This window comes from Halichoerus grypus, chromosome 2 (assembly GCF_964656455.1).
Source record: "Halichoerus grypus chromosome 2, mHalGry1.hap1.1, whole genome shotgun sequence".
NCBI lineage: Eukaryota > Metazoa > Chordata > Mammalia > Carnivora > Phocidae > Halichoerus > Halichoerus grypus.
Genome location: NC_135713.1, coordinates 125,940,947 through 126,229,304, shown reverse-complemented (window position 1 = coordinate 126,229,304; position 288,358 = coordinate 125,940,947). Strand labels below are relative to the sequence as shown.

General features: G+C 44.7%; 6 protein-coding genes across 10 annotated transcripts in view; 4 read left to right on the top strand and 2 right to left on the bottom strand.

Annotated features, from left to right (window-relative positions):
- SLC22A5 (solute carrier family 22 member 5) overlaps window positions 1-20,663 on the top strand; it is a 24,888-nt gene extending 4,225 nt beyond the window's left edge. The window contains exons 2-10 of the mRNA XM_036106424.2: window positions 3,211-3,314; window positions 9,398-9,552; window positions 10,499-10,670; window positions 11,877-12,003; window positions 13,915-14,015; window positions 15,695-15,909; window positions 17,374-17,556; window positions 18,798-18,933; window positions 19,263-20,663. Coding sequence (XP_035962317.2) covers window positions 3,211-3,314; window positions 9,398-9,552; window positions 10,499-10,670; window positions 11,877-12,003; window positions 13,915-14,015; window positions 15,695-15,909; window positions 17,374-17,556; window positions 18,798-18,933; window positions 19,263-19,350 — 1,281 coding nt within the window. The 3' untranslated portion in view covers window positions 19,351-20,663. The remainder of the gene's footprint in view (window positions 1-3,210; window positions 3,315-9,397; window positions 9,553-10,498; window positions 10,671-11,876; window positions 12,004-13,914; window positions 14,016-15,694; window positions 15,910-17,373; window positions 17,557-18,797; window positions 18,934-19,262) is intronic.
- An 11,207-nt stretch (window positions 20,664-31,870) lies between these two features.
- On the top strand, window positions 31,871-96,288 carry LOC144380916 (uncharacterized). Its single transcript, XM_078066343.1, has 4 exons — window positions 31,871-32,578; window positions 46,846-46,940; window positions 74,409-74,449; window positions 96,136-96,288. Exons 1-3 carry the CDS (start codon window positions 31,871-31,873, stop codon window positions 74,446-74,448), a joined length of 843 nt encoding a protein of 280 aa, XP_077922469.1. The 3' UTR covers window position 74,449; window positions 96,136-96,288.
- An 8,207-nt stretch (window positions 96,289-104,495) lies between these two features.
- On the bottom strand, window positions 104,496-111,728 carry IRF1 (interferon regulatory factor 1). Its single transcript, XM_036106425.2, has 10 exons — window positions 111,497-111,728; window positions 110,362-110,453; window positions 108,974-109,073; window positions 108,000-108,176; window positions 107,837-107,886; window positions 107,597-107,729; window positions 107,288-107,410; window positions 106,852-106,901; window positions 105,815-105,950; window positions 104,496-105,492 (listed from the first exon to the last, which is right to left on the bottom strand). Exons 2-10 carry the CDS (start codon window positions 110,446-110,448, stop codon window positions 105,380-105,382), a joined length of 969 nt encoding a protein of 322 aa, XP_035962318.1. The 5' UTR covers window positions 110,449-110,453; window positions 111,497-111,728; the 3' UTR covers window positions 104,496-105,379.
- A 4,875-nt stretch (window positions 111,729-116,603) lies between these two features.
- RAD50 (RAD50 double strand break repair protein) lies at window positions 116,604-247,090 on the top strand. Of its 5 annotated transcripts, XM_078067524.1 has the most exons (26): window positions 116,604-116,791; window positions 125,031-125,088; window positions 166,480-166,563; window positions 182,362-182,513; window positions 185,569-185,754; window positions 186,114-186,318; window positions 199,160-199,288; window positions 199,522-199,687; window positions 201,177-201,370; window positions 202,271-202,477; window positions 204,061-204,243; window positions 204,759-204,916; window positions 208,046-208,221; window positions 208,735-208,972; window positions 214,010-214,199; window positions 214,828-214,954; window positions 215,367-215,560; window positions 217,304-217,414; window positions 218,246-218,338; window positions 218,413-218,526; window positions 224,401-224,528; window positions 226,421-226,645; window positions 242,167-242,252; window positions 242,766-242,908; window positions 245,399-245,532; window positions 246,873-247,090. In XM_078067524.1, exons 1-26 carry the CDS (start codon window positions 116,619-116,621, stop codon window positions 247,057-247,059), a joined length of 4,041 nt encoding a protein of 1,346 aa, XP_077923650.1. In that variant the 5' UTR covers window positions 116,604-116,618; the 3' UTR covers window positions 247,060-247,090. The 5 variants fall into 5 exon arrangements, with proteins under 5 accessions (XP_077923650.1, XP_077923653.1, XP_077923651.1 ...); XM_078067527.1 differs by lacking the exon at window positions 245,399-245,532; XM_078067525.1 differs by lacking the exons at window positions 116,604-116,791; window positions 125,031-125,088 and adding an exon at window positions 164,090-164,539.
- Window positions 152,959-154,967, bottom strand: IL5 (interleukin 5). The gene is made up of 4 exons (XM_036106430.2): window positions 154,824-154,967; window positions 154,594-154,626; window positions 153,166-153,294; window positions 152,959-153,057 (listed from the first exon to the last, which is right to left on the bottom strand). The coding sequence occupies exons 1-4, from the start codon at window positions 154,965-154,967 to the stop codon at window positions 152,959-152,961; spliced, it is 405 nt and encodes a 134-aa protein (XP_035962323.1).
- Window positions 247,091-275,733: 28,643 nt separating the features above from the next.
- On the top strand, window positions 275,734-277,787 carry IL13 (interleukin 13). Its single transcript, XM_078066342.1, has 5 exons — window positions 275,734-275,889; window positions 276,916-276,975; window positions 277,234-277,338; window positions 277,429-277,431; window positions 277,683-277,787. Exons 1-5 carry the CDS (start codon window positions 275,761-275,763, stop codon window positions 277,785-277,787), a joined length of 402 nt encoding a protein of 133 aa, XP_077922468.1. The 5' UTR covers window positions 275,734-275,760.
- Window positions 277,788-288,358: the final 10,571 nt, after the last annotated feature.

The window sequence follows — 288,358 nt, the reverse complement described above, 5'->3', positions numbered from 1 at the left end:
TCTATCTCATAACTGAGAAGCAGCTCTAATTAGATAGCGTGTACAAGAGACACAATTCTCTCTCTTCTTAAAAATGTTAACAGTTTTATTGAGGTGTAACTGACATAAAATAAATGGCACAGAAGTGAAGTGTACAATTTGAAAAGCTTTGAGAGAGAGAGAGAGAGAGAGAGTTCCATGAAATCATCACCACTAGAGAGGCACATTTCTGACCAGGAAGGATGGCAAGTAGAGGTCCCTTGCCAGAGTGGCTCCTAGATTTTTTTCAGGTTGTGCCCACTCTCAAAGCTCACCCAGCTGAGGGGTCACAATGCTGGACTCATGACTTGAATCCTAAACCCATATATTTAGTTCTAACTCTGAGACTTGTTATCATCAGCCAGTACAGCCCATGCCACATAGTGAGTGGAAGCATCAGTGAGCTGGTCTGTAGCTGCTTTAGTCCTGTCTGGGGAGCCAGGAGCTCAGTGGAGGAACACTAGATTCCTTTGCCTGTGCAGCATCCTTGGGTGCATAGCTTGGACTCCATGGGCTTCTCATCCTACCCCAAATCCTGGCCCCACCGCAATCCATTTGGTGGTTGACAGTAAGTGAGTGTCTTGGCTGGGTAGGATGGTCTGTGCCTGCACTCATGTTCATTTTTTGAGACCTGTTATCTCTCCTGGCCCTACCCACAGGCTCCCTGTGGCCAGTGGGAATGAAGCGTTAACTCACGTTGCTTTTGGAGGTCCCCAAACCAGGTCCTGAGGATTGTTAAGAATCACCAGTGGTGAGGGCGCCTGAGTGGCTCCGTTGGTTAAGTGTCCGACTCTTGATTTCTACTGAGGTCATGATCTCAGGGTCATGAGATCAAGCCCCACGTTGGGCTCTACACTGGGCGTGGAGCCTGCTTAAGTTTCACTCCTTCCCTCTCCCTTTGCCCCTCCCTTTCAAAAACAAACAGACAAACAAACAAAAAAACCAATTGTCAGTGGTGGATAGAGAGCCCAGTTACTCCAGAGAGTTACATGTTTGCCCAGACTAAGGACAGGCTGGACCCAGTGGCGGGATTGAGGCTGCCAGCCCTGGAGAGAGGCTCTGGAACCTACCCCAAGATGAGCATGACAGAGACCTTGTCTGCTGCAGAGCATAGTCGGTCCCGGTTTCGGGTAGCACCTGGCCTTGTCAGCCCAGAATTCCCTACCAGCCTGTACTGGGGGACCTGACGTCAGGGGAGGGGACTGTAGAAGCCCCTGTGGGTTTGTAGTCCAGCTGAGCTACATGAGTCCCCAGCCCTCGTGAGAGTCCCGATGAGAAGCAGCTACTGACCCTTTCTTCAGTTTTTCATCTCTGTTGCTGCAAAAATTAATGCATGCTGGCTGGAAGTGGATCTCCTCATGGTAGCAGTGGTAGCTGTAATCTGGCCCCGAAAGTTCTGCCTAACCCTCTACCTAACACCAGAGGCCGATACCCCATCACCATGGCCCCCAGCTCTGACTCCCTGGCCACTCCCATCCTGACTTTATTTATTTATTTATTTATTTGACAGAGAGGGAACACAAGCAGGGGGGAGGGGCAGAGGGAGAAGCAGGCTCCCCACTGAGCAGGGAGCCCGATACGGGGCTCCATCCCAGGACCCTGGGATCATGACCTGAGCTGGAGGCAGACACTTAACCCACTGAGCCACCCAGGCGCCCATCCCATCCTGACTCCAGCAGCCATGTCTGTATGGGGGCTGCCCTAGGAGCACTCACCCTTCTAGAAGGGAGTTGGTGTCTTCTTGCTAGCACCACCGAGGCTGCGGGGGGGGGGGCGGGGGCGGCTGTAGCCTGAGTACTCAGGCATTGGTGCTCCAATATTCTTGCCTCCTGCTAATCTGAACTTTCTCTAGATTTGAGTTTGAGATCTCTACCTCTTCCTTGTGGAGATTCTCAGCCCATCCAAGGTTTATTCCAGAGTGAAGAGCCAGCTATGTGGCTAAGTGATCCTTACCGTTAGCTGCAGGGGTTCTTGATGTCCACCCTGGGGACTGCTTCCCACCCCTCTGAGGTGCCCGCAGGCTCTGTGCGCACACCGCCCAGCAGGGAAGCAGATTTGTTTTTCTGTCACTGGCCTGGAAGAAATGCTTTCTTGGAAGCCACACATTCCCCCTGCCTCTGTGACTGGGGAGCCAGTAGGCTCCACAGAGTTTAGGCCAGCAGCCTGGCACCAGGCAGGCCAGGGTCTGAACTCTCTGGAGGGCAGCCTTCTTCGTGATTACTGAGCACCATCTCTCTGTTCTGGGAAACATTTTTCTGGGAACCACCAAGCTTCTTGTTTTGGCTTTTCTTCCCTTTTTTGGCTCCTTGTTAGGCTGGGGCGACCCAGCATCTGAATGTTCAGCTGCTTCCCCCTGCCTGCAGACCTCTTTTCATGAGAATTGCACATTGAGAGCTGGAAACTCGAGCAGTGCAGCCTGTTCCATACCCACATCCCTGTTTTATACTTGGGGAAAAAGGCAAAATGGGGGGGGAAATCTTGTCTGACGTTGGATAACCAGTTAACAGTGGAGTAGAAGCTAAACCCAGTTTCTTGACTCCAGCTCAGAGCTCTTGGCTGTAACTGGGCCTAGTGTTGTGGTCACAGCATCAGTGATCCCAGCTGTAAATGTCACCTGAGTGTCCCACGGCTCATCGGCTCAGAGTGGGGGCCCAAACAGAACCGCAAGAACAGATCCAGATGGTGCGTCCCAGGCCCTCTGGCCTCAGTCCCTTGCTGGATGCCTGGACTCTTAGAGTCCCAGAGCCCTGCTCTAGAACCATTCCTGTGCCATTCCTGTCAATGGCCTGAAGCCCACTGAAAGGGTACCCTGCCCCGTCCACAGCCCTGGGCTCCCCCTGGATTCTTAGAAGCAACCATGAAAGGCCTCACCTTCTCTCTTCCTGGATTGACAGATGGGCACTGTCCTTGCTCTCTACCTATCCTCCCTTCTCCAATTGGTAGCAAAACAATGGAGCTGAGAGCTATGAAAATCAGGATGGGAGGGCGCCGACTCTCCCTGTGAGGGGGGGAGCTCTCTGCTTTGCTGTCCACACAAGCCTTTGCCTGCCTGCATGAGCGCACGTACCCATGCGATAATATAAACAGAGCCTGCAGGGATATAGGATATTCTCATTTAATTTTCCAAGAGGCCATAAATTTAAAACATTTAACAAAAGAAGTGAGTGATACGTCTCTTTGCTCCCCTTACAGTGGAACCTGGTGTGTGAGGACGACTGGAAGGCCCCACTCACGGTCTCCTTTTTTTTCGTGGGTGTGCTGGTGGGCTCCTTCGTTTCGGGGCAGCTCTCGGACAGGTAAGGTGGGTGTCTCTCTGCTGCAGCTGCAGGGGACCACAGCACCAAGCACGGAGCACGTATGTGCCTGACTCTTGGCTTCAGATGGTAGTGCTCTCTCAGCACGGGGCCTTGTGTTTTAGAAGAAGAGGAAGCGGTGTCTATAGTGTAGATTCCATACCAAGTAAAGAGCCAACAACCTTTTCTCCCTCATTCTTGCTGAGCAGAACAACCTGAGCTAAGTGTATCCATCATCCAGTTGACCAGGAAATATATCATGATTCACTTCTTGTACCAGCCTGTTGGCCTTCCCTAGGTGACTCTTCCATGGGAGAGGTAGACACCACACACACACAGATGAACTTTGTTGACGATCTTAAGGCATCCCGTGAATGGCCACCTCTGTATTCCCCAAACCGTCATTCTCTCTGCATGATGAGAGGAGATCTTACTGGCCAGTAGTAGTGTAATGGGCAGAACTCTTGTGTTCACAGGGCTGATGCCCCTTAGCTTATAGCTTGTAGCACCTACTTGACAGCAAGCAGGACATGTACTGTTTTGACTTATAAGCAGGTTATTTATATAATTCCAAGGCTTTTAACTCAAGTTCCTTTCATGGCTTAAGGAATTCATCTACTCTTGAAATTATATGCAAAATTTTAGAGATTGTATATGAATATTTTTTTTCTGGAGAAAGGTCCATAGTTTCCGTGAAGTTCTCAGAGGGGTCCATTATGTGGTATCTTCCTACCCCAGGGCTCCAGGGTCTGTTGGAGAAGCCCACGGTGAGAAGAGTAGCCTTCACCAAGGTCCTTGGCCGTACTGGATCACCCAGTGGAGTCCCAGCATCCTCCTAGCTGGTTGGGGTCTAATAGAGAAGTTCAGGATGAGAATGTCATCCTACTTTAAGAACAAACTTATATTATCCCGGAGCACAAACTCAGGTGATGTCCTGGCATGTTTATCTCTATAGATTATTGTCTTTACCTGAGAATCCATTCCTCATGAGAAATATATGCATTTCTCACTAGATTTGTGTTTCCCAACTATCATCTAGCCATTAGAAAAGTGAAAAATTCTTGCAGTCACCAGTGAGCATTTAAGAGTCAAGTAGGCCATGACCACTGATTGACAGTTCTAGACAAGCCTGAGCCACGTGCCCTTTCAGGGGAAAGACCTTTGCTTCCCGAGATCCTTAATCTAGCAGCAAGCATCAATTGATTACTTATATTTATCTCACAAACATATAGCACCTAATATATGCCAGCCACCCTCAATAAGCACTGTACAAATTTAAAAGAAAGAAAAACAAATAATCCCATCATAGCCCTATGAAGTAGGAAGTATTATTACTCTCATTTTACAGGTGGGGAGAATGAAACCCAGAGGAGTTAAATGACTTGCACAGTCCCAAAGCCAGCAAGTGGCAGAGGTAGGATTTAGGCCCAAAGAGTCTTGACCCTCTGTTCTCGGGCCATGCCCTCCTAGAACTTGCCTTCTAGCAAGGCAGAATGTATTAAACAACTAATTGAGGGGTATACTTGTCCTTCATGGTGTATGCAATACAGAGAAGAAGTACAGGATGCTAAGAGAGGGTCTGATGGAGGAGGCCCAGAGAAGCCGCCCTGAGAAGGTGAAGTATGTGCTGGGAGTGGAAAGAGGAATAGAAATCAGCCAACAATAAAGGGGTAGAGAGAGGAAGAAGCACTGTGGGCAAAAAAAGCTGTACTTAAGTAAGCCTCAACTCAAGAAGAGGCAGCTCACTTTAGAAACTGGAAAAAAGTCCTCTGGGGTGGAGGTGTGGAGAGTGATAGAGACGAAGCGGGTGAGGCAGGTGGAGGCCCAAGCAGAAGAGCAGGCCAGGCTTAGCTGATGATACGTAGGAGTTTGTGGTTTAGTCACAGAGCAGTGGGGAGCTCTTGAGAGTTTTATAAAGCAGGAGTACAGCGTAATCAGATTTATATTTTTTTAATGATTATCTGATAACTTTGCAGAGAAAGGATTGAAAGGGAGAAAGAGGGGTTGTGGAGAGACCAATTAAGAGGCTGTCACAATAATTTATGTGGGAAATGATGATGGTTTGGACTAGGCTGACAGTGGTAGAAATGGAGAAGAGAGGTAGGAGATCCAACCAACAGGACTTGGCTGTGGGTTGGATGTGGGAAGTGAGGAGAAATTTTGGGCCTATACAGCGGAGCTGATGACGATGCCCTTCTCTAAGACAAGGAACTCTGGAAGAAGATCATGTTTGTAGGAGAAAATGCAGAGCTCAGTTTAAATGTACTGAATTTGGGGTGACTATGAGAGTCCTAAATGGATGAAGTGAGCCTGCAGTTGGATGTGTGGCCCTGGTGTTCCATGAAAGGTGTGGGCTGGAGAAATACATTTGGGAATTGTCAGCTCCATAGGACCCTCAACAAAGCATCCGGAGCGTGGAAGAGATTGCCCAGAGCAAGTGTAGAATGAGAAGAGGGGCTGCCCAGGATGGAGCTTTGAGACCTTCCAGGTGGGCTGCTGGGAGCTCCCTGTCACAGGGTTGAGTGGCAGCTGAAAGAGGAATTTCCTTGATGTGAAAATCAAGGAGGAGGTGCCCCAAGTTCAAAGTTGAAACTCAGTGCATTTTTCTGGGTCACCTCTGTCATGGGTTAAGCAGAACTTCGTGGGCTAGCCTGAGAACCTGATTACCATGAACACGGTGATTGCCTGAGGAAAGTGTTTCATTTCCACAGATCTGATCCCAGGGAAACACTAGAAGCAAAATTAATGAGTATGTTGAGGACCACCTTAGTCTTCTGAAGGACAAGTACAGTGTTTTACAAACCCTCTAGAAATCTCATCAGCAGACTTCTTTTAAGTAGGGCATCTAAGTCAAGTAAATGAAGTAGCTAAAAGTGTGGCTGTTCTGGCTGAGGCCCTCCCTTCAGCTCCCAGCATCACCCCACAAGCTTGGCGACACCCCCCTGGAAGGCACCGGGCTCCGTGGGATGGACAATTCCTGATCTCATTACTTCTAAGTAAGCTGGCTGAAAAACCTAGGCCAAACAAATGACCTCAGCAGTAGATTCATACCTCAGCTTGTCTGGGATATCCACAGTCACTTTTCGTTTAGGGCAAAGATCAATAAGCCTGAAATTCAAGAGCGGTGAAAATAATCCTGGGCGGTCACCACATTTTATCTGACCTTACTGAATTGCCGTTTTGTGCATGAATTACAAGAGGGGCACAGCCCTGGGAAGAGGTAGACTGGTACTGTTTTTGTAAGCACATGTGTGGTTGACATTTTGTTGACAAACTTTAAAAGTGAGCATTTCTGAGCCCAACCCCAGACTGGGTTGCTAAGGACTGGTGCTATGTAAGGATTCACTGGGTCTTTCTCTTCCTTACCATCCGTCCCAGGGAGCCCGTGGGAAGGGAAGGCATGGGGAGCGGTCACGCCTGTCTCCCCTGTAGGAAGGGACCTTCCCTTGGCTGGCGTGTTGGGTGCGCTTGTTATAGAATAATGCAGGGAAACTTGGTCTCCTTCTAGACAGAGTTGCTCGGCCTTGTCACTGTTGACATTTTGAGCCAGAGAATTCTGTGTTGCGGGACGCTATCCTGGACATTTTAGGATGTTTAGAACATCTCCAGCCTCTACCTACTAGATGCTAGTAGCGCCAAAAACACACGAAAAACCTGTTTCAGGGGAGAGAAGCACCAGACTCTTTAACGTGGCAACAAGGCCTTCTGCAGCTTGGTCCCCACCCAACCCCTGCGGTCTCATGTTGAACAGCTGACGCCAGTGACGCCGGCTGCTATCTGCGCATGTCTTCATGCCCCCTCCAGCCGCGCTTGTGTGTGCTCTTCCCGGCATTCCCCAACCACTCCTGTGACCTTCCTTGACCATGAAGGCTAACTCAGGGTCCCCGGTTTATATTACCCTGCTTCCTTGTGCCTTTTCTTCATAGCACCTGTCAGAAATTGGTAAATAAGAGGTGTTATCATAGGTAATGTTGGTCCCCTCCGCTATACAGCGAATATCATCAAAAGCTTTGTCCCTATCGCCTACTCCCCCTCCTCAATAATAACTTCTTCTTTGGGTCTTATCTCAGTGTCTGGCCATCAGGGAGACCTCCCCTGAATGCCCACGTCCCCAGCCCCTACTCCCAGGCCAGGGTAGGTTCCTTGGTCGTGTCTCTTGTGAACCTGGGCACTGGTCCTTCAGTGTGCTTGTGTCAGTGTGTGATTGCCCGTTCAGTAGTCTGGTGGCTTGATGACAATATGATTCCTGTCTTACCACCTGTAGGCTCTAAGCCCCTTGTGGGTAGAAACAAGAGTTTTGGTCTGTGTTTTATAATTCACCTGTATCCCTAGTGCCTAGTATATAACTGAGGTTCAAATATACACTCCTTGAGTGAAAATGGGTGTCAGCCAGCCCTGGCCACAGTAAGGCGGAACCTGCTAGGTTGAATGAAGTACATTGACTTGTTTCTCCCTATGACACTATCTTTAAAACAGATGAAACCCACAAAAAAAACCAACATTTGTTTTTTTTAAAGATTTGTATTTATTTCTTTGACAGAGAGAGATATAGCGAGAGAGGGAACACAGTATGGGGAGTGGGAGAGGGAGAAGCAGGCTTCCCGCCGAGCAGGGAGCCCGATGCGGGGCTCGATCCCAGGACCCTAGGATCATGACCTGAGCCAAAGGCAGACGCTTAACGACTGAGCCACCCAGGTGCCCCAAAAACCAACATTTAAAAAAAATTTTTTTTAGGGGCGCCTGGGTGGCTCAGTCGTTAAGCGTCTGCCTTCGGCTCAGGTCATGATCCTAGGGTCCTGGGATCGAGCCCCGCCTCGGGCTCCCTGCTCCTCGGGAAGCCTGCTTTCCCTCTCCCACTCCCCCTGCTTGTGTTCCCTCTCTTGCTGTGTCTCTCTGTCAAATAAATAAAATCTTTAAAAAAATAAAAAAATAAAAACATTTTTTTTAATGAACACATATAGAAAACCACACAGTACAAATGTGTGGGTTGATGAATTATTCCAGGGAAATAACCTTGTAACTACCACCAAGTCAAGAAATAGAACCTTGCTGGCCACCAAGGAGCCCTGTGCACATGTCCCATCCCAGGTACCAGAGCCTTCCCTGCCCCCCCCCCATAATTACCCACCAGCCTGGCTGTTACAGTAATCACTTGTGGGGTTTTTGCAGCTTTATTATCCAGATGTGTATCCTTAAACACAAGTTTAGTCTTGCCCACTTAAAAATTTTTGATAAGTTTTTGTGGGATTGATGAAGGGATTCTTCCTCCATCCTTTTCTTTGCCAGACACTTTTTATCTTTTGCACCCAGGGCTGTTCCACTGCAGAATTTCCCAGGCTGGATTTTGCTGATTGCATACTCATGGTGCAGTTCAGTATCTTCCTCCTTTCTCTTTGTTTCCTGCAAATTGGTGGCTGGATCTGGAGACTTCATCAGATCCAGGCTCATACCCCTTAGCAAGACTAGGAATCATGTTAATTCAGTTGTCTCTTCAAGAAAAGACTGTTAGCAGTCACTGAAACATAATGCCCCAACCTGATGCCCATTTACTGAGGAATATAAAATGTTGATATTCTGATTTTATCACTTCTTTTTCATTTAATAGTTGGAATACTTTTATAAAATGATATTTTCCCTCATCCATTATTAGTTCCTGTTCAGATACTTTACATAGGAATTTCAGGACAAGTGTTTCTTTCCCTCTATTTACCAGTCTTCATTTAAAATGACTTGTTTCTCTATCATCCTCCAAAATAAACCAGTTCTTTAAAAAAAAAAGAAAACCATTATGAATGTATGGATTTAAGTATAGTGAATGCATTTCGATGCCTTGCAATCATTATCGTAATTCTGGCACTATCATGAGGGCATCCTAGTGCCTGGGCTGCACACTGATCCTGGGGATGGCAGGGTCGGGGGGCGAGTAACAGGCCCAGTACTGGGGACGGGGACTGTCCGTGCCATGTGCCCTGGCAGCATCGTCCATGACTCCTCCCTGGATGGCTCTGGGGAAAATCCCTCTTGGTGGGGCCCATTTCTGCCACCTTCTCCCAGCTGGATCTCTGTCACTCTCTTTTCCTTCCCAGGTTTGGTCGGAAGAACGTGCTCTTTGTGACCATGGGCATGCAGACGGGCTTCAGCTTTCTGCAGGTCTTCTCGAAGAACTTTGAGATGTTTACTGTGCTGTTTGTCCTTGTGGGCATGGGCCAGATCTCCAACTACGTGGCAGCATTTGTCCTGGGTATGGCCAACAAGTTGGAGTTGAGTACTTGATCCTGTGTTTCACCGTCACCCCACCATCCACTCTCTAGAGACGGCTGTGGTGTCCCTCAAGGGGAAGTGGTCGTTAGCAACACCAACCAGGGCTGTGTGGTGAACCCAGTTTGCCCAGCCTTGAGTCCCCAGGAGCACAACAGCCCGAGTTCCAGATCTTTTCTGGTCCCCTTAGTATTCAATAGCCATTTTACTAGAATTCACCCAAGATCATCAATGAAAAAACAGGACCTTCCCAGGGCTGAGGTTGCTAAGGAAAGATAAAGACATGATATGAGGAACAGGGACCACGAATGGCAGGCTCGTCAAGGAAGAAAGCTGCCTCTTCTGCAAAGCATTGTGTTCTCTGAAACTGGCGAGAATGAATTGATACGAATGGACTTGAGTCTCAAGACCTTAAGAGTTTTAATTCCGAGTACACACTGTGGGGCTTTGGCTTATTCTCACTCAACAGTCACCAGTCTCACTGTTTGGAGGAATCTCACTCTAGCTTATTGGTCTTTGGGTTCCTTGGGTTGTATGTTGAAAGGACTGTTTCTTTCTCTTCACATCCAATAGAATAATCTTTTTAAAAGAATATTTCCTTGAGCCCGCATGTGTGTCCTTCATGATGACTTCCCCTTTCATAAATTCTTCCTCACGTGAGGATTACACTTGGAGGCCTCACATGGCATCTTTAGCATATGGCTTGGGGAAGTGATGAAATTTGCAAGGCGGAACCGTCCCTGGGAAGCCTAAGCGGTCCCAGGGGGCACCCCCAGCAGGTGTTCAGCCTGCCGCAGGTTCAGAATCCCATCCCTCCCTAGGGCGGGGCTGCTCCCTTTCCTTTATGTTGAGAATCATACAAGAGGAGATGAGTGAGGAAATGACCTAAACGAAAGGACTAACATGGCTCCTCCCTTGTTTTCGAACAGGAACAGAAATTCTTGGCAAGCCAGTTCGTATTCTATTCTCCACGTTAGGAGTGTGCATATTTTACGCGTTCGGCTACATGCTGCTGCCGCTGTTTGCTTACTTCATCCGAGACTGGCGGATGCTGCTGCTGGCGCTCACGGCGCCCGGGGTGCTGTGTGTGGCCCTCTGGTGGTGAGTGTCGCCTGCGCCCAGCCGTGCCCAGCCGCGCCTACCAGCAGGTGTCTTCTGTTTGGCCTTCACTAGGGGGGCAGCAGCAAGCCACAGAGCCGTACCCGGGCTTCCAGAGCCTGGAAGTAGAAATTCTTTGTAAGTCATTTCGGAACGCTTTCTCCACACTCAGAAGAGCCGAAAAGAAAACAGCACGAAATCCCCAGACGTCAGCAGACTTGTTCTCAGGCCTGTGCTGGGCCGATCGACGTGCAGGGAGAGGAAGAGGTAGCAGCTGAGAGCTGATGGGGTCTAGCCTGACCTTCAGGAAGCTATGGGACTGACAAGACAGCTTAGGCCCCGGTTGTGTGTTCCTGAGGCCCCAGGCCACAGGTGCTGAGAGAAGAGAGAGAGCACTGGAAGTGAGAGTCCTCTGGGTAGCTTCACAGAGGAAGCCAGGCTCCACATGGGCCTCCAAGATAGAGGAGTTAGGCAGGCAGAGAGGAGGCCTTCCTTACCAAGAGAGGGAACACAGCAGAAGGGCTGAGGTGGGAATCACACCTTGCAGGTGGGGTTGTTGAAATCACAGCTCCCCTCAGAGCTGAGAGCATTTCAGAGCATAATGGCAGAGGACACAGAGCACAGCATGGGTCCTGGTCATGACCAAAGGGCAGGGGCCGTCGAGTGAGGTAGAAAATAAAGATCCACAAAGTCTCTAAGTCCCAGGGGCTTTGATAAACATATGTAGGGGGTCTGACAAGTCACTTGGGTGGATCCGGGATCGGGAGTGAGGAAAAACTACAGGCTAAGAGGCCAGTGCAGAAGCTTCTGTGGATGCTGGGGCCAAGCAGGAGAGTACAGCGGGGCAAGAGAATGGGCTGGCCTGCACCCACCGCAGAAGCCAGGCGTCAGGAGCCCAGCTTGTGCCTGTCTCTTCAGAGCCCAGCAGGTGGCACCACCGCTCTTCAGAAATGGAGGTGGCCAGCCTGAAGAGGAATCCCAACCTGGTGTGCAGGCCCCTCTAAATTTTGTGCACTCCAGGGTACTCAGAAACTCACACGTTGGATCATTAGTGGGTATGGTGTGAACCATCTCTTTGTTTGGTCTGGAAACACCAGACATTCCCCAAACCCATGTTTGGTTCTAAAACCCCATTTCCCACCTCCACATAGGCTACACCTGGTCTGTTGGGCGGGATGGTCTCAGTGAGATAGCTCCTTGTACTTCCAGGTTCATCCCTGAGTCCCCCCGATGGCTCATCTCTCAGGGACGACTTAAAGAGGCAGAGGTGATCATCCGCAACGCTGCCAAAATGAACGGGATTGTTGCACCCTCAACTATCTTCGAGTCAAGTGAGGTAAGCACTGCAAGGGAGCTGGTGGGAGGGTCTCAGTGACCATGATTTTAGGACAGCACCATGCAGGAGCCCAGCCCTCTCCCTGCCCGAGCCCCAGCTGCCCCCGAGCAGGCCCTGTTAAAATTCACAAGTTGGGAAGAAGGCACCAACTGTCTAAATCTCTTTCACCTTTCCCGTGGGTTTTAAGTTGTCATACTTTATGTAATTCTTTTTTTTTTTTTTTAAGATTTTATTTATTTGAGAGAGAAAGAACAAGAGACAGAGAGCATGAGAGGGAGGAGGGTCAGAGGGAGGAGCAGACTCCCTGCCGAGCAGGGAGCCCGATGCGGGACTCGATCCCGGGACTCCAGGATCATGACCTGAGCCGAAGGCAGTCGCTTAACCAACTGAGCCACCCAGGTGCCCTATGTAATTCTTTTCTAGGCAATCTTATTATAGTTTAACAATTAATTTGAATAACACTCTTTCTGAGTAATAGGCCTTTCGTGAAGTTGGCATTGTGGGAAATCACTGTTTCTTATGTCTTATGTAGTTTCTCATCTTAAAGAAATATAGTACGTAAAATATGAAGCAGAAATAGATTTGGAGTTAGAAATGTTCAGTCTCCTTCCACTCACCAATCGTTAATCGTTGCATATGCTCTTGGAGCCAGGTCCTTCTTGATATCTGCCCCTTCCCCCACCCCACGCCTCTTGCAAACCCTGTTCTCATGCACCATGAGTAATTTCCTGGCTCTGCCTGATTCCTGGGTCTTGCTTCTCCTTCCTGTTCCCTCTCCCTCCACCCTCTACAGGAGGCAGTTTTCCTTAGTCTCCTGACTACCACAGGAGGTTAGAAGTTGTAATTGCTGGCTGATGGGCCTTTGGAATGTGTCTCTGATCTGATGGGAAGACAAGGGACCGGCTGTGAGAACGGCCACCAGCCGTCATACTGAAGTATGTGTGCAGAAGGAACATGAGAGATGCTTGGGACTCGGGATGCAGACCCAGGGCTTAGGAGAGGGAGCCCAGTTACTAGAGGCATCAGAGAAGCTGTGGCTTGGGCCCTGCTGGCCTCACAGTTAAGTGCTGGCTCGGCAACAGCTCCCACTCAGCATGTCCTGGAAGGGGCTTTAAAGCACAGACATCAGGGTGAGGAGGAGGTAGCAGGGAGGGCTTTTAAGTGTGGTGGCCTTGGTGGCTTTTCAGTGGGGGGTCAGTCTGGGTGAACCCAGAACCCCACTGGCGTCTTTGAGGAAATGAGGCTATTTCAGGGGCTCCATTAAGTCAAAAGTTGACCTCCTGTTGAACTGCTAACTCGAGAAAAACAAACTCCAAAGCTGGGTTTGCTTAAGAAAGCAACATCAGTGTGTTTAGACGTGTGGTTTATTAATGTTCTTGGCTGTGCCAAATTTCATAGGAAGTTACTCTGGGTGAAGCTGAGGTCAATTTTCCTGTTTTTCTATCTGAAATTTTTTTCCTTGGAAGTAGACCAGTAACTACATGGTATGAGGACTCAAAACATTAATTCTTTTAAAATATCAGATCAATAAACTACACAGCCAGTTTCTCTCTCTGACCCAGAGGGCAGGGAGCCAGCCTTGGGAAGGAATGCTCAGAGGCCTCCCTGGAATGTGGACACTGATGGAAGCTGGAGGTGGGGCCGAGAGGGAGCTGTTGGCTTGGGCCTCCACCTTGGCTGCCTCCCCTGAGGGACTGGTCACCTACTTTTCCTCCTTATTCTCGTTCACTAATGGGTCATTGACATGTCCTGGGGAAGCCTTCCGCAGCTCAAGATACACTCACCGTACTTTTCTTTTCAAGAAAGAAACAAAACACTCGCCAACTCGGAGACGCAGGGTTTCGGGTATATTATTGGATCCCCGAGTCTCCAGCCTCTCCCTCCCATGCCCTTGTCATATCGTTCGTGCAGCTGCAAGACCTGAGTTCTGAGAAGCAGCCGTCCCACAGCATTCTGGATCTGCTTCGAACCCGGAATATCCGAATGGTCACCATCATGTCCATAATTCTGTGGTGCGTAAGTGAGACCTACCTGAAGCTTCCAGACAAAGCATCTGGCAGTGGCTGCCAGGCCTCTCCTTTGCAGATGTGTCTCAGACCAAAACTGAGAGCCTGTGTCATCAAAAAGTAGAAAGGATCTTCCTTGCAGTGAAAGAAGTGGGCATATCATAATCTGAGCTAGTTGGAATCTCAGAAAAGGAGTATGAAATCTGTTGGATTTGGGGGAAGCTATGGAGTCTTTGGGGAATCCTTCCAGGTCCTGAGGCAGATCCTTGGTCACTGTGGGCCCTAGTTTGTTTCTGTCCCCTGTTCCTCAGACAGTGACTGAAGAAGACAGGGAGGCCTTTAAGAAGGATCTAAGTGAAGCCATTATGTCCTTTCCATTACAGAGACTGCTAAGTACTGTCTGGAAATGTGGAAGCAGGACATCCTCCCTCTGGGATGTTCACAGACTGTCCTGGAGGCAGGGCCATGGCCTAGATGTCCTCCTCAGGCTCCTTCTAATGAGGCATTTTGCCAAGTGTGTCAGGAGGACGCTTGTGAGTTACCAGAGAGAGGGGACAGAGCCTAGTGCCTCAGTAGCATTTGCTCAGTGGCCAGACCCTTGGGATTCTACGAGAATACCTGAGCCTGCTGGGTGACAAAAGCAGACTTCATCTCCGAGTCCTTATTACTAGAGTCATCCAGCTTTGGGGCAGCCAGCTCTTTGGCTCACCGCGGGGTACTGTGAGTCACCCATTTCCAAGGAATGGCCCAGGATCCCTCGGGGCAGTGCACCACCCTTGCGTTGCCCTCAGACAGGACCAGCATTCAGCCTGCACCACGGACTGGCAAGCCTGCAATGAGTCACCTGTTCTGTGGTTCACCCAGGTGCTCCTCCAGCTCTGGATTCCCCAGGGACTCCTGGACATTCCCTTTCCCCTGATGGTACCAGCTGTGGTTTCAATGTGCAGATGAACTCAAAGCCTTCTAATCCATAAAGGTCTGGTTTGCCAAAGAGGGCTGGTCATCAGCAGAGAGAATGCCTGCTAGGGACAGGGTCCAGGCCTGGGACGCCGGGAAGCATGCAGATGAGAGATGACATGTCCCCACCATTGGGAGCCCCTCCTTTTCTTCACGAGTACAGTGGGGTTGGGGTCCGCCGCCTCTGTCCAGCCTCCTCCTGGCTGGTTGCCACAGACCGAAGGTCTGCTGGGGGGTCTTTCTTCAAATGTTTGACCTAATTATTGTTCCTTATTTTATCCTATGCCTCCAGTCCTGTCACACTCCACTCGATACCGGCCTCTGCGCTCATTCCCTCCCTCCTTCTGCAGTTGCTGGATTTGGGGAGGGTCAGAGGGTAGGGAAGTAGCTTTTGTAGGTGCTTCAGTTAGGGTTTTTAAAGCCAAAAGGCAGGTTGGAGGCTGTTACTGGGCTTGCGGGGTGGTTTTCAACAAAGTAAATCTGTCTGAACTATATAAGCCTTTTTGCTGGGACACTGTGTTGGGAATGCTCTGATATTGCTCTGGCTCAGAGTTAACATGGGGTTGGGAGGAAATTCTCTTTTGTCCCAAGAAGACTCGGGGTTAAATCTGCTCTCCTCCTGGTAAGGATAGTTTTGAATTTCCTGCAGTAATTGTATTTTAAAAGTTGTTCCAGTTGGGAGGCACGGGGCTGCCGCTTCTCCAGCTTCTCCCTGTGCTCTCTTTCAGGATGACCATATCAGTGGGCTATTTCGGGCTCTCCCTCGACACTCCGAACTTGCACGGGGACGTCTACGTGAACTGCTTCCTTTTGGCAGTGGTTGAGGTCCCTGCGTACGTGCTGGCCTGGTTGCTGCTACAGCACCTGCCCCGGCGCTATTCCATGGCCACGGCCCTCTTCCTGGGCGGCAGCGTTCTCCTCTCCGTGCAGCTGGTGCCCCCAGGTAGGCACGCTGTGCATCTGCGGCCTGGGGCTTTCGCGAGCCCCTCATCCTCTACCAGGCCGTCTCCCCCAATTCATAAAGAAAATAAAATCATGCTATGACAGCTCACTTGCATATCTGCATCCTTCACCCCCCCAAAAAAAATAAATAAAATAATCAAGAGAAAGTGTCTCCTGGGACCAGACACAGGTCATGGCCAGGGCTTTGGGGGAGTGGTGAGAGCAACCATATAGGGCTGGTGGCTAATGTTACTCTCTGCCCAAGTTAATGAGTGTGTACGTGTTTTTCTCTGCAGGGTAAGGGGGAAGAAAGAGAGCCAAAGCCATGGCATTTTAACCTGGCCCTACTTTAGTCATGTATATATTCAGCGAGTAGCTCCAGAGTGCCTCTCTGGGCTAGGCACTGTGCTTGGGGCATGAAGTAATGATGCAGAAGTAAACAAGTCGGGCAGAACCCCAGGCCCTCCTGGAGCTCACACTCTAGTTGAGAAGACAACAGACAAGTAAATAAAATGCTTAATATGGTGCAGACTGGGTCACCTTTTATCATACCAGTAAAGGAAGTTTATATAGAGCGGTCACGGACAGTGGCCCTGAAGAGGGGGCAGCGGAGCAGAAACATAGATGAAATAAGGGGGAAAGCCACGAAAGGTCTCCAAGTAGAACGTTTCAGGCCGAAGAAACAGCAGAAGCAGAGAGCCTGAGGAGGGCATACCTCTGGCGTGTCCGAGGAGGAAGAGGGAGTGGGAAGAGATGAAGGAAGGGAGAAGGGAGGGGCCGGGAACAGCATGGTTCTCACAGGCCACAGATGGATGGGAGGTGGCCCTTTTCCACAATTCATAGGACAGCGGGTGGACCCTCCTATTCCATCATGGTACCCAGAGCTGTCGTATACATGGGTTTGGGGGTGATCGTGTGTGGGCCCCTGAGCCTGGCAGCACTGTGCCTGGGAACAGCCCCCACTGCAGCCTGGCAGGGGAGTCCATCAGGGTACACACAGAGAGGTTCACCCCAGAGCAGGGCAGCTCAGAGGATCGTTCCTGGGGATCTGCTGGCCTATGACTTGTTGAGGTCTGAGTAGAGGGAAACTCCCATTCATCCACAGGTCCTTCATTAATTCCACAGTGCATGCAGAGTGCAGTTCTGGGGTGCCACCCGACCCCTTGACAGGCATGTCTTTAATGACTTGGGGCCTGGAGCAGCTTTACTTGGGCTGTTGAGGGCTCACCTTGGTGGTCTGTAGGCTGAGGAGAAGGACGTGTCCTCACATAGCTGCGGGTCCCAGTCTCCTCTCAGTAATCAACTTGGAGGGACATCTTGGCTACAGCCACTTATCCCACAGTAGGACATCAGAGAAACTGTCCCCCACATCCCAGAAAGGAGAAAGTATGTTTGCTTTGGGCACCCCCTGGTAGCAGTGTAGCATGAGTTGGTGCCTTCTACTCTCTTCCCTTTTCCTCTCCAGGTTTGTATTACTTGGCCACCGTCCTGGTGATTTTGGGCAAGTTTGGAGTCACTGCTGCCTTTTCCATGGTGTATGTGTACACGGCCGAGCTGTACCCCACCGTGGTGAGAAACATGGGCGTGGGGGTCAGCTCCACCGCGTCCCGCCTGGGCAGCATCCTGTCTCCCTACTTCGTTTACCTTGGTGAGTGTTGGGGGCTGAGGGCACATAGGAGGGTGGGGCGCAAGCACTGAAGGCCCTTACTGTGAGCCATGGGGGCCCGTTACCAGCAAAGCTGGCACCCACAGCAAACGGGACCCGTCCGGGACCAAATCTGTGCCTGGAGAGGCACGTGTCCAGGCACACTGTGGAGGACGCACTCACTTGGACGTGGAACACAACTTACAGACCAGCTGGAAATCGATGAGATAAGCAAGCAGAGAGTTGTGTTTCTGTTTTAGCCATCCCAGGCCTTCCATCAGAGGATTTGGTTTCTTTATCCTAAGAAACTGCATGGTGGTATCGGGAGCCCATGTACTTAATTGGAGAAATATCTTCTTGGAATCAGAGTATAAAAGGAACACGGAGGGAAAGATGGCCATTCAAGAGGTCTGATGGGCTGAGGATTATTGTCATTTGGAGCACTTTGGTTTTATACTGTGTATAAATCTACCTTGTGCCCTTTTTTTTTTGAAGATTTTATTTATTTATTTATTTATTTATTAGAGAGCGAGAGAGGGCAAGAGTGCAAAGCAGGGGGAGTGGCAGGCAGAGGGAGAGGGAGAAGCAGACTCCCTGCTGAGCAGGGAACCCGATGCGGGGCTCGATCCCAGGACCCTGGGATCATGACCTGAGCCGAAGGCAGACGCTTAACAGACTGAGCCACCCAAGCGCCCCTGCCTTGTGCCATTTTTATTCTTACTTGAAATTGTTTCCTTGTGGCAGCTGCTGTTCCTGGCACGTCCCTCGCCAGCACATCTTTGGCGTGGGCTGGCAGCCACCTTGAGAGTACCCAGAGTGTGTTGTGAACATATTACATGGATCTGACAAGCAGAAACACCATATCTGGCCTAAAGGCAAATTGAGCAGGTTGTGACCCAGCTGGAGAGGTGGAGGAGTTATTCCTGTCCCTGGATGAGAACCTTGAGTTCCGTGGAAACCCAGCATTGGGAAATAGGAATAGTAATCACGGCTCAGCCCCATCCGCCCCGGTCTGCACCCCTTCCCTGCACCGTGAGGCGCTGCCTGACCTCTGGGCACCTCTGTGCCAGGTCTGTTCTGAGACCTGTCCTGGTGCCAGAGTCCAGTCTGGCAGCTCGGACTGTGGGAGACGCCAAGGCCTAGGAGGCACGCGGTCTCTTTAGAGTCCTGGGAGCACGGAGGGAGGGAGGGAGACCAAGTCTGACTGCATCCCTGGTGGGGTGGTTCTGTCTACTTTGCCATAGGTGCCTACGACCGCTTCCTGCCCTACATTCTCATGGGGAGTCTGACCATCCTGACAGCCATTCTTACCTTGTTCCTCCCAGAGAGCTTCAGCACTCCCCTCCCGGACACCATTGACCAGATGCTAAGGGTCAAAGGGTAAGGTCGCTCTGGGTCGCAGTGTTGACGCCCGGGGTCCGGGCCTGGCTGAGGATTCCCCACAAACTCACAGACATCGGTCAGGAATGGCAAGGTGCTTACAGACTGTCCCGTCTGGTCTGACACAGGCCACCGTGTCAGGGTGAACCTCACAACCACTACACCTGCTCTCGGGTGGGAGAGACCAGGAGAAGCCTTTCAGAATCTGCTCCAAGATGTTTTTTCCCCTTAGTGAGATAACCTCAGGTCTGGGTTTTGTTTGTCTGTTTAGAGACTGGTAGACATCTTTAAAGATTTGTTACTAACATTGGTTTTGCTTGTTTTTATAGAATAAAATACAGGCAAACTCCAGGTCACACAAGGATGTTAAAAGACGATGAAGAAAGCTCCACAGTCCTTAAAAGCACAGCCTTATAACACAACCTCCAGTGGGTGAGGTGAGGAGGGAAGACTGTCCTGTCAAGAAGCACTTGTGTAGACACTGAGTCCTTCAGCGGGGGTGGGGAGGGGGGATCTCTGCTGTTCATTATGTTGCCCCGTGTCTGACTTGCTCCTGGCCGGACAGCCGGACTCGGGCCGCCTGTACCCCTGGCACACAGCCTTCCCTCCAGACCGACAACTTGAGATACACCCTGACGTACGGACTTGGTGGACGGTGGATGGGCGCTTCCTAAGAAGTTAACTGTTCACCAGGACCTGTGGTGCCTGGAAGAATAGGAGAGGCACCTGCTAAACTTACATGTTAATTTCAGACCTCCTGAGAAGACTGGGGGTCTCAGCTCCCACCTAACCTCCTGTTTCCCTCTCATGGTGCACTTTAGAGGAAAAGACAGAATCGCACAGGGAATTTGATTTCTCACCCTTTCTTAGTCACAGGGCACATTAACTGGGATTGTTGCTTCCCCAGGCAGGAGAGCACAGATCTGCGGAAACCTAAAGGTAATTACTGTGGAGGGAACTGAGCAGGTTCAGAACAAGGGCAAGTGCATTGATTTGTGAGCTCTTGGACCACTCAGTGTGACTACTGGGTAGACTTGTTTACATCTGATCCAAGCACTGGGCTTGTTCAGGCCCATACAGATGCATCACCAAGTCTCCTCTTCTCGTTTTCCACCGTGGTATAAATCCCATCGTCTAGCTACTGTGGTTTCTGATGTATGGCTCGAAGGAAGTCTGTCAGTGAGAAAGGGAGACAAGCAAACTCATCTCTTCTCTCAAAACTATAACGTAGAATTTATTGTGTTTTGTTTGTTTGTTTGTTATGTCTTTTTCTGCTTAAGTTATTTGCCCTTCAGAATAGATTTAGGAAGGGCTGGGTCCCAGCCTCCTGGTCTGTGTCTTTGTGTTTTTGTGTTTTTCAACCCAGGATCCCTCTGGCGAAGGTGTGCAGTTGCTGTTCGTGCAAGGCCTTATCAGCCTTAGCCGCTAGCACCTTCTCTGAGTGCCAACAATGCCGTCATTGTCTGTGCTTCTTTTGTGATACCTAATCATGGGGAAAAATTACAGAGAAGAAAGTCAAATTGTGTTCACAGTCTTTCAGCGCTGCTCACTTCAGTCGCGTCACGTTGGGAGATATTTTGTGTTCGGTGTAACTGTCTTTTATGATTATGTTACCATGGTACTCCTAAAGCATATGCCTCACCAGGATAAAAACCGTATTTTGTGAAAGCTCCTGAAGTGCCTTGGGAAATGAAGATGTTTTAATAAATAAAATGATTTTTTAAATAATAGCAACTGCCTACCACCTTTATTTCCACAGTTCGGTGAGTCAGGCCGCACCATCGCCTGACTTTGGCCTGTGTCAGCTTGGGCTAATTCTAGCCGTGATTGGTGCTTAGTGCCTAAGGCTCAGATTTAATCCCCGTGTGCTAGAAACCTTCGCTCTGTGAATCGACTATGGACAGAGCCAGCCTTCTTACACAAGTGTCTTAGCCTGGGTTCCCCCGAAAGCAGGGCCTCAGGCCGGCGCTTCTGTGCGGGTAGGTAGTATATTTGGGAACAGGATTCCAGGGAGCAGGAATAAGGATTGGGGGGGCAGGAGAGAGGGAGACCCAACCCGAGGATGCGCTATCAGTGCTATGGGCACTGCTCCAGCCAGCCAGAACCTCCGACGAGCCTTATGAAATGTATCTCAAAACTGATCTGCCTCATGGGTAAAAGGGGAAGCATTTATATGTTGTCCCCACCTCCCCCATCCATCAAAGGCAGCCCCACAGGCATCCGCTCCCCACATTTCCAGGTTGCCCCTGTGTGAGTTCCGAGCCAGGTCTTCCCTCTGGGTAGAAAGCAGGAGGTGCTCTATCGCAGACCTGAGGTGAGGCCCTGTCAGGTTGCGCATCAGGGAACATGGTCAAAGCTTGTGTGAACTGGGTCACTGCAGCAGTGGCTGGAGTAAGTGGTGGGACTGGGAAGACTGTGGTTTGGACACAGTCCACAATAGATGTATATATAAAATGTGCCACAGGGCAATTTGAGGTAGAACGTACAGAGGGACCCGGGTAAGCAGCTCCAGTGTCGGACAGGTAAGTCAAAAGGCCTGTTGCATAATATAACACGCAGCGTCTAACTCAGGTGGGAGGGAAGGAAGCTCATCTTCTGTAACCCTGATGGCTTCTCCACTCTCCTCCAACCTGGTTCTGTGCCAGGTTCCTGATTAACTGCCTTCACGGTGACTCCAGAATATAAATTACCATCCTGCCTGCCCTTTCTCCTGTTGCATGAATGAACAGTTTCTGAGTTTTCTCTCTTATTCTCAGTGCTACTGATGCCAATCATTTGTGGCCTTCTGGGGGCCAAAATCGTAACTACCTGAATGCTGAGAGCTCTTCTTTTGGCAAGGCAAAAGCCCATGTCACTGCTTCTGGGGCTGAGCCAAGTACCTGAAAACCCGTGCCCTCTGTCTGGACCTGCTGGGCCTGTTTCTAGCAGAGCCATGGCTTTGGGAAGACTAACCAAGTTATCCTGACCAGGGATGTCCTCTCAGGGAGAGCGGGGTGAATAACCTGTAGTCACAGGGGTCACTTGTGCTCAGTTAATACCCACAGAATTAACTGAATTAGTTCAGGCTACCCACAGAAATACAAAGGGCAAAGCAAATGAAGTGAAGGAACAATTCAGATTTAAAAAATATTAAGTGTTCTGCCACAGAAAAAGATGAAAGCAAGAGTATACCCTATGATCTTTTCCTTTTCCTGGCAACTAGTTCCTCTCTCCCTCAGAGTTCCCTGAACACTCTCATGAATTTCCAGAAGGGCTGGTATTTGCCAAAGAGAATTATTCTACTTAACACCTAGTTTAAGTGATGGTGAATGAGTTGGGCGGAGAGCCCTGTTTTCTGTCAAGTAGTAAGTCACCCAACAAATCTTTCCCCTGGGTGTTTTATCATCTAATTGCTTTTCCTAAAGGGCTTTTAGGCTGACAGAGGCTGGAAGCAACACAATATTAGCAATACCTTATGTTGTGTGTGCCATTGCTGTACAAGTAATTTGGAAAAATACAGGCCTATCTTGTTTTATTGCACTTCACTTTGTCGTGCTTTTTACCAATTGAAGGTTCAAGATGTTAGTGGAGGAAGTCATGGAGGATGTGGTGCATCATGTGGTGCAAAGAGCGAGAGAACTAGACTTAGGCGTGGAACCCGAAGGTGTGACTCAATCGCTCCCAACTCATGGTAGAACTTGAATGGATGAGGAGCTGCTTCCTGTGGACGAGTAGAGAACGTGGTTTCTGGAGATGGAAGCTACTCCTGGTGGAGAGGCTGTGACAATTGTTGAAATGACAACAAAAGGATTTAGAATAGGATTTAAACTTAGTTGATTAAGCAGCAGCAGAGTTTGAGAGGATTGACTCCAATTTCAAAAGTAAGTTCTACTGTGGGTGAAATGATATCAAATAGCATCACATGCTACAGAGAGAGAATATGAGAAGGAAGAGGCATTCAATGCGGCAGACTTCATTGTTGTCCTATTTTAAGAAATTGCCACAGGGCGCCTGGGTGGCTCAGTTGGTTAAGTGACTGTCTTCGGCTCAGGTCATGATCCTGGAGTCCAGGGATCGAGTCCCACATCAGGTTCCCTGCTCTGCAGGGAGTCTGCTCCTCCCTCTGACCCTCCCCCCTCTCATGTGCTCTCTCTCTCATTCTCTCTCTCTCAAATAAATAAATAAATAAATCTTTAAAAAAAAAGAAATTGCCACGGCCCCCCAGCCTACGGCAACCTCCACACTGATCAACATCTGTCATCAATAGCAAAAAGATTGCCACTGGCTGAAAGCTCAAAGGATGTTTAGCATTTTTTAGTGACAAAATGTTTTTAAATTAAGGTGTGTACGTTGGTTTTTTTACATATAATTCTATTGCACACTTAATAGACTATAGTGTAAACATAACTTTTTTTAAAGATTTTATTTATTTATTTGACAGAGAGAGATAACAAGAGAGAGAGTACAAGCAGGGGGAGTGGCAGGCAGAGGCAGAGGGAGAAGCAGACTCCCTGCCGAGCAGGGAGCCTGACGCGGGGCTCGATCCCAGGACCCTGGGATCATTACCTGAGCCGAAGGCAGATGCTTAACCAACTGAGCCATCCAGGTGCCCCTACACATAACTTTTATATGCACCAAGAAACCAAAAAGTTCATTTGACTTGCTTTTTTTTTGTGATATTTGCTTTATTGCAGGGGTCTGGACCGAACCTGCAGTATCTCCAATGTATACCTATTCCCCTGTTTGCTCATTTGATCCTTATACAAATCCCATGAGATCGATAAACGATGCCCAGGATGACAAAGTCAGAGGTTCCTCAGCAGAAGGCACATGTCTTCCTGGAGTCTCAGAAGGACCCACCCTGGAAGGTCTCACCTTGGGAGGAAGGGGTTTAACTCAAGAACGGTTGTGCGAGAAGTTGCCAGAGACACTGGGACATCATCTTTCTGATGGGCCAGCCAGGGGGCAGCAGTCAGGCACCCGACACAGAAGAAGTCTCACATGAGAAACTCTCCTCATGACTGTGTAGAGGTGTGGGCATAGACTGTACACATCAAGGACAGGTGCTAAGTGCATGCAGGGGTATGAGTATTTCACAGAGCCAGTCTCCTGGGGAGATCTGAAATATTTAATTATCATGTAACCTTCGATCAGTTTTGAAAATTCCAAATGTCCTCATAGAAAGACACTCCCTTATACCAATCAAATGAGTATTAAAAAAGTACAAACCTATAAAATGTTTTCACCAACATCAATCAAACAAGCAAGCAGCATGATGTAAAACATACACTTTAAAAATTGGTGAGGGGCGCCTGGGTGGCTCAGTTGTTAAGCGTCTGCCTTCAGCTTAGGTCATCTGGGATCGAGTCCCGCATCGGGCTTCTTGCTCGGCAGGGAGTCTGTTTCTCCCTCTACCTGCTGCTCCCCCTGCTTGTACTCACTCTCTTTCTCTCTCCCTCTTTCTCTCTGTCAAATAAATAAATAAAATCTTGAAAAAATTAAAAATAAAAATTGGTGAAAGGAAAGAGAAGATTCTAACACTGTATTTAGAACATTCTATGTACATTCTAGCAATGTAATACAACCTAATAACCCCTAAACTCCTTAGCCATAATAAAAAGTCATCAATATCTGGAACAATCTCCCTAATACTCCCAAATCTGGGTGACAGCAGACTAGATGAAGGCTTCTATTTACTTCCCTCTTCAAAGATTTTTGGAAACTACTATAGAAAACAAATACATGAAATGGAGAAAAAGGACAATGGGGCTAATCACTGAAAGAAGTGAGACCTGTCCTATAAGAAATGTTCAAGAGAGTCCTTCAGGCTGAAATGAAAGGATACTAGACAGCAACCCAACTCCGCATGAAGGAATAATGACTGACTGACATGGATAAAGGGAACAACCTAAATAAATATAAAAGAATTAATGAAAGTGAGGAAATTACTGCCAACCTTACAGAAATAATAAGGATTATAAGAGAACACTATAAACAATTGTGTGCCGACAAATTACACAACCTAGAAGCACTGGACAAATTCCTAGAAACACAACAATTACCAAAACTGACTCAGGAAGAAACAGAAAATCGGAACAGACTTAAGCAAAGAGATTGAATTAATAATCAAAGACCTCCCGAAAAAGAAAAGCCCAGAACCAGATGCCTACACTGGTGAATTCTACCAAACATTTAAAGAAGAATTAATACCAGTCTGTCTAAATTCTTTACACAAATAAAAGAGGAGAAAACACTTCCTGACTCATTCTGTGAGGCCAGCATTACCCTGAGACCAAATCCAGACAAAGACATCAAAAGGAAACCATAGATCAATATCTCTTATAAACATAGATGTGAAATATTCCATAAAATACTAGCAACCCAAATCCAGGAGCATACTAAGAGGATTATATATTGTGACCTAGCAGGATTTATCCCAGGAACACAAATGTAGTTCAGTTTGAAAATATTAATAATGTAATACAACACATGAATCGAATGAGTTTAAATAAAGATTCTATCAATTGATGCAGAAAATCATTTGACAATATTCAACACATTCTCATGATAAAAAACATTCAGTGAACTAGAAATAGAAGGGAACTTCCTCAACATGATAAATGACATCTATGAAAACACCACAGCTAACATTATACTCAATGTTGAAACTGAAACTCAATCCCTAAGATCAGTAACAAGACAAGGATACCACTTGCCACTTCTGGGACTATGCTGGAAGTTCTGGCCATAGCAATTAGGCAAGAAAAAGAAATAAAAGTTATCCAAGTTGAGAATTAAGAAGTAAAGCTACAGAGGGGCGCCTGGGTGGCTCAGTTGGTTGGGCGACTGCCTTCGGCTCAGGTCATGATCCTGGAGTCCCAGGATGGAGTCCCACATCGGGCTCCCTGCTCAGCGGGGGGTCTGCTTCTCCCTCTGACCCTCTTCCCTCTCGTGCTCTCTGTCTCTCATTCTCTCTCTCAAATAAATAAATAAAATCTTAAAAAAAAAAAAAAAAGAAGTAAAGCTACAGTAATCAAAACAGTGCAGTACTGGGGCGCCTGGGTGGCTCAGTCGTTAAGCATCTGCCTTCGGCTCAGGTCACGATCCCAGGGTCCTGGGATCGAGCCCTGCATCGGGCTCCCTGCTCGGCGGGAAGCCTGCTTCTCCCTCTCCCACTCCCCCTGCTTGTGTTCCCTCTCTCACTGTCTCTGTCTGTCAAATAAATAAAATCTTAAAAAAAAAACAAAAAACAAAGAAAAAACAGTGCAGTACTGGCAGAATGACAGATAAAAAGATCAATGAAAGAGAATAGAGTCCAGAAGTAAACATTCACAGATATGGTCAAAAAAGGTGATTTTCAAAAAAGGTGCCAAGACCAGTCAAGGGGAAAGGACGGTCTTTTCATCAAATGAGGCTTGGAAAACTGGATGTCCACATGCAAAATAATGAAGTTGGACCCTTATACCATATGCAAAAATTAACTCAATATAGATCAAAAACTAAACATAAGAGCTAAAATCCTAATACTTTTTAGAAGAAAACAGAGGGGAGAAAGTTTCATTGGATTTAGCAGTCATTTCTTGGATATGACACCAAAAGCACAAGTAAAAAAAGAAAAAAAATTGGACTTCATCAAAATTAAAAACTTTTGTTATATGTCAATTATATATCAATAAAGCTGGGGGAAAATGAAAAACTTTTGTGCATCAAAGAACACTATCGAGAGTGAAGAGGCAACCCAGAAAATGGGAGAAATCATGTATCTACTAAGGTGTTAATATCCAAAATATATAAAGAATTCCTACAGCCCAACAATGTAAGAAAAAATGGGCAAAGGATTTAAGTAGACTCTATAGTAGCTCTATAACTTTAGGCAAGTCACTTAATCTTTCTGAGACTCAGTTTCCTCATCTATAAAATAAATCACATATCTCACTGGGGTATTAAAGATTTTATTTTTTAAGTAATCTCTATACCCGGCGTGGAGCTCAAACACACAACCCCGAGATCAAGAGTCACACACTCCACTGACTGAGCCAGCCAGCCACTCCTCAATGGGGTTTTAAAAGGATTAAATTAGCATGTAAAGTCCTTAACAGTACTAAATTTGTGTTGACAATAATATTGCTATCCCTCCGGACCTCCCTAAGGCAATTATTAACTCTACAAATAATTAGTCCTTATTATGTTCTGTTTGGTTCCATCAGGGAAATTATAGCTACCTTTGGGAGAAATCTTTTTACTCATTCATCCCTTAATGAAAGCCAGAGCCCTCAGGAAAACATCCTTCATGATGCCCACACATGCTCCTCTCTCTTTTTAGTCCAAGCAGGCTAATGGGATCTAGACTTCTTGTAAACTCACCCACTGTCAGCCTCCACGCTTCACAGGGAGATGGGTATGGGCTGTCTGGGGTCTGCAACTAGTGAAAGAAATGTTTGACTTATGAGAGAGGTCAGTGTTCAAATAGTAGTCATGATGTGTCTCCAAGCCTGATTTAGGAGGATGAACCACTGTTGGACTTGAACATATCTGCCCTCTCACGGGTGATTCACTCGGACAAGCTCCTGGGGACTGCGATCTTCATGACAGGGCCATCCTCTGCCAGCCTCTCAAAGGACACCTTGCTCAGGGAGACACACATCAAAGCGAGAGTGCCTTTTGGAGTACTAGCTTCTTTCCCCACAGAAAGACAGATTTCCATCTGTGTTGCGAAATATGTAAGTCTTTTCCTTTAGGAACACTTATGAGAGACTACTCCTTTTCACAGGAAACCAAGACCACCCAAAGCAAAATTACTTTCCTTTGTTCAAGAACAATTGCTCACTCATTTTCTATTTGTTTACTTTTTCTTCCTCCTTAAGAAAGTTAAAGGATATTTTTGCTATTGGTAGGTTGTATTTTTCTAGAGGCAAAGAGTTTTAGTTTTGAGTTCTAAACTGAGGTTTGGAGATTGTCCATGGAACAAACACTTTACAAAGAAGACCAGGCCCTAGCTCACACAGAGGACATAGTTGATAGTTTAGCAGTAAAGCACAAACACATCTTATGAGCGGAAAGTGAACATGAGATTCCCTGCCCACCTGACATCTCACCCAAAATGTGTAGAATCAAAACCCCGCAAAATGTGATCCTCTCCCAAAATTCTCCAGCTCACTGAAGGGCAGCATTGTGTCAGTTTGGGTCCTCTTTGAGCATATGCCAAGATGGAATTCACCATGCAAGAGCTTCCTGAGGAAAATGCTCATGAAGGGTAAAGGGGAGAAGGAGCTAGAATAGGCAGAGAGAGACTCAGATCATGACGCAGGTCTGTCCCCTCTGGAAAGGGAGAGGGAAGGGAAGAGAACTGGGCAGGAAGAGCTTCAGACTGCAGATTAGTTCTGAGAAATTGTTGACCACACGATGGGAAGCTCCACAGTACTGATTGCCTGTTAGACGAGTCCCAGCTTGGGCAGAAATGACCTGGCTCTGGTACCCCCACTGAGTTCATTCACTGTCTGGGAGCAGCCAGAGAGTGCGCAGCCTTGTCCGTTTGCTGCAGCAAATCTAAAGGGGCGGCAGCTGGTGGCTCTCAGCTCTGTTCTCTGTAGAAGATTCTCTTGAAGAATGATCTGAGTTGCTATACGTCTGCCACAATCGTTCATCCAATTATGCAACCTGGGAGTCATGCCTGATATCTTCTTTTCCCTTATCTTTAAGACCCAGTCCACTGGCAAGATCCTAACCATTTCACCTCCTAAATATCTCTCACAGCTGTCTGTTTTTCTTATCTCCACCACTACCACCATCATCTTGCTCCTAACTGATGACCATCTTTCCATCTATTCACCACACAACATGTAGAGCAGGCTTTTTATCTTTAAAAAAATTTTTTTTTAAAGATTTTAAGTTATCTCTACACCTGACATGGGGCTCAAACTTATCACCCTGAGGTCAAGAGTCACAGGCTCTACTGACTGAGCCAGCCAGGTGCCCCAGAGCCATCTTTTTTTAAAACACAAGTCAGATCTGCTTAAACAACATCTGAGCTCATAGGTTAAGGATCTAAGTCCTTAGCATGACCTTCAAGGCTCTGCCTGTTGTGACTTTTGCCTTATTCTCCAGTCTTCTGTGGACTTGGGTTGTCCTTACTCTCTCTGCTCCATTGACCCTCTGAGCATCAGGTAGATAATGGTTCAAATCTAGCCTCCTTCCAGTTCCCCAAATGCTCTAAGTTCTTTGCTGCCTCAGGACCCTTGCACATGTTGTTCTCTCTACCAATTATCTCTTCTCCAATCCCATGCCCCTTTACCCAGTTAACTAACCCTCATTCCTTAGCTACCAATTCAAATATCATTTCTTCAGGGAAGCCTTCTCTGACCCTCACACAAGTTTGAATCCTTTGTAATTCCGTCTTATAGTGAATTAAATGCACTCTGTAGCATTTAGGATGATATTCTGTATTTGACTAATTATCTGATTGACTACCTCACTATACAATGTGTTTCCTGATGGCAGAGACTATATCCATTTTTGCTCATTACTGCATCTCCAGCATTAGCAGAGTGGCTGCATTTTGTAGTTGCAACAAAATATTTGTTGAATAAAGGAAGTATCTGAAAGGGGTATTTGATATTTTTTTTCCTTTTTATTTGAGTCACACTCCAAGTGTTTTCTTTTCTAACCAATGAATTGTATTTCTTTCTATTTATATTGTTCTCCAGCAGCATGATCTCCCCTCCCACCCTTCACCCATGGTAAAATCTGTGAGGGCCGGCCTTGGACTTGGGATTTTTCGAGCCTTCCCTGACGAGCACAAGATTTTATTCTAGAGTTAGAAGGTCAGGGAGGTAGGAAGGAAAAGAAAGTGAGTTGCCTCCAAAGAGTTGGGATACAAAGTTGATCTTTGAAAGTTAAATTAGAAATCAAACCAATCAGAGCAAGGATATGCAACATGCCTCCTTAAAGAGCAATAAGGACTCCAGGACCTACAAGGCCCAATGGTACTGTTACTCAGTAAGGCCTGGCTCTATCTAAAAAAGAAATGTGTTCATCTGAGGAGGGACAGCCCTGGTACATTAATAAGGAGAACCTAGGTAACAGAGAGTGTCCACCGGCCACCAACCCCAGGAGAAGGGTTGGCCAGGACAGCAGGAATGAGTGGCCAATCCTCCCAGCAGCTTGTTTGACCTCTGGTGTGGAGGAAGATGCACCAAGCTCCCCAAGGCTGATATCAGTAAACATTTAAGTCAGATAATTCACTCTTCTGATTCTGGCTTCGAGCTCGCCAAGCCACCTTCTGACAATTAGGTTCCAAATTGTACAGTTTTAAGAAGAGAGTGCACTTACCAGCCAACCTCAAGAGTGTCATGTTCCTGACCGTTTTGTTTCTAACAGTAATGGTTAAGCTCCAGGTTTGGGTATCAGACGGCCTTCATCTGAACCCTGACTCTACCATTTACATACTGAACATACTAACCTTGGGAATTCCCTTTATCTTTTTTTACCCCAACTGAAAAAAAGATCACAACATACCACATGATTACAGGGAGAATTAAAGGAAGCAATGCATGTAATGTACTTAGCATAGAGTTTAACAAATAGTGAATGAAATCAGTAAGTTCGCCTTCTGATTTTATACAACATGGATTTTTAATCAACACTGGAACATTGGAAAGATGGAATGTCGGGTCCCACAGGGTCAAAGACCAAATCTGGACTATGGGAAATCACCAAGATGATAGACTAGAGGCTAGCCTTTTACCTCCTGGCACCTCTCCGGTCACATGGGCTAACATCTATAAAAGGTAACCAGGACATGGCTTTAAAATCTTGCATCTCCACCTCTCTTTACCTAACTCTCATCTCCCACACATACTTTTTATGCAGAAACAGATTTTCAAATTTACCTCTACTTTGCTCTCATGGAATTAAGAATGATTGTCCTATCACAAGGAAGAGCTCCAAGGCTTCCCTTGATAATTTTGTTTTGTTTCGTTTTGTTTTTCCTTCATGCTACAGACCAAAAGCGTCATCTCCCGGAGGGGGAAACATGGGCTCTCGTTTTTCTAAGGTCCCCATTTGGCCTGCCCCACTTCCCCAGGTGCTCTTGAGGGAATACTGCAATGACACGTAGAAAGCCACAACACTAGTCACAGATCAAGGCTTCCATCACGCAGGGAACGTGCCTGAAGTTCAAACAGGCAAACCAAAGCGACACTGCCAGATTAGACAGTTAATTTTGTTTTTCTGTTCCAGTTATCAGACTGCTCTATGACAAAAATGAACAAACACACACACGGCAAATTTGGTTTGGAGTATGGAGCCTTATCAGTGTTTTCCAAGTAGCAATGCTTCCTTACAAAAGTATTTTCAGATCTCAGTGACCCATGCTGGGCAGAGCTGTAGGGCGTTTCCTGAAACTTCAGGTGCAGCAGCGCTCTAATTAACAGGACTGGTCCAGGGGCTAATCGTCAGGTGAGGTGTGAGGGCCTTCCAAAAAGACTGCAGTGCCTCCTCGGTCCTTCTAAATCAAGAGAACACAGTCTAAACTTTGAAAACTATCGTATTATCATGGGGATCTCCAATTTTATCAACTGACATTAGAGAATGTCTGTCAGGCATCCAGAAAAACAATGACCTCAAAGAACCCATCTAGAGCTTAACAGAAAATGCCAAGTATTTTCTCCCTCACATCGTTTCATTTAATTCCTACAATCTGGAGGTAGGTATGGTTACCATCCTCGTCCTACCAGCAAAGAAACTAAGGCTAAGGGATTCCGCCCCAAATCACACAGCCACTAAGTGACAGGCCAGGGCTCACGAAATCCTTGGGTATTGATGGGCACCAATTAGAGCAGGGAGTCCAAATCCTAAGCTTGCTGTGCACTTTTTCTTATCAAATGACGAGTCCCCCATTTCATTGATACCATTGACTTTTGATTTCTCTGCGGACCCAGGATGAAGAGCCTGGTCCCTCATGGTCGCGACCAGGCTGTTCGAAGCCACGGGGCCGCCAGCTCAGCAGAGGGTCCAGGGCGCATGCCTGGGCCTGGGGGACCGGGCGACCCCTGGGGGTCTGCGAACAAAACCTGCCCCAGCTGGCTCAGCGCCCCAGCCCGGGACCCCTCGGAGGCTCGCTCCCGGCCGCCCAGGCCAGACCCGCCTCCTGAGGCCAGCAACCCACGAAGTGCTGCCGGCACGTCCGCCGTCAGCCCCGAGGCCCAAGCAGACGCTGACTGAGGGGCTGGAGGGGGAAGCGGCCCCCACGGGCCGAGGCGCGCTGCGGGGCCGAACGAGGGCGCGCTGCGGGGCCTCTCCCCTTGCGGCCGGGCTGCCCGCCCTCCTGCCCGGCACCGGCCCGGGCCTCGCGCCGCGGAGCTGTGCGCACCGGGCTCGCTGGCGGCCCCTCGGGTGCACGGGGCTCCGGCCAGCCGCCCGCGTGCAAGCCCGAGGCCCGAGCCCCCGCCTCCGGCTGCCAGCCCGCGCTCCGCGTTCACCGCGCTCGGCCCGGGCCCGCCTCTCGGCCGTTTTTGCTTTCGCTTTCCTGCCGCCCTCGTCGAGGAAAATGAAAGTGACCGTGGACGTGGCCCGGGCCCGCGCAGCAGCCGTCGAAGCGAGGGGCGAGGAGAGCAGCGGCGGTCGGCGTGGAGCCTGCGAGCTGGGACCGCTGCCCGCACCAGACGAGGTAAGCGTGGCCCCTCGACGGCCGCCTCGCGGGCTCCGCCTTGCGGACCGGGCGGGCGGGACGCCAGGAGGCCCCGTGACGCGGAGCCGGCCGGGCTGGGGGCTCCTGCGGCGGGGCGGGGGGAAGAGCCGGGGGCACTCAGACTAGCGCGCCGAGGGTCTGGCAGCCTGGGGCCGACGTCGCGCGGCGGCAAGGCAGGTCGTGCACCGGTCCCATCCCACGTTTCCTTTTTGCACACCACCACCGGTCCCCCACCCCCGACCGGCTTTCAGTCAAAGTCAAAGTGGGAGAATGTATGTAAAATGCTGAGCAGAGTGCCTCGCCTGAGCTCGGCTGGGAGGAGCTCATCATTTGCCCCTGCTTACCTTTTAGACTCCTCTTCTTCCCCATTTGGCTCCACTCCTCGTGTCGTTTGCCTTTCTGCGTTTTACAGATAGGGTGCACTTGGGCGACCCTGGGGTGCCTTCCAAGCGTTCCCTGAACTGGCAAGCTTGCAGCCCGCCTCTCTTGGCCATAGGCACGGACATAGGCTAGTCCAGGATGTCGCCCCCTCCCTGAGGCCCTGCCCATGAGAAGACAGGGACTTACTCCGCAGAGACTCCAACCCCCCGGGGCTGGCGAAAACCGTCAGGGATGGGTGCGCTCGGGGACCGCGTCCTTCCCAGACCAGGAAACCTCCAGTCCGCTGCATAGGCCAGCAGAAGGGTGAAACATAAGTGCTCTGGTCTTGGCCGTTTTGTCACATATACACTAATTCGATCGTGGTATCGAGAATTGGGCTCCACCGCAGGGCTGTGGAGCCAACCCCTGGCAGGGGAAAAAAAAATCTATCTCTATCTCTATCTTATATCTGTATCTATAGCTACACACACACAAGTTGCCCGCATGGCCAATTGTGTGGGATGAGCATACAGGGTAGAAGGCACTAAGTGTTGGAAGTAAAAGGACTAAATCTGCAGGCACTTGACGTACCTTTGAGTGATGACACTCTTTGTAGCCAATACCAAGAACCCCCTTTTAATCAACTTTTGTCTCAATAAAAGTGAATTCAGCCTAATCACACGGATCTGATCATACAGCCCGTTACTGAAACAAACTCCATTGATCTTAACTTTGAAAATAGCCATCTGAATTTGACAAACGATGACATAAGATCCTATTTTTTAAAACACGGAGTCCCTCCTCTGCCCTGCTTCAGGGCTGTGTTGAGTATTCATTGCTTTTAGAAAATGCTGCCTTTATCATGAGCCAGAAAAATCAGAGTCTTTGATTCAATGAGCTATTCCTTCTCTGCTGAATTCCCTAATGTCCTCTTCTCTCTTCCTCCTGTTAACTGAATTTGAACCGTAGTGGATGGTTCTCTCCTTTTGCTCCCCTAGCTTCAGTCTGCAGGGGGAAGAAGAGGGGGAGTAGGAGACACCCTGCCCTGCACTTCTACCACCCTGTGTTCTTGCTTCCATGTTCCAGAAAACGGAAGACCAAGCAAGCCCCTGCCTTTCCCCCCTACCTGCTTGGCTCCATACCTTTATGATTCTTTGAGTTAGCCACCAGCATGTGATGGACTTTCTTACATTTTTCATTAAAAAGTAATGCGTGGGATTTTGTGTGTTTTCCTTAGTATCTAAGGTCTACCAAATTTAATTGCTCACACACCTTAGTTCATGGCACACCAATCCTTGCTCCATCTAGAGTCTCTCGCGTTATCTTATGTTGTTATTTCCTCCCTTGATCCTCCAGTTCTCTGTCAGCACCCTCCTCCCGGTGCACACACGAACACGCCGCCATGCTGTTGTATTTGTTCTTCCCAACTCCCTTTCCTTATATCTTCTTAGAGCATGTGTATCTTTGAAACCTATGTCACGTTTTGCTTTTGATGCACTTACCTAAATAAATACTTCTAGGCTAAGGGCGCCTGGGTGGCTCAGTCGGTTAAGGTTAAACGTCTGACTTTTGCTTAGGTCATGATCTCAGAGTCCTTGGTTGGGGCCCCGCATCAGTCTCCGTGCTCCACGGGGAGGCTGTTTCTCCCTCTCCCTCTGCCTGCCACTCCCCCTGCGCCTGTTCTCTCTCTCACAAATAAACAAAATCTTTAAAAAAACAAAAATGAAAATAGCGGTGCCTGAGTAGCTCAGTCAGTTAAGCATCTGCCTTCGGCTCAGGCCATGATCTCAGGGTCCTGGGATCAAGCCCTGCTCAGCAGGGAGTCTGCTTCTCTCTCTCCCTCTGCCCCTAATCCTGCTCATGCTCTCTCACACTCTCTCTCTCAAATAAATAAATAAAATTTTCAAAAAAAAGAAAAAACTTTCATGCTATAAATCTCTTACTATTTCTTTTCCTCCCTACATTATGTTTTTGAGTCAAACCATATTGCTATATGTAAGTCTGATTTATTACTCCTGGCTGTTGCATAGTTTTGTATGGAAAGTATACACCACAAGAACTTAACCAGCCTCCTGGGAATAGACATGAGGTGGCCTGTGACTCCTTGCTTGCACGAACAGTGCTGCACCAAACATCCTTTTGGGTGTCTCCCTGTGTCTTGTGCAAGAATTTTTTTTGAGATAGATATGAGATTGCTGGTTCTAGGATACTTGTGGGATGTCTTTTACTAAAAACTGCTACTTCGTGCTGCAGAATGGCTTCTTCAGTTTCCTCCCACCAGGAGTGCATCAAGGGTCCCTTTTCCAACATCTGCTGGCATTTACTGTTAGCTCATTTATGAATTTCGGTCCAAACTAGTAGGTTAAAGCAGTACTCCATTTCTTTTTTTTTTTTTTTTTAAGATTTTATTTATTTATTTGACAGAGAGAGAGACAGCGAGAGAGGGAACACAAGCAGGGGGAGTGGGAGAGGGAGAAGCAGGCTTCCCGCTGAGCAGGGAGCTCGATGCGGGGCTCGATCCCAGGACCCTGGGATCATGATCTGAGCCGAAGGCAGATGCTTAACGACTGAGCCACCCAGGCGCCCCTCCATTTCTGTTTTAATTGAGCATCTCATCATATTGTTTTGCCATTGGTGAACTGCTTACCCAACTATCCATCTAATCTGCCCCTCTTTTCTTTCAGATTTCTGATATTTTTCTATATGTGGTTTGCATTTTGTTCCTTTTTGGCATCCTTACATGTTAAAATGTTAGTTCTTTGTCAGATGTGGATGTTTTAAGTCTTCCCCTAATCTTGTCACCTGTCTGTTAACCTCATTTATGGTCTCCTTTTTATTATTACTAATAACTTTATTATTAAAGTAAGTAAATATAACTAAATTAAATAAATGTAACTAAAGTAAATAAAAATAAATTTATATATCATAAAATTCACCTATTTAAATTATACAATTCAGTGGTTTGTAGTCTATTTACAGAGTGTGCAACTATCACGATAATCTAATTTTAGAATATTTTTATTACTCCATTAGCAGTCACTCTCCACTTTTCCCTCAATATGCCCCTCCCCTGCCCTAGGCAAGCACTAATCTACTTCCTGTCTCTTTGCATTTGCCTGCTTCTGAACATCTCATACAAATGGGATGATGCAATATGTGTTTGTTGTGCCTGGTTTCTTTCACTTAGCATAGTGTTTTGTAGGTTTATCCACATTACAGCATATATCAGTAGTTTGTTCCTTGTTAATGCCCAATAATATTCCATCACGTGGGTATACCGCATTTTGTTTATCCATTCGTCAGTTGATGCACATTTGGGTTGTTTCTACTTTTGGGCCATTATGAGTAATGCTTCTGTGAACATTCATGTACAATTTCCGAGTGAACATATATTTTCATTTCTCTGGGGTATATGCCTAGAAGTGGAATGACTGGATCATATAGTATCTTGATGTTTAAACTTTTGAGGAACTCCCAAACTGTTTTCCAAAGCAGCTGCGACATTTTCTGGTCTTACCAGCAGTGCATGATGGTTCCATTTTCTTCATATCCTCACCATGGCGTGTTGCCTGTCATTTGGGTTAGAGCCGTCCCACCCTAGCAGGTACAAAGTTGTAGCGCATGGTGGTTTTGATTCGCACGTCCCTGATGGTTAATGATGTTGAACATATTTTCATGCGCTTATTAACCATTTGTGTACCTTCTCTAGAGAAATGTCTATTCACAACTATTTTTTAAATTGTTATCTTTTATTATTGAATTGTAATGGTTCTTTATATATATTTAGGTATATATAAATATATAAATATATATATATATATTTATATATTTAGATGTCCTTTTGTTAGATATATGAGTTGCAAATAGTTTCCCCTTTTCTGTGACTTGTCTTTTCACTTTCTTAATGGTGTTCTTTGAGGCAAAAAATTTTTCGATTTTGTTGACGTCCAACTGGTCAGTCTTCTGTCTTACCTCTTGTGTTTTTGGTGTCATATCTAACAAATCCTTGCCTAACTCAAGGTTATGAAGAGTCACTCCTATGTTTTCATCTAAGAGATTTGTAGCTTACCTTAGGTCTATGGTCTACTTTTTTTTAAACATAAATCTTTAAATTTTGTGTAGTCATATCCATCATTTTTCTCCTTATAGCTTATGCTATTTACATCTTATTTAAGAAATCCTCACCTACCTGAAGATCATAAATTTTTTCTATATTTTCTCCTATTAACTTTATCTTTTCTTCTTCTACATTTACATCTTTAATCCAATTGGATTTTGTTTTTATTATGGCTTTGTAATATGTCTTAATATCTACCTTTTTTTTTTCAAACTTTTTCTTATCTTTTCATGGACTTGTTCTTCCATAAACATTTTTAAATCTGTCTGTAAAGTTCACAGAAGTCTTCCTGAAGTTTTGATTGGAAATTAATTGAAATCATAGGTTGATCTGGGAGGAATTGATACCTTTTAATATCAAGTCATTTCACCCATGAATATGGTCTGTTCTCTCCATTTATTCATATTTTCACTCAGGTGTCCTTTAATAGAGTTTTTCAGATTTTCTCCACAAGTCTCTTGCATTTTTTATTAAGATAATTCCTAGCTTCAATAATATTACTAATATAAGTGGTTTCTTATTTTGTCACATTGTTGCCGTTTAGACTGTTACATATCTCCTCTCTCTCTCTCTCTCTCTGATTGGTTACTGTTGGTGTGGAGAAATGCAATCAGTTGTTTTTAGGTTGGTTTCATTTCTAACTACCTTTTTGAACTCCTATTAATTCTAATGGTTTTTCTGTGGATTTTCTGTGAGTTCTATGTGAAATAATTATACGAGTTGCAAACACTGACATTTGTCTCTTTCCTTCTAATTTTATACTTTGTTTTAGTTTTTATTATTTCTTGTAGTGGCTACTTTTTCTATAATTCTGTTACATGGTGGTGGGAATAGCTGCATCCTTGTCTTGTTCCATTCCTTAAAGAGAATACAGTTTTCTATTAAGTATGATGTTAGCTATAGGTTTGTAGGTGATAGTCTTTGTTAAGGAAAGGAAGTCCTTTTCCTTAGGATCTGAGGTACCAAGGAAAATAGATAAAATCCATGCATTACTTCCTAATGAAAAAATTTTATAAGAAAGTGTATCACATGTGGTGGCTAAACCAATTAATAATCAAGCTGTGAAGAAGAGACAGTGATGGGGAAGACAGGGGCTTGGTCTCTTAATTCTGCTTCTTTAAGACCTAGGTTTTGTGTTTTTTATTTTTGTTTTTGTTTTTAAGACAAATTAGTATTGAACTTTGTCAAATGCTCTCTCTGTACCTGCTGAGATGATCATCTGTTTCCCCCATCCCAATTTTCCATGTATTATTAGGGTGTATAATCTTAGCTGTTGTAACAGTCCCAACATTTCAATGGCTTACACCAGGAATGCTACGTATTTATCACTCTTGACACAGTCCAGGGATGTTGGTGAGATAGTGGACTCTCCATTACTTAGTTGTTCAGGAACCCAGGCTCTTTCTCACCAGTTGCTTCCCCATCTCCTTGGACCTAGGTCCTTCACCGGGTTCTCCATGATGGCCAGAGATGACACAGATCACTGCTCCTCAGATTCCATTGATAGGGACTAGTCATATTATCCCACCTATTGTAAGGTGGCTGGAAGTTTTGTGGGGTTTTATTTTATTTTATTTTATTTTATTTTATTTTATTTTATTTGAGAGAGAGAGTGAGTGAGAGAGAGAGCATGAGTGGGGGGAGGAGCAGAGGGAGAGGGAGAAGCAGACTCCCCACTGAGCAGGGAGCCTGATGTGGGGCTCAGTCCCGGGACTCCGGGATCATGACCTGAGCCGAAGGCAGACACACGACCGACTGAGCCACCCAGGTGCGCCATGGTGGCTGGGAAGTTTCATGGCATTCCCAGGAGGAAAAGGAGAACAGAGAGATGGTGGGCAGTAGTAACTTCTTCCATAATCCATTAATGTAGTGAATTACCTTGAGAGGTTTGCTGACTTTGAATCATTATTTATTACTTTATCATGACATAGTCTTAATACTTTTTTGGATTTGACTAGATAATATTTTATTTAGGTGTTTGGCATCCATATTTAGAAGTTAAACTGGCCTGTATTTTTCTTTTTTTAGACAATCCATATTCCAAATTTCAAAATTATAGTAACTTTAGGTTGGGCAATGTTTCCTCTTTTTTTATTTTCTAAAGTAACACATTTAAGTAAAGATTGTCTGTTCCTTGGAAGTTAGTAGAATGCTCTTGTAAAACCTTCTGGAACTGAGACTTTATGGGGAAGAAATGTCTTAAATTACTTTAAATGGCTGTTCACATTTGCTATCATTTTTGTGCCAATTTTGGCAATTTTTCTAGAAATTGATTGATTTCTTCTGTGTTTTCAAAATGTATTGTAATATGGTTATTTATAGTTATATAGTTATTTATAGTTATATAGAATAATATAATCATATTATTCTTTTATAAGTTTTTAAATGTTGGCTATATTTGTCATTTCCTCTTTTTCTTCTTTAGTCTTTTCTTTCCATCTTCTGTCAGTTATTCTTGTTCAGTCTCCCTGTGTTCAAAGAAATACCTTGATCATGATTAGCACTGAGTAATGATGTATAGAATTATTGAGTCACTATATAGTACACCTGAAACTAATATAACAGTGTATGTTAACTATACTGGAGTTAAAATTAAAAACTTAAAATGAAATTTAAAAAACTTAATTTTAAAATAAATTAAAATTAAAATTAAAAAAACTCAAAGAAATACTTTGGGTTTTGTTAATCACCTTTGTTTTTAGTCCTCTATATCTTCTGTTTCAGTGATTCTGCCCTTATATTTATTATTTCATTTCTTCTTGTTTCTTTGGTTATACACTATTTGTAAAAGTTTCAAACCATGTAGACACTTGTAAAGTGAGATAGGAAAGCCCACTCCTGTCTCTTATAATCTCACTCTTTATAGGCAACCACCATTACCAAATTGGTGTTTTTCTGGACCTTTTTCTCTGCTTATGCTTCTGCCTACAACTTTTCTTTCTTTTTTTTTTTTTTTTTTTTTTAAAGATTTTTATTTATTTACTTGACAGAGATAGCGGGAGAGGGAACACCAGCAGGGGGAGTGGGAGAGGGAGAAGCAGGCTTCCCGCTGAGCAGGGAGCCCAATGTGGGCTCGATCCCAGGACCCTGGGATCATGACCTGAGCCGAAGGCAGACGCTTAACGACTGAGCCACCCAGGCGCCCTTGCCTACAACTTTTCTAAACTATGTAAGTCATGGGTGTCTTTCTCTGGCATACACACACATCCATTAAAATGGCCTATCATAATTTATTTATCTGTTTTCCACTGATGGGCAATTAGATTGAAAGTCTTATTTTTTTTAATAGTGGAATTTAATTGATTCGTATTTATTTTGATCACTGGTAAGTGTGGCCTTATTTCTGCACCTTGTTTTGCCAAATATTGATCATGAGTTCTTCCTTTTCTTTTTTTCTTATGACTTCTGTATTAATCAAGGTGTCTATTTCCATTCCTTCCTTCCTTCTTTTTATTTAGTGACTTGGAATTCTGTATCTTATGAGGAGCCCTCTTAGGTTTCTAAGCATAGATAAACTTATGTTTCCTATAAATACCAAAAATTAATCAGAATCTCTAACATCCTCCCAAACATAAGGAACTTTTTTAAAGATTTTATTTATTTATTTGAGAGAGAGAGAGCAAACACAAGCAGGAGGAGGGGCAGAGGGAGAGGGAGAAACAGACTCCCCGTTGAACAGGGAGCCAGATGCGGGACTTGAGCCGAGGACCCCAGGATCATGACCTGAGCTGAAGGCAGATGATTAACTGACTGAGCCACCCAGGCACCCTAAGAAACTTTTTAGTATGTTTTTAATTCTCTTCTCTCCCACTTTCCCTCATAGGCACATACACACATAAGTGTCTGCCCAGGAATTATAATCTGGAAGCTTCCTGTTGTTATTAATTCTTCATGCTTCAAAATACACTTTTCTTTTTCTACTTAGAAATCTTTTGTTAACAATTGCATTAATCCGTAACCTCTTTGTGCAGTTGCCTACCATATCAGGATAGGAAGGCTCACACATATGCTTCTTTTAGAGTTTTTATTGACTTCTGAATATTTATAGTGATTGGTGTGTCATGAGTAATGCTTCTCTGGCTTCCTTATTTCTCACAAGTCTACTTTGGAATCCATGCAATTCTGATCCTCATTTGACCTTTGCTGGCACAAAAACATTCTGAAGTATTTGCAAATGCTAGTCACTTCCTCGTGTTTTACTGAGTTTACTTTAGCTTGGTTAAACCAAGAGCAGTATCAGTTTGTGTAAACTTACCACTAACTGAAGGTTCATGTAATGGCCCTGCCCCAGGGTCAGAGACTGGCTAGAGAAATACGAAAATCGCTTTGAAAATTCAGCTGCTGAATATCTTATGCTGAAAAGCTTAACATTTTAACATTTACTTTATAATACTTAACTATTTGAGAGTGAAGTAAAATGGGTACTCTCAGGAAACTATGGTAAAACTAACTTGGATGTGTTTATCAAAAGTTTTTTTTTTTTTACTTTTTTATTTTTATTTTTATTTTTTATTTTTATTTTTTTTTTGTAAGATTTTATTTATTTATTTGACAGAGAGAGACACAGCGAGAGCAGGAACACAAGCAGGGGGAATGGGAGAGGGAGAAGCAGGCTTCCCGCCGAGCAGGGAGCCCGATGTGGGACTCGATCCCAGGACCCTGGGATCATGACCCGAGCCGAAGGCAGACGCTTAACGACTGAGCCACCCAGGCGCCCTTTTTTTACTTTTTTAAATTTATTTTTTTTAAAGATTTTATTTAAAAAAATTTTTTGACAGATTTATTTATTAGAGAGAGAGAGAGAGAGTGCGAGTACACCCGAGCAGGGAGAAGGGCAGAGAGAGATGGAGAGAAATCCTCAAGCAGACTCCCCACTGAGCACAGATCCAGACACACGGCTCAATCCCAGGACCTGAGCCAAAATCAAGAGCCCGATGCTTAACCGACTGAGCCGCCCACGCGCCCTTAAAGATTTTATTTTTAAGTAATCTCTACAGCCAATGTGGGGCTCAAACTCACAACCGCAAGATCAAGAGTCTCAGGCTCTTCTGACTGAGCCAGCCAGGCCTCCCTATCAAAAGCTTTTTAAAGTGTCCATACATTATATCTCAAAAATTCTACTTCCAGGACTGTGTCTTAAGACATGTTTCCAGGCGCCTGGATGGCCTCAGCTCAGGTCGTGATCCCAGGGTCCTGGGATAGAGCCCCGTGTCATGCTCCCTGCTCAGAGAGGAGTCTGCTTTTCTCTCTCTCCCTGCCGCTGCCCTGCCCCCCTGGCTTGTGCTCGATTCTTCTCTCAAATAAATAAATAAAATCTTAAAAAAAAAAAAAAAAGACATGTTTTCTATGCGAAGTGACTTTAGGTGATGCAGGGTGATTCTAGGTGGAACACATCTGTCGCATTGTCTGACATGATGCACACAGTGAGAAAGCCATTCCTGTCAATTCCTTTTCAGTCTTCTGATCAAGGGAAGGAGAAAGCTGTCAGTTTGATGCTGGTTTGTCTTTAACACCTCTCTGCACCTTTCCAATCTCCCTTTCGATATAAAAGAACGAGCAAAGGAATAGCCATATCTTAATTCCATTTTTACAACGTTTTGTTTTCCATTGTATTTGTCTTTATGATTGCCTTTCTTTATGACATAAGATGCTGGTTTTCCATTTATAATAGTAAATAAAGTTTGCTTTTAAGACTCATTTAAGGACAGAAATGAATTGATTTAAAGAGAAAGGCTAAGTATAGGACAGATGGTATTTAATTATGGTGAAATAGTTATGGTGATGTATGGATAACTGAAATGTGTGGAACATGACCCTAAGAATAATCAGAGCTTCAGATACAGATTTTAAATGGGGGGGGGGTTCTTATATATAAAGCTGTTCCTCTCGGTGAGACTTCTGCTATCAGAAAGTTAGAAACCACTCAGGTGTCCAGCAATAAGGCATTGGTTAAATTAATTTGATATCTTCCTATGATATGATACTGCCAGCTATTAAAAAAGTATATTTAATGACATGGGAAAATTATATACTGTTAGGTAAAACAAAACTGGTTGTAAAAGAAAAATATATACAGTATCCCATTATTGTTAAAAAGAAACTATATATATATTTGTTATATATAAAATTATGTATATATTTGTTTTATATATATGTGTGTGTATATATATACACACACACTAAAATTATTGGAAAAAGGAGTAGAAAAAAATAATTCCAAATAAGCTATGTCTGGATGGTTGGACTACAGACTTTTGTGTTTTCCTTTAATAAACATCTATCACTTTGTTACCAGAAAAACAATGTATACATATATCTGTATTTTTTTTTTTACATATATCTATTTTTTAATTAAGCTGTTCCAACTCTAACAGGACTGCTTGGCATTTCGCCATCTGTAGGCGCTCTTGAGTCCTTACATGCTCCTGGAATCCAGTTAGGTCCCCATAGCCTGCTGCAGAAGCAAAGGGGAATAATGCCCTCAAGACTTCCTTGTCACCTCTCAGTATACTCCAAGATACTTGGTCTTGGTGGGTGTATATTTATACTTTTGGAGTAAAACAGAGGAGTATATACAAAACTGTTTGAAATCATTTTTGTTGCCTTTTCTTCTCAACAGTTCTATTAGGCAGGCTCACATCAGGAACCCTCTTTTTTCAGTGGGTTTGGATCATTAAATAGGAGTAGAGTAGCTGATGAAAGGGCATCTCCTAGTTTCTCATTTATTCTTTTCCTGTAATTTCCGCATTATTCTACTGGCCATAATTTTTTTTTTTTTTTTTTGCTTCTTAAATTTTTATTTGGAAATAATTTCAAACTTACAGAAAAGTGGCAAAAATAAAAATAATAAAAAGAACATCCAATAGTAAAAAGAATAGTTAAAAAGTAAAAGTAGTAAAAAGAATCTTTACCCAGATTCACCTATTAACATTTTACTCCATTTGCTTTATTTATATCTATATATACAAATATTTACATTTTTCTAATTTCAATATATAAAGTATATACTCCCAACATATAATAAATACTTTACATATTTAAATTAGAAATACATATATATATTTCCTGCACCATTTTGGCCATGAAATTTCTATATGTGAGATATAATCATGGTTCTTCATCACCTGGGTTGGAGGTGCATATATTTAAATTTGGATGCCTTCTTTCCAGGATGACAAAATCTCTGTTGGGAAGAAAAAAAATGTTCACTGGAAGGCCTAATGCTTGGCAGAAACAATTTGCTACCTTTTGCCTTCCAGAAATTCCTAGGATGTTACTTCTTAGAGCTGGTTCCTGGAAACCCCTGGATTCCATTGTGGGAATGGAGTTGGCAGGTCCCTGTTGAGTGACTAAATGCTGTCTCTCTCGGAGAGAGGTCTTACAGCCCTGGTGCAAGCTTCCTTCTTTTACAAGGGTGCTGGGCTCTGCCCAGGGCCAGTTAGCCAGGTCCTGAGCCTAACAGAAGCCTGTTGTGGCATTCCAGTAACATCTGCCAGGTTGTAGCAAGACCTTTGACTAGGCAACTGCCCACCCCCCCCCCCACCCGACCCGGGGTCCTTCAACTCCTCTCCACCCCCCTGCCACCATTGCTGTGATTCAGGCTGTCACATCTCTTGCCTGGATAACACAGTGACCTTTGACTGGTAACTACCTCCCCTTACCTCTTGCCTATTTTTTTCACAGACGCCAATGTGTGTTAGTCTCCTATTGCTGCTGTAACAAATTACCACAAACCTAGCGGCTTGAAACAATACAAATTTATTATCTTACAGGGGCGCCTGGGTGGCTCAGTCGGTTAAGCGTCTGCCTTCGGCTCAGGTCATGATCCCAGGGTCCTGGGATCGACCCCGACGTTGGGCTCCCTGCTCAGCAGGGAGTCTGCTTCTCCCTCTCCCTCTTCCCCTCCTCCCCCACTTATGCTCACGCACTCTTTCTCTCTGTCAAATAAATAAATAAAATATTTTTTAAAAATTATTATTTTACAGCTCTGAAGGTCAGAGTCCTAAAATCAAAGTTTTAACAGGGCTGTGTTCCTACTGGAGGCTCTGGAGGAAACTCATTTCATTGCCTCTTCCAGCTGCTTGAGGCTTCCTGCAGTCCTTGGCTCATGGCCCCTTCCTCCATCTTTAAAACCAGCAAGTCTTGGGCGCCTGGGTGGCTCAGTCGGTTAAGCGACTGCCTTCGGCTCAGGTCATGATCCTGGAGTCCCAGGATCGAGTCCCGCATCGGGCTCCCTGCTCGGCAGGGAGTCTGCTTCTCCCTCTGACCCTCCCCCCTCTCACGTGCTCTCTCTCGCTCATTCTCTCTGTCTCAAATAAATAAATAAAATTAAAAAAAAAAAAAAATAAAACCAGCAAGTCTTTCTCACGCCTGCCTGCTCTGCTGCTCCTCTTCTGTAGTCAGGTCTCCTCTGCCTCCCTCTTCTAAGGACACTTGTGATTACATTGAGCCCACCTGGAGACTCCAGGATTATCTTCGCATCTCAAGATCCATAATTTAATTACATTCTGCAACATGCCTTTCGCCATGTTAGAGAACATACAACTTCCAGGGATCCAGACATCAACATCTTTGGCAGGGCCATTATTCAGCCTACCACACAGTGTAGTCTTTTAGAAACACACACATCCAACCACATTATTCTTCTGCCTAAAATTCTCATGTGGTGCTCCAGGCCTCAGAGGATGAGGGCCTCTCGGGCCTGGGGGAGCTGTGCAACGGCTGCTCACACCCCTTCTCCACCTCCCCTTACCTCGTCTCTCTCTCCTCGACCTCTGGCCTGCTGTCCATGATCCAGCCTTTGTGCATGGTGTGCTTCTTACCAAGGATGTTTCTCCTCCCCACACTCCATTCCAGGCCTTGGTGAGGCTCCAGACAAGGTCAGGCCTCCCTAGGCTGCTCTCATAGTGACTGACCTCCTGTGTCATTCTGCTCTCACACTTCCCTGGGTTGTTATACCTTGGCATTTATTAAAGTGATCATTTGATTTCATATGTGCTTCTCCTATGTGAGTAAGTACCCCGTACAGGCCGGGACCATGTCTGGTTTTTGCCCACTGTTGCATCCCAGCACAGTGTCTGGCTTGTGGTAGATGGTTAGTAAGTACATGAGGATAAATGAATAAGTGAATGAATATTAACAGCATGGTCATCACCCTCTGTCCCCTTTACACTGTTGCTGCTTCAGCCCAGCATTTATTGCCTCTTCTCTTGTCACCTCCCTCCACCAGAACAGAAGCCCACAAGAGGAGGGACTTCATCTTTTGGGTGCGTGCCAGCTCCCAGAGCAGTGTCTGGTCCATAACAGGGACTTGAAAAAGGGAGGCTGCACGACATGCAGGATGCTCAGAACCTCTCACAGAGTTTTCATGTCTGACCCGTCTTTGAAATTGGCTATTATCAAGTTCTTCATTTTAATTATTCATCCTAACTCAAATAATCAGGCAAATCAGCAGAGACCTTTAAAATGTTCAATTTTTTGGTGAAGATTAAATGAGTTAATAAGTGTGAATCATTTAGAGCAGTGTCCGGCCCACGGTGAGCCCTGTGTGAGTTTGCCGGTTGTTGCTGTTAAGAGATGCTCAAGTCCTTGATAGTCTAGAATTTTTACTGACTATGTCTGTCGCAACCCTGTCGTGGAATCACAAACACAGAACTGAGCGGGTTCTCCTGGCTGTTGCACCTGGATGGACCCAGCTGTTCCAGTTGCCTGGCGCTTAAGGTGGGTGATCCTGTCCGTCACTTTGTGCTTTTTCTCATTTTGCCTGCAGGTGGCAGCACGCCCTGGACTTCTCTACCCGGCAAAGCAGTCCCCAGGCTGGACCGCAGAGAACAAGAAAATGGACTCCCAGCTGCAGTCTGCAATGTGAGCATTTGTGGAAGGATTGTTTACATTCTATTTCGATCCCATTTGCCCTCAACAGACAATAATTCTAAGTCGCATATTTGGGAAGAAGCGTACTTTCTGTCGGTGAAGCTAAGGGCAATGCACCACTTCTTGGCATTGTAATGAGAAGTCTAGGAAAGACCCTCCCTGATTTTCAGCACCTGCTTCCTTCGACGATGTTTTGTCCTTCCTTGCAACCCCTTTAGGGCCCTGCCTGACATGGACTCTGTGACATCTTCCTTCAGTGTCACTAACTTTATTTGTAGGAGCTTGATGAACCCTCTCTTTTATCCTTCCCTATTCCAGCTTTGCCCCGAGCCTCTGTGGGTTGGATGCTGTACTGTGCAGTTTCCACCTCATTCAGTCCCCACAAAAACATGGCCAAATAGGGGATATTACTCCTTTGTAACAAATGTGGAACCAAAGCTCAGAGGTTACATTATGTACAGAGCTCAGATGCAGCAAGGCAGGGTGGCAGCCCAAGGTCTCTGGAACTCTTGCCTCTTATCAGAAAATGAGGCTGGCCACCTTTGGGTAGAAGATGAATCATATTTGTTCTTGTAGACCTGAAAAAGGAACAAAGTAAAACTAATGGAAAACAAAATTATAATCCCTAAATAACCTCCCCCTCTAAATTTACCCTCTTAACTTCACATAATCCTATTTTTCTTTCTGATTTCTTTTAACCTGAATTGTTGGCTCACTAGTAAAATTCGCCTTTGTTGCTCTTTGCCCTATGCAAATCCTTATGTGCATTATTCTGTGTACCACTTGATGCAAGGTAGTTTTGTGGTTCATCTGGAGGACCTGTAATCTCCATAAATTGGTGGAGTTTGAAAAGTGGCAAAGTGTGAAGGGTCTTCTGTGCCCAGGAGGTTGGGCGACCCATCTGAGGCTCCACACACTGACATCCCTGAGCGCCCCAAGCAGGACTCTGTCTCAGCTTAGCTCTGATGACTGGTGCAACCTAAATCTTAAGTGTTGTCACAATCAGCTATTTTATAAACCAGGGTGCTCTTAAGTGCCTGCCGATATCCAAACATTTTAAAATGCTACAGTTAAAACTGTGGTTAGTGAAAGAAAAGTTGTCTTTTGTCCCCAGGGGGTGCCTTCCTGAGCGCTACTTTGGGGCCCTCCATTTCCAGCCACTCAGGACAAATAGCCTGGGACACATTCACTGTGGATGTTTCAGACTGATAGATTTACACAACAGTCACTTGCACAAGCAACAGTCACTAACTTGTGACTATGAGATATTTTTTCCTTGTCCTTTTTTTTAAATAACAGCTTTATTGGGCTGTAATTCTCATACCATACAGTTTGTCCATTTAAAATGAATGATTGAATGGCTTTTGCTATATTCACAGAGTTGCATGTCCATCACCAGAGTTAGTTTTAGAACATTTTCCTTACCCCAAAAGAAACTCTGCACCCCTGGATGGTCACCCACCTCTTCTACTCTGCCTGTTTCCCCCAACACCCCACAATGGCTCATCTACTGTAGATTTCCTATACTGGGCGTTATGGAGATAGCGCCACACCACCTGTGGTCTTCTGTGTCTGGCTTTTTCCACTTTGCATGATGTTTTCAAGGTTCGTCCATATCACAGCACATGTCAGTACTCCATTCCTTTTCTTTTTTTTTTTTTTTTTTAAAGATTTTATTTATTTGACAGAGAGAGACACAGCGAGAGAGGGAACACAAGCAGGGGGAGTGGGAGAGGGAGAAGCAGACTTCCCGCTGAGCAGGGAGCCCGATGTGGGGCTCGATCCCAGGACCCTGGGATCAGGACCTGAGCCGAAGGCAGACGCTTAATGACTGAGCCACCCAGGCGCCCCTCCATTCCTTTTCTTTGCGAAATAATATTCCACTGTATGGTTATACCACTTTTGTTTATTCATTCATCATTTGGTGGACGTTTGGGGTTGTTTCCAGTTTGGGCTATTGTGAACAATGCCGTGAATATTTTGGAGTGCAGGTTTCTGTGCGGGCCGTGATTGTGTTTTGTGACTCTGTAAGATGTAATGAGCAAGTCCAGTTTCTAAGCATTTGAGAGAGGAATAGAACCACGCTGATGTTGTTTGAGATTTAAAGGGACAGTTGCTTTGTGTAGACGTAGATTTGCACTCAAAGAGATTAACTATATGAGACAAGGTTAAAACCAAAAGGTATTTAGATCTAATTCTTCTCACTTGAGTTTTCTAAGTTCTATGTTTTGCTATTCTTTGTTTAAAAAAAAAAAAAAGAACAGGAAAGAAATATGTGTTGGTCCCGAGGTCTCACTTGAAATAACGTGGAATTCATTTGGGTGGGAGGTGGCACGAGGACTTTTTTTCCGGGTGCATTTGGCAGCTGGGAGGTTGAGGTGGAGGCAGGGGCCAGAGAGAGGAACAAGGGGGGAGGAGAATGTGGGGTGTCGTGGGCCACCCATCCGCCTCATGGCCACGGGGCACTGACGGGTCAAACTTGGTGTGGCTCTTGCTTGTTATCTGGGTGACGTGCTTCACGGCTGAGTACCTGTGGGTCTAGTTTCACTCTGCTTCTGACTCACAGAGCTCTGGTGTTGGGCTGTTGGTTTTTAGTAAAAGCAGGTGTTAGGAAGATTATGTTGAAGGACAAATCAAGCCCTTAAGGGACTCTGATAGATGCAGTACTAAAAACATTTCCGGGCTGTTTGTTGTTGTGTGTGTCTATGTGTGTGTTTTTAATACCACTTAACAGTTTTCAGTTTAACTGTGTTTTCCTTCCTGAAATCTTGAAGTGAGGCTAGTCCTTGTGATTTATTCTATGCATTTTTTTAGGGAGTCCCTCCCCTTCTTACGTCTGGGTTGGACTTAGAGACCTTTTATTTTTCTTTTCACACTGACCAAGCATGCAGAAATAGGAGTGATTCGAGTTTGCCTCCAATTTAACTTACTTCTTTATCTTTATTTTCCTTCCCTTGGGACATGAGGGAGTATGGGGGTGGGGCGTTTTAACTGAATTCTGACTTTAGGTGAGTCAGCAGGAATTTTTATGTATTATTTAATGCCTGATGGGAGACACATCATAAGAGAAGAAACAGGCACCCTTCTGATTTGAGAATCAAAACTTCTGTTTATGTGCAATCTCGATGCCACCAAGTGCCCAGTTGTGAGTGCCCAGGAAAGCCCAAGCCAGGGAAGGCTTTGTGAGGTGGCCCCAGAGCCTTAGTAAATGGGAGAGAGAAGGTGGGTGGCAGTTGCAGGCACACAGGCATGAAGGGAACAGGAGCATCAGGAGGAGTCCAGGGGGGTCATGATTAGGTAGGTTGGGTTGACAGGATTTGTGTGGTGGTTGGATTTGATTATCAAGCCAAGTGCTTTGGCTTTAATACCATAAAGATTAGGAAGTAAAGGGGCACCTGGCCGGCCCAGTTGGTAGAGCTTGCAACTCTTCATCTCAGGGCTGTGAGTTTGAGTCCCACATTGGGTGTAGAGATGACTTAAAAAATAAAATCTTTAAAAAAAAAAAAAAAGAATAGGAAGTAAAGACTTTTGAACAGGAACACAAGCTTACTGTTTAAAGCAGAGACTGTTATTTCCATTTTACACCTGAGAAAACCAGTGCTTTTCAAATATTTTCTTTTCAAATAATTCTCCAAGACCCCGTGGCCGGTGGAGGTTGGATCCCGCCGACCCCAGAGTACATATAGGTGTGCCCTGGCCTGAGTCTGGGGATCGCCAGGGCTTCAGCCAGCTCCACCCTGCGTGGCCCTGTGAGTCCGTAGTGATGCATCTGTTTGTCAGCGGGCCTCCCTGGGCGAAACCGGTTCGGGGCAGAAGGGGGACTTTGAGTAAGTCACTTCCCAGCCTCTCCGAAGCCCTGGGAAAGCAGGGGGGCAGGCACCCTGCCAGGCCTCCCCCCTGGGTGCAGCAACAGTCCAGGCAGTTCCCAGAGCTGCAGAGACCTGCGGGGCGTGTTTGGGAGCTGTAGGTCCCGGGGCAAGTCTCTCCTCCCCAGTGGGAGCCGCAGGGCTGAGGCGGTCCGGGCAGGCTGAGGGCACAGCCGCAGCCCCGTGCACGTTGCCTTTCTCAAGGCCCTGATGCTCCAGTGCTCTCTGTTTGTCCTGAAGTTTCCCAGCTGTTCCTTCGCTCGCGCCTCCAGAGAGTATTCAGCAAATAGTTAAGCACCTGAAATGTACTGGCTGAGCTCATGGCAATGAACAGGACAACCCAAGGCCCTGGAGCCCCCTTGCTTGACCCTTCTGGTCTCACCTGTAGACTTTGGATAGGCATAGCATTCCGGTCCAAAGGGAGGGAGGAAGGAAAGAAAACGACTTGTTGAGGGTCTCTCCCTTCTTGGCGGTCTCTGATTCTATGGACAGATTCCACAGAACATTCTTTTTTTTTTTTTTAAAGATTTTATTTATTTATCTGACAGATAGAGAAACAGTGAGAGAGGGAACCCAAGCAGGGGGAGTGGGAGAGGGAGAAGCAGGCTTCCCGCCGAGCAGGGAGACCGACGGCCGGGCTTGATCCCAGGACCCTGGGATCATGACCTGAGCTGAAGGCAGATGCTTAACGACTGAGCCACCCAGGAGACCCTCCACAGAACATTCTTAAAGGGATTAGGAATATCCCTTAAATCATGTCCAGGTGTTTGTGATTTATATTTGTATTATGCAACCCCCGTCCTACCCCGCGCCTTTTTATTTGTTTTCAAAACACTTTTACTTCTGTCCTTGATCTTTATAAAGTAACTCTGTATGTCATGGTGGACATGGTACTGAGACCCAGGTCCGCCTTTACTAACCATGGACTGCAGGCATGTTCCCTAACTTCCCTGTTCCTCCCCAGTTTCCTTGTCTGAAAGTGGGTATGAAAACTGTACCTACTTCCAAGGGCACTCTGAGGATAAATGTGACAATGTTTCTAGCACAGGGCCCAGCTCAGAGTAAAACCTCAGTGAATGGTGGTTACAATGATGATTATATGTAATTATTCCCATTTAACAGGAAGGAAAGCCTTAGACCAGGGAAGTTAAGTGACTTGCTTAAGGTCATGTGGAGAGTTAGAGGCAAAGCTGGAAATAGGCGCCAGGGCTCATGGTGTCCCTGGCTAGTGCTCTCTCTCTCCCTGGGATTCGTTTGGTCTCAGGAGAAAATGTTAGTACACATGGACAGTTCTGTCTGAGCCTAATCGTCTGGTAGCTGGTTCTGGCTTTTGTAGGGGATTGCAGGACAGGGCTTCCTCAGCACACAGCACTCTTGATCCTGGGTATTAGGAGCCCCTCAGGGAGGGGCACCTGTGGGACTAGCGGACAGGGAGCCTCCCTCTTTGTTTTCTGAGAAGCAAAGGGGCCTTGAAGGCAGTGGGCTTCCAGTGCTCCCCTGTTTCTCCCTTGCCTGGTGTGGCCAGATCCTACGGGATCCCCCTGAGGCTTCACAGAGACCCAACCTGGCCTGGAGTGGGCACTGGGACAGGCATGCAGGTAGCAGGTTGGTACTCTAGAATTCTCTATCCCTGAGCAGAGCTGGGCCCTTACTACTGTGGGAGGACTCTTACTTAGGCTTAGGCCTAGGAACTGGGTAAGGGTGGAGTCTCTTTAAAACCCTTTGGAAAAAGAAACCTGACTTTTGCCGTATGGGGCAGGGGTGGCAGATGCCCCTTGCAGCTGCCCCAGTCCCCCTGTCACCAGAGGACTGTTCCCAGTGGTCTTAGGTACACAGTGGTGGCCCCTGCTCCTGGTGAAGGAGAGTTAAGGACTGCCCAGATGGGTTTTCCCAGGAAATGGATAGCCCTCCAAATTTCGCTTCAGGCGGTCTAGCACAGTGGAGAAGTCCACAGGCAGTCAGGCGTGGATTTGAATCCCAGCTCTGCTTCTCTGTGTGTGGGGGTGGGTGGGCGGGTGGGGCATGCTTGGAAAGTTATGCAGCCTCTTCGGCTCTCAGTTTCTACATTTGTAAAATGGGAATGAGAATACCTACCTCACACGAATGTGGTATGAAATAAATAAAGTAACCTATGCACATGCTTGGCCTGTGGGGGCTCTCATTCTTGTCATTATTACTAAACCCATCACTGGGCCCCACTGGTATGCAGGTGGAAACAGCTTTCACGTGTGGCCCAGCCTCCTGGAGCCTGCGCCTCTGCCATGTCTTGGGCGCCTCAAGTGAGCCGAGGTGCTCAAACCTCTCTGTGCTCGATGGTTATTTGCAGCCGTTTCTGTTATCCTGCGGGTCATTCACTTTCTGCTGATGTGTAATGCCATGTCATCGTTCGCCGTTTCTTTTCTGTTTAGTTTGGAGTTTTTGAAAGGGAAAAAGTAGTTATATAGTTAAAACGTATTGAGGGTTTACTCTAATAAAGTTTTACTGATATGATCTTCTTTAACTCATGTAACAAGCAAATGAAGAAACAGAGGTTAAATGACGGGCAAGGCTGCACTGTTTTCAGGCAGCAGACCCCAGCTTCACAGGCCGATCCCAGAGCCCACACAGGGACCCCGCCTCACCTCCCTAAACAGGGGAGCTCAGGTGCTCTGGCCTGTTCCCCAGCCCCTCTCTGGGCTGAGCTGTGTGCCCCCTCTCTGGACATCTGCCCTACCTTAGAAACTTCTCTGGGGACGCCGCAGATCCTCCTTTGGTAGCCGTTTCGGGGTCTTTAGGGCCAGTGGCTTCTTCCTCATTCCCTTGGCAGTGTCCCTTTCAGGCCATCCGTCCATCCTCAAGAGTCGGTAGGACCTCACTTGGACAGTGTGCCCAGCGCCTGGGGTGGACAGGCAGACAGCGAAGTTGACGTTCCAGTGCATGTGGACGGTGGGCCTTCTGCCACTGTGACTGTGGGATGTGGCATCCAGGGCCAATGTAGCCAGACAGCCTCCCCGCCTGCCCCCCAGCTCGGCTGCCAGGCCGCGGCAGACTCCTTCCTCACGGGTCTGTGTCTGCTCGGCTCTGGGTGCAGAGAAGTGGCCCGGGGGCCACCTGGATCGCTGGAGGAGCTGAGTGGCTGTAGCCGGGCTGGCCTGCAGTCCCTGGGGTGACTGGGGTGTTGGGTAAGGGTGGATCTGCTCCAACCACAGCGGCCACTGAGCAGCGGTTGAGGGACCTTGAGGCCTGAGAACAAACATAGCCCCTGGAGGTGCCTTCATACAATGAGCATTTATTGAGCACCCACTGTGCGCCTCAGGAAACCGTGTGAAAGAGCCTCACGTGTGAGTTGGTCTGGAGCTGCCGCCAGCCCAGCGGGCCGGGCCGCCGGTGGCCACCAGGGAGCTCCACTGCTCTCAGAAGGATCCGCGGCTGACCGAGGGGCCAGGTTGGCTGAGTTGTTGTTTATCTGAGCAGCTTCCATGACAACCAGGAGATAAATACCTGAGGTCAAGAAAAGCCTGGAGCAAGATTAGGTGTCTGGGTAGGGTGGGGCCTGTACTGTGATATGGAGACCCTGAAGTGACCAGAATGTTCCAGGTGGCCTCTTCAACATGCCTAATTAGTTTTTTAGTTAATTAATTAATTAATGCCCCACCCACTTCCAGAGAAGAGTCAAAGTGGCTCATTCAGCAGGTGCCTTAGAGGGAAGAAGGTGTCCGAAGTTTGCTCTCTGTGAAACGTTGGGGTTTAGGCCCTAAGTGGGTCGTTTACCAGCTGCCAGTCCAGCTCCATACTCCCAGGTCTGGCTCCCTGAGAAGCACAGCCTTTGCAGCTTCTGTAATCACCTCCAGGTCCCTTTGCAACAAGTGGCTCAGACACCTTCCTGCCTTGAGGCAAATCATGTGACTTAAGAGAAGCAAATCTGACCTCAATTACCAGGTGCAAATATCAGTCACTGGGAGTAACCAGGAGGCCAGCGTCCCTGGTTGTTCAGCCTCTGGCGTTAAATATTAAGAGTGCACTGTTGAGGGTGTGATAAAGGCTGTCTCTAACAGTTTATGATTTCCAGTAAACCCGAGGGCTTCAAGGAAGGGCCGGGGGCAGGTGAGAGACTCCGGCCTGGCCCTCCGCTGAGCTGGCAGAGCCGTTCCTGCAGGAATGGGAGGGGCAGGGGCAAGGCTACAGCTTCTGCCGGCTCGCCCTGCTCCACCGCAGAGCCCGGGAGAGCAGAGCCCAAGCGCGCGCCGCGGGGCCGGTTTCTGCACCCAGCCCGGCAGCTCTGTGCATTCTCCCGCGCCTCTAGGGGGGAAGGAAGACGTCTGTCAGCAGCCGCGGTGCCTGCTTCCTGCTGGGTGCCGGGCCAGCTGCGGAGCCGTGGACGCAGTCCTCTGTCCGTCTGCGTAGTGGGCCCCTGGAGGAGCGTTTCCAGCACCTGGGACCTGCCGACGCTGGGCTGAGATTCCTCAGCATCTGGCCACGAGGAAGCTGGAGGCAGACAGCATACCCCGCGTGGGCCTAGGAAGGGACCTGAGGTCCCCCTCCCACCTTCCAGTGCCACGAGGGAGGCCCCTGAGTTTCTCTGGAGCGTCTAATCCAACAGCAGGGATAGAGGGCGTACAGCAAATTAAATCAGAATACAGTAACTGTAGCTCGCATTCATTTAACAAACATTTAATGAACACTTGGCTGTGTGGGATCCACTGTGCTAGATGCTGGGCATAAAACCATGAACAGCCATCCCCGCTCAAATGGAGCTGACAGTCTAGTGGTGAAGACTGGAAATAATTAAACACATAAATAAAATGTTCACGGTGGCAATAAGTGGTGTGTAGCAAATTAAAATGCACTAATGTGTAATCAAGTGACCAAGTGGCTACTTCAGATAGGGTGGTTGTGGCATTTTAGAGAATACCTGAAAAAGAAGAGAGAGAGGACAGAGGAGGTGAGCAGTCATAAGGTTACCTGTCCTGATTGCTGTTGGGGCAGGAGAGCCAGGGTGACAGCAGGAGACAAGGATGTTCTAGAATACATAGCTGAGTTGACTCGATGCTCTGGGACTTGTAACATTTCTTATTTTCTGAATTCTTGCCCTACGCATCGGGCAGTGTCCCTGCGTGCCAGGCGATCTCCTAGACGTGGTGAGAGCAAGATGGACATGTCAGCGTCCCAAGAGAGTGGGGAGGAGCTGTAGGTGAGAGAACCAAGGAGGGGCTTCCCAATCCCTGTGGGCCTGGAGGGAAGAAGACACCGCATGTGAGGCTCCCTGGAGGAGGTGACCCCTCCCTGAGGGGTCCTGGGGGATGAGGATAGCCAGGCAGAGAGAGCTCGTCTGCTCCAGGCAGAGGGGGTGACCTGTTCGAAGGGGCTTCCCAATCCCTGTGGGCCTGGAGGGAAGAAGACACCACATGTGAGCCTCCCTGGAGGAGGTGACCCCTCCCTGAGGGGTCCTGGGATCTGAGGTTAGCCAGGCAGAGAGAGCTCGTCCACTCCAGGCAGAGGGAGTAACCTGTTTGAAGGCCCAGAGGGGAGGGTAAGCAGATATGAGGAGAATGCCCCGGAGCCTCTACCACACATTTGAGAGCGGCTTGTGAAGTGAAGACAGGTTCCGAGGGGGCCAAGTGAGCGGCAGCGGGCAAAGGCTTGAGGAAAGGGCGGCTGAGGTTCACGAGCTCAGACCACTCTCCGGGCCTCCCTTCCCTCCAGAAGCCATCCCATGGGAGGACCAGCTCCCTCTGTAGCCATTCACCAAATCAGAACAGAGGAGTCACCTGAAGCAGCCACCCAGATGGGAGCAGGCAAATATGTGCACATCCAGGTGAACACATTGGACTGCTGGGGCCTTTGGAGGGAAGGGAGCACTGAGAGAAAATCTGTTCATCTAAAAGTAGGAATGAAGTTTTGAGTTTAGGGCAGGAAGGCCTTTGCGAGTCTTATTAGGCTTTCTGGCGAGTCTCATTAGGCTGTAAAATTGCAAAGACTGTTATCGTATCCCAATAAATGCAAATATGATCATAAAGTAGATAATGCTGTGTTTATTCTAGCCTGATAGGGAACATTAGGCTTTCTCCCCTCCTTTCCCCCCTTCTCCCCTGCTTTTGTTTCTTTCTCTCATTTCTAGCCCCCAGAGCCCCTGGGAATCTTTTTTATACACTCATTACTCCCTCAAAACCCTCCAACATAGATAACCACACTTGATTCTTGGGAACTCATCTCAACCTGTTGAAAACCAGGAAGTAAGCAGTAAGTAAAAAAAGGCAGCCAGAAAGAGAATGAGAGGGAGAGAGAGACCAAAGTCCAAAATTAATCAGTATTTATTGAGGATTTGTGGACTTACTATGCTCAAGCACTGTGCTAAGCTCATCACATTCTCTGTTTCATTTAATGTTCCCCAAACCTCTTCCATTTGCCGCATCAGATCTGCTCTCCTCTCTCTCCCCCCTGCTCTGTGCCCTGGGAAGCTGCCCTGTCTGCAGTGCATCACAGTGTACCTTGTCTCTGGCTTTGGGCTTTGACTGATGGGGACCACTGGCAGAAAATCAGTGGATACAGGAAAATTAGGTCAAGAATTTATTCCCCTGGGTCCACATCAGGCCATTACAGTCCAACTACATCCTCCACGGGAGCCCACAGCTCCTGCCTGGCACGCATCCTGATGGCTGCCTCCTCTGGGCTCCATTACCGCTTCCCTCCCTTCACCCCCTCAGGCTGGAGGTAGTAACAGCTCCCCACTGTTGCTAACCCTAAAGTGCCCCTCTATCCCTTGTTGGTTTCCTTAAACCCTTCCAGTGTGAGTAGGCCCTCTGTTTCCTATAGGATCCTGACAGTAGGATAGGCTTTATGAGGTAAGTGCTGTATTCACCCCATTGTAAGACAAGGAACGTGAGGCTCAGAGAAGTTTAATAATTTGTCCAAGGGCATACAGGGTAAAGGGTAGAACTAAGACTCAAATCCAGGTGTTCCTGAAACTATGTTCCTGATGTGACTAAGCATGTGTCTGTTTAGTCATTACATCCCCATTGCTTCCCAGGCACTAGAGACCATCTCCCCAGACTCCACTAAATATCTGTTTGCTCTTTTATTTTTTTTCCTGATCCACAACCATTTAAAAAGAACAAAAATTCAAAGTGGGTGCTAAAGGCAGGCTTTCTAGTAAATAATGAGAAGGACCTGGTGACCATCTGCAATCGAGAAAGGCCTAGTAACGATTAAAAATAGGCCTAAGAACTTAAGCCTTCAGACTCCACCCTGGCCTCGTCTTCTGTGTGTTCTGAGGGATGGCGGCATTGACATTTACGAGGCTCTGGAGCCGGAAGTAAAGTTCCGAATTTGCCGAAAGAGTGAACTTGGGGTTGCCTAATTCTCCCTGACACTGGTTTTAATTTTAGTGGTCAGTTTTCATGCTTAGTTTGTAACACCCCAAGGATAGGGCAGAGGTTCTTTTTAGTTCTGAAACTGCTGATTCAGTTTGCGTGAGGATATTACTTTTTAAGGAACTTTCAAAAACACCTAAAATTTAATTGTAGCCATAGTTTAGTTAGAGAATCCCTGGGTGAAGAATTTTCTCCACTTCCTAGCATTTACAGAGTCTGACATCACTCGGGTTGGAGGGAGACTCTGGGGAGAAGGGCCAGGAGCCATTCAGTAGGTGGCAGGGCCTTTACCCTGGGTCTCTGTCCACGGGCAGCTATATGGGGGTTGTTATGAGGACATCACGTCCTGGCTGTCCCCGTCGATGGCTTGTCTAGCCAGTCCTTCAAGATCATAGCTGGACGAAACCATAAGAGGGCTGCTTTACGTTTATTTGATTATTAGTAAGGTCGACCCTTTAAAAATCTTTTACATTTGTATTTATTTTGGTAATTCTGTTCACATGTATGCTAGAACTTGCTAGTTGCTTTCCAATATACATTCTCCCCTTCTTTCGTAGTAACAAACCGAGTTTTTAGCTGAGCCCTTTGCCAGCCAACTAAAAGATGATGTGTCCCAGGCTTCCTTGCGGCCAGGTATGGCCATGTTACTGAGTTCTGGCCAGTGAGATGTAAGTGAAAATATCATCTGGGACTTCCAAGAAGTCGCCTGAAAAGGAGAGGGGTACCCTTCTATTCATTCTCCCTTTCTCCAGCCCACTTTCTTAAATGAGGGCACAATGACTAGAGCTCAAGCAACCAACGTGGACTGTGAGAACTGTGCCCTAGGGATGGGGCAGAATGAGCTAGAAGAAGCGTATGTCCCTAATGACTCCTGGAGCCACCATACCAGCCCTAGACTGACACCTCTGGATTTCTTTTCTTTTCTTTCTTTCTTTTTTGTTTTTGTTAATGTGAGAGAGAAATACACTTCCATCTTGTTTAAGCCAGTGTTGTCTGTTATATATAACTGAACTAAATTCTAACTAATACAAAATGCTCTGTTTTTCTTCTGGAGCATGTTTTTTTCATTACTGATCTGTATTCTTTACATAGGAAGGATATTTTCTCTGTAAATGTAGTGATTATTCTCCCCATTTTTGCTTGCCTTTTGATTTTGTGTATGAGTTTTGTTTTTAAAGCATGTTTTTTTTAATGCTAAAATCTCTAGTTTTAAAATGCTATTGCTCTCATATTTGAAGTCTTTCTCCATTCAGATCAGATAAATATCCACCCATGTTTTTATAGAGATTTTTTTTTCAATGATTCACTGTTTATACTTAACATTTCATCCATTGGTGAGTGCTGTTGGTCAGTTTTGAATCTCTTGTAGGTCGTGAGTTTCTAGCCCCAAGTAGTCTCCTGAGCTATAGGACAGGAACCAGTGTTACCTCTCGTGTCCACCATCTGTCCTGGCCTGAGCCTCCTGAAGGCCAACACACTCAGCACACACACTCCCTCCTGCGCCTTCTCCCACTCTGGGCTGCTTCTGGGACTTCGGTCTTCACCATCCTATGTTCAGCTCTATTCCAGCTCATCTCAAATTCTTGTTTACCGAGACCAGGCCATTGACAGATTTCCCAACCATCCCACTTTTTAAAATTATTTTTTCTCTGGAAAGGCCATATGAAGAATTTTTATATCTTTTTCTAAGTAGATGTGGAGCTTTTTAAATTAAAATTTTTTTTCTGATAAGAGAAATGAAACATGTGCATCATCTAGAAAATCAGAAAATATGGAAAAGCCCCCAAACAAAATAAAAATAAAAGCCAGAAACTCTCTATTACTGCTACTTTATAAAAACACAAAACATAGCCTTGTATGATGACAGATGGTAGCCACACTTGTGGTGAGCCTAGCACAACATAGAGTTATTGAATTACTGTGTTGTATCCCTGAAACTAATGTAATACTCTTTGTGGACTCTACTCCAGTTAAAAAAAATGCATCGAGTAAAAAGTGAAATCCCTACCACCTCAAGAAGTAACCTCTATCAACAGTTGGAAGTATCTCTTTCCAGGCTTATTTATACAAACAAATGTAAAAGATACATATGTGCACAGTCTTGTTCATGAAAATTCCATCATGCTGTATACTTGTTCAGCAGCTGGCTTTTTAAAAATAGCAATATACTGTGTACCTCTTTCTCAGATAGGACAGTGAGACCTACTGCCTACGTTCCAAAGGCTGCATGGGATTATTTCACTACATGGACGCACCATTATTTCCTCTCCTCTCTTGTGATGAACATGGAGTTTTCCAATGTCGTGTAACTAACTGTATGTGAGGCCGCTATAAACATCCTCATCCTTATACTTTTATGCATTTGTGCCACTGTTCCTATCGGATTTCTAAAATTGAGACTGTTGAGTAAGAGGGTACCTACATAGTAAATGACACAGGCCGCCAAAACCTTGTACCAATAAACACAGTGTCCATTGAAATGGCTCTTTCACCACCCTACTTCCGCCCCTTTGGTTGGCTCCTCGCCCTGCTGCTGGATTACTGTTGTGAAATTCCGATCTGCTCCGACCCTCCGCTGTTGAAGAAGCCCCGATGGCCCCTCACTGCCGACAAGACAGAGGCCAGACGCTGAGCATTCATCCAGGGACCTCCTCAGTCAGTTTGGGTCCTCCGGGAGGCACATGCCCAGATGGAATTTGGGGTGCAGGAGACTCATGGGGGTGCCACCTGTGAAAGATAAAGGGAAGGGGACAGGGGGAGGCAGGCAGACTGCAGTAGAGGTCGAAGTCCTGAGACGCGGGGAGGAAGGTCCTCCAACCGGGATGCAGCGTGGAGAATGTCTCCGCCAGCCCAGGGGGAAGCTCCAGCGCAAAGATTGCCCACGAGAGGAATCACATTCTGGGTAGAAGTAGGCCCTAGCACCCCTGCCATCATCTGCCACTGGCTGGGGGTTTCCCAGGAGAAAAGGTGGCCTTGACCTGAATGGTTTGGCAGATCCGGAAGTTGCAAGCTGTCTCTCTGGGCAGCAGCTTCTCTGAGTGGCGTTTGTCCGTGCCTGTCACGAGCCACAGCCTGCCTTTTCTTTCCTGCTCCCAGACCCCATGCTCTGGCACCACCGGCCTGACTGCCTGCCATACCCTACACGGCCAACTGTCTGTAACCCCCCAACCCCCGCCCCAACCCTGACCTTTGCTCACCCAGTTCTTTCTGCCTGGTATGCCACTCCTCCCCAGTCGTTCCAGTCTAAATCCTAATGTGTTTTCAAAGCCCAACTTAAATGTCACCCCTCTGGTCACCTTCCCTGGTCCCACCATGCAGAATTAATTGTTCCTTGCACCTGTGGTGCTATTTGTAGGTTAATACGTCCCAGACTTGGAGTATTCTTAGCTACTCTTTTCTCAGAATCTTGTCCCCTCAAACCTCAAAACATACCACAGCAAATGTTGACTGAGGTATTCGCCTGCCCCTCTCACGGCACCTCGAGGCTATGGACCTCCACCTCCTGGAAGGGTTGGAAGCACACAGTCAGTGGTCCATAAATGTTGAATTTATTGGGCCTCATATGGGCAGGGCAAGGTGGGCAGAGGGTCTTGGTGAGAAGGTGGGGTGTTTACTGTCGTTGGGCATCACCTAGCTTGGTACCAAATCAGAGTTTCAAAACCAGAGCACATCTTCCTCTGTTCATATATTCCTCCATGATTTGGAAAGACCCCAAATTTTTTAAGTCATCATTTTATTGCCTCTGGTCAACAGATGGGAACTTTTGGGGGGGCTTCCCTCTTTCAACCACATTTTTAGGAGTTGGGATTTTGCATTTCTTCATCACTCATTCTCCTTATTGGTGTAAGAAGAACCATTATAAGACCTGGGATGAAATCTCCAGGTCAGATGAATAATCATTTTTTGATTGGGTGTTTGTGGAGTGGAGGGAGCTGGGAGGGATGGAAAGATTTTTTCCTCTTCTTCTTTCCCACATCCACCATTTAAACAACTCCTCTGGGAGGGGACCTGTGGGAAATGGCTGCGGGTCTCTGGAGCGGGCATAGTTGGGCCGACATCAGAGCTTGGTGAGGATGAGGGTGGGTGGAGAGAACAGAGGAAGAAATGCTGGCCCAGACTGTCTACCACCCTTTAGATGTCCTTTGGCCGCTGTCCCGCAGCTGCAGGAGGCTGGGGCTGGGGTGGCCAGACCTTCCATTCTCCCCTCAGGGGACACCCTAGGGTTTTCTTATCAAAGTGAGGGCCACGTGCCTCTGCATTCTCCAGTACCGCACTCAGTGCAAGTACCAGCGAGGAGATCCTAGGCTGAGGCCTTGGCTGTTGGCGCTGATTTGGCAGTGGTTAGGAATTCTTAGAGCTTTGTAGTGTTAGGAAGCCCGCTGTAAGCCCAAGGTTCTTATCTCTGGGTTCACAGGCTTATCTTCAGGGGTTGTTGGACCCACCCTCTCTCCTCAAATGGTATCAAATTATACATTTGGTGGAGGCAGAGTTCTCATCAAATTCTTTTTTTTACCAGTAAAGTCCATGATCCAAACCACTTCTTTAATCCAAAGAAGATTAGTCTTTCTAATTAAGAAAAAAAAAAAAAAAAGGATGCTTCCCTACGAGAGGCAGATTCTAGTTGGATGGTGGGCACTGAGTAATGGAGGCATCCGGGTGATTCTAGAAATCTTCATACTGTGATTGTCCCCCCAGGAGCTTTGCATCCTCTTCATAATCAGAATTTGTGGTTTGGGGACCGTATGGATTCAGTTGGCACGGATCCGAGCTGAACCCCCGAGAGTTGAACCGAGTAGTCTGATGCCCACCTCCAAGGAGGACGACCCAGAGACAGCAGACCCTGCGGGTGTGTGGAGGGGGGAAAGAGAGCTGTGTTGACCCCGGTAAGTATGGAATATCCGTGAGAAGAGACTGTTCCCAGGCTTTTTAAATGAATTCCAGCATCGTCGTTCTTACACCCCTACAAACCTGAGTTCTGGGCAGATTCTGGTCTCTGGGGTGACAGTTCCAATGTTCCCAGAAACTGTCAGGAGTGTTTGGGGCACAGCAGCAGACCATGAAGGAAAAAGAAACCAGAAAAGGGCGAAAGTGCGTGAAAAGAGACTTTGCAAAGTAGAACAAAATATTGAACTGGGTTACAAAAGCACAGAACTTTAACGTGACAGCCTCTCTGGTTTTGACAGCCCCTCTCCTCGATTTTTTAAGTCCTGGCCACAGTTACAAACAGAGGGCCCTATCTGTTGAGACTTCCCGAGTGTTACGTAAACAGTTTGGATGGTTCTATATTTTTTTTAAACAACAAGTTTCTGAAAACACTGAAAAAACTCCCACTTGTTTAACAGTCTGATGTCTGAGCCAGCCCTGGGAGTCCCTGGGATACCTTACAGAATCACTTCCTCCTGACTGTAGTGGGGGCAGGGCCCCAGCTAAGTCAGAAAGCTCAGTGAGAGACCAGAGGAACAAGAGCTGGGTCTTCAGATTGTTCCTTGTAAGGACAGCTGTGACTTGTCACCAGCGGAGAGTGGGGACGCAGGATGCAGCAGACATGGGGCTTCTGGGGACGTGGTCCTTGCAGGAGGGAGAGTATGCTCCAGGCATGCCCTGCCCACTTGAGATCTGGTATGAGGGCGGAAGCACGGTTCCTGGGCCCCTAAGTCAGGGTGGGATTCTTCTCTTGCTTGTCACGGTCTTAGCAGCCTCAGTGGCCTTGAGGGTTTCTGAGACCTGAGGGGCTAGGCTCCGTCTGAGAAACACTTATGTCTTTTGACACATCCTCGTCACCAACTCCTATTCGCCCCCCAGTAGTCTCTGAAAAGTATCTAGAGAGAAAAACTGGTTTTATGCACTAATGGTAGTGGCTTAAAAGAAGCAAGAAGGTCCTCCTGCTTCAATGTTCTCCTCCCCCACTCAGATTTCAACTGTACCTCAAGTTTGCCATTAGAAATGTATTTTCAGTTAAGTATTCTCCTTCCCCAGGTGTTATTTTAGAAATGCAGTTAGCTGAAGATGCATAACTCATCAATGCAAATTAACTTTATCAAATTGATGCATTCTATTTAAAGAGGGCCTGGACCAGTGGTTCTAAGCCTTACTGAAGCCACGCACCCCTTCCAGAATCAGAGGAAATAGATGGACAAACATCCAGAATTTTACACACTATGTGTGGATTTCAATGACCCTTTTATTGACCCTACCCTAGACCTCTGAGTTCTGTGAGAAATGGTAAATGAGAAGAGGTGGTGGGGAAAGGTGGGGAACAGGCTCAAACAAGGAACCCGGGCGCTGCTAGAGATCACTTGTGGTTTTCCCCAAAGCTAGTAATGTGAGCATGTTAAAAATGAATGTCTGTCACCCAGCTGTGGTCACTGCCCTGCGCTAGAGAGGAGGTGTGCTTCCGTCAGCTCATGATGTTGGGGACTTGTACGCCATGTCTCTGAGCTCCCCAGGCCATGTGCAGTATATCTCCATTAAGCTGGATGGGGAGAAAGATGCCCCAGGAACCCTAGAGCTGGCTTTCTGCTGGAGGAGACAGAAGGAGGCTTGTGTCCATCTGTTGGGTTGGGGTCCTCTTGGCAAGGGGACAGGGGCCACCAGCCTTCTACTACCACCCCCAGCAGAAGAAGTGGGGGCTTGATCCCTCCAGACTACATATTAGAACCCTGAGTCTGGGATCTGTTTTATTTTCTTTGGGGAAGTCAATTTTACAAGTCAGCTTGTGATTCCCTGGGTATTGTTCTGTTCAAACTGGGGGAAACATGGGGAAAGTTTTTGGATCCAGACTTCATTCGAAAGCATCACAGGGGATTTTGGAAGTGATACAGCATAGTGATCATTTGTCGCCCCGTGCTTGTTATGTGAAGCTCCTTCTGCCCGTGGTGACTCAGGGAGGGGAGAATTTCCCCTTCTTGAGCCAGCTGGATGAGTGTCAACCCTTCTGTCTGGGCAGGCTCTGGCACAGAGGAGGAGGAGCAGGGCCTGGGTTAGGGGGAGCCCGCAGGGTTTGGGGGGCTGAGCCCAGTCGAACACACATGAAAAGAGGGGATCCTTCTCTTGAGTCAGTCAGTCAGGGGCTCCCTGCCCCCCCCCAGAGCCATCCTCAGCCCCTGGCACAGCACCCCGTCCAAACTGGACACCGGCTGGTGTGCGCTGAACTGATCAGAGACTCACCTCTCACCTCCATCCCGTCCCAGAACTAAGCCCAGGCTTTGCACATCACGCTCAAGCAGGCACACCCCCATGAGCAGAGCCAGTGTTTCTCCCCGCACTCACTGTCAGGCTTTCTCCATTTCTTGTGTTTTTTCTAGTATTAGTGATTTTTGTCATTATTTCTGTGTCCACTGGATTTCTTAATATTAAAACAAAGATTTCTTAAATAGTATCCAAAAAAAAAACCCACTAGTCATAGATGAACACATAGATAAACTGACCTTTCATGAACTTCCCTTCATCAAAAGTTACCACTGAAAGAGTGAAAAGGCAAATCACAGGCCGATATTTTCAGTAATGTCCCTGACAGGGGCCTTCTATTTAGAATGTACAAAGAACTCCTGCAGGTCAATAAGAAAAAAGACAAAATAGGCAAACATCTTTTTTTAAGATGTATTTATTTGAGAGAGAGAGAGAGAGAGAGAGGAGAGAAAGTGCCTGCAAGAGCAGGGGAGGGGCAGAGGGAGAGAACCTCGAGCAGACTCCGGCTGATCTCACCACCCATGAGATCATGACCTGAGCCGAAACCAAGATTCGGTCACTCAACCAACTGAGCCACCCAGGCGTCCCCAAAATAGGCAAAAGTCTTGATCAGCAACATCTTAAAAGTGGATATCTATATAGCCAATAAGCAAATTAAAACTTACAAGATATACACTCACCCAAAGGACTAAGACTCAAAAGATTGATAATACCAAATACTGCCAAACCCTCACGTGCTCCTGGCAGAAGTGCCAATTGGTATAATCACCTTGGAAAAATGTTTAGCAGTACCAACCAAAGCTAAGATTATACCCATTTCATAGGCCATGAATTCCATTCTGGTATATGCTCAAGAGGAGTGACGACTGCATATGTCCACCCATGTTTGTAGTATTTTTATTCACAGAAGTCCCAAACTGGAAACAGCCCAGATGTCCACTCGTAATAGAATGGATAAATAAATTGCGTCATATCCGTGCTGCGGAATACACCACGAAAATTATACGATTGTGTGCTCCTGGAGGATGGGACCACACCTCTCACCTGGGAATCCCCAGGGCCTGGCACAGCCTCTGCCCCATACGCAGGCCCTCAGCTGATGTTTGTGGACGGTGAGCCAAGGGAGGCCCTTACTGCCAAAGGTGCCTTCGGAGCAACGTGGGTGACTGCGTTAGCGTGGAGTCCGTCTGGGAGGCAGCTAGCAAACGCTCACGGCTCCACCGAACAACGGAGCAGAACCTGCTGTGCTGTGCAGAGGAGCAGAAATGAAGCCTTGTCACCAGATGGGGAGGGGAGAGGGGGAGGGGCTGTGTGTTCTGGGAAGAGACACTCACAGGTGCACAGGGGACTAGGAGGGCTTCCCGAAAGGGATAGTATGGTGCTGAGAGGACAACAGGCAGAAGAGGCGTTGAGAAGGGCAGCCCAGGCTCAGGGAGCCGCATAACCAGGTGGTTCCTGAGCCTTAGAGCACGGCCGAATTGCCTGGAGGCCTTCTGAAAACACAGATGGCTGGGCCCCACCCCAGAGGTTCTGATTGAGCAGGTGTGGGGTAGGGCCTGAGAGTTTGCATTTCTAACAAGTCCCGGGTGATGTTGATGCTCCTGGTCTAGAAGGCCCACTTTGAGAACCACTGGCTTAAGCCAAAGCCAGCTAGTTCACCCAGTTGCATCTCACCTGAGCCGCGGTGTGAGGTAAGCCAACCGCAAGATGAGAGGGGGGGTGTGGACCGGTGAAGTGGACCGTGACCTGGAGGCTGTCTGAGGAATTTAGACATAATTCTACAGACTTAATTTAAGGCCCCATGGATGGACATGAGTAATGGCTGTTCTCTGGGATGTCCCCACCCCATGATCTTGGTACCCTCAGCCTGAAGCTTAAAGCTATACAGATATGCAGGTGATAAGTGCGTACTGCTTTTGGCCTTGTAGAGATAAGCTCGGCACGAACCACATCTACGGAGGGAGACTCCATTTACACTGGTGGGCAAACAAGGATTTTAAAAAGGCATCATTTTATTTTCAATTTTTTCTAAATGTAATTTTTTAAATTTAATTCCAGGATAGTTAACATACAGTATTATATCAGTTTCAGGTTTACAATATAGCGATTCAACAATTCCAACAAGTGCGTTCCTTAACCCCGTCACCTATCTCACCCATCCCCCCACCCACTTCCCCTCTGGTCACCATCAGTTTGTTCTCTAAGTTTTTTGTTGTTGTTGTTGTTAAAGATTTTTATTTATTTATTTATTTGACAGCGAGAGACACAGCGAGAGAGGGAACACAAGCAGGGGGAGTGGGAGAAGCAGGCCTCCCACTGAGCAGGGAGCCGGATGCAGGGCTTGATCTCAGGACCCTGGGATCATGACCTGAGCCGAAGGCAGACACTTAACCAACTGAGCCACCCAGGCACCCATGTTTCTCTCTCTCTTTTCGTTTTTCCTTTGCTCATTCGTTTTGTTTCTTAAATTCCACATATGAGTGAAATCATATGGTAATTGTCTGTCTCTGGTCTATTTCACTTAGCATTATACTCTCTAGCTCCATCCATGATGCTGCAAATGGCAGATTTCATTCTTTTTTATGGCTGAATAATATTCCATGGTGTGTGTGTGTGTGTGTATATACACACACACACACACACCATGGAATATTATTCAGCCATAAAAAACACCATGGAATATATATATATATACCACATCTTCTTTATCCATTCATCTTTCCATGGACACTTGGGCAGCTTCTAAAATTCGGCTATTGTCAATAATGCTGCTATAAACATAGGGGTGCATGTATTCCTTCGAATTAGTGATTTGGTATTTTTGGGGTAAATACTCGCTAGTGCGATTACTGGATCATAGGATAATTCTATTTTTAACTTTTGGAAGAACCACAGTGGCTGCACCCGGTTGCATTCCCACCAACACCACAGGAGGGTTCCCCTTTCTCCACATCCTCACCAACACTTGTTTCTTGTGTTGTTGATTTTAGCCATTCTGACAGGTGTGAGATGGTATCTCATTGTAGTTTTGATTTGCATTTCCCTGATGATGAGTGATGTTAAGCATCTTTTCAGGTGTCTCTTGGCCATCTGGATGTAAAAAGGTGTCATTTTAAATGTGCAAAATCAAGATTATACGTAGCCATGCAGTACATGCATGCTGGGGGGATGGCAGGTGGAAAAAGAAACTGCTCATCTGACCATTCAGGCAAATGCAGCAGTTTTACTCTCAATATTAAGAGATAATTGCTCTAGATTTTTCTTTCTCATGGCCCTCAGCCCTCCCAGGTTCCCAGGGACAAAGGTGTTAACACCACACACTCAGTCCATTTCTATCACCAGAGAGACACGTGGATCCTGGAAGTTTCTCCCATAAGGTCTCTCTTTGGCTAAAAAACAGAGAGATAGTCACTTGGGTGGGGCTTGGGGAGGGGGGTCGACTCTGAGTGCCTCAGGTGAAGAGTCCCTGCCCCTCCCCAGGATTGTCCTGGTCAGGACACCAGACGAGCAGGACAGGCCCTTCCCTGGATGACCCAGGTACAGAAAGCAGATGCCATCTGTCGTCCTGGGTACTGGCTTCCAATAAGCTACACTGAGTACCAACTCTCTGCCAAGAAATCTCCTGGGTGTGGTAGAGACAGAAATGACTCAGCCATAGACCTGCCCTCCAGAAACACACAATTTAATAGCAGGGAGGGAGACAGAGGCCATTCCTGGTCATTAAAAACCCTTCTTCCCAGGGGCGCCTGGGTGGCCCAGTCAGTTAAGCATTTGCCTTCAGCTCAGGTCATGATCTTGGGATCTTGGGATTGAGCCCCATGTCCAGCTCCCTGCTCAGCGGGGACTCTGCTTCTCCCTCTGCCTCTGCCCCTCCCCCCCCATGTGTGCTCACACTCTCTCTCTCAAATAAATAAATAAAATCTTTAAAAACCCTCCTTCCTGATCTCCTGTTCCCTCCCTTCACATCCCTGGTCTAGGTCTAGCTGCCTTCTCACCCTCACTCCCCAGCGCTGGAAGCTGGTGGCTGTCACAATTCAGCAGGATCCTGGGGTCACAGAGATGAGTAAATCAAGATGCTTTTGGTTTGGTGGGAAGCCCTTCCTGCCCCATACCTGGGGATAGGGCAGTTCTGAGCAGGTGCCCTCCAACCACTCCCCGTGATGCTTGGGCCATGACCATCAACTCTGGGCTGGGGAAACCCAAGTCCCCTTGCTGGCTGGGCTCCACATTGACAAAGGGAGCCCAGGGACCTCTGCCTTTGCATCAATCTGCCCCAGACCAGTCAAATCTCAGGTCTCTGGGGATTACAGCTGCTGCATACACGATTATCCACAGGAAGATGAAATGGGGCTCAGGTGACTCTCAGTGCCCTGCTGACTTCCTGAGGACGTCCTTTTTCTTGAAATCTTACCTCCCTTTTCCCTCAGGGACAGGGAAACTGGCTTGCTTCCTCCTCACCCTACACTCCCTCTGCCAATGCCATTTGCAAGAGAATCACCTACAAGAGAGCAGGGACCCAGAAATGGGAAGCAGATTTAGATCTTGCTCTGCAACTCCCTTGGTCTGTGACTAGGGCAGAGCACCTAACGTTTCTGAACCTCAGCTTCCTTGATAAATCTGTAGAATGGTGATAATGACCTTGCTTACTTCGTAGTATTGTTCAGAGGCCCAGAGGATACAGAAGCAAAATTCCTGTCCTTAAACTGCCTCGAAGCCTACAAGGGAGGTGGACAAGCACACACACTGTGTGATCTGTACCAGACAGGAGGCTTGTTTGGGGTGCAAATAGTGAGCAGAGTGGAGGCAAACGAGTTCTATCTAATAATGGGAATCTGTAGAGCTGCCATGGGGTTGGGAGCATGGAAGCAACTTTCCAGGGCTTTGGACTGGTGCTTGTTGAACACCAGACCCTATCTATGTTAAATATTTTACCCATGTTTTCTTTAGTCCTCACAACGAGCCTATGAGATAGGTTTAATCATCCCCATTTTATAGATAAGCAAACTGAGGGTCAGAAAGGATCACGCACTGCCTGGCATAGTATTAATTGAGCATCTACTACATGCTAAGTGTTGCAGATATAACAGTACACAGAACAGACCCAAGTTCCCTGCTTCTGGAGCTTGCATTCCATAGGTGAATTCACTTGCCCAAAATGGGACTGGAATGTGCCAGAGCTGGGACTCAAACCCAGGTCTGGTGGCCTCCTGGGCTTGTGCTTTTCCCACCTCACCCCAGAACTCCCTGCTCCCCAGGACACTCCTCTCATGTGGGGCACAGACTGCCCCTGCCAGCCCTTCTGGGGAATTCGGGGATTCTGGAGCAAGGCTGGGTCAGAGATAGGAGAGGAGTTGCTATTTCTATAGAACCGTCTGTGTCCCAAACCCTCCCTGGCAGCCCTGCCCCCCAAAAGGCTGAATGCCTGACCACTAGGATATTTTCCCCAGGAAGGGATGGAAAGGGGGAGCTTCCCCAGGGGGATTTCAAGGGAAGATGGAGGTGCTCTTTATGCTCCTGTCAGAGGGAGACACCCTCTTCCTGGCTCAGGTGGGGAATCCCTTTGGATTTCATTGGGTTTAAGAGAGGGGCCTATTGTTTTCCTATTGTTTAGGTCCTCAAGGGAGGAAAACTCAGGACCAGGGTATATCTAAGGATAAAATCAGCCTCTGGCATCTGAGTGAACTCCGGCTCCTTGGTACAAGGCTCAGCTCTGCTCTTCCTCTGTCCTCAGCTTCAGACTGCTTCTTGATGCCATGAGACCCGAGACACTCCCACTGGGCAGCGACGGTTTCCTCGACCCCAAGAAAACAATCAGGGATTTGCAAACCTACCCCACTAAGAGGAAAAGATGCAGGATTGTTTATTATTGCATTTACTCCTAGTGGCAGTCCCTTGGAAACAATCTAAATGGCCAATGTTTGGGGTTTAAATAAAGTATGGTAAAAGTACGCATTCAGTAGAATACTGTGCGGTCATTAAAATCATCACGTGGAAGAAAATTAAATGGCATCAGAAGAGTGCTTATGATAGGTTCAGTCAAAATTCATGACTAAAACAGTGTACACAGAACAGAATGGACAACCCAATCTCGTTTTTTTCAAGATTTATTTATTTGAGAGAGTGAGAGAGAGCGAGAGCGCGCGTGCGAGTGTGGGGAGGGGCAGAGGGAGAGAAGCAGACTCCGCACTGAGGGCAGAGCCCCACTCGACTCCAACCCCACTGACGCTGGATCTTGACCCCGAGATCATGACCTGAGCTGAAATCAAGAGTCGACGCTCAACTGACTGAGCCACCCAGGCGCCCCAACCCGATCTCATTTTTAAAAACTCTGTGTATATATGCATAGAAAAATGTCTACAAGGATGCATACCAAGTGTGGGCAGTAGTCGCCTCTGGGTAGTAGAATTGTAAATGATTTTTTTTCCTCCTCTTTTCAATATTTTCCAATTCCTTCAGTGAAAATGCATGTTTTTTTGTAATCACGGAGAGAAAATCCCACGGTATATATTAAAGAGAGAAGAGGAAGAGAATGTGTCCTTTTGGCACTGTACTTAGATGACCGCAGGCCCCGGCCAGCTCTGGGAGACTTGGAAGCCCGAGAGTGGTGGAGCAGGGGCCAGCGTGTGGAGAACTAGCCCGGGCACCGGCTCCCAGACAGCCCACCTGACCCCACAGCCTGGCCGAAGGAGGCCCCTCCCACACTTTTCTCCCCCTCCCACCCCATCTCCTCATCTTCGCTTCGTTTGTCGGCATCTGTCTCTCGGCGATCACCTCCTCCACGAGGCAGGCTCCGCTGCCTATCCTGTTCCCTCTGACTTCCCATCGGGAGAAGGGGCCTGAGTGAGATCTTGGTCTGCAAGCAGCAGAGGACATACTCAGCAGCCCCAAGCTCTGGGCATTGATCCTAAAGCGACAGGGGCCAGTGAGAAAATGGGAACTCCTTCATGGAAGTCTAGAAACAGGCAGATAGCTGGCTCACGGGGCCAGACGCTGGCTGAAGCTCAGCAACCTGCAGACCCAGGCCCGGCTTGGTAACCACGGCTGCCACTGACACGGGCTGTGGAGATGTCAGCTTGGTGCGCCACGTTTTATACAGGAGGGAAGTGCAGGTAGAAGCAGTTAATCTGATCATCCCTTCCCGCTTCGCTCCCAGGGCTCACTCTGCCGCCAGGCTGATGCCTTCAGCTCTTCTCTTTTGAACCTGTTGCAGTCAGGTTGTCATCCCAACCCTTCCACTGAATCTGCCCTTGACCAAGATCACCTGGGACTCTAAGATGCCAAATTCCGGTGATTAATTCTGTGTCCTCACACGACTTGACCTATCACAGTGGATTGCTCCATCCTCCTTGAAACCCTTTCTCCTGGTTTCCCTCCTGTTGTACTTGCTACTCCTTCTCAGTCTCCTTTACTGTCTCTCAGTCCTTAGGCAGTTTCCCTATTGACAGTCACCCCCTTGGTGACCTCATCCCTTGTCATTGCTTTAAAGAGCTACATGCTGAACACTTGCAAATCTTCATGTCCAGCCTGGACCTCTCCCCTGAACTCATATATCCACCTGCCTACAGGCCTCTCCAGTTGAGTGTCTAAAAGGCATCTCCTACTTAACATGTCCAAAAGTAAGTTCCTTATCTTCCCCCCAAACATGCTCCATCAGCATGGAGATAATGCAAGCCAGATAGTGGCAATTCTAGTCTCCTATTGGCTCAAGCCAAAAATCTCAGAGTCCTGTTTGAATTCTTTATTTCAAATCCACTTCTAATCTATCAGTGAATCCTGTTGGCTCTACTTTCTAGAATCTGACCATATATTAATACCTCCATGCTGCCTCTCTAGTCCAAGCCACTGTCATCTCTTGCCAGAATTTCTGCAGTAGCCTCCTAATTGGTTCTACCTGTGCTCCCCAGTTTATTCTCAACAAAGCATCCTGAGTGATACTGTTTTTTTTTTAAGAGGTGGGGGAGGGGCAGAGGGAGAGGGAGAGCGAGAATCTTAAGCAGGCTCCATGCCCAGCGTGGAGCCTGACACAGGGATGGATCTCACGACCCTGAGATCATGACCTGAGCCGAAATCAAGAGTCAGATGCTTAACCAGCTGAGCCACCGAGGCGCCCATAGAGTGATATTGTTAAGATGTGAGTCACATCATACCACTTTTCTGTGTAAAACTCTCTAGTGGCTTCCATCTGAGTCAAAGCTCAAGTTCATACAAGGGTCTTCTTTTGGTGCCATGCATGCTCAGAACCTCACTGCCTCTCTCATCCCCTCTCTTACGTCCCCTTCACTCACTCTGCTCTGGCCACACCACCCTCCCCAATGATCTTTACCACGTCAGGCAGCCTCTCTCACCTCTGGGACTTTGCACATGCTGTTCCCTCCACCTGGAAAGTTTCTTCCCCATTAAATGTCAGGGTTCACGCCTTCATTTCTTTCAGGTCTTTGTTCATAATTCACTTTCCCTGGCTATACTATTTAGAATTTCCGTACTCCTGCCCACCTGCTCCAACACTCCCTTCCGCCGTCTCCTGTTTGTTTCTTCCTCCAGAACACTTTCCTCTTCTGACTCCTATATATTGTATGTTTTTCTTTCTCTGATGGTTGGTCTCCCCTTGTAGAATGCAAGCTCCATGAGGGCAGGGTTTTTGTCTCTTTTGTCCACTGCTGTATCTCCAGAGCCTGTGGACAGTGCCTGGCATGTAGTTGGTGTTCAGTAAATACCTGGTGAGTGGCTCTATGACTCAAAATACATGCGAGGATGATCTACTGTTTATAAAAGACCTTGAGACATGGTGGAAAGAGCCCTGGGGTTACTGCCAGCATAGGAGCATGAATAGACCGAGTGAGAAAGAAATGCCCCCAGTGGAGAATGTCCGTGTGTGGAAGTCACGGTGCCCGCATCTGACGTGGGCCAGCATGCCACCAGCTCACACCTCGGTGGCTTCTGAAGAACTCACCACAGATGAGAGGGTCCCCACTTAAGTTCCATCCAGGCCTTTTTTTTGCCCCAAGGCCTGCCCTCAGGGCTCTGTCTCAATCACTTACTTTCCTTTTCTTCTCCAGGTGCCAGAATTTACAGCCTGTTGGAGGAAGACAGCATTAAGGTAAGAGAACAATAAGACTGTGTCTAGTTTGGGACTTCCCAACTTACAAGGCCTTGAAAGGTATGCAAGGAAGACCAGGGTGTTGAAAGGGTTGGCACCTGGATGAAGTGAAGGTCCAGGGGACTCGTCTTGACTTCCTGGATAGAGTGTGGGCACTGGGACAGTGAGGACAGCTCAGTATTCAGCAGTGGATCATCAGCGGTGGCTGCAGGGTCTTTAGACCCAAGAAGACTGTGCTTCCTTTGGGAAAACAGGGCAACCTCCCCCAAGCCAGTTGGCTGTGCCCATAGCCTGGCCCTCCTGCTCTGCATTCCTGACTTCCCTCCAGGCCTCTCTCCTTCACCCCTTGCTCTTCTGCCAGACCTGCTGAAGTCAGGGTGTCCTGGGCATTTTTTCCTTTTTAAAGCAGGGATGGTTTGGGTCTAGATCTAGAGAAATACAGGATGTTTCCTGCATAGGGATTCTCTGATTCTGTGTTAAATCACAGTCCAGATTTTGGAGAGTGAAAACACTCAGTAAATAATGGATGTGGGGAATTGTGTAGCTATGTGTACTGCTGACGTAATTTGAAAAGAGGCAGTGTTAAAAATGTGTCCAGCCTTGGACCAAGCAATTCCACTTTCTGGAATTTATCCTAGGAAAATAATCACGGTTGTGCAAAGATATGTGTACAAAGATAATTTGTCACTGCATTGTTTTATAATACAAAAAAGAAAAGAAAGGAAAGAAAGAAAAGGAAGGAAGGAAGGGAAAGAAAGAAAGGAAGGAAGGAAGAAAAGAAAAGAAAAAAGAAAACAGTGGAAAGCCTAAGAAAAAGGAATTGGTCCCTTAAAATCTGGCACATCCACACAAGGGCATGTCATACAGCAGAATGACCTAGGTGTATACTTACAGGCAAGAAAGATGTTTGCATATATTGCTAAGTTAAAGAAAAAAAGGGAAAAAGAAATGTAGAAAGCTCAGCAAACATGCAAAGCAAGTGGCTTGGGACTCAGGCTGGAGGGTTGAAATCCAGGTCAGTCTCTTAACCCGTGTGAGAGCTCAGGCAAGTGAGATCTCCCTAAGCTCCTACTTCTTTCCAGTAAAATGGGCATAATAACACAAGTCTCGCAGAGTTGCAAGAATTGGTAGGCATTAACACATCTAAAGGCCTGGGCACAGGGTCCCGCCTGTGTTGAGTGCTCAGCAGATGGGTACCCAGATGAGATGCGAACCAGTAGTATTTCTACTTGTGTATAAGCCTGGACACGTTCTAGAAATTCATAGTCAAGTAGTGGTTTTACTTGGCTGGTAGAATGGTGGGTGATTTTCAAAATTTTCTTATTTTTCTACAAGGAATACATGTTACTTATTTTCATCGTGATGTAATTTTTAAAAGGAAGTAACAATTGAAAAGGTTAAAAGAAAAAAAAACCTGCCGGGCATTTGGCAGGCAAACCAACTGTGCAGCCCCCAGGGCAGGGGAGGATGGGGGGAGGCAGGAAGGAGGGGAAGAGGAAGGGCAGTGGGTGAAGGAAAGAACTGGAAGGTAAGGCTCAAGCCCCTACAGGCATGTTCCCCACTCTGGCCCCTCCTGGGGAGCTCCTGCCAGAAGACATGGTGACTCAAGGCCCATCTGTCCTGGGAGATGAGGATGAGTGTGTGCAGCCCCCTCTGGCCGCTGAGCACATCAGCGGAGGGGCCCTGGGCCTTCAGAAACCCAGCATCTTGTCCAGGCCCAGAGTAGGAGAGGCAGGAAGTCCTAGTGAATCCCTCAGTTCCTCAAAGGATGACCAGCTCCTCTCTTCTTTGGCTCCCTGGCCGGATCCACACTCAAGAGCAGGGTCTCCCAAGCCAATACAGCCAGCTGGGAAAGGGAGCCAGTGACAGGTGACCACCCTGGGGTTGCTGTGCCGGCTCCGGCCCCGCCCCCACCCCATGCACCAACTGCCTTCCCTGGCCAATGAGGTTGGGAGAAACTCCCCCATGTTAACGGGGTGCCAATTTATTGAGCATTCTTGGGGCATGGCTCATCCATGCAAGTGACTTCTCCAAATAATCAAACTTAATCCCATTGCATTGCAATTTTTAACTGTACTCATTTTAAATTAATTTCTGTTTTATCACATTGATCAAAATAATGCATGCATATGGTTTCTATATCAATAGTACGAGAGGCTCATAATAAAAACCCCCTCCCTTAGCTTCCTCAGTCCAGTTCTCTCTGGAGGTAGCCTCTTCTTTCAACTCTTTCATTAGTTTCTATTTCTGTTTATATTGTTATTTCTTGATTTACCAATTTTAGACATCTGTTCACATCTTGGGGGAGACAAGAATTGAGCTTTCCTACAAAGCCACTTCCAGTTCTCCCCCCCCATTTCCCAGTAAGAATATAACCCAGTAGTGAATGTAGAGGTATTCTTCACTGCTGAGCTAAGTAGTGTGTTGTGTGTCCTTGAGCTCTGGAGGAAAAAAATTTTGCATCTTTGATAATTTTCTCCCCTTTATTTTACCCGTTGGACCTACTGGATTTACTCGTTCTGATTTTCTTGTATTTTCTCTATTTCCCTGCCCTTTGCCCTTGGGTCACCTTTCTTGGGCAACTTGACTTGACTTTATCCTCCAACCCTGCTGCTGGTGTTGTTTTAATTTTGGCTTTCATATTTTTAATATACAATTGTTCATTCTTGTCTTCCATGCCTTTTTTCATAGGATCATATTCTTGTTTTATCGATATACTCTTGCCCTCTTACCTTTCTGAAGAGGCATTGTTTATTTTTCTTCTATTTGTTTTGTTTTAATATTCTTCTATTCTCTTTATTATCTTTGTTTCCACCTAGCTGCCTTTTGCATGTTTGTTTTCTCTCTTTCATGTTGGAGGCTTTTCTCGAATGCCAAATATCCTGGCTGTCTGTTGATACTTATGAATGAAGCAATAAAAACCTGAATTAAACTGTATGTTTGGGGACAACATATCAGCTGGGATTTTGCTACAAGGAGCAAGCCAGTCTTTTCGTTAACAAGCCTCTAAATGTCAGACTCTGTTCTCTAGAGCTAGGTTTCTCAACCTTGGTGCTATTGATATTTTAGTACAGATAATTGCTTGTTGTCAGGGGCTCTTGTGCATGGTAGAATGCTTAGCAGCATCACTGAACCTCCAGATGCCTTTCCTAGACTTGTGATAACTAAAAATGTCTATAAACATTGCCAAATGTCCCCTGGGGGGCAAGATCACCCCATTGAGAACCACTACTTAAGCCATTCCCCTTCTCAAGAGAAGCATTCTGACTCCTTGTTCCCGTTACTTATTACTGCATAACAAACCACCCCAGAACTTAGCAGCATAAACAACAGCCATTTTATTATTCTACAAGTCAGGAATTCAGAAAAGGCCCAGCTCCACAATGTCTGGAGCCCAGGTTGGGGTGACGGAAATGACCAAAGGCTCAAGTGGCTGGGATTTGGACCAGCTGGAGCTGAAGGATCCACTTCCCAGATGGTTCTGCACTTGGCAGGGATAGCCGGAAGCCGGGGCTCAGCTGGGACTGGTGACCGGAGAGACGGCACACGGCGTCTCTAGCATCCAGCCCGGTAGTTGGATCTCTGATGTGGTAGCTCAGAGCTCCAGTGTGAATGCTCCTGCCAGCAATATGGGCCCTGCATGGTCTTTTATGGCCTGGTCTTGGAAGTCACATGGCATCACTTACCACTGTAGTCACAAGGCCCACCCACGGTCAGGGAAGGAGACCGACACCCACTTCTCAATGGAAGATGTGTCCAAAAAATTTGCAGCCATGTTTTAAATTACCCACACTCCAGAACAGGGTGATATATGCCTGGGGCAGGGTGGGGTGTGAGGCATGGAGACCTTGGAGCTCACTGTTCAGTCTTCAGACTTTGCCCTCGTCCCCCATTTGCATCCTTGCATTCATCCGCCGTCTCTTCTGCTTCCATCTCTCCTGTTCAGGATCTTTAGTCTTGTGCTTCGTGGGGCAGAGCGTGGGGTGGGTTCGAGAAGGATTTCCCTGATTCCTTACCCCACTGCCTCCTATGCCTGACCCCCACCATCATAATCCCAAATTTCCCTGAGGTCTGAGCTCCTCCAGGGTCCCGGGGCTGAAGGGGCTGGCCTCCTGTCAGCATCCCCGTCCGCAGGCCCTAGGAGACTAGCTTCCTCCATGGCAGCCATCATTCCTCCATCTGCTTTCCATCTTCCTGGAGTCTACTCAAATCTCATCCACCCGTGTCTCCTTCACCATTCTCTTTGCTCTTGAGGGTTGATACCGTTTTCTTCCTTTTTTCTTTCTTTTTTAATTTGTTATTTATTTTTGAAGTTTTTATTTAAATTCCAGTCAGGTAACATATGGTGTGATATTAGTTTCAGGTGTACAATATAGTGACTCAGCACTTCCCTAAGTCACTCCGTGTTCATCACAAGTGCCCTCCTTAATCCCCATCACCTGTTTCACCCCTCTCCCCAGTATACCATTTTACTTCCTGACTGGCATTTCAGTGGCACTTCAGGAGAGAAAGAAGACGGGGACATGTGAGTGACCTAATGTCTTTAACTGGAAGCCCTGTTGTGCTTCTTTCGGAAGGAGGCACATCTCTCAAGTGTGTTATAATCTTCCCTGCCCAGTTAAAGCTCTGTTAAGTAGTGCAGTGGCTGCATTTAACCCTTGGCTGGTAATTCAGAGTCATCTTTATGAGTGTACATGTTTACCTTGGAATTATGAAGCTAAGTAGAGCAATTTGTCCCTCCATGATGGGGACTGGGATCACTGTGCTAAAACCCTGTAAGCCTTTCCTCATGGTTGTCTCTGTCTCGGGCTGCCTCTCGTCCCATTCATTTGTGGGGAGGGTGCCACATTACAGCACATTAACTTCCAATCTACTCCTCCTGAGTGACTAAACCAGACAACTGTGCAGGGTATCCCCGCCACTGCCCTGTCCCCACCCATTTCCTACCCTTCCTTACTCCTTCCCACATTTGACGTTCGTGGATTGCATCAACCAGGCTCCATGGCGTCTTAATTCCAGTTGGGCTTGGCCAACGGAAGACCCCTTTAGCAGATTGGAGAATAATGGCGGGGTGCTTTAGAGTGCTTTATCCCCCTAGTTCCCTCTCTTGCTATGCCTCGGGTCAGCAGGGTCTGTGTTCTTCACCATAAAGCCACAAGCCCTACAGCAGCCCTCTCCTCCAGCCCTGCGTAGGTTGCTCTAACCTCTCCCTTGCCCTCCTCCCTTCAGGTTGGGGGTACCAGCTCCCCCATGTTGCTGGCTCTAGAGGGCTTCTCTGCCCCTTGTCCTTTCCCTTAGTGTTGCTCACCTTGTACACAGTCCTTCCTTGAGCTCTCCTTGGTTACCTGTGCAGCATGCATCTGTTTCCCACTGGGACTCTGATGATACAGAAACTTTTTCTCATTTGCATCTAAAACAAGAATAGTCCCTGAGAGAAACCCTCCCAGTTCTTTGTATGAGCTTTGTGACGTCTCTGGACTACACAGGGCCTTTTAAAAAATTCACTTTCGAGTTTTTAACTATAATGCACGATAGAAGGTACTGGATTAGTGACTTCTCCATATGGGGGAATATTACTTACTGGTGTTTTGAGGAGGAAAATAAGCCTGTCAACAAAAGGAAACCAGGAGACAGAGTATATAATGACTTTCAGAAATCATATGACTGACCAGAAAACATCCACAGTTTCAGAAAATGAAGAAATACCTTCCTGAACAACAGATCCTTCTTGGGTCTTTAAGGTGAAGTGTAGGTTTGGGGGACATCCAGGCCATGTCTGGGTGGGATTCCCCTAGATCTGACATTAGGAGTCCCTTAGGTCAAACCCACTAAGCCTGTGTGTTTCCAGCTCAGGGGCCTCCTTGATCCTTTTGCTCTGAGGAGTATCGTGTGCTTGTTCCCTGGATGAGGATAACTCGGAGCCTAGAGAGGCCCACAGCCTAGGCCCTGATCACATCTCACGCCCAGGAGGAGCGCCCGAAGCCCAGCTGTCCTCCAGCCACCTCCGAGATCGGCCTGCACGACTCCCCTGCTGGGAACACTCTATGGATTCTCTTGCCTCCTCGCTCTCCCGGCCTAGTCAGACCTCAGTTTTGGTTTAATTTGTGCAGCCCTTTGAAGCACGCGTACCTCTAGGGAAAAAGTAGAATCAAGTACCCTTCCTAGCCACCCATTTCCTGAAGCGTGAAAAGGAAACATTTCATCAGTGCTTTGTCAAGGAGACAACAGGAAGGGGTAGCGGCTCTCTGGCCGGCAGGGCGAGCCGCCTGGCGTTTCACAGAGGAGGGAGGTGAGATGGCACATGGGCGCCGAGGCCCCAGCCGGGGGCAGCATGGACACAGCCCTGGGCACAGTGTCCCACGGGCCACTCCAGCAGAGCCACGAACCCTCAGCCCTCCTGGGCAGGGAGGAAAGGCCTGGGGCATCACCCCCATTGCCCAGGGGGGAGACAAGAGCCAGAGAAGTGGAGAGTGACAGCTTCGGTGGAGAGACACTCCTGTCTTTACACCCTGGCTTCCTTATTCATGCTTCTTTCACTCCTCGGGATTTTTCTTTTTTTTTTTTAGTTTGAGGAATGGGGACTAGACAGTTGAAGACAGATTTGTTTCTAACCTGGCTACCTTCCAGTGATGTAGCCTTTATCAGTTTAGCTTGTCCTCTTCCAGCCCACGCCACTCTGTGTCCCTCGGCCAAGGGAGCTCAGCCAAGGCCCCCCCAGCGTCCCACCCAGCAGAGTTGCAAGAGGCCCCAGGCCCCTTCCTGTTCACTCCTGCTCTGCAGACATGATGCCGTGAGGCAGACATGTAGGGACATGGACACAAGGGGCAGCCCGTGGCTGGATAGTGGAGGGCCCTGAAGGGCTGGGGGAAGCTTCTAAGGGAAGCAGAGTCCTTTCCACAGCAGGTTCATGGTCCATGCACATGGGGGATGAGGCCCGGGAGGGCAGAGCTCCTGGGTAGCACGTAAACCCATGTCTTGTCTTTTCCCATCCAAGCTGCCTGTTGTGGGCCAGAGTACGCCGGCGGTGGCCATTGCTGGGGTGGCTGCCTCTAACCACAAAGAGAGGAAGGAACATTCTCAGCCTGGGCACTTGAACCCAGCACATTGCCATCCTCAGCAAGATGTTGCAAGTTCCTAATCTGGACCCAGAGGCCAGGGAGTTGAGGTGTCATCTGGAGCCCAGAGTTGACTGTTACTCATAAACACAGACACCCGTGGGGCCCAGAACACCCTCTCCCCAGTTGTCACATCCTCAGCAGCGCCTCCGGCCTGGGGGGTATCCTGGGGCAGCCCAGCTGCCACCTCTCTATAAACGGCCCCGCGGCAGCTGTGCCAACAAGCCACTTGCCTGGGGCGGGGCTGGGGTCCACCTTGCCGTCATTTCACACCATTATGGACTGATGCAACCGGCTTTCATCAGACACCACCGGGGAAGAAGCCCATTACAACAGCGCGCTCAGCACTTCCCCTGCCCGTGCGCAAGGCTTGCTCACCTCAGCCAAGATGGACCTCTTCCCGCCCTGGTATCTCACCCCCCCGGGCTGCGAAGGGCCTTCTGCAGCGGATCAGAGCAGATCGCCTCCTCCCAAGAAATTAAACCAGTGGCTTTCGATCCTGGCGGGGCACCACTGTCATCAAGGATATTAAAAAGATATTGATGCCTGTCCCTCACTCTCACCCCAAAGATACCAACTGAATTGATCTGGGTTAAAAAACAAAAACAAAAACAAAAACCTAAGTGTGTATTGAAGGATCACATACAAGCAACACCACCACCACCACAAACCTGAGGTGTAAATCTCAGTGAATTTTCACTCCGTGAACCCCGGGTTACCCGAAGTAACCAGCGTCCAGGTCAAGAAGCAGAACATCACCAACGTCCCCTGGTGCCCTGAAGGGTAACCACCATTCTCACTTCTAAAGGTAGAAATGAGTCTTGCCTGTTTTCAAGCTTTATATTATATAAAGGGAATCATATGGTATTTGGGGTTTTGTGTCTGGTTTCTTCCACTCAACATTGTGTGTGTGAGATTCACGCAAGCTGTTGCTTATAGTTGCTGTAGTCCGTTCGTTCTCATTGCTATAGAGTATTCCACCGTGTGGATATCACGGTTGCTGGGTATTTGGGTATTTGGGGTTTTGGGGGGGGTTGGGGTAGTTATGACTACTACTGCGATGAGCATTCCCGTGGCGTCTTTCGGAGCACATTTGTATGCATGTCCGTTGGGTGCATACTGAGAAGTGGGATTGCCAGGGCAGGTATGGATATGAATGCGTTCAACTTTCGTACCTTGTGCCAAATGATCTCCCAAAGTGGCCGTACCCATCTGCACCCCTCCAGCAACGTGTGAGAGTGCTGGTTGCTTCACATCTTTGCTGGCGATTGGTATTTGACATCTTTTTCATGTTAGCCATTCTGGTGGGTGTGTAATGGTATGGCAGTGTGGTTTTAATTTGCATTTCCCTGATGACTAATACAGTTGAGCACCTTTTCATATGTTTCTTAGCCATTTAGATCCCCTCTTTGCAAAGTGCCTGTTGAAGTATTTGGACACGAATATTTTTAAGAAGCTCCTTAGGTGGTTCTTATGTGCAGCCAAGGTTGAAAACCATTGAACTAAACCACAAGTTAGTATCTGCTGCTCTGTTGCTCAATGTCCTGCCCTTGAACTCGGAGTATTTTGGATCTGAGGGAACCTCATGGACCTGGGGAAAGGTAGCCTCCACCCCCCACACCAAGATGGGCCTGCCTAGAAGAAGCCAGAGATTGGAGCTGGAGTTTAGGCAGTTGCAACTCTCTGGGAACGTAGCCTCCCCTTCCAAAGGGCCCAGAGAGGGCCTGTGGTGTCTGCAGCTGCCACAGACATTTCCTGACCACAAAAATGATCCCTTGCTGATCCCCTCAAAGCCCTAGGCAATCATGTGGAGGAAGTGGAGGGGCCACATGCCAGGTACTTCCCAGTTTCTAGGCCAGCATGAACAGGACACAGCTCATGTGGGGGTTGTGGTCAGCCTGGGGACAGTGGAACATGTGTGACAGGGGCCTGGGTGGGGCTGAGAGAGGCCTGCCATCTGTGGCCTTTCTCCTGGGTGAAAGGGCAGCCAGTGAGGCTCTCCCACGTGGGTCCAAGCCTGGCCAGGTCTAGAGTTCTGCATGTTTGCATAGAGGTCCCCGTTGTTGTTTCTCTCACCTGTGATGGTCTCCTCTGTCCTCTGCTCCCCACCGTGGGGGCCCTGCTCTGGGACCTTCCCTGGCTACCCCACCCCTACAGACCCCCTCACCCTGCTGAGCTCGTGCAGCACTCAGAGTGAGACCGTGCAGTGGGCCTTCTGTTTGTACACTGCTTTGTACTGGGTCCAGGCTGCGTCATCGGGTTCATCTCATCCCCCAGCCTGGACTGCACTCTCACCCCGGGGACTGCTGAGCACCTGTCTCCACTCCCCAACAGTGGGTAGAATGGCATTTGGTAACTCAGTGACAACAACCCCCAACTTGAAAAGGAAGATGCAGTAAAAATACAGACCACACACCAAGTCAGCATTTTCCTTCCCTAGGCTGGAGCTGTGCAGGTGTCAAGCAGAGCTGCCCTTGTGGGCTCCCTGTTGGCACATGCGCCCCACATCTAACAGGTGAGGAGCTCTATGCAGAGTCCGGAGTGGGACCACCAGCAGGGGACTAGGATGCTGGCGCCTGGCTGGGTGTGCAGAAAGGCCCCTTAGGCAGAGGGGCTCCCAACACCCTCATGGAATTCACCACGGTGTCCAGGGCTTGGGAAGCAGGGGGACAACCTTGTCAGTGCCTGTCCACGTGCTCTTTGAAAAGAGCATGGTCCACCTTCTGTTGACTAAAGTCCTCTAGCGGTGTGACGTGAGATGGAGGCACATGGGCAAAGTTGACCTTTGGGAGACTGGTGAGCACGGAACCAGCTCTGGACTCCCCGTTGTGCCATGTTCCATGGATTCAGGCCCATCTTGGAAATTGCTCTGGACATAGAACCTCTCGTGTCTGGTGGTCTAAGTACAGATGTCGGTGTTCTCTTGATTGGCACAAATGGTAGTCTGCACCAAGCAGCGATCAGAGTGCTATCTGAAGCCTGGGATGGTAATGGGGAGAACCCCCTCTAGCAGTGCAAGGGTTCCAGTTGCTTCCCATGCTTGCCAACAACTGGCATGTTCTGTCTTTGGCCCTCTGAGTCTCATAAAAAGAGAGACCCCTCTACTTCCCTTGAGCGTGCATCCCAGCCTCTCCCCTTTCACACTCTACTCCACTGGCTGCCATGGTGCAGTGTTTGACGTGCTCCCACCAACACTGTCTGTGTCATGCTTCCCCCCGCCCCTTCCCCATGCAGTCCGCCATGTTGTCTGCCTCTTCCAGCCGAGACTCTGGAAAGAGACAGCGCCTCTCTCCTCCTCCTCCTCAGGACTTACTCAGCAGGTATTCATTTTACCCCTGCCTGTGCTGAGCTTCACACACAAGACCCCTGGCCCTGCTCTCATGAAGCTTCCAGCTGAGGAGGGAAGACAGAAAGTATTAACAAGGCCTTATGTAATGGCGGTGGGGATAAGTGCTGCCATAGCCCGACAGCATGGGCCACGTCCTCTCTGCACCTGCAAACGTCCGCGTGTCCTTCGAGGCCTCAGGCCACATGTCACCACATCTGTGCCACCTACCCCACCTTGCACCGCCCAACGGGGTAGCCCTTTCGGCCCAGAACAGCCTTGGTTATAACTGCTCTGCACAGAGGATGAAATCCAAGGGCAGAACCCAGATCACACTCCCCTCAGAGTCCCCTGCCCAGCACAGAGCCCTGAGCGCTCATCGCAGGTACTTAGTTGATGAATGTAAACTCTCGCCAAGACTGAGCTGAAGTGTGTGAATGTCTCCGTGGGCTGAGAATCATTGCTTGCTTGCTTGCTTTTTTCTTTTTTTTTTTTTAAATAGACTTTTGTTTCTTTTTATCATGATGAAAGTAATTTGGATTACGTCAGAGCAATGTGAATTTACTTAAGAATACTGAACAATATGCTTACAAACGGTTAAGATGGTAAAATTTATGTTACGTGTATTTTACCACACTTTAAAAGAATACAAAGAATGCAAAGAATAAATACAGACAAGGGGAATAAGAGAGAAAGGTCCATATTATCAAGAAATAAAGGACAAAGGCTTTGATTCAGGATTTGATTCAGACAGAATTAGATTAAAAAATAAGTAATTTGGATTAGGGAAGTGCAAATCAAAACCATAATGAGATATGACTTCATACCCTTTAGGTGTGTGAAAATAACGAGTGTGGGCAAATGTGGAGAAATTAGAACTCAGTGCATTGCTGGTGGGAATGTAAAATGGTGTAGTTGCTGTGGAAAATGGTATGGTGTTTCCTGAAAAAAATTAAACATAGAGGGGCACCTGGGTGACTCTGCTGGTTGTGTCTGCCTTCGGCTCAGTCATGATCCCAGAGTTCCGGGATCAAGCCCCTCGTCCGTCTGTCCGGCTCCCTGCTCAGCGGGGAGCCTGCTTCTCCCTCTGCCTGTGCTATCTCACTCACTCTTTCTCTCTCTCTCAAATAAATAAATAAAATATTTTTAAAAAATTAAACATAGAATTACCATATGATCCAGCAAATCCAATTCTAGAAATATACCCAAAGAACTGAAAGCAGGAACTCAGAGGTATTTTTATACTCATGTTCATATAAGCATTATTTACAATAGCCAAAAAGGAAAAACAACCCAAATGTCCATTGACAGATGACTGGATAAACAAAATGTAGTATATACACAAAATGGAATATTATTCAGTCTTAAAAAGGAATGAAATTCTCTCACATGGTACAGCATGGATAAACCTTGAAAACATCATGCTAAGAAGTGAAATAAGCCGGACACAAAAGGACAAATATTGTATTGCCTCTCATTTATAGGGAGTAGCTAGAGTGGTCAAATGCGTAGAAATAGAGAGTGAAATGGTGGCCGTCAGCGCCTGGTAGTCGGAGGGGGAGAGGGAATTAGTTTGATGAGTTTGGTGTTTATGTTGAGGACGACAGAAAAATATTGGAGCTGAATGGTAGTGACGACTGCATGACAATGTGAAGGTACTTATCTCCATTAAATTGCACACTTAACACTGGTTAAAATGGGGGCACCTGGCTGGCTTAGTTGGAGGAGCATGTGACTTAATCTCAGGATTATGAGTTCAAGCCCCACCACGGGTGTAGAGATTATTTGAATAAATAAAACTTTTTATTTATTTATTTATTCATTCATTCATTCATTCATTCATTTATGTTAGAGATTTTATTTATTTATTTGACAGAGAGAGAGAGATAGTGAGAGCAGGAACACAAGCAGGGGGAGGGGGAATGGGAGAAGCAGGCTTCCCGCCGAGCAGGGAGCCCGATGCGGGGCTCGATCCCAGGACCCTGGGATCATGACCCGAGCTGAAGGCAGACACTTAACGACTGAGCCACCCAGGTGCCCGTAAATAAAACTTTCTAGAAAAAAATGGTTAAAATGGTAAATTTTATGTTGTGTATGTTTTACCACATTAAAAAGAAAGTAATTTGGGTGTATTATGAACATTTTAGAAACTGTTGGTAAGGGGCGCCTGGGTGGCTCAGTCGTTGGGCGTCTGCCTTCGGCTCAGGTCATGATCTCAGGGTCCTGGGATCGAGCCCCGCATCGGGCTCCCTGCTCCTCGGAGAGCTTGTTTCTCCCTCCCCCACCCCCCTGCTGTGTTCCCTCTCTCGCTGGGTCTCTCTCTGTCAAATAAATAAATAAAACCTTTAAAAAAAAAAAAAAAGAAACTGTTGGTAAGCACAAGGGGAAAAAATTTAAATCATACAGCTAGAGATAGCTACTGTTAAAATTGAGGTATGTACCTTTCTATTCCTCTCTTTCCTTTCTCTCTCTCTCTCTCAAAAAAAAAAAAAAAGTGTGTGTGTGTATATCTATCTGTCTATCTTTGGAGACCACATTCCACCCATGGGAAGTCTCTTCCTCACATGCATCTCTCAGCTGTTCCCATTGATGCTGCTTCCTCCCTTTGTACTACCCAGGACAAGTCTATTCCTGTTCTGGTCATCAGTTCTTGGAATAATTTCTCACACCTGATTTCACCACTCCCTGCACCTCCAGGGTGACACTTCTCTGAAAATGCCCATTTCCTCTGTGTTTCTGAAAACATGGTACCAGAGTGGGACCAGTCATGTGTTGGGAGGGGTCGGAGAGAACGGCAAGTGCCTCTCCCCGCTTCTCAGCTTCCACACACTTGTTGCGAGTCCTGTGAAAGCCGCCGGCTGCTGAAGCCCTGAGTCTGGTGGTCCAGGCTGCACTTGCCCAGGGCCCCATGCTCTGCCTTGTTGTCCTTGCTTCTTAGACCTGGGGCTGGGCCTCACATTATCCCTGTTGATTCTAGCCCGTAGATCTGACTTCGGCAGCCTGCCAGGAGCCTGTGACCTCGTGCCCCAAAGAGCACATCCTCCCTCTCCACTGTGAGGAGCTGCAAGAGGAGTGAGGGCCCCACAGCCTCGGGCCCCGGCGGGGCCCTGTGGAGGAGTAGCTGCTTCCTCTCTTCCTCCCACGAGAAGTGGGCCTCCTGCTCCAAGCCAGGCACCACGGTGCCCTGCGGAGCTCTAAGTGCGCAGGGAAGAACAAAGCTGGCGGCAAGAGGGGCTCCCTCCACCATGTGGGCTAGTGGGCGGGCCACGGTGGCTGCGCTGCTTCCCCTGCCATTGGCCTGGCCCCAGAGCTGTCACGTCCTAGGGATGTGCCCCCAAGCCCCCACATTTGGGCCCAGCAGCAGCCTCCTTCCCTACCTTTGCCACCTGGTCTAGGAGCCGGGGCTTGGCCAGCTTCATGAGCAGTGAAAAATGAAGCAAGAGGCCCCAGCCACTCAGGTGACTGAAGTTCATGTCTGTACCCCCTGATTAGAGACGGCGACTTCATTGCCTCCAAATGCAGCCCCAGACATAAGACCGTTCTTTCTTCGCTTTGAGGCTTCCACGGAAGGGTTTATTTAAGGTTTCGGCCAGGATCTTTACAGCCCAGTCCTGAGAAGATTATCTTTTTATTGCAACTTTGATTAATGATTGATCAAAAACTGATACTAGAAACACTGAAGAACAAATTTGCCCTAGAGATTAGGAAAGGTCTACATCTGCCAGGCTTGGGGAGTTCACCACCTGCTCCCTCCAAGGTCAAACCAGGGCAAGGGTACATTAGAAGTCCCACCTCACATACGGTCACACACACGCGCGCGTGCGCACGCGCGCACACACACACACACACACACACACACACACACTAAGGGGGCGGGAAAAAAAAACCCAGATTTGTGTCCTTACAGCCTTTTTGGAATTAAATAGGCTATAAATTGCAAATAAATGGAGCAAAGGACAGAACGAAAGAACCTAAAGGCTCTTAATAGAATTTTTCTTGCTTGCTTGGTTTCTATTAATGCCTATTACAAATTAGCATCTTCAAGAGGAATTTGGAATGTGGGGAAGAGAGGAGCTTGTGTGAAGACCATAAGCTGGGCTTCCTATAGGCCTCTAGTCCTAGAAAACGGACATCCGAAATGTGTTCAACAGCAACTAGGGGAGGGGAGGCCCCCCGCCAGGAGGAGCCTTCAAGAGGGAATGCACCTCAGCTGTGCTCCCACCTCAGAGACTGGGGAGCCAGGAATCTGAATTTTAACAACCTCCAGTACAGGGGTTTCGGCCAGTCCCCGCCCCCTGGCAGCCCCAGGGAGTAGGTGCTGGTAGGAACATGTTTCTTGCCCCCCCCCGCCCCCCTGTGGTGACCTGGGGCGTGGGGAGTGGAAACTGGAAAATGAAACTGGAAATCACAGCCTCGCCACCCTGAGTGCTGGGGTTTCTTTTCCACAGGGAGAGTCCCCGATGCGGGAGAAGCATGTTTAGCGAAGGCAACGAGGGTGTTCCAGAAGCAGCCTGGCAGTGGGCAAGCAGCGCACACCGCCTTGGCCGCCTGCGGGCCAGGTGGCACCCGCGCAGGGAGAGCCGCGGCCGGTGTCACCAGCTTCCTCGGGAGCGGGCAAGTTGGCCTCAGCCCTTCTAGGGTTTCCTCGCTAGGAAAAGGTAATTTCACGATTTATGTTCAAAACCTCTGTTCAGAGGTGCTTTGCGAAGGACCCTGGCTCTTGGTTAATCTGAAAATGTTTCATTCCGAAACCGTTTCTCGGAATGACACATGTCCTACCAGCAGCTTCTTGCCCTGGCGGCTTCCTTCAGCCCCGTGGCCTGCCAGGGCTTGCCCACATGCACAGCGCAGGACCCTGACGAGGAATGGAGCTGAGGATCAGAGATGCAGAACCTAGGGCCCCTCCCTCCCATCTCCCCCAGCCCTAGAAGCCGGCACTGGCCAGGGGCAACTGTGACGACACCATGAGCGGCTTTCATGGCAGCAGGTTTCCTCAAGGAGGGCTGTGGGGTGGGGGCCAAGGACCACTCCACACCACCCCTCCGTTCCTCCACTCCGCTCGCCTCAGGGGATGGCTGCCCTAACTCCCAGCCCCACACACTCCTTCTTTGATTAAGACCCTGGGTGGCTCAGTCGTTAAGCGTCTGCCTTTGGCTCAGGTCATGATCCCAGGGTCCTGGGATCGAGTCCCGCATGGGGCTCCTTGCTTAGTGGGGAGCCTGCTTCTCTCTCTCCCTCTGCACCCCGCCCCCCGCTCTCTGTGCTCTCCGTCACTATCTTTGTCTCTCTCTCTCTCAAATGAATAAATAAAATCTTAAAAAAAAATAAAAAGACCCTGAGGTTGTGCCCTCTCCTAGAGCCCTGTGCTCCTCAGATGTCTTTGCCACTGTTTGCCCAATGTCTGTCTCCCTATAGGGAACTGCACTCTGCCAGGCCCGGAATTTGGTCTGCATCGCTCACTGTTGTGTCCCCAGTGCCTGGAATAGTGCCTGACACATTGGAGGTGCACAAGGTGTGCTCGATGCATGAGGGCAGCCTGAAGAGCCCAAGAAAAGGACAACGCTCCAGGGAAGGGTCCACACTGGCGTCCCTCAGTGTCCAGACCCCACCCCAGCCCCTCAGAGTGCCATCAGTCGAGGATGCTGTGAACAGATGCCCCGGCTCTGCCACCGCCCCTGGTCCCCGGACCCCAGTCAGTGGAATGCGTTGGCCGTCCTGGTGTGTGCAGGAGGTTTCTGGGCGCTGCGGGCAGGGGCATCCCCTATGGCACCTCCTCCAAAGGGCCTGGCAGATGGACTTACATAGCCTCTTCCAGATAGGCCGGGACACTTGGCTCCCTGGGCTACCCAGCAAAGAAAGGCCACTTGTAGCCTGGACGTCAGGAGGTGGGGGTGGGGGCAGATGCAGGATGCCAGTGGACAGCCCTCGGGGAGTAGATGTGGACAGGGCAAGCAGCTCTGACTTCAGGCCGCACACCCTTTCAGTCTTCTCGGCCTCACTTTGTCACCTGTAAATGGGATCTGGTTCTTGTGCATGTGCTTTGAAAAGCAGTACAACAGAAGATAATAGGGCAGACTTTGGAGCTGAGCTCTCTGGGATAGAATCCCAGCTCTGTCCTTCACAGGCTATGTGAGCTTGAGCCGGTTACCGAATCCCTCTTTGCCTTTTTCCCCTCTCCTGTAAAGTGGGAACAAGGATAGTGGATCCTATGAGTTACGTCATGTTCCTGACACATGGTGAGGCCTCAGTCATCGCTAACTATTATTACCTTAGCCAGGCTCCTGAGGATCCAACCAGATGGCATATGTGAGCACAGTCCTCTCGACTCAAAGGTGCTGTACAAACAGGAGGAAAGAGTATTGTTTTGGAAATATTGAAGGCACAGCTTCTCTCCCACATTTGTCTGGGGTGGGGCAACAGTTTCCCTTATTTAATGTTAGACTAGAGATGCACAAAAGGGAGGTGAAAAACAGAAACCGCCGACCGTTTGAGCTGTAGGCTGCACCAGAGCAGTGTGGCCGGTGCAGATGGTGAGGGCCCGGGCAGGCCCACTTCCTCCCTGCGTGCCCTGGGCCTTCCTCATACCAGCCGCTTCCCAAAGCTGCAGGAAGTGGGGCCAGGAACTCTTCAGGGTGTGTGCAGGGAGGCCTGGGCAGAGGGGTCAGCAGCCGCCGGGGTGAGAACAGAAAACTTCGAGGTCCTGGCTGGGTCCTGGGGCCCCTGGGGCCGTGGCCCCTGGCCTCTCTCTGCCCCACATGGGTTTGTAGCCGACGCGTCTCTCTCGCGCTTTGCAAGCGATCGAACAAGAGGCGTCCAACCCGTGAGAGGCAGGCTAGAGAGGAGAGCCGAATCTTTTCTCAAAGGAAATGCAGTTGTGGTTTGGAGATGTTCATTTCACATCTGTGGTTGGCGTTTCCCAGGGTTCTAAGAGGTGAATGCAGGGTCAGCCCCAAGTCGCCAAATAAGGTTCACCAGTGACCTTAGCAACAGGCTTTGCTGCCCATTGGCTGCCACGGGCCACCGCCTGCCAGTGCGGCTTCCCGGAGGCCAGCCCCGAAGCTGGGCCGAAGCTTCCACGTGCCCAGGGAGCCAGATGCTCCCTGTCAGGAATCGGTGCCCTTTGAAGCAACCACAGGTAGGGGGAAAGCTCTGGGCAAAGGTGCCTGGGTGCCCGGGTGCCTGCGTTTCAGAGTCCAGCCTGCCAGCACGACCGTTCGCACACAGCCCCGGGTCAGCTCCCGCAGCTGGGTGGCCTGGTCCCCGCTTGCCAGGACGAGCTGTTCCCTCCCGCTCCCCGCCCGCCTCCTGTGCCCGCTGTCCATCTCGGGAACTCCACAGGTCCCATTCCATAGTCCTGCGCGTGCCTCCTTTGTGCGGGCACTCTGCTAAGCTCCTTCTTCACATCGTCACTTCACCCAGGAGCCCAGTGAGTCCAGTTAGCCCCCTTTTACAGAGGGGGAAACTAAGACCAAAGGAAGCCAGCTGACTGGCCCCAGGCTGCATCAGTAAGGAGGGAAGCCACGAGCTAAGCCCAATTTACACAGGCCCAGATCCCACACTATGAACCGCTGTCCCGTGTCGCCACTCAGTGTCTCTGTGCCTCAGTGCCTTCATCTGTGATATGGGCGTGATTACGTGTACCTCTCAGCGTTGATACACAGCGAAGGCTGCGTGCAGTGACCTACGTGCAGGAATTTAGGGCAAAGTGCACTTTGTTTGGCAGTCCACCTTGGCACCAGTGGGCTTGGCGCCTGCGAAGGCCGCTGCAAAGGCAGCTTGCATGTCTCTCTCCCACAGAGTATGCTGCGGAAACACTGAGGTTTGTGAACCGGACTTCTCTGTGGCCCTCGTATTTAGTTTCCACTTCCTCATTCTCAGCCTCCTCCCACCCCCACCCAACTGCATCACTGAGGTAGGGAGGCCGGAGCCAAGCCTGCTGCCAAGGGGCCCCGACCTATGGGTACCGGAGGGCACAGGGTGGCTGGCGGGGCTGAAGGGGACGAGATACGGAGGACGGAAGGTGGGCTGATCAAGCCGCAAGGGCAGGCATACCTCATTTCCTCTGCCCCAGACAATGCTGGGGTGTAACAGCACTATTTCCCTGAGAAACGTTTTCAGAATTAAAAAGTAGATCTGGTGATCTGGTAAAGAAGAAGATACATATATAACCCAGCAGCTCCACTCCTCAGAATCTGCTCTGACCAAACTCTTACCCACCCTGTGCACGAGAACGTCCACACAACACCAGGAAGGGTCCAAGTGCCCATCAGCATTTGAGAATGCACAGAAATTGTGCAACATTCCTGCAGTGAAAATGAATGAACTACAGTGACTTGCAAGAGCTGTAATATTGGATAATAATACTGTAATAATGAATAACTCTCACCAACATAATATTGAGTAAAACACACAAAAGAACGCATCCAGTATAATTCCTTTCAGGAAAAGTTTAACCACCGGCCAAGCCGGACTGTATTGTTTAAGGATACATGCAGAAGAGGTAAAACTGTAAAAACCACAGAGATTACTGTCACAAAAGTCAACGTAGACATGACCACAGGGGAGGGTGGGGGTTGTGATGAGGAGGGGCCCACGGGGGTCTTGGGAGGGGGGTTGGCATTGTTTCATCCCTTGACCTGGTGGCGGTTATAAAAATATTTGCTTTATATTTTATACTTGTTAAATTGAACGTATGTTATTAAAAACACTGAACATACATGTTGTGCATTTTTCTGCATGATTATTGTTTCTCGATGAGAAATAAAGGTATACATGAGTCCATTCCAGCCCTGAACAGTGCAGTGAGTGGAGGCTGTTCCCGCGGGAGCCTCTCTTGGATCAGCTCCTCAAGAGGGCCACACTGGTTGCCGAATTGTAACTCTTACTGCAGACTGAGGGGTCTTGGCGGGAGTGGAAGATAAAGACTGGTAGGCAGTGTAGGATTGGAGGACATCCTTTGACATGTCACCACCGCTGGGGAAGGTCAACCAGGGGTCCTGACTCTGTCGCCTTAGGGGCTGGCATTTCCTAAGGTTGTCACTTGTTTTATTCATCCTTATTTTTCTAGACTGGAATAGGCCAGGGATGACAGTCAGTAAGTGTTTGTTGTGTCAGCAAGTGTGTAGAGTATATGCCGTGGAAAGTAAGGCCTCATCAGGTCCCAGAGAGGCAGCCCACCAGGCCCCCTGCTTCTCTGATCCGTCCGCAGACAGCCCAGGCAGCTAGAGCGGGCCTCCTCGGGGGGCGCTCAGGGCTGATGCCCACTGGCCGCGAGCTCGTCCCGTGTTACAGACGACCCTCCTCCGTCTTTCCAAGCTAAACATCACCAGTTTCTACAGCTGTTTGTCTTCTAGCCCTCAGCATTCTAGTTGTCCAGCCTGGAGAGGCAAAGAGTATCCAGATGTAGTCTGAACATGGATGCAAATGGCCAATTCGGGTTTGTGAGCTTTGGCAGTCGCTGTGGTCAAGCTGTGATGGTATGGCCTCTGACATGGTAGAAAGGTTTAGGGTTGCTGCTCATCATTTTTCTTTCTGTGGTGTTCTCATGGCCTTTACGTAGACACTTTTGTGAGCTTATACCCCATGCTGTATGGTCCCTGTCACCAGTGTTGTATTTTCCCTCAGCTCACCTGGAGTCTCCCTGAGAGCTGGCTTGTGGTAGGCACTCGGTAGATATTAGCTCATATTATTTATTTTGTTGGTTTATTCTTTGAATGAACAGTCGTGGATTCAGTGTCATTTATTGAGCATGTACTATGTGTCAGGCGTCGCTGGGTGCCGGAATATCGCAGTGGACAGAATAGGCCCACTCTGGGAAGACTTGGTTATTGAATGATGACCCCCGGTGTAGCTCACTGTGATCAGCACTGCTACCAGCAGACATTCACTGGGTGCTCTCTGTGTGTTCCACTCACAACCCCCTCCCCCCGGTGCATGAATGTGGGAGTTGTTGTGGAGGACACCACGGGTGGAGGGGAGGAGCAGAGAGGGGCTGGACAAGGCCTTTGGCTCCCCAAGTACTAGAGATCAAGTCCTAGCTCTGCCACGCACGGACCATGTGACCGTGGGTGAGTTCGCTTGGCCTCTCTGAGATTCAGTTATATTATCTTTGAACTAGGGGTGACAGTACACCCCTCAGAGGCCGGGGAGGATCAGATAGGGTCCCCACACTGCACAACTCCAGGGCGTGCTGTTCCCATTTTCATCTCTGCTGTGGCTGGTGGCTGGGGATTAAATGAGAGCACATTGGCTGTGTGGGCTGAAATTAAGGGCCAACAAATGGGAGCTGTTGTTATGCACAAATCAGAGGGAAGCAGGGGTTAGTGCGGGCCAGCAGGCTGCACAGGGCCCGCCAGGCTTTGTTCTTCAAGGAAGGGCAGGGCTCTGAGAAGTGCAGCCTGCGAGGTAGGCACATGCCAGCAGGCAGGGACTCCCAGGGCGAGTCTGGGAGAGGCAGACTGCTGAGGGAGGTGGTTTCTACCTCAAGGCCTGAGGAAGGAATTCTCTAGGCACAGGGGAGCCCCTGGAAGCTGGGCAGGGAGCAGGGGTGGGCGAGAGGAAGGTGCCGTCTCTTCATTATTGGGTTGCAAAGGACGCTCCAGAGCATCCTGTCCAGCCTCTTGTTTCACCAGGCCCTCAGGGGCCCGGCAGGGGAAGTCCTGAGTCTCCAGGGTCCCACGGCAGGGATCTGGGCCGACTCCCACCTGTGCAGAACCGGGTTCAACCCTGGCTTCTGGCCCTATAAAAGGTAGTCCTGGCATTTTTTATATATACATGTATGTAAGGGTTTTTCTGACTGTGAAAGTAATTATAAGTCATTGTAGAGCACTTTTAAGTTACAGAAATAGTAAATAAATAAATAAATAAATAAATAAATACAATCACCTATAATCCCACCAGCCAAACACAATCACCATTAGTATTCTGACCCGTTCCTTCCAGTAGGTAGTCCACATAAAATTATACGTTATATATTCATTAGATTGGAATTGTGTATAATTTCATGGTCTCCTTTTTCCCTATTAAAGATGTGAGTGTTTTTATGAGAAGGAGGGACTGTTTTTAATGTAAAAGAAACTCTAGAAATTTTTTTTCCTTTGGGAAGGAAAAAAAAAAAAAGCGCAAAGCCGTCGTCCGTGGTGGTTGGGAGGACACCGTGCCGGCCGCAGAGTGTGGCTACGTCTCATGTCTGCCGGGAGCTCCGAGGCAGGGCCTCCGACAGACACAAGGGTTCCTCTTTTCTCCAGGCCGGGCCGCGTGCAGCCTGTGGGCAAAGCAGAGCAGAGCTGATGAGTGTGCCTGCCCTTCCGTCCCCAACACAGGATGTGTGATTACCCACTCCATCCAGAGGCACATGTGGTTTATCGCTATTGTTTATTAATAAAAACAGCGTCTCCGTCGGTGCAGCATGTTTTCTCTTGTGTTACCACCCCTGTGAGGCAGTGAGACGAAAGCCGTTACACCCATTGTATAGATGCAGAAACAGAGGCTACGGGAGGTCTCATCTGAGGCCGCGCAGCTAGTAAGCGGCAGAGTGGGGACTTAATGCAGATCTGGCTGACTTCCAAGTGAGTGATTTTTCCCTTGAAATTTTTTTCTTCCGGTCCTAGCTTTTTCTGAGCTCAGTTGGATTCCCTGAATGAAGCCAAAGGCTGAGAGTGCTGTCAGTGTAATGCGTGTGTGGAAAGGACAGAACCCCACGCTGGGAGGACGGCTCAGAGCCAGCGCCACCACAGAGCAGGGGAGTGGGTTCAAGGAAGCAGCTGTTCCCTGGACACACGTCCCGCAGAGCCACCCTTCTTGACCCACCCAGGCCACGGAGGCCCGTTCTCTGCCCAGCGCTCTAGAGGCCCAGTGACTCCCAGAACCGAGTAGGGTCTTCCACAGGGAGACTCGGGGGCTCTGTGAGACTGACTCTAACCAAGGGACGTGGGGCGGCTGCCTCCCTCAGCTGGTTTCCTCTATTGCTGCCTTCACAAAGTACCATAAACTAAGGGGCTTAAAACAACACAAATTACAGTTCTGTAGGTCAGAAGTCCCAAACTGGTCTTGCTGGACTAAACTCACAGTGTCAACCGGGCTCCATGCCTTTCCCAGAGGCTCTAGTAGAGAATCTGTTTCCTTGCCCCTTCCAACCTTCAGAGGCCACCTGCAGTCCTTGGCTTGTGGCCCCTTCCTCCATCTTCAAAGCCAGCAATGGCTTTCACATAATGCCGCCTCTCTGCTTCTGCTTCTTCTCCCTCCTTCTTCCCCACTTAAGGACCCTCACGTGACTACGTTGGATCCATCCAGATAATCCAGGGTAATCTCTTTTAAGTAGCTGATTACAACCTTATTTCTACCTGCAACCTTAATTCCCTGTTGCCATTGAGATAACATATTCACAGATTACACACAGGATGTGGACATCTTTATTCCACCGTGGACCATAATTCTGCCTTCTCCTCTGGGTCTCCAAGGACCTCATCTTTAGGCATAGACAGCCAGACCACAATCAGGACGTGCCCACCTGTGTCAGAGAGGTCCTTTCTGCCCAGGTCCACTCCCACCTGCCTGCTTCTCGCTCAGTTCAACCTGTCCTGGACTCCTCTGTTCCCAGTCTTAGGTAGAGAGAAGCGAGGCAGGCAACACGCGCAGGTTTGGACACGGAGGAGGATATGAGGCCAGGTGCACCAGGGCAATGGAAAGCCCCAGGGGGCTGAGCACTTCCCACCCAGAGACCCTGAACTTTCTAAGAACTAGGGCCAGAGCCTAGCCTGTGAGGTCTCAGACCCTGAGGTCTAAGGGCAGCTCTCGGACAGGAGGGGTAGCTGGCCAAGTATCGGAGCCCCTCCACCTCTGCATCCGGGCTGCTCTGGACAGCCAGAGTTCACCTGGCCGTCTTCCCTCAGGGGATGATGCCTGTCTGCCCTTACTCATTCCCTTTCCCCTCTCCTTCCCTGGGCCTCAGGCTGGAACACTTGGAGGGGGCTGCCCAGAGGGAGCCTCTGTCCCAGAGCTGCTTGGTGAACGCCTGGGGGTTCCGAGACCCAACAGGATGGCCGGTGGGCAGTGCACAGAGAGAGCGGCTGGACAAGGCCTTTGGCTCCCCAAGTACAGTGACCGCCTCGCCCCAGTTTACCCAGGACTTTCTCAGTGGTAGCATTGAAAATCCCTCGCCTCGGTCCTCAGCAAACTGGGACCGTTGGTTACCCTACGTCCAAGGCCCTTTGTACCTCCTAATCTACTCTAGATTACCTCTGCTGCCTGGACAGCCGGGTCTTTGGACTTTTAGATGCCAAGCTCTGCACATTATGTGGGCGTGGAGAGACCTGTGGCTGAGGAGGGGCCCCAGGCCAGTGCTGGGCAGTCCAGACTCCTGCTTGCAGCGTCGCCAGTGGACGTGTCCCACACATGGAGACCATGCCTGTGTCTGCATGGGACGGAGCTTCTAGATACCTGCATGGGGGGTGTGAGCAATTGTGTTTGCGCCTGAGCCTCTCAAACTGTAAAAGCCTGATTACCTGGATGGGGTATTGCGGGTGGTTTTCATGAATGTGTCTCTTCACTCATCTGTGTTTCTTTTTCTGTACAATCAAACTTTTTACTCGTGTACATTGTTAATAAAAGAAAGTAATGAGTGACTGCCTTCACATCTCCAGCAGTCCAGCTGAGGGACGCGCCACCACATGGCGGAACACAGCGGCCCTTGCGCTGGAGCCTGTGGCCCTGGCCGCTGGTTGGTCACTGTCCGAGGCTCTACTGCAGGGGTAGAGCCAGCTGCCGACTGTCCTCCCTGCCCGTCAGCCTGCTTCCCTGCACTCCAGAGTCCAGCCTGGCTTGTCCCGCAAGGGAGGGCTCAGAGAAGCCAGGTGGGCGGTGGACAGAGCAGGTCAGCAGATGCTGACCCACGGTTTTCCAGGAGATGCTCTCGAGGACCAGTCCTGCCTCAGCCCTGTGAGACTACAGACGAGATGAGCTGCTTGCTCCCGGGGAGCTTCCAGTCTGGTCGGAGAGATTGGGCTCCCCACAGACCACAAGGGGAATGGCAGACAGGAAGGGGACAGGCACTGGATGGTGAGGCTGTGCTCGTGGGGGCCATCAGATAAGGGCGGGCCCCCGGGTCACCTTGTACGTGTCTTGGGGTGGCCAGAGACCAAAAATGGGGTCCTACTGAGTGACCTGAGGCAGCCCCCACCCCCAACAGGGGTAGATGGTCTACGGAGCCGAGAACTCTGGCTGCTGGCCAGTTAATGACAGCAGGGTGGTGATGAATGGTCACCAGCCTTGGAAAGTTTGGCACCCCTTCTGGGTGCCCTGCCCTGCCCCCCACGTATTTGGGAGTGCCAGGCTCCATACCTAGAAGACAGCCCTCACCTCTGGCTCTCCTCCCCATCCTGGAAAGCCCAGAAGGAGCATTTGGAGGGGAGCTCTGGGTCCCCAGCAGAGGCAGTTACCCTTCACCTCCCACAGGCAAGGTCAACAGTGCCCACCAAAGTCCACCATCACCCTGGTGTGGCTAAAGTGACATGACTTCTAGATTGTTCTTAGTTTTAGGAAAGCGACTGCTATTCTGGCCTAATAATTCCCTCCCTCCCCCTGCCTGATCTCCCAACCCCAACTCTGTATCCATACGATACCCTCATTCCATGAAGTCAAATTTCCCAGAAAAGCCTGGCACACAATTCCCACCACCCGCATCCCAGGACTCCTATGGCCTTGGGCACTTCCGTTGCTCCTGAGCTAAGATCCCAGGCATATCCCTTCACCTCTCTTCACAAAGATGCAGCTGAGTATTTGTAATTTCTGTGGAAGAACTCACTGCGCCTACCCTCATGCTGGGCCGATTCAGGATTGACCATGTGAGTGGGAAGTAGTAGGGCAGAGACAGAGAAGGAGACCCAGGCCAGGCCAAGGCATTTGTCCAGAAATGGAAGTGAGAACCCCACCGTCTAGGCAGCCGTTGGGAGGGCGGGGAAGGGCTTTGCCTGAAGGAAGCCTGCAAGTGAGTCTGAGAGCCCCCCAGTGTAGGGTAGCAACCAGCCGGTTGCCAGGGGTGCTGGACTTTCTCAGGGACCGAGAAGCCAGCTGAGACTCAGGACAGCCATAGCGTGACCCCAGTCTCACGGCTGGAAGTGAGGATGCACCTGGGAGTTCAGATTTCGGAGCACCCCAGGCAGGACCTAGCAGAGGGTCTGGTTTCAAGCAGGAGAACAGGAGAGTTCTCGTTGCCTTGCTCCCACAGAAGTGCAGCGGAAACATCCTCTTTGATCCCTAGAGCAGCTGAGATAAGGCCTAGCAGGCCAGAGTCCCCTGCGGTTGGCAGCACGGTCACAAACACGCTGGGGTGGCTCTGTTACAGGCCTGTCTGTGTCCCATCCCCCTGGGGCCCCACCCCTGGAAACCGCAGGTGGCCTCCAGGCCATAGGTGAGGCATCCGTCCCTCGAGGACCAGGCCAAACCCCGCCCCACTGGGGCCCAAGGGCCGGGAGCAGCAGAGCCATGTTGCCTAGGAAGAGGGGGAGCAGGGGAGCTGAAGGCAGGGGCCGAGTCCCAAGGTGTCCAGAGCGGATGTGGCTTTTGTTGCCTTCACTCCGTGTCCCCACATGCTCTCTTGGCATGAAGTGCTAGTGCCCTGCCCCAGGCAGCCTCTCCCGAACGTCCTTCCCAGGCCTCAGTTTCCTGCTCTGCTGACAATCTGATACTGTGGGACCCATCTGGGTTCTGGGCACAGACAGGTGTGGATTGGAATCCAGGCTCCATGCTTTTTAGCTGAGTCATCAGGGGCAAGCGCCCTGTACCAGCTGGGCTTTGCTCCCCTGGTCTGCAGACAAGGTGCTGTGGTGGGTAGTGCGTGGGGGGGGGTTCGGCACAGCCCCTGCTGCACAGTGAGCACCTGAGACTGGAGTTGTCATTACCTAGGCAGACTTTGAGGTTCTTCCCAGTTCTTCCCTTTTGTGAGTTTGTGGAACTGGAGGAGGGATGGCGGGCTGGATGTCTGCTTCTCCTCTTGTACTCAGTCCCTGTGTCCTTGCCTCATTACCTCTAGCATCTCCCCAACTGAAATTAAACTGTTAGCATGGACTTCTTAGGCCTGCCTCCCCACTGAGCCTATGGAAGTGGGGGCTGCTTCTACAATTCCCTGCCCCCCAGAATATCAGCAGAAATGGTTTTCTTGGGAGCTGCCTGGAGCTAGGAAAACCACATGGCCAGCCAGCTATGCCCTTGCACTGCCTTAGACTTGGCCTCACAAGAGATCCCTGGTGGGCAAAGACAGACGTCACTCTGCCCAGTAGGTTTAATCCTGGCAGAGGGAGTGCACCAGTTCCCCATTCTCCTGCCCTTGTGACCACTGGCGTAAGTGGGGAGAGGTCAGTGCCAGGGTCCGATGACTTTCATGCATCCTCACCATGGAGGGTTAGTCGTGTCCAAATTAAGTGAGGGCATTACATCTGAAAGAGACAAAGGCTCCCTGGGCGTTTCCACAGGGCTGCTGAGGAAATCTGTACCCTGCAAACACGACAACTTGGGAATCTGTGCAAATGGTGTGAAAGAAGACCAAATGGTCCCAGAGGATGACAGCCTGGGCATGACCCAACCCCACCAACCCGCGGGATTCACTCCCAGAGGAAAGGACTCCACCTCTAAGCAGGCCCAGGACTTTTTCTTGTCTTTGGCAGTCCCTGCCTAAAACTTCCAGAGACCTGAGGAAGCTCTTATCTTGCGCACAGCCCACTGACAGATGTTGAAGACTGATATATCAAGAAGGGATGGTTTGCATCTGTCTTCCCTGAAGATTTTCTGCCGCCATGACCCTCTCTATGGGCAGCTGACATATTAGCCTCTCTCTTTCTTCCTATTGTCAAGGGAGCTAAATGAATAAACCAGCCCAATCAAAGTGACACCTTTGGAGTAAGGCAACGAAATGCCTATGACTAACCAGAAATGCCCCCAAATGTCCATAAATTTAAAGGAGTTCTAGCTGGTATGACCAAGCCCCAATTTGCCACTTTAGCCCAATGGAAAGTGGTCCTTAATGACGATGTTATCACAACTCCAACAAAGCAGTTCTTTCATTGACTTCCTAGCTTCCTTAGCCAAGAGTTTCCACCATTAGTGCTTAGACTGAAACTCTTGGGAATGAGCCGCAAAAGCATTGGCAGACCCTAAGAATGACCTTAAACTGTTATGCCCAAATTTGGCTCCCATTATACTGATGTTGCTCCGTTCGGCCACTGACTGGCTAATGAGTTAGTGTCAGCTGCCGTGGCAGTTACTATCTCCCTGTCAGGCCTGGGCCGAGGTCCATGGCGGGGTGTGATGGGACAGCTCGGAAGGTCTGGTTCTATCCCACGCTGCTTCTCCAGGCCTGGTCCCCAGAACCCAGCTCCCTTGTGATGGGGAGTGGGTAGAATTTGGGAGTTCCTCCCTAGACATTTCAAGGAGTTGGTCCCAACTGTTTAGGACTCCTGGGATAAGAAGAGCTAGAAGAGGTCAGGACTCCGCCTTGGCTTTGGAGACTGGAAGCTAATGGATGGAATTCCTCTCCCATTTTGATAGCTTTTAAGTGATGAGCTAACTTCACATATTAGAACTTGCAAGATTGCCACAGCTACCTGGGACTTCGGCATACCCGCTGCGTACTGTCAGGGGTTAGGCTGAAGGACAAGAGGAGAGCAGAAAAGTCAGAAGCAGTCCCTCCCATCCCTCCTCAGTCTGCTGTACCTGGTTTCACACCACATCCAGACATCCTTAGCTAGAGGAGCCACCCGCTTAAAGACCTTGCCAAGCCCCCATTTAGAAGCCACAGAAGGCTAGCCACCTTAATCCAATTCTCCTCAGTAAGGGCTGGGCCTTGGAGGAGCTGGGAAAGGTCATCTCATCCATCCCTGTACCCTCAGGTGAGGCTACCCTTGAAAAATCCAGGTGGATCTTTTAATGGGCAGGGCTTGAGATTGGGGTCTCTCCGGGCATCCACAAGCAAAAGGCCCACCTGGCAGGAGGCCACCTGCTACTCACAGGACATGTCCAAGATCAGGCAACAAAACTTCCTGAGCTTGGCAGGATATGGCAGACTGATCCTTGCCCATTTTCTAGTTTTTTCATCATTTTCTCACTCAGCCTTCCCATCCCCACCAGGGGCCCACACATCCTTTCAGAGGGCTGGGCCCAGGGAGGGGATCTAAGTCCAAGCGGTTTCTGGGACTAAAACTGGGGAGAAGTATCCACAGGGCTTGGCTTCCCTGAGTAACCCCCGTACTGCCATGACCTCACTGCCTAGATGATACTAGGGCTATCAGCTGATTTCCCTGGGCCAGCCTGCCTACTGTGGGCTACTGTTTATGCCTCAGGGCCAGGGACTGGGAGTGGGGGAGACATGAACTCTCACCCTCAGTCATTCCTTTGGCTTAGGCCTCATCTGAAGAAGGCATTGTCATATGGTGGCCGTTCCCAACCTGCGGGTTTCAAAACACCCTTCTGATCAAATATACTCCCTCACAGATTTGGTGTGCCTCAGCTCAGCCAGAGCCCTGAAGAGAAATGGAGGAAGGAAACCTGCTCCATGTGAGGTCATCCAAGGTTTTCCTAACACTTTTGTGCATAGACCTGTTGTATAGTACCCAGCAGGGCTTGTTTTCAGCACCAATGTAGTTGGCCATCAAAATAGCAAAATACTCTTGGATGGGCAGGTAAATAGGCCCGAGTCCATCCCTAGTGTCCTCCAGCCACCCCAACCTCTGCCTCTCAGATCTGTCCCCAGTCCAGTATCTACCTATACTGTCCAGTATGGTAGCCACTGACCACATGGGGGTATTTACATGTTAACGAATTAAAAATTCAGCTCCTCCATTACACTGGCCACATTTCAAGTGCTCAGTTGGCACATGGGACTCTGCCCCTGCCTTCTATAGTGGGCAGTACAGAGAGAGAGGACATGTCCATCACTGCAGAAACTGGACAGGTCATGCCCAGCACAGCAGGCCTCAGGAACCGGTTTGGGGCTGGCGTCTGTGGTGATTGCCCATGACCGTGCTGTACCAGGTGTTAACTTTCCGAAGTAGCATCTGAGCACACCTGGATTTGGGTTTAGCAGGACATTCAGTCTATGGCACGTTACTCAGAACTCAAAACCTAACACTCTGCAGGCCTCGGAGCCCCAGTTCAACTCACAGCCTGGTTATAAAGCCCGGGGCAAGTGACTGCATCTGTATGAGCATGTCTCTGTGCTAGGATTGTCCCCTCTTCCTGTCATCTTCTCTGTGAACATAACTACAAGGCTTCTGCAATAGGTGCATGTCACTGTGCGCCCCTCAGTCAAGTTCAGGCAGGACGCCCCGAATGAGTCCATCAAAATGTCTCTATCAAAAGTAAAACCATCTGGGGCACCTGGGTGGCTCAGTTGGTTGGGCGACTACCTTCGGCTCAGGTCACGATCCTGGAGTCCCAGGATCGAGTCCCGCATCGGGCTCCCTGCTCAGCAGGGAGTCTGCTTCTCCTTCTGACTCTCCCCCCTCTCATGTGCTCTCTCTCTCTCATTCTCTCTCTCAAATAAATAAATAAATAAAATCTTTAAAAAAAAAAAAAGTAAAACCATCTGCAGTTTATCTCTAAATAAAAGGCCACACCCTTTATAAACAATTAACTTTTTATAAAAAGACAAATGTACATATTTACACACATGTATGTATGTGCACACATGACTTAGTGGTTAGATGGCATTTCCAATTTTAAAAATCCCACCAAGACGCTCACACTTCCCTCCCAGGGCCTGCTGAGGGCTGCCGGGGCCTGCCTGAGGGGGCAGGTGGGCGCGGGGCAAGGCACGATATAAATAAATGGAAAGACTGAGAGCTTGGGGGAGACGTTAGTGTACACCTCTGATCAGAAAAGTGGCAAGGTCCACCAGAAAAAGTGCCATGTTTTTTCCCAAGCCCCTCAGCCTGAGCAGGGCGGAGCTCCTCTGAGGCTGAGGGAGCACTGTCCTGCAGAGCCCCATTTTCCTTCACATTTCATTGGCTTTGGAACAGGCCCCAGGGCTCAGCTGGGAAGGCGGGCGGGGCGGGGGGGGGGGGTTCTTTGGGAACAGGATTTACTTAGTGCAATTGTCTCTTAGTGCAGAGCCGGCCCTGGGGTCGGCGCTGTGCTTTTCTGAGGTTACTGGTCTGTTCCCTTGGGCCACCTCAGTGACAGCGAGACCCTCTCTCGGCAGCTGGGCTTAGAGGGAAAAGCTGGAGGCTGACTCCTCTCTGAGACCTCCACCTGACACGTCCATCTCAGAACCCCATCTTCCCAGGAGGCAGGGCCAGCTTTACCCCGCAAGATGAGCCCAGACCCTGGCCTGACAGACCCCAAGAGGTCACAGTCCTAAGGAGGGAGGCCTCATCCCTGCTCAGCAATGGAGTCATACTCTGCCATGTCAAGCAGCCCACAGGAGTCCTGTTTCTTTGCATCACAGCTACCGTGATGCCAGGTCCTGCTCGCCTAGGGGAGTAAAAGGGGGCCGGGGCCCAGCTATGGCGCACAAGGAATGGCCTGGATGGAGGGCAGCCTGACGGGGGGCAACAGGCTGTCCAGCCAGCTGGTGTCCATGTTCTTCAGATCTGAAGATATCAGTCCAATATACCCTAGAAGATGTGAAGAAGGTTGTGTGAGGACGGAGGGTGAAGGCAGGTGTGTTCTCCCGCCCCCTCAGCCCTATCCCGGCAGGCCACGGTCACAGCCACCTGTGCTGCCCACACGCCCCCCCTTCCAACGTTAAGACCCCTCATCTTTAGGCAAACCTGAGTGCTTGGGAGCAGCAGCTGGTTCGCAAGCTGTCTGTACCACGAAGGTTTTAAGAAAGATGCTTTGCCTCTGCTGCTCCCTGGCCCAGTCCCCCAGCCCTTTCCCACCCTCTGCAAGGTTCTCCCTTGTCGGAGAAATCCTATGGCTCCAGGAACTTCCTACCTCCAGGGCTGTCAACTTCTGGCTCCTCCTTGCAGCTGAAGTCTCCGTAGAGAGAGGCGGGCTGGGCCCCGGGTTCATTGAGCAGGTAGCCCTTCCCATCCACGTTTGTCGGCTGCCACCCCGTCTGCTCCAAGAGCTGCGGACAGAGGAGGAAGAAAGCCATCAGCTTACTTCCAGTGCAGACTCATCCTCTGGCCCTGCCTTCAATGAGCCAACGCTTCCCTGCCAGCCTCATACCCTTGGCCCCTTGCACATTCTCAGATGGATGCAGACGTGGAATGCGGTTACGACGGGGGCCTGGGAAGGGAGGCTCTGCCCTGGACTCCCACTCCCACATCTACCCTCCGGCACAGAATCTTCCAAGACTTTCCCCTCAACTGGGGGAGGACAGACCGACTGGGAATGTGGCTTAATGCAACGGTTAGCATCCTGAGTCAAGAAAAGATGTCTAGAAAAGCTCGAGATAAAGAGCTGCGGCTAGGTCTCAAGTTTTCCATGCTGAAGAAACAGAGCCTGGGTACAACTACGTCAGAAACGTTTTTATATTCACTTTTAAAAGTGAAACAGGAAAAAAAGAAAAAGAAAAAAAAACCTGGAGAATAATTTACTTTAAAAAAAAAAAAAAAGGGAAAAAAAACCCCATCAGATTGCGGATCCCAAAGGCTGAATATGAACACCTGATGTGCACTCCCTAACCAGCCCTAACCAGCGGGGCAGCAGGCCTGGGCCGTGCCGGGGCAGAGGACGCAGGTCAGGGACCCGGCAAGGCTGGCGGCTGACTCGGCGCCGTTTCAGGCCCTGGGGCTCTGCTCCGGGACAGCCAGTCAGGGAGCAGGCCTCCCTCCTGCCCTCACTTCCACGGTGTCTCTCCCAGCAGCCAAGGAGGGCACCGTGCTTGCGGCATCCGTCGGACCCGCCAGCAGCCCGGTCATAGGAGCAGCTGCTTACGCCCCCCGCTTGTCGGCTCTGAGTGGATCTCTCTCTCCTAAGCAGCACCCACTTCGAAAGAGTGCCCAGGGAGGGGGAGCAGGCTTTACCTTCATGATGTCCTCCGTTAACTTCCCTTCTTCGTCCTCATCCGTCGTGGCTGTGGGTGGGGGAGAGCAGAGAGGTTGGCTGGGCCCTGCAGCTCCCTCACCACCAGCACCCCGGCCCTTCACGCGCGCACACCCACAGCCTCGCAGCAGACAACTGCCGGCCCCGGCGAGGCCAGAACAGGACACGGTGCTGGTGACTCGGCCTCCCGAACCCTCGAGCCACACCTCTTCCCACCACCCCCCTGCTTCCTTCCTCACCCCCGGAGCCTGGGCTTGCAGAGGAGCCGGGGAAACGAGCAGTCTTAGAGCAAAGTGCAGCCCCTGGCCCCTAACCTCTTCTCGCCGGCACAACACAGTCAGCTCCATGGGCGCCCGGTGGAGCTCTGAGCCTCTTCTCTCCCTCAGGAAACCCCTCCCAGGCCCCAAAAGCACATACCTTCCGAAGTGGAGGGCATGGGTGACACCTGGAAGTTGTACAGGTCACTGGTGCTATCGGGCACAATCTCCACTGGGATGCGCCAGTCAGGGAGAGTACTAGTAACGGTACACGGGGACAGTGCTGAAGGACAGCAGAAACCACAGGTCAGAACCGTGGGCTTTCTTAGTTTGCAGGACACCCAGCCGCCCCGGCCCTGCTGCCTGCTCCAACGGGCCACCGTCCGCAAGCACGGGGCCCCCCTCCTAGACCCAAGAGGAGCCGTCCCCGTGACCTGTGTGCTCTCCTGCCAGACCCGGCCCGCCTCACCTGGAGTCAGGTCCCGCTCAGCCTCCAGCTCCTGCCCTAGGTAGCCCTGGGCGGTGTAGCTGCTGTGGTCGTCGGGCAGGGTGGAGCTGCTGAGTCCATCGGAGAAGGTATCGGGACTGGAGTCACCGCACGACTGCAGCAGGAGAAAGGAGCTTAGGCCCAGGCTTGCTGTGGCACTTCTCCTCCTGCCCACCCGGACTCCCAGGTGACCAAAGACTAGCAGCTCAGGACCACACTCACCTTCCTCTTGGCCTTGCTCTTAGCATCTCGGCTGGACTTGGACTTCCTCTCTGTGAGGCAGATAGGCTGTCAGTCTCGGGACAGGCACACCAGCCCCAGCTGCCCTTATTACTTCCTCCCTCCCTCCCTCAGAGCTTCCCAAGGACCCAGAGCCCTTGGATACCTTTCCTCTGGTTCTTGGTGAGGGGCGGGAGCATCCGGTACACCCGCACAGCTGAGCTGCCTTTGTTCCTGCTCTGGTCCTTCACTTCCTCAATGTCTGGCAGGGAGTTCATGGCACAGCGGAAGTTGGCCTTCCATGTCTTGGGATCTGGCTCCTTTTCCCCTGCTTTGTATCGGCCTAGTGGGCAAAAGAGGGAAGACGACTGTCAGGGCCATGGGTGGGGATCCTCAGCTGCCCCCTGGCCTGGGAGGAGGAAGCTCTCATGCTGCCAGAGACCCACACTGGCCAAACCACTGGCATTCCTGGGTGACCCTCTGCAGGCCCCGGGGCTTCTCAAATGCCCAGGCTTGGCTCAAGACACATCCAGCAGGCCTTTCTGAAGGGCCCAGCCAGAAGAACTAGAGGGCCCATATGTCCTAAAGTGCTGCATTGGTGCTAGACCATGACCAGTCTCCCTGCTTGGGCTGTCAGTAGCCAGAGAGCAAGTAGGGGCTAGGGTTTATCTGATATTTCCAAACACAGGAGTGGACAAAGAGTAGGCATCAAAGAATAGTTACTGATAGGTGTGCTGACTGATCTGAGATGGACCAAGAGCCCCAACCCTCAAGGATAAAAGGAGGCTGCTAACCAGATGGGCCTTGGGCCAGGACCTTGGTGAACATCAAGAAAATGAAAGGCCTGGGTCTCTTTCAGTATCTAGGCTCACAAGTGCTCTTGCCAGGGGGAGCTTTCATCCAGCCACCAACTCCCTGAAATCATACTTTCTAAGATACTGACTTCACAAGTTCCTTTAAGAACTTGCTGAAATGATGGACCTTTCCCCCAGAAATACAAGTCTGCCCCCTGCTCACCCCCAAATGCTGTACACAGTCTCAGGGAACTCAGAGACCCCAATGAAGAACCTTTGTGTTAATAGAAGTGACTCCCCTTGTCTCCTCCCTGGCCCCTCCAGGGCTGGAGACCAGGGCACACACCTGTGTGAATGGCCCAGCTTCGGAACAGACAGGCATCCTTGTTGATGTCCCAGCCATGCTTGGCAGCATGCTTCCATGGAATCTGGAAGATCATCTCCTCCTGGACGGCACACACACACACACACACACACACAAAGCCTGTGTCAGCTCAGAGGCCACAGGCCTTTTGCATGAGTCTGCCCAGCCCCCCAGGTCTGGGAAAAGGCTGACTTCCCCTTTTCACCCTGACATCTGGCTTGGGTTGACCCATCCTGAGAATGGCTTAAACAGACTACTCTATCGCTCTCGATCTCTCAGAAGGGGCTCTGGGTTCTGAGGAGCTATGGCAACACCAGCTCAGCAAAGACCTCCGTCTGCCTGTTACAGATGTGCTGGGACCCGTACAGGGCACCTTGGGATGCTCTCTGGCTTTCAGCACCAACAAGCAGGTAAGAACTCCATCCAATCTACGGGGCTGCTTAGGACACCTGGGGCCGCCGGCTCCTACACAAGGGCTCCCGGCCATATACCCGAGGGAGCCCCGGGCCAGCCTTGGATGCTGACTACCTGCGTGACGTCGGCACCGTCACTATACCTCCTGGTCCCTCACTGGTTTCTGTGAAACAAGAAATCACAGTGACACATATAAAGACTAAGTCTCACTGTTATTATTACTGGTGGTTAACACTCTGGATCTTTGAGTCTGACTGTTCAGGTTCAAATCTTGGCTTTCTCACTTCTTGTGTGATCTCACTGTCTACCTCTCAGTGCCTCAGTTTCCTTATCAGAAAATGGAGATATTAACAGGATCTACCTCACGGGGCTACTGTGACGATTCAATGACACAGTGTAACAGACTTAGCACAGTGTCACACTCGCTCATAGGGAGTGTACAGTGAGCATGAGCTATCGTTACGACTGTTATTATTACTTCCAAGTCTGCAGGGTCTGTGTTGCCCTTTGTGCAACGGCATGAGGTTTTCTGGGCTTGGGCCAACAGTGCGAGGTCAATTCTTGGGTCCCTTGCTGAACCAGCCATTCTTCTTGCCGGTAGTGCCCAGTTCCCTGTCTCCTGTCTGACTGGGACCCTGTAGGATGCTGTGTGTTTGTAGGGGTCTCCCTCAGAAGAGATCAGAACCCTGGCTCTGCAGATGCTGGGAGGGTCCTGCTGCTAGAAACGGTCAGGGCCCTCAGGAGAGTGCCCTGTCCGTGCGGAAGAAGGAAGGAAGGCAGAAGTTGGCCAAGTGCGTCCAAGGCTGGGCCTTGCATACTCCCTGCATGCAGGACCCACTGGGTAACACATCTGCCTCCTCCCCATCACCTCCCTTTTTGAGCTGCATCTGAAGCTTTGGTCCCCCAAAGAACATGTGTTAAAATAGTGGCGGAAAAACCCAAAAGGTTACACTCACTTTATTGATCCAGATCAGCCCTGGGATTTGGTTGGAATTAATCTGCATCTCTAGCCAGGGTCTCATGCGCATCCGAGTGATGGGCATGTTGGCTGTGAAGAGAAAACAGAGGCTCCTGTTTGGAGTCTGTAGAGCAGCCCCTTAGGCACTACCTGCCGGCCACCCCTCACCACCCCCACCACCCCCTCCCCCTGCTAAGGTCATTCAGTTACTTTCCTCTGCCTTCCATCAGGTACCAAGTACTACAATCATGGGGGAAGGGGCTTTTACTGTTACAAAACTGCCCTCCAAATACTGTCATCATCTCGGGCAAAAACACTTAAGCCCCTTCCCCCACACTCCTCTAAACACTCTTGGGAGGAGGCAGGCATGCAAGTGATAGTTTCAGGATTTATGTGCAGGAAAAACAGATAAAATACACAGATATCTTAATACCAGAACTTTCCTCCCCAAATTCAGATCTTTTGGGAAGGGAGAGGCTTCTTTCGGTTGGTGCCAATAAATTCCAGTACTTGAGTTGCTGCCACTACCACTAGCTGTCACCCTGCACCCTCCCCGTCACCCCCCACCCCCATCTATTCTACACTGCTCCCAGACAATGTACCCCTCCCGGCCTGGCTCCCCTCCTCCGCGAAGTAGCCGAAGGAACACCTGTGGCGCCTCTTCCCGTAGCCCCAGCAGGTCCGCCAGCCATCCCCGGCAGCAGGTCCCAGCCCCCCAACACCTGCACATACAGCCTGAAACCTAAGGCCTGGGCGCGGAGCTGGGATCGCCGAAAGCCCGCGCGGGGAGCACGGGGCGCCCACGCGCGGACGTACACTCGAGTCCCCGGCAGCGCTCACGGATGCGCGCGACAAACCTACCGAGCCACCCAGAGGCCCGGGTGGCTCCGCGCACAGAGATCTGCGACAGCGGCCGGGCGCCGGCAACCTCGGCTCGTGGGCGGTCCACGCCGCGCGGCCCGCCCTCCCCGCGCTGCCGCTCCTCCAGCGCCCTCCCGAGCCCGCGCGGGGGCCCAGGCAACGCCGCGCGCCCGCGACTCTCCCCGCTGGGGTGAGTCGGCCCCCACTTCCTGGTGCCCCGCGCGCCTTTGTTCGACGCCACCGGTCCCCCCCCGCGGCGAAGGCGGGCTCACCTCCGCAGCGGGCGCGATCCAGCGGCGGCGCCCGGAGGTCCCCGCGCGGCTGGGGCAGCGGTGTCAGCGCTGGGAGCGCAATTCCGGGAGGCGGCGGCGGGAAGGCAGAGGATGCCCGGGTCGAGGGGCCGTTGGGCACGGCTGGCCTTGGCTTGGCACGGCTCCCGCTGGCCTCTGCTCGGGCGGGCTTGGGCGCACGTCCTGCCTCGACGAAGGAGTGGCGCGCTCTGCCCGGGCAGCGGCGCCGGCGAGAAATCTAAACACTTAGCGGGATTCCCCCAACCCAGGCCCGGCCCCGCCTCCTAAAGAGCCGCGAGGGCGCCTATTGGTCGGTGCCGCCCCATCATTTCGGGGAAATCAGGCTGTTGTAGAGCTAGCGGCGAAGGGGAAGTACAGGGCGGCTGCTCCTCCCCACCCCCTCCGGCCCGGCGCCGCCGCCCTGGGGCGACCGCGGGCCCGCCCCGTCCGCTCCCACTCCACCCCCACACCAGCTAGCCCGGGAGAGAGCTGTCCTGGAAAGCCGAACGCCCCCGGCCCGCAGTTACTCCCCTCACTCCGCATTCTCCCGGCCTGCTCGGTCCTGTGGCCATCTCCTCACCCTCCTCTCCCGGGATGCGTGTCTTCTGAGCGCAGGTGAGGAGGTCACCCGGGCACCTGCCGTCCTCTTCAGAGTGAACATACCGGGATTGATTCTCCGTAAACTAGCCTGGTTCCTCAAGCCTGCTAATGGAGTGCCGAGAAGGAAGGGTCTGGGCCCTCATACTCCGCCCCCCTCTTGTTGAGGGGTGACCAACCTCCGGGCACTCACCTGCCTTGGGGAAGGAAGGGAAAGCCTACTCTGCCTGGGGTGCCGCCTGGGGCTGCCGGAGGAGAGGAAATCCCGGTCTGGCCGCTGTTGGTCCACCTGACATGGGACTGGGAACTTCAGTCTCCTCAGCTATAGAAGAAGAAGCCCTATCTTGCTGGTTTACAGGGACAGAGAAATGATGTCCGTAAAGCACCGTGCCGCACCTGGGGACAGAGATGCTGCGTGGTTTTCGAGGTCCCTGCCCAGAGCCTAACAATGACCGAGAAGCACTTCCCCGTCTTCTGGGTCTACATCCTTTGGGACTGCCATACAGCTGATCTTAGGGAAAAAGAGGATTTCAGAGAAGCCCCCACTGCTGAGTTGGGGTAGGGCTTGGGTAGCCTTGTTCCCCCTAGCACTCCTGCCTTAGGCCACCTCCACAGCCTCACAGGGCCCTTGCGTGGGAGCACCTTAGTAGCAGCATTGGTGTTGCCTGGGGTCCTCAGCGCTGGGCCCAGAGAGGTTCTGGGCAGCATGGGGGAAGTTGCTTGGGGATGGCCAAGGCCATGGATGTGGCCAAAGAGTTGAGGAACCCAGGTCCCAGTCTCTTGGGAAGGGCAGCTACTTAACTCTTGTGCTTTAACGTAGACCTTGCCCCACTTGTGCTCCTAGAGACCGGGCTGAGTGTTCATTTTCCATCCAGAACTCTGGCCCAGCAGGTTCCTTCCTTCACCTTCCCCAAAGCTGCTGACTCAGAAGTAAATTGCTCCTCCAGGCCGGGCTGGTCGTGTCATTCCCCTCACCCAGCTCTCCCTTCACAGCCTCAGCACCCAGTTGCAATGGTGTAGGCTATAAATAGACACACTGATGCAGCATTCTACCTGTCAGTCACTCTACTGCCTCCCTCCCACAGAGGAAATGGATGGGTTAATCCAATTCTGGTGCACCAGAATCTGATGCTGGGACTAACACGAAGCTTGGTTCCCAAGAGACCTACAAGAATGGGTCAGAGCTGTCTCCCAGAGAGTGGTGGGTGCAGTTGCTTAGAGAGGCAAAGAGGCAGGAGGAACTGCGAGGAAGGAGCCTAGCTGGCTGTTAAGAAAAATGGAAGGTGCTGAAGCCCAGGAAGGGGGAGAAGGGTTGGGGTGCTTTAAATGGCAGATGGAGTGGGAACCCACTACAGAAATCAAGACCTTCGGAGCGAGAAGAGCAGAAAGCAAGTGGCTCCTGAGTTGTGCAGTCTGTTCTGTGTGCAGCAAATGGATGCTTGTCCTGTCTCAATAGCCACTGGAAAATTCAAAATGAGATCAGGGAAAGGAAGTTTGCGTCTCATGTGGTCTCAGAAATTGACCAAAATGACCCTTTAAAGGCAATAGGAGCCTGTAAAAAGTGCCTTAAAACAAGAACTTTATTTTAATTCACAGATAATCATCAGTATCTGTATCTTTCCATGTCATGAAATGCACTTCTACAATAGAATTGGTAGTGGTATATATTATTCTCTAATAAGGATAAATAAAAACTTACCGATTAATCTCCTATTGTAGGACATTTAGGTTATTTCCATATTTTCCTAATACAGACAACAGTGTAGCTAAATCTTACCCATATCAATTTTTTTTTTTTTGCTTAGGAGAAATTCCCCAGTGTTAGAATTTAGTGATGAAATTGCCATTTAGACCTTTGAAGGGGTGTTTGACTTTTTTTTTTTTTTTTTTAAGTCTAGGGATTCTTATTTTATCTTGAAGCAGGTAAGAATCTGCTTATCATGATTGGGAGTGCTACACTACCAATCAGTGAAATAAAACTATACCCTGGTTAAGTACTTCAAATTTTTATTGTAATAGCTCTTGAATCCATTTTAAAATGTATCACACATTCCCTATGATGCTAAGCAAAACAGAGCCTCCCCTAGGTTTTTCTTAGTAATTCAGGGCCAGCCCTTTAGTCCTCTCTGACTCAAAATACTCATCTTCTGTCATTCCAGCCATCCCCTGGGGACAAGTAGCCTCCAAACGCAAGCTCTAGTTGCCTCCTGGACCCTCCACTACAACCCTATCCACAGATTCACATAGACACAAGCAGAACTCTTGGCCTCCCCTTTCTACACGGCCCCCAGCAGCTTTCTCTCATCCTAATTCCAGCTCCTTCCCAGCTGAAGTCTTTCCTATCCTCCTCCCATCTTTGCCTCACCTGGTCCTCCGCGTCTTCCCTGCATCCTCGTGTTTTCAGATACCAGAACCAGACTGTTACTGCCACAGCCTACCCGCCGGCCTCCCCTCCTCCCTGGCAGGCTGGCCCCTCTAGGTGCCTCTGCACTAGGATGATCTGCCTAACTCTGTTGATCCCCTAAACATTCAGGTCCACCAGGAGCTTCTGAGTTTCCCCAGACTCCTTAGCCCCACATTCAAGTCGCTGCTCACTCTGATTCCAGGGGTCCTATTGCAACCTGATCTCCCCCACCTCCCTTACGCTTGACAGGAACTAGAGGGCAGTGGAGAGAATACAGGATTTGGGTCTGAAAGCATGGGTTCATGTGTTTTTGCCACTTGCTATGTGGCCCTAGGCAAGTTACCACCCCTCTCTGGTCCTCTGTGTTCTCTGTAAAAAAGAGATAGTCTGCCCATCTCTCCTAATTATTATGAAGATGAAATTAGACTATCAAACTTTCTAAATGGTAAAACATGAGCAAAATGACATGTATTTACAGTAGTACAGGGTGGCTCAGTCGTTAAGCATCTGCCTTTGGCTCAGGTCATGATCCCGGGGTCCTGGGAGCAGCCCCGCATCCAGCTCCCTGCTCCACGGGAAGCCTGCTTCTCCCTCTCCCACTCCCCCTGCTTGTGTTCCCTCTCTCGCTGTGTCTCCGTCAAATAAGTAAATAAAATCTTAAAAAAAAAAAAAAAAAAAAAAACAGTAGTGCATAAACCTCTCACTGCATTCCTGTTCTCTCAACACACTATTTTTCCCTTCATGTCTTTGCTTCTTCCATTTGCTCCTCATCCCTATCTTCCTCTGGTGTTTGGCAAAACTCACACCCCCCTCTCTCTCAATCTCATTCTCCCCCTTCCTCTTCCCACCCGACACACTTCAGTGTCAGTCTCCATTTTAAGGCCCAGAGGAAATGCCTGGTCCTCTAGGAAGTACCCCCAAAGCTGCCAAACCAAATTCCTTCCCTTCCTCAGAAACCCCTGGCACTTAACTTTCATGCTGCCTTTTCTGCACTTATCACCTGGGTGGTGACCTTCTAGAGAACAAAGTCTGCATTTTTCTGCAGGTGACCTACCTGAGCAGGTTCCTCACACCCGCAGGTGGAGTTAGCTGAGGGTTAGCTCTGGTCTCCCTCACAGCACACCTCCCATCTATACCATTACTTAATAAGGGTAATTTTCTCTGTATTAGGCCCTGGAGTTTTCTAGGCTGGCAGAGCCTCCTTTGAGGTGATTTCTGCAATAGGGATGCAGGGGGCAGGATCACCTCTATAGGAGCCTCTTCCCTGATGAGCAATCCAGCCCGTAGCTCCCTCCCTTAGGCTCTCAGAACACTATGTTCACCCTGTGGGGAGGTGGGGCTCCAGTTAGTTCTGAAGTGCAGAACTCAGCCACGCTTTCACCAGGTTTTTGAGAGTAGGGGAGCCCTGGGCCCCTATGGGGCAGGCTACCCAGAGAGAAAGCCATGGTCCCCAAAGCAGAGGAACCCACAGCATGCCTTCTAGTCTTCCAGGTCGGAAGGGAGGGCTTTCTGGGAGATGCTCAAAAGCCCTTCCAACCACCATCTCTATTTTCACAGCAAACCTGGAGGCAGGCAGTCCTAAACTGTGAAGTGCCGAGCCCAAGTCAGGCATAAAATCATCAGAAAGCATCCAAAAGCTTGAAGAATCCAGCCGTCATCACTCTGCCTGAAAGTCATTTCTTAATTCATTCAACAAATACGAATCGCACTCCTGCTCGGGTCAGCCCGGGGTTTGGCTCAAGACTAGCCCCTCCCCTCTCACAACTCTGGCAAAAATGCTGTATGACACAGCAGATTAAGCGTTGTGCTCTTACAAAAATCCTAAACACAGAGTGGGAGGCTGCAGCTGACTGCAGCTAGGGGGTCCTGCGATGGAAGAGTGGGCCAGGAATCGCTCCAGCGCTGTGGACTGTTCCGGAACCTCGCAGGGGGAGCGGGTGTCAGTGTGGGCTGCCGCTGATGCCCTGTGCAGTTTCATTTCTTATAAACACTGGGTTGGGAGGAAAGAGGCCTCAGCTCTCCATCCGCCCCGTGGGGCCCGGGGCCGGGGGCGGAGGGTGCTCTGGGGCCAGGCCTGGCGGCCACGTCCCACAGTGACTCTGCATGGAAGCAGCATCCTCCCCGCCCCCTACGCGAACGGGTCCTGCAGTACCGCCTGCGCCCACTACCGTTCGCCCGGAGCGTCCCTGGCAGAATTCTAGGCTTTCCTGGGGGCATCAGCACCCCTACTTCGCCCTGGGGAACCCGAGTCCTGATCTGGAGTCTCTCACCTCCAGGTGACCCACGCTTGCGCTGCCCCAACCTGCTCTGAGTGTGCGTGTGCGTGTGTGTGTGTAGGGGAGGGGGCACAAGCCTTTCAGGCTAACTTCCACATTCCTGCTCGGCCCCGGCTGGGGGTGAGTCCGGGTAAGCGGCCGCTTCCTGGAAAGGGAGGGAGGGCGGAGAAAAGCAAAGCCTCCCAGCCGTGCCGCCCGGGTGGCTGCCTGGGACCGCCCCTCCACCCCCAGCTGGCTGCCCTGCCCGTGCCAGGCAGCTCACCTGCCCGCAGCCCAGGGCACTTCCTTCTCCACCCCTCCCGGCCTCCCGCTGTGGGCTAAGCGTTTTCAGCCAGCTCCGCAGCGCCGAGCCGTGTGAGCTCGGGCAAGCTGCTGAACTGTTCTGCGGCCGTTATCACCGCCCCCCGCTTCCGCGTGACGAAGCTAGCAACACTCGGGGTGCAGAGCTCTTTGTAAATGCCCCTGCCCTTCCTTCTCGCCACCCCGTGGGTGGCGGGCACACAGTAGGCGCACGGAAATGGCGCCCACCTCTAGACTGCCGCCCGGGAACGCCGCGTCGCGACCCCCCCCTCCCCACCCCGCGCTGGGGCACTCGGCAGCCCGCCGCAGCCCCGGCGACTCGCGCTGGACTCGAAGCTCTCCCGTGGGAGGCGTGGGGGTGCTGAGCCGCCGGGCGGCCGCCGCCAGCCGGGCTCCGCGGGTGGGGGAGGGGCGGGCCCGGCCGCCCAGTCGGGATCGGCCCACCCGCGCGCGCCCCAGCCCCCCACGCGGGCTACTGCGGGGCCGCGCCGGAGGGGCGGGGCCTGGGTTTCGGTTTCTTGCAAACGCGGCGGCCACAGGGAAAGCGAGGAGTTTCCGGGAACCGCGCCGGGAGCGCTGAGCTTCGTGCTGCAGCGGGGGACGGGCGGCCGTCCGGTGTCGCGGGCCAGTGGCCCTCTGGAAGTTCCAAGAGGAGCTGGGGAAAACCGGCCCCGGAAAAGCCCCACCTGAAGGCACCTGCCCCAGCCCCCACCCAGAAGGGGCGGTGTGGGAGTGTGTGAGGGGGCTGTGCACACAGGGCAGGACGGGGCTGTGCATGGGCAGGTGGAGTCTGAGGAATCCGGAGGCCCCTCAAACGGCTGAGCTCCCCAGTTGTACCCCTCAGTGTATGTCACATCTCGTTTTGTTGTCTTCATAGCTCTTATCATCGCTGAAATCATCCTCTCTGTGTACTTAATTTATTTATTGGAGGATTCCTCCTACATGACTTGGAGCCCCTGGAGCGTGCAGCCCTGCCCCGCCTAGGGCCTAGAACAGGGTTAACCACAAGGAGGGTCTCGGTGTTTATTGAATGAGTGAAGAAATGGAGTGAGAAGCATCTAGGGCGGGCCTTGTGGCCCTCTGACCTGCTTCCAGGAGACCTCTGGGCCCAGCTCTCCTGGCTCCCTACCCCAGCAGGTCCTGATGTCCCCAGCTAACGAAGACCCCTGCTCTGTAGGAGAGGCCTAAGCCTCTTTGTGGGGGAGTCCCCTGTAGCTCCCTGAGAACTGCCCTCCAGATGGGGTGGTTGGGCAGTGAGCAGACTATAGTCATCACAGAGGAATGCTGGCTGTGGGGGTCGGCCACTTCCTTCCCTCCCCAGGGCTTGCAACTCAGACCAGGGATGATTGTGGGTTGGGCCTGGATCTGAGCCAGGAAGGATGGAAGTTTGGAATGGTGAGATGGAGTCCTGGACCTGGACCCTCCCTGGCCTCTTCAGACCAAAGTAATGCCTGGAGTCTGGGTGGGCAGGGTCACCTAAATTCTTGCTCTTGAGACCCCAAGTCTGTGACAGGGGTCTCCTTTCCGATAGCCTGAAGACCATGACTCTTGGAAAGACAAACAAGTGAGCTCTCTCAGTCCAAAAGAGCTGGGGGTGGGGCAGGTGGCACAGGGCCACTTGGAAGCAGCCCGCCAGCCAGTGGAGGGACGGGCAGATAGACCCTCTAGCATCCCTTGTCCAGGCCATCACTCACTTCTCCTGGCCCAGGCTAAGGATCAGGGTGGCCGTCCTGGGAGAGAGCCAGGGAAACTCCAAATGCTGCAAGAGTAGAGCTTGTGCTCTGAGCACAGCCCCTGGTGACCTGGTGACTCATCCTGGGAATCCCAACTCCAGGGGCTGCCCTAGGAATAAGGCTTAGGACAGAGAGGGGGTGCCCCTAAGGGGACCGGCGACCATGATAGCAATTTAGTGGAGCCCCAGACCAATAGGTTATTGTCCCCTCCTTCTCTTTCCCGCTGCCTAGTCCAAATAGAATTTTTGAGGCAGGGAGCCAAACCCTCATCCTTGCCAATAAAATTTGACGTGGAGAGGACCTGGTTTTCAGAGTGTCTGTGTTGGGCTCCATTCGAGGTCACATTTCAGAAACAGTAGGTGTACCTCCAGCTAAAAGATAACAGAGATGTGTCTTTGTAGTTTGCACACAGCACGTGCTGAGTTACAGGTATGTTCATATAAGGAAAGCAGGGATGAGGCAAGGTGTGTGGCCCGGTGGGTGCCCTCTCTTGTTCACTGCTGTAGCCCCAGGATCTGGCCTTGGCTGAGCACAGCAGGTGCCCTGTGAACCAGTGTGGCGTGGATAGGCAATGGATGGATGGATGATGTATTCAGATCGTCTCAGCAGCGTGCACACTTGCCCTGAGGTGGTCTTGGCAACAAGACAATTTCTACAGAAAGTCTTGGATGGCCCAAAGGGAGGAAGGATGGAGGGATGTGGCTTCCCTGAGCAGCACTGGGGCCTTTTCTGTCTGGTCCTGTCCTTCCAAGGAGACCTTTGCTCCCTTTGCCATCGTCCTGTTCCCCTGTGTGCCCTCTAAGCCCTGCAGAGAGTCTGGGAATACAGTGACAAGGGCCAGCCAGACACAGAACAAGAGGAAGGGGCTGCTAAAAGCAGGTGGGTGCTCTTTCCTCTTTTAGAAGGTAGGTCCACAGGGCGCCTGGGTGGCTCAGTCGGTTTAGTGTCCGTCTCTTCATTTCAGCTCACGTCACGATCGTGGATCGAGCCCTGCAGTCGGGCTCTGTGCGCTTATCGTGGAATCTGCTTGTCCTTCTCCCGCTGCTCCTCACCCCTCTTGTGCACACACTCTCTGTCTCTAAAATAAATAAATAAGATCTTTAAAAGAAGGTAGGTCCACAAAGGAGCTCAATTTAGGTAGGACGTCAGTCGTGTGGGAGAGGTTCCAGTGCTTTGTGTTGACTGACCAACCAGCTGACTTGTAGGAGGAGTGAAGAGTCAGCAGAGACCCACCCACCTGGATGGTCCAGGAGGAAGCATGACAGTCTGCTGTCCAGTCTGGCCCATGACAAACCACAATGAGTGTGTCATGTGTCAGATATCCAACATGAAATGTTGCTCTGGAAGTATTTGAGAGGACTGGGTCCATACTGGGGGGCAAAATAGACCAGCCTGTGCTGGGAGAAGGAGCTCTGGGCACCCCAGGAAACAAAAGCCATTCTTCCTTCCTGGAGACGGCTTTCCACAGGGGCTGGAGGGCACATGCAGTACCTTGCTTGTGGTGGAACAGTAACTCCAGAAGGGTGAAGACTTAGGGGCATCTGAAAGTCATGGACTGTTGCTCAGCCCTCTGCCTGTGCTGGCCTTGTGGGGGACTTAGAAGTGAGCAGCCATGGTCCCCACCACTAACCTGGCTGTTCTCCTAGGGCAGAGGATGCAGATGTTAACAGTCAGAGCAAGCTCCCCGGCACCCAGCACACTCCTCACAAACAGTAGGTGCTTAATAAATGCACTGCTGACTGCAGAATGACAGATGTATGTAATACCTGGAGTATTAGACAAAGGAGCAGAGATGCTGGAGTATTGAGATGGGAGCGGTTGATCTCAGCAGGGTCAGATGGCTACTCTGAGGAGGTGGCATTCATGGGGGCCTTGAAGGATGAGTCACAGTTTAATAGGCCAGCCATGGGAGAGGGCATTCCAGGATGCCGGAACAGCCCAAGGAAAAGCTTGGAGGCCCAGAAGTGCAGGACAGATCCTGCTTGCAGTATGGCTTTGTTTGGCTTTGTGTGGCTGCCCCAGGCCCTGAGGCTGGACCAGCCCAGGGGGCCACACTGCGAAGAAACTCAAAGGTCATACTCAGTAGTCCGGATTTTGTCTTGGCAGACAGGGGCTCGTGAGGGCAGGACCTGTGGTTCCTCTCCTTCTAGAGAACGAGGGTCTGTCATCAGATGTTTGTTGAAGTAAATTCGAGGGCAGGCCCTGTGAGGGTAACTGGGAGTGACCGATGCTTTAGAAGACTTCACGTGGCTGCCGTGAAGGATGAGGCGTGGGCAAACCAGGGGGACTCGGGTGTGGCAAACAAAACGTGGGGAGGCAGCCACTCTCAGGAGCCAACTCTGTACTCGCATCACTGTGAGACTGAGTGCCTCCTGACCTTTGGCACGCTAGGCACCTACCTGCTCCCTTCTAGTCTGGGGGCCGGCTGTGACTGGAGGCAGGGCAGTGGACAAGAGGCAGCTCAGTTGATCCAGGTGGATTAGGTCTATGGCCATAGACGATGGAGAGAAGTGGGCCTACTTGAGAGCAGGATCAGAGGACAGGATTTGGGGATGGCCAGGATGTGGAACAGGTTGAAGCAGGACCCTTCTTCTCCTTCTCCTTCTCCTTCTCCTTCTCCTTCTTCTTTTTAAGATTTTATTTATTTATTTGAGAGAGAGAGAGAGCATGAGCAGGCGGTGGGACAGAGGGAGAGGGAGAAGCAGACTCCCTGCTGAGCAGGGAGCCTGATGTGGGGGCTCCATCCCAGGACCCGGGGATCATGACCTGAGCCAAAAGTAGACACTTAACTGACTGAGCCACGCAGGCGCCCCGAAGCAGGACCCTTCTGATGCCCTCCATAATTCCCCATTCTGGGAAAAGAATAGAGAGGCCCCCACTCTGCTAACACAGTTTGTATGCCTGTATTTGGGGCCAAGGCCAGACTCTGGGCCTTGGCTTTGTCTAGATTATGAGTTTGGGGAGCTGAAGGTGTTGAGCTAAAGAGAGTAGGGCAGGAGGTTAAAAAGGTCACAGTCTGCCCCAGGAACGCCCAGTCACCATTGCCCGTAGCTAGAACCTGAAACAGTACATCCAAGACTCCTGGGCCCTGCCCTTTGGACCCTGGGTGTGTGGGCGCAACACGCAGGGAAGGCTGGATAAGGGTGCCTCCACTGCTGGGTGGGGTGTGTCTATCAAACCATCATCCTTCTCTTGTCCAGCAGGATGAGAGTCCACCCTGAGGGCCACCTGTGTTCCCAGGGGATTAGTGAGCGGTCCCACTCCCCTAGTCCCCACCCCGGGAGCTCTGACCCTGGGGCAGCAGTGCCCCCTGCTGGCTAACAGGGAGACTCCCCCTTCTCCTGCTTTTGGCAAAGGGGGTGGAGGGGTCCAGGGGTGAAGGGTCGTCAATGCAGGTTTAAAGGGCGGGGTCAGGAATTGAGGACGGACTTTGGCTAGGGCAGATAGGCAGGTGCCACCCGGTAAACAAAGCACCTGCTTCCTGGTCAGTTGCCTTTGAGCGGGTGCCAGAGAGCAAGGACCCAAGCAAAGACAGAGATGGCATTTTCTAAGATGCCTACTGAGGGAGGCCAGAGAGCAAGGGCCCTGTCATGTAGCCACCCTCCCCCGCACCCTGGCATCATGGCCCAGGAAGGCCCATGTCCTGTACTGAGCACAAGTCTCCCCAGGGGGACCCTGGCAGCCCCTCAGATTCCCCCAGAACAAACGCTCTGGGCCCCACAGAGGATTTGTCCTGGGGCTGAGGGCCCCACGATAGGCCTGTGAGAGGGCAGTGCCCTGGGCTCTCTAAAAAGAGGAAGAGTCATCATCCCCTGACAGAGTTCCTGCCTCAACTATCCAGTCCAGGCTGGAATGAAGGTGGTGACGCATCAGCAGAACAAAATCAGAGAGAGCCCGCAAGCAGCTGCATGGCTCCTCTGATTCAGCCTCCTCTAGACTCACTCCCTCCTGAGCTCCAGGCTGGGGCCTCAGGACATAGGGACCAGGTTGGAGTGCAGGGTGAGATGTCCAGTGGACAGAGGAGTCAGAGGACCCTGTGCAGCCTCTGAGCTGGGAAGTCCACAAACAGGGCCACACCCTGGGCAGCCACGTCCCCGAAGTTTCTGCCACCAAAAAAAAAAAAAAAAAGAGGGTGGCTTTCCCCAGTGAGCCCTGCCCAGCCATGGCCCTGGCATCTGGAGTCCCCACCTCAGATAAGCAGCTTATGGGAATTTGTTTACGTCATTTGTTTACTCTTGGTTGCATAGAAGTCTGAGGCTTCTTCACCTGACTCCTGGGAGTCCAGGCAGGGGTCTTGACTCCAGGGAAACTTCTCTCCCAGGCCAAGACAGGGTGGGTGTCTGCTGTTCTCTTAGGACTCAGACAGGGCCCAGTGCTCAAGAAAGCTGCTCCTCACTGAGCCCCAGGAGTGGCCTTAGCAGCCATCTTGATTCACCAGAACAGTGTCAGCTCTTCACAGAGGCTCCTCAGACCGCTCACCTACCAGGTTCTCAGGGAGGGGTGAGAAGAAACCAGAACCGCCCATGCTCCCCTAGATGCCACGCTCAGCCAGCAGGCCTGGTGCCTCGTGGCCCGAGGGAGGGTGGGAGCAAAGAGCTGTCACTGGTTCATGGGACAGCTGACCCACTGGCCTAAGGATTGTGGGATGGGAAAATCAAGTTGCAGACACCAGGAGGACAGGAGCAGAGTAACAACAGATGAAGTCAAAGAGTCTAATTTCGTTGATAAGCAGGCCTTGTGGAAGCTTTCGGGCTGCGCCTGCCCCTGCAACATGGCCCCATGAGCATCCTGTGTGGGCCTAACAGCCCCCGCAACCAAGGTAAGGCTGGTCCTGGGTGGGAGCCCACGCCAGAGCCGGAAACGTGGCAACTCTGTCACAAAATTCCCAAAATACTTCTAGAGGAATTGATCTCTTTTAGGCTTCTCTGCAAACTTTCTCTTGTCACTTTCCTGCATGTGTATCTTTTCTCTCCCTCTTCTAGCTCAGGGATGCTTTTTGACCGTTGGTGCCATGGGGATGGATTACTTGACAAATTCAGACAGCAAACATTTGCAATATGGCCAGCTGTCGGGTACAGGGGAAGATGCTGTGGTGCAGACAATGAGAATTTACTGACCCTAGAGGACGTGCTAGGCATGGGTCTAGACACTAGGGATATAGAAGCGAACAAGACAAAGTTTCTGCTATCATGAAACTCATATTCTAGTGAAGGCAGGCTAACAGTGGGGGAAAATATCATATGGGGATAACTATTCTGCAGAGAAATAAAATAGTATGGTGTCACAGAGATTATGGAGGTAGGTACTTTAGATTTGGTGTTCAAGGAATGTCTGTCTAAAGCAGTGACGTGTTCTTTTAAAGATTTATTTATTTCAGAGAGAGAGAATGAGAGCAGGAGGAGGAGGGGCAGAGGGAGAGGGAGAATCCCAAGCAGACTCCACGCTGAGTGTGGAGCCCCATGCGGGGCTCGATCCCGTGACCATGAGATCACGACCTGACCCGAAATCAAGGGTCGGACGCTTAACCAACTGCCCTACCTGGGCACCACTAACGCAATGACATTTTAACTTTGTAAATGATGGAAGGGGTAGCAATGTGCAGAACAGGGCAAAGAGCCCTCGAGGCAGAGGGAGGAGCTCATGTGAAGGCCTGGGGATAAGCACAAGCTCAGTGTTTCGAGGGATAAGCACAAGATCACTGTGGCTGCAGCATGATGGGTAAGGAGGACAACGATAGAAGATGGGAACAGTAAGATCAACAGGGGTCAGATGATGCGGGGCATCTTGGGCCTGCTGTCAGGGGCTGGGGCTTAATGCGAAAGGTATGGAGGGCCTTTGAAGGATGTGGTACATGGGGAGGAAATGATCCAATGTCCTTTTTAAATGCTCACTAGCTGCTGTTTGCAGACTGGACTGTTGTCCAGTCTAAGTCTTTCTACAAGTGGAAGCAAGACCATGGGGCAGGGCAGAGTGGGGGGGATGATCCAGGAGAGACCAACCGGGGTGGTGGTGCTATCAGAGAAAGAACAGGGGACGGAACCCAGGCAGAGTTTGGAGGGGAAGCCAAACAGATGAATGAAATGTGGTGGCTACAGAATGGGAGAAAATATTTGCAAATTATATATTGAACATATATCCGAAAATGGGCTTACATGTAGAATGTAGTAGTCACCTCTTATCTGCAGTTTCGCTTTCTGTGTTTTCAGGTACCTGCAGTCTAGTGTGGTCCAGAAGCAGATGGTCCTCCTGATATATCGTCAGAAGGTCAGTGGTAGCCTAAAGCTACATCACATTACAGTGCCTATATCATTCACCTCACTTTATCTTATCACATAGGCATTTTATTATCTCACATCATCACAAGAAGAAAAATGGTGTATAATTATGATGTATAGTAATATATATGCAATATAAAAATATAGATAATATAATAGATAATATATATTGCAGAAAAAGAGATACGGTATTTATAGGGTAGTGCATTTTTTTCCTTCAAATTTTTATTTAAATTCTAGTTAGTTAACATACAGTGCAATATTGGTTTTGGGAGTAGAAGTCAGACTCATCACTTACATACAACACCAGTGCTCATCATAACAAGTGCCCTCCCTAACACCCATCACCCATCTAGCCCATCCCCCACCCACCTCTCTCCATCAACCCTCAGTTTGTTCTCTATCATTAAGAGTCACTTATGGCTTGTTTCTCTCTCTCCTTCTTTTTCTTTTCCCTCTTCCCATATGATCATCTGTTTTGTTTCTTAAATTCCATATATGAGTGAGATCATATGGTATTTGTCTTTCTCTGACTTATTTCGCTTAGCATAACACCCTCTAGCTCCATTTCACTATTTGCAGATGACATGATACTCTTCGTGGAAAACCTGAAAGACTCCACCAAAAAATTGCTAGAACTAATACATGAATTCAGCAAAGTTGCAGGATATAAAATCAACATACAGAAATCTGTTGCATTTCTATACATCAATAATGAAGCAGCTGAAAAAGAAATCAAGGAATCGATCCCATTTACAGTTGCACCAAAAACTGTAAAATAGCTAGGAATAAACCTAACCAAAAGATCTGTACTCTGAAAACTATAGAACACTTATGAAGGGAATTGAAGAGGACACCAAGAAAAGGGAAAACATTCCATGCTCATGGATTGGAAAAACAAACATTGTTAAAATACTACCCAAGGCAATCTACACATTCAAGGCAATCCCTATCAAAATACCACCAGCATTTTTCACAGAGCTAGGACAAACAATCCTAAAATTTGTATGGAACCACAAAAGACCCCAAATAGCCAAAGCAATCTTGAAAAAGAAAAGCTGGAGGCATCACAATTCCAGACTTCAAGCTATATGACAAAGCTATATCATCAAGACAGTATGGTACTGGCACAAAAACAGACAACATAGACCAATGGAACGGAATAGAAAACCCAGAAATGGACCCTCAACTCTATGGTCAACTAATCTTCGACAAAGCAGGAAAGAATACCCAATGGAAAAAAGACAGTCTCTTCAACAAATGGTGCTGGGAAAACTGGACAGCAACATGCAGAAGAATGAAACTGGACCACTTTCTTACACCATACACAAAAGTAAATTCAAAATGGATAAAAGACCTAAATATGAGACAGGAAACCATTAAAATCCTATAGGAGAACACAGGCAGCAACCTCTCTGAGCTCAGCTATAGCAATTTCTTTCTAGACACGTCGCTGGAGGCAAGGAAACAAAAACAGAAATGAACTGTTGGGACTTCATCAAGATAAAAAGCTTCTGCACAGCGAAGCAAACAATCAACAAAACTAAAAGGCAGCCTGCGGAGTGGGAAGAGATATTTGCAAATGACATATCTGATAAAGGTTAGTATCCAAAATCTATAAAGAACTTATGAAACTAAATACCCAAAAAACAAACAATCCCATGTAGGGTAACACATTTAAATTACTTCAAATTTATCATCAGAAGGAGAGAAGGAAGTCTCATTGTGGAGACCAGAGGAAGAGGAATCATATCTTTAAAGTGCTGGAGGAGAAAAACTATAGACCCACAGTTCTATAGCCAATAAAAATATCCTTCAGGAGTGAAGGTGAAATAAAGACATTCTCAGATGAAGGAAGATGAGGAGAATTCCTTGACAGTTGACCTGCTCAAAAATAATTGCTAAAAGAAGTTCTTCAGGCAGAAGGGAAATGGTACCAGAAGTTAACTTGAAATATCAGGAATGAAGGAAGATCAGTAGAAATGGTAAAATCTGGGTTAATTTAATATTCTATTATTTATTATTTGACATGCCCTTGGGTTCTTTAAAATATGTTTTATGGTTGAAAAAATTATAACTTTTTTTGGTGTTTTCAGTATATGTTTATATAATAATGAAACTATAACATAAAGAAAGGAGAGTAAAGGACCCTATATGGTGGTAAGGTTTTACATTCCACTTAAAATGATAAAATGTCTATCCTAAGCAGATCTGAAAAGGTAAATATGTTATAATCTGTAGAGCAACCACTTAAAAAAAGGTAGTTATAAACACAATAGACGCATTTAAATGGAATACTAAAAAAATGTTCAAATAACCCAAACATGCAGAAAAGAGGAAATGGAGGGAGGGTGAACAAAGAAACAAATAATAAAATAGCAGACATAAATTCAGTCACATCAATAATTATGTAAAATGTAAATGGTCTAGGAGTACCGTCAGCAAAAAATGGGCAAGTTGGGAATTCCAAAAGCCCATCCCTACACAAAAGCAGGAAATACAGTGGCAAAAACTGTCAGAATCAACTTTATTATAACTCTAGAAACTAATTAAAAGTTTACAGCAACACTAAGGAGATGTTTAATCAAGGGGAAAAAAACCCTACCTGAATCTTGGTAAAACTTTGTGGTGTTTTAACCACCCAAGCCCCATTGCCCTTTCTCTAGTTTGGTGAGAGCGTTGAAGACAACAGCTTGCATTCCCAGTATGGGTTCTTAGTACAAAAGGGAGCAGAATGGGCCTGTTCTTAAGAAATTGTGGTTGTTTTGACCTGTCCTCTCAAGTACACGGAACTTCCTCAAGGATAGATCATATGATAGGACACAAGACAAGTCTTAGCAAATTTAAGAAGATTGAAATCATACCCAGGATCTTTTCTGTCCACAAAGGTGTGACACCAGAAATCAACAATGGGAGGAAAGCTGGAAAATCTACACAAATATGTAAAAGCCAAATAACACACTTCTGAAGAACCAGTGGGCCAAAGAAGAAATCAAAAGGGAAGTCCAAGAATATCTCAAAGCAAATGAAAATATGAAAATAGAAACACAACTTACCCAAACCTAGGGCATGCTGTAAAAGCAGTTCTTTCTTTTCTTTCTTTCTTTCTTTTTTTTTTTTTTTTTAGAGATTTATTTATTTGTTTTAGAGAGGTGGGGAGAGGCAGAGGGAGAGAATCACAGGCAGACTCCCGGCTGAGGGCGGACCTTAATGCAGGGCTGATCTCATGACCCTGAGACCATGATCTGAGCTGAAACCAAGAGTCGATGCTCAACAGATTGAGCCACCAAGGGGCCCCATTGTTAAAGCAGCTCTGAGAAGGCAGTGTAGAGCCTTAAATGCACATATAAAGAAATTAGAAAGATCACAAAGATTAAAAAGATAGAAATTTAAAAACCTACCTTCACACCTCCAGGAACTAGAAAAAGAAAAGCAAACTAAGCCCAACGTTAGTAGAAGAAAGGAAATAATAAAGGTCAGCGTGGAAATAAATGAAATAGAGACCAGAAGAACAACAGTAATCAACAAAACAAAAAGTTGGTTTTATGAAAAGATAAACACAAGGGACAAACCCCTAGCAAGACTGAGAAAAAAGTAGAGAAGACTTAAATACATAAAATCAGAAATGAAAGAGAAATAATAACTGACACCACAGAAATACAGGGCATCATAAGAGACTATTTTGAACAATTATATGCCAACAAATTAGATAACCAAGAAGAAATGGATAATTTCCTAGAATCATACAACCTATCAAGACTGAGCCAGAAAGAAATAGCAAGTCTGAACAAACCAATATGAGTGAGGGGGTTGAATCAGTAATCAAAAACAAACCTTCCAACACAGAGAACGCCAGGACCAGATGGCTTCATGGACAAATTCTACCAAACATTTAAGGAAAAATTAATGCCAATCCTCAAACTTTTCCAAAAAAATTAAAGAGGAGAGAACACTCCCAAACTCATCCTATGAGGACAGCGTTACCCTGATACCAAACCCAGATAAGGACACTGCAAGAAAGAAAACTGTAGACCAATACCCCTGATGAAAATAGATGTAAAAATGCTCAACAAAATATTAGAAAACTGAATTCAAGAATTCATTAAAAGGATTATACACCTTGACCAAGTGGGATTTATCCCTGAGATGCAAGGATGGTCCAACATACACACACCAAGAAATGTGATACACCACATTAATAGAATGAAAGATAAAAATCATATGATCAGATCAATAGATGCAGAAAAGGTGTTTGACTAAATGCAACATACTTTCATGATGAAAACTCTCAGTAGATTGTTGGGTACATAGGAGGAACACACCTAAACATAATAAGGCCATATATGACAAGACCATGATACTTAACAGGGAAAAATGGAAAGCTTTCCCTCTAACGTCAGAATAAGCAAGAGTGTCCACTCTCACCACTGTTGTTAAATATGGTACTGGAAGTCCTAGCTAAAATAATCAGGCAAGACAAAGAAATAAAAGGGATCCAAATAGGAAAGAAAGACATAAAATTATTACTGTTTGTTGATGATATGATTTCATATATTGAAAAATCCAAAAGACTTGACAGAAAAACTTTTGGATCTAATCAATGAATTCAGTAAAGTTGCAGGGTATAAAATCAATGCACAGAAGTCAGCTGCTTTTCTGTACACTGAAACATTTGAAAAAGAAATAAATAGTATCAAAAACAATAAAATAGGAATAAATTAACAAAGGAAATGAAGTATCTGTATAATAGGGGCGCCTGGGTGGCTCAGTCAGTTAAGCGTCTGCCTTCGGCTCAGATCATGATCCCAGGGTCCTGGGATCGAGCCCCCGTTGGGCTCCCTGCTCAGTGGGGAGCCTGCTTCTCCTTCTCCCGCTCCCCCTGTTTGAGCACTCTCTCTCTCTAATAGATAAAATCTTAAAAAAAAAAAAAAAGATCTGTATAACAAAAGCTACAAGACTTTGCTGAAAGAAATCAGAGAAGACACAAACAAAGGACATCCCGTGTTCATGGATTGGAAGACTGAATATTGTTAAAATGTCCATGCTACCCAAAGCCATCTATAGATTCAGTGCAATCCCTATCAAAATTCCAAGGGCATTTTCACAAAAGTTGAAAAACAATCCTAAAATTTATATGGAACCATAAAATATCCCAAGTAGACAAAGCAATCATGAGAAAGAAGAACAAAATTCTCCAAAGTGGAGGCATCACATTTCCTGATTTCCAACTATACTGCAAGTCTACAGTAATGAAAACAGGATGGTATTGGCATAAAAATAAACACATGGATCAACAGAACAGAACAGAAAGCCCAGAATTAAACATCTACATCTACAGTCAACTAATATGTGATAAGGGAGCCAGGAACATCCAGTGGGGAAAGGATAGTTTCTTCAGCAAATGGTAATGATAAACTGGATAACCACATGCAGAAAAATGAAACTGGATTCCTACCTAACACCACTCACAGAAATTAACTCAACATGGATCAAAGACTCAAACGTAAGACATGAGGCCATAAAACTAGAAGAAAGCATAGGAAACAATCTCCTCAACACTGGCCTTGGCCATGTTTCTTTGGATATGACACCAAAAGCACAAACAACAAAAGAAAAAAAAAAAAAAAGGTGGGACCACATCAAACTTAAATCTTCTGCACAGCAAGAGAAACAATCAACAAAATGACAAGACATCCTACAGGATGGGAGAAAATTTTTGCATACTACATATTGCATAAGGGGTTAATATCCAAAATTTATTAAAGAACTCATAGAATTCAATAATAACAAAAACTCCAATTAAAAACAGGCAGAGGAACTAAATAGACATTTCCCCGAAGATGACATTTAAATGGCCAACAGGTACATGAAAAGGTGTTCAACATCACTAATCATCTGGGAAATGCAAATGAGAATCATGATGAAATATCACCTCACACCTGTCAAAGTGATGATCATCAAGAAGACAAGAGAACAAGTGTTGGGAAGGACATAGAGAAAAGGGAACCCTTGTTTGTTGGTGGGATTTTAAACTGGCTCGACTGCTATTGAGAACAATATGGAGGTTCCTCAAAAAATTAAAAATAGAGGGGCGCCTGGGTGGCTCAGTCATTGAGCGTGTCTGCCTTTGGCTCGGGTCATTATCCCAGGGTCCTGGGATCGAGTCCCGCATCGGGCTCCCTGCTCCGCGGGGAGCCTGCTTCTCCCTCTCCCGCTCCCCCTGCTTGTGTTCCCTCTCTCGCTGTCTCTCTCTCTCTGTCAAATAAATAAATAAAATCGTTAAAAAAAAAAATTTAAAAATAGAACTACCATGTGATCCAGCAATCCCACTTCTGCATATATATCCAAAGGGAATAAATATAGGATATCCAAAAGATATCTGCAGCCGCATGTTCATTGCAGCATTATTCACAGTAGCCAGGATACAGAAACAACCTAAGTGTCTGTCAACAGTTGAATGGATAAAGAAGATGTAGTGTATTTATACAATGGAGTCCTATTCAGCCATGAGAAAAAAAGGAAATTCTGCCATTTGCAACAACATGGGTGGACCTTGAGGACATCATGCTAAGTAAGTCAGAGAAAAACAAATACTGTATGACATCTCTTACATGTGGAATCCAAAAAAACTGAAATTGTAAAAGCATAGAGTGACATGGTGGTTACCAGGGGTTGGAGCATGGAGAAATGGGAGAGGTATTGTTTAAGTTACAAATTTGCAGCTGGTACATAAATAAGTCCTGGAGACGTATTATACAGTACAGTGGTTATAAATACCAAAACTGTATTACAAACATTAATAGATAGAAGTGCTGGCTAGTGCTGTTACAACACTCATATTGCAATATAAATGTATCAAACTTATATATACACCTTAAATGTACACGATGTTGTATTTCAAATATAACTCAATAAAAATATAAAATAATAAAAATAAAAACTTACTCTACTGTTACAATAATCAAAACAGTGTGGTACTGTCCCACACATACCTATCAGAATTGAGAGAACCACAGTGAACACTTACATTCATAGTCAATTCATTCTCTTTTTTTTAAGGATTTATTTATTTATTTGAGAGAAAGAGAGAGAGTGTGGGGGTGGAGGGGCAAAGGAAGAGGGAGTCTCAGCACGCCTGTCTGAGAGTCTAAGCATGGAGCCCGACTCGGGGCTCGATCTCATGACCCTGAGATCAGGACCTGAAACAAAACCAAGAGTCTAACCCCCCGCACCACGCAGGCACCCCAGTAGTTGATTCATTTTCAATCAAGGTGCCAAGGTAATTCAGTTGTATTTTCTACAAAGGGTGTTGGGACAATTAAATATCCTCGTGCAAAATGAAGAATTTATACACTTGCCTCACATCACACACAAAAATTAACTCAAAATGGATAAAAGATCTACATGTAAGAGCTAAAGCTGTAAAATGTTTAGAAGCAAACATAGAATATCTTGGTGACCTTGGATTAAGCAAAGATTTCTTAGTTATGACCCCAAAAGCACAATCCATAAATGAAAAGTTAACAAACTAGGCTTCAAAATGTAAAACTGCTTTTCAGAAGAGACATCATCAAGAAAATGGATAGTCAAGCCATAGACTTCAAAGTATTTGTAAAGCCTCTATTGAATAGGGATACCTGGGTGGCTCAGGTTAAGCTTCTGCCTTCGGCTTGGGTCATGATCTCAGGGTCCTGGGATAGAGCTCATGGCGGGCTCCCCGCTCAGTGGGGAGTCTGCTTCTCCTTCTCCCTTTGCCCCTCTCCCTGCTCGTGCTCTCTCTCTCAAGTAAATAAATAAAATATAGTTTTTAAATCCTATATTGGATAAAGGATATATCTAAAATATATAAAGAACTCAGAAGGCCGAAAACAGAAAACAAAGAAATGAGAAACGAGAGAATAAACAGAGAACAAAAAGTGAAATGGTAGACCTAAGCCATTATATATCAATAATTACGCCAAATGCAAATGTTTTGACATCATTAGCCATTAGGCAAGTGCAAATGAAAACTATGATGAGATACCACTCCATGTCTAGTAGAATGGTTAAACTAGAAAATAGTGGCAAAACCAAGTGCTGGTGGGGAGATGAAGCAATGCAATTCTCATACACAGCAGATAGACATACAAAAGGATACACCACTTTGGAAAATAATTTGGCAGTCTCTTATAGTCAAACATCCACTTACTGTAGGATGCATCAACCCTACTCCTAGGTATTTATCCTAGAGAAATGAAGATGTATGTTAAACGAATATTTATAGCAGCTCTATCGTTAATTGTCAAATACTGAAAGCAACACAAATATTCAATGAGTGAATGAATAAACAGACTCATACATCTATGCAATGAAAACTACTCAGAAAAAAAAAAAAAAGTAAGGAACACAACACAATTTGAATGAATTTCTAAGTCATTATGCTGAATAAAAGCAGCCAGTCTTAAAAGGCTACCTACTGCCTGATTCCATTAATCCAACACTCTCAGAAAGACAAAACTATGTTGATGGAGATTAGATCAGTAGCTCCCAGAGGCCCAAGGGATAGCACCGGAGAGTTTTTATTCTGTATCCTGATTGTGGTGGTGGTTACGCAAACCTATACATGTACTAAAATCATGGAACTGTTCACCCAAGTTGTTATTTTCACTGTATGTTAATTTAAAAATAAAATAGGTCACACAAGGAATACACTACTGATGCATGGCAACAGTACGGATAAATCTCAAAATAATTCTACTGAGTCAAAGAAACCAGGCCGAGTATGATCCCATTTTTATAAAATTCTAGAAAATGCAAAATGATCTATAGTGACAGAAAACCAGTCTGTGATTGCCTGAGGGTGAGGAGGTGAGGAGGGCTGATTGATCTGTTCACTATCTTGATCGTGGTGATGATTTCACGGATGCATACATATTCCAAACTTAATAAACTGTACACCTTGGGTCCAGTTTCTCCTATGTTAATTATATCTCATAAACCTGCCCTCGAGGAACACAGGATCCAGTGACAAAAAATTGGCAGTTTTGTAACCCAGAGTTATATGAATGGTAGCTGTGGGATCCAAAGCCGGAACTCCCTTCACCCAACTGAGAATCCTATGGCTGGTTACCGTTAGCACTCTTTAACTTTTATAGGCACAACCGACATGACAGAAAACACGCAGCCAGCTCATGATAAGGCTGAGCATTTGAAGAAACTTCCCGCTCTTTTCCCAGTGCTCTCCCAGCACTGAATCTTTTGTCCTCATCGTGTATCCCAACCTACCATTCACAAACTGTGTGACCTTGAGCAAGTTCCTTGGCCTCTCTAATCCTCACTGTTCTGAGCATCGATGAAACACGGATAATAAAAGCGCCCCACCTGGCAGGGTTGGTGTGAGGGCTGAATGACATCAAGGCTATAAAATAACATGTCCCCATCTGACAGAGGATACTTCTGGGAGGATTTTGTCTTACATCATATATATAGATATGTATTACATCATGCATGTAACACTTTTGATGCCGAAAAGAGAGCGAGAGAGACCGGCAACTCTGGGTCAGGACACTACAATCCTAAGTAAGGCTGGGTACCTTCCCATCCCACTTACTTTCTGGGGCCAAGAGAGAGCCCCATTTCAGTTCACGGACGGGGCCATGAGAGACTCAAAGAGCTCATTGATGGCAGAGCTGGGACTCCTGACTCCTAGCCCAGTGCTCTGACAACAAGAGCAGAGATTTGGGACCAAGGCCAGAGAGGAACTAGAGAAATTGTCACGTGGGGGCTGGAAGTGGGAGAGTAGAGGAGGTAATTGATCAGGAAGCTGTTTTCAGAGTCATAGCCTGCTGCGGTCTGGGAGCAGGGTGAGAAGGCAGGAGGGAATGAACGAGTCACACTGATTACACTCATTCATTCCTCCATCTGATATTTATGCATTGCCAGCACCATGCTAGGATCTGAGGGATGAGTAAGAGGGCCCCTCGCCCCCAGAGCTAATGCTGATATAGGCCTGAGGGACGAGGTGATTAAAAGTGACATTTCGGCACAATTCTAAATCTGTCATGCATTTGGTCCCAAAACATTGGTCAGAGTCACCCTCATCCCCTGGGTTTGTTCTTGTCGCCCATTGGGAAAATGTTTAGCGTGGGGAGGAAGAAGCTGTGAGGCACTGAGTGGTCAAGAGAAGGACTTGAGACCAAAGATGGGTGCTCTCTAGATCCTCCACACCTTCCAAGCTCAGAGTCCCACCTGACTTCTCTCCTTGACTGGACTCAGGCCACTCCCGAGAGTCAACTGGGTAGACGCCCAGAAATTCACGGCTCCTTTGCCGAAGACAGAACTCAGTCCAAAGACTTGGCTCTGGCCTCAGCTGGTGGATGGGCTGGCTGCTGGGAGGATGAGTTTGGGAAGCCTGGTGATTTGGACCCCGACATCCGACAGTCAGTTCTTAACTTCTGTCAGCCACCAGAGGGCGGTGTTGGGGCATGTCAAAACCCCAGAAAACTCTGCCTCAGCCAGGGGACAGTCAACAGAGCTTAACTTCCTTCAGTCAGGCTTCATTTGTTTTTCTGATGTGTTTTAAGCACCTTAAACTCAAAGAGCCACTGTGGGTACAAGGGCTTCAATGGCAGCCTTGCAGCCAGTTCCAGAATTCCGCGTTAGTAGGAATCCTTGGGGAAATACCTGGAACAGCCAACAGAGGGGGGTGGAGAGCTGAGATCGTGGGTCCCTCGGTGAACAATGAACTGAGGTCGCAAAAGGGCTCCCGAAATTGCTCTGTATTAGAAATGAACTGGACCTGGGTGAGGAGGAAGGAGGACCTGGCAAGAGGGCACAAGGTTGGAGTGAAGAGGAAAATCCCCCACAGTGGGGTGGTCACAGGACTTCATGCTTCTGCCACAGAGAGATCTGTGTAGCCGGTCAGCTTTGCTGTGTGGCCAGGACTCCACAGAAAGGGCTGCATTCTGCATTCTGGTAGAATAGGAGCAGCTCTGGTAGAATGTCAGGATGAACCCCACAGCGGGAGCAGGGACCCAGCAGTGGTCATGCAAACCCAAGCCCCTTCGGGATGCACAGCCACCTTGGCAAAGGCTTTGGACTCGCACGTGGGCAAAGATGAGTTTGAGCCTGCTCATTCAGGTCTCAGGAGCCTGGGAGAGCCCAGCTTACATCTGCGATACACGAGAGGGCTCCAGGGCCATGACGTGAAAGGTGTGGGGAAAGGAATCAGGGAGCCCAGGTCCAGGGAGCCCCTACCACCTGCAGAGAGAACAGAATTCGAAGAGGGCTTTTCCTGCAGAAAGTGGAACTCGGGTATGGATCCTAAGCGAACAGAAGGCGCTGCAGGGGTGAGAGAAGACAGATCAGGCGTCCACTACCAGCCCTGCGTGTCGGGGTCCTGTCTCCTCCAGCTGGTCCCACACCACCGCATATCACACACGGACCCAAATTTAAGCCACCAACCCCTAGAGCAGTAGCCTCCTAACTTATTTCCCTGATTAAACATGAAAACCTCATCTCTTTCCCACACAGAGGCAAGAGTTCTTTTAAGAACTGAAGTCAGATAATGACCCTCCTCTGCTTCAAACGGTCAGCGACTTCCCATTACTACGAGAAACGTAGAGCCCTCTCTATGGGCAGCATGGGCCGTCCCTTCCCTCCCTAGCCTCATCTCCTGCCACACAACCCCTGTGTGCCAGCCGTCTCTGTCTTCCTACTGTTCTCAACCGCACCAAGTTCATTCCCACTTTGGGACTTTTGCCCTTCTGTTTAGCTGTCTCTTCCTCCCAGACTTTCACATATATGGCTTCTTTTTATCAGTTAGCTCTCAAATGTCACCTTCTCAGGCCTTCCCTGACATGTCAGGTTGCTCCCAAGCCCCTGCCCAATCTCCTCTATCACACCAGTCCCTAGCCCTCTCATCACTATCTGAAATGGCCTTTGCTTATCATCCAGTGACTCCTTCTCCACTATGATATAAACACCTTGAGGGCAAGAGCTTGCCTGTCAACTTCACTACTCATCTTTAGTGCCTGGCACCTAGAGGTGCTCAGGAAATGATTTTTGAAAGAATAAGTGTTCCATCAACTCTCTTTGGTGGGTTTGGTGATCACTTCCAAGGTGAGTTTAATTCTCCCAAAGTGTAGGCAGTAGAAGCAGAATTTGAACTCAGGCAGCCTGAATTTTGTGCTAACGCTTCGACCTCAACCTTTTTCCCGGGTAGCACTTACCACAATCTGTAGTTGTTTTGCTTGTTTGTTGTCCAACCCCTTTACTGGTGTCACGCTGCTAGACTAGGACTGCGTCCTGCCCCCTGCAGTGTTGCCAACGCTTAGAACTGCCCCCGACACACTGTAGCTACTCGGTGTTTGCTGGGTGAGTGGATAAACACCAAGCGAACAGACAAGTGAGGGATGGGTGTGAGGAACAGGAGCGTTCCAGTGGCGGGGGACTTTCCCAGGCACTAGCAGGAGTCCGGTGCCCAGAGCCCAGCAGGGCCTGGGCAGAGGGACCCGCTAAGAAGTTGCCTCTTGCTGTCGCAGAAGGCATCCTTCGGGGCGGATGGTGGTGGCTTTGCTTGCTCTTATAGCGAAGAAGGGTCACCTGTTCTGCGAATCTTCAAACTTGGGGTCATTCCCGGACGCGGGGCCTGGGTTTGGCCTTGCTCCTGACGGTAGCCGAGAGTCCCACCTGTCCACCAGGGTTCTGGGTGGATCTGTGGAAACAGCTTCTTTTCTACTCGTTACGTTATGTCAGCACCTTTTCAGCTTCTGAGAAACAGGAAGCACCATGATGTGTGGTGGGGTTTGAAAGGATGATAAGAGACATCATCACATTTCTTTGGTTTGGGCATGGAGGACTGGGGTTCCTGTTTGCTCTGACATGAACACATTACCTTTTCCCTTTAGCCAGAATTCTGGAGGATGAGGACTGTGTGGGAAATATGTTTTATAGGGGAGAAGAACAAGGGGATAAGAGCTTTTAAAATTATTGTTATGAAACATCATATATACAAAAAATGTACAGTTAAAACATAACAAAATTTTAAAAATCCATGTGTCCACCACCCCATCCCTGAGAAGGTGACTCTCCCATAATGTCCCACTCCCTCCCCACCAGAGGTAGCCACTATCTTGATTTCTGTGGTTAATCATTTCTTTGCTATTCTTTATGGTTTTATCACGTATGTAAATATCCTTAAATTATATATGATTTTATTTTACCCATTTTTGACCTATTTTTTTAAAAAAGATTTGTTTGTTTATTTCAGAGAGAGAGAGGGAGAGAGAGTAGGGGGAGGGGCAAAGGGAGAGGAAGAGTGAGTCTCAAGCAGACTGCACTCTGCGTGGAGCCCGACATGGGGCTCAATCTCACAACCCTGAGATCAAGGCCCTGAGATCAGGACCTGAGCTGAAACTAAGAGTCTGACGCTTAACCCACCAAGCCACCCAGGCACCCCATTTTTTACCTTTTTATAAATGGAATCTTGTTGGATATATTTAGGACTTGCTTTTACTCTTCGACAAAATGTTCTCAGACTCATCCATGTTGACCCAAATAGCTGTACATTCTTTTACTTTACTGCAACCCACAGTGAATGACTAAACAAGAATTTATCTATTTTATACTGACGGGTATTTCTTTTTTTTTTTTTTTTTCCAGTTTTAGCTATTAAAAACAGTGATGCTAAAAGGATGTTAGGTAAATACTAAGGAAATCTGAATAAGGTATAGACTTTAATTAACAATAACGTATCAGTATTGGTCCATTAATGTGACAAATGTACCATCCAATTGTAAGATGCTCATAGTAGGGGAAATTGGGTGGGAGTTTATGGGAATTCTGCATTCTCTTCATAATTTTTCTGTAAATCTAAAATTATTTTAAAATAAAAAATTCGGGGTGTCTGGGTGGCTCAGTCGGTTGGGCATCTGCCTTCGGCTCAAGTCATGATCCCGGGGTCCTGGGATCGAGCCCTGCATCGGACTCCCTGTTTGGCGAGTAGCCTGCTTCTCCCTCTCCCTCTGTTGCTCCCCCCTGCTTGTGCTCTCTCAAAATAAATAAATAAATAAATAAATAAATAAATAAATAAAATCTTAAAAATAAATAAATTAAATTAAATTAAAAATTTGATGGGGTACCTGACTGGCTCAGTCAGTAGAGTGCCCAATTCTTGATCTTGGGGTCGTGAGTTCAAGCTCCATGTTGGATGTAGAGATTACTCAAAAATTTAATTTAGTTTAATTTAATTTAATTTAATTTAATTTAAAAATTTGTTAAAGAAAACCCGATGATGGGGCACGTAGGTGGCTCAGTTGGTTAAGCGTCTGCCTTCGGCTCAGGTCATGATCTCAGGGTCCTGGGATGGAGCCCCAAATCAGGCTCCCTGCTCAGGGGGGAGTCTGCTTCTCCCTTTGCCCCTCCCCTGCGTGCACGCGCGCATGTGCGCACTCACGCTCTCTCTCTCTCAAATAAATAAATAAAATCTTTTTTAAAAAAAGAAGAAAACCCAATGGCTGTTATGAGCATACTTTCTTAAATCTCCTAATGTCCATGTGCAAGAATTTCTTTAGAATGTCTACCAGATTGAAATTCTGGGTCATAGAGTACACATGTCTTCAATGTTCTTAGCTCTGCATTTCAAGAGTACCAGTTTTGACTGTCCCACACACAATGTATAAGAATTCCTTTTACTTCACATCCTGGACAAGACTTGTAATATCTTGACTTTTTAAATTTTTGCCAGTCTGGTGGGTGTGAGATGCTATCTCATTGTGGTTTAATTTTGTATTTCCCTGACTACTAATAAGGTTGAACATCTCTTTATGTTTATTGGCCATCTGTGCTTCCTGTTCTGAGAATATGCTTACTCATGTCATTTACCTTTTTTTTTCTTTTCCTGGTGGGTTATTTATCTTTTTCTTATTGAGGACTTATCTTTTTCTTATTAACAGGACTTTGTTACTCATTCTGAAAACGAATCCTTTGTCATTTATACATAACACAAATATAACTTGTCTTTTCTTTTACTCAGTAAATTTGTTGAATGTTGAGTGTATATATCTTTTCCTTAATGATCTGTGCTTTGGGGGTTTTATTTATGAAATCCTTCCATTCGCTCTTCTTTGCTCCTTTAGATCCACTAATTTGGCCTCTTCTGTGTTCTGGGGGCAGATTTGTCTGGACTACATTAATGACTTCTTTGCTCCTGGGCTCCCCGTTGGGTTTGACCATGAGGAGCCCCGACAGGCAAACTAAGGGTGGGAGCTAACTGAAGTCAACATGTTTGTCCTCCCAGTTCTGTCCTTGTAAGACTGCTGCAAGTTAGCTGTGTCCTTGATTGAAGATCCCAGCTCCTAGCGGTGGCCCTTTCCCCACAGCCCTCTGTATCTTGGAGTTTCACCAACTATCCCTCTCCTGTTACAGCTCCTGTTATTAGCCTCAGAGAATTGCATTTTCCCTCCTGGTTTCCCTACATCCTGTTCTCACTGTTATAATGGCCCCATTATTAAATAAAATTTCCTCAAATTACCCAGTTTCCTAGAAGGATTCCAGCTGTCTCCTGATAGATATGCTCACCCCAAGGTTATATTTTTATTTTATTTTATTTTATTTATTCACTTATTTACGTATTTATTTTTAAAGTAGGCTCCACGCCCAATGTGAGGTTTGAACTCATGACCCCAAGACCAAGAGTCACACATTCTACCAACTGAGCCAGCCAGGCACTCTTCTCCTTTTTTTTTTTTTTTAAGATTTATTTATTTATTTGAGAGAAAGCACACACGAGCAGGGGGAGGGGGCAGAGGGAGAGGGAGAGAGAGAGAGAGAGAGAAGCAGACTCCCCCGCTGAACATGGATCCCAACGTGGGGTTCCATCTCATGACCCCAAGATCATGACCTGAGCTGAAATCAAGGGCTGGACACCCAACCAACTGAGCCACCCAGGCACCCCACCCCATCTTTTAAAAAAATTTTTAGTTATTTACTGGTCTCTCTCTCTACTCTGCAATTTCTCGCCCTTGGCACTGCTGACATTTTATACAGGATAATTCTTTGCTGTGGGGGCTGTCCTGTGTAATGTTGGATGTTAGTAGCATCCCTGGCCTCTGCCCATGAGGTCATGGCAGTAGCCTCTTTTTTCTCTCCAGCTGTGACAACCCAAAATTGCCAAATGTTCTCCCAGGGGGGAAATCGCTCTTTGCTAAGAACCACTGCTCTACCCTATATCAAGATCTTGCTGACCTAATTATTGAAGTTTGATATCTCATGGGGCAAGATCTCCCACTTTGATCTCCTTCTTTCGGATTGTGTTGGTTATTCTTGGACCCTCATTCTCCCGTGTACATTTTAGAATCAGCTTTGTAAGTAGCATGAAAAAAATTGTCAGGATTTTGATAGGATTTGTATTGAATTTATAGATCAGGTTCCAAATTATGGTATTGACTTTTTGTATCCATGGTCATGGTGGGTCTCTGTGTTTGTTAAGGTCCTTTTAAAAGTATTTCAATAAAGCTTTAAATCAACTTTCGATAAAATTTTTCACATTTTGTTAGATTTACTCTTTGGCACCTTATAGTTTTCTAAGTGTTATAAATGATACCTTCTTTAAGATTATATTTCTATTTGTTAGTGATGTGTAACAATGTAATTGATTCTGTATATTGATCGAGCAGTTTAATAAACTCTTATTACTTATAATCATTTACTACCCCTACATTCTTTTGGGTTTTATTTTGTCATTTTGCATCATCTGCATATATATATATATATATATATATATATATATATATATATATATATGCAGTTATTTGTGTCTGTACGTGAATTTTGTTTCTTCTGTACGTGAATTTTGTTTCTCCCGTTACAATCCTCATATTTATTAGTACTATTTATAATCTTGCTGCAAAGGCCAGTACTTGCAGTCACAGTTTTTAAACAAAATGGAGTTAACATTATCCAGGACCACCAGTAGCCCATATAAAGCTTCTGTGCAAATTGGAAAAAGCCTTCTTCCTCAATACCCTTTACTTCCACCTGGTAGGAAATGATCATGATACATATTCAAATCCACAATGTTTATGATGTAAGATGTTCTCCCTGGGATTGTGCAGTGCACATAAAGTGGTCCTGCACATTCTTCTATTGGTTCCTGCTTTTATTTATTTATTTATTTATTTATTTATTTATTTATTTATTTATGTATTGGGTGGGGAGGGGCAGAGGGAGAGGGCGAGAGAGAATCTCAAACAGGCTTCACGGCAGGGCTTGATCCCACAACCTCAAGAGTCGCCACTTAGCCGACTGAGCCACCCAGGCACCCCTGCGTTGTTCCTGCTTTTAAAGGGATGTTTTTAATGCATCACCATTGAGCACAGTATTTGTTGTAAACTTACCAGATTAAAGAAATTCCGTTTTATTTTAACTTTGCTAAAAGTAGTTATAATAAGTGGATATTAAATTTCAGTAATGCTTTTCGTGCATTGATATGTGATTTATCTCTTTAATTGTTTAATGTGGTAAATTACATTAATAGATTTTCTAATTTTGAATCTTGAATTCCTAGATTAAGTTCAATTTTGTTGTTATGTAGTATCTTTTTATACATTCTGGATTTGGATCGATAACATTTTCTTTACAATTTTCACGTGCATGTTCATGAGTGACTATAGCATCATAATTTTCTTTTGTTGTGATGTCCCCCTCTGATTTTACTAATATATATTAGCTTTTCAAAATGAGCTGGAAGACATTATGTTTTGTTTATTTTCTGTATGAGTTTATATATGTTTCGAATTACATGTGACTTGAAAGTTTGGAAGGACTCACTGATAAAACTGTCTACCCTTTGTGCACTCTTTGTGGGAATATTTTATTTATTTATTTATTTTTAAAGATTTTATTTATTTATTCATGAGAGAGAGAGAGAGGCAGAGGGAGAAGCAGGCCCCTCACGGAGCAGGGAGCCTGATGCGGGACTCGATCCCAGGACACCAGGATCATGACCTGAGCCAAAGGCAGATGCTTAACCGACTGAGCCACCCAGGTACCTGGAAATATTTTAAATGATTAATTAAATTACTGTAATGGTTATAGAACCCTTTGTATTCTTGCATCAGTTTTTGGAATTTATATTTGTATGGGGCACATGTTTGTGTGCCTTCTCAGATTTCCTCCACTTCCTCCTTTCTCTCTCTTGGTCAGCACCCCACTCACACCAAGTCACCCCTATGCTTCCAGACACAGGTGAAATGCCCCGCTGTGTGGAATGAAGGCTGGCTTCCAAGGGGCTGCCCCTGACCCAATAATTCAGTAGAGGAGAATTTGACCAATGGGGTGTGGCAGACAAAAGGGAGCCTGGCATATGAATTCCCTTCTCCTTTGGCCTTTCTCTGTGCTGTTCTGCCGCCTTCTTTCAGCACTCCTGCAGAAATTCCCTGGGACAAGCACACATACCTGCAGAGAGATTTGCTATGCTTGCTCATACCTTGGTGTGAAGTTGTGCCCAATACACTGAAGTATCACACCACACTGCTGCACGTCTTTCTTGCCTCACCTCCCTTTTTCCCTCAACCTAACCAATATAGGCTTATAACTCCCAAATTAAGTGTCGGTGCTTTAATGCTTGCCTCAGGCTCTGCTTTCTGAGGATACCCCGGCTATGGACAGTTGGTATCAGATGGAAAAAACCCTTGGAATGAAATTTTGAAGTTCAATTGCTCACCTCTCTAAAATAATAGGAACCTATTGCTGGTGCTAAGCAGTTTGAGAGTAACTCCTGGCATGCAGTGGCTTTGGAGTTTTTTTAAGCTTTTAACTGGTAAATTTGGGTGAAGGGCAGATGGAGAGCAAGGCAATGGAAGATGAAGTGGGTGAGATATACGGGAGCTATGTTAATTGCAAGGATTGCAAATAACTGCAATTGCGGAGCACAATGGCTCTTCTGACAGCCGTGGAGACCTTACCAAAGAAGGGCGATAGGCTCAGAGCAATCTAATTCCAATTTAAGGTACACTCTGAATGCTAGCAGACTTCCATGGCAACTTTAAAAGAGACCCCTGGTGCGCCTGGCTGGCTCAGTCAGAAGAGCATGTGACTCTCGATCTTGGGGTCGAGTTCGAGCCCCACACTGGGTGTAGAGATTACTTAAATAAATAAAACTTTTAAAAAATGGAGATCCTTATCTCCTGCAGCCACAGACTGAGCTGAGAATTAGGTTCAGGGTCTGATTATTTGCAGGTCTTTGTAGAGCTTCAAAGGAGAATAGTTGTGCAACTTTGGTACTCTTCTATGGCAAAGTTGTGGCCCTTATAGCAAGAGTGTGGGACCATGAGATCTGGGATAGGAACACATGGGTGAGAAAACCAACTTGAAACCCCAAGTTCTTCTGAGTTCTCCTTAACTGGCAGAAGCAGCCCTTTCCCCCTTGCCAAAGTGGACTAGCTCCTCCTTGCTTGGAGACAGAAAAATTATTTCTCTCGACACAGGTGCTTCCCAAGATGACATTTATTCTCCTCTTCACACTCCCCACTGTCTGCAGGCTAGTAATCAGAATTAGAGCTCAAAATAATGTGTGTCAGGGCGCCTGGGTGGCTCAGTCATTAAGCGTCTGCCTTCGGCTCAGGTCATTATCCCAGGGTCCTGGGATCGAGCCCCGCATCGGGCTCCCTGCTCCGCGGGAAGCCTGCTTCTCCCTCTCCTACTCCCCCTGCTTGTGTTCCCTCTCTCGCCGTGTCTCTCTCTGTCAAATAAATAAATAAAATCTTTAAAAAATAATAATAATTTGTGTCAATTAGGGCCCAATCAGAAGACAGAAGCTATACCAGCTATTTTAATAGAGAGAATTGAATATAAATAATTGTTAAGCAGGTATTGGATAACTGGAGAGACAGAAAGGGAACAATAAGGTATTATGAAGGTGGTGATTTGTGGGAAGATGCTACCGCCCCAATGGCTGGAGATCAAAGGGAAGAGGTTAGAATTATTAAAACGTACAACCTTAGGGAAGGGAACTCTTGGACCTAAAGGTCCAAGCTCTGTGGAAGGTGCAGTACTCTGTGGCTGGTGGTGTTTCTGAGCTCAGAAAAGGGGCCGATGGGATTGGGATCCAGATCTCTGGGGGGAAGGTGCTGGTTGAGTGGTGCTGGGACCTTGGGAGGGGGGATGAAGTATGCTAAGGTTGTTTGAATGAATGTTGGCAAAACTGCAAACTGCTACTGGAATGAACGGCTGTTGCCAGGGTAACACTAAGATTAGGATTAGGAATATAAAAGACAAGAATAGGAGGCAAAAACAACGAATAGTAAGCAAACAGGAAGGAGCAAGTCCCTTCTTCCTCCAGCCTCCTAGTCTAGCGCCCCCTATTGACAGATCCTAACAGAGAATCAGCTGGCAAAGCAGAAAGGGGTTTGCAGGATCACAGTTCTAGCAGAGCATAGAAGGTGTGTTTGAAGCTGAGAGGCATTAGCTTCCCAGCTGACATTCAGGAGAGAGGGAGTGCGGGAGCTTACAGATATGTACTGTCAGAATCCAAAGCCAAGTGGATCTTGTTAGTCCAAAAGAATATAGAGTTGAGTACATAGAGTTGAATTCATTGCTGGCGGGGGGGGGGGGGGGGGAGGGGGCTACTCACTGTGATGCAGCATTTAATGTTTTGGCAAGAACACCCAGAGCTGATCCTAACAGTTTGCTGGAATGGCTCTTTGAAGCCTGACTTGGTGGTGGTCTACAGAATATGAAATGGAGATGCCAGAACATTCTTTCCATAGTGTTGAAGAAGAGGGCAGATAGCTCAGGAAGTAGGAATGCTAGATAGATGTATTGTGTATGGTCTGAGTACCCACTATCTGACTATGTTCTCTGGAGGGCACAGAGAACACTCCTTTCACTAACACAGCACAAGATGTACTAGTGAGGAGAAACAGGCATCGTTGCAAAGCTTGGTAGTAGAAGTTCTCCATAAGCTGGGTTGAAGGTGGGGGATGCTACCATTGACATGGGCTCCCTAATATCACTGGGCAAGATGGAATCCCTAGAATGGCAGAGGCCAGGTTGGAAGCACTTAACAATCAGAAACAAAGTGGTCATAATTACTGCAATGAGCAGTCAGGCTATGTAAGGTCCCTTTGACCCTGGGATTTATAGTGGTGGCTAATACAGTAAAGCATTTTGAGAGGCAAGAGAGATGGATGATCAATCAGCATGCTATTCAATATATAGGTAGTTAGATACAATCAAGAGCTTATGGGTTGAGGCGTGCAAGAGCCACCACAATGGAAAATCAGACCCTTCATCCATTTCCCAGATCTCAGTATGCATTCATTAAATGGGAGGGACCCTACAATCCTACTTCATGGAGTAAACTTTCTTTCTTCAATCCTTTACCAAAGAGACCTAGAACCATTCATCAGAATAACCATGCACCGGTAAAGGACATACTCAGACTTTACTCTTTTTAAAAACTTATTTATTTATTTCTTTATTTATTTATTTGAGACAGAGAGCAGGCACGTGCATGTGTGATGGGGGTAGGGGAGGAGGAACAGAGGGGGAGGGAGAGAATCTCCAGCAGATTCCACACTGAGCACAGAGCCAGACGTAGATCCAGGGTGGGGCTCAGAAATCTATATTCTTGGGGTTTTTTGTGTGTGGTTTTTTTATTTTTTTATTTTTATTTTTTAAGATTTTATTTACTTATTTGGCAGAGGAGAGAGCACAAGCAGGGGGAGCAGCAGAAGGAGAGGGAGAAGCAGGCTCTCCGCTGAGCAGGGAGCCCAACGGGGGCTCGATCCCAGGACCCTGGGATCATGACCTGAGCCGAAGGCAGACGCTTAACAGACTGAGCCACCCAGGCACCCCATGGTGGTAAAATATTTAAAACACTACTTCCTGACCACGAAATCACTAATATGGCTGCTTTGTTTATATAACACACTACATGTCTCCCGGGTTGACCTTCAGAGCCTTTCCAGCTATCTCCTGTGAACCTCGATATGCTGCCAATTATATGTGGAAAGAAAGTAAAGACTTTCTCTGTTGAGCTCCCCACCACCACTTCACTCAAAAATGCATCGACTTTGGGGGACATAAGTATAATATTTTTCCTACATAGATATTGGTAGAAAAGCATTGTGTTGAAGGACACACATCCTATGAAGAAGTGTTCCATGTGGAAAACATTCCGTAGGGAATGTTAGTCTTATTCTTCCCAGAATAGTCCCACGAACGTTCGCACCTCTATGCCTCTGCTCACACTGCCTCTCTACATCCATCGTTTCCCAAGCAGGGAAAGTGTAACTTTCCTGTCTTCATTCATCCCTCTCTCTTGGCTCTCACAGTCCAGCTCAAATGCTGCCTCCTCTCTCTTTCCCTCCCTACCCCAGCAGGATTAGTTGCTCCTTCTCAGAGCCCTGCATGACTTCGAACATTCCTCTGTCAGAGCTCTTGTTTTTACGCTGCAACATTGTCAGATCCATCTGATACATCTCTGTGTATGTATCAGTCAGAATCTCTAGGTGGTGCTGCAGTAACAAATCATCCCTGAATCCCAGGGGCAGCACACAACAGAGGTTTGTTTCTAAATTACACAAAGTCTTCTGTGGGTGTGGCTCTGGGCAACCTTTCAGAGCAATTGTCCTCTGTGGGTTGGCTCGGTGTTCCAGAATACTTCCATCTTATGGTGATTCCATATCAAAACTGCTTTTGCAATTCCCTTGGCAGGGAACAAGGAGAATCACACATCAGTTCTTAAGTACTTCACACCACATTGTTAGTGCAAGCCACGCTGCCACGAGTAACTTCAAGAGGCAAGGAAAATACAGTTCTCCCATGTGCCCAGAAAAAGAGCAAAGTCAGAAATAGTGGAGCAGGGCGATTGGGTGGCTCAGTCAGTTAAGTGTCTGACACTTGGTTTCAGTTCAGGGTTGTGAGATCAATCCCCAGGACTGGCTCTGCACTCAGTGGGGAGTCTGCCTGAAGTTTCTCTCTCTCTCCCTTTGCCCATCCCCCTACTCACGCATGTGCTCTCTCTTTCAAATAAATAAATGAATCTTTTTTTTTTTTTTAAGAAAGAAATACTGGAGAGTAGCACTAGTATTTAACACAATAGGCCCTCAATAAATGTTCACAATGTTCCAGTGTTATGCCGAAGGAGGCAAGCAAACTACCGTTTACTGATCTCTTCAAATGGGTTAGACTTTCCTAAACATTTTATGTCACTATCTCAACTAATTGTCATCACAAGCCAATGAAAGACAGTAGTATTCCTTCTTTATGATATGAAATCAAAGCCTCGGAGAGTTTAAGTTACCGGCCAAGGTCACACAGCTAATAGGTGATACAGCGGAGATTCAAACCTACACTGACACGTCGTTATCACCCAAAGTCCATAGTTTACATTAGGGTTCATTCTTGGTGTTGTACCTTCTATGGGTTTTGATAAATGTAAATGACATGTATCTGCGTTTATGGTATCATACAGAAGAGTTTAACTGCCCTAAAAAGCCTCTGTGCTGCACTTTCTTCATCCCTCCCTCCTCTTTAACTCCTGGCAACCACTAATATTTTTACTGTTTCTGCAGTTTTGCCTTTTCCAAATATCATAGCATTGGAATCTTACAACCCCTTTCAGATTGGCTTCTTACACTTGGTAATATCCATTTAAGGTTCTTCTGTGTCTTTTCATGGTTTGATTGCTCATTTCTTTTTAATGCTGAATAATATTCCATCATCTGTATGTACCACAATTTATTTATCAGTTCACTTACTGAAGGATATCTTGGTTGTTTCCAGGTTTGGGCAGTTATAAATAAAACTGCTATGGGGGCACCTGGGTGACTCAGTTGGTTAAGTGTCTGCCTTCCGCTTGGGTCATGATCCCGGAGTCCGGGGATCAAGCCCCATGTCAGGCTCCCTGCTCAGTGGGGAGTCTGCTTCTCCCTCTGCCCCTCACCCTGCTTGTGCTCTCTCTCTCTCCCACTCTCCCTCTCTCAAATAAATAAATAAAATCTTTTAAAAAAAGAAAAGAAAGCTGCTATAGACATCTATGTGCAGATTTTTGTGTGTATATATTTTCAACTCTTTTGTGTAAATACTAAAGAGAGTGATTGTTGGATTGTCCGGTAAAAATATGATTAGTTTTTATTAGAAACTTCCAAAGTGGCTGTACCACTTTGCATTCCCACCAGCAGTGAATGAGAGTTCCTATTCCTCCACATTCTTGCCAGCATTTGGTGTTATCAGTGTTTTGGATTTTGGCCATTCTAATAGGTGCATAGTGATATCTCATTTTTGTTTACAATTCCACAATGATACATGATATTGAGCATCTTTTCATATGCTTATTTACTATATATATATATATATATATATATATGTGTATGTATATATCTTCTTTGGCAGAATATTTGTTCATGTCTTTTGCTCGTTTTTAAATCAGCTAAAACACTTTAGGAGGAATAAAAACCGAGAGAATGTATTACCAATAAACTCTCACTAAAAGAACTTTGATAAATTGTAGTTGTGGGAGAAAACCATCTCAGAAGGAAGTTCTGAAATGCAAGAAGGAATTATACAGTCATTGTCTTACACAAGATGATGGTATCTTCCTCCAGAAATGATGCACTTCTAGCAAGCAATTATGGTAAGAACAGGTCATCTCAATTTAGTCTGAGATACAGCTAAAAAAGAAAGATGGGTTTTGGTTTTAAAGGACCGGTCTACTTCAGTTAGTTCTTAAAGTATAATTCTTCAGGGTTCCCAGTGGAAAGCCTGGAAGTATTTACAGAAACCTCTCCTACTTCCTGGGCCCTGAACTCCAATTTTTGTTCCTCCATACCCATGAAACTGCCTAAAACTCTGCTTTACCCATGGTCCCCCAGCCACAGCTTTTCTCTCGGCTTCTCTGTTGCTCAGCTCCTCAACCTCTAGACCACTGCTTACTAATCGGTAAATGCCTCAAAGCAAAAAGCTATGCCAAATGTCAGGCCCACTTCTAAGCTTACCTTCTTTATAGTCTCTTAAGTCTTCATTGCCATGTCATCTAATTGTTTTAAATTGATTTTTGAAACTATGTAACCATCTTTCCTAATTGTTTAGCTCCAGGGCTGGTCTGTACAAGCTAGTCTGCCACAGCCTGAATCGGAAGTGTCGTTCTGGTCCTTGCAGAGGACAAAGGATAAATTGAATGGGAATATATACCTCTTGCATGTTTCAAATCTTTCATGGTGGCAGTCAACCAGGAATATAGTATTTGTCTTTGATTTTCTATCTTGACAGGGTCCAGATAGTTTCAAGGCCTTCCACTTGTCCCTTACTTCATGGGTCAGAGAACCAATATGAAGGCTCTCCCAGGCGCTAAGAATATTTATCCCACATATATGGTAAAGAACTGAAAAAATAATCAAAAGGTATACAAAAGACTCATGCCAAAGCTCCTTTTATCACTTGTCCTAAGCGATTTCCATTCCAGCCAGAATATCAAGGTGGCATGTGGATTTTCCAGGTGTTAGTGTCAGCTCACACCTCATATGAATCAATCTTTGAAAAGTCTGAGTATTTCCTGGGGCATCGTGATCGAGCCCTGTGTTCGGCTCTGTGCTGGGTGTAGAGTCTGCTTAAGATTCTCTCTCTCCCTCTCCCTCTGCCCCTACCCCCCACGCTCCTACCCGCTTGTGCTTGCACCCTGGGTTCTGGGATCGAGCCCCACATCGGGCTCCCTGCTCAGCAGGAAGCCTGCTTCTCCCTCTCCCACTCCCCCTGCTTGTGTTCCCTTTCTCACTGTGTCTCTCTCTGTCAAGTAAATAAATAAAATCTTTTAAAAAATTTTAAAATAAATATATTACCACCATTTATTAAATAACTAAATACAAAAACATAAATTTAAAAATATTTTGCAACCTAATAAGTTAGCTTGTTGATTACATTCAGGCATTTTACTGTGTGAGAGAGAATATAAGTCTACAAGGGCAGGGAATGTTGTCTGCTTTATTCACTGTTGGATCCTAGTCCCTAAAACAGAGCTGGACCAGATGGGAGCTCAATAAATATTTGCTGAATTGAATTAAGTTGACATTCAGTCTCTTCACAAATCGAGTTTCCTGTTTCCTGTCAGTTCTAGAACAGTCAGCACGGTGCTGTGCTGACCCATCTTCCTCTTCATTGGCTCGGCCCCAGCTCTCAGGGCTGGGTGGACACACAGTTGGGGGTCTGGGCCATGGCAGAGCATTAACCACCATGCTTAGGTTTGTGCTGGAAGGAAAACTTGTCTTCTTACACAGAAGGACTCGCATTCTCCAACCTGAGACTCTATGTCCGACTGCCCTGCCCCCTCCCCTGTGCCCAGACACAATAAGAGTGGTTGCTGCACACAAACAGCCGAGTGTGACCCGTACAAGCCGTGCAGATAATGCTTGGGGTAATGGCGCCCATCGATACGGAGCCTCAGCCTATGCCTGTAACTGCATCCCAGCATGCCGTGTAGACCCTGTGATCAGTAGATGAAGTAGTCAATGGCATAGTTGAATATTCTTATTGGATCTCTCCTCCAGTTCTATCTCAGTTTTAAAATATATTTTCAAGAACATACTTTCTGGATCTTTGAGAAATTTCCTCAAGCAGAAGAACCTTCAGTTATGGTACCGATGGTCATAAGCAGGCAGACTGGACGGCTGCAGCTCTACCCCTGGGAATACAGGATGATAGGACCCTCTAGAACCCAGTCTTCTGAATATAACTGCCGACCAGCTTTTCGGGCCCTTTTGTTGGGAGAGGAGGAAGAACTCTCCCTGGCCACAGTGCTCTGGGCTCCACCAAGAGGGTTTCTGCCTCCGTCCCTGAACTGGCAGTGGGATTGGTCTGCCAAATTCTTCTCACTGGCCAAGAAGAGACCTAGTTACAGATTTTTACACTATCCTCCTCCAAGGAAAATCCTTGAAAGTCATTTTAATTCTCCGGCCAGTCCTGGAAGGTTCATTCATTCATTCATTCATCCATTCATTCATCACCTACCATTTAACCTGCACCCTCCCTTCTTCCGCTACACTGCGGCGAGGAAACCATGCTCAGCCCCCACCCACGCTCCTGCAGCCCACATCCCCGCTAAGGCCTGCTGGATCACTTCTGCCTGTGGTTCGCCTAGCAACCCCACGACCTCCGTCACCAGGGAGACGGGAATGCGCAACCAGCACGGATGCAGACTCTCCCTCCAGACTCAGCATGTTTTCACACAGACGGTGCTCACTTCAAGAGTAGGAGAGGTGCCTGGGTGGCTCAGTCTGTTAAGTGTCGGACTCTTGGTTTCGGCTCAGGTCCTGATCCCATGGGTGGTGAAATCAAGCCCTGTGTCCGGCTCCATGCTCAGACGGAGTCTGCATGGATATTCTCTCCCCCTGCCCCTCCCCAGCTCACGCTCTCTCTCAAATAAATAAATAAATCTAAAAAAAAAAAAAAAGTAGGACAGAGGCCAGCAACAAACTGAATCAGAGTTGTTTATTTTTGTTTTATTGGAACATAGCCCAATCTGATATAAATATTAATTTATCAAATTCTTCTTCATTTCATAAATAAATATTAAGTTAACAGACATTTTACAGAATGTTGCGTTAAATAAGGTTAAAGTACATATTTATTTTTGCCTGGAGCAAACTGGAGGAAAATACTTCAAAGATCGGGTATCTGAAATATGTCTCAAACACTTTATTTTTATGCCTTCTGCTTGTGTGAGGTGGTAAAGTAGTAGGATGCCTGAAATATCTACTTTGCCTCTGAAGTTTAAGTCTACGGATCATTAAGGCCCCACTGCTGGTTGGCCCTCATTCTTATTGCAAAAGAAAACATTCTTCTTCTCCTCCAAAATCTTTCACTACAATAAGTCAGTTTTGTCTCAACTTTCTGTTGTCCACTCGGTGTTTATGGCACCAAGAAACACTTGCAGGTGATCTAGGAACTTTTCTACTCTCCATCTTTCTCCTCCACACCTTTTCTGTGAAAAGAACAGACAAGAGGTATTGTAGGAAACCTGTCAGTTCTTGTCAAAACAGGCACAGCCAGACAAATATACTTAAGTTTCCACCAAATGTCTTTAACTTACTTTTTGGAGGTCTATGTGTTGTTTTATGAAAGACAAGTTTTGGAATAGTTTATCCACAGCCTCCCCTTGTGCAGTTCGGTTCTTCAGTATGTCTACACCCTGAAAGACTTCTTCAATGCACAACTGGTGCTAAGTGAGGAAAATTTTTAAAAATATAAATAATCAAAACAAGCTATCGGGGCGCCTGGGTGGCTCAGTCGTTAAGCGTCTGCCTTCGGCTCAGGTCATGATCCCAGGGTCCTGGGATCGAGCCCCGCATCGGGCTCCCTGCTCCGCGGGAAGCCTGCTTCTCCCTCTCCCACTCCCCCTGCTTGTGTTCCCTCTCTCTCACTGTGTCTCTCTCTGTCAAATAAATAAATAAAATCTTTAAAAAAAAATTAAAAAAAAAAAAACAAGCTATCAAAATTTGGTCCAAAAATTTAGACTTTGTTTTGTGGAGTTTACACAAGTTCCTTTCTCCCAAGAGTATTTCGCTTATTTCTTTTCCAGGTGGGAAACCACCTCATACTGACCTATAATTTCTTCCTTTTTTTTTTTTTTGTAAGATTTTATTTATTTATTTGAGAGAGAGAGAGAGCACAAGCGGGGTGGGAGTTGAGGGAAAGGGCCAAGCAGACTCCCCCCTGAGCAGGGAGCCGGATGTGGGGCTCGATCCCAGGACCCTGAGATCATGTCCCGAACCGAAGGCAGACGCTTAACCTACTGAGTCACCCAGGCGCCCTGAGCTATAATTTCTATAAGTAAATGACATTTATATAATTACTGAGGAGTTTGACAAATGATATAAATTAAATGCTTAATGAAAAATAAAGTGTTTAAGAAGTATAATGCAACTATATTACTGATTTACCTCACATCAGAGTTTCCTCTGACAGTTCTAGCTGGTAATTTTATTCTATTTAGACTAATGATATCACATCTTTAACATTTTAATATGACCATGACATACTTCAAAGGTATACAATTCTATTAGAGTTAAAATCATTTAAGAAATGACTATTAACATAGGACTTCACTGTATATTTTAATGTCTACTGACCATAATTCTAATATATAACCCTAAGTTGCTAGTACTTTCAGAAAGACTTTAAAGTGAGAAAAGCCAAAGATAGAGGTGAATGGAGACTAGGAGGCACCTCTCACCCAATATGGAATTTTTCTGGAAAGAACACTTGATATGAGGCTCTTTGAGATGGAGAATTGACAACATCAAAAAAGGGCCTGATCCACTTGCTTAATGGATTCTACTTAATATTGTAGAGTCATTCCTAACACCATTCCTAATATTCATAAGCACATACATTCACATCCGCATACATAAAAACAAAATAGATGAAATTAAATCATTCCAATGTTAACTAATGCTTTGTAGCTTAAAATACGAAACTGATTCATGCAATTGTTTTGTCAAATCATAATTTAACTTACATTTTTATGTTCAGGAGTAGGAATCATCAGGTTCTGAAAAGGAAAGGAAATACATTCATTTTTAACATATCATAAGATTCATAACTTTTAATATAATGCTTTCTAGTAACATGGTTACCCATTATATATTACTAACACTCATAATTTCATTATTAATAACAGATCTTTAAAAATCAACCACTGCCAATGATTACCCATGCTTTTTAAGTAGGAATCAAGAAGAAAATTACCCCATCGCCTATCAGCAGAGTTCGATGAGCGGAGAGCAGTGTCAAAGTCTCTGCAACCAGTCTATTCATGGTACTTTCTACAGCAGTAACAGAAACATAGGCAGCCCCAACAGCTAGCAAACTCAAATGCAGAAGCATTCTCATAGCTGTCAAGTGCTCAGTGTTTGCCTTGGGCAAAGAAAGTGCATACTACAAGATTGCATCCCCAACCAATTTATTCTCTATCTTTGAGGAAATGAATAATTTCTAACAATCAGATAGAGAATACCTAATAATGGCATTTCATAATACAAAATGTTTCCAATGCCTTGTATCTTAAAAAATAATTTTACTTTTATCTTTTAATAATTATAAAGATCCCTACGCCCCCCCCCCCTTTAAAAACATTTTGTATTACAAAGAAAATCTTTGGGTTGATTCATCATTGCCTCACATTTGCATTTCTTAAAACCAGAAGATTGAATTTCCTCTTAAAAGATGTGTGTAAAAAGGAGAAGTATAATGCACACCACTAAATTTTATACCAGGATGTATAAATATTGGGAAAGTCTTTTTCAGGTTGACAAAATTCTATCACCGTTGTTACTAGACTGATCTGTCTTAAAAGGAATTTAAAAATACTTATGGGAAGATGGTGATTAGAGCAGAGACCATCAAAACTCAGCAGGGTCAAGTTCACTGGCAACTATGTTAGGATCCTTTCTGTTGCCAGTGACCAAAACTCTAACCCCAACTGGTTGAAGCCAAACAGGGAATTAATTAGATCATACAACCAAATGGTCCAGGGTAGAGGCTCCTTTATATCTTGCTTGCCTTGGTGATTCTTCCTTGGCTCCGTTGTCAGGCAGCTCTCCCACTGTGGTCCCAAGATGACGTCAAATCTCCTGGATCTGTATGTATCCTGTTCCTGAATAGCAGGAGAAAGAAATTTGTGCTTTTCTGATAGCTCAATCAGAAGTCCTAGAAGTCAGCTTCCTTATGACAAAGGACCTCATGTTCACCCTTGAACTGTGGCGAGGGGTATGGGTTATACCGATTGGCTCTCCCTGTAGCTGGAAGCAGGCTTCACCCCACCCAAGTTGCTAGCTGGCTGTGCAAATCAATGGAATGTACAAGATGTGACACAACAGAGATGGTGGGACTAAGTAAACTGCAGCATTGAATGACCTATCTAAAGGTGGAAGATGCTTCTCAGATTCAGCTGATTGTTGCCGTGTGACACCCTTGGACTTCTGTTGCTAGATCATCCCAATTTTTAAAGAATTCAAAAGCCTGATTATTATGTATAACCTCCTGATTTTTAAATGCTGGCAATTCATATTAAAAAAAAAAACACAACGATATAGGGAACCATTGTGCAGCCTCTGATTTGCAGTGTAACTGTAGGTCAAGTGGGAGGGCTAGTTATTAAAAAGCCCCTTCTATTCAAAATAATATTTCTCCTAAAAATATTTTATTACGGTAAAATACACATAACATAAAATTTAACATCTCAACCATTTTTAAGTGTGCAGTTCGGTGGTATTAAGTACACTCACAATGTTGTACAGTCCATCTTGCAAAACTGAAACTCTATGTCCATTAAACAACAGCTATTTCCCCTCTCCCCAGCCCCTGGCAATCATGCTTCTACTTTGTGTCTCTATGAATGTGACTATTCTAGGTAACTCATATAAGTGGAATCATATGGCATTTGTCTTTTTGTGACTGACTTATTTCACTTAAGATATCTTCAGGATTCATCCACATTGTAGCATTTGACAAAACTTCCTTTCCTTTTTAAGGCAGAGCAATATTCCATCATATGCATATACCACATTTTGCTTATTCATTCACCTGTCAGTGGACATTTGGGTTGCTTCCATCTTTTGGCTATTGTGAATAATGCTACTATGAACATGGGTGTGCATAATTATATTTCTTAAAAATGTTGTCATAATTCATTAACTTTTCCTCTGTGAGACTGATCTCCCAAACCTGACTTCAAACTCTCTCATAGCAAAGACTATAAAATAATGTATTTAAAAGACCTTTATTGGGATGCCTGAGTGGCTCAGTCGGTTAAGCGTCTGCCTTCAGCTCGTCATGATCCCAGGGTCCTGGGATTGAGTCCCACATCGGGCTCCTTGCTCAGCAAGGAGCCTGCTTCTCCCTCTGCCTGCCTCTGTCTCTCTCTCTCTGATAAATAAATAAAATCTTAAAAAAATATATATATTTAAAAAAATTTTTAAAGACCTTTATTAATGTAAAACTCCATACAAAAGTTTATTATTTTAATCTCCTGGGCAGAAGGAGAACTCCAAGTAATTTTTGTTGATATTGCACCCACACGGAAGTGGAGCATCATCCCCCTGAAGTGTGGGATACACAGTGACTTCATTTTAAAGAATACAGTGTGGGGCGCCTGGGTGGCTCAGTTGGTTAAGCGACTGCCTTCGGCTCAGGTCGTGATCCTGGAGTCCCTGGATCGAGTCCCGCATCGGGCTCCCTGCTCGGCAGGGAGTCTGCTTCTCCCTCTGACCCTCCCCCCTCTCATGTGCTTGCTCTCTCTCATTCTCTCTCTCTCAAATAAAAAAAAAAAAAATCTTAAAAAAAAAAAAAAGAATACAGTGTGGGGGGCAGCTGGGTGGCTCAGTCGGTTAAGTGTCTGCCTTCGGCTCAGGTCATGGTCCAGGGGTCCTGGGATCGAGCCCTGTGTCCAGCTCCCTACTCAGCGGGGATCTGCTTCTCCCTCTCCCTCTGCCTGCCGCTCCCCCTGCTCATGCTCTGTCTCTGTCTCTCTCTCTCAAATAAAAAAATACCATCTTTATTTCTTTATTTTTTTTAAGATTTTTATTTATTTATTTGACAGAGAGAGACACAGTGAGAGAGGGAACACAAGCAGGGGGAGTGGGAGAGGGAGAAGCGGGCTTCCTGCGGAGCAGGGTGCCCAATGCGGGGCTTCATCCCAGGACCTTGGGATCATGACCTGAGCCAAAGGCAGATGCTTAACCATTTGAGCCACCCAAGCGCCCCAATAAATACAATCTTTAAAAAAAATAAAGAATACAGTATGGGAAGGAGATTATAAGAAGAGGAACTTTGCAATGGAGAAACCTGGCAAACCTCAACCAGGAGACCAAGGTCAACATCAACAGTGATAAGTTAAGTTAATAGCAACTACTCTTAACATGATGTAATGAGAATGGCATTTTATCTCTGTGGTCTTCCTCCCCAAACCCGGTAACCTCCATCTAACCATGAGAAAAACATCATACATATCCAAATTGAGGGAGAAAATGCCCAGCCAACACTCCTTAAAACTGTCAAGGTCATCAAAAAGAAGCAGTGTCTGAGAAACTATCACAGCCCAGAGGAGTCCAAGCATGGTGACCAAATGTAATATGGTATCATGGGTGAAATCCAGGAACAGAAAAAGGACAATAGATAAAACTAAGGAAATTCCAAAAAAACAGTGGAGTCTAGTAATACTTGTGCCAATGTTGGTTCCTCCGTTGTGTCAAATGTACTATAGGAAACTGGGTGCAGGGTACACATGAACTCTCTATAACATTGTTGCAACTTCTGCAACTCTAAAACTATTTTAAAATAAAAGTCACCCAAGGGCTCTGGGTGACTCAGTCGGTTCGGCTCAGGTCATGATCTCAGGGTCCTCGGATCGAGTCCCGCATCAGGCTCTGTGCTCAGCGGGGAGTCTGCTTCTCCCTCTCCCTCTCTCTCTGGCTCCCCATCCCTGCTCGTGCTCTCTCTCTCACTCTCTCTCTCAAATAAATAAATAAAATCTTTAAAAGAAAACATTGCAAGTTGAGAAAAGCTAATGATTGCTTTTACTTTCATTATTAAAAAGACATTGCATCCTGTAAATGTCATGCATTCAGGACCTTTTCACTAGACTGTGAGCTACTTGAGTAGAAAGATTTTATTTAATTAACCTTTTTGTCCTCAAGGACTAGCCTATTATTGTAGGCACTCAATGTTTGTTGAAAAAAAAACTGAATGAATAAGCAGGTACGTGGCTGTGTTAGTTGAACAAATTAATGTGAATACTGTGGAAACTCAAGGAGTCTATTCCCTCAGGCTGGGAGCCTGAGGTAATAGAAAAAGCAGACTCCTAGAAAAAAAGATAAAGCAAAACGTTAAGACTCAGCTGTAGAGACTAAGTCAATGTGAACTACTATGGCATTTTTAAAAACCCACATTATTTTAGGAGAATAGAAAATTAGCAATCAGTACTTGGAATTTTTATGAATTACTAGTAATTATGTAAAAGGATTTCGAATAGTATTGAAAAGTTGTATTCGTGGGTAACATCCAAACTTTTGCCCAAAAACCTTTATCTCTATTAGCGGCTTCCAAATTGGCAACATATTTTTAAACATACTGATAGCTGTGGTTTTTACTAACTGTGTAGTCATTTAAGGTCAAATGACTTTTCTATGAACTGATTCTAATCAATCAACTGGGCATAATGCCACAAATTTTTTTGTGGTGACTAAATGTAAAATGATAGCATCTCTTTCTTTCTTTCTTTCTTTCTTTCTTTCTTTCTTTCTTTTTTTTTTTTTTGACCCTATTCTAACCTTGATGCTTTCAATCCCCAAGCATATCTTTAAAATAATTCTTTTTATTGAATAAATAACATTACAGAAAGAAAAACACAGAACTTCCTCCCTCGGCATAGCAACTGTCAGTTTTTTGATGACTTCTTCCGATCCTTACTAACACATAGATAGCTTCACAGAGTTGTAACCAATGAATACGTGCCACTTGTGTTTATCTTTTTTGCTTATAAATACCTCTCTTTCATGGATCTACTTATTGTTTTAAAGGTTACCTGCTATTAGATGAAATTGGTATCTACAGCTCACTTCACCATTTGGATTGTTTCTAGTCTTCCACAACTATAAACAATGCTACCAGAAAGTTCTTTGTATAATTTTTAAAAATATTTCCTTATGCCAAGGAACTTGTGTGACCATTTTTACAGCTCTTGTTACATTTTACCAGATCACCCCTCTGAAAATATTAAATGGACAAAAAATAAATCCCTTGCATTTTTAGTGTTTTACAACTTACAAAGCACTTTCACAAACATAGCTTTGTTTAATCCTGCTGTCAGCACTGCGGGATAGATTTTTTTCCTTGAAAGTTCTTTAGCACTGGGGTTTAATCATTTTGCTGATGTAATGAGCAAGAGGAACCCCCATGAAAGGTGGGATGCAAGAAGCCGAGGTAATCAACTAGATTGATAAATATGTTGGTAAGCCTAAATAAATAATGCTGGTTAAAAAATAACTTATTTAGGGGATTTCAAGACAATGAGGAACACAAATAGTAAACAATTATAATGTGGGAGATACAGTGATCAGAGTTGATGCATTTTATTTTTCTTGTGCTGTTTAGAAATTTCCTGATGATATTAAATTTAGGGCAACCCTTTCAGGTACCCTCCCTCTTCGGGAACTTTGTACTATCCCTCAATAAATTTTACTATCGCTCGATTAAAAAAAAAGATATTAACTTTAGATTTCAAAATAGGCATGTGAAAAATATAAGAGGAACCACTAAAAGAATAGGAATAGAACGTACAACTTCCAAGCCAGTAGAATAAAACAAGGGCCAAAAAAAAGCTCAATCAATCCAGAAACCAGGAAAGGAGAGAAAGAAGCAAAGAAAAAGCACAGAAAGAGATATGAGAAATACATCCAAATTTATCATGAATCACAGTAATAAAAACAGAGTAAACTCATCTATTGAAAGGCAGATACTGTAAAATTCTACCAAAAATCGTCTCTCTGCTATTTTCAAGAGATATACTTCACGTAAAATGACGCTAAAAGGTTGAAAATCAAGGGATAGAAAGATATACTGGACAAACAGTAATCAAAAGAAAGCTAATGTATCAATATCAATACCAGAAAAAGAATTTGTGTCAGAAAGTACTATACAGAAAAAGAGATTCACTAGTAAGTATAAAATAGTATCTCATAGTAGATTTATTTTTCATTTCATTAATTATGATATAAGCAAAATAAAACATTTTCCAGTAATAGCTTACTGAGAAATAGGAACTTGACTAGTTTGCTTTTTCAGTTCTTTTTATTCTAGGGATTAATCATTTTTATTGCAGTTCGTTTCTACCCCCTTCCTCGGGTTGTTCTCTTAGTCTTATAGTTTCCTATAAAACTGTTACAAAGTTGAATTTTTTTTGTCATGGAATCTGGCTACTTTGTCATGTCAATTTTTTCTTCAGTTTGCTGTTTTTTCCTGAAGTATTTTAAAGTAAATTACAGAAAAGCATGATGCTCCATCATTAACACTTCATATGTATCTCAAAAAGGAATCATTTTCTTACATAGTAAGATACTGTCGCATCAAATATAATGAAATTAACAATAACAATTTTTTAGCATGTAATTTGTGGACTACATTCAAATTTCCCTATGTATCCCCCAAATTCCCTTCACATCTCTATGTGCAAACAAAGATCCAAACCAGGACCATATGTTGCATCTTTTTTTAAAATAAAGTCTTTTATTTTATTTTATTTTATTTTATTTTATTTTATTTAAAGTTGGGCTCTGTGCTCAGCACAGTCGGCTTAATACTCTATCTCCCTCTCCCCCTGTTCTCCCCCTGCTCTCTCACTCTCTCTCTAAAATGAATAAATAAATCTTTTTTAAAAAGTCTTTTAGAATCTACAGCAGTCCTTGTTTTAATGACACTGATCTGAGAGCCTGGGCCAGTGTCTTATAACACATTCCACCTTCCAGATTTACCTTTTCCATCCTTGTGGTGCTATTTTTATTTTTATTTTTAAGATTTTATTTATTTGACAGAAAGGGACACAGCTAGAGAGGGAACACAAGCAGGGGGAGTGGGAGAGGGAGAAGCAGGCTTCCCGCCGAGCAGGGAGCCCGATGAGGGGCTCGATCCCAGGACCCTGGGATCACGACCTGAGCCCAAGGCAGACGCTTAACGACTGAGCCACCCAGGCGCCCCTCTTGGGTGTTATTAACCTAATCCCAATTCCTGTGAACTGGAGGCTAAGTGTAAAAGTGTGATTAGATTCAAGTTAATTTTTAAAAACCAAACACATAGGAAATAATATTGGGTACTTCCTGGTAAGGTGACAGTAGAAGAATATAGTCAATGGTATTGTAATAAGTTGTATGGTGACAGATGGTGGCTATACTTGCAGTAAGCATAGCATATAGTATAAATTTGTTGAATCACTATGTTATACACCTGAAACTGATGTAACATTGTGTGTCAGCTATATTTGAAAAAAAATCACAGCAGGAGACGTATAAAGTCTGGTTGTCTCAATCATTGTTAATTTCTTATGTTACTTTGGGTCATAAAATTCTCCTTTAAAAGTGGGGGTAATTACATTCTTGGGCTCTACTTTTATTGCTGCCAGAAAGATATAGATCTTCATCCACCTGAAACTTATCCAGTGGTAAGTTAAATAAGATACAGATTTGCTTTTTTCTTCCTATTGATATCCAAGTATCCAAGCAATGCAAATGTGTGGTGGTAGAAAAAAAATGGCCTTGGTGGTCAAACAACTGTTTACATTTGTCAAAAGTCATGAAACTGTACCCTGGAAAAGGGAGACTTTTACTGTATGTAAATAATGCTTAAATAAACTGACTTTAAAAATGGGCTCTAGGGGCACCTGGGTGGCTCAGTGGGTTAAGCATCTGCCTTTGGCTCAGGTCATGATCCCAGGGTCCTGGGATAGAGTCCCTCATTGTGCTCCCTGCTCAGCAGGGAGTCTGCTTCTCCCTCTTCCTCTGCCCCTCCCCCTGCTCATGCTCTCTCTCTCTCTCAAATAAATTAATAAAATCTTTAAAAAATTTTAAAAATGGGTTCTAATCTTTTCTTATTTTTAAGATTACATTGTTCGTTACATAAAGCATTACTGTATATTTTCAACCTGTTGTGTTCCATTAGTAACTTAAAATATGTATTATGATAACTGATGCTTTCATGTTTCTTCCTTGGTACAGCAAGAGAGTACTCACTGGCTTTCCCCACTTGCATCCTTTGACATGAATATTTTAGCTTATGTATTAAGTTCTGTAAATGATTGGGGATTATGTGATTGGAGGCCATTTCCTACATTTTTCTGGATCAATAATCCAAAGTTTTTGTTTTGATTTTAATGTCTTCCACTATTGTTTTGTAATTTCTGTCATTTTTCCTGTAGGTCTTGCATGTGATAGCCCTCCATAAGTTGGGTTCCAAAAAGCAATATTCAATCATTGTTTCTCTTATTTTACTTAACATTTTTTATCATACAAACATTAAATTTTTTTAAACATACAAAAAGCGGTACATACTTAATATATACAACTTGATGGCTTTGGAGGTAAGTATGCACCACCAGTGACACCATCACTATAGTCAGTGCCATTGGTATATCCATTATTTCCTAAAGTTTGCACCCTCCTTCTTTTTAACTTATTTTTGTTTATGTGATAAGAACACTTATCACCAGATCTACCCTTTCAGCAAATTTTTAAGTACACAATATAGTATTGTTACACAATATAGTATTGTTAACTATAGGCATTATGGTACAGGATGTCTCTCATTGTTCATCTTGCATAACCGAATCTCTTATTTTAAAGGTGTCTGTTCTTATGGTGGTACTCAGAGGAATGGATTTCTTTCACGTCGTATTTGCGTAACATTTTATAGTTTTGTAACAGCATTTGGCTTTTGGTCTACAGCAGTTCCCCAACTTTTGATCTTAGACACCTACACTCTTAAAAATTACTGCGAACCCCAAAGAGCTTTGATGTGAGTTATAACTATCAATATTTACTCAATTGGGAAATTAAAATTGAGATTTTTTTTTTAGCACAAGAAATATACAAGCACACATTCTATCAGCCATCATTGCGATGGCGTCACCATACGTCATGTGCGTACATTACAGAGCGAAAGAGAATGAAAAACGGAGGGACGTCTTTATATTCTTAGAAAATAGTTTTGACATTAGCCGACATCGCACTCCCTTTCATCCCAGGCATCCCAGGATCACACTTTGATAACCACTGTTTGTCACAAGCGTTTGCCGTCCTCAGAGTTAGGGCTTAAGGCTGCCCCGCACCCAGCAAGGAGGCGAACTGCCGGACCACCAGCAAAAGACCCGGCGGGCTTGACCGGCTCCCGGAAGCCAGAGCTGCGCGCGCACCGCGAGCCTCCGACTTCCCGGCGTGCCCCTGGCCTGCGGCGTAAATGCACGCTGGCGCTAGCGACCCACGTGACCCGCGGGGAGGCCGCGGCGGGAATCTGTGAGTGCACCCTGTTTGCGGGGTCCTTGGGTCTGCGATTCGTGTCTACCGCGGGCGGCCCCGGCCCGGCCCCCACCCCCGCTCTCGCTCGTCAGGCGGGAAGGAAGCCGGTGTGGGAGGAAGAGTTCCAGCCAGAGCCTTCGCTCCTGCCTGGAGCCTCCCAATTCGGAGACTCGCGGGTCCTCACGGCCGGTGCTCGCCCTGCTCCGGCGTCACAGCTAAGTCTCGGTGGGACGCGGCTTTAGGCTCCAGGTGTTGAGAAAAGAAACATTTGCAAACATGTCCCGGATCGAAAAGATGAGCATTTTGGGCGTGCGGAGTTTTGGAATAGAGGACAAAGATAAGCAAATTATCACTTTTTTCAGCCCCCTCACAATTTTGGTTGGACCCAATGGGGCGGGGAAGACGGTAAGTCCTCAGGAGCCCCCTTCAGTTTACGGGCCGCCGCATCTTGCGAACTGGAGAATGAAATATCTGGGGAGCGCAGAATAATAAGGACGAGAGGGGAGGCGTTCCTGTGGCTCAGCTTTCGGGGCCCCAGGAAGTGCGTGGGCGTCCGGTGGGGCCCCGGCCCCTGGGCGTGGCCTGGTGTCGCCTGCAAGCCCCAGCGACCTTAGGAGGCGACCAGTCCCAGCCTCGTCAAGGTATCCAGGCTTGTTGGGTGCACAAGGTTTACTTGAGAATCCCGCGCGCTCACTCAGCGAGCTTACATTCTTGTACGAAGCCTTTTAGTCTGCACTGTTGTTTTTTTAAACACTCTCCTTGCTCCCAAAACATAGCATTCACTTCCTGGCAGTTGTCCCATTATAGGAATTACTTAAAAAGTTATATGATAAACATAGGACCTTCTGAGAAGAGTTTAGGACTCTTACCTAGTCATAATAGAAAATTGGAGCACAGCTTATTTACTGTGACTTTTTAAGGCCCAGGGAATGTTTAGAAATTTGAGTTGGACCCTGGAGTGGCATGCAGTTACGGGAAGAGGATAGCCAAGAGACTGTCTACTCTTTTTTTTTTTTCTTTTTTTTAAGATTTTATTTATTTGACAGAGAGAGAACAAGTAGGCAGGGAGAGGGAGAAGCAGGCTCCCCGCTGAGCAGGGAGCCCGATGTGGGGCTGGATCCCAGGACCCTGGGATCATGACCTGAGCCGAAGGCAGCGGCTTAACCGACTGAGCCACCCAGGTGCCCAAGAGACTGTCTGCCCTTTAAGGGTGGCTTGAGAGAAAGCAGGGCGTTGTCTGTGTAACAGAGAAGACTAAACGAAGCAAAAAGGATACAGAAAGAGAGGTTTCGAGTTGAGCATTGAATGCCACACTCTTGTCTACTTGTGCTTATGTGAAAAAGTTACTTATTGAATGCCTGTTGTGTACCTAGAATTGTATGAAGTGCTCTACTGGAAGGGAGACTGGCATAGTGTTTATGAACATTAGCTGTCCAAATACATATAATTTGCTTCACCTTTTATTAGCTGTGCGACTGGGCAAGAGTGAGCCAAATGCATTGTGCTTTAGTTTTCTCATAAAATGGAGATAAAGTTTTCTACAACCTAAGATTAATGTGAAAATTAAGTGGTTAATGTATGTAAAGGTGGGTGGTTAGTAATATGGGCACATAGTAAGTCCTGTGTAACTATTAGCCATTTTTTAAAATTTAACTTTAAAAAGTTTTGGCTTTATTGGGGTGTGATTTCATATATAAAATTGTAGGATATTTAAAGAATATATCGGGGTAATTAATTTTATTTTCATTTTTTTAAAAGATTTTATTTATTTGACAGGACACAGCAAGAGAGGGAACACAAGCAGCGGGAGTGGGAGAGGGAGAAGCAGGCTTCCCGCTGAGCAGGGAGCCCGATGCCTATGTGGGACTCAATCCCAGGACCCTGAGATCATGACCTGAGCCGAAGGCAGATGCTTAACCATTTGAGCCATGCAAGCACCCCTTTATCGGGGTAATTTAATGTACTGTACATTGTGAGAGGATCCCTCCTATCTAGTTAATTAACACATCTATCACCTCTTTTTTTTTGTAAGAATATTTTTAGTTTTACCCTCAGCAAATTTCATTTATACAAAAACGGTGTTATCAACTATGGTAACCGTATTTTACATTAGCCATTGTTATTATTAAATTAGTTTGAAAGGTTCTAATTGGAAATAGAGGACTTTTTTAAATAATAATTTTTTATATTAGTATACCTTTTTAATTAAGTTTTTCCATATTACAGGTTTTAGAATATCAAATTTTATCTTACATCTTTTATAGTTTCTGTAACAAGTTAACATTTTATGATAAACTTCTCTGGTTCTCTTATTACTAAATAATACAATTTTTTATTTTTTTTAGACCATCATTGAATGTCTAAAATATATTTGTACTGGAGATTTTCCTCCTGGAACCAAAGGAAATACATTTGTTCATGATCCCAAGGTAATGGTGCTAGTGAACTTAAGTTGTTTTTTTTAAGATTTTATTTGTTTATTTGAGGGAGAGAGAATGAGCAGTGGGGAAGGGCAGAGGGAGAGAGAGAAGCAGACTCCCTGCCGAGCAGGAATCCCAATGTGGGGCTCAATCCCAGCGCCTGGAGATCGTGACGTGAGTCGAAGGCAGACGCTTAACCAACTGAGCCACCCAGGCGCCCTGAACTTAAGTATTTTCAAAATAAAATTTTTATAATTATAAAAATGATAAGGCTTATTGTAGAAAACCTGGCAGTGGAAAAGTATAAAGAGATAGGAAAGTCCACACAGTCTTAGCACCCAGTGACAACCACTGTTGACATTTTCATGTATTTTATTCTCCTGTACATATGGTCTTACATAGCTAAAGTCATACCCTAGTTTTGCATTCTCATGTTTTTTTCCCACTTAACGTTACCATAAGGTCCCCTGTCATTAAAGAATACATTAAATTCTTAATCTAGGTTTTTGGCATATGGGTGCTTCTTTTATTCTTTATACTTTTTGTATGTCTGAAATATTTCCTACTTAAAACGTGTAACCTATTATGAACATTTTTAATAGTTGCATAATTTTCTTACATTTAGATTGCTTTTAGTTTTTCGTTAAAATGTGCCATAATTTAAGTCTTTGTGTACAAATCTTGGAATTACAATGTTTATACCATTACTGAGTGTAAAGGACATAGATTTTCTATACTACGTATTTTGGCTTACAGGTTTTTCTTGTTTTATATATATAGTGGTTTCATGTGCTTCTCTCAGTTACCCACCAGTCCTCCTTAATAGTTTGTTGTATATTTCTCAGGCTTTTTTCTGTTTATAAAAACATACTTGTGTGTGGATATAAATACACTCAAATGTAAATATTTCAAAACACCGGTAACATTTTATACTATTGTGTGAATCAAATTTTTAGTGACATGCTACACATATGTTAATATATATACGCACACTTTTTTTTTTTTTTTTTTTAAAGATTTTATTTATTTGACAGAGAGACAGCAAGAGAGGGAACACAAGAGGGAGAGGGAGAAGCAGGCTTCCCGCGGAACAGGGAGCCCGATGCGGGCTCGATCCCAGAACCCTGGGATCATGACCTGAGCTGAAGGCAGACGCTTAACAACTGAGCCACCCAGGCGCCCTATACGCACACTTTTATTTCACTGGTTTTAATTACTAAAATTACTAATCCACTGAGTTTATATTGTATAGTTTATTCAGTTGACCCCCTATTGGTGGTCATTTAAGGTGTTCCCACTTTTATATGACTAAAGGTAACTGTAATTGTGAAAATATTTATAAACTTTTCTTTTAGAGATAGTAAAATCATTTAGTACATTGAGCCCTCTGTGCAATGACAATTTCACGCCTTCTGTTTCCTTAAACCTGCAATCTGCTCTGTTCAGTTGATGATCTTGCCTTGTAATTTATTGAAAAATTAGGAATCGGATAAAAAGTACCTCATTTTCCAATCTTCAAATCTTCCAAACTACCCTTCGTTTGTACCGGTACTGTTTTTTTCTTTTGTATTAAGGGTAAATTGTTTTCTGTTTTATCCAAAGGCAACCAACTGTTCTTGGAGGCTAGAACCAATCAGTCCCTTTTGTCAATGCAAGCGTTTTGCTTTGCAGTTACCTTCTTCTGTTTTAGCAGTTTCTCCCTCTTCATGAGATCATTTATATCAGCATGCTCTGGTAGCTCTAGTCTACAAACAAACAAACTCTCCCTTTACTCCAGATCACCTTCTGGCTACTACCTGCGTTCAGGCTTATAGCTCAGTTCACAAGAGTTGTATGTACTCATCGTCTTCGTTTTATTGCTTCCCATTTTGTCCCCAGCCTGCTCTGTTCAGATTTTCTTTTTTCCCCCCTCACTAAAATTGCTGTTATAAGGCTGCCAATAATCTTCATGTTGCCAGATAAAGTGGTCATTTTGTAATTCTCAGTAACTTCTCAGAAGATTTGATACAGCTTCTTATTCCGTTTTTAAAAAACATTGCTCTTGGCTTCCGTAGCACCATTATCTCAGGCCTCCTTTTTCACTGGCCATATTTTAGTCTCCTTTACTGAGTCTATTTTTGCCTTACTCTTCTTGGGTGATCTCATTCATTCTCATGGCTTTAAGTACTGGTTATGTGCATATTATTCTTGATTTATATATTTAGCCCAAACTTCTTTCCTAAACTCTAGATACATATGTCCAGCTTTTCTTTGGATATTTAATGGGCATCTCTTTAACGTGTTCAAAACAGAACTCGTGGTTCCCTGTTCCCCCTATTCCTCTCACGGTCTCAAGTCTGGTACTACCTCCATACTCTCCGGTTTAATAAATGATATCACCATCCACACATTTGCTAATGCCAAAACCTGTGTGTTATCCTTTGATTGATTGCTTTATCTCCCCCTGTTGCCAGTTGATAAGCAGTCCGTAGTTAGTCTTTTCAAGTATGTCCATGGATACTTACCTGGCAAGGGAGATACCATGATCATGAAGGTGGTTCTCCCAGGGTAAGGCTCATCCATTGCACTAAAATATGTCTGGAATGTGTCCCTTTATTCCAATTTTAGTATATGTGCTGCTGAAGCGAGCACTTGTCCTTTTATTCCATCTTCACTGATCCTTTCCCAGTCTAATCCACCTTCCTCTTCCCTTTGAGTTATTCTGATAGTCTCCAAACTGGTTTTCCTGCCCTCATTCTCAGAGTTCTCTTTTCCACACAGCAATCAGAGTCACCTTTTAAATACTCATTCTAGAGGGAATGAGTTGTTCACAGTCTGGGAGTAACATTCCAGTTAGTGTTAATACTAAGTGCAAAGTCCCTTAAGTAGATGCATGCTTGATGTGTTCAAGGAATCACAAGGAGGAGCAAAATGGTGAGATGCCTGGTAGAAAATTAAATCAGAGAGCTAGGACTAGGTTCTGCAATCCTTTGGGTTCTGTTTTCATTTAAACAGGAATCTTTTGGAAGAAATAATGCAGGAGAAGCGCATGGTGTGTATTTTAAAGCAATCAGTCTGGCAGCTGAGAGAAGACTATTTGTAGGTGGTAAGGGTAGAGACTAATAAAGGAGATTTTGTGATAATCCAGGTGAGATGTATTGGTGTTTTGATTAAGGTAGTAATGGTAGAAATGCTGAGAAATGCTTGGATTTGGGACGCATTTTCAAGGGAGTACCAGCAGATGAGTTGATGGTTTGAGTAATGGTGTATAAGAGAAGTAGAAGCATCAAACATAACTTCAAGTTTTTTGACTTGAAAAATCAAATAAAGTAGTGTCGCTGTTTATCACAATGAGGAAACTCTGGAAAAGGACATTTGGGTGGCTCTGGTTTAAACGTGTGAATCTGGGATGTGTGTGAGATACCCAAAATGTCCAGTAGGCAAACAGAAGTATGTCCAGGGGAGAGTTCCGAGCTAGAGAAAGAAAATTAGGCATCATTGATGTATACAGTTATCTGTAATTTTAAAGCCAGATGGGCCCACATAAGGAGTGAATATAGAGGAGAGATGGGAGATTTTTTTTTTTTGAAGATGTTATTTATTTGAGAGAGAGCGAGCGAGCACAAGCAGGGGGAGCGGCAGAGGGAGAGGGAGAAGCAGGCTCCCCGCTGAGCAGGGAGCCCCATGTGGGACTCAATCCCAGGACCCTGGGATCATGACCTGAGCCGAAGGCAGATGCTTAACCAGCTGAGCCACCCAGGTGTCCGAGATGGAAGATCTTAACTAGAGCACATTAACATGTAGAAATAGGGACAGGGAGGAGGTACCTGCCAAAGATGCTAAGGGAATAACTGGCAAAGTAGGGAAAACTTGGAGAGGGGGGGTGTTGGAAGACAAGAGGATGAAGTGTTAACGAGAAGTTAAGAGACGTCGGCTGTGTCAAGTATGTTCCAGCTCAAGTCAGGAGGGTTCGGCTGCGTGGAGGCCAGTGGTCATCTTGACAAAAACAGTTTCAGTAATGTGGAAAAACAGGAGATAAAGCGAAACACAGAATTGTTTTATGAGTTTGCTTTGAGTGGAAGGAAGGAAGTAGCTGAAAATGTTTGCAGGATCAAGGAGAGTTTTGTTGACTATTCTTGTTTTGTTGTGTCTTACGTATTTTCGTTGTTTTTCTGGATGTTTCTGTGTTGATTGATGCTCTGGCATCTCTGACAATCTCAGTCTGTCAGTCACCCATTCCCCTTCCTAATGCTTTTGTCTTTCTAGAGCTATTTTTCTCAGCTGTCTGCTCATGTCCTCCCTCTGATTCTTCTGGCCTTGGTCGTTTAGTTTTCCTCACTACCCGCTTTTCAGCTGCTCTCATTTCCCAGTTCTGAGCTCCCACCCATACTGTTTTGTTCATCAGCTCTTGTCTCTTGAGTCATTCATACCTGCTGTTACGGAGGGAGTCATTCCCCTCACCTGAATTGCCCACATCCCCTCAATTTTCCCATCCTACTATGTTCTTCTCATCATTTCAGTTCCTCTTACATATTTGGCTTTTCTTTTCTTTTCCTTGCTTTAATTTGTCCCTGCACCTAATACTGTTTACCTTATCTTAAACACCTGAGTTTTTTGGCTGCTCCTCACCAATCTTTCTTACCTGTCTTCAGTTGTTTCTCTTTTCTTGGGAACTTTGACTTCCATATTGCTCCATTTGCTTACCTTCCCCCTTTCTCCTCTACTTGTTTCAAACTTGTGACTACCTCAGTCCCCCATTCATTCTCTGACCTCATTCACATCTCTTCAGTTGACCTGAACCCTCAGAAGCTCAGCTCTGTTGTCTGCATCTCATTAGCTTTGTTTCGCTTCTGGTTGATACTGTAAATTAACCAGATGCTTATTTCTACAGCTGTTTCTTTGTCACATATCGCTCCCATATATGTGTTTTTAAGCACTATAGGATTTAACTCATGTGGGATAAATATGGGATAAAGCAAATATATGGGATAGAGCATTTCTAGACTGATAGAAATGACCCTGGACAGAGGAAAAAAATTGATGCAGGAGAAGTGATAATTGCAGAGTTAAATCCTGGAGTAGGCAAGAAGAGAGAGGATCCATTGCTTGACTGAAGGAGTTAATAGGAGTACAAGCTGTTTATCTATTGTAAGAGGATGGCAGGCACAGTATATAATTGTTAAATTTAGAGGTGAGAGAATAAATCAGTTGTCTTTGGATTGTTTCTATATTCTCAGTGGAAAAAAGAAGTGAAATTGTTGGCTGACTGTGGGAAAAGGGGTTTATAGAGGCTTGAAAAAGTGTAAGGTGGTTTTTAGCTCAGAGGTAAGTTGATTAGGGAAGTGTTACAGGGTTACATGATGGTGTCATTCGGTCACTTGAGGTTTGTGGGTGAAAGTTTGTAAGAAGACCAGTCATCATGGTTGTGTTTTTTCTGTCTAGTTCAGCGGCTCAATGGTAAGCACTGAGCAAGTTGGAAAATTGGATTTCATCAAGGGATGAGTAAATTGGAAAGTAGCATTTAACCCATTGCCTGGTAAATAGAGTGAAGACAGTGAGAAGCAAGGAATTGACTATATTCTTAATATATTTACTTATTTGATCAATCCCCGTGTTTGTAATGAATCTCCCATCACTGTAGTAGAGCTCCCAACACCCCAGGCTGGACTGATGCTACCCCATGTGAACGCCCTCCTCACCTTGCTTGGGCTCTAACTCCTCATGCTGGTCCCCTCACATGGATGGTTTCCCATCCTGCTTTGACTTCCCATGCTAGATCACCTCCCCATTTCTCCCAGTGGGTATCTTACCCTTCTCAATCTCTGATAATCTTTAGGTGGACTCTTACAGGGATGTCCTCTCTCATCTGGAATCTGAATTATCCCAGCACACTTTCCTTCTTGTGGATTCCCTCCTTAACATTGTCCGGCTCTGAATTCCCACATTGTTTTCCCCCAGTGTGGACACCTTCCCCTTGAGCTGGCTCATCCCTACTCATGGATGCCCTTTTCGTCCTGTTTGAACTCTGACACCCTTGGACTATTGAAACCCTGTGGCAAGCTGTCTGCCCATGTGGACACCCTTCTCAGCCTATGCAGTCATCTTGCTCTAGGCTGAGTTGCCATGTCCCCCCACCTTCAGCCAGCATGAATACATACCTTCTTCTACCCTATCTTATGGTTTTCCAAGTAGATTGTTTGGAAAGGGAAGGGCTTAAATTGTTTTGTTTTATTCTTTTGGATAGAAATGGTTCTAAAATGTAGTATTTATTTCATTGCCTTAAAAAATCTAAATTACTCCTTTTTTTAAAAAAGATTTTATTTATTTGTCAGAGACGGGGGTGGGGGGAGAGTGCGCTCAAGCACAAGCAGGGGGAGTGGCAGGCACAGGGAGAAGCAGGCGCCCCACTGAGCTGGGAGCCCGATGCGGGACTGGAACCCAGGACTCTGGGATCATGAGCTGAGCCGAAGGCAGATGCTGTAACCGACTGAGCCACCCAGGTATCCCCTGAATTACTCCTTTTGAAGAAACTCTTCCTCAGTGTGCTCACCAGCAATATCGTGATTGAAATGCTACAAGATAGCCTTTGCTTAAAATTCTCCTTACTAATTTAATACTTGACTGGTAGCTAAGTCCTAGAAAGGTAGATGCCAAGGAGAATGAATGTTTATTTGACCTGCTGGTAGGGCATGTTTAAAAAAATTAACTCATTTTCTAGTACATAGATGCATAATTCCTTTAACTACTGTGGATTAAGACCTCAGCAACTACTTTCCTTGAGTTGAAATGATAGCATCAAGTCCCTGGGCTTTCAAAGCTGAATATCAACATCTTGTCAATTCCTCACTGACACATCTATATCTCAAGAGGCAGCTCCTTTTTTTGTTTAAGTTGTATGTTGTTTTTTTAAGTTCTACAGTTTAAGTATAGTTGTTACAGTGTTATATTAATTTCAGGTGCACAACGTAGTAATTCAGTAGTTCTCTAGGTTGTGCAAAGCTCAGCACTATCACTGTAGTTAACATCTGTCATCACCCTGAAATGTTATTGCAGTATTATTGACCTCATTCTCTATGCTGTACTTTTCATCTCTGACTTACTTATTCTGGAAGTTTGTACCTCTTAATCCTCTTGAATCGTTTCACCCATTCCCCTACCTCCCTCCCCTCTGGTGACCACCAGTTCTCCATATATGTGAGTCTATTTCTGGTTGTTTTTTTTTATTATTTATTTTGTTTTTTAGATTCCACATATAAGTGAAATCGTACAGTATTTGTCTTTTTCTGACTTATTTTACACGTAATACTCTCTAGATCTATTCATGTCGCCGCAGATGGCAAGATGTCATTCTTTTTTATGGCGAGTAATATTTCATCATATGTATATACCACATCTTCATCTGTTCATCTATAGATGCACACTTGGCTTTTGTAAATAATGCTGCAATAAACATAGCTGTGCATTATTATCTTTTCAAATTATGTTTTCATTTTTGGGGGGTAAATACCCGCTAGTGGAATTACTACATCATATAATATTTCTGGTTTTAGTATTTAAGGAACCTCCATACTTTTTTCCACGATGGTCGCACCAATTTACATTTCTACCAAACAGTGCACGAGGGTTCTCTTTCTCCACATCCTCGCCCACGCTTATTACTTCTTGCCTTTTTGATATTAGCCATTCGGAGTGGAGTGAAGTGGTGTCTCTTTGTGGTTTTGATTTGCATTTCCCTGATGATGAGTAATGTCGAGCATTTTTTCATGTGTCTTTTGGCCATCAGTATGTCTTTGGGAAAATATCTGTCTATTTGGGTGCTCTGCCTCTTTTTAATCTGATTATTTGGGTTTTTTTGGTGTTGTATGAGTTTTTTGGATATATTTTGGATACTAACCTCTTATCAGATATACCATTTGGAAATATTGTCTGCCATTCATTAGGTTGCCTTTTTGTTCTTTTGATGGTTTACTTGGCTGTACAAAAGCTTTTTATTTTGATATCCCATTAGTTTATTTTTGCTTTTCTTTCCCTTACCTGAGGAGAGACATATTCATAAATATGTTGCTAGGGCTGATGTCCTCAAGATTACCATGTTTTCTTTTAGGAGTTTTATGCTTTCACGTCTCACATTTAGGTCTTTAATCCATTTTGAGTTTATTTTTGTGTATGGTTAAAGTAAGTGGTCCAGTTTCATTGCTTCACATATAACTGTCCAGTTTTCCTATCACCATTTATTGATGAAACTATTTTTTCCCTATTGTATATTCCTGTCTCCTTTGTTGTAGATTAATTGACCATATAAGCATGGGTTTATTTCTGGGCTTCTATTCTGTTGATCTGTGTGTCTGTTTTTGTGCCAGTATCATCCTGTTTGATTACTACAGCTTTGTAGTATTTCTTGGAATTTGGGACTGTAATACCTTCAGCTTTGTCCTTTCCGAGATTGCTTTGGCTTTTCAGGGTCTTCTGTGTGTGATTCCATACAAATTTTAGGACTACTTGTTCTAGTTCTGTGAAAAATGCCGTTGGTATTTTGATAGGGATTGCATTGAATCTTTAGATTGCTTTGGGTAGTATGGACATTTTAACAGTATTTTTCCAATCCATGAGCATGGCATATCTTTCCATTTGTGTCATCTTCAGTTTGTTTCATCATTGTCTTATAGTTTTTAGAGTATAGGTCTTTCTCCTCCTTGGTTAAATTTATTCCTGGGCATTTTATTCTTTTTGGTGCAATTGTAAATGGGATTGTTTTCTTAATTTTTCTTTCTGCTATTTTGTTATTAATGTATAGAAATGCAGTAGATTTCTATATATTAATTTTGAGTCCTGCAGCTTCTGAGCAGCCAGTCCAGCAACTTCTCCCTCAACTCCATCCTCAGTGCTGAAGCTCTTATGCAGGCTGTCTTCCCGTTTCTCCTGGGTTACTCCCTACCTCCTGTCTTGCCTCAGGGCAGTTTGTTTATCCTGAAGGCTAAGTGATTCGTCTAAAATGCGTATCTACTACATGCATTTCTCCTGGATTAAACCCCGCTTTGACTTTCCATTGCCTTGCGTCCAAAGCCCTTAACATGTTTCAGAAGGCTCTTAATTACTGGAGCCATTTCCTGTCTTTACTCCCCTTTCCCCTACTTTCTGCACCATACTTTCTGAAATTACTTTAACTGTTCAGTGACTCATATCTTTTCATCTGCCTAACTCCTGCCCATCTGGCAGTTCTCAGTTTAAACATTCACTTCCTTTAGGAAACGTTCCCAGAACTCTACTAGGTAGATTAGATGCGCCTGCTTTGTGTTTCCAGAGCATCCTGTATGTCTCTTAAGATGATGTTTAACACATCTTCTTCTACTCTTCTGTTTAACCTGTCTTCCATACGTCACAGGAAAAAATGTCCTTCGTTCTCAAACCAAAACAACACATGGAAGTTATAAGTGCTTAATAAATTTGTGCTTAATCATTTTTGAATGATTTGATGAATTAGTATCAAAGTTAGATTTATGACAAAAAGTTATTAAAAGGCCAACAAAAGATAGTCTGTGATTAAAAAAAAAAAAAAAGGCAGGATGCAGGACTTGTGTTTTGGTTACAGTAGAGTAATAAGTAGTATACTTTTGCTTCCAAGATAACTATAAAACTGGAACAAATAATTGAAGCAACTGTTTTTAGGTATTGGACAACAGATGCTGCAGGGCTGTGATCTTGAGAATAGAGAAATATATGATGTGACTACGCATTCATTCTAGCTTTCTATACATGGAATTAGAACCCAACAGAGAATTGTGGTATTGCTAGGTAGATGAAACAAAGGTAGAAGTGTGGGTTTACTGAGGTGGCTGAAGATTATAGGAAAGATACAGGAGTGGGATTGCTTTGCATAGATGGGCACCAGAAATCAGTGTAAGGGACTGTTGAATCTTTGGCTAGATACTAAGCTACGTGTGTCCAGGACAGGATTCAGTGAGGGCTAGCAGAGAACAACTAGTGGGGTAGAGGAGTGGGACTGTGAGCTGAATGGATATTCTAGAGGTTACACACTGCTGGGGGACATTTGAGTTTTGATATGCCAGAGTAGGGAGGCCTTCTGGAACCCTAGTGTTCTTTTGAGACCTCAGAAAGGCCATCCTAACAAATCTAAAATAAGCTTTGACAGAATCAAGGTGTATTTCCAATAAATTAACGCTTGCTAAAACAAAACTCATTACTTTCTAAAGGAAGTTGACACAGGCCAAACTCCCAGTGTAGCATCTACAGTGTCCGAGAGTCTAAGATGTAATAAAAAAAAAATTAGTGGGTATATGAAGAAGCAAATGTGATCCATAACTGGGAGGAAAAAAATGCAGAGAAACAGATCTAGAGGTAACAGATTTTGGAATTAGCAGACAAGGATACATAAGTTCAACAATTTAAAGGAAAACATGGCCATATGTGTAGAGAACAATCTCAACAGAGAAAATGAAAAAAGACCCAAGAATCTCAACACATCACAAATAGTGTAAACACGTTTATGTTATATTCAAACTACTGAAAACCAAAGATAAAAAGATTTTAGCAGACTGAGGAAAAAGTAAAACATTATGCAGAGGAGAAAAATAATGACAACTCACTTGTCATCAAAAACCATCCAAGCCAGGAGATAATGAGGTGATATCTTCAAAGTGCTGGAGAATAAAATTCAGCTTAAAATTCTATATCTAGCAGAAATATCCTTCAGAAAATAAAGATGAAATGGAGTACATTTTCAGATTTTTTTTAGAAGTGACAGTTACTTGTTCATCAGCACACTTGTGCCACAAGAAATGTTAAAGGAGTTTCCTGAGGTTAAGGGGAAAAGATACTAAATTAGTCTCAGAGTAAAGGTTGCTCTAGATCCCCTTTACAATCTTTAAAAACAAAGGCTCATAAGGATCAAACCTTAAGAAACTCAACTGCATGCCTGCACAAAGTTCAATACTCATTAAAGGAGTAAAACAAAATTCTTTATTCAACAATATAAAATGCACAGTAAAAAATTACCAGCCATGCAAAGAAGCAGGGAACCCATAAACAGGAGAAAATTCAGTCATAGAATCAGATCCAAAATGAAAGAGATGATAGAATTATCAGACAGCCTTAAAACATTATTACAGATCTTATAAATGTGTAGAAAGTTGTAAAGGAAAACATAAGCATAATGAGAAAAATGCAAGATAAAACGAAAGACCCAAATAAAGCAAAAGGAGTAATTTTTTAAATATAGTACAGATAGGTTAAAAGTAAACAGATGGGGAAAAAAATACTAAAATATGCCAACTAATAAGAAAACTGAAGTGGCTATATTAATATCAGACAGTATACTTCAAAACCAGTAATATTAGTGGGGTAAAAAGAGACATTTTATGATCATAAAGGGGTCAGTTCACCAAGAAGATACAGCAATTCTAAATGTAAAGCTTCAATATAGAAGATACAAAAATTTATGGAACCGAAAGGAGAAATAAACAAATGTACGACCATAGTTGTGGATCTCAGCACCCTTCCTGGTAGAAAAACAGGAAAAGGAGGCAAAATGTCGTCAGTAAGGATATGGAAAATTTTAGCACTATTAACCAAATTAACCTAATTGACATTTATAGGACATTCCACCAGTGAACAACAGAACGTACATTATTTTCAAGCACACACAGAACATTCACAAATATTCTGGACCATAAACAAGTGTAAATAAGTTATAAGGATTGAAGTCATACAGAGTGTGTTCTCTGACTACACTAGAATTAAACTAGAAATCAGTAACAAAACTAACTGGAAAATCTCAAGTAGCACACTTCTAAATAACCCATGGATTAAAAGAGCATAAGGGAAATTAGAAAATACTTCAAATAAAAGCATAACTTAGAACAATTTATGGGATGTAGCTAAATAATGCTTAGAAATTTATAGACTCCTAGAGGAGAACATAGGCAGTAACCTCTTCGACATCGGCCACAGCAACTTCTTTCAAGACACGGCTCCAAAGGCAAAGGAAACAAAAGCGAAAATGAACTTTTGGGACTTCATCAAGATTAAAAAGCTTCTGCACAGCAAAGGAAACAGTCAACAAAACAAAGAGGCAACCCATAGAATGGGAGAAGATACTTGTAAATGACACTACAGACAAAGGGCTGATATCCAAGATCTATAAAGAACTTCTCAAACTCAACACCCAAAAAACAAGTCAAAAATAGACATTGGGGAGGGTATGTGCTATGGTGAGCACTGTGAATTGTGTAAGACTGTTGAATCACAGACCTGTACCTCTGAAACAAATAATACATTATATGTTAAAAAAAAAAAAAAAGATAGCAGGAAGGGAAAAATGAAGGGGGGGAAATCGGAGGGGGAGACAAACCATGAGAGACTATGGACTCTGAGAAACAAACTGAGGGTTCTAGAGGGGAGGGGGGTGAGGGGATGGGTTAGCCTGGTGGTGGGTATTAAAGAGGGCACGTACTGCATGGAGCACTGGGTGTTATACGCAAACAATGAATCATGGAACACTACATCAAACACTAATGATGTAATGTATGGTGATTAACATAACATAATAAAAAAAAAATGGGCAGAAGACATGAACAGACACTTCTCCAAAGAAGACATACAAATGGCTAACGGACACTTGAAAAAATGTTCATCATCATTAGCCATCAGGGAAATTCATATCAAAACCACATTGAGATACCACCTTACACCAGTTAGAATGGCAAAAATTGACAAGGCAAGAAACAACAAATGTTAGAGAGGTTGTGGAGAAAGGGGAACCCTCTTACACTGTTGGTGGGAATGCAAGTTGGTACAGCCACTTTGGAAAACAGTGTGGAGGTTCCTCAAAAAATTAAAAATAGAGCCACCCTTTGACCTAGCAGTTGCACTACTGGGTATTTACCCCAGAAACACAGATGTAGTGAAAAGAAGGGCCATATGCACCCCAACGTTCATAGCAGCAATATCCACAATAGCCAAGCTGTGGAAAGAGTCCAGATGCCCTTCAACAGACGAATGGATAAAGAAGATGTGGTCCATATATACAATGGAATATTACTCAGCCATCGGAAAGGATGAATACCCAACTTTTGCATCAACATGGATGGAACTGGAGGGGATTATGCTAAGTGAAATAAGTCAAGCAGAGAAAGTCAATTATCATATGGTTTCACTTATTTGTGGAACATAAGGAATAGCATGGAGAACATTAGGAGAAGGAAGGGAGAAATGAAGGGGGGGAATCAGAGGGGGAGATGAACCATGAGAGACTATGGACTCCAGGAAACAAACTGAGGGTTTTAGAGGGGAGGAGGGTGGGGGATGCGTTAGCCTGGTGATCGGTATTAAGGAGGGCACATATTGCATGGAGCACTATGTTATACGCAAACAATGAATCATGGAGCACTACATCAAAAACTAATGATGTACTGTATGGTGACTGACATAATGAAAAAAAAAAAGGAAATTTATAGAATCAAGTGTTAGAAAAGAAAAAATATCTGAAATTAATGACCTGAGAGCTTCCATCTTAAGAAGCTTGAAAAAGACAAGCTAATTAAACTCAAAATAGGCAAAGGGGAGAAATTAAATAAAGATAAGAGCAAAAATAAGTGAAATAGAATACAAAGACAGCAGAGAAAACCAGTGAAACCTTGTTTTTTTCTTTAAAAAAATGAAATTAATAAACCTCTAAGCAGCATGATCAAGAAAAAGAAGACAGAAATTATCAATATTCAGAGTAAACAAGGCAATATCACTACAGATCCTACAGGCACTATATAGGTAATAAGACAATATTGTTAGCAACTTTATGCCAGTACATTCAACTTAGATGAAATGGACAAATTCTATTAAGGACACCAACTACTAAAGGTCACCCAAGAAAAAAATACTCCTATTGAAGAAATTAACAGTTAAAAACCTCATGATGAGAGAACTTCAGGACCTGAGGATTTCCCTGAATTCTACCAAACATTTTGGGAAGAAATAGTGTCAATTCTACACAAACTTTCAGAAAAGAGAGGCAGAGGAAATATGTCCCAACTCATTTTATGAGGCTAACATTACCCTGATACCAAAACCAAAGACATTACAGGAGAACTGCGGATACCCCTGATGAACAAAAATGCAAAAATCCATAGGAAAATGGTAACCAACCAAATTCATTAATATGCAAATAGAAATACTATACCATGAATAAGTTGGGTTTATCTTAGGAATGCAAGTTTGTTTAACATTTGAAAACCGATCAATGTAGTTTGCCACTGATTAACAGAATAAAGGAGAAAAATCATATGAGCATCAGTAAGCACAAAAACATTTAAATTCATGAAGTTCCTGGGTGGCTAAGTCTGCTGAGCATCTGACTCTTGGTTTCTGCTCAGGTCATGATCTCATGAGTCATGAGATCTAACCCCACGGTGGGCTCCCTGCTCAGCCGGGAGTCTGCTTGAAGATTCTCTTCCTCTTCTCCACCCGCTTGTGCTTGAGCTCACGCTCTCTAAAATAAATAATCTTTAAAAACAAAATAAAATAAATTCAGTATTCATGGTAAAAACTCAGCGCCTTCCTTCATCCCTGACTAATTCAGTACATAAGCCAGTTGGTGAAGCTGAGGGAGGAAGGCATCCACAGAAGGTAACTGTGGCATCCTGGTTGGGAATTGGAGTCCAAGTGAGGAATGTAGGAGTCTATAGTAATATTTTTTTAAATGAAAATAAAAAATGAGGAAAAGCCAAAACCCTTATAGTAGAATCTTAACAAATAAATGTAGGAGAAATAATGGAACTAGAAAATTACTATTTGATAGCTATCATAGAAATAGTTCATTCAGGTAAGAAACATTAATAGATGCTAAAACTAGTGGAAGAAAGTGTGATGAGGTATGAGATATTAACATGGTCTCCATGTATCTCCCAAATATTTATTAATAGTGAAGTATAAAAAATAATTTTATGGTAGAGAAGTGTGACAGATACCACCATTATCCCAATAATGGGTTAAATTGAAATCATGTCCCATTCGACAAGATGCAATGAAAGGAACACACGTCACTTCTGTAATATTCCTGCCAAAGGTGCATAATCTTATTCTAGTCATGAGGAAATATTAGACAAACCCAAATTTTGGGAAATAGTCTATGAAATAATGTTTTATAATTTTCAAAGTTATCAGTCATGAAAGTCAAGGAAAATCTGAGGAACTGTCCCAGACTGAAAGAAACTAGAGGCATGACAACAATATGTAATTCTGAACGGTGTGTAATACAATATATAATTCTGACCTGTCATACACTATATAATCCTTTTGTTGTAAAGGGCATATTGGAACAATCGGCAAAACTTGAATGGAATCTGGGGACCATATGGTAGTAATACATCACTCTAAATTTCCTGATTTTTATGTTTGACAGTGTCCCTATTTTGTAGGAAATATTGATGGGACATCAAATCAGCAACTTAATCTCAATTGGTTCAGGGGAGAAAAGTTCTATATATTGTATTTTTACTTTTCTGTAAGCTTGTGTATGTTTTTAAACTGTTGGAAAACACTTTTGATAAGAAGGTAAAATTTATTTATTTGAAAAATCTACATACCTGATCTCCTAATGATAACTGAATAACAGAAAATAAACAATTTTAGTAGATCAATTAAAGAGTATCCTTTTCTTCCTATATATTGAGTAGCATGTAAAACTGTCACTCATTTTGGATGTTTGTTTTTCTTTTTTTTCTAATTTTTGGTAAGATTGCTTGTGTCTTTTCTTTTAGAACGAATGTTCTGATACTTAACTAAGGTAGCATAATTTTTCTCCGTTTATCTTCAAAGGTTGCTCAAGAAACAGATGTTAGAGCCCAGATTCGTCTGCAGTTTCGTGATGTCAATGGAGAACTTATAGCTGTACAGAGATCTATGGTGTGTACTCAGAAAAGCAAAAAGACAGAATTTAAAACCCTGGAAGGAGTCATCACTAGAACAAAGTAGGTGTTTATTTATATTTGAATATCTCTTCATTTTCAGTCATTTAGGTTCATAAGAACCTAATGGGTTTTTTCCCATTATTTTAGGGGAGCGTGTTAATTGTTTTAAACAGACTTTATTTTTTAGAGCAGTTTTAGGTTCTCAGCAAAACTGAGCAGAAAGTAGAGTTCCTGTGTACTCCCTGCCCCTTCACATGTATAGCTTCTTCCGCTATGAACATTTGTTGTTTGATCTATTTATCAGTTGAACAGAATGATCCCATTAAAGATTTAGTGATAATGCTACATTCCTTTGAGTAATTTATGAACAGTTGCTCAGTTGAAGGTGCACAATCACTCAAATATAGATTGAATGAATGGAAAATGCTAGTATCATGTGTAGGAGTGGGTGAGATGAGAAGCATACCAATAGGAAAGAGAGAATTCGTCCCTTTCGACTGTTACCTTTGTTGGAGGGAGGTATGTTGTAATGGGAATGGATTTTGGAATTAGCCTGCGCTGGCTTCAAAGCTTTATCCTTGTTGAGCACATTACTTAATTGTCCCCTTGCCCCTCCCTTTTACTTGTTCATTTATTTGTTCAACTAATGAAGTAATTCCTTTAATTAATAACGTTAGCACCTAATATTTGCTAGAGGCAGGATTTTAGCTACTGGCTCCTTAAGCAGGTTTGTTTCCTTGGCGTTTAAACACCCTCAGGTCTCTCCCACACCCCTTGAATTTCATTCCATGCCAATTACTGTCTGTCTCCATCTTCCCCTTTCCAGCCAGTCTTCTCAAGAAGAGTTGTTGATACTGTCTCCATTTCTGTTCTTCCTCCTCACTCCTCCTCCAGCCCAATTTTATTCCTCTACTGAAACAGTTCTAACTAAGGTCACAGGTACCTTCTACGTTAATTAGGATAATGCTATTGCTTTACAAAATAGATCTCATAGCAAGCCTGTGTTTTCTTATTTGTAAAATAGAGATTCATTATTACTACATATATCTTAGCTGTTCTAAGGATTGAGCTAATGCATATAAAACACTTAACAGGTAGTAAGAGCTCATGTATTAGTTTTCCATGACTGCAAAACCACAAACTTAGTGGTTTAAAACAATACACATTTATTATCTTACAGTTCTGTAATTTATAAATCTGAATTGGGTCTCACTGGCTTAAAATCAAGATGTTGGCAGGGCTGTGTTCCTTTCTGCAGGCTCCAGGGAAGATCTGTTTCCGTGCCCTTTCTTTTACAGTCCACCCACATTCCTTGGCTCATGACCCTCCTTCATCTTCAAAGCCAGCAATAGTGGGCAGAGTTCTCACAGTACATCACTCTGACCTTCTCTTCTGCCTCCCTCTCCCAATTAAGGACTGTTGTGATTGTGTTGACCCACCAAAATAATCCAGGGTAATTCCTCTATTTAGGGTCTAGGTGATAAGCAACCTTAACTCCATCTATAATCGTTATTCTGCCATGTAACCGAACAGATTCACAAATTCCAGGGATTAGAATGTAAGTATCTTTGAAGGGCCATTGTTCTGTGCACTGTAATTCAGTAAATGGTAGCTGTTAATAACTTCTTGAAAATCTTTAATAGTCTTCCATGACACGACACTGTTCTCTTCTTCACGGCCACATCCTACCCAGCCACTAAAGGTAGGAGTTGGACAGGCTCCTAGATCCTCTCCTATTTCTGCTCTATATTCTCTTCCTAGTTAATCTCATTCATATCCATTGCTCAAATTACTGTATATTTATAGGTGACTCAGAGATTTAGGTCTCCAGACCTTTATTTCTAGACCTATGTACGCAACTGCCTTTCTCATGTTCTACCAGCTCTTTCAAAGACACCTCAGATTCAAAAAGTTCAAAACCAAGCTCATGAGTCTTTCCCCTTGACACCTAAAAAACCTCCCACAACCTGATACTCTTGCAGTGCTCCTCATCGCAGTGAATGGCACTCCCGTCAGACCACTGACACAAACCAATAACCTGTCTCTCTTGACACCTCATTATCAGGTCCTATGGATTTAACCTAAATGTCTCTTGAGTCTTTCCATCTGTGCAATGACCATTCTAGTTCAAGCTACCATCATCTTTCCCTGGTCTAATGTAATAACCTCCTGTTCTGTGTCCATTCTATACCCCTACAAAACATTCTCAGTGTATTCGGTGTAGTATTTTCAAAGCACATATTGGAATATATAAATGATAGTAAATACAGACACTACTTCTGCCCACCTAATCTAGTTATTAACACATTCTGCACAGAAGATAGGAAAGAAAATGTTGAATATGTCCTTCTTATGAAAGATACTGAGACATCTCTTGGAATCCAAGGGCAGGGATGCTCCTGGCCCTACTTATAATGATGTAGGGAACTCATCTTTTATTTATTTTTTATTTTTATTTTTTGAGGGGAACTTATCTTTTAAAAGACCCTAAGACACTTCTGTCTGTTGGATTGCTTTGTCAGTGTGACCTTAGAAGTTGAGGTCTACTGATTAAGAATCCTCCTTGGATTTGCTTAGGTGAGCATCACTAAAGTTTGCCTTTGTTCTCTCTTTACAATGTGTCTCTTACTGAACAGTCCCTATCTAAACAATACAGTCTTTAGATGTCTTTGTTTAAGGCACTGTTGCCTATCTGCTGTGGATCATCCTGTTTTATTCTTTTAAGTCTCTTATTTTTCTTATTTTTAAATTCTGGGGTTGGAAGATAGTTTCCTCTGTTTATTGTCTATAAATATTTTAAATTACTGTATTTCGAAGTCCAAACATGTAAAAAAAATTAATTCTTGCATCATTTCCTGTCCTGTGCTGTTTTACATACTTTTTCATCATTGAACTGCTGAATCATTTAAACTTTTTACCATGAGGAACCTATTGTAATGGGATGGATGAGAGGACTTTTTTTTTTTCCTTCTTCTTTTTTCTTTTCTTTTTCTTTCTTTTCTTTTTTTTTTTTAACAAGTACAGTGTAAAGGAATGATTAAACAGGTACAAATGGAGGGGTTTGGGTTTTGTTTTTTTTTTTTTTACATAAATTCTCGATTTTTGTTTTCTGTAGGCATGGTGAGAAGGTCAGTCTCAGCTCTAAGTGTGCAGAAATTGACCGAGAGATGATAAGTTCTCTTGGGGTTTCCAGGTCTGTGCTAAATAATGTCATTTTTTGTCACCAAGAAGACTCTAATTGGCCTTTAAGTGAAGGAAAGGCTCTGAAGCAAAAATTTGATGAGATTTTTTCAGCAACAAGGTTTGTAACCTTTAGCGAGACTTTATAAAAACCCATTAAGTTATTGAGCCATGGTTGCAATTTGGATGCTTCTTTTTTAAAAGAGAAAATGTTTTAAAAGTAAAAAAGTCATTAGTTATTACCTGTCATCCAGTAACAACCACTAGGCATATTTCCTTTCTGTTTTCATTCTGTACATCTTTATTGACCTGTTGATAATTTATATGTAACTTTTTCATTTACCATTACATCATAAGCATTTTCTAAGTTATTAATAACTCTTTTTAAATGTCATCTTAACAACTATGTAATATTCCATTGTTTAAATCTACTGTAATTCCCTTGAACAGAAGTTTGATTTTTATTTAATATCTCCAAAGGTACATAAAAGCCTTGGAAACACTGCGGCAGGTACGACAGACACAAGGTCAGAAAGTAAAAGAATGTCAAACAGAACTAAAATATTTGAAGCAAAATAAGGAAAAAGCTTGTGAGATACGTGACCAGATTACTAGTAAGGAAGCCCAGTTAACATCATCAAAGGAAATTGTCAAATCCTATGAAAATGAACTTGATCCATTGAAGGTAAGAAGGTCATCTTTTATCATGGTAGCATCCCTTAAAGCACTTTATTTTTATATAAATTTGAATGTTGTATATATTTCTTGAAAAAAATATCACTCTATAATGTTATGGTTAATATCTTAGTTCTGTATTGGGTGGTTAGTCTTAGAATTGCCCAAAGAGCTTGAATTTGAGAGTAAACAAATTCATACCATCATACTAAGTTACTGAGGTACATCTTTAGTTGTTGAATAATGACCCAACCTTACACATTACTGTATTCTTAAGGAGATTTTTTTTTTTTTTAGATTTTATTTATTTATTTGACAGAGAAACAGCCAGAGAGGGAACACAAGCAGGGGGAGTGGGTGAGGGAGAAGCAGGCTCCTGGCTGAGCAGGGAGCCCGAAGCGGGGCTCGATCCCAGGACCCTGGGATCATGACCTGAGCCGAAGGCAGACGCTTAAGGACTGAGCCACCCGGGTGCCCCGAGATTTTTTTTTTTTAATTGACACATCTTTCCAGGGAATTTTTATAATTTTCAGGATTTTCTTGACGTTGCATAAAATTTGGAATTGATGCATAACATGTTGATATATCTGACAGTTTTCTAAACTCTTGTGGTTTATAAGAAAGGCCATAAAGACCATAAATAAAAATGTACGCTTCCTAAACATTTATTGTTTCCTGTGTGCAAGGGGTATACAAGGTATACTGTGCTTGGGGTTACAGGTACAAGGAGAACTACAGTTATGTCCTTGCTCTTAAAGTGTTCCTAGCCTAAATAAGTAAGAGCATCCTTGAAAATGGCCATTTTCTAGGTTTCAAATAGTAGAAGAATTTTTTTAAAATTATTTAAAAGTTAACTGATTTGGCTCTTAAATTCATCTCTAAATACTGGTATAGATTATTTTTTAAATTTTATTTATTTATTCATTCATTCATTCATTTAAAAAAGTTTTTATTTTAATCATCTGATGGTCATCATGACAAAGATATTCCTTAATCCCCATCATCTATTTCACCTATCCTCCTACCCACTTCCCCTCTGGTAATCATCAGTTTGTTCTCCATAGTTAAGTCTGTTTCTTGGAGCACCTGGGTGGCTCAGTCAGTTAAGCCTCTGCCTTTTGCTCAGGTCACGATCCCAGGGTCCTGGGATCAAGCCCCACATGGGGCTCCCTTCTCGGTGGGGAGCCTGCTTGTCCCTCTCCCTCTGCCGCTCCCCCCTGCTTGTGTTTGCTCTTTCTCTTTCTCTTTCTCTGTCAAATAAATAAATAAAATCTTTAAAAAAAAAAAAGTCTATTTCTTATTTTGTCTCCTTTTTTATTTTGCCTTTGTTCGTTTTGTTTCTTAATTCCATGTATGAGTGAAATCAAATTAGTCTTTCTCTGACTTGTTTCACTTAGCATTCTACTATCTAGTTCCATCCATGTTGTTGTAAATGGCCAGATTTCATTCTTTTTTTATGGCTGAGTAATAGTCCATTGTCTCTATATATCACATCTTTATCCATTCTTCAGTCGATGGCACTTGGGCTGCTTCCATATCTCAGCATTGTAAATAATGCTGCTATAAACATAGGGGTGCATGTATCCCTTCGAATTGAGTGTTCTTGTGTACTCTGGGTAATACCCAGTAGTGCAATTGCTGGATCATAAGGTAGTTCTATTTTTAACTTCTTATTGTTTTCCAGAGTGGCTGCCGCAGTTTGCATTCCCACTAGTAGTGCACAAGCGTTCCTTTTTCTCCACATCCTCAATACCATCTTGTGATTTTACCTATTCTCACAGGTGTGAGATGGTATCTCATTGTAGTTTTGATTTGCATTTCCCTGATGAACAGTAATGTTGAGCATCTTTTCATGTGTCTACCATCTTTTTTTTTTTTTTTTTTTTTTTTTTTAAGATTTTATTTATTTATTTGAGAGAGAGAGAGCACAAGAGCGGGGAGAGGGAGAAGCAGACTCTCTGCTGAGCAGGAAGCCCGATGCGGGACTCGATCCCGGGACTCCAGGATCATGACCTGAGCCGAAGGCAGTTGCTTAACCAACTGAGCCACCCAGGCGCCCCCATGTGTCTACCATCTTGATGTCTTCTTTGGAGAAATGTCTGTTCATGTCTTATGCCCATTTTTTAATTGGATTATTTGTTTTTCGGGTGTTGAGTTGTATCAGTTCTTTATATGTTCCGAATACTAGCCCTTTATTGGATATGTCATTTGTAAATATCTTCTCCCATTCCATAAGTTACTTTTTAGTTTTGATGTCTTCTTTGTGCAGAAGCTTTTTATTTCAATGTAATCCCAATAGTTTATTTTTGCTTTTGTTTCCCTTCCCTGAAGGGACCTGTGTGGAAAAAAATTGCGGTGGCCTATGTTGGAGAAATTACTGCCTGTGCTCTCTTCTAGGACTTTTATAGTTTAAAGTCTCACATTTAGGTCTTTAATCTATTTTATTTTTGTGTATGGTGTAAGAAAGTGGTCCAGTTTAATTCTTTCACATGTAGCTGACCAGTTTTCGCAATACCATTTGTCGAGCAGTCTTTTTTCCTTTGGATATTCTTTCCTGCTTTGTCGAAGATTAGTTGACCATATTATTGTGGGTTAATTTCTGGATTTTCTGTCCTATTGATCTGTGTGTCTGTTTTTGTGCCAGTACTATACTATTTTGATCACTACAGCTTTGTAATATAATTTGAAGTCTGGAATTGCGACGTCTCCAGTTTTGCTTTTCTTTTTCAAGATTGCTGTGGCTCTTCGGGGTTTTGTGGTTCCGTAGATTTTTGGATTGTTTATTCTAGTTCTGTGAAAAATGCTGTTGGTATTTTGATAGGGATTGCATTAAATCTGTAGATTGCTTTGGGTGGTATAGACATTTCAACAGTATTTGTTCTTCCAATCTATGGGCATGGAATGTCGTCCCACTTCTTTGGGTCATTTTCATTTTCTTTCATCAGTATTCTATGGTTTTCAGAGTACAGGTCTTTCACCTCTTTGGTTAGGTTTACTCCTAGGTGTCTTATTATTTTTGGTGCAATTGTAAATGGGATTGTTTTCTTAATTTCTTTTTCTGCTGCTTCATTATTGGTGTATAGAAATATAATTGGTTTTGTTTCCTTTGATTTTACTGAATTTGTTTATCAGTTCTAATAGTTTTTTGATGGTCTTTCTGGTTATATATGTATATATGTACTATATACATATATGTAGTATGTATAATATACATGTAGTATACACATATATGTATAGTATGTACACTGTGTTGTTTAGTATGTTTACCATAGTATGTATATAGTATACCATATGTTTATAATATATAGTATCATGTCATCTGCCAATAGTCAAAATTTTACTTCTTCCTTACCAGTTTGGAGGCCTTTTGTCTCTTTTAGTTGTCTGATTGCTGTGGCTAGGACTTGTATTACTATATTGAATAAAAGTTTTGTTCCTGACCTTGGGGAATGGCTCTCAGTTTTTCCCCATTGAGGATGGTGTTAGCTGTGTGTTTTTCATAGATGGCCTTTATTATGTTGAGGTATGTCCCCTCTAAACCTACTTTTTTGAGAGTTTTTATCGTGAATGGATGTTGTATTTGTCAAATGCTTTTTCTGCGTCTATTGAAATGATCATAAGGTTCTTACCCTTTGTCTTATTGATGTGATGCATCATACTGATTGATTTGCAAATATTGAACCAAGCTTGTAACCCAGAAATAAATACTACTTGATCATGGTGAATGATTTTTTTTTTTTTTTTAAGATTTTATTTATTTACTTGAGAGACAGGGAAAGACAAAGCATGAGCAGTGGGGAGGAGGCAGAGGGAGACCAAAGGCAGATGCTTAACTGACTGAGCCACCCAGGTGCCCTGATTATTTATTGTTGGATTCGGTTTGCTAGTATTTTGTTGAGGATTTTTACATCTATGTTCATCAGAGATATTGGCCTGTAGTTGTCTTTTTTTTATGGTGTCTTTATCTGGTTTTGGTATATGTCGAACTTACTTGTGAAGCCATGTGGTCCTGGAGTTTTGTTTGTTGGGAGTTTTTGTTTTGTTTTGTTTTTTAAGGTTTTATTTATTTGTGAGAGAGAGAGAAATCACGAGCTGGCGGGGGAGGGGGGAAGAGGTTTGTTTGGGTTTTGTTTGCTCTTTCTCTAGCACCTTTAGGTGTAAGGTTAGGTTGTTTATTTGAGATATGTCTTCTTTAGGTAGGTCTCTATTGCTATAAATTTCCCTCTTAGAACAACTTCTGCTATGTCCCAACAATTTTGAACTGTTGTGTTTCATTTTCATTTGTTTCCATGTACTTTTTTAAAAAGTTTTATTTATTTTTTTTAGTAATCTCTTCACCCAGCATGCGGCTTGAATTTACAACCCTGAGATCAGGAGTCGCACGCTCCTCCAACCGAGCCTACCATGTACCCCTCCACGTACTTTTTTGTTTCTTCTTTTATTTTCTGGTTGACCCATTCATTGTTTAGTAGCATGTTATTTAATCCCTGTGTATTTAGTGCCACATTTTTTCTTGTGACTGATGTCTAGTTTCACAGCTTTGGGGTCAGAAAAGATGTGCCTCCTGAATCTAGTATCTCCTTAATCTCTTCCGGATTAAGGAAGTTTTCAGCTATTATTTCTTCAGATAAATTCTCTGCCCCATTTTCTCTCTCTTCTTCTTCTGGGACTCCTATAATACAAACGTTATGTTTGGTGGAGTCACTGAGTTCCCAAAGTCTGTTCTCTTTCTTTTTTTTTTTTTAAGATTTTATTTATGTATTTGTCAGAGAGAGAGCACAAGCAGGGGGAGCGGCAGGCAGAAGGAGAAGCAGGCTCCCCGCTGAGCAAGGAGCCCGATGTGGTACTTGATCCCAGGACCCTGGAATCATGACCTGAGCCTAAGGCAAACGCTCAACCGACTGAGCCACCCAGGCGTCCCTGTCTGTTCTCATTTTGCATAATTCTTTTTTCTTCCTTTTATTCAGTTTGATGACTTTCCATTAGTCTCTTTTGTGGGTCACTGTATCTTTCTTCTGCTTCTTCCAGCCTGCTGTTCATTCCATCAAATGTGTTTCTCATTTCATTTATTGAGCCCTTTATCTCTGCTATGTTATTCATTATCTCTGTGTTAATGGTCTCAGTGATGTCTTCCCCTCTTTTCCCAAGTCCAGTGAGTATCCTTATCATCATTGCTTTAAATTCTCCAACAGGCATGTTACTTATTTCTGTTTCACTTAGATCTCTAGCTGTGGCTTGTCCTGTTCTTAGATTTGGGACAAATACTTCTGTCTTCTCGTTTTGTCTAAGTCTCTGTGCCTGTTACTGTGTGTCAGGGAAGTCAGCTATGTTTCCTATTTTTGAGGGGAATGCCTTTATGAAGAAGAGGTCGTCTTATAGTGCCCTGCAGTGTAGTGTCCCCTGTTCTCTGGAGCCTGGTGCTTGTGGAAGCATCTCCTATGTGTGCTTCATGTGCTCCACTTTTGTATCCTAGCCACTTTATCCTTCAAACCAGTCATTTGCAGAGGCTGTCTCTACCTGTTGTGGGCATTGTTGGGTCCCTGGCCTGATTGTGGCACATTTTAACTACGTGTACTCTGTTCTGCTTGTGAAATGAGATCTATCACCACTGCCACTGGAACCGAGGCTCCGCAAAACTCCTGCGTCAGGAGATGCGATCTTGGCAGGGGTTTGGGCCAGTCTTCTTGGGGAGGGGAGCTGCTGCACTGGGACTAAGGTGAGGGTGATTGGGAGCAGAGGTTCCACTGGGGCGTTGGGGGGCATGGCTTAGTGTAAGTAAGTTAGGTAGCAAGTGTCAGGGCTGGGCTGGTTCCTGCAGATGGCCTTCTGCTTATGCTTAGGGATGGGGAGGGAAATGGTGCCTGCCAGTTCCTTTGTTCCTGGAGCAGTCTCTGAATGAACATTGCCTCTCGAGGACATGCTCTGAGAGGAGCAACTAACCTCCCCACTGTGTGCCCCAGGCACTCTTCAAATTGCTGTTTCTGTGGCTGTTTGCCCCACATTTTCTCCAAGAGCAGCCCCAATGCCCTTTGAGCTTTCCCAGAGCCAAACACGTTGACCTTTAAAACTCCAGGCTCCACTAGTTGCAAAAACTCAAAAAATTCAGGCCCTCTCGCTTTCCAGGTGAATTGCTATGGGGATTTGTTTTCTCTTGTGTGCTTCCCTGAGTGTTAGTCTATCTTCTCACCCTTCTCAGTGACTGCTTCTCCTTCCCCACCCCAGGGGCCATAAACTGCATCTCTGCACTTCCTGTCTTCTTCACTGTGACTTCTTCTCTACCTTTAGTTGTGGAGTTTGTTCTGCCAGGCTTCAGATAGATTTCTGGGGTATTAAGGATGATTTGATAGTTATCTACTTGTATTTGTGGGGTGAGGTGAGCCTAGGGTCCTCCTACTCCATTGCCATCTTCCAACCTCCTGGTATAGATTTTTGAATTGTAAACTAGAAAAGCTTTGGTTTTATTTCTGTTCCAGTACCCATTGACATTATTGCATTATTTAGTGAATATTGTTTTTTGCGTAGCACTGTGCCAGGTGCTCTTGGGGATGATGAGGCCAAAAACTTGGACCTTGCTTTTAAAGAACTTAAAATCTATTAGGAGAAACAAGGAAACTTTTTAAGAAGATAGGATCACAAAGGAGTAATTTGAAGAGCTATGCAAATAATATCATTTAAAGCATAGATTCTTTAGGAGCTAAAAGGTGGTGTCTGTAGCACAAGTGAGGAAAGAAAAAATAGATAAATTGGACTTCCTCAAAATAAAAAACTTGTTTTGCAGACTACATCATTGAGAAGCAAAACGACAACCCACAAAAAGGGAGAAAATAATTGCCAGTCATATATCTGAAAAGGGACCTTTTTCTGGAATATATAACGAACTCTATATAACTCAATAATTAAAAAAATAACAAATTGAAAATGTGCAAAGGATCTAAATAGATGTTTCTCTAAAGAAGGTATCTATGTGTCCAAAGACACATGAAAAGATATTTGACATCATTATTCTTCAGGAACATACAAATCAAAATCACAGAGTGGCTGTAAATCAAAAAGACGTATAATTAGTGTTAATAAGGATAGGGAGAAATTGGAACCCTCATATATGCTGGTGGGAATGTAAAATGATGCATCCGACATTGGAAAACAGTTCAGCAATTCCTTGAAATGTTAAACATAGAGTTAACATATGATCCAGCAATTTTACTCCTTAAGTATCTTACTCCCAGGGGCGCCTGGGTGGCTCAATCATTAAGTGTCTGCCTTCGGCTCAGGTCATGATCCCTGGGATGGAGCCCCACATCAGGCTTCCCCACTCAGCAGGAAGCCTGCTTCTCCCTCTCCCACTCCCCCTGCTTGTGTTCCCTCTCTTGCTGTCTCTTGTCTGTCAAATAAATAAAATCTTAAAAAAATATCTTCTACCCAAGAGAAATTAAAAAAATTCATCTATACAAAACTTGTATAGGGACGTTCATAGCAGCATTATTCATAATAGCCAAAAAATGGAAACAACTCAGTTGTCCGTTTACTGCTGAATAAAATGTGGCATACCCTTACATTGGAATATTATTCAGCCATAAAAAGGAATGAAGTTCTGATACATGCTACAACAGGCAAGAACCTCGAAAACACATTAAGTGAAGGGAGCCAATTACAAAAGATCACATATTATACGATTCCATTTATTTGAAATGTCCAAAATAGGCAAATCTAGAGAGAAAATTGATTGTGTAGGGTAGGTGGTAGAGAGGAATGAACAGTGACTGCTAATTGGCATAGTTTCCTTTTTGGAAGTTGAAATACCCTAAGATTAGGTTGTGGTAATGGTTGCACGACTCTGTGAATATACTAAATAGTGTTAAATTGTACACTTTAAACAGGTGGATTATGGGCACCTGGGTGGCTCAGTCTGTTAAGTGTCTGCCTTCGGCTCAGGTCATGATCCCCGGGTCCTGGGATCAAGCCCCACATAGGGCTCTCTGCTCAGCGGGGAGCCTGCTTCTCCCTCTCCCTCTGCCTGCCACTCCCCCTGCTTGTGCTCTCTATCTCTCTCTTTGTCAAATAAATAAATAAAATCTTTAAAAAAATACACAAACAGATGGGTTATATGGTATGTGAAATCTATCTCAGTAAAGCTGTTAAAAAAGGGGGGTGGTCTTGAAGAGAAATCTGTCACAAAGCCTTCAGGGGAGGAGGGATGGCTGAACTGGGCCTTAAAGGATGGGGAAAAATCAAACTGACAGAGTAGAAGGCGTTGTATGTCTGTTTGTATTTTTATTTTTTCTTTTAAAAGTAGTATGTGCTCACAGTGAAAAAAAATTATAGGAAAATATGAGTTGAAAAGTAAGAGGTGCTCTTCCAACTCATTTCTGACCTTCCAAATACAGCCTATCAGCAGTTTTTCTTTTTTTGTATAAATACATTATAAATGTATTTACATCCACATTTTTATATATTTTCACACATGCAACTTATCAAAACAGAATCACGTGAGGAAGAGCCTAGGTTAAGTAAACCAGAATAAAATGAGAGAGAGAATTGCATTCAGATTATGGAGAACCAGTGGGCTTAGAATTTAGTTTAATAGACAAAAGAATGATAAATTATGATAAATGTTAGGATGAGTTATTGTGATTACTGTGTATAGATGTTGTATGGTAATACCCAAGACCCTGGAACACATTTTATCTTCTTTAGAAGCAGCATGGTTAGAAAGATGACAGGCACACATAAGGTAGAAAAGACAAGAGGCGTAAGGGCTCTGAGGAATAAGAAAGAGAATTTTGTCTGAGATGGCCAGAGGGGATTACATTGGAATTAATTGGGGATATGATTTTGTTGATCATAAATGGGTAAGTAATTAGAGATGTAGGGACAGTGAAAAAGCAAGCTGTTCTTGAACAGTATCAGTGAAATCCATATAGTTGAAATGGAACATTTATTGTAAGGAAAGAATGTGAAGGTATGGCAAAGAGATAACAACTGGTATTTGTTGAGTGATGCCAGGATTCTTTTTTTTTTTTTTTTTTTTTAAAGATTTTATTTATTTATTTGACAGAGAGAGAGCAAGAGAGGGAACACAAGCAGGGGGAGTGGGAGAGGGAGAAGCAGGCTTCCCGCAGAGCAGGGAGAAGCAGGCTTCCCGCAGATCGAGCAGATCGATGCGGGGCTCGATCCCAGGACCCTGGGATCATGACCTGAGCCGAAGGCAGACGCTTAACGACTGAGCCACCCAGGCGCCCCGAGTGATGCCAGGATTCTAAGGCTGTAGCAAATAGTGAGGTATTGTTTGTTTGTTTTCAAATTTTTATTCAAATTCTAGTTAATTAACATGTAGTGTAATACTGGTTTCAGGAGTAGAATTTAGTGATTCATCACACATATATATATTGTTTCTTTATTTGTGTTTAGTTTTGACTAGTTCTCTGTGGGTTTAATTTTATTCTCTGTCCTCATAGCGTAGCTCAGTGCCTGGCACATAGCAGGTGGTTCAGTAAATATTTATTAAGTGGTTGATTTCAAAGGTTTGGTTTGGTTTGGTTTTAGCTTTGACATACAAGGTTAGGTTTATTCCCTTCATGGAACTAAACATAAGGTTTGAGTCAGATCACCTTCCCAGGAGCCATCTAGAAGACCACTTCATTTCAAATACTGCATTCATGCTTTCTCATTTTTATAGATTCCCTCTGTCTTTACGAATTCTGTCGTAAACTACTTTATTCTCGTCCCACCGCATTCTGTCCTGACCCTGGCCCTGTTTTGCCTTCGGGTGGAAATTGCTTGAGAAACTTGTTTTTGAATTCAGAAAACACCTCTGGCATACTTATTTCTTCCGTACAGAAGTTCATGGTTCTTGTATACCTGATAACCCGACTTCTTCATTGTCTCATTTCACACTAACACCTCAGCTTTAAATACTCTGCTGTATTTTTTGTTCTGTTTGTCCTGGCTTCTTTTACTAGGTGGTGTGCTCTGGGAGTAGAACCTGGGTTTTGTGCTGCAGGGACTGAACAGATGTCATAACACTATATGTGAACTACACTGGAATTAAAATAAATTTTAAAGAAAGCAGATTTCAAAGAAGGAGTATTCCGGGGGCACCTGGGTGGCTCAGTTGTTAAGCGTCTGCCTTTGGCTCAGGTCATGATCCCGGGGTCCTGGGATCGAGTCCCGCATCGGGCTCCTTGCTCAGCAGGGAGTCTGCGTCTCCCCTGCCTGCCATTCCCCCTGCTTGTGCTTGCTCTCTGTCTCTCTCTCTTGCTCTCTCTGTGTCAAATAAATAAATAAAATCTTAAAAAAAAAAAAAAAAAAAAAGAAGGAATATTCCGGACTTAGTGGACTGGCTGGATTTAAAGAATGAAGCCACTAGAGGTGTCATGATAGATCCAGCCCGGATAATGCCAGCAAGAGGCAGTGATAGAAGCTGAGAAGTTTCTGAGTGTAGTACCACAGCTGAGGTGTTAATATCCAGGGCAAATTGTGTGGATATATTACAATTTGTTCATCCATTCCCTAGTTGATGGATATTAGGCTCTTTCCGGCTTCTAGCTATTAGGAATAAAACTGCTGTAAACTTTGGTGTACAGGCTTTTCGAGATATCTTTTCAAATCTCTTGGGTAACTTCCTAGTGGTGGGTTGCTAGGTTATATGGAAGTGTATGTTTAACCTTCTGAGCTGCCAAATTACTTTTGAAAGTGACTGTACCATTTTGTAGTCCTGCCAACAACATCTAAGAATGCAGTTGCTCTGCGTCCTGTCACTACTTAGTATTGTCAGTCTTTTTTATTTTAGCCATTGTAGTAGATGCATGGTAGTATCTCTGAGTGGTTTTTTTTTTTCATTGTAGTTTTAATTTTCATTTTTCTAATGCTTATGGATGTTAAGTGTCTTTTTATGTATCTTCTTTGGCTAAGTTTCTGTTCAGATATTTGCTTGTTTTGAATGGGATTTTTGTCTTTTGTGGCTGTGAGATTTCTTTTTATTATGGATGCAAGCCCTTATCATATAAGCATTTTGCAAATACTGTATTTTATTAACTGCTCTTGGAAGAGCAGCAGTTTTTAATTTTGATGAAATCTAATTTATCATTTTTTTGCTTGTACAGTTTGTTTGGTTTCCTAATTAGGAAATCTTTGCCTGACCCAAAATCACACAGATTTTCTTCTGTGTTTTCTTCTTGAAGCTTTATAGTTTGCGTTCTTACATTTAAGTATATGCTTCATTTCAAGGTTATATGGTGCAAGGTGAAGTTGAGGTTTACCTTGTTTCAGTCCCCATAGCCTACAGTGTTAACCATTATACCACCCTGCCTCCCGTCTTACCTCTCTCATCATTAAGAATGTGACTTTATGCACATTGATTCTTCCAAGTCACCTGCTTAGCAAGTAGTCTCATAAGGGTTAGAGTGAATGTATAGCAGCATTTTGCACAATGTCTTCAATATAGTAGGCATTCAATCAATGAAAGTTACGAATTATTATTGGTGAAATTACTCATTTTTCCATTTACCTAACATAGTGAACACCAGTTTCTTGTGTTTGGGGATACATTAGTGAACAAAGTTCCTGTTTTTATGGTGATTACATGCTACTTGTTAATATTACAAATCACAAGGGGGCGCCTGGGTGGCTCAGTCGGTTAAGCGTCTGCCTTCGCTCAGGTCATGATCCCAGAGTCCTGGGATCGAGCCCCGTGTCGGGCTCCCTGCTCAGCAGGGAGCCTGCTTCTCCCTCTCTCTCTGCCTGCTGCTCTGCCTACTTGTGTTCTCGCTCTCTGTCAAATAAATAAATAAAATCTTTAAAAAAAAAAAAATTATAAATCACAAGATATGGTATTACTATAATTTTATTAAATGACATTAAAGTTAAGGGTGCATTTTGGTGCAGCAGTGAAAGCTTACAGTTGATATCTAAGCACTCTAATAGTGTGGTAGTTTAATAAATTAGTTTCTAAAAATATCTCAGAAGAGGAATTGGTCAGCCTTGGAATTATAGAGGCAAACATTAGAAGAGTATCCTCAGCGTCACTCCAGGAAGAGAACACTTGAGTCTGGTTGCACATATTCCTAGGAGATTAGGCAACCAGCTGTCCCTAGAAGCCCGCCAGTGAAATCACTTGTCACACTTCACTTGTTCAGAGTTCTGTGTGCTTGAGCAGACTTTGAGTCAAAATAGAGTTTTCCGTGTAAATTTTGCCTTCAGCCTCAGAATGCACTTGTGACTCATGAGTTTCTAGCCCACACAGTAGATCTGTTTTTTAAAAACAGCCTATTAAAGATTTAAGTTTTTATAAAGTGGTACTTTACATAATGTGACTCTGCTGCCCAGTGAATGAATGACCTGTGGGAGCTGCTGAGGGCAAGATGTGGGCTTTGAAGTTAGAAGTGGAGTTTAGGGACGTCTGGGTGGCTCAGCTGGTTAAGCGGCTGCCTTTGGCTCAGGTTATGATCCTAGGGTTCTGGGATCAAGTCCCACATTGGGCTCCTTGCTCAGCGGAGAGCCTGCTTCTCCTTCTGCCTGCCGCCTGCTTCTCCCTCTGCCTGCCACTTCCCCTGCTTGTGCTCACTCTCTCTCTCTCTCTGATTTATAAATAAATAAATAAATAAAATATTTTTTTAAAAAAAGAAGAGTTTAATTATTGCTTTTTTTTTTTCTTAGTAGCTGTTAGGAGTTGTGCAAATTATTTAATGTCTCTGATCCTTGGTTTCTCTTTGCTTCTTATAATTTTTAGCATTGTTAGCACTAAATGAGAGATCACTTTTACTAAGTACCTAACCCGGGACATCTTACTCCTTTCCATTCATTTGCAGTATAAACTGTAGTGAAATTTATGTACAGTATTTGTTTGTTTTCAGAATCGTCTAAAAGAAATTGAACAAAATCTCTCTAAAATAATGAGACTTGACAATGAAATTAAAGCCTTGGATAGCCGGAAGAAGCAAATGGAGAAAGATAATAGTGAACTGGAACAGAAAATGGAGAAGGTCTGTGGTGGTAGAATTTTGTTCTTCAAAATTTTGAGATTATTATAATGAACCTCATTTGAATCCATTTTGCCACTCATTTCAGAAAAAAATACAAATCTTGATGTTTGTGTTATTTCCATATATATGTTAAAAGGAAGGATATTGAATAAGCTTTGGTTCATATTTTGTACTTCAGAGTGATAACTTCTTGTATGTATTCATTAAAGCTCTTTATTTTGTTCTCTGCACAGGTTTTTCAAGGGACTGATGAGCAACTAAATGATTTATATCACAATCACCAAAGAACAGTAAGGGAGAAAGAAAGGAGACTGGTAGACTGTCAGCGTGAACTGGAAAAGTTAAATAAAGAATCAAGGCTTCTCAATCAGGAAAAATCAGAACTGCTTGTTGAGCAGGGTAGGACAAAATGTTAACTTGGTCTTTTTTCCTATTATAATATTATGCATTTTCTGCATGAATGATGAATCTCCAGGAAATTATGCAGAGTGAAAAAAAGCCAATCTGAAAAGATAATATACAGCATGCTTCCATTTATATAACATCTCTGAAATGTCAAAATTTCAGAAGCAGAGGACAGATTATTGGTTGCCAGGGTTACTGAGTAGGAGGAGGAACAGGAGGAAGGTTAGTATGGTTGTGGTTGTAAAAACAACAAGAGCAAAAAAAAAAAAAAACATAAGTATGGTTATGATTACAAAAGCTTATTGTGGTAGTTGAACTGTTCATTATGTTCACTGTCATGGTGGAGGTATGAACTAACACAGTTGATTATATTATATAGAACTTAATATGCACAAATACATAAAAGTAACACTGGGGAAATCTGAATAAAACTGATGGATTGTATCAGTGTCAGAATCCTGACTATGAAATTATACTGTAGTATTGCAAAATATTACTAAAGGAAGCACTGTTTTTTTACTCACAACAATTCTGACACCAGATGTGTGCGTTTTTCCACACCAAGCAATTCTCTAATTCTTGGAAGAGAGAATTCAGTTCTGACACTAATTGTCTGGAGTCAGTGCTTTCCCTGTGGAGTCCCACAGGACTGCCTACCCAGTTCAGATTCCAGTTGCAAGTCCTAAGTTGTCTGTCACCTACACTTCTGATCTCTGATCAATTGGCTATAAATCAGGAGTCCCCACAAACCCTTTCTGAGGTTCAGTAATTTGCTATCATGATTGATAGAACTTAGGGAACCTTTTTACCAGTTTATTATAAAGGATACCACTCAGGAACAGTCAAATGGAAGAGATGCATAGTGCAAGGTATGGGGAAGAGGTCTTCAGCTTCCACGCCTTCCATCTGCATTACTCACACATGAACCAGCACCTTGATGTGTTCACCAACCTGAAAGCTAGCTCTCTGAATGCTGTTGTTCATCGTTCTTATGGAAGTTCCATTATATAGGCATGGTTGAATAAATCATTAGCCATTGGTGATTGAACCCAATCTTCAGCTGCTCTGTAGAGTTGAGGAGGTGGTTATTGAAAGTTCCTACTCTCTAATCACATAGTTTGTTCCTTTGACTACCAGCTCCCATCCTCTTAAGAGTCACCTCATTAGAATAAACTCAAGTATGGCTGAAAAGGACTTAGAATGAGTAACAAAAGATGCTCTTTTCACCTGTATCACTCAGAAATTCTAAGAGTTTTGGGTGCTTTGTGCCAGGAACCAAGGACAAAGACCAAATACATATTTCTTATTATGTCACAAAACCACAGTTAACCAGTGGGGGAAACTGGCAAAGGTTATAAGAGATTCTGCTGTGGGTGTTTGTTGTTTTTTTTTTTTTTTTTAATAGCTGCTTATGAATGTACAGTTTTTTTAATTTGAAAATAATCACTTGAAAATTGAATTATTATGGTTGTGTTTTTTAAAGGTCGTCTGCAGCTACAAGCGGATCGCCATCAAGAACATATCCGAGCTAGAGATTCATTAATTCAGTCTTTGGCAACACAGCTAGAATTAGATGGCTTTGAGCGTGGACCGTTCAATGAAAGACATATTAAAAATTTTCACAAACTTGTGAGAGAGAGGCAAGAAAGGGAAGCAGAAATTGCCAGCCAGCTGATGGTAAATATTGCTATATTCTTTTGTTTGTATCAGATTCTCTAGTTATATTGTTTCAATTTTAGGGTGGACCTCATATGTCAAAGTTTTGGGTTAGTGTTAGGATAGAATCTTTACGAGATAGAAAAAAACCTCATGGAAGCAATTTGTCTAAAGTTTTTAAGGATAAAAATATGAAGAAAATACAGGTTACATTTTAAATTTGATTTTAAGTTACATTTCTTTTTTCTTTTTTCCCAGTTTTACTGAGAAATAATTTAACAGGTACCACCCTATGTTTAAGGCATATGGCACGAGTATTGTGAAATGATTACCACAGTAGGTTCAGCTAATACCCGTTTCCTCATATATATATATATATATATATATATATGTGTGTGTGTGTGTGTATATATATATATATATATACAATAAAAGAAAAGAAAATATATTTACCTTGTGATGAGAACTTTCAGGATGTACTTCTTTAACAACTTTCCTATGTCATATGGCAGTGTTAGCAGTAGTCATCATAGTGTACATTATATCTGTAGTACTTAAAACTGGAAATTTGAACCTTTTGACCACCTTCCTTCAATTCTCCCTCCTCCCACCTTCCGCCTCTGGTGACCACAAGTCTGATCTCTTTTTCTTTGAGTTTGTTTGTTCTTTGGGTTTGTTTTGTTTTTGGATTCCACATATAAGTGAGATCATACAGTATTTGTCTTCCAAAATTTCTTTTTAAAGGTAATCATAAAAAGTTTGCTCATAGTTAATAATGATTATCTCTGGGTGATGGTCATTGCATTTTTTTGTACTTTCCTATATTTTCCTTAGTGTGCGTGTGTTAATTTTGCATTCAGGAAACTTTATTAGTAAATTGTTCACTGAAAACAATTGTTAATGCTCATTCTTCTCATGTAGAATGACTTTACAGAAAAAGAGACTCTGAAACAAAAACAGATAGATGAGATAAGGGATAAGAAAACTGGACTGGGAAGAATAATTGAGCTAAAATCAGAAATCCTAACTAAGAAGCAGAATGAGCTGAGAAATGTGAAGTATGAATTACAGCAGTTGGAAGGATCTTCGGACAGGATTATTGAACTGGACCAGGAGCTCTCAAAAGCTGTAAGATATTATTTGAGTAATCTAATAATTTTAAGGTGTAAAGACGTTTAGAATCTTATATTCTGAAGTATATTATCTGTTGCTAATCTTAAGATTATGGCATTTCAATAAAAACATCAACCTTGTCTATGAATCTCATACAAAATGAAAACGTGAATATTATAATCATACCAACTCCTTGATTCTGGAACTGGTGGATTGAAAATTAGAATCACGTAGGAAGCTTTTAAAAAAGACTTAGGGGGCGCCTGGGTGGCTCAGTCGTTAAGCGTCTGCCTTCGACTCAGGTCATGATCCCAGGGTCCTGGGATCGAGCCCCGCATCGGGCACAGGAAGCCTGCTTCTCCCTCTCCCACTCTCCCTGCTTGTGTTCCCTCTCTCGCTGTGTCTCTCTCTGTCAAATAAATCTTAAAAAAAATAAAAATAAAAAAGACTTAGACTTGGGCGCCTGGGTGGCTCAGATGGTTAAGTGTCTGCCTTCAGCTCAGGTCATGATCCCAGGGTCCTGGGATCAAGTCCCGAGTCGGGCTCCCTGCTCCTTGGGAGCCTGCTTCTCCCCCTGCCTCTCTCTGTCTGTCTCTCTCTGTCTCTCATGAATAAATAAATAAAATCTTTAAAAAAAAAAGACTTAGACTTGGGGCCCTTGGGTGGCTCAGTTGGTTAAGCGTCTGCCTTCAGCTCAGGTCATGTTCCCGGAGTCCTGGGATCGAGCCCTGCATCGGGCTCCCTGCTCAGTGGGGAGTCTGCCTCTCCCTTTGCCCTCACCCCACTCAGTCCGTGTTCTCTCTAGAGTGGGGAATAGAAATGTGTGTTCCAGACAAAACCAGGTGATTGTTATGAGTACCTTGGTTAAGAACCACTTACCTAAGTTAAAAAAAACAAGTATTTTCACTCTAGGTTCCACACATTGTAGATTTTATATGATTCTTGCCATGTTACCACTTTTTGTTCGGTAGAAATTTTCTTAGACCATCTATTTTCACGAATTTCCAAATTCTCTTCCTCGTTTCTAATCTGTCCGCTTCCTTCACATCTCTGCCACCAAGTAGGCATCCTAAAATTTGGCAGATCTCCCTCTCAGAGCCCATCTTGGTAATTTAAGTAAACATTTCTATTTGCTCTGTAACTTAGCATCTAGCATACATTTTTGTCAGTTTAGCAGTTTGTCACAATATTGCCTTGTGATGGGAAAGCACTGGTCAGAGATCACATCGCACTATTTTATGGGTTCTACATGCCAGGCAATGTAGTGAATTTCCATGGATACTTGATAAATACTTAAATACCAACTAAAGAGTTACTAAACTGTATACTTAGATGTATTTTTCTCAGTTTTACACTACATTCTGAGTTTTCCCTCCTGTTTCACCTTCCCAGATTTGTTTACTAATTCTCTACCATTATAACCTAGTAAGATAACTTTATAAGATTTTCCTTAAAAATCTTATTTCTTAAATGCTTTTCTCTTCTTGGATAAAAGCAAACAGTAATATCTTGATCATTCTGAGTAGTTGATTTCTAATACATTTTGTCATAGTTTTAACACAAAACATATAAACTTGTGTGTTTGAATTATTAATAAGGAACATGAGCTAAGCAAGGCTGAGAAAAACAGCAATGTAGAAGCTCTAAAAACAGAAGTAATAAGTCTTCAAAATGAGAAAGCAGACCTAGACAGGACCCTGCGTAAGTTGGACCAGGAGATGGAACAGTTAAACCATCATACAACAACACGCACCCAGATGGAGATGCTGACCAAAGACAAAGTACGACCTTTCTTTTTGTTTTAATTATACTTTCTGGTATTTAAAATAATTTACATTTGTAATAGATGCACTACGAAATATTTAAGTGGTGTTGGCATTATATTTTAGGAGTTAAGTGAGCTTAATACTCTATAAGACTTGGGAGCTTAAAAACTGTTTTCTAATTACAAAAAATAATACAGAAGTATATATACACATGCCCATTGCTATTAATATTTATCATATACAGAAGTTTTAATTTTTATTATTGTCAGACTTGTTACTTTTTTCTCTTATGGCACAGAAAGGCAATTCCCACTGTGAGACTTCTGAAATTTTGCATTTTCTTCTTTCATTTTCATTGTTTTATTTTTTTAAGCCTAGAATTGTAGTCTAGAATTTATTTTTGTTAATAGCTGGCTTAGTCGGTAGAGCATGTAATTATTGATCTCAGAGTTGTGAATTCAAATTTATTTTTGTTCTTGATACAATATGGAGATCTTGGACTTTATTTAAAAAAATTTTTTTTTCTATAGGCTGACAAAGATGAACAAATCAGAAAAATAAAATCTCGACACAGTGATGAATTAACTTCATTGTTAGGATATTTTCCCAACAAAAAACAGCTTGAAGACTGGCTTCATAGTAAATCAAAAGAAATTAAGCAGACCAGGGACAGACTTGCCAAATTGAAGTAAGTAATTGTAACATTTGGAGATGTACTACAGATCTCTTATTTCATGCTTTTATTTTTCATTGCTTGAATTGTTTTATTATTTATTGTTATAAAGTGGTATGTCCTATGTTAATTGACTTTGGTTCTGCTGTATTTTATCAGTCAAGTAAAATGATGACATTAATTTGAGCCTTTAGTTCCTTGAAAGTTTGCAGAACTTAGAGGATTAAAATTCTCCTTTATAAAAAGTGAGGCCTGACACTATAAAACTCTTAGAAGAAAATTTAGGGGGAAGGCTTCATTATATTGAAATTGATAAATATTTTCTTGGACCTGACACCAAAAGCACAGGCAGCAAAAGCAAAAATAGATAAATGGGACTACATCAAACTTAAGAACTTCTACAAAGCAAGGAAACAACCGGGAAAAGGCAACTGACGGAATGGGAGAAAATATTCAAACCACTTATCTAATAAGTGATTATCTAGAATATGTAAATAACTCCTAAAATTAACAACACAAAAACAAATAATTGGATTTAAAAATGGGCAAAGAACTTGAATAGTCATTTCTCCAGAGACCATATACAAATGGCCAGTGAGCAAATGAAAAAGTGCCTAATTCATCAGGGAAATGCAGATGAAAACCACAATGATATACCACTTCACACCAGTTTAGGATGGCTACTACCAAAAACAAAAAAAAACAAAATAACAAATATTGGTGAGGATGTTGAGAAATTGGAACCTTTGTACATTGTTAGTAGGAGTATGAAATGGTACAGCTGATAGAGAAAATAGAGGATCTTCAAAAAAATTAAAAATAGAATTACCAGATGATCCAGCAGTTCCATTTCTGAGTATATATTCAAAAGCATTGAAAACATGATCTTGAAGAGATCTTTGCAAATCCATGTTCATTATAGCATTATTCTCAGTAGCCAGATGAATGGATAAAGATTCAGTGTGTGTTTGTGTATAATGATACTACTCAGCTTTAAAAAAGGAAATCCTGGGGGCGTCTGGCTGGCTCAGTCGAGCATGTGACTCTTGCTCTCCAGATTGTGAGTTCAAGCCCCACGATGAGTGTAAAGCTTACCCAAGGGTGGGGGTGGGGAGGAAATCCTGTCCTGCTACAACTTGGATGAACCTTGAGGATATTATTGCTAAGTAAAATAAGCTAGTTACAAAAGGACAAATACTGTGTGATTCCACTTACATGAGGTACCCAAAGTAGTCAAACTCTTGAAAACAGAAAGTAGAAAGATGATTGCCAGGAAGTGGGAGAGCGGGGGAAGGGGAATGGTTATTCAATGGTTACAGAGTTTCAGTTTTACAAGATGTAAAAGCTTTAGAGATATGTAGCACAGCCATGTGTATATAGTTGACACTACTGCACTGTACACTTAAAAAATGGTTAAGATGGTAAATTTTATATAATGTTTGTTTTTTGCCACAATAAAGACGTGATCACTTTTTTTAATGTCACTTTGGTGGTTGGGTAAAAGAGTCAAAAATTCTGTACAGATATTTGAGGAAGGTAGTGGATCTGGCTTTGGCCATGTCTCATTTGTTTCTTAGGGAAATGTGTCTTAGGGAATAGGTTATTGGAGTTTGAAGTTCAAGAGATTGGAAGTTGTTGCTTTGTAAGTAATAATTAGAGTCATTCGTATAGGCCGTATCACCTTAAAGGGGTTATGTGAAGAGAAGAAGAACGGTTATAGTCAGATGCCTGGGAAACAGCAGCGTTTACTGTTGGTAAGCAACGCAAGAGGAGCAAGTGAAGGAAACTAGAATTCAGGGAGCTAGGGTGAGAGCCAGATCGGAGTAATTCTTGAAACCTTGAGTAAATAGACCTTCAAGGAGGGAGTCAGCAGTGTTAGGTGCTAAGATAGTGATGTTGATGAGCATGGCTCAGTGGCTAGGATGGTCAAAGCATCACCTATATTGTTATTTCTTTTTGCCTTATTTTTACTGTGATTCTCAAAATGGGAAGTATCAAGATGTAGCACACATGCACTCATACACATTCATCTGAAACAAGTTTCTCAAAATAGCATGTGTCCTAATTATGCTCAGTCTGCCCCAATGTATTTTATTCTTTTTAATTTTTTTTAAGATTACGAATATGATCTATTATATTGATTACATGGCTTTCCCAGTGCATCATAACCTGCAAACCCTGATCTGTGTTGGTGTGAAGGTTGGCTAGGATGATATTTAAGAGTTGGAATGGAGAGGGGCACCTGGGTGGCTCAGTCGTTAAGCATCTGGCTTCAGCTCAGGTCACGATCCCAGGGTCCTGGGATCGAGCCCCGCATCGGGCTCCCTGCTCTGTGGGAAACCTACTTCTCCTTCTCCCACTCACCCTGCTTGTGTTCCCTCTCTCGCTGTGTCTCTCTCTGTCAAGTAAATAAATAAAATATTTTAAAAAAAAAAAAAGTTGGAATAGAGATGAATTGTATTAGTGAGCAGAGTCTTTGATGAATGAGAGGGAATGGATGATGACGTAAGTAGATGACAGCAACAAGGAAAGGATAAAGGAGAAGTTCTTACAGGAGTGAAGGGAAGTGATACTGTGAAAGGGTCCAAAGGGAATCAGGTGAATGTTCTCCTTTTCTCTTCTCTCTCTCTCCAGTATGTCCCGCAAGCATATTCTTGCTGAGGTTCCTAACCTAAGATCTAAGACCATGAACCCCCAGGAATCACACAGGCCCATGACCAGGTTTAGAAAGTGATCAGTGGGGCGCCTGGGTGGCTCAGTTGGTTAAGCGACTGACTGCCTTCGGCTCAGGTCATGATCCTGGAGTCCCTGGATCGAGTCCCGCATCGGGCTCCCTGCTCAGCAGGGAGTCTGCTTCTCCCTCTGACCCTCCCGACCCTCCCCCCTCTCATGTGCTCTCTCTCTCAGTCTCTCTCTCTCAAATAAATAAATAAAATCTTTAAAAAAAAAAAAAGAAAGTGATCAGTGTCCAGGATGGAGTTCAGGCAGAAGTGGACTGTTACCTTGATTTCTAAAAAAAGTACTTAGTCACAGCAAACCTTTGTAATATTTATTGGCAGAATTTGTTTTGTATCTACCTACTCAAACTTTTCAAATTCATTTCTCATGTAGTAAAATTGTAATCCATATTTGTTCTTATTTTAGCAAAGAACTAGCTTCAGCTGAGCAAAATAAAAATCATATAAATAATGAACTAAAAAGGAAAGAAGAGCAGTTGTCCAGTTATGAAGACAAGCTGTTTGATGTTTGTGGTAGCCAGGATTTTGAAAGTGATTTAGACAGGCTTAAAGAAGAAATTGAAAAATCCTCAAAACAGCGAGGTAAGTTACCTTCTTTATATTATCAAGGTGCTTTGACACTTGAATTTTCACTCATCAGTTAGCTATTAAGGATGGGAGATTTAAAAATTTGGTTCTGGAGGCAAAGGGCTTAAGTTTCAATCCCGGTTCTACAGCTTAATGGTTTTGTGACTTTGGGCAAATTATCAAATAATTCCTTTACTTCAGATTCATCTCAGGACATAATTACCTAGCACTTAGGGTGTTAAGAGTAAATGAGATTATAGGTATAAAGCTCTTAGAACAATTTCTGGTACACAGTATGCTCCCAAAATTTTGTTACACTTTTTGTGTGTTACCAGAAAGTAATTTATACAAATCTGAATGTATTGTGCCCTTTCAAAGAATATGTAAATATGAGAGGATTTTTATTTCTTTCATAATATGTTTATAAATGAAGAATGATCCTATATATATGGAAAATGATAGAACCATAATGACAAAACTGTATTTTATATTTTTCTCACTGGTAATACATTTATTTTCTTAAAATAGCCATGCTGGCTGGAGCCACAGCAGTATACTCCCAATTCATTACTCAGCTAACAGATGAAAACCAATCATGTTGCCCTGTCTGTCAGAGGGTTTTTCAGACAGAAGCTGAATTACAGGAAGTCATCAGTGATTTGCAGTCTAAGCTGCGGCTTGCTCCAGATAAACTGAAGTCAACAGAATCTGAACTAAAGAAAAAAGAAAAACGGCGTGACGAAATGCTGGGACTTGTCCCCGTGAGGTGAGAGTAGGGATTTACTGGTACTGTACATGAACAGCAGCAATGTAAAAAGTGCCCCTCCAGTCCCTGGCATGTGGTAGGTGTTCAGTAATGGGTTGAATGAATAAAAGTTCAAGTCAAGATTCTGAGCCAGTGTGCCCCATCTCGTGTTCTTTATAAGACAAAGCAATTATTGGGGTCCCTGGGTGGCTCAGTCGGTTAGGTGTCTGCCTTCAGCTCAGGTCATGGTCCCAGGGTCCTGGGATTGAGCCCCACATCGGGCTCCCTGCTCAGCGGGGAGTCTGCTTCTCCCTCTCCTTCTGCCCCTTTCCCCTGCTTGTGTTTGCTCTCTCTCAAGTTAGTAAAAATCTTAAAAAAAAATTATTTAAAAGTAAACAAACTTCTTAAACTAGTCACAGGGTAGTTATAATCTTTACTATTTTCTGTGTGTGCATGTGTGTGTGTGCACGTGTGTGTGTTAATACAATTCCTGAGACTTGGCTTGAGGGCAGAAATTTTGACAGATTGAGAACTGTTTGCTGTTCTGTCACTTTTAAATTCAAAAGAATTAAAAGTACTAAAAACCTCCCCCAACAGATGAATTTTAAACTCTATTTTTATGTCTTTTCTGCTTTCAAAAAGAATGAATCATCATGATTTCTCTTATTTTTCTCTCACTTATTCAAGAAATCCAAATGATGGTCTGTTTATAAATAAAATCGTCAGAAAGTATATGATGATGCCTTGGGGTCTTCCACAACATAGATCATAAAGCTGGTCACAGAGACCAGTATGACATAATCTTCAAGGAGCTGATGGTCTGAGTAAGGAGACAAGCTCTCAGAATTGAATATTTAGAAAGCTGGGCCTAATAAAGTTCTTAATTGGCTCAGACAAATACATTAGTTAAGAGGAGAGAAGCCAGTGGACTACAGAATGAGAATAAGATTTTGAGACCATAATAGGAGGTGAATGTGAAGCATAGGGAAGTTGGTTCGACTCCGTTAACAATGTAGAGAGAAATGAGAGCACTCTGTGTAAAGGGAAGGGGAGTCTGAGCTGTGCTGCAATAGAAAGGTGATCTAAAGTCGGAGGAACCATTTGGGGAGATTGATTCCCATAAGTTGAGAAGATAGGGCTATGTTACGTTCAGGCCTAGTTACAGCTCTCACTGATAGGGGATTTAATGGAAAACGTGTTTTAAGAAATTAATCTTATGTTAATATATTGAATGGATAAGACTGAGACAACTCTGGAAGCAGAAAAGCCAGGAGGGTATGTTGTCCTAGAAAACTGTGAAGAGGAATTTCAGGAAGAGTCTACAAAGATATGCTTTGTGATAGCCAGCCTCCAAGATGATGCCCAGTGATCCCTGCCTCCTGGTATTCATGCTCCTGTATGGTCTTCTCGCATGTTCCAAGACTGGTCTATGAAACCGGTAAGTTATGACAGAAGTGATAGCAAGATTAGGTTCTGTAAGGCACTACGGCTGCCTGCTCTCCTTTTCTTTTGGATGTGGGTGAAGCCAGCTGCCACGTGAGCCACCCTGTGAAAGGCCCCACTTGACAAGGAACTGAGGCCTTCAACCACATGAGTGAGTACCATTTGGAAACTGATAATGCAGTTGCAGTCAGACGTTCACTGCGGTCATCTCGAGTCTCTCCTAGGCTCAGTGTTCAAGGTGGCTCACTGAAATGATTTGCAGTGACACTGTTGGCTGGGAGCCCAGCTGGGGCTGTCGAACACAGTGCCTTAGCATGGCCTGCATGTGTGTCTTGGGATTTTGATAGCATAGTGGTTGGATTTCCAAATGAAGGATCCTAAGAGCAAGAAGTCCAAAAGACAGGCAATAGAAGCTGCTAGTATCCGAAGGCATAGGCCCAGAAACTGGCATTGTTACTTCTGCTATTGTCTGTTGGTCAGAGGAGTCCTGGAGCTTGCCAAGATTCAGTGAGAGGACACAGACTCCACCTCTCATTGGGAGGAGTGTCAAAGTATTTGTGGCTAACTTTAATCCATACAGTACCCTGGGATCTGGAGTGGCACCTACATGCCATCCTAGTCACCACACACAAAGTAGGGTAACCTGAAGCTAGAAAAATAAGTGTGTAGTCGGACAGGTAAATCAGTGCCTTGGAAAAAAATACAGCAGGATAAGGAAGTAGAGAATTAACTGAGGGTTGGTGAGAGGGGAATTGCTATGAAGGTGGCATTTGAGTATAGGCCTGAGAGAAGTAAGGGAGCTAGCCATGCATTTGTCCAGGAGAAGAGTGTTCCAGGCAATACAAAATCCCTGAGGCCAAAGGGAAAAGTGGTTGAAGGTGAGCTCAAAGAGAGTGAGGAGCCACATCTGGCTTACCCTCTCTGAGGAAAATATTTTCATTTATTTATTTGTTTTTAAGATTTCATTTATTTGACAGAGACACAGCGAGAGAGGGAACACAAGCAGGGGGAGTGGGAGAGGGAGAAGCAGGCTTCCCGCGGAGCAGGGAGTCCGATGCTGGGCTCCATCCCAGGACCCCGGGATCACGACCTGAGCCGAAGGCAGCAGATGCTTAATGACTGAGCCACCCAGGCGCCTGAAAATATTTTCATTTAAAGGCCAAAGTTCATCAACACTTAATATAAGACTACCATTGTGAATGAAATCTCAGATTAAAATATACCTGTTTATCATTTTGCTTATTAGTACTGAGTCAGGTTTATTATAACATTTCAGTTAAATAAAAACTCAGTATTTTTCTCTGTTTCTTTGAAAGATTTTTTCAACCAGCCATATCTTTGTTGGTTTCTTTTACATAAAGTCCCCTTGGAAAAGGAATGCTGTCACAAAAACAGATGAACTGAGTTTGTGAAAATTTTACAAAACAAAATAGAATCCTAATAGATCTCAATAACTCCTTCTTTTGGGAAACATCTTCACTCTTTCTTATACTTATTTTAGCATTTAGCATCTTAAGTAATCATCAGAAAAGAAGGCACCAAAACCCCAGACCACACTGATAAGAGGTTATTTAAAAGTGTACATGTGAAAATGTAAAAATAGGGTTAAAATTGAATGGATACCTATAATTCTCCACAAAGATGTCCCCATTCAAGTGAATGCTTGACTGTCATTAGGATGTCCTAGCTATGTCACTTTTTAGGCACTGGGAACATTAAGACCAACTGGGCTATGACCACAGGGTTCAGGAAGTAATGTGGGTATGGAACTATTCATAATCTGTATACCTTCATAATTTACTCAGGAAATTTTTTCATCTCAGTGGCATAACAAACTAGGTCTTCTGTCGCCCCAGATCAGTTCAGGTTGGCATTTCTTGGTCAGAGTGTGGACTTTTAAAAAAATCATTAAGTAGTAGCAGTATGCAAGAGCTAACCCTTGAGTTTCTGGTTTTTCCTTTGACTCCATTAGAAATTAATTTATTGTACTAATTTATAATTAAGAATTTAGAATTTTTCAGAAATCAGGTTGATAGCTTTTTTTTTTAAGATTAAATACAAGTTTTATTGTTTCAGAGGTGTCAACAAAAATAGATAGGGAGCCAGTACCTGCCACAGGAATTGTAATCCATTCGCAATAGTAGCAGCAATAAACTGGTTAGCAGCTTTTTTACTATAAACCCATGTAGCATTTGGCTGAGTGCTCTCCTTCCTTCCTTTCCATTATTTGTTTTAACTTTTTATTTTGAAATAATTTTAGACTTACAGAAAAATTACAAAAAGTACAGAGAATCCACCTATACCCTTCACCCTGCTATTCTTGATGTTCACAATTTATATAACCATAAATAAGTTATCAAAATCAAGAAATTAACGTTTGTGTGTCGCTGTTAACTACAAAGCATATTAGAATTTCAGCAGTCTTTCCATTAATGTTTTTCTGTTTCAGGACCCAACCCAGGATCCCACATGGCATCTAGTTGTTATTTCTCCTTAGGTTCCTGCAGTCTTCAGCTCTTCAGAGTCTTTGTCTTTCATGGTCTTGACACTTTTGGTCAGTATAGTCAGTTAATTTATAGAAAATCTCTCAGTTTGGCAAACATCACAGTAATACAGTAGTCCCTCTTATCTGTGCTTTCCGTCTCTACTGTTTCTATTACCTGAGGTCAGCTGTGGTCCAGAAGCAGATGATCCTCCTGACCTGTCATTATGTTAACAGTAGCCCAACTTGAAGTCACAAGGCCTACATCATTGTCCTCACTTCTTATCATCACATAGGCGTTTTATCATATAACATTACCTTAAGAGGGAGGGAGGGTACAGTACAATAAGATATTTTTTAAAATTTTATTTATTTCAGAGAGAGAGAGTGTGTGCACACTTGAGTGAGGGTAGGGGCAGGGGGAGAGAATCTCAAGCAGACTCCCCACTGGCGCAGACCCTGACTCAGGGTTTGATCCCATGACCCATGAGATCATGACCTGAACCGAAATCACCAGTCGGACACTGCACCAACTAAGCCACTCAGGTGCCCCTGTACAATAAGATGTTGTGAGAGAGACCATATTCACATAACTTTTATTACAGTATATTGTCATTGTTTAATTATTAGTATTGTTAATCTCTGTGCCTAATTTATAAACTCTATCACAGATATGCCTATAGGAAAAAACGGTATATGTAAGGTTTGGTACTATCCATGATATCAAGCATCCACTGGGTGTCTTGGAATATATCCCCTGGGGATCGGCGTGGCGGCGGGGAGACTATTGTAATTATTGTAAGCAGGATCTACCATTGGATACTGAAATCAGTGGGCAAAAGTTTGAGGAGAAGCAAGATACTGACATAGTCCCAATATATTTCTCCTAAGATCATTATTAATTATAAAGACAAAAATAGTAACTTTATACTGGATAAAACTGGCTGACACCATGTTAACCAAGTGAGTAAGATTAACATCTCCAGTAATAAAATATAATGACATCATGTGCCCACTGATATGCCCTGAGAAGGATACAATCACTTGTGATACTCTTGCCAAAAATGCATAACCTCCGTTTCATGATAAGAAAACATAGAGAGTTTATTTTTAATTGTGTGTTCTCTGTTTAGGCAAAGCATAATTGATTTGAAGGAGAAGGAAATACCAGAATTAAGAAACAAACTGCAGAATGTCAATAGAGACATACAGCGCTTAAAGAATGACATAGAGGAACAGGAAACACTCTTGGGCACAATAATGGCTGAAGAAGAAAGTGCTAAAGTCTGCCTGACAGATGTTACAATTATGGAGAGGTTCCAGGTAAGTTTATTATACTTGAAGGCCAAATAAAACTTGTTTCATGGTGGTTTGAATGTGAAATGTGCGAGTGTTAAAAACAAACAGATAGTATACAGGTATGGGTTGAGTTTAGAGTTCCCGGTCCTGAATTGCAGATAGTCTGAGGGGAGTACTGCTTAGTTTACGTTTCTGGGTTTGGATTGTTTATTCATAAATACGAGAATTAAGAAATGTCCTGTTTGTGGGGCGCCTGGGTGGCTCAGTTGGTTAAGCGGCTGCCTTCGGCTCAGGTCATGATCCCAGGGTCCTGGGATCGAGCCCCGCATCGGGCTCCCTGCTCGCCGGGGAGCCTGCTTCTCCCTCTCCCTCTGCCTGCCTCTCTGCCTGCTTGTTCTCTCTCTCTCTCTGTCAAATAAATAAATAAAATCTTAAAAAAAAAAAGAAATGTCCTGTTTGTTTTCATTTTTAGTTGGTTTCCTTTTGTTTATATATTTAAATTATTAAAATTCATTTTATTCTTTTAAACTTTGTTAAAATTAAATCTGAAATCAGTTACAAATTCAGATTTTAAAATAATAGTTTTTAAAGATACTGAATAATGATAATGTAGTAAGTTTGTTAAAGGAAATAACTTTGTTTCATTCTTAAGATGGAACTTAAAGATGTTGAAAGAAAAATTGCACAACAAGCAGCTAAACTGCAAGGACTAGATTTGGATAGAACTGTTCAACAAGTAAACCAGGAAAAACAAGAAAAGCAACACAAATTAGATACAGGTAATATAGTCTGTTTCTTCATGTACCCATAAAGACTTCAACATCCCAGCATATGCTTTTTATCATAAATTTTATATCTGTTATGTGGACAAGGAACTGTCTTTCTTCCAGTTCATAGTATATTCACCCTCTTTTCTCAAAGCCTCACTTGTTTCCTTGCTTTGCACAAAAGATTTGGAACGATGGGAGATTTTGAATGATGGATATCTGATGAGCTCTACGTTTTCTTAGTCATAACTACCCTATGGTCCATGGGTGGCCAGGAGGGGTTCTGTAGCACTTTTCTTGCAGTGGGTGGGACCCATGGAAGCTGAGCCTTTGTGAATTCCATAGAGCTATAAAAATGGAAGCTAGCTGTCCGTAGTATTTTCTGTATCCTTACTTTAGTCACTGTGTGAATGTTTTTGTGTAGTTTCCAGTAAGATGGAATTGAATCGTAAGCTTATACAGGACCAGCAGGAACAGATTCAACACCTAAAAAGTACAACAAATGAACTTAAATCAGAGAAACTTCAGATATCTACTAATTTACAACGTCGTCAGCAGCTAGAGGAGCAGACTGTGGAATTATCCACTGAAGTTCAGTCCTTATTCAGAGAGATAAAGGTAAGAAGATTCATACAAAATTGTTTGGTTGTTTTTTTTTTTTTTTTTTAATTAAATGGGCTCCATGCTCAACGTGGGCTTGAACTCACGACCCTGAGATCACGTGTCTCATGCTCTACTGACTGAGTCAGCCAGGAGCCCCACATACCTGTTTTTTAAATTAGTTCAAATATGTGAAATGCTCTTTATTGGTGTAGTGACTAAAACTATGGTTATTGTGAGGATTAAATAAAAAATAGTATAATTTTTTTTTGTGGTTCCTGTGTTGACCAAACTTGTACTAATAGGTAAAGGGTCTGAGGAGATTTTGGCTGTAATAAGGAAGAATTGGCTGCCTGGTTAATTAGTGAACTTCCTGTTACTGGGGGTGGTCAGGTGACTGGTTAACTACCTATAAGGAGTCCTGTTTATATGGGATATTGGTCTTACCTGCAGATCCTGTATCCATGGAAGATACTGCCTCTCAGTCTGAGCACTTTTTCTGTTTGATTCCAGGTGTAGTCTCAGAATTCTTCCCACTGTAGTAAGCAGGCTTTGACTTACTACATGGAATGGAAACCATTTGACATCCCTCATCTAGATTAATCACATCTAAGACCAAATCAAATTTTTGAACAGTTCTAGAAATAACAGTCTTATCTAGCTTTTCATAATTACAAACATTCAGTGAGCACTAAGTATATTACTGACTCTGTCATTAATTACTGTAAATGTTACAGAAGTATTTAGAGTATGATATAAAATAGTAATATCTTACATTTGTATAATTTTTTTTACTCTTTATAAAGCCCTTGGACATTAAACAGTTCAGTGTCTCAGTAACCCTGTTGAGGTAGGTGATTTAGTCCCCTTTTTATAAAAAAGAGATTGAGACAGATGCTTCATGTCTTAGCCAAGGTCATGCAGCTAGTAGGAGGCGGGGGTTATTTTCAGGTAGCTCTTCAATGTCTGTTACATGTGACTTCCTACCACACCATACCTCTTCTCAATATGAATACAAAAATACATCTGCCCTGAAGTAATACTAAGGAATTGTTTCTTCTTTTATGGGTTCGTTAAATAGTCGTTATCTTAGCTTGAGTATCATTGTTCCCTACAGTGGTAATCGTGTAATTATGCTATAGAGATGTTATAAGGCTGAACAGTGGAGACTCCTGATTAGTAAAATAGTTTGTCACTTCAAAGCCCCTTTCCTTCCAAAATAGGTGTGGACACAGCAACATCAATGTACCAGTATGTTTTTATACCATAAAATATGTACTTAGCCCTTAGCAAACTAAGCTTAAGAACAAAAGTGTCCTGTATCAAAAGTCATATTCCCGTCTGTAAAAGAGAGGCCTGAACTGAACCTCTTCTTTGGTCACACACAGCTGACGTGTGCCCCTGCAAACTCATAAAAACTTATACCTGAAGCCACATGCTCATATAATTGGGGGCACATGGCCTGGATTAGGAACCAAGTTAGTGGTGATGCAGTATAGCATAGAGGTTAAGAGAAAGACTCTGGAGTTGGACAGGATTTGGATACCGGATCCTTCATTTACTACTGGCTGTTGTGACCCCAAATAAACTAATCTGAAATAGGGATGAAAATAATGGTAGGGCTCCTCATAGGGTTGTTGGAAAAAGCAGATGAGTTAATTTTTAAAGCCTGACACATAGAAAGTGCTTTTATTATGACTATAAAATCTGACACCTGAAATAAGATAATGGAATATAAGGCATTATGTTTTGTATTTTTAGGATGCTAAAGAGCAGTTAAGCCCTTTGGAAACAACATTGGAGAAGTTCCAGCAGGAAAAAGAAGAATTAATCAACAAAAAAAATAAAAGCAACAAAATAGCCCAGGATAAAGTAAGATTTCATTTATATTTTTATTATCAAATACATATATTAAACTTAATGTTCAGAGAACCATGTTGGACACTAGTATTTCATATGAAATTAAAAACATGGTAAGGTAAATAGTATTTGCAGATTTGTGACATATTAGACATTAAAAATTCTTGTTAGAATAAAGATTAATTGCAACGACGTGATGGAACTAGAGGGCATTATGCTAAGCGAAATAAGTCAATCAGAGAAAGACAATTATCATATCTCAATATGTGGGATTTAAGAAACAAGGCAGAGGATCATAGGGGAAGAGAGGAAAAAATGAAACAAGACGAAACCAGAGAGGGAGACAAACCATAAGAGACTCTTAATCTCAGGAAACAAACTGAGGGTTGTTGGAGTGGAGGGTCGGAGGGATGGGGTAGGGTGGCTGGGTGATGGACATTGGGGAGGGTATGTGCTATGGTGAGTGCTGTGAACTATGTAAGACTGATGAATCTCAGATCTGTACCCATGAAACAAATAATACGTTATATGTTAACTTAAACAATTAATTGTTTTTTTAAAAAAAGAATAAAGATTAAAATTATTTTGCTTCTTAATCTAAAATAGAAGTTGAGAAGAGAGACTATTTAATCTGGTCCCATAGATGATACAGGGAATTTCTCAGATTATAAAATTTGGTGGTGTTGGAAAGTGGAACCCAAGGCTCCAACTTCCAAGCCACTGTTCCACTGTGCTTGCCTATTAAGTTTTTGTTACCTTAATATGTATTTCCTTGGCTATAAATCTTCTTAAATGCCCTAGTCCCAACCAGTGTATAAACATTAGAATTATATTTTCCCACAGGTGAATGATATCAAAGAAAAGGTTAAAAATATTCATGGTTATATGAAAGACATTGAGAATTATATTCAAGATGGGAAAGATGACTATAAGAAGGTAATTTAAAATTTAAAATTATTTATTTGTTTATACTTTTATTTCTTGTGCTTAAAGAATATTCTTTTTTGTAGCAAAAAGAAAATGAACTTAATAAAGTAATAGCTCAACTAAGTGAATGCGAGAGACACAAAGAAGATATAAATAAAGAAATGGGAATCATGAGACAAGATATTGATACACAGAAGGTAGGTCTTTTTTGCTAGTGGCTTATGATATCATACCAATAACATTCTTCTGTTAATGTTTTAATTTCTACTTTTGTTTTCAATAGATCCGTTGAGTAGAAATGCACACAGTAGAGAAAAGCAATTCTAATAACATAGCCTTTTCTTCCTTTTTTCCAATTTTATTTTTAATAAAAGACCCATTTGGTAAAAGTATAAACATAAAAGGTTTTATTTATTTATTTAGTTTAGAGAGAGCGTGAGCAGGGTAGAGGAGGAACAGAGAGGGGGAGAGAGAATCTTAAGCAGGCTCCCTGTCCAGCATGGAGCCCAGTGCAGGGCTTGAGCTCATGCGCCTGAGATTATGACCTGAGCCAAAACCAAGAGTCAGACACTTAACTGACTGAGCCACCCAGGCACCCCAAAGCTAATTTTAAATATAAATATTTAAACAAAGAGAGTTTAAATTAAAATTCTCCCTCCCCTTCTGCCTATTCTCTGCTCACTCCTAGATGTCATTACTGTTAACAGTTTTTTGTTTGTTCTTAAAGAAGTTTCTTACTCATATCAGCAGGTAGATAGATCAATAATATATCTGTGTGTATGTGTATATTTACTTCTATGTATGAGATCATACCATTCATATTCTGCACCTTGCTTTTTTCACTTAATGCAATTTGATCTTATATATCAAGTCAACTCACAGATCCACCATGTTTTGTTTTTTTTTTAATAATTTTGTATACTTATATTAAGAGTTCATGACTTTTTTTTTTAAAGATTTTATTTATTTATTTGACAGAGAGAGCACAGGCAGGGGGAGCAGTAGAGGGAGAGGGAGAAGAAGGCTCTCCGCTGAGCAGGGAGCCTGATGCGGGACTTGATCCCAGGACCCTTGGATCATGACCTAAGCTGAAGACAGATGCTTAACTGACTGAGCCACCTAGGCACCCCCACCATGTTCTTTTTAATGATCACGAAATACTCCATTTTGTGGGTGTGCCACAAGTTGATCACTTTTTTCTTACTGCAAATGGTGGCAATGAATATCCTACATATATCTCTATTTTTTTCTCACTTTCTTTTCTTTCTTAATGTAAGATAAATTCACACAAAACAAGGATGGAAGTATAATAATCTTAAAAGTTGTAAGTAAGATATCTATGTATTTCCAGTCATTTTTCTGTTGATTCCTATATCATTTTCCCTATTAAGGAAAGTAATTTCTACCATTATAATTAAAATCACATTGAGAAATTATCTTCATCATTCCTTTACACCATTTCTCTATTCCTGCTGTTACTAACAAAATTTGCTATATGAACACTTTAATCATTAGGTTATAAATGCTGATTTAAAATCTGTTTGAAGATTAGCCATATCAACTGTCTGCAGGGCCCCTGGCCATAGTGCCAGGTATTTCAAATATATGAATATTAGAAGTAAATTTCTGCCATCTAGGGGTGCCTGGCTGGCTCAGTTGGTGGAGCATGTGGGTCTTGAGCTCGGGGTTGTGAGTTCAAGCCCCATGATGGGTGTAGAGATTACTTACGAATAAAAAATCTTTTTTTTTTTAAGATTTTTATTTATTTATTTATTTTAACATTTATTAGAGAGAGAGAGTGTACATGAGTGGGAGGGGCAGAGGGAGAGAAGATCTGAAGCAGACTCCACAATGAGCGTGGAGCCCACTGCAGGGCTCAATCTCGCGACCCTGAGGTCACGCTTGACCTGAGCCGAAATCATGAGTCAGACATTTAACCGACTGTGCCACCCAGGCACCCCAAGTTCTTTTTTTTTTTTAAGTTATCTCCACACCCAACATGGGGCTCGAACTCATAATCCCAAGATCAAGAGTCACCTACTCCACTGACTGAGCCAGCCAGGTGCCCCTAAAAATAAAATCTTAAAAAAAAGAAAAAAATCTCTGCCATCTAATAAATGCTGAGTGACTATAAATTTATGGTGGCATGTATAACGAGATAGTTATTCCTCACTTATATGTGGTTGCCTATTTCAAATCACAGTCTGTAAATCATTAATGTCTCTCCATGTATAAACCTACACAGAGATCATTAAGATTTACCCATCTGTGACCCTTTACTAGTTGATGGTCTAAAGTTCATGGATCTGAATATATTAGTTTACTTTTGTAATCTGCCTTGTTCTAGAAATTATTTAATAAGTTGTATACATAGAGCAATGCCAAATAACATTTTAATTTAGTGGGAAAATGAGACAATATGAAAATAAGGTTAAGAAGGTAAAACCAGGAGAGTAGTAAGTATATAAAATGTAGCCCATGAAATGTGACACACTTGCTAAGGATTCTAGTAGTCACATGAAGATAGGAAGTCACAATTAGTTAAGATTTACATTGTCTCAGAGCTGAAAGGAAACCAGTTACACATATTAAAGACCAGAGAAAAATGTTTCCTGTAGACATTCATGGAAAGGAGGACACTGTGTAGATTAATAACACTATGTCTTTAACAAACCTCATGGGGCTTTTTCTTTTCTTTTTCTTCTTCCCCCCCCCCCCCAGTGTGTTTCAGCATCTTTTTTTTATCTTCCCTTAATGAGGTTCTCCAGCAGGTCGTGTGATTGAAGCCTAAAATAAATGTTGGAGTGTTTTAGGGAGCAGAGGTTAGCTAGAGGTACCCATCAGAATCACCTGGGTTTACCACTCCTAGGTATACAACCAAGAAAATTTTAAACATGTTCACATAAAAACTTGTACAAGAGTATTCATAGCAGCATTATTCACATTAGTTAAAATATGGAAACAACCCATATGGATGAATGGATCAGTGTGGTATATCCATTATGTATTAGGTTCTCCAGAGCAACAGAACCCAACAGGATATATACACATACACAAATTTATATAAAGAAGTTTATTATAAGGAATTGGCTCACATGATTATGGAGGCTGAGCACTCCCAGGATCTATAGTTGGCAAGATGGAGACTCAGGGGATCTGATGGTGTAGTTCTAGTCTGAGTTTCAAGGTCTGAGAACTAGGAGACCGAGGTTTCAGTTCAAGTCCAAAGGCAGGAAAAGACGACTGTTCAGCTCCTACATTCAGGCAGGAGCAGTTACCTTTTACTCGGTGTTTTTGTTCTATTTGGGTTGCCATCAGTTGATATGAGGCTCACCCACATTAGGGAGGGCAGCCTGTTTTAGTCATTCTCCCAAATCAGATGTTAATTTTATTCAGAAATACCCTCCAGGACACACTCAGAATAACGTTCAACCAAATGTCTGGGCACACTGTGGCCCATCTGAGTTGACGCGTAACATTAACCATCACATCGTAAAAGGGAATATTATACAGCCATGAAAAGGAATGAAATAGTGATATATACTACAACATGGCTAAACCTTGAAAACATGCTACGTGATGAAAGAATCCAATCACAAATGACCACATACTGTATGATTCGATTTATATGAAATGTGAATATCCAAAGGGACAAAAAGCAAATTAGTGTTGCCAGGGGTTAAGGGAAGGAGAGAGAAAGGGAATAGATTGACTGCTAATGTGTACTTGGTTTGTTCTGGGGGTGTTAAATGTTCTGGGATCAGTGGTGATGGTTGCACAACCTGTGAATATACTAACCTCTGAATTACACACTTTAAAATGGTGAACTTTATGGTATATGAATTACTTCTCAATTAAAAAAAAAAAATCACCTGGGCTATTAAAAATACACATGTTTATGTCTCCATTACAGGCCAATAAGTCAGAATCTCTGGGGCAAGGGCAGAAGCAACTATGCCTTGTTAAAGTTCCCCAGGGGTTCTGATGTAACGTCACTGAGCCAGAGCATTGCAGAACTTTCAGGCCATCCTCTGTAATTAATGGCATTTTTCCCAGCTAGACTTCGTAGATCTTGAACTGCAGTCAATTCAGTGTGCTACTCCATCACAGTTACCTAGAATGCAGCTAATTTTTAGGTTTGCTTTAGGTACCCCACTGCATACGTTAACTGTCATCTGAGCTAAATATTTTGAGCCTAACAGTACCTTCTTTACATGCTTGAGCTCTACTGAATTTAGTCCACAGAATAAGAAATTTGGAAGTTAAATAATCTCCTTCATTTTTTAGATGAAAGGAACTGGAGGTGACCTGCTTTGCCTGAGGTCACAAAAGTAGTGAATAACAGAAGTAGAACTTGACCTAACATTGCCAGATTGCTAGTATTACCTACAGAAAAACAATTCTGTTGTATTTTAATTGTATCTGGCTTTCTTTCTTCTTTCTCTGATACTTTGTATTTTGTAGACTATAATTGGAATTCTCACTGCTTAAAATACAAGGACAGATTTGATCCAAAAAGCATTTCACTATCAATTACTGAGCTAGGCACTGTGTTGATTACTTTACACACAGGCTCACTCATTTAATCTTCACATCAGCATTGTATGACAGGTGGTATTATTATCACCATTTATACAAGTAAACAGGCTCGGAATTTAAGCTAATTTGCCCAAAGTCATCAAATTTGAAAGTTGTAATGCTGAGATTTAAGCCTAAGTGTACCTAACTTAAAAACCTGTGCTGTTTAACTACTGTGCTGTATACTGTCTTTCAAAATTATCGTTAAGAGCAACTAGAAGCTGACCAAAAAAAAAAAAAAGAAAGAAATGCCTACTTTCTGTTCCTAATAAGGAAGAAGTCCAAGTGTAGTCTCCTAGGGAAGACTTTTTGAGAGTGACAACAGCTGCAGTGGTACATTAGGTTGCCTGGCAACAAAAGGACATTTACAACCATATCATTTCAGTTACTTTTAACTGCTTATAGTAATGCCCTTTAGTAGATGTGTTGTATGTATTTGTATTACTATTTGCAGGAAAACTGAAAGTGACCTTAATGACAGTTTAAAAACAAAAACAAAAAAACACCTCAAAATAGTGATGCATAGATGAGCAAGATTAAGCATGTGACAGAAGTGCTTGGCTTCCCTTCTTCTGACCTACCTCCCAAATCCTTATTCCCTAGTAAGTCCTGTGCCATTACTGTTGGCAGCAAGATTCTGCCAAAGATCTTCCTCTCCCTCCCACTTCCCATAACACTGGGTTTATTTCAGTTGGAAGGGTTATTACAGGAGGGTCCTAGCCTCCTCTTTGAGAAGTCTGGACTCTGAACTTGGGACAAGTTTTCTATATTCAGACTTTTATGAGCCAAATCTATTTCTGCGGGTAATTTTTTTTTCTACATTCCAAAGAGTCAGCTTATAAACTGTTTCCTATTTGGCTCTTGACAACATAGTTCATAATCACCAGGAAGGTTACTGAAATAATTCTGTTGGTGTTGCTGCTGCTGCATGATTGGGTCTCTTTTAAGGACAGAACTACTCAGAACCAGTCAACTTCCTATATTTTCAATTCAGTTCAGTGCCCAGGGAAAGTGTCATCAGGTATGTAGATACGTACTATCTTTGTGAAACTTCTGCCTTGTGACTATCATTTGTCAACTTGTCAACTTGAAGGTAAAGATCTTATCTAACATACCTAACAGTATCTCAGCCTTGGCACATGTTAAGAGATAAATACAACTAGGAAAAAAAAAAGTGAGTTGAGACTTTGATAGTCTGTTGCTCTCTTGTGACCTTTTACATAAGTAAGCTTTATTGTGGGGTTCCTGTGCAAGATGGTCCCAATGGGGTATAGTCTTTAGTTCTATTCTTTTATTTCATCATTTAAATATCTGTTTTGTGCGTTCATGGGCTGTCCAGATTATTCCAAGCCTCACCCTGGCTTCTCCCTCTTTTGAGTTTAACCTGATTCTAAGTGAGAAGGCAGAATTAGTACTACCTTTCAGCAATTGTGTGTTATGAATCACATGTTGGTAACTTGATTATTTTTGTTAACCAATTTAATATCATTTAGATACAAGAGAGATGGCTACAGGATAACCTCACTTTAAGAAAAAGAAATGAGGAACTAAAAGAAGTTGAAGAAGAAAGAAAACAGCATTTGAAGGAAATGGGTCAAATGCAGGTTTTACAAATGAAGAAGTATGTTTTTAAAAGGAGTCTTTAGTTTAAAGTCTTTTTATTGAATTGTGAAGAATATTCAATACGTATTTTTAAAAAAGAATTTTAGCATAAATGTCCCTTGAGACTTACAGGAAGGTGGACAGAGTTTTTATTCAACCATATGTCATGCTTTACGAATGGAATTACTGAAGAAGTGATAGAGAATTTGTAGTCCTACTGCATTGATGGGCAGGATTAAATACGCAAAGTCCCAGATTTCTGCTAACCTGCTTCACAAGATAATGGTATCAAGCGTAAAGAGCACATATGGCCTGTGGACCAAGCCTGTGTCCCAGCTCGTACAACCTCGAATACTGCCAGTGGACTTATTGCCAAAGTGATCTGTCATTGGAGACCCATTGTAGATGGTCCCAGTAGTAATTGCAGGCCAACCAGAGCTGCTTTTTTTTTTTTTTGTAGGTTAGTCTGTTACTTCTTTCATCTAGTTTTCTTGATACTTAACTTTAGTTGCTACCTTTCTGCTACAGCAGAAATGATTTTGTTCTTGCCTTGTGTGCCTTAGAGTTGCCTTAGGAATTCTCTAAGGAACTGGTCGATGCTAAGGCACTAGACTGGTATAAAAGGCTGTACTAGCCAAATAGATTTTTGAACCACCGTAGCTAAATATAGGCCATTCGTTCAGCCACTTCTTACAGATTTTTCATTTGTTTTCTTGACTTGACTTTAAATCTGAATCAAAGAATGCCTAAGTTTTTTTAAAGGATGTTGTAATGAAATTTTAATTTACTTTATAAAACCTAACAAATGGTTTAATCTTATGTTATTGTAAGTACTCTTGGTTTAACGTTTAAAAATATCTTTCATATATTGAAGAAATCAGACTTTATAACTGAAAGAGCTCTTCATCTTCAGTCTCATTTCTAAAGCATTAGGACATTGAGATCCAGAAAAAAATCCACAGGAAGTTATGACAAAAGCCTGGAATGTGACCTAGATATCCTAGCTCCCAAGCCTCAGCTCTTTAACATTGTAATGTTAGTGCTCTCAGTGGGAAGTTGAAAGAGTGAAGCTTTTAGAAGATACAATTGAAACAACTTATTCTTTGCTACTGAAGACCAAAACCAGATATTTTTAAATTTCTTCTATGTTTGGTACATAACAATGATTTTTTATATTCATTCAGACTACTAAGTACAACTCCTCTTTTCCAAATCTGTCTTCAACTAGAATGCAACAGAAATGTCAGCAAAACAGATAATAAGGCCAGTTCTGTATGGATATCCATAAACTGCGGAGCATTGCTTAATAAGAGGGTGCTTAATAAGTAATTGTTAAATGAATAAGATTCTTAAAGCACACAAATCTGTATTATCTCCCTAGTTACCAGAAAAGTTTGTGTATTTTACTTTTTTTGGTCATTATTATGCTTATACTTGTGCAAGTGAAATTTTGTTTTCGTAGAGTACAAACCTTTACCGAGTATTAACACAGAAACTAATAGTTTGAGATGAAATTGTATTTTGTCTTTGATGTATTGTGAACAGAATGATGACACCTATTACTCAGTAACTTCTCAGCGTTGGTAATTGTGCATTCTCAGTTCACAATCAGAATTTTGTGAATTTGTAATTTAATCACCAAGAGTACTTTTTTTAGGTTAGTGTCTAAAAATGAGGACCTTGCTCAGTGTTCATGTGTTATGAGAGTTCCTTGTTCAGCACACAGAAATCAGCTGTTCACAAATCTGGATGCTTCAGAGATTTGGGAAGCAAGAAATTTTTCTTTAGTACTAAAGCCTTAAATAAAAAGCAAGGAGAGACTTACTGTATATCTAGAGAGATCTGGGCTTTTCCACTTCAGGCTGCTAAAAGCTAAAAATGGTCCTTAATTGTCATGTTTACCTTTTATAGTGAACATCAGAAGTTGGAAGAAAAAATAGACAGTATAAAAAGAAATCACAGTTCGGCAATAGGGCGACAGAAAGGCTATGAGGAAGAAATTATTCATTTTAAGAAAGAACTTCGAGAACCTCAATTTCGGGATGCGGAGGAAAAGTACAGGGAAATGATGATTGTTATGAGAACAACAGAGCTTGTGAACAAGGATCTGGACATTTATTATAAGACCCTTGATCAGTAAGTATTGGACTGGGGATTTGGTTCCCACTGCAGTCAGTCTCAACTAGCATATTTTAGTCATGTGTTCCTCTTTTTTCTTTTTTACTTTTTAAATATAGTTAATATATATCAAAGAATGGGAAAATACGTGGTGTGTATATACACACACACAGGCATGCTTACTTAAGTTATGAAGTTAAGTTTTACAGCATATTCATCTTAAGGAGTACTCTGGATAACACCCTGCATAGCCATTCCAAGAACTCTTCATTGTTACTAACTGGGATCCACTTAGATGCTCCTCCTCCTCATCTCAGCCTTCTGTCATCCCCTACTCCCTATAACCACTGACACAGATTTTTGCTTTCTGTGCTTTGGAAAAAAAAAAAAAGAAAAATCATATGTAGGGTTTTGTTTTATTTTTTGAGCTTTTAAAAACAGTATTCTGTGTACTCTTCTAGGAATTGCCTTTTTTGTTTTGTTTTTATATACTCATGTTGCTTAGAGCTATAGTTCATTCATTTTCACTGATGTACAGAATTCTGTCATGGGAATATACCATACTGTATGGTATATGGTCTTTACTAATACAACCTTTGCTCCTAGGAACATTCTTGTGAGGTCTTCTGGAGCAAAGGTGTAAGAGATTCTCTAGGGTATATGTACACGTAAAACTTTTTGCACTCAGTTTTACAAAATGATGTAAAATTGTCTTCCAAGATAGTTTTACTAATCTGCACTGCTAGCAAAATATAAGGGTTTTCTCTGATGCATCCTCTGACACTGATTTTGTCAGTTTCTTAATTTTGTGAATCTGGTGGGTGTACCGTGGTAAACCATTGTGGTCTTCATCGGTGATGCCCTGATTTCTAATGATGCTAAACATCTTTTCATATTTAATTTTGTTTTTCCTCTTTGAAGCATTTGTGTCTTTCACCCATTTTTAATGTCTTATTGGTGGTGGTACTGATCTGCCTGTGTTCTTTATCTCTTCTGCATCTTAATTCTTTTTTAGTTACATGTATTATAAATATCTTAAGTATTTTATGGTTAGCTTTCCACTGTCTTACTACAGTGACTTTTAATGAACAGATTTGATTTTAAGGTAGGTGAATTTACAAATCTTGTCTAATTAGCTCTTTTTGTGTCTTAAGAAATCCTGTCCTACCGCTATTTTTTCTTCTAAAAGTTTTAGTTTTGCTTTTTACATTTAAGTACATTTAAGTATTCAATTCTAAATTGAATTTTGTATACATTGTGAGGTGGGAATCCAGTTTCATTTTTCCCTTGATAACCAGCCATCCTGGCTCTAATTATTGAGTAGCTAATCCTTTTCTTAACGATCTGCAGTGTCATTTCCGTTATATATCAGAATTCCCTATGTGTACAAGTCGGTTCTGGGTTTTCTGTTCTGTGCCACTAGTCACTTCGTCTAACTCTTTGCCATTACTGAGACTGCCTTAATTACTACAACCTTATGATATGTTCAACAAAGAGCAGAGTTTTTTTAAATTGTCCTTTTAATTCATTTTAAGTGATGACTTAATATAGTTGTATTTAGTTCTGTCCCTTTTTTTTTTTTCAACTTACACCTGCCTTCTCTGGAATTGATTTATTGTTGTTTATTCCTCCTTTTCCCCTTCTTTGGGTTATAAATGATACAGTCTCCTTTAGTTATTTGGGTATTTACTTTTTTTGTTGTGGTTGTTAAGAGAGAGAGAGGAAGGGAGGGGTGGGAAGAGGAAGAGAGAGAGAATCTCAAGCAGGCTCCATGCCAGGCACAGAGCCAGACATGGGGCTCAATCTCACAATCCTGAGACCATGACTGGAGCTGAAATCAAGAGTAGGCCACTTAACCAGCTAAGCCACTCAGGTACCCCCTGCCCACCCTGCCACCGCCCCCCCGCTTTAAATTTTTAATATGTGTATTTGATTATTTGACTTAAATGTGTGGGTTCTCAAAGAGGTCCTGGAGCAGCATTATCAGCACCACCTTGTAACTTGTTAGAAATGCAAATTCTCAGCCTCCACTCCAGACTGTTGGATCAGAAATGTTGGGGGACAAGGCCCAACAGGCAGTGTTTTAACAAAACTTCTTGGTGATTCTAGTGCACATCAGAGTTTTTAAAACCATGGCTCTACTGTGAATTGTTTGATCTTCTTCCTGAATACAACTGATCTTGTCTGCTGTGTTTCTGTTGTCTAGTATTTTAGTTTCGCAGTGTTTTTATTTTTTATTTTTTTTAAGATTTTATTTATTTGACAGACACAGCGAGAGAGGGAACACAAGCAGGGGGAGTAGGAGAGAGAGAAGCAGGCTTCCCGCGGAGCAGGGAGCCAGATGCGGGGCTCGATCCCAGGACCCCGGGATCATGACCTGAGCCGAAGGCAGACGCTTAACAACAGAGCCACCCAGGCGCCCCTCGCAGTGTTTCTGTATCATCCCAAATTAGTAATAATCACTACAGTGGTTTCATCCTCAGTGCTTATTTGGATAAACCCTCGTGTTTACCAATTTTTTAAAAATCCTCTTTAAAATCTTTAAAAAAAAAAAAACACATTCTTTGAGACTAAATTTTTCAAGGGTGGGAGCTGTACAGACAGGATGTTAATACTGATTGAATTCTTACTGTTTGTTAGCTATGATCTAACTGAATTATTGCATCTACCCTATAAAGGCCCAGTATTTATCAAAAAGATTAAGAAGACTGTCCAGGATTACCCAGTGAAAATTAACTTTGGTGATGGGGGTAATTGAGGGGCCACTTTAAGCCCTTTCGAAGGCAGGATCTTCTCTGAGAATGTGGCATTTGAGCTGGGACCTGATTGATGAGAGGGAGCAACATACACACAGAAAGCAGAGATGCAAGCCTTCCAGGTGGAGAGACCAGCTGATGCATAGGCCCCAAGACCAGTTCGAACAGGAGGGGTTGAAGGATTAAGAAAGGAAGCATGGCTAGAATATAGTAAGCAGGGGAATGAGGTCAGAGATAGATGGTTCCAGAGTGTGTGGTGCCCTTGTAGCCTTGGTAAATAGTTCGATATTTACTCTCTGTATGATAGGAAGTCCCTGGAGGATTTGAAGCAGGGAAGTAATATAATCTGATTCATAGTTTGAAGAAACTGCACTGGTTCCTGTTTGGAGAATGGATCATAGAGGGGCAAGAATAGAAGCAAGGAGACCAGTGAGGAGACTGTTGTCATAATCCAAGAAATGGTGGTGGACTGGACTAGGGAGGTAGCAGTGGAAATGAAGAGAAGTGGATGGACTCAAGATTTGTTTTGGATATGGAGTTGACTGGCCTTGCTTCTGAATTGAATGTAGCGGAGGAAAAGGGAAGAACAGAATCAGAGATTGCTCCTACATATTTTGACTTGAGGAATAGGATGTTGGGGGAGCAAAGTGCCATTCCCTGAAATGGCAGGATTGGGGAGGGGAAAATCTAGAGTTTTGTTTTAGACAGTTTAAGTGTGAGGCACCTGTAGGCACTTCAAGCAGTTGGATGTGTAATCTAGAATTGAGGAGTAAGGTATAAATTTGGGAATCATCAGCATATATGTAGTATTTAAAACCACAGAGTGAGATTACATGAGACAACTGTAGATAGAGAAGGGAAGGGTCCCAAGACTCAAGATATTTACAAATCTAATGAAATAGCTGATGAAGTAGGAGAAACATGTAAAAGGTACAGTATCTTGAAAACTGAGTGAAGAAAGTTATTTCAAGAATCTAGTGTTATTGAGAGGTCAGATGAGATGAGGACTCAGAAGTGATCCTTGAATTTGACAGATGGAGGTGTTAATGATTTTGAGGAGCAATCTCAGTGGCTTGAACTGAAGCTTTGGAGTTGGATGAGGAGAGAATGGGGTAAGAAGTGGAGACAGTGAGTAGAGATAATTCTTAATGAGAAGTTCTGTGAAGGGGAGCTGAAAAGTGGGGTGATAGGCAGAGGGACTGTGGGGCCAAGGTAGGTTTTGCTTGATGCTTCTTTTAAATTTTACTTGTATGTCTTCTGCTACAACGTAACTCCTCCTCATAGTACATAGACCTGCAGACTTGGGGTTTCATATGTGTTAACTGAATAGGAAACTATACCTAGGAGCCCTCTAGCTATCCCTGCATACCCCAAGACGCCTTGACAGCAGGAAGGAAAGGGATTCCCTCTATCAGGCACATGTTCATTCAGAAATCCCTGTTAGTGTTTTCTTGTCGGGCTATGGGAAGACAGGAATATCATACCCTGTCCCTACTGCAAACTGCTAATGGTCCAATAGGGGAGCCCATGGTAGGTACTCCACAGTCTGTATTTGATGTATTTGACCTTGGCCTTGGATAATGAACAGAGGGCACTTCAGTAGAGAAAAAGTACCTCGGTGCCAGAGCCATCACACTGAGCAGAGTGAGGGTGTGTGAGGGGGCTTGATGGGGCCGGTCAGGAGGAGTTTGTGGGGGCGGGGAGGTGCAGAGGTGCTTTCCAGCAATTTAGGCTTGCCTTAAGGAACAAAGCCAGGCTGTTTACCGAGTTCTGTTATCTGGTAATCAGATGGATTCTTCTAAATGAGAAGTGGTACAGATTTCCCCAAAATTGAGTCTTTGTGGGCTTGTGCTGGCAAATGGTGGCCTTATTAAGGTTCATATTGTGAGCCTTAAATTTGCCTTCTCACCTAGAAGAAAGGTCCAAAATTTCCCTCATTGTTTCACCTCTTAGAATGAAGCATGCAATCAGTGTAATTGTTGCATTCAGCTGTCTATTTAGGGTAACACAGGAAATTAGCAGTGCATTTTCAAGAAAAGCTGATTACCATCTGTTATTAGTAATCATCTAAAAACATCACTGATTATAAGCTTGCCAGTGGTCAGAGACACTCATACTAGATGAGAAGGGAAGAAAACTATACCTTTTAGAATATATTGCCCCTTACCCCTTTAAAAAGAAGGCATCAATTAAAATGATTTTTTTTAAGATTTTATTTATTTGAGAGAAAGAGCGGGGGTGGGGGGAAGGGCAGAGGGAGAAGCAGACTCCCCACTGAGCAGGGAACCCGATGTGGGGCTCGACCCCAGGATCATGATGACCTGAGCTGAAGGCAGACACTTAACCGACTGAGCCACCCAGGTGCCCTGTGATTTTTGGAATATATCATTCAGAGTACACTGTTCTGTCCTGTGCCCCAAGTTTTCCACTGTCATTTTCCCCCAAATACAGAATGTTGCATGTTAAGTCACACTTATGAAACTCAGTGAAAACACGTAACTTTCATTGTTTTACAGCCAAGGCAGCCAGCTCTGTGAGTCTGTTCAGAGCCTGGCTCCTTGTACTGGAGGAGAGCTTAGGGATGAGGGCTTGATCCAGGGCTCACCTCACAGCCACCATTCTTGCCCTCGCGGTGAATACGGTACAGTTCCACATCAGCAACCTCACCATAGCATCAAGCAAAACCAAAAGATAGCTGGTTTCTCATTTCTCACTCACTGCAGATTTCTTTAACCAAATGTTTATCTTTCAACAGTAGTTGAACCACTGCCTGAATTTTAAAAGCTGATATTTGAGAGTGTGGCTAAAGGAAATTAGTTCAATAGTTTTAAGTTTAATAGGAAATGAGTTTAATAGTCTTTAAGGGTTTCATCTAGAAAAAGAGGTCATTTTTTCTTTTAAATGTACAATTTCAGTTTGGTAAATAACAGATTTTGAGTTTTGCTAAGTAGTGAAAGTCCCTGTTAGTTTGGGACATGATACTCAGTAGGACATGATACTCAGTAGAACATGACACTCATCATTCCCTTGTAGAAGAGTGCTTCCGCTGACCGAAATATAGGGAGACAGGAAGTTGTCACTGTGGTAAGTACCAGAGCAATAGGGAAGAGTATCCAGTGTGATCACGAATAGCAGTGGTCACAGCCAGTTTTTTTTAGCAATTTATATATCTCAAAATTTGGTACGCCTTTAAATACAAGGATGAGGATAATGTTGGAAAATGTCTTTTGCAAGTATAATCTTCGTTGCTTTTTTCCAACGTGGTAAATTTTCACTAAGTTAGTAGTTTTTATCGTAATTCTGAACTAATTTTTTTATTAATAAGACTCATGTATTTGGCCCTTTTACTTAATGTTTTATTCAGTGAACTAGCTGAGACCAGGGGGGAGATCCACTTCCACTTGCTATTTTATGTGCTCCTCGGATTTTGAGTATCACTTCAAATTTTGCAGAATGGTAGTTTTCTATCTCAGTATCTTGAGCCATGGTTATGGTTTAAATAATGAAGGAGGTAAGAACTGGAAAGGTCTTTTGACAGGTAAGGTTTTGGTCTATTTAGGTGATATTTTTCCAACCCTTAAGATACCTGCTTTCTGGAATGACTCCTTTTCAGGTGTTCAGTTCTCTGCTAATGGCTGGGTCCCAAAATTATTTCAAAAATGGACTCAGAGAAGCAACAAAAACCCTGAACTACTGTCCTGGGGAGGCCTAATAAGCTACATTTGTGACATCAAGTTGGAACCCATGTATACTTAAGAAGACAGTAACTCAGGTCCAAGAGTGGGGGGCAAGTGTGGGAGGCAGTTGGACAACTTAGAACAAAATAAAAAATTATCTCATTGCTTGGGCAGAAGCCATGGTGCAAAGAGGTGCTGAAGGACAGTCCAGTCAGCCTGGCATATAAAGGATGAGGGACATGGATGGAAACAGCTCACGTGCTCTGCTGGCACAGATCTCTCTCTTTCTCTCTCTCTTTTTAAATACACTGTTTTAGAGCAGTTTTAGGTCTATAGCAAAACTGAGCAGAAAGTACAGAGATTTGCCATATCCCCTCCCCCTCTCCACCAATCTCTTGTGCCACAACCATAGCCTCCCCCCCAACCCCCCGTTACCATCCCTCAGCAGATCACCCCAAATCTGTAGTTTACATTTGGTTCACTCTTGGTGTTGTGCATTCTGTGGGTTTGGATAACGTGTTAAGCCCTTGTGTGTGAGGATCACATTTTAAGACTTTGATAGAGCATCAAAATATAAATACCACTAAAGCCATCATTTGTCCTCTTAAAATGAGACTGATTATTACTGAAATTTTTAAGGAACTCTTTCCACATGCAAAAGAGTATTTAAATATAAGACTGAATAACTTATAAACCACTACTGTCTTCGATCTTGGACCTTTTCACTTTCTTCTGGGAGTCACTTTTCACAAAACCTACTACTTCACAGGAGTGAGGATAAACGTAACTGAGTGGCATACACACTCCAGGCACACGGTGGGGCTGGTGCAACTACTCAGATGACCACTTACCCGCAACAGTTTCCAGTCAGTGAAATACATATCTTTGAGCAGAATGATAGTTTACTACAGGTCAAGAATTTTCAAGGTCATTCTTAAATATTCATTACCTGTAAAGTCCAGGGGCTACAAGGTGTGTTGTGAAGTTAATCTTCGGGCCTGTGTTAGTCAGCTCCCACAGGGTTCTGCACTGTACTGTCCCTTCCCACCCATTACACTTCTACCAGGCTTATTTTCCTAAAGGCGGTGGTCCCTATTCACTTCTAATATGAAGAAATACTCTCCACGTCTGGTCTTCCCCATTTTGTCTCTCACTATTCAGTGTGTTCTACCCAAACTGAACCATTTTGTTCCCTTAAGATGCCTCACATTTTCCTGTGATCCTGCTCCTCTGTGGGATGTTACCTTGTTGAAGCCCTTCCCAAATGATGTAATTTTTCCTTCCTTTATGCTCCATGGTGTTTGTACCACTTAGCCTTGTATTGCAGATATTTATGCTGCCCTATTGTCCATTACTGTGTACACTACACAGCACGGTTCATATTAGACTTCAGTTCATTTCTATGACAATGACTAGAATTTATTCAGCACTTAAATATTATTACAGTGATGACATTGTCATTTCCCTAACCATGCCATTTGCATGTTATGTACACACAAATAGGTCTTTGTTTTGTGTGAATAGTATCACACTGTAGGTATTTTTGTTTTGTCCCTGAAAATGTGATGAAAATCTTTTATATATATGTAAGTATGTCATTATTTTTTTTTTTTTTTTAAAGATTATTTATTTGACAGAGAGAGACAGCTAGAGAGGGAACACAAGCAGGGGGAGTGGAAGAGGGAGAAGCAGGCTCCTGGCTGAGCAGGGAGCCCGATGCAGGGCTCGATCCCAGGACCCTGGGATCATGACCTGAGCCGAAGGCAGACGCTTAACGACTGAGCCACCCAGGCGCCCCAGTATGTCATTATTTTTAATGGCTACATAATACTCTATGAAATGGATGTTACCTGCTTGATTTAACCACCAGTGGACATATTAGGAAGTTTTTAAATGTTTGATACTATAGCTAATGCTACAGCATAAGTCTTTGCACACGTGGGCAGATAGACCAGAAAGATAGCTTCTTAGAAACAGAGTTACTGGGACAGAGGGTATGTGCATCTTTAACTTGTTAGTGCCAAAATGCCTTCCCAAAACACAAAATTTGTGTTTCCACTAGTAGTGTGTGAAAGTACCCATTTCTCCATGACTGCATTTCATATTATCAACCTTTTTAATTTTTGCCAGTCTGTTGCACAAAAAATGTTCTCACTTGAATTTACATTTCCTTGTTTACTAGTGAGGTTAAATGTCGTTTCATATGTTGGCTATTTGTATTTCTTCTCTGAGAATTGTTGTTCATATCTCTTTACCAGCTTTTCTATTAGGTTATCTTTTTCTTAGTGAGTTGTACCACTTTTTTTTTTTTTAATAGATTTTCGATGGTAATCCTTTTCTCATACATTGCAAGTAGTTATTCCCAGTTTGTCATTTGACCTGTAACTTTATGGTACTTTTAGTGACTTAATTTTTAGGTAGGCAAATCGTTAAGCCTTCTTCTTTATGGCTTCTCCCTTAGAAAGGCTTTCCAGTCCTAAGATTATAAAACTGATAGTTTTATTTATTTATTTATAATTATTAATAATTTATTCTTATAGTTTTATTTAACTTTTAATCCTTTAATTCATTTGGATTTTGAGGTTTAATAAAGATGGTGATATATGGGGCACCTGGGTGGCTCAGTTGGTTGAGTGTCCGACTCTTGATTTCAGCTCAGGTCATAATGGCAGGGTCATGAGATCAAGCCCCATGTTGGGCTCCATGCTCAGCCTGGAGTCTGCTCAAGTTTCTCTCCCTCTGCCCCTCCCCCTACTGGGTGTGTGTGTGTGTGTGTGTGTGTGTGTGTGTGTGTGTGTGCGCGCGCGCACGCACGTGTTCACTCTTTCGCTTGCTCTCTCTGAGTCTTTAAAAAAATAAAAAGTAAAAATAGAGATGTAATCTTTCCCTCTTTCCAAACTATTGAAACTTTTCCCACTGATGGGAAATACCAGGTATAGACTAAAAGTTCTCTATTTGGGGGGGGGGGGGAGTTATTTCATCTTGATTCTGTCCCAGTACTTTGATTTATTCTTTTATCTGATACTAACTTTAGGGTCACCTTGTGGACGTCAATTTTTTTTTTTTAATCTTATTGGAAGTTCTATTTGGATTGCATTTAACTTAATGGATTACTTGGGGAGAATGGACCTCTTTGCAATATTAAATCTCCCATTTTACACTCAATAGTAAGTTTCTCCTACTTAATCAGTTCTTTTTGTTCTGTGGTAAGGGTTGTTCTTTTGTAAGGTTTTATAGCTTTTCCCTCTAGATCCTGTACCATTTTGTTAGATTTCTTCCTAGGTATTTCATAATTTTTATTACCACTGTGAATAGGATCCTCTTTTCTATTAGGTTTCCTATTGGATTTTGTTTACTACGTAATACTAATTTTTTTTTATGTTTATATCTGACCACCTTATTAGTCTTAGTTTTTCAGTTGATTTCTTAGATTTTCTAAGTGCACAATTATATCATCTGCAGAAACAATAAGTTGTTTCCCCTCATTTATTCTTCATTTTTCTTGTCTTACTGAATTTTTAGGGATTTCTAGGACATTATTGTAGAGTAGCCATAAGAAGGGGCATCTTTCTCTTGTTCTTTAGAAGTACTCCTTTCTATTTTAACATTAAATTTGATGCTTGCTGTGGATATCTGATAGTCATTTTGTCAAGTTAAAAAAATTTCTTCTGTTTTTCACTTTCTGAATACTTTAGCAAAACTCAGTGTTTATATCAAATACTTTGACAATTACTGAGATAATCATTTTTTTTCTTTAATCTGTTAATGCAGTTAGTTATCTTAAATTATTTTTCCTGTTGTACTAGTCTTGCTTCCTTGGGATAAATGCTACTTGATCATGATACCACTAATACCATGATACTCCTTGGTCTTTTTAATGCCTTACCACTATATTTGATTTTATTTAGAATATTTGTATCTGTATTCATAAGCAAAATAATTAGGCCTGTACTTTTTTTCCTTTTTTTTCTTATATCTCCCCTTGCTGTGTAATACTTTATATAGAGCTGACACTTATTCATAAAATTATCTGAGCCTGGTGTCTTTCAAGATGGCATTTTGGCTGCCTTTTTAATTTTAATTATGATATTCAAGGGCTGTTTACATCCTAACCACTTTTCTCTAATTATGACCAAGTTGCTAATGTCATGAGACCTCAGGTTTTTTTTTCACTGTTATTGAGAAATAATTGACATACATCACTGTATTAAGATGTACAGCGTGATGGTTTCATTTACATATCTGCAAAATGATTACTTAGCACAATGGGTTCAGCTAACATCCATTTTCTCATATAGATAGAATAAAAAGAAAAGAAAAATTTCTCCTTGTGATGACAACTATAAGGATGTATTCCCTTAACAACTTTCCTGTATATCACATGGCAATGTTAGCTGCAGTCATCATGGTGTACGTTACATCGCTAGTCCTTACTTATAACTGGAAATTTGTACCTTTTGACCACCTTCCTCCAATTCTCCCTCCTCCCATCCTCCACCTCTGGTGACCACAAATCTGATTCCTTTTTTCTGTGAGTTTGGTGTTTTTGTTTTGTTTAGATTCCACATATAAGTGAGATCATACAATGTTGTCTTTCTCTGACTTACTTCACTTAGCATAATGCCTTCAAGTCTTTCCATATTGTCCCAAATAGTAGAATTTCCTCATTTTTTTAATGGCTAAATAATAATCCATTGAATATATACACATCTTTATCCACCCATGGACACTTCGGTTGTTTCCATGTCATGGCTATTGTAAATAATGCTGCTGTGAACATGGGGGTGCAGGTATCTCTTTGACATACTGTTTTCATCTCCTTTGAATATATCCCTAGAAGTGGAAATTGCTAGATCATATGGTAGTTCTATTTTTAATTTTTTTTAGGAACCTTCATAATGCTTTCCATAATGGCTGCACTGGTTTACAGTTCCACCAGCAGTGCACAGAGGTTCCCTTTGCTCCACATCCATGCCAGCTTTTACTATCTCTTGTCTTTTTGATGATGGCTATTCTAACAGCTATGAAGTATTATCTCATTGTGGTTTTAATATGTATTTCCCTAATGACTAGTGACACATCTTATGTAAAATCAGAAAAAGTACTTTTTTGTACTTTATTGGCCATCTGTGTATCTTCTTTGGAAAAATGTCCGTTCAGGTCCTATGCCCATTTTTTTTAATTGGGTTACAGGTGACCCTTGAATAACATGGGTTTGAACTGTGTGGGTCCACTTAAATGTGTATCTTTTTCAGTATATAAGGTACAGTACCATAAAAGTATTTTCTCTTGTAATTTTCTTAACATTCTCTTTCTTCTAGCTTACTTTATTGTAAGACTCTCGTATGTAATACATATAACATGTATATGTTAATCAACTGTTTATGTTATGGGTAAGGCTTCTTCCAGTCAACAATAGGCTATTAGTTAGGTTTTAGGGCAAAGTTACACATGAATTTTAACTGTGTGACGACTTGGCACCCCTAACTTTCATGTTGTTCAAGAGTCAACTTTTTTTTGCTATTGAATTATAGGAGTTCTGTGTGTGTGTGTGTGTGTGTGTGTGTGTGTGTGTGTGTGTGTTATATAAAATAAGATTTGTTTGAGAGAGAACGAGAGCAAGCAAACACGAGCAGGGGGACAGAGGGAAAAGTAGACTACCTCCTGAAAAGGGAGCCTGACTTGGGGCTCCATCCCAGGACTCTGGGATCATGACCTGAGCTGAAGGCAGACACTTAACTGACTGAGCCACCCAGGCGCCCCTAAGTTCTTTGTATATTTTAGATCTTAACCCCCTCTGTCAGATACATGGTTTGCAAATATTTTTGCCCATTCTGTAGTTTGTCTTTTCATTTTATTTATGATTTCTTTTGCGGTACAGTTTGATGTAATCCCACTTGTTTATTTTTTTTTAATAAAGATTATTTGAGACAGAAAGGGCAGGGAGAGGGGCAGAGGGAGAGCAAGAGAGAGAATAATAAGCAGACTCCCTGGTGAGTGCCCAATGTGGGGCTTGATCCTATGACCCTGAGATCATGACCTGAGCCAAAATCAAGAGTCAGACACTCAACTGACTGAGCCCCCCAGGCGCCCCTATTTTTTGTTTTGTTACTTTTGCTTCAGGTATGATTTCCAAAAAATCATGTCAAAGAACTTATTTCCCATGTTTTCTTCTAGGAGTTTCATGGTTTTAGGTCTTATATTTAAATTTAAGCTTTTAATCCATTTCAAGTTAATTTTTGTGAGTGTTGTAACATAGGGGTCCAGTTTCATTCTTCTACATGAGAATATCCATTTATCCCAGCATCATTTATTGGAAGAGATGACCTTTTCTCCATTGAGTATTGGCTCCCTTGGCACATTTTAGTTGGACTGTTTATATTTGGGTTTGTTTCTGGGCTCTATAGATTCTGTTCTGATTTGTCTATTTTTATGCCAGTGCTATAATGTTTTCAAGACTATAGCTTGAAATCAAAGTGTGATGCCTCCTGCTTTTTGTTCTTCTTTCTCAGGATTTCTTTGGCTATTTGGGGTATTTTGTGGTTCCATATAAATTTTAGGAGTGTTTCCTCTATTTCTGTAAAAAATGCCAGTAGGATCTTAACAGGGATTGCACTGAATCTATAGATGGCTTTTGGTATTTTAACAATATTCTTCCAATCGATGAACATGGGATACTTTTTCATTTATATGTGTCTTTGATTTCTTTCATCGGTGTCTTAGTTTTCAGAGTAGAGATCTTTGACCTCCTTGGTTAGATTTGTACGTAAGTATTTTATTGGTTTTGATGCTATTATAGGTAGGATCAATTTCTTTTTCAGAAAAATTCATTGTTAAAGTATCAGTTTCCTTAACGGTAAAATGGGGATAACTAAAGCTAATTCCCAGTATTGTTGTAAGGATTAAATGACATAATTGCTTACCATAATTATGCTTCACAGATTTAAATGGTCATTAGTAGTAACAACTAATGTCAAGTGGATGTAATGTGGTTATCTTAATCATCCCCTGCTGTTGCAAGTGGGGTGGTAAACTCCATACTGGAGAGACATGATACAAAGATTAGTTTATGGTCTGGCCAACAGCACTAGGCATCAGCTCAGCATGACACACCCCTTTGGGAGTCCAGATCTCCCTCAGGACTAGAGCTGCTACTTGCAGTGCTCTCTCTCTCGCAGATAAGGATGCACCACCTCTGTTGTACAAGGAACCCATGGCAGGGGCTGTGTGTGTGCATCTTGGACACGTGGAGTTTGTTCTCCACCTTGGGTATGATCATTTAGGTTAGTTATGAAAGATCTTTAAGTTGAATGGAAAGATGACTTTTAAAAAAAAAAAAACATTTATTTATTTGACAGACACGGCGAGAAAGGGAACACAAGCAGGGGGAGTGGGAGAGGAGAAGCAGGCTTCCCGTGGAGCAGGGAGCCCGATGCGGGGCTCGATCCCAGGATGCTGGGATCATGACCCGAGCCGAAGGCAGATGCTTAACGACTGAACCACCCAGGCGCCCCGAAGATAACCTTTTTTTTTTAATTATTTGAAAAATCAGGATTGTAGGGGGCGCCTGGGTGGCTCAGTCATTAAGCGTCTTCCTTCGGCTCGGGTCATGGTCCCAGGGTCCTGGGATCGAGCCCCGCATCAGGCTCCCTGCTCCGCGGGAAGCCTGTTTCTCCCTCTCCCACTCCCCCTGCTTGTGTTCCCTCTCTCGCCATGTCTCTCTCTGTCAGATAAATAAATAAAATCTTAAAAAAAAAAAAATCAGGATTGTAATGTGTGAAGAGCTGTGGATTACATGATTGGTCCTAAGAACATTCTCGAGGGGTTTTGTTGCTTATTTGGCAAATACTTAGAAGTTTGGTCTCAGTCCTTTTGACAGGAGTGTAAAATGTCAGGCTGGGATAGACATATGAATTAGAAAATGGAGGCTTGCAGCATTCTCACCAGCAAGCACAATATGGTTTTTTCCAGTCTTATTACTTAAAAATCCTTCATCTGATATTTAAAATGTATTTATGTTGAGTCATTTCTTTCTTTCTTGCTGGTGAACCAAAAGATCATGAAATGATTCTGCAGAGCCAGTAGCATTACGTTCAGTTTCTTTTTTTGTATATATCAGATAAGAGGTTTGCAAATGGAAGTAGGGCCACCTCACATCCTCTGTATGGTCATGGCAGTGATGTTTGCCTTTTTGTCACTGATGCGACATTTATTAGTTCATAAACCCATTTCCAAAGAACCTAAGGGCTTTTTAAGGAAAGGTGACTGTAGTAAGAATGAAGTTTTTAACAGGCTACTTTTGTTTTTACAAACGTTTCTTTCCTTCTTTCTAGTATTTAGAAAGTACTAGTTTTTTAAGTATGTTGTGGAGTGGGGGTGGGGAGGCTGACAGGACAAATGGAAATTAATGCATATATTTGGAGTTAGGATTTCTTAGTCTTCAACTAGGAAGGAAAAATAGAAGTTTTGAGGTTCATCTCAGCTTAAGTCTCTAAATTGCTCTCTCAGCCATCCCTTCTGGTTGGTGAAAAGCTCAAACATCTGAGGAATTAAAGCACCCGAAGAGGCTAGGCTGACTTTCGGTAAACCTTACTAGTAACAGAAATGAAAAGGCCACATTTCAGAGTTGCGCGTATGTCCCCATAGACTAGGGGACCCTGTACACCTCCCCTCCCGTCTCTAACTCGCTGCCATCCCTTTATTCCGCAGGTAGGTCCTCCTGTACCTGGTGGGCCTCAGTGGCTATAGTCCTTCCAGTAAGCCTAAGAAAAGGTGTCCAAATTTTCTGAGATTTTCACAGGATTTAAATACTTCTTTGAGGGGGTATTTGTCCTGTCACGGAGTGACAGTGGAGCAGGGTCAGGACTCAGGCCCTGGGGGCACGCCTGGCTGCATTCACTAGTAGCCGTGCAGCAATGTTCCGGTTATTGTTTCTAGCTCTTCCTGTATTCTGCTTTTATCATTGGAAATACCCGTAATTTCATGAGATTGTTAAGATGTTACTTTTATTATGATATACATTATATATTTCATAATTTTAAAATATACTATTACATATAATTATTTCATTATTTTTCTTTTAAGTACTAATGGCTTCTTTTTCCAGAGCAATCATGAAATTTCACAGTATGAAAATGGAAGAAATCAACAAAATTATTCGTGACCTTTGGCGAAGTACCTATCGTGGACAAGGTAATTGACATGATTTGTCGTGAATGCTTTTTTCCAAAGCCCCGTCCCTAGCTCTTGCCGCATAGGATCTCTCATCATGCCAGCACTATCGCCTGGACCCCTTTCTGAACATCTCTTTGAGATTTTCTAAGAATTCTTATCTTGACAACATCTTGTAGCAGGAAAAAAAAATGCAAGGTTTTTTATTCCAGAGCCTGACAGGACTTACATATTTGGCTATGTACATATTATATTTAACTGATGACCTAATAGATTCTGTTGAAGTGTAGATAGGGATAAGCTGAAAGGCGATAAGAAGAAAACCAGCAGGAGGAAACTCTTAATAGGGGAACTAAGAAAGGCAGAGCTGAGACTGAGGGTTGGGGCATCGGGCTTGCTTTTGCCTCCTGAACCCTCTCAGCCAGTTTGGTAATGTCAGCTTCACACACTGCTTCATGGAAGGCTTACTTAGTATCTGCAAGTGACAAAAGGCTACAGAGTGTAGGTTCCTCTGAAATAATCTTTTTGTGTCAGATATTGAATACATAGAAATTCGGTCCGATGCCGATGAAAATGTATCAGCCTCTGATAAAAGGCGGAACTATAACTACCGCGTGGTGATGCTAAAGGGAGACACAGCCTTGGATATGCGAGGACGATGCAGTGCTGGACAAAAGGCAGGTATCTCAAGAGCCTCGGGAGCCCCCTGTGCACAGAGAATTGACGGGAGAAAGTACTGTTGGTGCCATGAAAGCACCCAGGGCTGCCCGGGAATGGTGAGAAGCTCCTGGGAGCACTGTGTGTTGCCACATAAAGTTGATCAGACTCAGCTATCCCGTTCCACTCTTCCAGTTCTAACCAGCATTTCCTGCACCATTGGGTGGTCCTTTAGGAGAAGGGGTCTGAAACATTCTCACGTGATAGGCCTTATGCAGAACAAGCAGCTAACAACCATTGTTTCATAACACGCCTTGTGGGAATAAAGTTACTGTGTCATCACTTATAAGACACACTTTTATGTGCCACCAAGAAAGAAAAAAAAAATGCAACTGTAATTGTAAGAGTGCATCCTGATTTCAGAGCAATCAAAGGTCGGGGAGGGATGTTAGAAACAATGATAGGCAGTATTACCAAACCAGATCCTAGGTTGAGCCAGATGAGGCATTAAAATATGAAACTCATTGAGAAAGCAGCCCCATCACAGGACTGAGTCCCTGCCCCTCTCCCCCTTCAGCCTAGCCTTTGGGCCTGTAGATCCTCTAAAAGAAAGGTCTGCTAGGGGCATCTGGCTGGCTCAGTTGGTAGACCATACACCTTTGATCTTGGGGTTGTGAGTTTGAGCCCCATGTTGGCTATAGAGATTGCTTAAAAATGTTAAAAGAAGGGTCTGCTAGACCAGAAGCCATAACACCCACAGCTGCCTCTCCCCTCTGTGTACACACATACCCACACACACACCCACACACACACACACACCCACCACAACCACCACCCCCAGCTGCTGGGCCGGGCCACTTAGCTCCACATGAGGCGTGGCAGAATAGGCTATGTTGGATAGGGAGCACAGAGCAAATCAGAAAGAGGAATAAAGCTTTAACGAGTCAGGAAAATTGGACCTGCATACTTGGGAACGAGGCTGGGTCCTTTGTGTGTAGGTTTGTAACAAGATGGTCTGGATTTTTGAGCTTCCTCCTTTCAGATTAGAAGCAGATTATATCTGATAACACTTCTAGACCTCCCAGTTTTCTTAACAAAATCTTAACAGTTCTCGAAATGGCTGCTCACATTCTCTGAGGTATTCCATAGTTTTCAGTTTTTGCTTTAAGACAATCCTGTGTGTATGTATTTTGTTGTCAGCCCAGACAGCAGATACCAATTTAAGGCACATGCAGATTATTATCTTAATCATAGTTTGCAAAAATGAGAAATTTGTGATCTATAATCAGTATTCCTACTTGCTTTGGTGATTTTCAGTGGTAATTATGAATAAGAAAATACAGAGTTTGAAACCTGTCCCTTGGATTAAGAATACTTTGAAAATTATTTTCTGAACAAAGTAGATTTCCTAAAGATACTCTAAATTATAAAAATTAGCAATAATTGCTTCCTTGGTGTTGGGGAAGAAGACAGACTAATAGTTTCGTAGAGGTGGGCCAGGAACTTCATTTAAACTCTACTCTGAGTACATGGTGGTAGAGGTGGCAGCCACAGTAGGGTTCAAATACAGGAAGGAAGGGTCTTCCCCAAAGGGCCCAGCTATGATCCTGACTTCTGCGGTCTGCCAGCCTGCCCTGGGCGTCAGAGGCTGTAAACTGCTCTGTCACTCACTGATGCCCCTTTGTTCGCAGGTTCGGGGGACGGGGTATTGACAGCTCACACATAAGTATTTGATACTTCCTGGACTACTCTGTCACTCTTAATTCTGTGTCCCTTATGCCCTCAGATGGCTTCAGCTGCATCTGAGGGTTTTAGTGTTGGGTTTCTATTAACCAAGAAAGTGCCTCCAAGTGTCAGTTCCTTGGATTTCCTGTAGGTAAGCTTAAATAAAACATACTTCTGTACTCCTGATACATTGACCCAGGAATATTCTTTCTCTCTCTCAGCTTGCTCAAAATTATGCATGTAGACATTTAAGTGTAGTATCTGGTGCCCCTTTTGCACCACGGAACGTAGAGATTTCAAGATAACTCAGAAAAAGTGTGTGTGGGACTCTGGAAGTTGTCATGTGTCCATGTTTTCTAACTAATCTCATTATCAGGAAAATAAAAGATCCAGGCCTTGAATTTTTAACGTTGTTAATCTTATACTATTACTCAAAGTACTAGTTACAGATAAACAGTAATGCATTTCAGATTCAAACCTGTGCCTTCAAGTTTCATTATAGCTGACAAGATTTGTGTACATTTGGGGATAGTGAGATCACCATTGCTTTTAGCGTTTTATTTCACTGCCACTGACAGATGGCTCACCTTCTGGAAGGGTTTAAGAGTCTGGTCACAGTGCCAGGCTCTCCCAGATAAAAGAGCAGTGATTTACCTAAGGTCAGTGAGCCCATGACATTGCTCCCTTTCCCTGACAAAGACAGTAGGCCAGGTCTGCCTGCTTTCCTAAAAGTGAATGAGGAAAAGGTCTGTGCAGTACAGCTCAGCCCTGGTGCTTTATTCCAGGTATTAGCCTCACTCATCATTCGCCTGGCCTTGGCTGAAACGTTCTGCTTGAACTGTGGCATCCTGGCCTTGGATGAGCCAACAACAAATCTTGACCGAGAAAACATTGAGTCTCTTGCACATGCTCTTGTTGAGTAAGTATCTCCAGTTTGGGGTCAGGTTATGATAGAACTCTTCGTCTTTCTTACCTTAAAAACTATGGTGAAAATCCTCTCTAGATGTGTCTTCCTTGGGGAAGCTGGTTGGTGGCAGATCTTAGGCTTTACCTTTGATAGTAATTCTTCAGATGCTTAAAAAAGAACTAGGTAGTGAACAGCAGTCCCAGACACATCCTGCGTCTCCCCGAGTGTGTTCATAGGGAAACTGAAGGGTTTCCTGGCTTGGTTTGGTTTTTCTGTAAACCCCCCAGCGGTGCCCACGTGTCACGTAGAGGACTTAGCATGCCCTGCTAAAACATTTATAGGTGGTAACAGTGGATTTGGGCCCATCTCCCCAGCCCTATGAGGAATGACAGCTCTTACTCAAAAAGTGTAATAGTGGTTAAGTAGAATCTAGAAAGTAGAATTGCACACACCTTTGCCACATTCACATGCCCTTGGTACAGGCTCCAGGGATAGGCACCCATTGCTGAAAGACTGCTGACAGAGGAAAGGCCCTTTTTCTAAGCTAGAGCAGCTGTTTTGGGTACTCTGGCTCCAGATACATTCTTTCTGGCAGAGATGATAGCGGGGACCCCTTTCTCAGCCATGTCTCCGTAGTCTTGTGTGGCCAGCGCGTAAGGGCTACTACTTTTGAAAGCTAAGTGCATCCAGCTGCAGGCAAGGGATAAATAAATGATTAGTTAAAAGAAAAAGCCTGATTTCAGTCTCGTAGCTAGTTACCTCAGCATATAGATAATGAGCAAAAATGTTCCCAGTACACCCACTCAGGTCTCCTGTGTGTCATACTAATGATGCATCTAGTGACTGGTGGTGGCAGAATTCTAAGTAGACCCAGCTCCTGAGAAGGCAGAGGGGCTTGCAGATGTAATTTCCCTTGCCTGTAGTTGGTCTTTTTTTTTGTCTCCCAAGACAGAATTAGTGACAGGTCACAAAAACCCCAGACAAGTCAGACTCCTACTAAAGTTGAACAGCACAGATATTGAGGAAAATGAAGTAAAACATTTCTGCCTGCTTTAGTAAGAAGAAATTTGTGTTCTGGAAGAAACTACATCGTGTATTCTTCCCAGTGCCTGTGTCAGACCTAGGTGAAGAATCACTTCAGGCACTGGTGTTGTCGGGGGGCGGGGGGGGGGCGGCGACGGGACTCCTAGCTGGCAGGTGTGAAGGCCTCGGTCCACCCCACCCCTCTCCAGTTTCCTACAGGGCTGGCACATTGTGTCAGGTGTCCGACAAGGTTCTCAGTGGCTTTCTATATAAAGGAAAGGATTATTTGCGCTCTCCAGTAATAAAACGTTCTAAATATACTGTTTCAGGATAATCAAGAGTCGCTCACAGCAGCGTAACTTCCAGCTTCTGGTCATCACTCACGATGAAGATTTTGTGGAGCTCTTAGGCCGTTCTGAATATGTGGAGAAATTCTACAGGATTAAGAAGAACATCGATCAGTGCTCAGAGATTGTGAAATGTAGTGTTAGCTCCTTGGGTTCTTATGTTCATTAAAAATAGTCAAGATTTTGCCTTGGAAACACAAGTCCTCAGGCAACTGCTTATTTCTGGTATCAACTGAGTCAGTAGGAAAATCTGTCCTCTCAGAGGAGCTTTGCGTCTAGGATTTTGAATGTCTGAGAGGTTCTACCATCATTAAAATTGTTTCACATGGGGGCACCCAGGTGGCTCAGTCGTTAAGCGTCTGCCTTCGGCTCAGGTCATGATCCCGGGGTCCTGGGATCGAGCCCCGCATCGGGCTCCCTGCTCCACGGGAAGCCTGCTTCTCCCTCTCCCTCTGCTGTGTTCCCTCTCTCGCTGTGTCTCTGTCAAATAAATCTTTTAAAAAAAATTGTTTCACATGAAATTTGGACTGAGTTCCGGAACTTCAGCCCCCTACAGGCAGCCTCTGACGGGCCCGGGGGGCTCAATAGCAACACAGTTGGCCTCCACTCCCCTGCTTCCCTTCCCAGCATAAATGAATGCTTCCTGGTACCTGAGGTTACTTCACTCAACTGCCACTTCTCAATGGACTTTTGAGAAGTAGGTTCTCACTGTCTTGATAATTTGAGTTATTAGCAAGCATTCATATCTAAAGATGACCAGAAATGAAGAGGTTTTAATATTTCAGTCTGCTCTGAACTTCATAAATCCAGGAAGTGACCGCCCTCACTGGGACTGTTTCCCCAAGTAATATTCAAAGTAGTCACATGGGGCACCAGGGTTTGAAGGAACCTTAAGTAATCATGTCATTCAGTACCTACCATCTTCCCTCCCCACGTGCCCCTGCCAGGCAGCCATCCAAACTGGGGGCTCTCTCTAGACAGACGAAGTTCTCCGCTGTGCACATCCACCTTTGGAAAGCTCTGATCGAGAGCAGGCCACCCTTGGCTTGGGGCATGATCTGCCATCATGAAGAAGTCTGTCCCTCTCTACATCTGTCCTGTGTATCATCTTTGCTTCACCCTCAATCCTGATTGTTCATCCAGTGTGCGTTCCAGTGTGGAAGGCAAGCAAGACTCACCAAGTCCTGGCCTCCTCCCAGTGGGGTCCAACCAGACCTGGAAGAGTAGGACTCATTCTCATTCCAGAGGTCATTTCTAACAAAAGTCCAGTCACACCTTTATCCTGGGATTGCGAGCTGACACCAGGAAGCTTTTCCCAAGCATTACACACACAATGCTACCAAGTCACACACTTTTGAATTAGACCATGGAGTTTGAGCTTTCTGAATCTCAGTCATGTGGCACAAGCAGTTTTGTACCATCTGTGACTACCAAGTATATGGTACGGGCAGTCCTCCTCAACCAGGGTGTGCAAAGAATCCAGCCCCGAGGCCCTCGGGTACCTGCCATAGGCTAGAGAACGCCTTCCAAAGATCGCAAAGTCCTAATCCCTGGGGTCTACGAATGTTCCCTCATGTGGCAAAGAGGACTTGGCAGATGTGATTAAAGGTAAGGCGCTTGAGACGGGATCTTCCTGGTGGGCCCTAAGTGTAATCACGGAAAGCCAAGTTCAAGCAGAGCGTGTGTGCTGCCCGAGAAGCAGGGTGCTGACCGAGGCCGAGCCTGCAGTGCGGTGCTTAGGAGGAGGGAGGGCTACAAGCCGCGCACTCCAGGCAACCAGCAGAGGCTGAAAACGAACCAGCCGACACTGACTTAAGAGCCCTGATTTTGGGGTTCTGACCTCCCGAATTGTGTAAGAGAATCGGTTTGTGTTGTTTTGTCTGTGGGCTAATTTATTATAGCAGTAGGAACCTCCTACTGTACCCATTGTCATCCGTTTCTGTGCATCTAAAGTGATCTCTCAGTTGATCCTTGAACAACATGGGTTTGAACTGCAAAGGTCCACATATACGTGGGTTTTTTCCCCCCGATGAAGTGCAGTACTATAAATGCATTTCCTTTTCCTTATGATTTCCTTAGTATTTTCTTTTCTCTAGCTTATTTCACGCTAAGAATACAGTATATAATACATATAGAGAATATGTGTTTTATCAACTGCTGATATCATCAGGCTTCCAGTTAGTAAAGTTATACACGGGTTTTTGACTGCGCTGAAGGGGTCGGTGCCCCTAGCTCCCAGGGTTCATCGTTCAAGGGCAACTATAGTTACATACTCTCTGTGGGAGAACTTAAAAAAGAGTTACTTGAATCATTTTCTGTGTTCCATTATTCACAGGAAGAACCTTGGTTGAGAAAGCCTGGTCCAGACCCTCACCCAATCCTTGGATCAAAGAGCCCAGCAGCAGAGCTACCACTCGAGCCATCTGCTTCCTGTCCACAGACTGACAAGGGTCAGCCATCCTAATTTGCTTTGAAAAACTAAAATTACCCTATTTACCAAATTAGCATGATCTCCACAAAGGCACCAGGAGAAAAAACACCAGTCTCAGAGCAAAGATCCAGGACTCTGTAAATTAACTAGAAGCCCTTCAATCCCAGCCATACAGTAAGCATACACAATTACTAGTAGCTCAAGAATGCAAGAATATTTCAAAAGGTGATAAATCTGTTCATAAGTCATCACCATAATAAAGCCAAAGAGGAAAAAGTTCTGATTGATAGACACCACAAACACCATCTTTTGATAAAATTCAGTATCTCCTAGCTTTAGCAAAACTAAAACTTCTGCGAAGAATCTTTTAAGATTTTAAGAGAGAGTGTGCAAGTGGGGGGAGGGGCAGAGGGAGAAGGAGAGAGAGAATCTCAAGCAGACTCCCCACTGAGCACAGAGACTGATGTGGGGCTTAATCTCACAACCCTGAGACCATAACCTGAGCAGAAATCAAGAGTCTGAGGTTTAACTGACTGAGCCACCCAGGCACCCCCAAAATATTTTAACGTTATTTATCATCAAATCAAAATTAAAGTCATCTTAATAGCAAAAGAGGAAGCATTTCCCATTAAATAAAAAACATGGTGTCTTCTATCAACATGTTTCTGAAAGCTCTAGTCATTACAACATGGAACGACAGTAAGGGCAATACGAGATAAATACAGGCAATGAAACAGTTATTTACAGTTAAAAAAGGTTTCCCATTTCAGCTTCCATTCCCCTTGTATCTGGGCCATGGAAGTGGGGTAGGTGCCCTTCTTTTCATTGCTGCTTCTAGATCACTCTCATTCAACACATGGGATGAATAGGCATCACAGTGTGAAACTGAAGAATAGGAGGCAAAGTCATAAGCTAAATCCGGGCACCACCACTCACTGGCTCTGGGACCCTGGGCAAGTCATTTATTCGCTTTTACTTCCGTTTCCGTATCTTTAACGTAGGTAAAACAGCTCCTATCCTGGCGGGCGGCGGGGGGGGGAGGGGGTGTTAATGAGGATTAAATGACTATAAACTGCTTAGAACTGCCTGGCACATAAGTAAGTACCAGGTCTGTTCAAGAAAAACCTATCTTTAGTTTACTCTCTCCTGTTCCTGTTCTCCTTAGCCCCCAGCCTGCTCACTCCCCCTTATTCGTTGACAAGTTTAGCTCCCAGTGTGTGGTCATTCCCCAAGACTGATTTCATAATCACAGTGATTTCAGCATTCAAATGGTGACATAACATAACGCCTGGCCTCTCAGCTCCTGTTCTTTCCTGCACTGAAAAGACACTCTGTAGTCTTACTCCAGAGTCCAGTCCTCCCAGTAACAAAACTTGCAACTCTCCATAACCGCACTGTTGAGCACCTCGGTCTCCAAAAAATCCCCTGGTACGTTCACGATTCACTCTTGGGGACTCCAACCCTAGCAATTCTTTGAGTCCACCAAGATTTCAGGTCCTCGCTTCCCTCATACCTTTTTCTCTCCTTTTACAGCTTAGATTCCATAGCCCATCATCCTGTCACTGTCTTGCACCGACGCTGGACTGCTTGCCCCCGTTCTGCCACCCCCCCACGCTGCTGAAGGAGAACCCGCTTCTCCCTGCACATGTAGTTTCCCTGCCCTACAGGTCGGGCAGCCCTCTGGGGCTCGGTCTGGGTCTGCTCCTCTTGGCTTCTCGGCACTCCCTTGTCTGGAGACTTCATCTACCTCACAGCTTTGAAATGATCTTAGTTTGAGTTCTCCCCATAGTAGAACCTGAAATGATTCCAGGGAAAGGAAACAGGAGACTAGGGGAATTTTATTAAGAGAAATCAGCCAACGAAGAGTGTGTTCTTAAGCCAGTTACCACAGTTGGCAACTGTAGTTTAATCCCACAGGACACTCTGGGAAATGTGGCACAACACTTGCCTCAGAGTATCCCACGTGAGGGGCAAGAGCGCTGTGCTGTTTGCGCCCCCGAGAGTCACTAAGGGCCATCCCGGCGCAGGTCGGCTACTGACATGCCATGTGCACCTTCCACAGTTAGAAAATAAAAACACAGACGAAGAAAGAAAAGCCTTTTGACAAAGATACAGTTAACAGCGGCAGACAAAAGCACACCGGAAGTTCTTATGATAGAGGCAGGGCGCTGACAGCGCGTTCCCCAATCCCCTCGATGCTGACTACTCAGATGGGCCTCCAGTCCAGATCTTGTCTAAACTCCTGACTCAGAATCAGCTGCTTCTGGACATCGAGTTGCACTTGAATATCTAACAGACATCTGAAACTTCAAATGACCATAATCAGTCTTTCCCCCCCAGAACCTGCACCTCCCATAGGCTTTCAGTTAGTGGCAACTCCATTCTTTCAGTTGCTCAGGCAAAAACTTGCCATCATCCTTCATATTTTGTTTATCTCATGTCCCACATCCAACCCATCAGTTTAATACTATGGGTTCAACTTCCAAAACGCATCCAGAATCTGACCATGTCTTACCTTCTAAACAGACGCTGTTCTGGCCCAAGTCACCATCATCTCGAACCTGAATAATCTGAGGAGCTACCTAACTATTCTAACTGGCTGGTCCTGAGCCCGGCCCTTCATTCTCAACACAGCTGGCGGTCATCTTTGTAAGAGTAAACCAACTCCATGGGTTTCTCTCAGGGGTGTGGGTTAGCAATTCTGAAACCACTTTATACACAAAAATCAAACACACACATATACTGTAGATAATAAGGACCAAGTTTCTCACTGTTAGAGAATTTTGTCTATCAGGAAAGAGGAAAGGCTATACGAAGAACCCTGAAGTATTGGGTTGAATCCAAAGTGTCAGTGTAAATTTACAGCTTTTATAAAGAATTTCTACTTCCTTTAGGGAAGTAAAGGAAGGGAATAAGGGGTGGGGAGTAGGTAGGGAATAATCAAGACTGACAAAAATCAGGTCCTCCATAAAGGCAATGAGAACAATGGCTAAAGCTGGTAAAGTTTTTCAGAACTTTGGAAATTAACTAAAGGCTTGCAATAAACCAAGCAGTGTTTATTCCAGGAAAACAATCTCAGAAAAGCCAGTGGCTTTGCCCCACTCCCTGTCTCTGTGGTAGCTTTGAAAACCAGAAGCCCCATAACTACAGTACCTGTGAAAACCAGCAGTGACTGGAAGGCCCAGAATGGATTGGAGCTCCCCAAAATCTTCAGCCGCAGAGAACCGCCCCTATTTGACCTGTCTGGCAGCAGCACTGAAAATCGCCATCCTCAGGGCTGGTCTTCATTTGACCTGACTCAAGCTCACTCTGCAAACAGCCCTAACTGCTGTAGGCGATCATCGGTCCTCAGCTAACACTGCAGCGGCCTCAGGCAGCATTACTAATTGGAGCCAACAACAAGGTAACCAAAAAAACCTGGAAGAAAAAACGAGAGAAGGAGATGTCTGGTGGCTTTGACAAGCTACCATGTATTTCTGGGAATCTAGAAGTTCATATGTGTGTCACATTTTTGTGCATATTCAGGAAGGCCCTGAGAAGACCCTAAGCTCTGACCTTGAAAATCCTCATGCAATCAGTGAAGGTGACGGCATGGCTGTCGATTGCCTGCTGAAGCACTGAGGACGTTGACAGAACAAATTCTCTCCGTCACACAGACATGTACCCAGACACAGCCCTTCAACAAAGGTACAATTCAGTGACCACTCATAAAGAATATAGCTTTGCAAAATTAGTCCAGGAAAGGAGGCTTCAGGTCCAAGATGATGATGATGTAGGAAGACCCTGAACTCACCTCCTCCACAGACGCTCCAAATTCACACCTACTTATAGAACAATTCCTCCTGAAGAACTGAGGACTGAATGAACAGCTTCTGCACAAAAAAAGAGAAACCACATAGAGACTGACAAGACAGTCAGTACACAGTACTGAAATGAAACTTACCCCTGACCCTGTGAGCTGCAGGGGCAGGGACAGTACTGAGAGACCAGGAGCAGATTCAGCTGCCCTGGGGTACAGGAAAAAAAAACAAAAAACAAAAAACCTTGGCTTAAAAGAGCAACTAGAATATAAAAGATCAAGCCTCAGAACTCTGCCAAATGGTAGGGGAGCTGCTGGAACTCTCTCTGGCTCAGAGGGCCTGGTGAGCACCAAGGTTTATGTCCCCCTTCCACCTTGATAAGGTGGATGGATGCAGGTTCTGGGCACCATTCCCAGTCTACTTCCTCAGGGAGCCCTGGGCCTTTATCCCATACTGGCCCAAACTATCCTGCCAAGGAGGCCCCAGTGTGGCATACACCAGGACGCCCCTGGTGAGTACTCACTACACTTCCAACCATCATGCCAAGGTGACAGCAGCAGGGCACCCAGAAACCCTCCCAGCCCACACTGCTTTGGCTCCAGATGACTTCCTATGGCACCCCCTGGGTGGACGACCACCACCCTGCACACACCTTGGCTCCAGCCACCCAGCCAGGATACCCTGGCTTGCACCCACATCAGCTGCAGCTGTCAAGGACCCCTCTGCGTGGAGAGCCCAGGGAAATCCCCAGCTTAAACTCACCTCAGGTTCAGCTGTCTGTCAGGGTACCCACTATGTGGAGATCCTCAGGACCATGAAGTGCCCTGGGAACGCCAGCCCATGCCCGCCACAGCTCCAGCCGGCCAGCCAAAATTACCAGGCTTACACAGTCTATATAGGGGATGACCATACATAAGGCCATCCCTTCAAGTATAGGAGAAGTAGCCGTTCCACATGACTGACAGAAGCAAACACAAAAGTCAAGCAAATCAGAAGACAGAGAAACATGCTCCAAATGAAAGAAAAAGACAACACCTCAGAAAAAGAACTAAATGAAATGGAAATAACCAATCTACCTGATAAAGAGTTCAAAGTAATGGTCATTAAAGATGCTCACCAGACTGGGGTGAGGAGTAAATGAACTTAGTGAGAACTTCAACGAAGAGATAGGAAAAAAAAAATCAGAGTTGAAGAATACAATAACCAAAATGAAAATTACACTAGAGAGAATCAACAGTATATTAGAGGATGCAGAAGAATGAATCAGCAATCTGGAAGACAGGTTAATGGAAAGTAGTCAAGGTGAACGGCAAAAAAAAAAAAAGTTTTTAAATGAGGATAGGTTAAGGGATCTCTTGGATAACATCAAGTGAACAAAAATTTGCATTATAGGGGTTCCAGAAGGAGAAGAGAGGAAGGGGCAGAAATCTTATTTGAAGAAAAAGCATCTGAAAACTTCCCTAACCTGGGGAAGGAAACAGACATCTGGGTTCAGGAAATGCAGAGACTTCCAAACAAAATGAACCCACAGAGGTCCACATGATGACATATGATAATTAAAATGTCAAAGGTAATAGATAAAGAGAGAACTTTAAAAGCAGCAAGAGAGAAGAAACTAGTAATGTACAAGGAAAACCCCACTAGGCTATCAGCTGATTTTTCAGCAGAAAGTTTGTAGGCAAGAAGGAATGGCATTATATATTCAAGGTGCTGGGGGGGAAAAAAACCAAAATTAAGAATACTGTACCTTACAATGTTATCATTTGTAATTGAAGGAGAGGGAAAGAGTTTCCCAGACAAATAAAAGTTAAAGGAATTGATTACCACTAAAGTGGCCTTACAAGAAATGTTAAAGAGGCTTCTTTAAGTGGAAAAGAAAAAGCCACAATTAGAAGAAAACTATGAAAGGAAACATTTCATGAGTAAAAACAAATGTACAGTAAAGGTAGTACAACAATCACTTATAAGTAGCATTTTATTTTATTCTTTAAGTAGGCTCCATGCCCACATGGGGCCTGAACTCACAACCCTGAGATCAAGAGTCATACGCTCCACTGACTGAACCAGCCAGGCACCCCTTAAAACAATCCCTTATAAAGGCTAGTATGAAGGTTAAAAGGCAAAAGGAGCAAAATCAATTATATCTAAAAAAAAGTATTTAAAGGGATTCACAGAGGGGTGCCTGGCTGGCTCAGTCAGTTAAGCGTCTGCCTTGGTCGTGATCCTGGGGTCCCGGGATCTTGAACTCAAGATGCCAACTGAAATAAGGAGTCTGACTGAGCCACCCAGGCACCCCAAATGTCTGACTCTTGATCTCAGCTCAGGTCGTGATCTCAGGGTTGTGAGTTCAAGCCCTGCGGTGCGCTCCACACTGGGCATGGAGCCTACTTTAAAAACAAATTAAATTTAAAAAATAATAAAGTAAAATAAAAAATTTTTTTAAAAAAAGGTGGAAACCTCTAGTTGTAAAATAAATAAGTCATGGGGATGTAAGTACAGTATGGTAACTGTAGTTAATAATACTATGTTACATATTTGAAAGATGCTAAGAGAGTAGAACTTAAAATTTCTCATCACAGAAAAAAAAATTTTAACTATGTATAGTGATTGATGTTAACTAGACTAATTGTGGTGATCATTCTGCAATATATATACAAATGTGAATGATTATGCCATACACCTGAAACTAAATACCTGTTATATGTCAATTATATATCTCAATTTTTAAAAAACTCAAAGGGGGGCACCTGGGTGGCTCAGTCGGTTAAATGTCTGACTCTTGATTTTGGCTCAGGTCATGATCTCGGGGTTGTAAGATTGAGCCCCGTGTCGGGCTCCAAACTGGGCATGGAGCCTGCTTGAGACTGTCTCTCTCCCCTCTCTCCACCCCTCCATCCCTCTCTTAAAAAAAAGAAAGAATAAAAGAAAAAAACTCTAAGAGATTTGCACTTAGATGCATCACAGTCAAAGTGTCAAAAATCAAAGACAGAAAATCTTGGAAGTGGCAAGAGAAAGCAGCAAAATAGCCTCAATAAAATGAATAGCTGATTTCTCCTTAGGAACAGTGGAGGCCAAAGGCAGTGGGAAAACAAACTAAAAGTGCTGAAAAAGATTGCAATCAAGAATTCAATATCCAATAAAACTATTCTTCAAAAACAAGAGAAACTAAGACATTCCCAGATCAACAAAACTGAGATAATTTGTATCAAGTAGACATGCCCTATAATACTAAAAGAATCCTTTAGGTTGAAATGAAAGGAAACTAAACTTAAATCCACATGAAGAAATAAATATCTCCAGTAAATGTAAATATAACATAAAAATGTAACATAAAAGTATAAATATATTTTGGTCTGTTTTCCTATCTGATTTAAAAGATAATTGCATTACAAAATAATTTAAACACTGTATTGATGGGCTTATAATTTAAGATGTAATTTATGTGATAATAATAATATAAAGAGGAAAGGACAGAGCTATATAGGAGCTTTTGAAATACAAATTAGGTTGATATTCATCTAAGTTAAGATGGTATTATATAATCCCCAGGGGAACCAGTATGAAAATAACCCCCCCAAAAAATGTATAGCAAAAGAAACAAAGTAATTAAAATGATGTACTAGAAAATACCTAACACAATACCTAATACGAAAGAAAGTGGTAATGGAGTACTAAGAAAAACAGAAATGCATGAGACTGACAGAAAACAAATACAAAAATGGCAGACATATATCCTACATTATCTGTAATTGCACTAAATGTAAATGGACTAAACACTGTAACAGAAAACAGAAGAATGGATTTAAAAAAAAAAAAAAAAGACATGACCCAACTATATATTGTCTACAAGAGACACACTTTATTTTTTTAATTTAAATTCAATTAATTAACATATAGTGTATTACTGGTTTCAGAGGTAGAGGTCAGTGATTCATCAGACACACTTTAGATTCAAAGACGCAAACAGGTTGAAAATAAAATAATGGAAAAAGAAATACTTTGCAAATAGTACCCAAAAGATCTGGAATGGTTGTACTATATCAGACAAAATAGATATTAAGATAAAAATTGTTACCAAAGATAGAGAATGGCATTCTATAATGATGAGAAGGTCAATCCATCAGGAAGACATAACAATTATAAACATGCATGCAGCTAACAACAGATATATGAATGCAAAATATATGAAGCAAAAACTGACAATGAAAAGGAAAAATGGACCATTTTGACAGTAATAGAGACTTCAATACCCCACTTTTCATAATGGATAAAAAAGAAGTTCAATAAGGAAATAAAAGACTTGAACGCTGTAAACCAACTAGACCTAACAGACACTTCTAGAACATTTCATATTCTTCTCAAATGGACATGGAACATTACCCAACATAGACCCCCTGTTATGCCATAAAACAAGCCTCAATAAATTTTAAAAGATTGAAATCATAAAAAGTATGTTCTCCAACAATGGAGTGATATTAGAAATCAACAACAGACAGACATTTGGGAAAGTCATATATATGTGGAAATTTAAAAAAAAAAAAAAAAACAAAACCAGACTCCTGAGTAAGTAATGGGTCAAAAAAGAAATTACAGTGGAAATAAGAGATTTTGAGATGAATGAAAATGAAAATACAACACCCAAAACTTACAGAATGCAGTGGAAGCAATGCTTAGAGGAAAATGCATAGCTATAAATGCCTACATTTAAGAAGAAAAAAGAAAACAATATCTCAAATCAATAACCTAACCTTCCTACTACAGACTGAATGTGTTCCCTAAAGTTCATGTGTTGAAATCTAATCACCAATTGGATGGTATTTCAACATGCGGCCTCTGGGAGGTAATTAGGTCATGAGGATGGAGCCCTCCTGAATGGGATTAGTGCCCTTATAAAAGAGACCCCAGAGTGCTTCTGTTTCTCCTTCCATCATGTAAGGACACAGCAATAAGATGGTCATCTAGGAACCAGGAAACCAGTCCTCACCACACACCAAATCTGTCAGTGCCTTAATCATGGATTTCCCTCCCTTCAGAAACAAATTGTTGTTTAAGCCACTCGCTGATATTAAAAATACCAGTCTCTCTTAACAGTAGTCCAAACCAACTAAGACAGAAAGCGGTATTGAGAGAAGGTGCTGCCATAAAAACCCATACCCTACACTAATGGCCAAAAAGCACATGAAAAGAAGTTCAGCAGCAGTAATCTTTAGGAAAACACAAAGCAAAACCACAATGAGATACCACCTCACATCTGTTAGGATGGCTTGCAAAAAAAAACCCAGAAAATATGTTGACAAAGATGTGGAGAAACCAAAACCCTTGTGCCCTGTTAGCGGGAACGTAAGACGATGGAGCCGCTGTGGCAATTCCTCAAGGAATACAAAAGGGAAATCACCACAAGGTCTGACAATTCCACTTCAGGGTCTAGATCCGAAAGTACTAGGGTCACGAGGTCATACCGATATGAACAAGTACTTAAGTAGATAAAGAGGGACAAAGGCAACTTTCATCTATAGTAGAATTACAAATTATGGACGTGCAAGAAAAGAAGGAAATCGAAAAGTCACACCATTAGGCAAACACCACAGTAAAAACTACTCGGGGCAAGATCCACTGACGGGTGTGAATATGAGGGGCTACACATTTGAGGAGAGACAGAAATGATATATTCTCAAGCTGCCTCCTCAGCATATCTATGAAATAAAAAGGGGAAGACAGTAACTCTACAGGGTTGAAAACTGGTAGAAACCAATGGAACCAAGTGGTCAAAGTCGACATCACCCTAGTATCATGAACCCCATGACATGCACTGAGAAAAGGACGCAATGTCATTCCCATGAGATTCTTGCCAAAAATGTGTAACTTCACTCCGGCTATGAGAAAACTGAGGAAGGTCACAACTGAGGAAACTGTGACAGCATTACTGGTCACTACTCTGGGCAAGGGTCAGGTGATGAAACGCAAGGCCGAGGAACTGCTGGAGACTAAAGCAAACTAATGACCAAATGCAATGAGGGGTCCTCAGTTAGATCCTGGAACAGGAAAAGAACATTAGTGGAAACACTGTGGAAATCAGAATTAGGTCTGCAGTTTACTTAATAATAATAAGCCAGGGGCGCCTGGGTGGCTCAGTCGGTTAAGCGTCTGCCTTCGGCACAGGTCATGATCCCCAGGTCCTGGGATCGACCCCCACATCGGGCTCCCTGCTCTGTGGGGAGTCTGCTTCTCCCCCTCCTTCGGGCCCTCCCCCTGCTTGTGTGCACGCTCTTTCTCTCAAATAAATAAATAAAATCTTTAAAATAATAATAAGCCAATGTCAATTTTTCTGTCTTTGGTAACTGCTCTATGTGTAGGTAAGATCTTACCATTAGAGGAGGCTGGCTATGGAGGAATAAGGACATTCTCTGTTCTATTTTTGCAACTTTTCTATACATCTAAAACTAGGTCAAAATAAAAAGTTCTTCTGAAAAAGAAAAAAGTGCAAATCAAGTCATGTAACTCCTCTGCTCAAAACCTCCACTGGCCCTCTAGTTTACCCATCTGAAAGCCCCTGTCCTCACAATGGCTCGCGAGGCTCCACATGCTCTGGTCCTACCGACCTCTCTGACAGTCTCTTACCACGCTCCCCACTAACTCCTTCCAGCTCTGCGCGCTTCCCTGCTAATCCTCAACACAGTGGGCATTTCCTGCGGCAGGGACTTTGCACTTGCTTTTCCTTAGTGTGGAAACCTCTTCCCCCAGTTATCTGCATGGTCACTCCCTTACTTCCTTTCGGTCTCTGCTCCAATAACGCCTCAGGGGGAATTTACCTCACCATCCCATATAGAGTAGCATAAAATATCCATTCTGCCTGTCCCCTGCCTTTTTTCCTTTCCATTGCACCTGTCACTACATGACATAGTATCTCTCTATGTATCTGTCTCCACCTACTAGAATGTATCTCTAAGGTGAGGACTGTGTTTTGTTTAGTGCCTGGCATATATATAGTAAGCATACAATAAACATTTACTTAATGAATGGATGAACTTATAATTGTTGTGTGAAGTATTTGTAATTATTTGTTTAAAATATGTCTCCCATAGGAGGCTGAATACTTAAAAGCAAAGATTTCACTTTTAAAGATCTTGGTCACCTTCACCCATTTTACCACTCCCCCAACCCCCACCTCTGGAAACACCAATCTGAGCCCAGTTTTGGTTGTTTTTATTTTTGAGATTCCACATATAAGTGAGATGATACAATATTTGTCATTCTCTGACTTATTTCACTTAGTTTAATGGCCTCAGTCTATTCATGTTGTCTCAACTGGCAAGATTTCCTACTTACTTATGGCTGAATAATATTATGATATTCCATCATGTGTGTGTGGGTGTGCACATGCGTGTGTGTGTGTGTGTGTGTGTGATATGTTTCTTAAAAATTCATCTATCAGGACACCTGGGTGGCTCAGTTGGTTGGGCTTCTGCCTTTGGCTCTGGTCATGATCCCCGGGATCCTGGGATTGGGTCCCTCATCAGGCTCCCTGACACCCACTCCCCCTGCTTGTGCTCTCCCTCTCTCTGACAAATAAATAAATCTTTTTTAAAATTTCATCTATCAGTGGATGTTTAGGTTGCTTCCATGTTTTGCTATTGTTAATAATACTGCAGTGAACACTGGGTACATATATCTTTTTGAGTTAGTATTTTAATTTTCTTCAGATAAGTGCCCTGAAGTGGAATTGTTGGATCATATGGTAGTTCTGTTTTTAGTTCTTTAAGGAACCTCCATACTGTTTACATAGTGGCTGCACCAATTTACATGCCCACCAACAGTGTACAAGGGTTTCCTTTTCTCCACATTCTTGACAACACTTGTTATTTCATATCTTTTGATAATAGTCATTCTAACAGGTATGAGGTGATACCTCATTGGAGTTTTGATTTCCATTTCCCTGATGATTAGTGATGTTGACGCCCTTTCATGTACCTGTTAGCCATTTGTATGTGTTTGGAAAACTGTCCAGTCTGATCTACTGTCCATTTTTTAATGGGTATTTTTGCTACTGAGTTGTATGTGTTCTTTACATATTTTGCATAATAACCCTTTATCAGATAAGTGATTTGCAAGTATTTTCTCCCATTTGGTAGGTTGCTTTTTCATAGTATTTATGGTTTCCTTTGCCATACGTTAAGTTTTTTTAGTATGATGCAGCCCTGCTTGTTTATTTTTGCTTTAGTGTCAAATCCAAAAAAATCATTGCCACAACTGATGTGAAGGAGCTTACTGCCTATGTTTTCCTCTAGGAGTTCTAGGTTTCAGGTGTTACATTCAACTCTTCAATCCATTTTGAGTTAATTTTTGTGTGTGATGTGAGATAGTGATCCAGTTTCATTCTTTTGCATGTGGTTGTCCAGTTTTCCCAGTATCATTTATTTAAGAGACTGCTCTTTCCCCATTGTATATTCTTGGCTCCCTTGTCATATGTTAATTGACATAGATGCGTGGGTTTATTTCTGGCTTCTCTATTCTGTTCCCTTGATCTGTGTGTCTGTTTCTATGCCAACACCACACTGTTTTGATTACTATAGATTTGTACTATCATTTGGGGTCAAGGTGTGTGATGCCTTCACCTTTGATCTTCCTCAAGATTACTTTGGGTATTCAGGGTCTTTTGTGGTTCCCTACAAATTTTAGGACTGTTTGTTTTATTTCTGTGAAAAATGGCATTGCAATTTTGTTAGAGATTGCATTGAATGTGTAGATTTCTTTGGATAATAGGGACATTTTAACAGTATTAATTGTTCCAGTCCATGAGCACAGAATAACTTTCGATTTAATGTCCTCTTTGATTTTCTTGCATTAGTGTATTAGAGTTTTCAGTGTACAGGTCTTTCACCTCGGTCTTGGCTACATTTACTTCTAGGTATTTTCTTCTTTTTGGTGCAATTGTACATGGGATTGTTTTCTTAATTTCACATTCTTAGAGTTTGTTATTAGTGCATACAAATGCAATTGATTTGTATATGTTGATTTTGTACCCTGCAACTTTACTGAATTTGTTTATTAGTTCCAGTAGTTCTTGGTGGAGTCTTTAGGGTATTCTATATGTGATATCACATCATCTGCAAATTTCTTACCATCTGATTTGGGTTCCTTTTATTTCTTTTTCTTGTCTAATTTCTCTGGCTAGGACTTCCAATACTGTGCTGAAAGAAGTGGCAAGAATGAGCATCCTTGTCTTGCTCCTTATTTTAGGGGAAAGGCTTTCAACTTTTCACTGTTGAGTATGATGTAAGTTATGGGTCTTGAGTTTATTCTACTTGAAATTTGTTCCATTTCCTGAATAGGAAGATTAATGTTTTCCATAAAATTTGGGAGGTTTTTGGCCACTACTTCGTCATGTTCTTTCTGCTCCTTTCTCCTTGCTCCTTCTGGGATTCCCATTATGCTTGGTAAACTGGGTATGTTGGTATACTTGACAGTGTGTCACAGGTCTGAGTCTCTGTTCATTTTTCTTCATTCTTTTTTTCTGTTTCTCAGACTGATGTATTCTCAATTGAGCTGTTTTCAGGTTCACTGATTCTTTCTTATCTCATTTCAGATCTGTTGTTGAGCTCTTCTAGTGTATTTTTATTTCAGTTATTATTTTTTGAACTCCATAATTTCTATTTGGAGTTTTTAAAAATAATTTCTATCTTCTTAATGATATCCTTTATTTGGTGAGACATCATTCTCATACTTTAGTTCTTTAGACATGGTTTCCTTTAGTTTCTTGAACATAATTTATAATAGCTAATTTAAAGTCTTTACCTGGGAGTCTTCAGGAACAGTTTTTATTGATTGCTTCTCTTCCCTTTGCTATGCATAGGCCCTATATTCCTGTTTCTTTGTATAATCCTTTGTTGGAAATTGGATTTTTTATTTGTTTATTTATTTGTTTGTTTTAGAGGGAGGGAGTGGGGGTAGAGGGAGAGGGAGAGAGAGGATCCTAAGCAGGCTCCATGCCTGGCACAGAACCTGACATGGGGCTTAATCTCATGACCCTGAGATCATGACCTCAGCCAAAATCAAGAGTCAGATGTTGAACCAACTGAGCCATCCAGGTGCCCCGGAAATTGGACGTTTTAAATAATATAATCTGTCAAGTCTGAAAATAAGAGCATTTGTAATTGCTGATGTTTGATTTTGCTGCTGTTTGCTTAGTGACTTTCCTGGACTGATATGGTTTTTATTTTATTTATTTGGTTCCTATCTCTTTTTTTCTTGATAAGTCTGGGTAAAGATTTATCAACTTTTCTTATTTTTTCAAAGAAACAGCTCTTGGTTTCATTGAGCTTTTACATTTGTCTGTCTGTCTATCTGCCTATATCTATCTATCTATCTATCTATCTATTTATGTATCATCTCTATGTCCTTAATTTTTGCTCTGATCTAGATTACTTCCTTCCTTCTACTAACTTTGGGCTTTGTTTGATCTTCTTTTTCTAGTTCCTTGATGTGTAAGGTTAGATTATTGACTTGAGATTTTTCTTGTTTTTGAGGTAGGCCTGAGTCACTATAAATTTCCCTTTTACAGATGCTTTTACTTTGTTCCAAAAATTTGGACCATTGTGTTTTCATTCGCATTTGTCTCCAGGTATTTATTTCCTCTTTGATTTCTTTACTGATTCATTGGTTGTTTAGTAGCATGTTGTTTAGCCTCCACATGTTTGTGTCTTTTCCAGTTTTTTTTCTTATAATTGATTTCTAGTTTTATACTGTTATGGTTGGAAAAGATACATGATATGACTTCAGTCTTCTTAAATTTATTGAGATTTGTCTTGTGGCCTCATATGTGATCTATCCTGAGAATATTCCATGTACACTTGGAAAGAATGTGTATTCTGTTGTTTTTGGATGGAATGTTCTGTGTGTGTATATATATAGTCCATTTGGTCTAATCTGTTGTTCAAAGACATGTTTCCTTGTTGATTTTATGCCTGGATGATCAATCCATTAATGTAAGTGGGGTTTTAAAGTCCCTTAATAATATTATATTACTCTTCATTTCTCTCTCTCTCACTCCCTTTTATTGAGGGGCAGAGGGAGGGGAGAGAATCTTAAGTACCCAGCACAGAGCCCAATGCAGGGCTCGATCTCACAACCCTGAGATCATGACCTGAGCTGAAATCAAGAGTCAGACACTTAAATGACTGAGCCACCCCGGTGCCCTCATTTCTCTCTTTATGTCTATTAATATTTGATTTATGTATTAGGTGCTTCAGTGTTGAAGACAAAGATATTTACACTTGTTATATCCTTTTGTTGGATTGATCCCTTTATCATCCCTTCTTATCTCTTGTTACAGTCTTTGTTTTATTTATTTTTAAAGGAATTTATTCATTTATTTATTTGAGAGAGAGAGAGCACACAAGCAGGGTGGGGAGGGGCAGAGAGAGACGGAGAAGCAGACTCTCTGCTGAGCAGGGAGCCTGACATGGAGCTCGATCCTGGGACCCTGAGATCATGACCTAAGCCAAAGGCAGACTCTTAACCAATGACCATCCAGGTGCCCCCAGTCTTTGTTTTAAAGTCTATATTGTCTGATGTAAGTCTTGATACCTTAGCTTTTTTTTTCTTTCTTTCTTCCATTTGCATGTAATATTTTTTTCCATCCCTTCACTTTCAGTCTGTGTATGTCTTTAGGTCTGAAGTGACTCTCTTGTAGGCAGTACGTAGAGGCATCTTTTTTTTTTTTTTTCAATCCATTCTGTCATCCTTTGTCTTTCGATTGGAGCATTTAGACCATTTACATTTAAAGTAATTGTTAATAGGTATGTACTTACTGTCATTTTGTTAATTATTTTCTGGTTGTTTTTTGTAGTTCTTCTCTGTTCCTTTCTTCTTCTCTTGCTCTCTTCTGTTGTGATTGATCAATTTCTTTAGGCTTAGTTTTCCTTCTCTCTATTTTTTGTGTATTTATTATAGGTTTGGTTGTGGTTACCATGAGGTTCATATATAATATCCTAAGTATACAGCCATCCATTTTAAGTTGAGGGTCACTTAATTTCAAACACATTCTGAAAGAACTTCATTTTAACTCCCTTTTCATGTTTTATGTATAAAAAACAACATATACATATGCCTTTTTATTTTGCAAATCCCTTTATTTTTGTAAGATTTTATTTATTTATTTGAAAGAGGGAGACAGTGAGCGAGAGAGAGCGTAAGTGGGGGGGGGGGTTGAGGGCCAGAGGGAGAGGGAGAAACAGACTCCCCACTGAGCAGAGAGCCCAACGCAGTGCTAAATCCCAGGCCCCTGGGATCATGACCTGAGCTGAAGGCAGATGCTTAATGGGCTGAGTCACCCAGGCGCCCCAAGATTTCACTTTTAGCTCAGGGAGAAAGTACTTATCATTACAGTGATGACTGTCTCTGGGTGCTGACATTATGGGGTATTTTTCTTTCTTTGCATATCTGCACTTCACACAAAACATTTTTGTGTAATTTTTTAAAGGGCAGAACACTGACATGGGAAAATATTCTTCATATATTTTAAGTGAAAAAAGACGGTGAAAATTATATCATGTATTATCCCATGTTTGTCACAAAATATGAATGTGCATTAAAAAAGGACTGTGACTACATCCTAAGGGGTCATCAGTGCCAGGGGTGCAAAGATTAGTGTTTGCTTCTCAGTGCTTGTCCCTTCAACAAATTCTCTTTGTTGAAAACATATATTCTAAGTCACGTCAGTGAATGGACATGTAATTTCCCGCCTGATGATCTGGTAAAATGACAGGAACCGAATTTTTAAAAGGTTTAACTCCACGAAAATGGGAGAAAAAGGCAAGAGCAACAGCATTTTGAAAGGTGGAAAGCAGACTGACACAGGCAGACAATCTGGCTGACCTAAGAAAAGGGATTCCTAAAGCTGCAGAGAGCTGAGGCTTACACTGATGGAGACAGATGCCCCCACATGCTCGGGAGCTGGCAGAAGACCAAGCACCTCTGGATGAGGAGTGGTGAAAATAGGTTGAAACATGGTTTAAAAAGCAGTTCGAGGGGTGCCTGGGTGGCTCAGTCGTTAAGCATCTGCCTTCAGCTCGGGTCATGATCCCAGGGTCCTGGGATCGAGCCCCGCGTCGGGCTCCCTGCTCCACGGGAAGCCTGCTTCTCCCTCTCCCACTCCCCCTGCTTGTGTTCCCTCTCTCGCTGTCTCTCTCTGTCAAATAAATAAAATCTTTACAAAAAAAAAAAAAAGCAGTTTGATCCCCATTTCCATTCCTCAAAGGTGAAGCCCTCCTCTCCAACAAAAGACAGAAGTATTTTTCCTCTGAAGAGGGTACCTGGAGCAAGAAGCACTAGGCACAGTCGAAGGTGGCCTACTTATGCTGAAATCAGGGCACTAAGTGAACAATTAACAGATGCTAAGATCCCCCACGCCCAGCCTTCTACCTGCCCCTGGCTGCCAAAATGCTGTTAGCCAGGCTGGAGACAGGGAGATTCTTCTCTAGGAATCTGCTCAGCCTGCTAAAAAATGACCCAAAGAATCTGGCATGGGAGGTCCCCCAGTGAAACCCAAGCCAGTGGCCCTACAGTGAACTCCCTCACCCCTAGACACACATTCTCTCTCTCTCTAGCTTCCAATCTGCTATTAGTCCCCCACTCTTAAATATGAGCACTGAGATCACCTGATCCAGGGAAAACCTGTAACATGAAAGAAAAAGATCAAATTAAATTAAAAAGAAAAAATGTGAAGGAAATAAAGACTTCCTAGCAAGAGAGACACTTAAAAAAAAAAACAAAAACAAAAAACAAAAAACTGTCAGTAAAATCCTCAGATTACTAAGATATCCCATCAGTGAAACAAGAATATGGTGCTATTAGACACACAGACATATTCAGAGAAGAGTATAATACCCTTGGGATGAGAGATAATCTTACAGAAATATCCCAGAGAAGAGAGTAAGGATATAGTGAATTCAAGAGCACCATCAATCAACTGCACCTAATGGACATCCATAGACTATGTCATCTAGCAACAGGATACACATTCTTCTCAAGCTCACACAAAAAGTTCACTAAGATAGAGCACCATTTTGAGCCATGAAACACACCTTAACAAATTTACAAGAATAAAGATCTTCCTCAACTTACAATGGGGTTATGTCCTGATAAACCCATTGTACGTTGAAAACATTGTAAGTCAAAAATGCATTTAATACACCTAACTTACTGAACATCATAGCTTAGCCTCGCCTACCTTAAATGTGCTCAAAACACATTAGCCTACATTTGGGCAAAATCATCTAACACAAAGCCTATTTTATAATAAACTGTTAAACATATCATGTAATTTATTGCATACTATCCTGAAAATAAAAACCAGTATGGCGTCTGAGTGCAGAATGGTTTGAAGTGTATCTGTCGATTACCCTTGTGATTGTGTGGTTGACTGGGAGATACAACTGTCACTGCTCAGCATCACAAGACGGCATCACACCACATATTGATAGGCTGGGAAAAGGTCAAAATTGAAAATTTGACGTGCGGTTTCTACTGAATGCATATCATTTTCACACCATCATAAAGTCAAAAAATCGTAAGTCAAACCACTGTAAGTTGGACATCATCTGTTGAAATCATACAATGCCTACCTCGTGGGATTAAATTAGAAAGTAACAGAAAGATAGTTGAAAAATCCCAAGATATGTGGAGATTAAACAAAACATTTCTAAATGACAATGGGCCAAAAAAGTAATCTCAAGGGAAATTAAATGGAACTAAAGGAAAATGAAAATGCAACTTATCAAAATTTGTAGGATGTGGTGAAAGTAGTGCATAGAGGGAAATTTACAGCATTAAAAGCATATATCAGAAAAGAAGAGAGAGAAAAAATCAAACATCTAAGGGACGCCTGGGTGGCTCAGTCGGTTAAGCGTCTGCCTTCGGCTCAGGTCATGATCCCAGGGTCCTAGGATCAAGTCCCTCATCGGGCTCCTTGCTCAGCGAGGAGCCTGCTTCTCCCTCTGCCTGCCGCTCCCCGTGCTTGTGCTCTCTCACTCTCTCTCTCTGACAAATAAATAAAATCTTAAAAAAAAAAAAAAAAATCCAAGCTTCTACCTCAGGAAACTAGAAAAAAAGAAGAGCAAATTAAATCCAAAGTAAGCGGAATAAAAGAAATAATGAGAATTAAAGATTTTATTTATTTTTCAGAGAGAGAGAGAGCATAAGCAGGGGGAATGGCAGGCAGAGGGAGAAGCAGGCTCCCTGCTGAGCAAGGAGCCTAATGCAGGACTCGATCCCAGGACCCCAGGATCATGACCAAAGCTGAAGACAAATGCCTAACTGACTGAGCCACCCAGGCATTCCAAAATAATGAGAATTAGAGTAGAAATCAATGAAACTAAAGATGGGAAACCAATAGAGAAAATCACTAAAACCAAAGCCTGGTTTTGTGAAAAGATCAATAAAGTCAATAATTGTCTAGCCAGGCTAAGAGAAAAAAGAGAGGACATTAATTACCAATAAGTGAAAGAGGGATATCACTACAGACCTCATGAACATTAAAAGGATAATAAAGCAATACAATGAACAATTCTCTACCCACAAATTCAATAACCTAGATGAAATAGACCAATTCCTTCAAAGATACAATCTGCCAAAACTCACACAAGAAGAAAGAGGCAATCTGAATAGGCTTATACCTATTAAAGAAATTTAATAATAATTAATAACCTTCCAAAACAGAAAGCAGCAGGCCCAGAGGGGTTCACTGGTAAATTCTCCAAACATTTAAGGAAAACTTATATCAATTCTCTACAATCTCTTTCAGAAGATGGAAGTAGAGTGAATACTTCCTGATTCACTCTATGAAGCCAGTATTACCTAATACCAAAATGGACAAAAACATTACAAGAAAACTATACACCAATATCTCTTATGAAGATCTTTGTAAAAATCCTCAACAAAATATTAGTAAATTAAATCCAACAATGTATAAAAAAGAATTGTACACCACAACCAAGTGGGATTTATGCCAGATAGGCAAGGCTGGTTAAATATTCAAAAATAAATTAATATAATCTATCACATCAACAGGCTAAAGAAGAAAAACCACACGATCGTATTAATAGACACAGAAAAAGCATTTGACAAAATCCATCACCAAGTCAAGAAAAAAACCCTCAATAAACTAAGAATAGAGGAGAGCTTCCTCACTTGATTAAAAAAAAAAAAAAAAAAGGCTACAAAAGCCTGCAGCTTGCATCATATTTCATGGGAAGAAGATCTTCCACAAAGATCAGGAACAAGGCAAGGATATCCCCTCTTACCACTGCTTTCAACATTGTACTGGAATTCTTAGCTAATGAAATAAGACCAAAAAATAAATAAATAAAAGGTATACAGATTAGGAAGGAAGAAGTAAAACTGTCTTTGTTCAAAGATGACATGATTATCTAAGTACAAAATCCAAAAGAGTCAAATTTAAAAACCTAGAACTAAAAAGCAACTATAGTAGTGTTGCAGGATACAAGGTTAATACACAAAAGCTGATCACTTTCCTATGTACTAGCAATAAACAAGTGGAATATGACATTAAAACCACAATACTATTTACATTAGCAACCCCCAAATGAAATATTTATATATGTAATCTAACAAATATGTATAAGATCTATATAAGGAAAACTACAAAATCCTTTTTTTTAAAGACTTTATTTATTTACTTGACGGAAAGAGCACAAGCAGGGAGAGTGGCAGGCAGAGGGAGAAGGAGAAGCAGGCTCGATGTGGGGCTTGGTTCCAGGACCCTGGGATCATGACCTGAGCCAAAGGCAGATGCTTAATCCACTGAGCCACCGAGGCACCCGAAAACTACAAAATCCTGATGAAAGAAATCAAAGAACTAAATAAATGGAGAGACAGTCCAAGTTTATGGACAGGAAAAACTCAATGTTGTCAGGATGTCAGTTCTTCCCAACTTAATTTATAGATTCAATACAATCCCAATCAAAATCCCAACAAGTTATTTTGTAGATATCAAGAAAGTGATTCTGCAGTTTAGATGGAGAGGCAAAAGACCTAGAATAGACAACACAATACTGAAGGAAAAGAACAAAGCTGGAGAACTGATACTGCCCAATGTCAAAACTTACTGTAAAGCTATGGTAATCAGGACAGTGTGGCACTGGGAAAAGACTAGACAAATACGTCAAAGGAACAGAATAAAGAGCCCAGAAATAGACCCCTGTAAATAGAGTCACCTGATCTTTGACAAAGGAGCAGAGGTAATTCACTGAAGAAAACATAATCTTCAATGAATGGTACTAGAACCCGATAATCACACGCAAAAAAAAAAAAAAAAAAAAAAGAAACAGACCTTACACATTCTCACAAAAATTAACTCAAAATGGATCACAGACCTAAATATAAAACACAAACTATCAAACTTCTAGAAGATAATATAGGAGAAAATCTACATGACTTCTGTTTTGGTAGTGATGACTTTCTCTGTGCAACACAGAGGCACGATCCACAAAAGAAAGAAATGACAAGCTGGGGAACCTGGGTGGCTCAGTCGGTTTAAGCCTCTTGATTTCGACTCAGGTCATGATCTCAGGGTCGTGAGATCAAGCCCCTCGTCGAGTGACAGGAACTCTCATTTGTTGCTGGTGAGAACGCAAAATGGTACAGCCACTTTGGAAGACACTTGACAGTTACAAAACTAAACATACTCTTACCATATGATCTAGTAATCACATTCCTTGGTATTTATGCAAATGAATCGAAACCTTATGCCCACACAAAAACCTGCACACGATGTTTACAGTAGCCTTATTCATAATTGCCAAAACTTGGAAGCAACGAAGATACCCTTCAGTAGGTGAATGCGTCAATGAACTTAGTACATCCAGATAACAGAATATTATTCAGCACTAAAAAGAAGTGAGTCATCAAGCCATGAGAAGACATGAAGGAACTTAAATACATATTACTAAATGTAAGAAGCCAATCTGAAAAGGCTAAACATTGTATGATTCCAACTATATGACATTCTACATTCTGGAAAATGCAAGACTATGGGGACAGTAAAAGGATCAGTGGTGCCAGGGGTTAGGAGGTAAGGAAGGACGAACAGGTGGAGCACAGAGGATTTTGCAGGCAGTTAAACTATTCCGTATGATATTGTAACAGTGGATACTTGCCATTACACATTTGTTACAACTCAGAATGTACACCAAGATTGAACCCTGAAGTGAACTATGGATTCTGGGTGATAATGATGTGTCACTGTAGATTTATGTACCACTTTGGCAGGGAATGTGGGTAACTGGGGAGGCCATGTGTGTGTGCAGCCAGGGGTATGTGGTAACTCTGGACTTCCTGCTCAATTTTGTTATGAATCTTAAGCTGCTCTAAAAAAAAAAAAAAAAAATTAAAACAATGACTTTACATAACATTTTTAAATAAAATAAAATAATAGAAGTTTTAATTTTTTCACAAGAAAGAAAATTGCCCAAAACTTAATGACATGTTTTCAGTTTAAAAGGGCCCACTGTGCATGTGGCATCATAGATGAAAACAAAACTACCCTGAGGTGCATCACTGTAAGAGTTGGAGCATGGGAGCCCAGAAGATTTCCTACAAATTTCCAGAGAGACAGTTAGAAAAGATCTGGATTCAAATGCTTTTGGACTTCTGAACGGCAATATTGGGAGACAGGATGCAAAAGCAAAGGCATTAAAAATTCTGAAAGAAAATTATTTCCTGCCTGAAATTCTGTGTTTGTTAGGATGGGTTTCCCCAAGAAAAAGGAAGATCTGGGATGCAAGGATCAGGAGGGTCGCACAGGGGAGAGGGGAAAGGAAGTCCCAGGACAGGGGCGACAGGAGACCTCAGGACCACAGCCTTCACAGGCTGTCAGAGGGCGCTGTCCACGGCAGCCAGAGAAGGTCAGCATTAGGCTCCAGGGCACACTTCCCCAGGAAGATGAGATTCTGAGAATAACTCATTTACCCAAATCTGCTGAGAAGAGATTTATAAAAGTGGCCAGGAATTGAGGGTCAGATCACAGAGAAACAGAAAAAAATGAAGCAAACGGAAAAACCTATTATTGACTCCAGAGGAAAAAAGGTTTGAGGGGAAATAAAAGCAATGGTAGTTAACTACATGTCCGGCTTTGAATATATTGGTATTATTATGCAAATGGTGAACAGGGCTTCTGATTGACCCAAATTCTCATCTACTATACTAGGAGGATGAGAAAAAGGGAAGGATGCAAATGGAAGAAGGATAGCAAGGAGGAAAGAGAATTAAATATTCATCATAAGCCACAGAAAATGCCTACGCCTGAAAATCAAGAAATTTAGAAAACAGGGAGGAGGTAAATACCAAAAGAAACAGTTAAAATCATGGTTCCTCTGGAGAAGCTAATAGGGTGGGGGGCGGGGGGTGGGCTGCTTGTCAACAACTGAAGGCTCTGAGATTTTATCTAACTTGCATGGTAACAAATTAACAAGTTCATGGATGCTGGCAGAAGACACAACACCTGGAGAACAGAGACAGAAGTTATTATATACAACGACGGTATTATTGTTTTATTTTGTCCTCTGAACCCCAATTCTCACAGCATGGTACCAAGGAAGCCAGCCAGCACCTGGGCACCCAGTGGGTTGCACTGCAGGAAAAGAAGACTGAGCTCAGGGAAAATGAAGTTTTAACAATGGACAGTAAGTCGGCCTGCCTTTTGTTGGTGAAGATGCTGCTGCTGTGTCCAAGGCTGTATGTTATACAAACATCCTTAAAAAGATACTGAGGAACGAAAAGGGGCACTTAATGCGTCGCTCACAAGTCATACAGAAATGCAACAGACCCACGGGGAACTCATACTCAAAACTGCCGTTTTTTTACAATCAACCACCCTGAATGATTTTTCTTTTTTTAAATTGCACACACGTATAACCTTCATAAAAATAAAAACCTATTAAGTTAGATATTTTAAATTATTGAAACAACTCGCCACTGACTGGGGATCTTTTCTTTCCAAAGGAGAAACAACGTGGGCGAAAATTGGGAAAGGATATTTTGCGGAACTTCGCGCAGAGCGGGCTCTTCCCGAGGCAGGGCGGTCTCAACCCCTGCGATCAGACCCGGGCGGAGAGCAAGGCCCTGAGGCCGCCGCGCCTGGTCCCGGCCGCGCCTCCCGGGCGGGTTCCCCCGTGTCCACGAGGGCGCATCCTGCACCTGCGAGGCCGGGATCGGGCGCCCACGCCTCGGGCTGTAGGACAGTTGCAAGCCATCCATGTGTGTTGAGGGCGTGGAGCAGCCCGTTCATAGTTTGTGTTGCTCACAAGTTATCCGGGGTGTGAATGGAGCCCCCTTGGAAGTCAAGAAATACCAACAGAGACGGAGGACGTAGCCAGTGGGGGCTCGTCTCGGGGCTGAAGGCCAGGACCGGTCACCCGAGCCCCGGTCGGATGGCGCGGCCCCGATGCCTTTGGTGGCAGGTTGGGAGAAAAGGTGGGCCGCATCCTCCGCGTCAGCAGATCCCCCGCCAGATGCACGGGGCTGGCCGCGCGCCCCCCTCGCCGGTGCGCGCCGGCGCTTGGGGCGCTGCAGTCCCGCCTGGCGCTGGGTCCCATCAGTCCCACCTTGGCCGCTCCCTCGCCCGGCCTGGGACCTGAGCGCACCAGCGGCGGGGGCGGGCGCTTCGCAGCTCCGTGGAGTCGGCTGTGCGCTCTCACCCCTCCCTGGGGCAACGCCACCGCCCGAGGCCGCGGAGGAGTGCCGAGCGGGGCGGATCGCGTTTATCAGCCCCATCTCCCATTACATAAGGCCGGGCCCCTATCTCCGCGGGGCATCGCTGAGACCGCCCGGCCGGCGTGCCTTCTCCTACGCGCGGGGGCGCGCCTGCCCACGGCTCCCCGCATCGGTTTGCCTGGTCCTGGGGGGTGAGGGGCCTTGACTCATCTTGGCGCAGAGCTTTGGGACTTCTGCATCCCACGGCGGTTCCCTGCTCCTTCCCTCAACACAGAGACTCCATTCTACAGATGAGGAAACTGGGGCCCACGGAGGTGTCCTACAGCCAAGTGACAGCACTCCAGGCACTGGGCAGCCGGCGAGGGGCAGGGGCTGGCTTCTGGGCGTAGGGCCTACAGGGGGGCTGGGAAGCTTGGGATCTGGCCAACAGAGAGGGTGGGAGGGAAGAGTGGGCAAGGCAGGGAAGCTCGGGGCAGGAGCGGCAGAAGCACTTGGGAGAGCCTTGGGAGGAGGTCGAGCCTCACTGGGAGTAGGACAAAGCGAGCCTGAGAGGGCAGAGAAGGGGCCTGGAGGGGGAGGCACTGGTTTAGGGGAGGAAGTGGGTGACGGAGACAGCCTGACATCAGTACTCAACAGGCAAATGGTGCAGTTGTGGCAGGGGTTTCTGGAGGACTTCTAGAGAAAGGAGGGAGAAGCAGGAAAATGGCTATATGCAGTATCCCTGCAGAGGTGGGCTGTTCAGGGGGACCCTGGAGTGGGGGCAGGCTGCCCTCCACAGCCTTCGGTCTGCACAAACCTGGGTCCCCCAGGGAGAAAGGCTTTGTCCCACAGATACTGGTGAGCAGAGTGGTTTCCCCAGGTCTCAGTGGCACCGGGAACAGTTACACTTTCCGACCTGGGCTAAGGCTAGGTCCTGCCTCCTGCCAGCCTGGCGGCTAAGGGTTTCCCAACAGGATGGGCTCACGCTGAAGGCCTGAGTTGGGCACTCTGTGTTTAGGCTGCCCATGCTCAAAATTACCATCAAAGCAACTTTAAAAAAAGAAAAGGTCCCAGGGGCACCTGGGTGGCTCAGTCCGTTAAGCATCTGCCTTCGGCTCAGGTCATGATCCCAGGGTCCTGGGTTCGAGCCCCATATCGGGCTCCCTGCTTAGCGGGGAGTCTGCTTCTCCCTCTGCACTGGCTCATGTGCTCTCTCTCTCTCTCTGAAATAAACAAAATCTTAAAAAAGAAGAAGAAGAAGAGGTCCCAGAAGGATCCCTGAATCCAACCGGATCTTTCGGTGGAGACCTGGGAATCTGAACTTTTTATAATTCTTCCCACAGTGGGGCCAACAGGGAATTGGGTGGAGGAAAAAGAATGAACTTCACTCTTTTCTTTTTATCCTGTTTGAGTTTTATATCCAAATCAAGCATTAGAGACCAGTTCATTGAAAAAACAAAACCCCCAAACTCGCACATCTGGTGGACTGTAGTCATAGCCCTGTCGGCCGAGCGCTTCTGGTGACCCACAAGGGTCTGAGGACAGGAGCTGGGCAGACACTCAGGGTGGTTACCAGACAAAACTGCTGCAGTTCGAGCCCGCATGCCTGACACCAGGCTGCCCTCAGGGCCCTCTCACCTACCCCTGCAGGGAGCGCATCCACATCTTGGGAAGGGCTCCAGACCCCTCTCAATGATAAGTCCACAAGAAATCAAACTCTTTCCTTTATGCGACACTGGATTTTCCACAAAGTAAAATCAAGATAAGTAAAGATGTGGTTTCTAGATAGTACTCGACAAAGCGGAGACCCGGGTTGGAGGCGTCATCATTTTGGCCTATAAAAGCTGCTGCAAGAGGCCAAGGCCACAAGCCACTCAGCTTAGGCCAGCCTACGGGTCTGCTCCTCGCTCCTCCTGTGTTGGCTCTAGGCTCCATGGCGCTCTGGTTGACTATGGTCATTGCTCTCACCTGCCTTGGTGGCCTTGCCTCCCCGGTCCCTGGGCCTAACAGCATAGCCCTCAGGGAGCTCATTGAGGAACTGGATAACATCACCCAGAATCAGGTGAGTACCCTCTGGCCAGGGTCCTAGGTCTGAGGGTGCTGGAGTGGGGGACTCTCACGCAAGGTACTGGTCATGGCTCAGGCCATGAAGGCTGGGCCCCATCCTAAGAAGCCCCATGGACCGGGATGGGCCCAGCCATGAGGAAGAAGAGCCAGGTTGGGGGGCACCAGTATGGATGGACCCATAGAGGGGTTTGGTGGAGCCCCCAGGGACCACCTGTTCCTCTGGCCTGGCCCTGCCTGCCATGGAAGCAGAGGAGGGGCCAGCTCCTACTCAGCCATTCAAGAAGAGGAAAGCAGAGAGGGGCCAGCACTCTCCTAGGACTCCTTAGCTTTTGCCATCTGGTTTGAGTGGAATCATGGTGCCATTATTCACAGCATTTTGGTTAAGCCCATTATTATAGAAGGATTCATTGGTAGTCAGCTCCTGTCCCCAGTGGTGATGGCTCACACTTTCTGGGCAATGACTGTGTGCCAAGCCTAGTGCTGGGTGCTTTTCATCTCATTCCATCACTGCCAACCACCTCAAAAGGCAGGTATGATGACCCTATTTGACTGACTAAGCCTCATTAAGGTTGACAAAAGCCAGATTCAAACCAGGCCTGGCTGACATCCAGCATCCATGCTCCAAACTGCAGTGTCCCCCAGTTCAGAAGACGGGGTTTTATACACTAGCCCGCACCGCCACCGATCTGACTGGCCTGGCCACCCCCTCCTCCCTCACCCAACGCTGACCTGACTCCTCCCTGGAGATGTCCTACTGACTGGCCAGGTGTTTTCTGTGCCGCGGCCCTGGCTGCGGAAGGCTTCACACAAGGCTTGTCCCTTACTGGTTGTGGCGCTCAGATTTTTCTCTCTCAGCCCCAAGACCCTGGACAATGGGTCTCCCCCACTATGCAGAGCAGGAAGTGAAGCTCAGGAACACTGGGGGGGTCCCAGGCCTAGCTCCGTGCTGCAGCGGGGATGCCCGTGGGGCTGGATCCCTGTGGAGACGTGGCCTGGGCTTACTGTCTTTCTGCTCCCTCAGGCATCCCTCTGCAATGGCAGCATGGTGTGGAGCGTCAACTGGACCTGGAGCGGCAGCATGGTAAGGACCCCCTGGATGCTGGGAGGGATGGAGCTGAGGCTATAGGTCTTGTGCTCATCTTCTCTGAGCCTCCCTCACACAGCTCAGGGGTTCCAAGCAAGCTTCAAGAGCTACTCACAATTTGGAGTCCTCCCACCACCTGAAGCCACCTCTCTCAGGGCTCTCCGCCCCCTCTTCCCGGAGAGTCAGTGAAGGTGCCGGTGGAGGGGGTGGGGGTACCCAGCAGGGCCTGACACCCCTGTGTTCTTCTCCCTGCAGTACTGTGCAGCTCTAGAATCTCTGATCAATGTCTCCGACTGCAGCACCATCCAAAGGACACAGAGGATGCTGAAAGCACTGTGCCTTCAGGATACGTTGGCAGGGGTAAGGCCCTCTGCCCTGTACCCCCCAACCCTGCATCCACTCCTGCCAGCCCTGGGAGCTCCAGGGGAACCCGGCTGAGCGTCTGGAAAGCAAGTGTCCACTCTGGGGCTGGGTCCACTGTGGCAGCAGGAACACGGCCTTTGGCATTTCCAGGATCTGGGCTTGTGGGCTCCTGACTCCTACCTGAGCTTCGGTTTCCGCATCAGTGAAATGGGGGTAACAACAGTACCCCCCCACACGCACTTTGTGGGCATTAAATAAGCTGGTTCCTGGAAAGCCCCTGGCGGATGCTGGTCACCTTTGCTCTGGCGTCCCACTAACACGCCGGTCTCTCTGTCCTGCAGATCTCTAGGGAGCGCAGCCGAGACACCAAAATTGAAGTGATCCAGTTGATGAAAAACCTGCTCACATCTGCCCGGCGACATTTTCGCCACGGGAAGTTCACATGAAGCATGAAAACCTAGCATCCTTATTTGCAGAGGCAGACCTGACCATTTAAGTTACAGATTCATTTTTCTTTCAGATGTCACAAATTTCTTGGGGGAGAGGGGGGCGGGGAGGGAGGGAGACACGATTTCCTTAGCTTGGACCTCAGCCTGTGCCGCCTGCCTCCGCCCAGCCGAATCCAGCCTGCCCTCCTCTCCCGGGCTCTGTGCTCCGAGGACACAAGGGGACACACTGCCTCGCGGACTGCGCCCCCCTGAGAGCAAACCACAGCATTACAGTGGGGCCCGCCGTGGCAGCCACGCCGGGGAGGGGGCCTTGCTGTTCACGCGCACGGCTAAGGCAGACAGCAGCAGCTCGGGCACATTTCTTCTTAGCCTTATTTATTATTGTGTGTTATTTAAACAAGTGTGTTCGTCTGTGCTGGGGACAGGGAGGGACTGTTGCCTCCAGAACCTGGAGCCGGGGGCCCAACGACTTGGGCGTTAGGAGTCCCTGGGAATCAGCACTGTGTGTAAAATTCTGCTACCTCACTGGGGTCCTGGGGCCGACACGGGGAGAGGGACAGAGAAGCTGCTCTTGTCTGCCAGGCAGCAGCTGGTCCTCAGCGAAAGAGTAATTTATTGTTTTTCCTTGTATTTAAAATTAAGAAATAAAATATGTTATCAAAGAGTTAATAATATATAGAAGCGCAGCCTAGAAGGCTGCATTTGGTGTGTGTGGCCTGGTGGGGAGGGGGTCACTGAGTATGTTCTTTCACTGACTTTGTCAAACTGGAAGCCAGAAATAAAGGCGGTGACAAGAGACTGGATGATGTTTGTGTTTTACTTTGGCCCTTGCGGACCCTGGTCTAGCCTCCTAGGACTCTGAGGAGCTCTTTGGGAGACAGGGCAGGTGGAGGAGGGGGCCTGAGAAGGAGTGCAGGGGGAGTGAGGGAGAGGACCTGGGCTGAAAGGAAGCAAGCCCTCAGGGGGGTGGCTGGCCTGAAAGACGTGCCCCCACCTACCACCCACAGGGAGGGAGGAGCAGCTCGGGCCAGGACATCTGGGTTCAAGGAAGACATGTGGAACAGGCAAGAAACCTCAGAAGTCATCTTATGATCAGAGGAGTGGCCCTCCTGTGTCTGATACCACCCCCACACCCTCCAGCATCTCCCTCATGGCCTCTCTCAAGCTCGGGGAAGAGGAGGCAATGTGCCCAAGGTCATACTCCTGGTACGGAGCAAAGCCAGGATTAGAACCCAGAACTCACTCCAACTCCAAAGCCCATACACTTAACCACTCTGCCTTCCTCTGTCCAAATGTCATCTGGCCTAAATGCATGACTTTTTTTTAAGTAGGCTCCATGCCCAGGGTGGAGCCAGATGACAGGGCTTGAACTCACGACCCTGAGATCAAGATCTGAGCTGAGATCAAGAGTCGGAGGTTTAACCGAGTGAGCCACCCAGGCACCCCACGACTTTTGTAACATTGGCATCAACCTGTTTGGGCACCTCCCCTGATAGGAAGCTCACAAATTCCTTTCTAGGGACAGCCAATCAGTCCCTGGACATATCTCATCGTTAGTGCACACTTACCACCTCTGTGAACAAAGATGCACCAACTGACTTACGGCCCCTGCACTACGGAGTGACAAGTGGAGACCCAAGGTCACAGGGCCCTGGTCAGACCACCTCCCCAACCAGGTCTTTTTGCTTCTCCCCGGGCCCAGGCCAGCACCACGAGTGCCAGAAGCAGCAGGCCGCAGCAAGCCACAGCTAATGCTCACGCCCGTCAGGAGCGGTTTACACGGAATCTCTGAGAGGCGCCCAGAAGGATGCGATGCCTCTGCATCGGGTGGTGGGTCATCAGAGACCAGTCTCAAACACTGAATGGCAGGCAGGTACCTTGCCTGGGAAGCCCCGAGCCCTGTGGGAACACCCAGAGCGATGCTCAGAAGCCGGTGGAGGCAGCCACCCCGGGAGCCGCGAGGGGTGATGCTGTGTGTGATGCACCCCACAGACGCCATGGCAGGACCCGTCCCGGGGCAGAGGTGCGTGGCGGGCAGCTCCGGGAGCCACTCAGAGACGGCGGACCCCTTGCACCCAGGCAGAAGCGAGGGAAGACCTAGGGAGGGGGCATGGGAGCTGAGCGTCCCACGGGCTGTCGGGGGCAGGCGCTGGACCGTCTCTGTGGTCCCGGGAGGTCTCAGAACCTGTTTGGTCCCACTACACTTGTGGCGGCCTGCACTCGTCCAGCCCTGGGGCTAACCGGGACCAAGACACCACACGCACTCACGGGTTCGCACCAGAAAGAAGTCTCTGAGCAATGGAAGCTCCCCTGCAGCCGCTCTCCATTCAGAGTTCCAAGGGTTTTAAGGCCAGAGGATATTTAGGGAAGACTAATTCCATTTTTATACAAAACTTAGCCATCCATTCTCTGGCCACATCACCTTTCACCACATCCTCTGCTCAACCAGAGTACTGGCCTGTCTGTCTGAAGGAGAATGCAAAGTCTTTGGGTGAAATTCCATGTGACTCTCCCAAGAACAAAGACCGGAGCTGAGGCTGGTGCGGGCAGGGCCAGTGACGGGTTTCCTAAGGATGTATTCCAGCGGTAGTCAGGAGGGTGTACGGCCCTAACAGGGCCGCAGAGGCTCCGCCACTAGGGGTCCACAGCGCGCCACGTCCTCAGCTCCCCACAGCTCCCCGCCTGCCACTCTGAGACCATGCCCGAGACAAGGAACCTGTGTTCACGGGGTGTGCAGTCAGCCAGTGGGGCCTCGGGCCATTCCAGGAATGGTGGACCTCACGGAGCCACAGAACCAAGCCAGTGTGGGTGGCCAAAGGGAGGTGGGCCCGGCCAGGAATGAGAGAGAAAGAGGCAGATGAAACAGGAAAAAAGGGTGCGTGTCAGCTGTCATGGCTGGGAGCACCACTACCTGGGGACTGAGACCCGGGGTATTTGCTGGGAGTTTCTCTAACCATGTGGTCTCACTTCTTCCATGCGGAGAGGCAAACCCTGGGCAGGGCCCAGACAGAAGGGCGGTTGGGAAGAGACAGGGTGCTTGCTGAGTGGGAGGGAGATGCTGGTCATGGGGCCCAGGGCGGGGAGGCCCTCTGCACCCCAGGAACTCCAGGCCCCAGAGGTTTCACTGGAAGAGGGGCCAGGGCTCAAGTGAGAAGTGAGACACACTTGAGTTTCCGGTGAACTCGGCACCAAACACCTCTGTTTGCTGCTCAGATGAGGTGTCAGAAAACATTGCGAGTCACTGCTGGGGTTTCTCCAAGGCTTGGCCCTCTGAAGTGCTCAGGACTCAGGAGGACAAGGGCTTGCATCTTGCTTCCTTGTAACCCAGCAGCTTGAAGGCTGGGGTTTATCGAATCCATCGGCTCGTGGCTTTTTCATTATTATCAACAGGAAAGTGCCTTCTGCTTAGTATCTTAATTTAAGCTGGTCAGTTTGAGGAAAACCGAAAACCGTTCCTCCCTTTAGCTGACTCCCTTCCGAGCAGGCCCTGCCGAGTCCAGGCTGACTGTGTTCCAGGCTGGCCGCCCGGTCTCAGACCCACGGGCCAGTCATCTGGGCCCCCCCAGAGGCCCAAGCTAGGGTCAGAGCTGATGGCTGTAGCCACGGTCACCCCTCCCACGCACGCTGCCCAAGTCCTACACTGAAAAATAAAAGTCATAAAGCCTCATTATCTTCATTCGTTTCTCAGCTCCACCCAACAGCAGCAGAGTAAGGGTTTGCAACAAACTTTCCCAGATCAACTGATTTCTCGGCAGCAAGGGAGGGCCCCATGACGAAGCCATTTGAAATCCCAGAAGCGATTTTCTACCTACGACCTCACTTTCTGTTGCGCTCTCTCCCTGCCCCTGCACGATGCCTTCTCTTGTGGGAAGTGATTCTCTCAGAGCGGCCTTCAGAACCGCCCCCAGCCGGTGCACCTCCTGGGCCGATGCTGCTGTGCGGTCACTGGTGACGCAAGGCCAGCATTAAATATAGCAACTCACGTCAGTTCCGCTCGCTGCATCACTCGGACAAGCTAGCAAGCCCGTGGCGAGGGCAATTCCTGAAAGCCAGCCCGCCGTGGAGGCCCCTGCAGGCCAGAGGGTCCATGCGCCCGGCTGAGCCCAGGGCCCCGGGCCAGAAGGAGTCCCAGGGACACCGCATTAGAAAGGCAATTTCTCATTTAGTGTCTCCTCTTTCTGCTCATCTGTTTTCCCACATGTTCTGTAATAAGCATATATTCATTTCCCACTGGGGAACAAAGAAATATTTAAGCAAAAAAAACGAAAACGAAACAACATGAGATTGGGGACTGGTCCGTGAATGTCCGGAAGGGGCCAGCAGCACTCGCAGGACAGGCTAGCCAGGAGCCCGAGCTCGGTTCTAAGCACTCTCTGGGAGCTGGCTGTCTCAGGGGCAGAGCTGGGCACTGGAGGGGTCCAGGACACAGGAGGTCCAGCACCACTCCTCCCAAGGGCCAAGCAGGTCCTGTGTTGCCAAAGATAGAGGAAGACGCACCGTTCTTGGGGGGTCCTCACCCAGCCCCGGTCTGCCAGCCTGGAGGGAAGGGGGTAAGATGGGAAAGAGTGGGCCGCCAGTCCAGCTCTGAGGCTGCAGCGACATCGATGCCCCAGGGACGGATGGAGAGGTCCTGCACACTCCTCAGCCAGCTCCCGTCTCTCAGGAGAAGGACCTTCCACCTGCTTCTCAAAGAAAAGAGAAGCCAGCAGCCTAAGGAGCTACTTGAGCTCCACTCAGAGAAGCCAGAGCCCACAGCTGTACCTGCCTTGGCCCCCTTCTCCCTGCCTTGTTCGCTCCCTCTGAGAGGTCCTCTTTGCATCTGTACTCAGGATCCCATTCTCCCTGCCCTTGCCAGGGGATCCAAACAGGTCCCAGCTGGGCCCCTAACTTCCCTCATGGTTACTCAGGCCAAGTCTTGGCTGCCTTCTCTGTGAAATGGAGCTCCATTCATTCATTCATTCAGTAAGTACCCATTGAGGCCTTTACCAGGTGTTCTAGGCACTGAGGATCCATGATGAACAAAACTAAGGTTACTTCTGGTGGGGGGACAGACTCCGCAAACAAGGGAACACAGACAGTGCAGGCAGTGGTGAGGGCTTTGGAGGGCACTGAGGCAGTGGTGTCGGGGGCTGGGTACTGTGAGGGGAGGTCAGAGAAGTCCTCCCTGATGAGGTCAGGCAGAACAGAGATATGGATGGAGTGAGGGACGGAGACAGCCATTAACTGAGGAAGACGTCCAGGGAGAGGGGACAGCTAGCACTGAAGTCTTGAGTGAGCATCAGGACGAGGAGAGCAGAGGCCAAGGACAGGGGCAAGAGGGACAGGTGGTCAGGGCTCTGAGAGCAGGAAGACTTTGTTCTGGTGGGATGGGGTAACACAATCTGGCTTCCATTTAACAGAAGCACTCGGGCTGCTGTGTGAACAACAGAACATGGGGACAAGGGATGGGAGCGGGACGACCAGTGAGGACACTCTTGTGGAAACCCAGGTGGGATAGGACAGGGGAAGAGTGGATGTGATCAGGTTCTGGAGATGTGTTATCTACATGACATACACTTATACATCATTTACATAAACACATATGACATCTGAGATCATAAATAGGTGTATATTATGTAATATATAAATGTTAAATATAGAACTTTTCTACCCATATAAGTCTTAAAACGCCTTTATCGGGGAAATTTCAAATGCATACAAAGTAACTCCACGGCCCAACTTTAAGTTAGTAACTCATGGCCAATCCAGTTCTGTCTCTATCCCCCCTGCCCCCTGCCCCCATCCACACGTCCAAGCCAGCATACCCTTCAGTGTGGATACAGTTCCAAGGCAGAGGCTTTGGTGCTGGACTGGATGGGGGCCCGGGAGGCATTTACCATGGTGTGAGCACCCTGAAGGATTGGGCTGCCATTTACTGAGCCAGGGAAGCCTGGGCTCAAGTGTGTCCCTGCTGACAAAGTACTGATCCCACGGGACCCCCCCTCACCCCCTCACAGCACACACCCCAGCAGAGTCTGCCATCCCATCGGGTGCCCCCCCACCGCACTCCAGAAGCTATCTCAGTGATGTCGTTGATTATCTCCTGTCACTAAACCCAGTGGAAACACTTCTGCCCTATCTCATCCGCCCCTGAAGAACATCTGATGCCAGTGACCACTCGCTTCTCCTCCAAGACTCTCTCGTGCCTGGGCTCCCTCCCAGCCCCCCTAGCTGCCTGCCTCCTCTCCCTCCTTCTCTCCCAGCAGCGCAGGAGTGCCATGGTCATTTCTTGTCCCCTCTCTTCCAGAGGCCCTGGGCTGGTACCGTCCTTCCCCTGGGCTTCCTCACCATCTGTCTCTACAACCCTCAGCTCATGGTCCCTCTGTCTTCCCTTGGAAACTGCAGCTCCCAAGCCAGAAACCTGGGGCCTTCTGGGTCTGCTCGCTCTTCCTCACCCCCATATTCAGCCCATCCCAAGTGAGATGATGATGGTGATGGTGATGGTGCTGGTTGGCATTCACCAGGCAACACACCAGACAGACACTGTATTTACTGCCTCAGATAATCTTCCCACACCCCTATTATTAGCCCAGTTTGACAGAGAAGCCTGGGCAGGGAAACTTCCCCAAAGTCACCCCAAGTCTGAGTGGCAGAGCTGGGACTCACAGGTAACAGGGCACGTGGCCTTCAGGGACACTGCACTGCTGGGAGTCACTCTCAGACCCGCAGCTCCAAGTGCCCCACGAAATCCGAGATCCGGGGTCCACGCCCCGCCATCCCTGCCAGCTCCCAGTTCTGAGCTTGAGCTCGTACTGATGGTGACTGCAGTGCTCCAGAAGGTTCCCCTCCCAGGCCTGGGGCTCGCTCAGTTTCTCCAGGCCCCAGAGAAGCCCTTCTGGCCTTCCATGAACTGTCCTCCTGCCCCCCCGGCTAAGGCCTACTTATTCCAATTTCTACGAAATAGCCCTCCTTTGGAGGAGCCTTACTTTCTGTCATGAATAAGCCTGGGAGGAGCTGGGAAGGGCTCTTCTGTGTGTTGTCCCACTCAGCTGATGGAAGAGGAGGGAAGAGGACAAGTGCAGGGCTCAGGGCAGGATGGGGCCACGGGGATGGCTGGTGCGGCAAGACTCCGCAGCCAGGGCCGGGAACCTGGGTTGCTCTGCTCAACCCCCACCAGTCCCTGTTCTCCAGGGAGCTGTGGACGGTGGGAGGAGGCAGACGCCCCCTTCCTGTGCCCTTGGGCTTGGGGGCGGAGCTGGGGTGTCCTCCTGGAGCACTGCTGGGGGTGTCTGGACACGGCTGAAGCAGGAGCTCTGAGACCCCTGGGCTGCAGTCTCAGCTGTGTGCTCTGGAACTCCAGATCAGCAGTGGGGGCCCCAGGGTCAGCGGCCCTTCCTGTGGGTTCTTTCTTTAGGGTCCTGGGCCCAGCCTGCTCCTCCACCCTCCCAACATTTTCATAAACACCTGCTTTTCTGCACGGAGTGCTCTCTGCATAAGGTGCCCAGGGCTATCTATGTCCTGCAGTGACTCCAGAGACCTAAGTATGAGGGCCGCCGGGCAGCAACTAATGGTGACTCTTCCAAACAAGGATAAGGCCTCAACGACTAAGGAGACACATCCAGGAGGGACATGTGTGGGGTAGTGTCCCAGGGGCAAAACCTCCACTGGCCCTGTCCAGACTCGGCTTGGCCTAACAGAGTAAGTACTACAGTCACGTGACCAAGCAAAGTTATGATTAATAACAACGACAGTAATAATAACAACAATGCTGTCACTGACAGAGCACTCACTACGTGCCAGGCACTATTCTGACAACTTAGAAACACCAACTTATTTGTTCCTCACAACAACCACATGAAGCAGGTGCCGCCATCGCCCCCACTTTACGGAGGAGGCTGAGAAAGGCGAGGAGCCAGCCCTGTCGGGAGGCCCGGCCTGCCGTGCGCCGAGGCGGCCCCCAGCATTAGCCACACCTTGGGGAGTGATGGGTGCCGAGCACTCTGCACAGAACCTCTCACGCACTTCTCGCAGGAATCTTAGGAGGGGCAGCCACATTATTCCCATGGCACAGCTGAGGAGACTGAGACCCAGAGAGAGTTAGTGAGCTGCTCATGGTCATAGAGTTGACAAGTGGTTTGTTTGCTGGACCCCAAAACCCAGTGTTCAAAACTGTTACGTTCTAGGGTCTGAAGGGAAAGCTCTGAGGCCACACAGCGGTCAGGGCTGGTTCTCGGCGCTCACGCAGGCCGAAGGGAAGGGTGTCTATGACTGACACAGCCAGAACCCCGCAGAGCGGTCACCTTCTCCCTGGGCTTTGGTGCCTGCCCGCCTGCCTTGTGTAATCACTACGCGCAAGTCCTGAAGGCTGGGAGAGGCGGGTGGTGGCTGTCCTCCTCCCGGATGAGCAGGTCCCATCTCCCGGGCCTCTGTCCAGCCAGCCACAGGCACAGCTGCCATGGGCCACATTGCAGGGACGATGGGTCCTTTTCTCCTACCCCGTAAGGGGGCCTTCTGGTCACTCCCTGATGTTCTGGAAAGTTTACCCTTCTTTCCCTGGCCTTATCTAACCACTGAAACAAAACAAAACAAAGAAGCTTTATTCTGTTTCTGAGCTACTGCCTCTTGTATTACATACTTCTTCTGATTTACATCTGTGCCCCCACAGCCTTAAACCTGGGTGTAGCCCTCAGCGAAGGCATGCACTCACAAAAACAACTGCTGAATACATGGACAGCTTTGAATCCTGCTGACCTCCCCTCCTGTCCAGCTCTCCCTCAACCCCAAAGCTCTGAGACATGTGCTCTGCACGCTGGACTTCCCTCTGGGATGTCTGCACTTCAAGGTTTTAAATTCCTCGAAAACTTGGACCTTCCCTCAGAAAGAGAGTATGCACCATTTACTTCAAATAATAGTTAATCTGGATTTGAAGTCTGTACCTATTCTAGAAGGAACTCTGTCTCCCCATCTCTGTAGTGAAGACCTCACTTACCCTAGCAAAGAAACAAATAACCCAATTAAAAAATGAGCAAAGGACCTAAATAGCCATTTTTTCAAAGAAGATATGTGAACGGCCAACAGATGCATGAAAAGATGCTCATCATCATTAATCATCAGGGAAATGCAAATCAAAACCACAATGAGATACCCCTTCACCCCTGTTAGAATGATTATTATCAAAAAGGCAAGAAGCAACAAGTGTTGATGAAGACCTGGAGAAAAAGGAACCCTTGTGCACTGTTGGTGGGAATGCAAACTGGTGCAGCCACTGTGGAAGACGGTATGAAAAATCCTCAAAAAATTAAAAATACAAGTGCCACATGATCCAGTAATTCTACTTCTGGAAATACATCCAAAGGATATGAAAACACTCCATCGAAGATATATATGAACTCCTATGTTCATAGCAGGTTTATTTACGATAGGTCAAGACATGGAAACATCCTAAGTGTCCACTGATGGATGAATGGATAGACAACTTATACACACACACACACACACACACACACACACACACGGCAATATTATTTGGCCATAAAAAGAAGGAAATCTTGCCATGTGTGAAAACATGAATAAGTATTGAAGGCATTATGCTAAGTAAAATGTTAGAGTAAGACAATACTGTATGATCTCACTTATATGTGGAATCTAAAACACACACACACACACAAAACCAAACTGATAGAAAAAGAGATGATTTGTGGTCACCATAGCGGGTAGAGGAAGGGGGATTGGATGACCGTGGTCAAAAGGTACAAACTTCCAGTTATAAGATGAATAAGTACAGGGGATGTAATATACAACATGATAACTGTAACTAACACTGCTGTATGGCATATTTGAAAATTGTTAGAGTAAATCCTAAGACTTCTCATCACAAGGGAAGAAGCATTTTTCTTTTTTTGTTGTATATAAATGAGATGATGGATGTTAACTAAACTTATTATGGTAATCATTCCACGATATATGTAAGTTAAATCGTTATGCCGTATACCTTAGACCCATACAGTGCTTATTGTCAATAATATCTCAATAAAACTGAGGGGAAAAAAAGAAATACCTATTCACAAATTTAAAAACAACAACAACAACACTGGGGCGCCTGGGTGGCTCAGTCGGTTAAATGTCTGCCTTCAGCTCAGGTCATAATCCCAGGGTCCTGGAATTGAGCCTCGCATCGGGCTCCCGGCTCGGCAAGGAGTCTGCTTCTCCCTCTCCCTCTGCATCTCTCCCTGCTTGTGTTCTCCCTCTCTCCCTCTCTCCCTGCCTCAAATGAATAAATAAATAAATCTTAAAAAAAAGAAAAATCTTATGGGCACCTGGGTGGCTCAGTTGGTTAAGTGGCCAACTCTTGATCTCAGGGTCGTGAGATCGAGCTCACGTTGGGCTCTGCACTGGGTATGGAGCCTGCTTAAGATTCTCTCTCCCCCTGTGTCTATCCCTCCTTCCACCACGTGCTCTAATAAAACAAAACAAAAGAAAACAAAACAAAAAACTTACCCAGAGAGATCTGGCCTTTGTCCCAGCTCTTGGGAGGTAACTTCTAAAACCCTAGAATAAAGAATTTGGTTGGCCTTTGTTGCCAGTTCCTG

Excerpts from the sequence above, each read along its gene's own strand:
- IL5 (XM_036106430.2), bottom strand. The coding sequence starts at position 154,967 with ATGAGAATGCTTCTGCATTTGAGTTTGCTAGCTGTTGGGGCTGCCTAT. Across the intron at positions 154,627-154,823 it reads CTCTGCTGATAGGCGATGGG|AACCTGATGATTCCTACTCC; the intron begins GTAATTTTCTTC and ends TTTCCTTTTCAG. Across the intron at positions 153,295-154,593 it reads CTACTCCTGAACATAAAAAT|CACCAGTTGTGCATTGAAGA; the intron begins GTAAGTTAAATT and ends TTCCTCACTTAG.
- IL13 (XM_078066342.1), top strand. The coding sequence starts at position 275,761 with ATGGCGCTCTGGTTGACTATGGTCATTGCTCTCACCTGCCTTGGTGGC. Across the intron at positions 275,890-276,915 it reads ATAACATCACCCAGAATCAG|GCATCCCTCTGCAATGGCAG; the intron begins GTGAGTACCCTC and ends CTGCTCCCTCAG. Across the intron at positions 276,976-277,233 it reads GGACCTGGAGCGGCAGCATG|TACTGTGCAGCTCTAGAATC; the intron begins GTAAGGACCCCC and ends TTCTCCCTGCAG.
- IRF1 (XM_036106425.2), bottom strand. The coding sequence starts at position 110,448 with ATGCCCATCACTCGGATGCGCATGAGACCCTGGCTAGAGATGCAGATT. Across the intron at positions 107,730-107,836 it reads AGAGCAAGGCCAAGAGGAAG|TCGTGCGGTGACTCCAGTCC; the intron begins GTGAGTGTGGTC and ends CTCCTGCTGCAG. Across the intron at positions 105,951-106,851 it reads TAACGGAGGACATCATGAAG|CTCTTGGAGCAGACGGGGTG; the intron begins GTAAAGCCTGCT and ends CTCTGTCCGCAG.
- RAD50 (XM_078067524.1), top strand. The coding sequence starts at position 116,619 with ATGGAAGCAGCATCCTCCCCGCCCCCTACGCGAACGGGTCCTGCAGTA. Across the intron at positions 199,688-201,176 it reads AGAACTGCTTGTTGAGCAGG|GTCGTCTGCAGCTACAAGCG; the intron begins GTAGGACAAAAT and ends TGTTTTTTAAAG. Across the intron at positions 204,917-208,045 it reads GACAGACTTGCCAAATTGAA|CAAAGAACTAGCTTCAGCTG; the intron begins GTAAGTAATTGT and ends TTCTTATTTTAG.
- LOC144380916 (XM_078066343.1), top strand. The coding sequence starts at position 31,871 with ATGGTCGCGACCAGGCTGTTCGAAGCCACGGGGCCGCCAGCTCAGCAG. Across the intron at positions 32,579-46,845 it reads CGCTGCCCGCACCAGACGAG|GTGGCAGCACGCCCTGGACT; the intron begins GTAAGCGTGGCC and ends TTTTGCCTGCAG. Across the intron at positions 46,941-74,408 it reads TCCCAGCTGCAGTCTGCAAT|GTGCCAGAATTTACAGCCTG; the intron begins GTGAGCATTTGT and ends TTTCTTCTCCAG.